General features: G+C 43.0%; 7 protein-coding genes across 8 annotated transcripts; 4 read left to right on the top strand and 3 right to left on the bottom strand.

The window, feature by feature from the left end:
* Positions 1-23,856: 23,856 nt before the first annotated feature.
* rergla (RERG/RAS-like a) lies at positions 23,857-29,889 on the top strand. The gene is made up of 5 exons (XM_072673961.1): positions 23,857-24,080; positions 24,169-24,225; positions 25,269-25,342; positions 27,231-27,379; positions 29,087-29,889. The coding sequence occupies exons 1-5, from the start codon at positions 24,029-24,031 to the stop codon at positions 29,370-29,372; spliced, it is 618 nt and encodes a 205-aa protein (XP_072530062.1). The 5' UTR covers positions 23,857-24,028; the 3' UTR covers positions 29,373-29,889.
* A 28,818-nt stretch (positions 29,890-58,707) lies between these two features.
* il17ra1a (interleukin 17 receptor A1a) lies at positions 58,708-68,085 on the top strand. Its single transcript, XM_072673085.1, has 11 exons — positions 58,708-58,901; positions 60,507-60,531; positions 60,619-60,765; positions 61,299-61,423; positions 61,508-61,634; positions 61,785-61,832; positions 63,306-63,457; positions 63,668-63,742; positions 64,233-64,302; positions 64,393-64,509; positions 65,008-68,085. Exons 1-11 carry the CDS (start codon positions 58,800-58,802, stop codon positions 66,417-66,419), a joined length of 2,400 nt encoding a protein of 799 aa, XP_072529186.1. The 5' UTR covers positions 58,708-58,799; the 3' UTR covers positions 66,420-68,085.
* A 6,984-nt stretch (positions 68,086-75,069) lies between these two features.
* tmem121b (transmembrane protein 121B) lies at positions 75,070-76,399 on the bottom strand. Its single transcript, XM_072673086.1, has one exon. It carries the CDS (start codon positions 76,359-76,361, stop codon positions 75,150-75,152), a length of 1,212 nt encoding a protein of 403 aa, XP_072529187.1. The 5' UTR covers positions 76,362-76,399; the 3' UTR covers positions 75,070-75,149.
* A 2,538-nt stretch (positions 76,400-78,937) lies between these two features.
* Positions 78,938-98,375, bottom strand: mkrn1 (makorin, ring finger protein, 1). The gene is made up of 8 exons (XM_072673090.1): positions 98,241-98,375; positions 97,176-97,304; positions 88,383-88,600; positions 83,826-84,046; positions 82,337-82,551; positions 82,073-82,183; positions 81,691-81,853; positions 78,938-80,367 (listed from the first exon to the last, which is right to left on the bottom strand). Exons 1-8 carry the CDS (start codon positions 98,312-98,314, stop codon positions 80,155-80,157), a joined length of 1,344 nt encoding a protein of 447 aa, XP_072529191.1. The 5' UTR covers positions 98,315-98,375; the 3' UTR covers positions 78,938-80,154.
* A 9,019-nt stretch (positions 98,376-107,394) lies between these two features.
* LOC140550132 (toll-like receptor 1) lies at positions 107,395-109,860 on the top strand. The gene has a single exon (XM_072673960.1). The coding sequence runs from the start codon at positions 107,395-107,397 to the stop codon at positions 109,858-109,860; it is 2,466 nt and encodes an 821-aa protein (XP_072530061.1).
* A 1,777-nt stretch (positions 109,861-111,637) lies between these two features.
* cnot4b (CCR4-NOT transcription complex, subunit 4b) lies at positions 111,638-149,654 on the top strand. Of its 2 annotated transcripts, none has more exons than XM_072673088.1 (13): positions 111,638-111,827; positions 126,012-126,186; positions 128,290-128,487; positions 130,523-130,609; positions 130,801-130,902; positions 130,993-131,118; positions 131,215-131,339; positions 131,479-131,679; positions 134,003-134,060; positions 134,210-134,465; positions 134,896-135,438; positions 145,152-145,379; positions 147,510-149,654. In XM_072673088.1, the coding sequence occupies exons 2-13, from the start codon at positions 126,013-126,015 to the stop codon at positions 147,824-147,826; spliced, it is 2,415 nt and encodes an 804-aa protein (XP_072529189.1). In that variant the 5' UTR covers positions 111,638-111,827; position 126,012; the 3' UTR covers positions 147,827-149,654. The 2 variants fall into 2 exon arrangements, with proteins under 2 accessions (XP_072529189.1, XP_072529188.1); XM_072673087.1 differs by having other exon boundaries at positions 125,950-126,186.
* Positions 149,655-155,110: 5,456 nt separating this feature from the next.
* tmem178bb (transmembrane protein 178Bb) lies at positions 155,111-281,802 on the bottom strand. The gene is made up of 5 exons (XM_072673091.1): positions 281,425-281,802; positions 280,072-280,884; positions 220,508-220,621; positions 167,722-167,859; positions 155,111-160,759 (listed from the first exon to the last, which is right to left on the bottom strand). Exons 2-5 carry the CDS (start codon positions 280,475-280,477, stop codon positions 160,509-160,511), a joined length of 909 nt encoding a protein of 302 aa, XP_072529192.1. The 5' UTR covers positions 280,478-280,884; positions 281,425-281,802; the 3' UTR covers positions 155,111-160,508.
* Between the last annotated feature and the right edge of the window lie 2,795 nt (positions 281,803-284,597).

Raw genomic sequence — 284,597 nt, 5'->3', positions numbered from 1 at the left:
CTGGGGGCTTTATTCCCCCCTATCTCATGGCTGGCATTAGGCATGATGCCAATATGCTCAGGTGAGTCTGACCGTATTGGCAGTACTTCTCTACAGGGACATTTGCACATCTGCGTCAGCAATAGGTGCAACTTCAAGTAGTTGAATGCATTCGTTAGAAGGGGTGTCCACAAACATTTGGACATATAGTGTATTTCAAACACAACAGAAATCCAACCATGCATAAAGTTGCGTTGCATTTATTGCGTGAAGTCTTTACCACACCAGCCTGAAGCGTGGGTTATTTAGATGACGGCATACGTGCACCTTTATCCTTTTATCCTTTATCATATTAACAGCTTACATTGCTCAAACATCAGGTCAGGACATTTCTTCTGACACATATTAATGAACAAATATTTATTCTAAACATGAATAAACGCAAAAATGCACTCCCCTGTGTCTTCTTCTGTCATTATCCTGCCTAACAGTCTCAAGATGATTGCTGTCCGCAAAGCAGGAGAAGACTATAAGAAGATAAGAAAGCCTTTAAGAAATGGCAGTAAACAGGACCACCTGGTATCACCATGGTAAGATCCAACAAACCCTCTAAGGCTGTAGATGCAATATGCAGCTCCATGTAGGGCCCATGATGACGGGGAGCCTTGGATTGATGGAAACTTTATCTTCACACATCTTGTGGTCTGCTCATGGGCTAAGCTCGCTAGGACAGCCTGACCTGGTCATGCTGGCAGTTGTTTTACTTGTAAGTGATCTAGCGGACAGTGGAGTAGCTGAGGTCTTTTTAAACCCCTTCCCAGACTCCTCTGCATCTGCAACCTCACGTCTGAAGGCCTCAGAGAGCTCTTTGGGTCTCGCCATGGTGATCCCACTCACTTCAACAATCAAGTGCAAACCATACTAATTGTCCATGGTCTGGGCCCTGTGCACACTGTCCACCCGGACATGTCCTGCCCTCCATTTTTGAAAATATCTCCGTCCAGAGATAAAAGCTCTTGCATGAGCATGCTAGACCTGTATTGGGCGACAAGACCTCATGACCTTATCATTAAGACTATGATTTGATGATAGAGATGTCAAAACCCCATGAAGAAGGAAGAGAACACAGAGGTTTAATCCCAGTTTACACACTATTACCTATGTATTATTATTACCTAATGCATTATTTTAATATCTGTAATAGAACAGTATTTACAGTTATGTATCTGCTGAAATCAGATGATGACGTGTCTACAGGGAGTATGGAGGTATTCGAGATTCAGACAGAAACATGCATGTTGTGATGTTAGCGTTTTCCCCCCGTCCACACCACAACACTGAAAACAGCACTTTCAAAAAGCTCTGTGAGCTGCATTTTTGGACAGGAGACCAAAACACTGACAGAAACCTCTGGTTTGAAAAATATCTAGATATATGGATTCATACTTAATAAAAAACATAAAACAGGCTCCTCCCAAACCCTCTCTAATCATGTGCTGATCTTCTGCAGCTGATGTGCTACACCCAGATTTTTAATCTGCTGCATATGACCTATGTTATTATTATTATTATTATTAATAATAATAATAATATTGAACAAACACTTTTTACTGTAATATTCCTACTAATTACTGTAACACCATTTCTATGTTATTTAATGTTTAATTAAATGTTTGAAGGTTATTGTTGCACCGTGGGTCTGAGAGTAATGTGATTTCCGTGCTGTGTATGGTCTTAAGGCCTGTACATCCTGCATCCTGACTTTGACTTTTGGCCAGTTTAAACTGAGTGGGTTTTTTTCAGTCTGTTGTGAAAGTGACTGAATACCACTGCAATTAAAACCATAGTTTAATAAATGCTAACAGCAGAGAAGGCCGGGATGGCGGATTAGTGGATTAACAGATCAGAGGTTTGGGTTGGCCTGAATGTTTCTCCTGTTCTTCAGTAAAGCGTTTAACCTGAACTCGCCTCAGGTGCTTTGGCCCCTGCAGACTGTTTGGAAAAGTGTCAATATGAAGCATGGATTAGAGCTCCTCCATGCCCTGTTTCTCATTATCCTTAAGGTTTGCTTATTTGTCAGCAAAATCCTACTGTTCATCTTCATCTCCTTCATCAAACAGGCTTTGTTTTTTCAGTCTCCTATATCCTTGAACTTGTTCCGCCTCTGTTTGCAGATGTTTGCAGTAAACAAGAAACCCTGCAGATGAAAATAACATTGCGACAACAATGCGAATGTCAATTAGGAAGCGCCTCAGGGCTCCTGTGTTTGAGTCTTCTGTGTTTAGTGATTTTTAACAGCCGCTTCTGTTTCCTGTAGAGGAACACACACCACCTATAGCCTCACACGAAATGAGACGCTGTGGTACTACAGACTGACCACATGGTGGCAGCACCCCTTCATTATACATTGCTTTCAAGTGGTTAATAACAGATATACACTGTCTGTCCAAATATTTGTGGACACCCTTTCTCATGAATGCATTCAGGTACTTTAAGTTGCACCCATTGTTGACACAGATGTGCAAATGCACACAGCTTGTAGAGATGTATTGCCAATAGAATAGGACTCTCTAAAGCAGATAAACATTAACCTATTGACACCATGCCATCTAATGCCAGGTGTGGGCTATAGGGGTATGAAGCTCCCAGTGTTGAGCTGTGGAGCAGTGGAACTGTTTGTGCTCTCTGGATTGATGGTCAATGCTCTATCCAGTACTTTTGAAATAAGTTGGGGAGATGGGGGATGAAATGGGGTGGTGATTATCCAAGATCCGGACCTTACTAGTGCTCTAGTCGCTGAATGCAATCAAATCTTCACAGCAATGCGCCAAAAAAAGCTAGTAGAAAGCCTTCCCTGGACAGTAGACACAGTTACTACGACAAAAGCAGAATAAACTATTTTAATACCCTTGATTTCAGATGAACCAATGAATGAGCAGGTGTCCCAGTACTTTTGTCCATATAGTGTCATTCACAATACACAGCATGTCTTGTGATCTTTAGTTTTCCTCAAGTTAAAAATGTTGGGACACAGTAGCAGAGCAGTGACACTGACCACTCTCTCCCTCTTTACCTTTACTTTTTAGCTCTTTGCCTCTTTCGCTCACTCCCTCACTCTTTACCTTTCTATCCCACTCTCTTTAACTGCCCCTCCCTCCCTCTCCCTTTTTTTTTCTTGTTGTTTGATCCCATCTCTTTACATCTCTGTCTTTTCTCTTTCTCCATCTTTACCCCCCCCCTCTCTCTCTCTCTCTCTCTCTCTCTCTCTCTCTTTCTCTCTCTCTCTCTGTCGCTCTCTCTGTCGCTGCCTCTCTCTTACCCCCGCCTCTCTCTCTTTTCTCTTTGTCCCTCTTTATTTGTCTTTTCTCACTCTCTCTCTCTCTCTCTCTCTTTCTCTCTCTCTCTCTCTCTCTCTCTCTCTCTGTGTGTGTGTGTCTCTTTCTTCAGCTCTCTCCCTATCTCTTACCCTCTCTCTATCTCTACCTCACTTTTATCACTCACACTCGCCTGCTCTTTCAGTTTCTCTCTCTCTCTCTCTCATAAACTTTGCAGACATTTATAGATCAATATAACAGTATGATAATCATTGTCATAGAGTGTTTAGACCATGTTGGTGCAAACGTGTGTGGCTCTGGATTGAGAAGCAGTGCCGTGCACTCATCTGCTGACTGGATTTAGTGATGCTTTAACCTCTTCACCTCTGAGCTTCTTCAGAAACTGCTAGGAATCTAATAAGGAAGTTCTGTTGTTGTGAGTGTGCCAGTGCAGATTAAGCAGAATTGTGGAGCTCTTCCACTTCCCTTCATCTTCCTCTGGTGATCAGATCAGACTGAGCTTCATAATGGACTGAGGTTCCTTTCGCACGCAAACATGAACAAACACTAAGCCCTCGTTTTTACACCAGGAAACAGAAGGAAAACAGGAGGGAGCAAGCTTTGCTGTTTTTTTCCATAGCTTCTCGTCTTCAGCCCCCGTACTCCTGAGCTGTAAATCACATCTTATCTGAAACCACGGTACTGTGCCTCTGAAGAGCTCTAGGAATAGATTTTCAACTGAAGGAAAAAAGGGAACTGGCCGGACCCACTCTTCACCGATCTTGAGAGCTGGCCTTAGAGCACGTCGATGCAGAGCTGAAACACACGACTCCAGTGATTCGAGGTAGAACCTCGCTGGCAGATTCCTCAGGCCGGTGTGCTGTTGAAGATGCTCGAGTGAAAAATATGTCAGTTGCGTAACAGTCATGGTTCAGTGAGGGTGGTTATGGAGATAAATAGCTTATTACAGTACAGGCAGCCGCTGTGTTCTTACACCATCTCCACAGCTCCACCACATGGAACGTATTTCACATATCCGCAGTCCATGAGTGATTGTGCTGCTCGAATAGTAGCCAGCGCCATAGCTCATAGGCCTCCAAAAACATCCATACGTCAAGACACATAACATATACTGCAGGTCAAAAGTTTTAGAACATCCAAATTTATCCAGTTTTTCGGTCACAAAGAGACCTCCAATGGTACGAAGGTAAGCGGTAAAGCAGGCTGATAAATACGCTGAATTCTGAACATGGTCCGAGCACCAAAAACGCTGTTTGAAAAGAAAATTAAAATGTTAGGAGTATTACGAGTGGTCTAGATGGGTATAAAGCCCCCCAGCATTGAGCTGTGGAGCAGTGGAAGAACTGTGATACTTTTGGGATTAGTTGAGGGGTTCGGGATGAGGTGAAGTGGTGATCATCCAACATCCTGACCTCAGTAAGTTTTGCTCTTGTCGCTGAATGCAATCAAACCCTCACAGCAGTCCTAAAGAATCTAGTAGAAAGCCTTCTTCCCTGGACAGAAGAGACAGCTACTTCAACAAAAGCAGAATAAACTCTTTTTAATACCCCTGATTTCAGAAGAAACAATAAATGAACAGGCGTCCCAATACTTTTTCCTCATACAGTACATACTGTAACTTACTGCATTAGCTTACTGCACCTGTCCCTACATCGTTATAAACATTAGCAGGCGCTGTCAGATAAGTCAGCGTTGTGTCTTTGAATATTGAAGACAGTGTAGCTAAATGTGGCCTTGCCCTCTGTCCCTGACCTCAGTTATGGCTTTGTTTGCCCAGGGCCCAATTCTGATCCAACGGAAATTAACATCCTATTCATTTCCCCTACTCCCCTTAAACTTGGAAAATCGATGGCACCAAGATAAACAACTTGCTATTTCATAATGCTAATGTCACCCCCCACTCACACACACACACCCCTCCTACACCCCACAGATTGACTACTGTAGAACTAGATGTGGGTTGCTAAGTGCATTTCATAGAACTGGCACAAACGGCTACGGTATGGATTTTTCCTCAGTGGAAGCAGTTAGGTGAGGCAGGGCTTCACTTTTCAAGCTGGAATCAAGCCAAGTTCAACAGGGCTCCTTTCAAATCCAGACTGCAGCAGAAACACAAGCTCTTGCCTCTGTGAAACTGCGAACAAAGACTTTTTTGGTTTAAACAGTCTTTTTATGATGTATTTTTACGATTAGGGTGAAATGCACGCAGTAGACCTCTTTTTCACAGGAGGCCTTGTTTTGGCTTCTTAGACAGTCCGGCTCCAGCCACGATCTGCACCTACCTTGAGTTCCATATAATCTGTTTACAATGGGGTGTTCAAGTCAGCACTACCTTCTTATCCGCTCAGTCCCCTTCAGGGTTGCAGTGGCAATAGGGCAAACAGGGTGTTTTCTGAAGGGTGTTCAGGTGTCATTATTTAAGTCTTTAAACCATCTGAGAGTTTCAGTGTTTCCAAGAAGTCAAGGAGGCAATGCATGCTACAAATACCTGAGAAACCAGCGTACAAGATTGCCATGTAGGGGATACATCCTATCCTTAATAGGGCTGCCACTAACGACTGTTTTGCTATTGATTAATACTATTGATTATTTTGTCGATTAGTTGATCAATCTTAACGATGAATTTTCCTAAAAAAAATCGATATTGAGCATTTGTATTTATTCTGATTTTGACAAAACCTTTTTATACATTGAGTGCAACTGTACATTTACATTCACATTTATGGCATTTAGCAGATGCTCTTATCCAGAGCGACTTATAAAAGTGCTTTGCTATTTACTTAAGAAAAACCTCAGCTAGTTTAAAAAGGCTAAAATTCAAAGATACCTCCAAGTTAAGACACTACTTAACACAAGTCAATAAGGTGCTCTGCTATTCGCCCAAGTATTCTCTGAAGAGGAGGGTCTTCAGTCTGTGTTTAAAGACAGCGAGCGACTCTGCCGTTTGGACACCCAGGGGAAGCTCGTTCCACCACTTTAGTGCAGGACAGAAAACTGTAAAACTGTACATTTAGACATAAACCTTTATATTCAGCACTGCAGTGGGGTATTACCCCTTATCGAAGCACATGAGCTCTGTTGTATTTATGCCATTCCCTACACAAAGAAATGTTCTTCAATTAATGGCCGAATAGAGTCATCCAATATGGGTCAAATGTCGCAGGAATTAAACATGAATAGACACCAGTTACATTCAGTGTGGTCCATTGTTTACAATAGCGCCTGTGTATTTTCTCTTTAGGTGTTTGTGCTGATGTGACATGCCAGTGTACAAACCAGCTTTTTGTTTCATGCTAATAAACTTCAGGTTCTCTCATACTTTTAGTACTTTGGGTCTTTGGAAACTTTGGAAACCAAGTCGGGCTCTGCTGTAGCCCCAGTTGTTGTTCAAAAAACTGTAGCTTTGAATGGAGCCGATAGGACTGGAGCCAAAAGTTCCTGAGTGGTGCAGCTGCGATCCTATCTCCATGGTCGAGAGTCCAAAAGACCACAATCTGCTCTGTTGTGTGTAAAAATGTTTTAGCTGCTTTCTGATGTCCATCTCTTTTCTACCAGGTCAGATGATTGGGCAGTAACTGCTCTCCTTCAAGCGTGTTGATGTTTTGTGAATGGCAGCTTGGAAAGTAGCTCTGATTGGCAGTGTGTCAGGAGTCTTTTTGAGGAATCGCATGCTTGCCTTCACTTGCCCAGGCTTAGTTGGTGTCACACAAAAGGAAAAAAAATGTAAGACAAAAGTATTGGGACACCTGTTTATTCATTGTTTTTTTTCCAAAATCAAAGATATTAAAAAATACTTTATTTTGCTTTTGTTGGAGTAACTGTCTCTGCCCAGGGAAGAAGGCTTTCTAATTTTAGTGCATTTGATTGCATTCTGCAACAAGAGCATTAGTAAGGTCAGAATGTTGAATCATCACCACCCCACCTCATCCCCAACTCCCCAACTCATCCCAAAGACATAGGATGGCGCACCAACCATCATTCCAGAGTCTGTTGGGAGCTTTATACCCCGCTACCCCACCGATGCCTGGCTTTAGGCATCTGCTCCAGAGTCATATTCAATTGGCAATACTTCTCTACAGAGACTAGACAAGCTGTGTGTGTGTGTGTGTGTGTGTGTGTGTGTGTGTGTGTGTGTGTGTGTGCATTTGCACATCAGTATCAGCAATGGGTGAAACTTTAAATAGCTGAATGCATTCATTAGAAGGGGTGTCCACAAACATTTGGACAAATAGTTCACTGTAACTAGGCTAGTTAGCTAGCTAAACAAATAAGCATTCATGTGCTCGTCTAAAGGCAATTGTGATAACTTCAGCATCTACTTCTGGGTCTCTTGGTGTCTACATTTGTCCTCCACTGGCTGAGCCATGCTCCACATCAGTCTTTGAGGTCATTGAAAAAAAATGTTTTGTTGCCAAATGTTTTGGCAGCTTGAAAAGATGAAGGTGACAATGACTGACAGAGTAGAGATACTGTAACTAGCCAGCCAGTTAAACAAACAAGCATGTGCGTTGTTGGTAACTATTCCCCAGACATCCCTCATACTTTCTGAGGAACCTGACTATACAGGGTCTAAATACGACTGTGACAAATGTGTCAAACACGTTTCTTGAGCAGGAACCTTCGCCGAAACATCTTGAAGTCTTTAGTCTGCATCTCAATCCATTTCCTTTAGAACACTTAGCCCAGTTGAGCCGGTGGTACCCCGCTCTATAGACCCAACCCCATCAGGTTAAGCTTCTAAATCCTCACCTCCAACCTTGCTCTTGTTCCCCTTTACCTCAAGAAACTTTGTATACAGTTTGAGAGTGCCCTAAGGCATAGCTCTAAGTAGAACTTGCTCCACATCCTGTGTGCCATGCCTTTGAAATGGATCCACATTCACTCAATCCAGTGGTTTCAGGATGTAAACACAGGACTCAGGAAGGACAACATGGAGTGTTGATACAGAGAATCCATCCGTATTTGGAGCAAATGAAACAAAAGGACTGGTGAATTAACTGGTAACATACTCGCCATTCCTTTTCCTTTGAAACGCAGCTGAAGAGATTGTTGACAATTTCACATCAGCCTTTCACAGGAGGCCTGAAGGGGTTTAGGGTTTGACAGTGTTCAGCGGTGTGAGTGTTCTGGCCAGGATTCAGTTAGGTCAATCAGTAGGTCTTTAGGAAAGTGGTTCCTAAACTAGTCCAAACTAAATGTGCAAGGCAAAGGGGCTCCAGGACCTGGGTTGAGAAACACTGCTGTAGACCATTTTTAGGGCCCCTGAGGACTACATTGATTGACTGACTGTTTTAGGAACTCTTGGATGCAGCTTTGTTCATGTAAATGCTTTCTCAGGAAATCCACTGTCTGTTATGTTTGCATATTCATGATCCCACGCCCTTGCCACACCGATCAGCCATAACATTAGCACCTAATATTGCCTAATATTCAGTAGGCCCCCCTCGGGCCCCCACGACAGATCTGACCATTTGAAGCATTGACTCAACAAGACCTCTGAAGGCATCCTGTGGTGTCTGGCACCAAGAGGTTAGCAGCAGATCCTCTAAGTCAATCAAGTTGTGAAGTAGGGCCTCCATGGATCGCATCGCTGAGCCTTAGGTTCCCATGACCCTGTTGCCTTTTTACCGGTTGTCCTTCCTTGGACCACCTTTGGACCATTGCATACCAGAAAAACCCCACAAGACCTGCTTGATATTCACCTTCATCACCTTCAAGAACTGTTCACTCACTGCCTAATATGTTGATCAACCCCTTTGCAGATGCCACAATTTTTCACTTCACCGATCTACTTCATCTGGTACTAATGTTATGGCTGATTGGTGTCTTCTTGTTTTTATTGTATTTGATAATAACAGATGAATTGAGACCATATCCACATTTACAACAACTCCACAAGGGGAGGGTGGAAGTGTGGTTATGTTGAGTAACTCTGGGTTAAACATCCAGCTCCTGGGCCATTAGAAGCAATGGTTCACATCCTTGGAACTGAGCCCAGTATTCAGATCCTGGAGTCATTGCCTACTGAACTACTGCCACTCCAACATGTTTTGCAGTTAATAATAGCCCTGACACTGTTTGTCCAGATGTGTGGCGGTTCCTGGTGTATTTTTCCCGCTGCTCTATGCCATGTGCTAAATCATGTTAGTTACATAATCTCCTTTTTTCTTCTTCTGTTCAGTTTTCTTTTATTTGCTCGAGTTGGGGGAACACTTTGTTCTGGAAATAGTGAGAAACCCCAAAACATGTGCATTATTAACTGTCAGTCAGGGATGATCTGCATCTGCATCCCTTGGCACCTACATTTGTCTTCCACAGGCTAGGCCATGTCCCACTTCCTTGCATAAGAAGGCACCTTGCACTTAAAAATGCTTTACAAGTGGTGCTACAAAAGCTTCTTTAGGCAATGCCAAAGAAGAACCACACTGGGTCTGATAAAGAACATTTTAAAGGTAGAACCAACAATGGTCCATCTGTATCACGTAAGCACCCTTTGTAGAACCTTTTTTTAGAGGGTAGCACAATGGTGTTCTTCTGAAATGAGAAACACTCTTCTTTGTCACGTTGTGGAGTTATGAGGTTCTTGCAGAACAACAGTGTTGTGCTGTGATATGGAATTTTATAAAAATATAAAAGCTCCTTTAGTGAAACGTCACTGAGTAAATCTTTTGTTGCTCTCAAGGGTTTGTGGCTTCACTGTGGTCCAGTGTAAGATGGTCTGCAGAACCGGGAATGGTTGGCCACTGAAACGGTATGCAGAGCTATCTCTGTAGTCCATTACTCTGCACCCATTTGATATGTGACATTTGTTTGGGAGCCTTTTAGTCTAGCAGTGCTTTTAATAAGTTGATATATCATATGGACAAAAGTATTGGGACACATGTTCATTCATAGTTTCTTCTGAAGTCAAGGGTATTAAAAAAGAGTTTATCCTGCTTTGATTTTTCGGAGCATTGCTGAGAGGTTTTGATTGCATTCAGCAAAAAGAGCATTAGTGAGGTGGCTTTGAGTGGTTTAGCGGTCTAACGCTCTGCCACTATGGCCTGGGGGTCACCAGTTCGAATCCTGAGCCATGCCGGTTTGTCATTAGTCTGAGAAAGCACAATAGGCCATCACTCTATAAGCAATGTTGCACAGGTACCAGTGTTTGTTAGCTGGTGCCCTGGAGCCGGGACCTGGCGCTTACCTCTGGTGGCTGGTTTGTATCTATCAGAAGAGACGTGTGTTAAGTCCTTACCATCCTAGCTCCTTGGGGGAGCTACGAACGGGCGAGGTAATTGGCAGGAAGTGCCAGGAAAGGGGGGGGCATTAGTGAGGTCAGGATGTTGGAGGATCACCGCTCCACCTCATCCTCAATTCCTCACCTCATACCAAAAGAATTGGATGGAGCATCATCCATCATTCCAGAGAACACAGTTCCACTGCTCCACTGCTCCACAGAGGGGCTTTATACCCCTCTAGCCCACACCTGGCATTAGTCAGCATGGTGCCAATAGGCTCATGTTTATCTGCTCCAGAGAGTCCTATTCTATTAGTATTCTCTACAGGTACTAGACACGCATGTGTGTCAGCAATAGGTGCAACTTAAAGTGACTGAGTGCATTCATTTTAAGGGGGTGCATTTGAAGGTACATAGTACTTGTTTAGAACTGACCTACAGACAGTCTACATGCAGAATGTGGGTCAGATAAAAGCTACATATAAATACTGTGATAGGTTCTGGACTCTGGATTAGTGTTCTCATTAGAAGCGAAGGATGCTACTTCTCACTTATCTTAAGGATTCGAGGAGACTTTATTGTCATTCGCATCACATATGGTACATGGGGTGGAACAAAATTGAGATCTCAAGGTCCCAGTTAGACCCAAAGAGCACTTATGAATAAATAATAATATAATAATAATACAAATCTAGAATATAAGAAGGGTAGACATAAATAGGAAAAGTGGAAAGGCAGAGAAATAAAAAATTAGCAGCAATCTAATCACAATGTGAGATGAGTGTAGCAGCATGAATGAAAAAAAGCAGTAGCATAATAAAGTGTTCAAGTGTGAGTAAAGTGTCCAAGTGTCCTCAAAAAGTGTCAGTGCAAAGGTATACCAGCCAAGCCACCCATTCATTTGTGCTGAAAAAGCCAACAAATCATCACAACTAGAACAGGGACACGCTGTAAAGCAGTACACTGTCTCTGTAGGTGACATTACTTGTGTAATCCACAGGCCATGCTAAATGGGAAAGGGTTTTTTGATTTAGGTCATAAATTTGACCTAAATAAGCATAAAGCCGTTATGACTCGGGTGCAGTCAGGCCCGCTTGGGCTGTCTCAGAGCAGATGACTGGAGCATTGCTCTGGCACACTGTTGTTGATGTGAACCTCAGTCCTGACTCCACTGTTTGATCTGTTGCCTCATGCCGAGGCAGCAGGGGGCCGAGGCGTTGATCCTCTGCTGACCCACGTCACCACAAGCTCCAGATAAAGGTCACTGAGTATGAGAGTGTGCAGGGGGCCAGCCACGGTTTTCAAGTTTTTTAAAAGGGTGGTTCAGCAATGGATGTTAACTCTGATCTTTACTGCTTATGCTGAAACCTGAGGCTGGAAGGTTTTTGGATAAAATGAAGCAAAAGAAAGTGATAGGTAAAGTAATGGGATACTCTATATGTCCAAATGTTTGTGGACACTCCTTCTAATGAATGCATTCAGCCATTTATCAGCTGTCACAGATGTGCAAATGAACACATACAGCTTGTCTAGTCCCTGTAGAGAAGTATTGCACATAGAATAGGAGATAGACATGAACCTACTGGCATTGAGGTGTGGAGCAGTGGAACTGTGTTCTCTGGATGATCATGCTCCATCCAATACATTAGGGATGACTTGGGAAGTCGAGGATGAGATGAATGCAATCAAATCCTCTCAGCAATGCTCCAAAATCTAGTAGAAAGCCTTCTTCCTTGGACAGTAGAGACAGTTACTCCAACAAAAGCAAAATAAAAACTTTTGAAATAATACACTTGATTTTAGAAGAACCTATAATTGAGCAGGTGTCCCAATACTTTTGTCCATATAGTGTATCAACTGATTAGAAGCACTGCTTGACTAAAGTAATAGACTAAAAGACTACAGAAATAGCTCTGCGGACCATTTTAAGAGGCTGACTGTTCCTGGTTCTGCAGAGCATCTTACACTGGACCACAGTGAAGCTACAAACCCTTGAGAGCAGCAAAAGATTTATTCAGTGACGTTTCACTAAAGGAGCTTTTATCTTCGCATATAATCACAAATCTGAGAGGCTGAAGGCAGACACGTGCCTCATCCTACATGTGTGCATCCAGCAAGGGCCTCTTTTTCCAAACTACCGCTGATGCACTGGTGCCCTCGAAGGAAAACACTGTGCACCCAGTTCTGATGCATTCACCAGTGCCAGCCAGAATTGCACTGGAGTGATGTGGAGAGAAAGCTCCATCTACCAACCTTGGATAGAGCAAGGCCAATTGTGCTCTCTCGTGGCCCCGGCTGCTGATGGCTAGCAGCATGCCCGGGATTCGAACCAATGATCCCCTGGTGACAGTGCCTTATTCTGCTGGACTACGTGGGCCCACTGGAGTCATATTTGTGAGCAGAATTCTGCAATAGGCCTCAGTCCATTACTGTCTTTCATTTTCAGTGATGGTTCTGTATCTCTCTTCTGTATGTGCCAAGATAGAGGGGGGTGGGGTCTCAGGGTGCTCGGGTGTGTGTGTGTTGGGGGGGGGGTTAAAGTGTGATTTGTCATTTTCTAGAAAACTCCATTTGTAACCATGTTTAAAATGAGTTCGCTTTAAGAGGGAGGACAGCGTTGGGCCATAGTTGAGGGGGCTTAGGGTTTTGTTTGGAGATATGTCTGATGAATGAGGCTTAAAAATGAGCCATTCTGGCAGCTTGCCCTGCTTTGTGAGATATCTTATGATACCGTAGATCCTAACTCAGTTTCAGTAAACAAGATCTAGTGTTTAACACAAGGATACAATAATAATCTCTGTATCTCGTCTTCAGGAGGGGTTCACATGAAAGGGAGTCTGTCCTGTAAGAGCTGATCTTCGTGCAAAGGAGCGATTAGCATCCACAACAGTGGAGCAATCCATCCTGTCCTTAGTAATATGGCCTCAAACATGCAGGTATATGTTTGGGCAGGGGTTGTTGTGAGTTGTGAGCTAACTCCTCGCTCCAGTCTCTGACTGTTAGGAGTTCGGTGTGTTCTTCCTGTGTCTGTGTGGGTCTCCTCTGGGTGCTCTGGTTTCCTCACACCTTCCAGAAACACATGGTAGGTGAATTGGCTATGCTAAATTGCCCCTTGGTGTGAGTGAATGGGTGTAGACTGGTGCCCTATCCATGGTGTATTCCTGCCTTGTGGCCAAAGAGTCCAGGTAGGCTCTGGACCCAAGTGACCTTGACCAGGAGGAAGTGGATGGGAAAAAATAGATGGATAGATGAATTAAGCAGTGATGTGTGTGTGTGTGTGTGTGTGTGTGTGTGTGTGTGTGTCTGTGTGTGTGTGTGTGTGTGTGTATACACTGCTCAGCCATAACATTAGCAACACTGACAGGTGAGGTGAAAAACTTCAGCTTGGCCTCCACCATTCCTATTAACCCCTTAACTCAGCAAGGCTTATTACACACTAAGACGTTTTACTCAGTAGCTACAGGGACGTCTGAAGAAATTGGTGGGGCTTTTCTTTATTAATAGAAGTTTGTAATAACACTTTAACACATTGCTTAACCCTTTCAGAAGGTTATGGCCTTCTGGTGGGCCAAAAGTGTGATTACAAACTTCTATTACCAAAGAATAGCCCCACCAGTTTCTACAGACATCCCTGTAGTTACAGAGTAATACGCCTTAGTGTGTAATAAGCCTTCCTGCGTTAAGGCGTTAAGGGGTTAAATGCCTTTGCCTAATTACATTACAAACTAAGAACAAAGCTACCAGAAAATGAATGCTGTCTTCTTAAAGCCTTCTCCTGCTTCGTGTTAGATTAATTATAGTAGTGTCAGACAGCTGCCTAAAGCCACTGATTTTTGGGACAAGGTTTGAGGAGTAAGAGTGAACAGGCCATGGCCTTATGAAGCTAATTAGGCCTTTATACAAGGGTCCTAGGTGCTAAAATGTAGACAAGAATGTTTCATCATTAAATCTGTACCTTTTGGGGATCAGTTCATCCTCTGCTAACTTAGCTATTCACAGTAACACAAACTTTGATGGAGTGAGTTTTTACACTTTGGCTTTTTATGGTGAATTTTCCTTGATATCAAGCCATTCCTCTGAAATGTGGTGTACATTTCACGGCTCTGTGCAAATGAAAATAATGGAACACCCAAATCTTCTATTGTTTTAAAAGAAACTGATGTCATATTTTGGCGGACTGGAAGCTTCGTGATTACACATGTAACACTTTAAAAGGGTGCTCCACTTCGTTAGTCTGGAATAGCTCTGCTTTAGACCAAACACCCACTGCTAGTGTAAACCTTTAGGCTATTAAATCTACTCCCCTACATAATTACACGTCAAAGCTTCAAGCATTTAAGCCTGTTTGAGTCTCACCTGAGTGGGGGGCTTACAGTATGTGTGTCATACTTGTTTTTCTCTCATTCCAGGTCATCATTCACAGTCACTGGAACAGTATTTAGGCCGGACAAAAGGAGTATGATCTTTGTTAAAAGCATACAGAGTGCCCTCCTCCTGTCATCCAGACAAGAATCTATTTTGATCATGGTGAATAATGTTTTGTGGCAGAGTCTGTCACACATACTGATCAGCCATAACATTAATACCCAATATTGAGTGGGTGTTCTGTGGAATCTGGCACCAAGACAGTAGCAGGAGATCCTTTAAGTCCTGTAAGCTGTTAAGTGCGGCCTCAATGGCCTTAGGTGCCCATGACCCTGTTGCTGATTCTCTGGTTGTCTTTTCTTGGAGCACTTTTGGTAGGTACTGACCACTGCATACCTTAAAAAAAACCCACAAGACACCTTGATAGAAGCCACTGCAGATGAGAGAAGATAATCAATGTTATTCCCTTCACCTGTCAGTGGTACTAATGTTATGGCTGATTATATATCATATCATGTCCTTCCATCCTAATGTAAAAGCAGTAGGTTGCAGATGTCATTGCCCACCCAGTGACCAATTCAAGCTGTTCCTGGGTGATTTTGGTGTTTTGGATGGACTGCTTTGCTCTCTGCTGCTGATAGAGTTGGCAGCAGAGCAGAAACTGCACTGTGGCAAAAGGTCAGACTGTTTCTGAACATGAAAAGGACAGAAATGCCAAAGCTGTATGAATGCATTTGTAGTGTTTAGAGCCACACGCTGAAACTGTATAAATGTTTAAGGCTCAGATGCTTATATTGATGAATAGCTCAGCTGCAGGAGATGTGCCTCAAACAATAGCCAAAAGCATGCCAACCACTGTGCCACGATTTACGTCATCCTTGTTAAGTATGATTGCAGACAGGCTTTTCGTTTCTTTCTCCATGCTTAAACACTCAGAGAGGAGGTTGAAAATAGAGCTGTGACATTTCAGCCAAATGGATTTTCATGTTTTTGAGTGGCACTCTGCTCAAAGCATGCAGGGCAGTGTGCGAGTGTGTGTGTGTGTGTGTGTGTGTGTGTGTGTGTGTGTGTGTGTGTGTGTGTGTGTGTGTGTGTGTGTGTGTGTGTGAGTGAGTGAGCGTATGTGTGAGTGAAAAGCAACTGTGAACATCAATGTCCTTTGATCTCTAGGCCCACATCTTACCATCTTACCATGTTACCATGGTATTGTGCTTTGGTCTGTTTATAAGCAAGACTCAGAATAGCTCCTGTCCTTCAAAAATGACCAGCATGCTTCTTTTGAGACATCAAAAATAGGTCTGTTTGGTTTGTGTTAATGGGAAGCAAGCACAATGATTTCCATTAGTGGGTGCAAGTTAATTAAATATGGGAATTATTTCATTTAATAACAGGGGTATTACAGTACAATTTCAGCATCAGATCTCATCATAAATCTAGCACTACTCATTTAGAAAGTGTGGTTTAACAAAGTTGACTGTTTTGGACTGCATTCCCCTGCGTCTTTACCCTCTACCCTATCTTAAAACCCTCGGGAACCTAAATTTGAGTTAATCTGGCTCCTCAGCCCCCCGCCCAAATTAAATGCACAAAGTATGTCTTATGAATATCTTCCCAAAGTCTAATTGCTAAATATCTGCTGTATTTCACTAGTATTGCTCACCTCTCCATGTAGAATGATCAGTCCTAAAAGGGGTCAGGCTTACATCAGCATTACCCTGGTCAATAACAAGGCTAACATGGCTTCACCCTCTCTTCGTGTATGAGCAACCTGAGGAGCTAAAGCTCAGTTACCCTGGAGCAACCTGAAGAGCTAAAGCTCAGTTAACCTGGGACAACCTGGAGAGCTAAAGCACAGTTAACCTGGAACAACCTGGAGAGCAAAAGCTCAGTTACCCTGGAGCAATCTGAAGAGCTAAAGTACAGTTAACCTGGAACAACCTGGAGAGCAAAAGCTCAGTTACCCTGGAGCAATCTGAAGAGCTAAAGCACAGTTAACCTGGAACAACCTGGAGAGCAAAAGCTCAGTTAACCTGGAACAACCTGGAGAGCTAAAGCTCAGTTAACCTGGAGCAACCTGGAGAGCTAAAGCTCAGTTAACCTGGAGCAATCTGAAGAGCTAAAGCTCAGTTAACCTGGAGCAACCTGAAGAGCTAAAGTTAAGTTAACCTGAAGCAACCTGAAGAACTAAAGCTCAGTTAACCTGGAGCAACCTGAAGAGCTAAAGCTCAGTTAACCTGGAACAACCTGGAAAGCTCTGGGATAGGAGTGTCTGGATACTTTTGGACACTGATCAAACTGTGATGGCTAGGCAACTGGGTCAGAACATCTCCAAACATCAGGCAGATCTTGTGGGTTTTTTCGGGTATATGGTGGTCAGTACCTACTAAACATGTTCATGGGCACCTCAGGCTTTTTGACGTAATCCATGGAGGCCCCACCTTACAACTTACTGGACTTAAAGGATCTGCTGCTAACGCCTTGGTGCCAGATACTACAGGACACCTTCATGCGTCCTTGTGGAGTCCATGCCTCGAATGCTTAGATCTCTGAAGGGGGACATACTCACTATTAGGTAGTTGATACTAATGTAATGGCTGGTTGGTGTTCATTGGAAAGATTTCCCTGACCAACAATGTGAGTGTGCAGCATTTGGCTACAGGGTGGGCTAATTTTATTTTTGCTGAAAGGAAGAGCCTAAAAGGCCTGTTTTAGAAACATGATCTCTTCTTAGGAAAGGAAAAATCAGGAGTATAATTAGAAATGATAGCAGTGGTCAGAGCTTTGCTTTGAAAATGTAAATAACAAAATCAGACTGAACCTTCAGTGAAGATAAACCTGTATGAAGTCTGCTTACTTTACAGCACTCTCTTTCTCTTGCTATCAGAATGCTTATGTGGGAGTTGTCTTAGACTGACAATAAAAATGGCAAGCCATTAAAAATAGATCTTCATACACAGAGATGCATTTTCCAGCACTGTGATAGATACAGATGGTACTCTGACATAAACATTTAATCTTATGAAGCTGACCAATCCTGATGAAAAGCACTTTTAAGAGTCTGTTAAGTGCCAGAGTCATGGCCAACTGGACAATGTAGAGATATGGCTGTATTGAAAGAGCAGCACCATTTATGGAGCATTAGTCTGCTACAATGGGCAACACTCAGCCCTGACCACTTCACTGGACGAATCTGGGGTGAGAAAGAGACCAGCTTGAGCTTGTTGCTTGTCTAGGCAAAAACAATGAAAGCTAACCATCTGACGTTAACAGACTTCTTCAGATCGTCCTTATCTGATTCCGTAAGTTTGGGAACACTTTGTTCAGAACCTCTTTCACCTCGTTCCTGGAATCGGTGAGCGTTTATGTTTGCTTGTTTGGAGTGTTTCAGAAAAGTAACCCACTTTCCCAACTTGTGACCTGAACACCTCAAACTCCGGAGTGGAGCTGGAGGACATCTTAATTTGCGCTGATTAATGAAAATAAACCTTGGCTGGGTCACAATGTTCCCGGGAGCATATTACGGATAGTAGCTTTTTTTTTTCGTTCAAATGGGATATGGATTTTAGAGCAAGAATAACTTTGGCACCGTGCTGGAGATGAAGTGATACATCAGCCTGATCTCTTCTCACAGGCACAGAGGGTAATCAGAAGCCAATGAAAAATATCAGAATACAGAACAGGGCTCCTTCCAGTCTTTCACATTCCCACAGCATTCCTAGCCCCACTGTCTGTGCGGATTAGTGGGAGAAATATTGGGAGGGTTAAAAGTCTCAGCCACTTTGAATTGCCATTTTTCTCACAGCTATTTCCAATTTGGAGGTGCGCTTTAAAGCAGCAGCCAAGGCAAATAAAGGCCTCAGAAAAGACCTGAGTACTGTTTCATCTAAAAATACTCCCTCTGTAGACTTGCTCATGTACAGGATACACATGTGGCTGCGTAGCACATTTATCATGACTTGCTTTGTTTTACCGTTTGAACCCAAGGGGACTTTGACATCGGCTGAGAAACACTGTCGGTGGTGGCGTAGAACCTAAGCCAAATTGAGGTGGACAGCAGGGCAGGGAGATTATGTAACTTTGGACGGCTTTCTGATTGAGTGTTTATGTCTAAAGGAACCCATAGAAATGCTTAAAAGTGGAAAAATGGTTCTCAAACAGGAGTTCTCAGCTTTTTTAACACCCTGGACTGAATTGAGTGGGAATCCAAGACAAGATAATTGTCTTCGTACTCTCTCTGGGTGGGTAGAAAGGTCTACCTTCTTTGTCACATCACTTCTCAGTAAGTTAACCATTGTTAGCGTGTAGTTGCATTGAAAATTGCAATGCAAGCAAGAGACACATTCTGAACACTGAAGCAAGGGGCGCTAAAGCGACAGGCAAGTTTTCTTGTACCAGCGACATCATTGTTTTACAGTGTGGACCAGCTTGATGAGTATCTCTCTCTATCGCCCCCCTCTGAGTACTGATGGTTTAACCGCCACAGTAACGTCCCAGCAGGACCATGCATTTGCATTTGTGCTTGTGTCTTTGCGTCGAGTATGTTTCTGGCCTTATGGTTGGCAGTTAGTGTTCTCCTCCAAGCACGTACAGCTGTCCAATGATGTTGCATTAGTGGTGTCTCAAAAAGATCTGGTGGTACTTGACATAAGGTAAAGGATGATAGGGGGATGACCTAGCTAGTAGGTGAAATTGGACCCCAGCTAACACTTCTATGTGGGGCTTGTCTGGGTAGCCCAACTTGGAACCAGAATGTTTTATCCTTGGTTTTCATGTTGGCCCCACATATGGATGCCCACCAGGGTCAGTGATGGGACCAGGAGAGGTTAAGCATGGGCCCCATCTAGGTTGTACACTACACATGGGGCCTAGATGTGATAGGACCTATATGAGATAAAGGTAGGCCGTAACAATGGGGCCAATTTTGGAAGCCCAACACATGTGCAAACCCACTCAGAGCCCATACCCACCTGAAACCGACCTAGCCCATGTCCCATCCATGTGAGTCCCACATGAGCATGTTGGCTGGAATATGACTGAATTGGAGAGTAAAAATCTATAAAAAAAAATGTCATGTCATGTCAGCTGGCTGGCTAATGACTAATTAGATCACATTCATTTTTAAATGTTTAAAACTAACATCAGACATACTGGACACTGGATACTTGTAGTACAGGGTGTCTGTTAATACGACCAGCAGCACAACACATCACGATCAGTAATAGTATGATTAACTAGCCAGTGGCCTGGCAGCTCGCATATACTCCATGTAAACAGAAAGGTCCTGCAGAGGATTGAAGGCTGTCAATCACTTCATTCCTAAGTGTAACCCCGCCTTCTTACAATATAGCAAAATATGGTTAAACACTGATTTCTGGGGGAAATAAAAATGGTCCCATTTTGGGACAACTAACTGTTGGAATTTGAGTTTAGAAGGAAAATGAGATATAAAATTGGCTGTTTTGTCATTGAAACATACAACCAGCCAGCAGAGGCGCTGTGGTACCTGTGGACCTGTGGTAGCTTCACTTTTAAGAGACTTTTCACTGTCTATGCTTTTCTACAGTCATTGTTCACAACTATGCCAAAGTTACTTTAGGAATCATAAACCCCTTATTATTTAACACTGTAGATACCTTGTGTTGCTTGAAATACTGTATCGGCTTCCAGTAATTCTACTGCTTCGTATCTCCTCTTGACTCACATAAACACAGCGCCTTCAAATGAGGAGAGTCACCTGCTAGGGACTTACGATAAAGGTGTTATACAACCACAGCTCACTGAGTTTCATCAGACACAGACTACTTGAGCCTCTCAGGTCTTCCAGTTTTATTCATTTGAACCTCTTTGGGTTGTAAGATTGTCTGTTTAATTCTCAAAGCTTACTGTAGGAATTCCTCTTAAAAAGAGTGAAATATGAGCACCAGTGCAAAGAACTGGGCCACACTGTATTCAGACCAGAACTTTTTGATGTTGTGCTTTATGGCATGGCCTTCTGTGGCGTGAATGAATGCCAGAAGACATCCTTCGAGGCAAAATTTCTAGATCTACGTCCATCATTAGTCAGTTTCACACATTTAGATCCAAAAGGAATCAAGTGTACAACAGGCTGGTAATGTGCAGTGATGAATGCCTGTAGGGTAGAACACTAGCAGTATGAACAGGCCTTAGCACCCCTTTATGTGGCCCCAAAGAAAAGGAACGATCGCCTGAGAGATGGGGGGATACAGAGTGAGAGATTTAAAGCCAGGTATGGGAGAAAAAAAAAGATAGAGCTGCTAATTACATTTATATTCATCTACCCCAGCTGCCAGCCAATTGAGCACTAGCTTTCTTGCAGCTGTGGAGAAGGATATCTGTGAAATATACACAGATTAGCCATAACATTAGTACCACCTAACTTGGTGCCACCATCACAGACCTGACAATTAGGAGCATGGACTACAAGATATCTGAGGGCAGCCTGTGGAATCTAGCACCAAGACATTAGTGGCAGATCTTTAAAGTCAAGGATCTGCAAGTTGTGAGGTGGGGCCTTCGTAGATCACATCGATATGACTCTTCCAGCTAACGTCCATGTGGGGCCTTTATGTGTGGCCCAACTGAGAACCAAAATAGGTTTTTTTCTAGGGTTTCACGTTGTCCCCACATATGGATGCCCACCAGGGTCAGTGATGGGACCAGGAGGGGTTAAACATAGGCCCCAACTCGGTTCTACACTGCATATGGGGCCTAGATGGGACCAGTGTGAGACTAAGGTGAGCTGTTACAATGGAGATCATTTGGAAAGCCCGATATACAATCCCACTCAGAACTTATGCCCACATTGAACCAACCTTGCCCACATTCCACCCATGTGAGCCCCACATGAGCATGATGGCTGGGTCTGTCACTTATTTACCAGCTGTCCTTTCTTGAACCAATTTTGGTAGGTACTGACCACAGCATACCAGACTTGCCTGATGTTTTGGTCACAATTTGGTTCTTGTCAAAGTGGCTCAGGTTCTTATGCTTGCCCAAAATGAACTGCCTGCTTTCTCTCCACTGGTTGCTGTTTAGAGCACCGGGCCCATTTTGTTGATGGAAATTTCCTCACAGTGTTTTGCAGCCCCTCTGTGTGAGAGAGCAGGCTTATAAACATGCTACAACACCGGCACGTGCAGCTTGTTTTAATGTACTTTTGGCAGCTATTATTATCACAAAGCATCAGAAAAGAAACGGTGTAGTGGCTCAAGATAAGAATCACTTGGTCCTCTTGGCTGAGCACAAGCCTTTTCAATTCAACAACAGCTGGGCCAGCGTTTCACCACTGCACTCATCACTATACACATACTGCAGGAAGCACGTTAGGATTCTCATCTCCAACCCAAACAAAGGCTTGCTTTAAACACCTCTGATTTGTGTACTGATGAGTAGTAAACAAAGAAGCCACAATGTCTCAATTACTGTATTACTGTTTTGTGCAGAGGTCACCTGAGTGGAGTGTTGATGTACAGTCCAGTGCACACTAATGAATAGATGCTGATGTTCTCAGCAAAGGACCAAAACATCACCCACCATATCCCACTATATACTGAAAAGAGGTCGCTTCCACAATTGCCTCTGTTGTTTAACCGTTTACCCGTAATTTCAGAAGTAGTGCAAGTGTTCTCAGAAGCAAAGTGGCCTTCAGGGGCATGGATGGTGTGCTTTTCTTCCCTGTGTAGATCCTAAAAAAGCTCTGCATGTCCTTTTTCCTGGCTGAGCCTCTGCATTTATACGCCCCCTTCCAAACCCTAGACATTCTCCAGGTTCCAAAGTTCAGATTGGTCTCTGTGGGTGGTCAGGTGGTTGATCGTTTAGCATAATAGTCTCTACATTTTGGATTACCCCCCCCCCCTCCCTCAATCTATTCAGACTGCCTCTTATCTACACTCTAAGCAGAAAGGCTTTTATATGGCTTTTTTTTGTATAGTGGAACCCTTATATGGGTTATTTGACCGTGGAACCATTTTTGACTGATCTACAGGGGGTCTTCCCTGTGATTGAAGAATGGTTTCACCAGACAAAGAATAATTAAACAAGTAAATGTAAAAGTTTGCTTTTACTTAAAGAACCCTTGATGCAACACCTGCACAAATGAGACCTTCATGGAAGTGTCATCTGAAGAAAACCACAACACATCCAGCTTTAGATGAAGCAGAGCAGGAGATGAAAAGAGGACAGCTTCTACATCAGGGTAATGATCTTAAACACACCTTTAAACCCACTATGGACTCACCTCAAAAGACACAAGCTGAAGGTTTAGCCATGGCCCTGAATAGAACTCAAAGGAACAGTGCCTGTAAGATGGCCCAAGAATCCCACAGAACTAGAAGCCATTTGCCAGAAAATATGGCTTGGCTACACTATATTGACAAAAGTATTGGGACACCGGGCCATTCATTCTTTCTTCTGAAATCAAGGGTATTAAAAAAGAGTTTATCCTGCTTTTATTGGAGCAAATATCTCCACTGTAGATTTTGAAGCATTGCTGTAAGGATTTGAGGAATTTGCATTCAGCAACAAGAGCATTCGTGAGATCATTAGTGAGACTGATGCCTCAGCTCATCCCTAGAAGTATTGGATGGAGCACCATCCATCATTCCAGAGAACACAGTTCCACTGCTCCACAGCTCAGCACTGGGGGGCTTTGTACCCCTCAAGGCCACACCTGACATTAGGCCTGGTGCCAATAGGTTCATCTTTTATCTGCTCCAGAGAGTCCTATTCTATTGGCAGTACCCCTCTACAGGGACTAGACAAGCTGTGCCAGCAATGGGCCAGCGTGAGGCGAATTTTGAGCCGTACGGCGCATCACCCCTCTAGCTATCCCAGCGCAGGAGGCGGATCTATGAGACCGGTCGCAGCTGAGTGGGCGGGGTTTGTCTCAGTACAGGTGGGGGGGAACAACAGCTCAGCCCGAGGCGTTGGTCAGTTTGCGTTGGTCCAGCACAGACACAACATGTCAGCTGAAGCCTGTTTTTTCCTCTCTCAGCTCGTTGATTCTCTGGATCAGGCACGTTCTCTGAGCGAGCAGTAGAGGAGGAGGAGGAGGAGCACCGACTAATCACTACACAGAAGTTTCAGCAGCTCTTCCAGACAGGCTGCGAGCATGAACGATATTAAAGTAGCTGTTCTCGGAGGCGAGGGCGTCGGGAAATCAGGTAGGCTGTGTTGCTTGTATCTGTGCTTTTAGACGACCTCACGTGTAGCCATTTTCTAATCATCTACCATCTTCTCCTTCCTCAATAGCCCTGATTGTTCGGTTCCTCACCAGACGGTTCATTGGAGAGTACGCGTCATCTTCAGGTAAATGTGTTTGTTTACACTGTGCGCTTTAGGCACCTCGCGTAATACCAGTTCACTGTGCGCTTTAGGCACCTCGCGTAATACCAGTTCACTGTGCGCTTTAGGCATCTCGCGTAATACCAGTTCACTGTGCGCTTTAGGCACCTCGCGTAATACCAGTTCACTGTGCGCTTTAGGCACCTCGCGTAATACCAGTTCACTGTGCGCTTTAGGCACCTCGCGTAATACCAGGCATCTCGCGTTATACCAGTTCTCTGTGCGCTTTAGGCACCTCGCGTTATACCAGGCATCTCGCGTTATAGCAGTTCACTGTGCGCTTTAGGCACCTCGCGTAATACCAGGCATCTCGCGTTATACCAGTTCTCTGTGCGCTTTAGGCACCTCGCGTTATACCAGGCATCTCGCGTTATAGCAGTTCACTGTGCGCTTTAGGCACCTCCCGTAATACCAGTTCTCTGTGCGCTTTAGGCACCTCGCGTAATACCAGTTCACTGTGCGCTTTAGGCACCTCGCGTTATACCAGTTCACTGTGCGCTTTAGGCACCTCCCGTAATACCAGTTCTCTGTGCGCTTTAGGCACCTCCCGTAATACCAGTTCTCTGTGCGCTTTAGGCACCTCCCGTAATACCAGTTCACTCTGTGTTTGTGGCTCTAATGGTTTCTGCTAAATGGCTGTGTGACGCACGATGTGCATAATTGGGAGTGATAGTGTTGATAAAACCCAGCCTAGACTGCGTAATGAGTCATTATCCCAAAAATGACCACAGAGACCATAACCGTTAGGACATGAGTAACCAGCGCTCAGACATAACAACAAGGAGACTTCCATTCTTCAGTTCAGAAAGAATCTGGTGCAAACTGATGACATGATACTGTTATGAGAACCTGATGTCTGGAGAAAGGCATAGGTCTCTTTTACATGGCAGGGAGCTCTGCCAAGCTCCCATACTGAGTTATTTAGCGTGGCAGTAAAGTGTAGAAATGTGCAAAGTGAGGCAAAAAACTACTTTGTCTGACTGTGTCCAACTTGTTCTTGCCTTCAGAGTGCATATACAGAAAACGCATGTCGGTTGATGGAAGGCAGCTGAACCTGGAACTTTACGACCCCTGCTCTCAGGTAAGTGTTTAGAGCAGTAGTGAAAGCAGCTCTAATGGTTATAATAAAAAAGGAATCTGAAAAGCTATGGAACATAACCCCCCTCGTAAAGATTAATAGATGCATAAGGGAAAACGAGGTTGTGATATGATCTCTGCTTAGTGCAGCTCATGCTCTTAAGTTTGACGAGGATGGAACTTGCATCGGAGAGCGCGGTATCTTTACAGTAAATCAGATCAGGACAGTCAGTTAGAGAATATCGTTCTACCTCCTGCATACGCCTCACTTTGCATGTGCAGTAGTTGCATAACTGCCCTGCTAGCCACGTACAGCCTTTTTTTCCTTTCAGTGTTGTTTCAGGCTTCCTTCCACTAAATTTGGCAGTGCTAAACATCAGATCGGCCTTGCTATGGAAGCCAGTCTCATCCATCATACTCATATTAATGAGCTTTGAAGGCCTGCATAATTTACGGGCCTTATGTAACGACTCTTCCAGCCCTGTGACCCAGACGGCAGTATTTAGTCTGTTTGCCTTGTACACCTCTATATACTGTTCTATCAGACCACTCTCACTGCAGCACAAAAACATCACATCTGCATCACCAGACATACATGGAAAGCATGGTGGTGGAGGCATCAGAGATTTATAGAATAAATAGCCTAGTGTTTAAGCTGCAAAGAACACACACACACACACACACACACACAACATGCAACAGTCTGTTTAATAATGCACTAGTTTCTGGTGTCATACGGGGAAAGAAAAATGAGGACACCCCATGAAACCTTTGCCTTTTTGAACATATTTAAACATCTGGACGTTCGATCTTTATCTGAACTATACTGAGAGATGGAGATGCTATAACTAAACACACACACACACACACACACACAACTGAAGAAATGTCTTTAAAACATCATCAGTAAAATATAATGCTGAGAAATGCAATTTTCTTGTGAGGAAAAAGTTAGAATCAGATTCAGCACATCAGCTGCAGATGATTAGAACAGGGTCAGAGGGGATTCTGGAGGAGCAGGTCTTATTGAAACCTCAGACATTAAGTTTGGTTTGCCCTTCACTGTTAACTGAAGTGAGTGGGATTCCCATGGCCAGATCCAAAGAGCTGTCTGAGGCCGTCAGAAAGAAGGCTGTAGATGCTGTGGTTGGTGTGGTGCAACAGATAACACCACTGCCTGACACTGAGCTACCACACCATGTGGGAGACTAGGGTTCGATTCCCGGTCTGGGTGACTATGTTGCGCTACACCAATAAGAGTCCTTGGGCCAGACTCCTAACGTTACGTTGGCCCTCCTCTGTAATGCGAGTAACCTTGTAAGTCGCTCTGGATAAGAGCATCTGCTGAATGGTGAGTCTGTGAAGGGGTTCAAAAGATCTCAGAACAGTTAGAAATCAGAAGTTCCACTGTAAACTAGATCATTTACAACTAACAACATGACCAGGTCAGGCCATCCTAGCAAGTTCAGTCCAATAGCAGACCACAAAATGCGTAAAGAAGACACCAACTGTCCTAAAATGTCATCCTACAGGTAGCTCTCGCCACAGTTGATGTCATAGTTCTGCATCTAGTATATTAGAAAGAGACTGCAGAAGTTGACTGGAAACCCTTGCAGTGAAATAACAACCCTTCAACATCAGGGCAATACTCATCAAGATTAATTTAGAAGTTAGAAGTCCTGGTCTTAGTCTAGATGTTCTCTGCCAGACTTCAGTGCTGCTATTTATTTTGTTCGTTTGATAAAATGAAGACCTTAATGGTAGGCCTTTTTTAGGTCGGCACTGACTGACATCATTAAAACTGCACTGTCTATTTGACAGTATTCTGATGGTTTGTCAAACCTTCCATAACATTTCAGAATGTTCTGTATGTTCTGCATGTGTCTCCACAGCCCTGCAAGGGGAAGTCCACTCTGAACGAGCAGATCCACTGGGCCGACGGCTTCGTGGTGGTGTACGACATCAGCGACCGCTCTTCTTTCCTCGCAGCCACGGCCATAGTGCATCTGATTCGTGAGCTAAACCTGGGAGTAGCCAAAAGGTGTGTAGGCAGCAGAGATAGCGGAGCTATTTCAGTCCACCATTCACAACTCCTCCAAGTGCTTCTGCTGTGTAGGTGGTCAGCAGCTGACCAGGAATTGCTCATATTTTCATTGCAGAGAATGGGAGAATGGCTGTAGCTGCTGGGGGCGGCTGAGTAGGTGCTCTGTTAGCTAGCTCGTGTCCACCAGGCAGTCTAGCTCGTGTCCATATTTGTCTCAATGGTGAAAACCACCCACACTGTGTTTTTGGCCTTGAAGACATCAGTTATAGCACACACTGACAATGATGCTGCAACTATATATTGAATGTCTGACTGTTTTTTTTGTGTGATTGATCATGTGCATGGGATTGGGAACGTGCTTCTCTGCTTCTCATTAAACCTGTTTAGTTTGGTCATGTCAGAGCTGTTCCAAGAAAAGTCCCAAAAGGGGAACTGAAGCAGAAGTGTAAACACTCAATAAAATTAAATCTGCCCTAATTTAAGCAATGGAAACATTCCTTTAAGCTCTTAGTTTGGGTCCCAATTTAGAGTATCTAATTTGTCAATGGATTCCAGTCAAGGATGTAAACACTGAATGTCTGTAAACACTGTCTCAGTGAGAATCCACCGTTCTTTAATCACTTAAGAATAAAGATGCCAAATGGGTTTTGTGGAGCGATGTCATAGAAGAACCATTTTTTAGTTCCCTTAAGAAGCTGACTACAGATGGTAGTTTTCAGACTAGTGTTTTGAAAATTGGAAGCATCCACATGATTTAAAGCTTCTGTACTAGATAAAGCTTTTTGTATTTTCTAGAACCGTGGATCCAAGCCAAGAACCATTAAGGAACAGTCTGTTTCATATTGCTGGCATTTAATAGGGTGTAACAATGCACAAAGTTCAAAATTTAATCAGATATGATACAGTGGGGTCTAGATACGAAACCTTTTTAATGCAACACAAGTAAAGGATGTTGGTATAAGTATGGCATATTTTCCTCTCTACCTTTGATTAAAGCTGGGAAAGGGGCTAATTACCCAACCTACCTGTTAGTACTCTACCTTCTGTCACATGTAATGCTCCCAACACTGGTTTGGGTGAGGACTAACACATGCCTCCTCCATCACATGTGCAACCAGCCACCACATTCATTGGAACTGCCACTAATGCAAAGTCACTGGGCAACCAACGCGATCTGAGGAAAGCATTGGGTACCCAGCTAGCAGATACCTGTGCTTTCCAGCATAATACTGAAGTGATGTGGGGAGAAAGAGAGAGAGAGAGAGAGAGAGAGAGACATCTACCCAACCAAAGAAAATAAGGCCAATTGTGCTCACTCAGGCTCTGGCTGCTGATGGCAGGCAGCGTGTCCCAGGATTTGAACCAGCAAACAATGCCATCTAACAAAATAAACCACAAATACCAAAAAGGGCTGTCCTTTTAGCATAAGCCCCACCCCCTTTCCACCCTATTACCCTCATAGGCTGTATCCAGGTGCTCTGTTTCAATTGATGGCTGTAGTTTCCGTGAAAGATAATAAAGAGAGCTGATGTTACTGCAATATAATAACAAACTTGCACAATGATTAGATTGTTTAATATTTATTGAACAGGTTGTATTTACATCCTCACCACCTACCATCTAAGTCTGTTTTTGATTTCCAGAGAAAGCGCAAGCATGTTCTTTCCTTCAGTGTTTAAGAATGGGCTCTTTATTCCTCTCCAGGGACTCGGACTCTGTGGTGTTCTTGGTGGGCAACAAGCAGGACTTGTGCCACATGCGCGAGGTTGACCGGGAAGAGGGACAGAGGGTGGCATCAGACAGCCAATGCCAGTTCTATGAGCTTTCTGCTGCTGAACACTACCAGGAGGTGGCGCTTATGTTCTCCAAGATGGTGCGCAACGCCAGCCTCGGTGGCAAGGCCAAGGAGCGCCGGCGTCGGCCCAGTGGCTCCAAGTCCATGGCCAAGCTCATCAACAACGTCTTCGGCAAGCGGCGGAAATCCGTGTGACTCCGGAATGACTGACGACAAAACATGGACCCTGATGGTGCCATGATCACAGGAAGCCCTGTGAGGAACTTCCTTATGGACTGCAAGGTGCACCCAATAGAGACCAAAGACCCACGTGGTTATGTTTCTGGCTACTGCATGCCGTTGTATTTAAAGCGTTATAGCCGCGTCGTAGCCGTACAGTGTTTCAGACGGCCTGTGTGTGCTCGAGCATCTCTGTGAAGTGCACTTCAGTTGAGGTTGAACTGCTCTTTGCCATAAATGTCCCAACAGTGCACTCTAAATGTTTATTTGACCATATACACAACGCTGGATGTTACAGTAAGAGGAAATATGCTGCTTTGGATATATGAGGAATGTCCAAGAAGCCGTTTAAGCCAAGTTGAAGCTTTAAACATGTGGAATAAATATTAGATAGAAGTGCTGTCCTTACAGTGTAAATGTGTCCTGCAGGTTTACTGTACGGACTGTTATTCTTCAGTGCGATTGGAGAAATAACTGATTAAAGCAGCGTTTGAACAGGTTTGCGTACTGTACTGGAATTTCTCTCAACTGACATGTTTACACCAGTCATTGTTACTGTCATTCGGGTAGCTTTTACAGTATAAAGCACTGGTCTGGAAACTCTTCTGCTGTCCCCTATACTTACGGTAAAATTCAGCCAGATTTTCTCAGCTCCACCCCCATGCTGTGGCCATTCTCCTTCTGCGTGTTTGGACCAGTCCGCAATGTTTTGAAAGCATTGAGTGGTCTCAGCAAGAGCCTAATTTTAGCGGTGAGTACTGTTGGGCAGAACAGGGAGTCTTGGCAGCTAATTCTATACAACAGACTAATTAAATCTTTCAGAATGCTACAGTAAGAATGCAGAGGGATTATACTGTAGACTAAGCCATTAGGGGTGAAAGGAGGGTGGTTTAAAACTGATTCCAGTTTGACTTGGGTTTCTTTTCCCTCTTCTCTCAGACTGCACGTTTTCCAGATACGTACAAAGCCTGGTCTCGGACTCGGCGAGGAGGAGAATTCACCAGTGGAAATCCTTTCTTAAATCCAGGAGTAGGCTCAGTGTTTTGGGCGGGACTGGGACAGAAAGTCAGCTTGCGTCTACTAAGCCAATAATAGCAGGCAAGAAGCGTGATGAATGGTGAAGATTGTACAGAGCAAAGATGACGGGCTAAGAAAACCACTGTGAAAAACACATGGCTATACACTGACATGGAAGAAATTGTGATCTAGCAACTTTTTGGAAGCACATTTTGCAAGATCTGGAGATCTACGCTAGCAAACAAGATTTAGGACCCTGTATAAGACTGTTATATACACAGATTATATATATATACAGTCATGCCCGAAAGTATTCATACCCCTGTCAAAGTTTGACTTAAATTTACTTTTATTTAACCAGAAATTATATTTTTGCCTGGAAATGACACAGGCATCTCCCAGGAGATAACACGATGATGTACAAGAGGCATCATTGTGGGAAAAAATATTTCTCAGCTTTTATACACATTTGAACAAAAAGTGGCATGTCCAAAATTATTCATACCCTTCTCAATAATTAATAGAAAAGCCTTTATTGGCTATTACAGCAATCAAACGCTTCCTGTAATTGTTGACCAGCTTTTTGGATGTCTCCACTGGTATTTTTGCCCATTCATCTTTAGTGATGAGCTCCAACTCTTTGAGGTTCGAGGGTCTCCTTGCCATCACCCTGATCTTTAGCTCCCTCCACAGATTCTCAATTGGATTCAAGTCAGGACTCTGGCTGGGCCACTGCAAAACATTAATGTTTTTGTCTGCTAACCAATTCTTCACCACTTTGGCTGTGTGTTTTGGGTCGTTGTCGTGCTGAAATGTCCACCGGTTCCCAAGGCCAAGTTTCTCTGCAGACTGCCTGATGTTGTTGTTGAGAATCTTGATGTATTGCTCTTTTTTCATGGTGCCATTTACTGCGATCAAGTTCCCTGGTCCATTGGCTGAAAAACACCCCCAAAACATTAGGTTCCCACCACCATGTTTGACAGTGGGGATGGTGTTCTTAGGGTTGAAGGCTTCTCCTTTTTTACGCCAAATGGTGCACACATCATTGTGGCCAAACAATTCAATTTTTGTTTCATCTGACCATAAAACAGAACACCAGAAGTCTTCTTCTTTGTCCAGATGAGCATTTGCAAAGGTCAAGCGGGCTTTTGTGTGCCTTTTCTGGAGAAGTGGTGTCCTCCTTGGCCTGCGTCCGTGGAACCCAGCAGTGTGCAGTGTCCGTTGAACTGTCTGCCTTGAGATGTCGCCACCAGCAGAGTCCAGATTCACCAGGATGGCCTTGGTGGTGATCCTTGGATTTTTCTTCACCTCTCTCACTATTCTCCTGGCCAGCACAGGTGTCACTTTTGGCTTTCGACCACATCTTCTGAGATTTTCCACAGTGCGGAACTTCTTGTATTTTTTTAATAATACTTTGCACTGTAGCCACTGGAACTTGAAAACATTTTGATATGGCTTTATAGCCCTTTCCTGACTTGTGAGCGGCCACAATGCACAGCCGCAGGTCCTTAGTGAGCTCCTTTGTCTTAGCCATGACTGTCCACAAACCAACTGCAGAGAGCTGCTGTTTTTCTCCTGTTGAGTTGATTAAAACAGCTGTTCCCAATGAATCAGGGTAATTAGGATGCTTTAAAACAGCTTGGACTATTTGGAATGGTATAGAACTTTGGATTTTCCCATATACTGTGACAGTTTTCAAAGGGTATGAATAATTTTGGACATGCCACTTTTTGTTCAAATGTGTATAAAAGCTGAGAAATACTTTTTCCCACAATGATGCCTCTTGTACATCATCGTGTTATCTCCTGGGAGATGCCTGTGTCGTTTCAAGGCAAAAATATAACTTCTGGTTAAATAAAAGTAAATTTAAGTCAAACTTTGCCAGGGGTATGAATACTTTCGGGCATGACTGTATATATATATATATATATATATATATATATATATATATATATATATATATATATATATATATATGTTTAATTTTTCTCCTAATTTGGTTCTGCTAATTAATCCCACCTGTTTGTAGCTCCCCCTAGCACTAGCAATGCCCCCGACACTAGGAGGGTAAGGTCTTATCATGTTTCCCCTAGTACATGTGAAGGCAGCCATACCTCTTTTTGAACTGCCGCCCATGTGACATTGCCGGGCAGTCGTGAGAAAAGCGCTGTGGCTCCACCACACCAACATAATGAGGGGAGAGAGCACCATCTACCCACCCGGAGAGAGTACGGCCAAGTGTGCTCTCTCAGACTCCGGCTGCTGAGCGACTACTAGTCCTTTGCTTGTATATTTTATTGGTACTCAACTCATAAACAACTGCAAAAGTTTATGCACCTCTGGTCAAATTGGTTGTTAATGAGAATAGGTGAGTCAGTAGAAGATCTCCAAAAAGGAACAAAATAGATATTTTAAGCATAATTACTGCACTAATTTAGTTATCTACAATTTAAGAGTTGGATAAGGAAAAGTGCAAACGTTTTGAGATTTGAGCTTTCAAATACCTTTTAAAGGCCATAGCTTGTTAGGGCTTTGGCTTGTTCACAGGCATCATTTCGAAAGGCCAAATGATGTCAAATGTAAAGCTTCAGAAATACTTTGACTCCCTAAACCTTGCCCCAACGATCAGCAGCCATGCGCTCCTCTAAGCTGCTGCTTAATACTCTGAAAATTAAAGTAATTGAGGCCCACGGCCCACAAGCAGGAAGAGGCTATTAAATGACAGCAAAGCTATTTCAGGTAGCAGTTTCCTCAGTTCTTAGTGTAGTTAAAAATAGCAGTTAACAGGAAAGGTGAAGATCCAGTTTTGGTCTGAAAGACCAAGAAAGGCATAACAGTGAAATCAATTAATGCAAAAGATCTTCAGGAAGATTGATCAGACTCTGGAGTGGTGGTGCACTGTTCTACTGAATGAAGGAGACATCAGAAGAAAACCTTTCCGCTGTCCTCACCACAATACATTTAGCTTACAACATTGAAGAGCTGGAGATGAAAAGAGGACAGCTTCTACATCAGGGTAATGATCTTAAACACACCTTTACATCTATAATGGACTCACCTGAAGAGGCACAAGCTGAAGGTTTAGCCATGGCCTTCACAGCCCTCCTACATAAACATCATTGAACATCAATGAATAGACCTCAGAAGAGCAGTGGCTGCAAGATGGCCCACTTATCTCACAGAAGCCTAAAAGCCTTTTAAAAACCATAATGTTATATAATATATATATGTGTGTATGTGTGTGTAATGTGATACATTAAATGGACAAAAGTATTGGGACACATTTTTAAATGATTGTTTCTTCTGAAATCAAGGATATTAAAAAATTCAAAGTGAAAAACTTGTGAGGTCAGGATGCTGGATGATCACCACCCCACCTAATCCTCAACTCCCCAACTCATCACAAATGTATTGGATGGAGCAACTTCATTGCAGAGAACACAGTTCCAATGCACCACAGCTCAAAGCTTTACACCCTATGTAGCCCACACCTGGCATCAACAGGTTTGGTATGGTGGTATGGTGCCAACAGGTTCATGTTTATCTGCTCTAGAGAGTCCTATTCTTTTGGCACTACTTTTCTGTGACAAGCTGTGTGTGTGCACATCTGTCTCAGCAATGGGTGCAACTCAAAGTAGCTGAATGCATTCATTAGAAGGGGTGTCCACAAACATTTGGACATGTTTACGCATATTTAAACCCCTGCCAAGGACCTACTGTGTTTGAAGGTCCCCATATCAATACCCCCCATATCCTGAAAAACCAGGAGCACTACTACTTTTTTAGACAACACATTATTCTATATGGGTGCTACATGGTGCACTGTGGGATTGTAAGAGTGCATGGACAATTTTCCAATTGCCCCAAAATAATGGAATAGCTGGCATATATATGTAGTGGGACATAGCTTTCATCTGAGATCTTCTGCAATCTGCTGATATACCATGATAACCCCTTGGTGAGTTCAACTGGATAAGAATCAGAGAAGTGCTGATATGTTAATCAGCACTCAGCATGACTCAAAGGCTCTAATTGTATATGTGATGTGCATGGATACAAATGTACCATTTACTTATTATGTAACATCAGCCACTGGTTCAAGGCTTTGCTGTGCTAATGGAATAGAATTATACCTCATATTTTCACTAACAGTCTAATCATAATGATGTGGAACAGGCAAATCATCAGTTTTTCTGCACAGAGGGCAGTTAATGCATGAACCCTTACTTTACGTAACTCTAATGGCATGTTGTCTAACTGCAGTGCGTGTATCTGCAGTCAGGCAGTGACCTGTACACTTACTCATTTATTGCAATTATCTAATCTGCCAATCGTATGGCAGCAGTGTAATGCATCATTGTAAATGACAGAGAAGCCGAAATACATCTGTACATCAGTTGAACCTTAAGGTGGATGCGCTACAACAGCAGACGACCAAGTTCCACTTTTATCAGCCGAGAGCAGAAAGCTGAGGCTGCAGTGGGCCAGGCTGCACAGACTCACCAGAACTGGGCAGTTGTAGACTGGTCTGATGAATCTGGGCTTCTGCTGAATTTGGCTTCAACAGCTTGAATCCATGGACCCAACCTGCCTTGTCCAGGATGGTGGTGTGATGGTGTAGGGAATGTTTAAAATAGCACATTTTGGGCCTTTTAATACCAATCAGTCATCGTTTGAATCTCACAGCCTCTCACATGCATCCCTTGCTGGCCACAATTTAGTCATCTTCTAGTGGCTACTTCCAGCATGATAATGCACCATGTCACAAAGTTGACTCAAACTGGTATAATAAACATGACAATATGTTCAGTGTTCTTCAGTTCTTCCCACTCACTAGATCCCTAAAATGGGAACCTTCAAGAAGTTTATGGGATATACTTAACCTTAATGTACAGTAATACAGCACTATATTATATTCAGAGGCATCTTGGGCCATTTCTATTGGTCTGTTCTTCATGGAATGTTCTCACAACATAAAGGACAATGGGAAAAAACAGAATAAATAAATAAATAAAATATCAATTTAAAAAAAGGTTCCTATGTCCCTTGGCTTGAATGTATGGTTCTTTAGGCTTTAAGGAATGTTTCAGTTCAGACTGCTTTTTGAATGAGAGATAACTGGGCAACCAATGACAACAGATGTAATTTGCTTATATAAGCCTTATAGGCTCAGAAACAACCTGTTAAATTCCAAAGAATAAAGGGACTGTGTCACGGTTGTGAAGCTTGGAGGCAAAGGCAGACATAAAAAAGTATTTTGTTATTATAAAACTGAAAACAAAGCAATAAAATAAACAAACAGGAAACAGACAGGTCAAGCTCACCAACCATAAACTGACATGGGACAGGCACAAGTCCAGACAAGGAACACTGAAACAAAGGGATTACTATTACACAGAGACAAATGAGTAACACCTGAGAAGCTAATGAGAGGGCAGGGCCACAAAGAAGACACAGGTGGAAACACTAATGACACAGCAGGGCTAAGGAGACAAGGGGTAAACACAAACAGAGCCATGTGCTAAGGAGCAGATAGGGAACCCAAAACAAAGAGGCAGAAGAAAGAGGGCTTTTTATGTGCACATTCTTTAAACTTTATATTCAAGCGTCTCATTCACAAAATTAAGAACCGTTGATTAAAAAATACTCTTGGGAACCCAAAAGTGGTTCCCTGCTTGTAAAATCCCGCATAAATATCATTATGATCAACATCATAAAATACCATCATGGCCACGACTTAGTAAGGCATGGGAACAAGACAATTTAGTTGTGGCCACTACTTAGTAAGACATGGGAACAAGATCTGCATTCCCATATCTTTCCAACTCCTAAATTATGGCCACAACTTAGTAAGACATGGGAACTAGATAATAAGTCATTGCCACAACATAATGGGGCGTAGAAATGAGATGCTAAGTCATGGCCACAACTTGATAAGGTGTAAGAGCAAGATAATTCTATTGTGGCCACAACTTTGTAAGGTGTTAAAATTAGATAATTAAGTTGTGGCCACTACTTAGTAAGACATGGGAACAAGATCTGCATTCCCATGCCTTACTAGGCCACAACTCCTAAATTATGGCCACAACTTAATAGGGCGTAGAAATGAGATGCTAAGTCATGGCCACAATAATATAAGATAATTAAGTTGTGGCCACTACTTAGTAAGACCAAGAACAAGATCTGCATTCCCATGCCTTACTAGATTGTGGCCATTTAGAAGATTAGAACCTCGTTTCCACAACTCATTCCTACTCATTTATCTTGTTTCCACACCTTATATATGTGGGATGTCACCAGCAGGGCTCCTTAGATTCCTCTATAACAAGCGTGGGGAACGGATAGTACTATTCCTGCTCAGGTGCCATTGATACAACTCACAGTGAAAATTACCGGCTTTAGTAGGTGTCAGGACAGGAAAATCAGCCAATCGTGCTGAACTCCAGCCTCGGTTTTCCAGCCCTGCTCAATGACATCTCTCCAAAGAGCTCTTATATATAATCCTTTTTTCTTTGCAGAAAATAAATAATAATAAATAAAGCACTGATCCCATTACATCCTCCAACACATCCAAAACATCACCCCTAAAAGAAAGTGACAGCACATATTGATTATGTAAATGCGGCAGATTGGTCTACAGCTGTTAATCTTCCAGGCTGGATCACACAGAAGCTTGCAGACAGCAGTGAGTTGAGGCAGAGACAGACCATCATATTCTCTTCAGCTTGTTGGTCCTCTGACTAACTCGGGGCCCACTGATAGCGTCACTGCTGTGGATATGAATTGCTGGGAGGAGCTGAAGCTTCTTCAGCTTTCATACCTGCAGAGGGACACCTGGGAAAAGGGGACAATGCTTCTGGGTTTGGAGGGGGGGGGGTGTTTGTGTTGTTGTGAGCTTTTAAACTTGGCTGTTGATCCTGAGGGAGATATGCAGGTAAAAAAAAGAATGAGAAATCGGCAGTGCATATAGGGGTCTTGTCAACATTTCTCTTATCCATGATCAACACACACTCTCAGACTCTCAGGCTGGTCAGGCCTCTGGATATTAACCTATGTTTTTTAAGATGTTTTGTTGAATCTTTATATCACTTTTTATCCATTTGAGGCTGAGATACTCTTTTTAAAGGTTGGGGGGGGCAGTAATCTATAGACATCATCACAACTCTAAGAACCATTTGAACTTGTTTTTTTCCACAAATTCTTAAAAAAAACAACAATAATTACCTATACACAACTATTTTAGCTACTAAATTTGCTAAAAATGTAAATATATTAAAGAATAATATTAAATAAAATTTGTATTTATGATTTTTTTTGATTGCCTGAATAAAAAAACAATTGGGCCTAGAGAGACTTTGTTCGAGACTTGGTATTTCCTGCTCCCGGGCTCCCCCTACAGTCGGGAATTGTAATTTGCACTTTCAACCACCACTTAAGGACATGCTTGTCACATGCATTTTACAAGCTAGGAGATACAGAGCTTTCACTGAAAGTAAAAGCAGCGAGCACGCCATGACAGGAGAGTAATATTATAGGATTTTACACAACTCATCCACACAGTGTTACGCAGTTCTCTCGAGTGTTCTCCTGCCCACTTCTTCGAAGTGACATAGTGCAGTTAGCAGAAGCCGTTTATTAGGGGGTAAAAATGCTACTTTAAACAATTTATAATATTGCTTATAGCAAGAAACTCAGATTATATTCTATGTATAGTAAATATATGAATTAGTTAGGAATTAATATAATAAACTGAATTTAAACTGTCACCAATCTCATCTCTACAAGAATGTGTATAAACCTGCTCAAAACACCTTCAGATCTACATTATTGAAGCAGACAAATTGATGTGGTTTATTAAACAGCATGACTTCAGCCAACTCATTTGGTAGACCCGTCCCCTTCTCCCAAACATAACGTGTCTCAGACTGCCTTCACTGAGCAGATTTTACCCTGGATCCTAAATTCATGTAAATTCCACTACAACTCAGCTACTCCATGTAATGAACAGAAAGGGTCAGATGCAGGTCCTTCAGTCTCTTCCAGCCAAGACTGTCAATCACGTCATTTCTAGCATCCTAAGGGTTCAAAAACTGATTTCTGGGGGAAAATGTGTCACTATTAGCTCAGGGGAAACTAACTAACTAACTGCTGGACTTAGACAGAACTGGATTGCAGATTTGCCACTGAAACATATGGGGATGGGCGGAGCCACACATTATACTGGACCCAGCCAGCACTAGTAGGCGTTAGACCTGTAGTCACTTCACTTTTGAGAGACGTTGCACTGTCTATGTTTTTTTCTACACTCATCGACTGGTCTTGACTGATTGACTGCATCCGAGGTAAATGAGAATTCATCGTATAGATTCAACGTTTTGACCAGTGTTTGTATTGCTTTGTGTGAAGTGAAGCCATGAAGAAAATCTGCACGAAGAATTTGTCTAGATTTCTTCGAAGCAGTACGGCCACAGTGAATTAACCTCACTGTTATTACAAGCTTTATACTTTCTGCTTTTGCTTTCTATGGTACCAGGATTAGTTTGATAAAAATAGCTGTATTGATTGAAGTGCCATCACCTCGCCCCCATGTTGCATTGCTAATCAGGTGGCCTGTGTCAGACAGTGTTAGTTATGGGGATTAGGAAGAGCTCTATAGTTAGCAGTCTTAACGCTGCATTTTCACTTGGGCAATAATGCTTCAGCTGTAAGTTGTGGGCGTGAGGCCTAAAAACAAGGTAGGCCCTCACAGTCATCCTTTTCCCTTAAGCCCTACTCCAAAGCTGGGCATGAGACAGAATGAACAATATTGTTTATCATACCACTATTTTTTCTCCTCCCTCTCTCTTCCTCTTTTACTCCCACTCACCCGGGGAAGAGCTGTTGAAAACTGTGGCCAGCGTGTGTGTGTGTGTGTGGGGGGGGGGGGGGGGGTGTAAAGGCTTTAAACAGTGGTCTTGGCTGGTGTGTTTATGGGCATGTGTGGGCGTGTGTGAGCATGTGGACGAGCGCTTGTGTTTTTTGTTGTTGTTTGTGAAGGGAAAGAGATTGCAGTGTTGTGAGGCTGTAAACAAGCTGGCGATAAGCTCACTGCTGTGTTAAGTACCTGACAGACACACCTGAGTAAAGATAGAGACACATTTATGCAAAACGACTCAAGTAAAAGTTACAGTCGCCCGCAAGAGAAACTCTCAAGTAAAAGTAACTCGTATTCTACAGTTCAGGATCACAAGCGCAGGTCAACGGCATGAATAATAACTGCAGACGAGCCTTTCTTTCTCATCCACCTCCACTCTCATAAAAATACAGGTGTTAAAAATATGCGATTCCATAGAAGAAACATCTTTGCCTCCTTAAGAAGCAAGTTTGTAAAACAGATATCCACTACATGTCCAAATATTTGTGGACACCCCTTCTAATGAAGGCATTCAGCTACTTTAAGTTGCACCCATTGCTGACACAGATGTGCAAATGCACACACACACACACACATACATACACACACAGCTTGTCTAGTCCCTGTAGAGAAGTACTGCCGATAGAATAGGACTCTCTGGAGCAGAGAAACATGAACCTATTGGCACCATGCCTAATGTCTGATGTTCCCTGGAATGATGGTGTGCTCCATTCAGTACTTTTGGGACGAGCTGGGGAGTTGAGGATGAGGTAGGGTGGTCCTGACTTTAGTAATGCTCTTGTTGCTGAATGCATTCAAATTCTCACAGCAAGCCTCCTCCAAAATCCAGTAGGAAATCCTTCTTCTCTGGACAGTAGAGACAGTTACTCCAACAAGAGCAGAATCAATCTTTTTAATAGCCTTAATTTCAGAAGAAAGAATAAATGAGCAGGCGTCCCAATAGCTGCACATAGTGTAAACCATCTAGGAAGAACCCTTACATTTCTAAAGAACCTTTATATCATACATAATGTAAAGGTTAGTTTAACCTATAAAGCTTCACGCTCCTACAAAAACAATTGGTGGCTCTTCTATGGCATCCCTACAAATCATGCTTTCTGGCACCTTCATCTTTAAGAGTGCTCTAGTTAACAGAGGGATGAGCTCCAGCTCCAGCTCCAGCTGTGAGCTGCAGGTATGCTTGACAAATGCTGGATCCTCACCAACCACAACACGTGCGTCGTCCTTCCAGTCTCATGCAGATCTACCTGACCGCAGCATGATGTGTTTACACTGAGAGATGAAAGTCTGCGTTGGGGATAAAACAGGTGTGTAGATGGAACACTGAGCAGCAAAGCAGAAGACAGATATAGAGTCCCTCCACACCTCCTTCTCCCTCTCCGACCGAGTGCACTCACAGCACTGCCTTAGCCCAGCCAGGAGATGTGGTTAAAAGGGTTCGTCTGGGCAGCAGGTATGTTTTACTTGCAAAAACACTCTACAAAGGGCTGCCCTGTTATAAGGGACACTTACCTAATGGGCGCTCTGTGGGTCTGCAGTTAATGACTGTAGTCTTTGTTGCATGATTTATCAGCTTCCCAGTGCTTTATCTATCAAGGGCAAGGACAATGATAGAGTACATGTATCAGGCTTAGTAGGGTTGCATCTACACAAGAGTGTAGGTATAATAATAATAATAATAATAATAATAATAATAATATTATAATTATAATTATTTACCATGGGTTTGTAAAGAACTTAGCATTTTTGTAAGAGATGTGTGAGTGTGAAAAAACTCTATCCCTAAAAAACTTTATCCTTTAAAAGAACCCTTGCATCCATGTCTTTGAACCCTGAAAAGGTTCTTCACGTGCATTGCTTTCTTTACAAAAATGGTTCTTAATAGAACCAAGCATGGTTCTTCTATGGTATCACTCGTTTTGAAGCACCTTTATTTTTAAGAGAGAATATAGCCCCTTTAGAAAGGGGAGGTGTAGTTTAGGCCTTATGAACATTAAACATAGGCAAGTGGTCAAATATCAATCCATATTAGTCATATATTATGTATTGGTATAATACTTAAAATAACATTATTAGTCATAGATTTTTTTATAAAGTTAGGATTTCTTTTACAGTGTAGCTCGAGTTTTGAGAGAGAGAGTTGGGCTGGGGGGAGAGTTTCAGAGTTCAGGAGATAATCTAGAAAATGCTTGGGGCTTTAATGCCTTTGACACTCAGCTACATTAACATTAACACATTAACACTTCTTTACCAAGACCAGAAAATGACCTTAACAGCTAATATAAATTAATTAATAAAATTTATTTATAAGGTCAGCTACCTTAAACACTCACTATTTCACTGGACTGTTCAGTCCTCCAGGTGTGAGCGACAGACTAGCTATAAAAGTCCTGTATGTAGAAACAATGAATAAATGAATAAGTAACCAGAACTGTATCGCTATGCCAATTATTTGTAAAACTGCCTGATAACTGCCTGAAGCAAGTGCTTTCTGTGTGAGATTTCCCTTGTTTTGTGAGTCAAACAAACAAAACAAAACAAACACACATACTTTACTCCATGATATTAGGCCAGAGACGGGTTTAATGAGGTACTGAATCATCTCTATGCGGAGACATGCAACTAATACGCTTCATTAACTGCGTCCACCAGAGATGCAAATGAAAACCCAATGGAGCGCTGCCCAGCCGTTAATGAGGACGGCTGAGACCAGTCCCAGCAGAATGTAGACCAACACCTGGGAAAACCTACTCCAGACTGCATCACTGGCATGAAGAGACACACCATACACTCTTAACCCTTGCACATGTGGTTCTAGGGGAAATCTTCCATTCTTGTAGAACCCTTCTGTAAGGTTCTGCAAACTTTCTGCAAAGGTTGTCCAGCATTTCAGCAACCTCATTTAAACTATGCTGATTTCCCTGTTCTAACAGAGCTACAGCACCTGACAAAGATGGAAGCTGACCTCACCTTTTACCCACCCATGTAGTGAACATACATGGCCAGAGCATTGGGTGCAGAGCGGGTTTAGCTGACCCGGGTCTCAAACCCCTAAACCAGTTCATCAATAACTGAGCCACCACTGACCCCTGAGTTTGATCTCATTCACATCTCCCGATTATACAGGAGTTAGTTATACAGTTATACAGTATGTAAATAATAGCCCAGAGTTCCTTCATAATGTTGATGGGGAACCTAGAGAAGGGGTGTCTCAGGAGGCAATGACTGACTGTCTGAGAAGAAACAGTGGCCAACACATCTGGTGCCAAAATCTTATAATAATCATGTCTTTTGGTGTCATTATGGTATGTCGGTATGGTTCCTGTGCCTCAGTTTAGCTGTTGTCAAGACCACAGTTGGAGTTGAGGGTGGTGTCAGTTAGCCAGATAGCATTCCTGACATGGTCGATCACATGAAATGCAGGCCTACACCTCATGCCACCTCATACCAGCCTCCTGGATGTCACGGGATCCTTCGGGGCTTCCTGTGTAACTGAGCAAATCCCAGTGAAACGGATAGGTGTTAATGCCAATGACTCTCTCCAGATCCTATAAAGCTTCCATGGGCCATATCAGCACAAGCTGCTAACATATGGATTTCATTAGTCTGGGACAAAGGGCTGTTGATTCACCAAAGAGCTCTGTACACTGTATGAAGGTATTGTCCAGTTAGAAGCTCAACAGATACTGATGAACCACACTGAGTTATTTCTAAATAGCCAGATAATAAAAATAGACTCTTGTAAAACAAAGAAAGTGAACTGTAGCCAATTAGAAAGGTTTTGAGCTAAGAGTTGCTCTGAAACCATCAAGTGCACATACCTTTTAAACTCGTATGTGACCCATATTTTCCCAGTGGCCCAAAAAAAACATAGATTTCAAGTAATGGATTAATGGCTGTGTAAGTCAGTGTGGGAGTAATATATTCTCATTCAGCCGAGACAGCCACTGGAGAACAGCCATTAGGATGGAGGATACGTGCTCTTCTGCATGAGCAGCAGGGAGGAGAGCAGGGAGGACAGTAAGAGAGCTCATTAAATGGTTTCATTCGGCAAAGCTGTGTAAGTACTAATAGTGCTTGGTATGGGTGAAAAGACTCCTGCGTTGGGGCCCACAAGAGCAGTAGCTTTGAAACGTGACCAAAACACGATTCCTGCAGGTTCCCAGTGACGCACAGCAGTAGTAAACAGTGGTAATTACACCAACAGGGCATGCGGTTAAGACCAAAGAGCTGATGTCATCGCAGCTTGACCCCGTACAACGATAACTCATTCTGGTGTATCCCCTTGCGTCGCAGCGTTGGGAGATGACGTGTCTGACTGTGGCTGAACGTCCGGTATCGTCACACTAATGGACTTCTTTATGACCGCAGGAAATAGCAACGCTTCGTGTGTTTGGACTGCTTTAGGGGTGTGAGTGAGGCTGAATTGTGAATATAAACTCAGTAACGTTAGACCCTATCTAAAGCTATTAGGGTCTCCTCCTTTCCTGTGTGGCATCCTGTGATACAACTTCAGGGCAAAACTTTAGCGCATGCCATTCCACTTGAGTAAGAAGGCCACTCTCTGGCTCTTTTCTGATTCAGTATCCAGTCGTTTACACTGAGGAGTCTTGTGTGTGCCAATGTTTTGAGGTGAAAGCCATTCACTTCCATATTTAACTACATTTTACTGTGAATTTGTGTTATTGGTGTTATTTAATACAGGAATGCTAGAATCAATTACATTCATTTACAAATTCATGTACACCACTCAGCCACAGCATTGAAACAAGACCAGTGAAGTGTAAAAAGCTGATATTTCACTACAGTAAATAAGGCAGTGAACGAACAGTCAGTCATTGAAGGTGGTGTGTCAAAAGCAAGATAAATGTAAGTAAAAGAATCTACAAGTATAAGAATCTAAGCCACTTTAACATGAGATTAACTGTAAAGTCTAGAGAACTGGACTCAGAACATCTCCAAAACATCAGGCAGGTCTAGTGTTTTTTCCCCTAGTAAGCAGTGGTCAGTATCTACCAAAAGTGCTCTAAAAAAGGACAACCAACGAACTGGACACAGGTCATGGGCAATTAAGGCTTGTTGATGTGATCCATAGAGGCCCCACCTTACAACTTTCAGGACTTGGACAAAGGATCTGCTGCTAACACATGGGTGCCAGATACCACAGGACGCCTATCAAAGGTCTTGTGGAGTCCATGCATGAATGGTCAGATCTGTTGTGGCGGCACAATGGGGGGCCTACTTAATATTAGGCAGGTTGTTTAATCAGTGGATATTGGATATATTCTAGTGGCATTTCATGAGTGGAAGAGCTCAGGCCGAACAACTGGAAAAACACCTCTTTGTTAATGCTAATTGTTGCTGGCATTCGTACTGGTTTGTTAATGCAACCTGATGCTATTTATTCTGGATGAAACACATTTAAAGCTTGTAAAAGACATTCCATGATGTTTAAGCGCACTAAATATATTTACATAAATATTACCTGGAATGTGGCTGTTTTGCAGTGACTATCAGTAAAGAGCTCTGGAACAGAGCTGTTGGTGCTGTTTTCCATTTCCTGTCTTGGTACTACTTATAAAATTGGTCCCACCCACTGAAGATCCTAATGTAATTATTTGAGTACACTGCCGCCTCTGAATTATGTTGATACTTAATCTAACATGTCTTCAGTAAAGCTCTTGAAGTCCTAACCACTGAGAGAGCTAGCTTAACTCTATCTATTTAGATACTATGGGGAGCAAACCCATGCAGGGATTTCAACTCATTAACATTCACTGTATGGAAGAATATATATATATTGTAAGTTGCTCTGGATAAGAGCGTCTGCTGAATGCCTTAAATGTAAATGTATATGTGTGTATATATTATAGATATTTACTTCCATACAGTGTTTTAATACATCCAGCATGATTATTCAACTGAATAAGGCTTACAAGGCCCTGAGTTCACAAATGTGTCTGAAAGAACTCTATAAATTATCATTTTGAAGTTTAATTGATTATAATAACTGGATAAAAACATGATGAAATGTGAGATTTTATGATTGGGGTAAGCATAGAGATGTAATTTGCCTGCATTTACGAAACAAACAACTGTTCCGTATTCATTTGTACTGTGCCAAGAGTGTCTGGGGGGACCAAGTGAAAGGACCTTGCTTTGTTCAAACCGAGCGAAAACAGAGCTGCCGAGTGATCACAAACACAAAGACCACCTACTGTAGCACTTCTAGGTAGGTGAGCAAGCCCAGCGCACCTTTAATGAAACAGCAGGGCCCAGCACCTGGCACTGGAACCAAGCACAGAGATGGTGCAGATAGCCCACTGCGTCTCAACTGGCGCGGAACATACCGGAGAGAGTGCAGGTATTCACACTGAGATAAGGCACAGTGGCTCCCGCTCCGCTCCGTTTGGCCCTGCCATTCCGGGACAGCCCACAGCTGCTATGCTCGGAATGTACAGCCGAGCTACAGAACGGGAGTGGAAAACAGCCAGTAGAGCGCAGACATCAGAATGGGGACCAAGGATGGAAATACTGTGCTGAAGGGGTAATCAGTGGAGATCTACTGCCCTGGAGAGTTAATGGGATGCTCTAGGTGGTCAGGCCAAGTTGGGAAATTGTCATGTCACAAAATCATAAATAAGCATCTGACAGCAACTAGGAAATGTGTCACACCTGCAACGCACACATCCACTGGAAGTGACCAGTTGACATTGCTTACTGGAAAGACTGGACTTGACTGGTTGCCTGCTGCTTGCTGCAGGTGTTGCAGTCAATAAAGCACATTATACTGTGTTCATATGGAAGACGACTGCTAGCTTTTGCTGCATCATCCTAGGGGTGCAGGTCATTTCAGTTTTGGAGACAGAAGAAGGTCATCGTTTTGCTGATGGTTGCTATTTGGAGTGTTATTTTTCCAGGGGGTGGTGATTTTTGAGCAGCACCATTGAGCTGATGTGTGCCATGTACGACGGCCAGGGAAAAGCAGAGCAGAGCAGATTAGTACTCAACAATTCAATCACGGTGAGAGACGGTTCCTCAGATTTATTGTGATAACCTACTTTCACAAACACCAGTTTATCCAATGGGCTTTGCTTCTTAACCTACTTCTTTGCTGTTATCCTAGATGGGATTCAGGTACAGTGCTAAGGAAGGTGGGGGCAATTGTCATACCAAGGTTATATAAGTGTGTATATGTGTGTAAGTCTGAGTGTGTGAGTGTGTGTGTATGGGTGGGCAGAGAGCATACAGGGCCGAAGTGTGAGCTGCCCTATCCGATTATACCTGTGCTGCCAACTCTAAGCCAGAAGACAAAGTTTACTTTCAGGAGACCTTGTGGAGGTCTATTCTTCTCTGGGTCTGGGGAGAGAGCGAGAGGGAGGGGGAAACACACGCACAGATTACAGCAATCCACGCATACCCATCAGGAACGTATTCAACCCCCATTCCAGGAGAAAATGAGCAAGCAAACAAAAATAGGGACCTGGCGGGTCAGGTCTTACTGCTGAAAAAGGCTACTGGAGGAACAGTGGTCTTAACCTCACTACTGCATATTATTCAGTATCTGCTGTGAAACTGATACTTTTGGTAGGTACTGACCACTGCATACCAGCAACACCCAACAAGACCTGCCTGATTATTTTGGAAAGGTTCTGACCCAGTCGTCTAGCTGTGGACTGCCATTCACCAACTATTCTTAAGAATAAAACCCACTTATGCAGTTTTCCCAAAGATTCAATGACAATGGGATTCCTAATTTTAGAGCATAGCTGTGAACAATTTAAAGCACTGACAGACAAATCTAAGCTACACTTTCATGAGGTATATATGAGAGTAAAGAACTGAAATCTGGGCTCACGGAAATAAAATTTGCACAATTTCTTTGAGTTTCTTCTGCATAGATCTACAAACATACAGATATGTCTGTCAATTGACTTGCACGTAATATGAACTCAGATCATTGGGCTTCATTCACCAATATCTTTCTAAGAACTGTCCCAAATGTGTTCTTGAGCAAAGTCCCAATGAAAGTCTACGTCAGATGTGTTTGTCAGTGCTTTAAATTGTTCACAGCTATTTAATGATTCCCATTGTCCTTGTACTGGTGATGCATTGGTGACGGTCAGAATCTTTGGGAAAACTGCATTAGTGGGTTTTGAAAAGAAGTTTCTTCTTAAGAATGGTTGGTGAATAAGGCCTGATGTTTTTAGCATACTTTGAGGGCAGTCCACAGTTAGACGACTGGGTCAGAGCCTTTCCAAAACATCAGGCAGGTCTTGTTGAGTGTTCCTGGTATGCAGTGGTTAGTACCTACCAAAAGTGCGTTAAACCAGCAACAGGGTCATGGGCACCTAATACACATTGATACGATCCGTGGAGCCCCCACCTCACAACTTACAGGACTTAAAGGATCTGCTCCTAATGTCTTGGTGCCAGATTTCAAAGGATACCTTCAGAGGTCTTGTGGAGTCCATGAATTGACAAGTCAGAGGTGTTTTGGTGGCCAGGAGGGACCTGCACAGTATTAGATGTGGCTGCATTTGTTAGGGATGATTTTTGTGCGTTTATAACTTTGAAATAAGACCAAAACTGTCAACACCTGTCTAGCGAAAGCTGTGCTAGTGGGTGTGAACTGGAAAAAGCCAAATTGGAGAGAAAGTTGCAGACAAATTCCATGCCATTTCATGTTTCCCTCCATTTCAGCTTTTTTGTCAATAAAGAATGTCTGGAAAATTTGGAAGAGGTGTCCTTGCTGAAAACCTGTTTGCCTGTCCCAAGCATCTAATGCAATGTGCTGATGGAAATCCAGAGAAGACTTTGGCTCCTCGCACCTTGAAATTGTTCCTGGTTATGTAACAGACCTGTATCTGGGAGTTGGGTGAATGGGGAGGACGGAACGTTACTATCAATTGATGGGCAGTCTATATTTTAAACGTTGTCAAGTAAGGAAAAAGAAGTGGAAGGAGAGAAGCAGCAGCAAAAACACCAAAAAAGGCAATGTTCAAGATTTTGTTTTTGCACAAAAAAGTAAAAAACTGAAAGTAATGTTTCGTATAACTACAGATCAGTCCTTCACGCTGCTGTGGAGAACCCATGTTCCAGCCCTTTTTGCAGAATTGCTTTAACTGGAGGGCTGGAGAGTATAAACCATCCATTTAAGGTTCTGTCACGTTATCTGAATATGGCTACAGGACTTTATCTTTTATCAGGACTTTATCTAAGCCCCTCAGAAATGTTGTTTTATCTAGGTTTATGTAACCTAAACATCAACCTAAACCTAATTCTAACCTTAACTAAAGGGTACATAAATTGCTGCAGCTTTTTTTCAGGTCCCAAAGAGCACAGTGGCCAACATCATTCATAAATGGAAGAAGTTTGAAAGCACAAAGAATCTAGCTAGACCTGGATGAGGTCTACCTGGGAGAACCTTAGAACCTCAGAAGAAACTGAATGATGGGGGGAAAGTGAGCCTTGGCCAGGGAGGGTGAGCAGGAACCCAAGTTTCAGCTTATCCTCGTGGAGATGGGAGAACCTTTCAGACGATCAACCATTCAGGCAGTACTCCACGATTCACACCTTCATGAAAGAGTGGCCAGACAGAAGCCACTCCTTAGTAAAAGGCACATGACAGCCCACTTGGAGTTTGCCAAAAGGCATCTAGAGGACTCTCAAACCATTAAACACAAGATTCTCTGGTCTGATGGTGGCATCATCATGATGTGGAGGATGTTTTTTTTAGCAGTGGGACCGGGGCAACTAGTCCTGATAGAAGGGACGGTGAATGCAGTACCCTGAGATCCTTGAAGAAAACCCGCTCTGGAGCGATTTGGCCTTTAGACTGGGGTGAAGGCTTACCTTTTAACACAACAACAACCTGAAGCACACAGCCAAGAGAACAAAGCAGTGGCTTCAGAGAACGCTATGAACGTTCTTGAGTGGTCCAGCCAGAGCCCAGACCTGAATCTTTTTGAACACCTGAGAAAGGACCTGAAAATGGGTGTGTACCAATGCTCCCCATCCAACCTGATGGCGCCTGCAATGATATGCCAAGAGGAATAGGCCAAAATGTCCAGAAACAAGTATGCTGAGCTCGTAGCTTCTATCCCATGATGGCTTGAGGCTGTAATTGCTGCCAAAGGGGTATCATCTAAGTATTAGGCCAAGGGTGTGTACAGATATGTAGCCCCTAAGTAACCTGTTTTGTCAGTAAAATAAGATTGCATATTTCTATTATTAGTGATTGTGTGTAGATGTTTGAGGCAAAAAAATGAACTCAGCCTACTGTAGAATACGTCTGTAACGTAATGAACCATGGAGAAGGTGTGCAGACTTTCCAGCTTGACTGTACACTGTCATCTGAAGGCCCACACCTCATTTTTCAGATATGTGACTGGTTTAATAGTTTAACATCAACATTTTTTAATGAATCTTGCTTATCACACATTATAACCATTACACTTATCTTTACCAAAACAAATGAGCCAACAGAATATACATTAAAAAGTTATTACACCAGCATTATTCATACTGCTGCTATATCTTTTAAATTAGTCAAGCTGATTTTTGGCAATGGGGACGGTGCGTTGTGTTACAAAGAAGAATGCCTAGGGCTTACTCCCTTTCCATCACTGGCTTAAGTGCACTTCTGGCAGTAGTGAGGAGTCACTGTTAGGGAGAGCCTCATTATTCCCCCTCACTCTCCCACCTGCTTAGGTTTAAGTGTCACACAACTCCATTATCAAATGTTCACTGTGTTCAGTGTAAGACAATATGGCCCTGGCATCTGCTCAGAAATGTCTGCAGTGCACAATCAGAGGCAGTTTCAGGTTGTTCTTAACATTTACGTGCATTTACGTATTCAAATGTTTGTGGACGCCTCTTCTCATGAATGCATTCAGCTTCTTTAAGTTGCACCCACTGCTGACAGAGATGTGCAAATGCACACATACAGCTCACTTAGTCCCTGTAGAGAAGTATTGCCAATAAAATAGGACTCTCTGGAACAGATGAACATTAACCTATTGGCACCGTGCCTAATGCCAGGCATGGGCTAGAGGGGTATAAAGCCCCCCAGCATTGAGCTGTGGAGCAGTGGAACTGTTCGTGTTCTCTGGAATGAGGGTTGGTGCTCCATCTCATTCTTTTGGGATGAGTTGGGGAGTTGGGGATGAGGTGGGGTGATGATCATCCAACATCCTGATCTTGCTAACGCTCTTGTTGCTGAATGCGATTAAATCCTCATAGCAATGCTCCTCCAAAATCTGGTAGAAAGCCTTTTTCCCTGGACAGTAGAGACAGTTACTCCAACAAGAGTAGAATAAACTCTTTAATATCCTTGATTTCAGAAGAAACAAATGAGCAGATGTCCGAATGCAACAGAAGAATCACTTTGTTCCCTAAAAAGTCTTCAAATGTATATATTTTTTGGAGAACAGTTTTGTTAAATGTAATCTTTGCATTTGTAGAAGCTTAAAGACTGTTCACAAAAGCTACAGGCAAGCTTTTGCAAGGTTCTTCAAGGTTCCCCAACCCTTTAGCACCCTTTTTTCAACTGTGTTTTTTCACTGCTTGGAAGACTTGCACTTCAGTGCATCATTACTTGAGGCTCATCTCAGACGACAACCAAGCAAAATGAAGAACCATACCTAGAACTCTCAGCTGAGCTCATGATTGCAGAATACTCTTGGTCAAACACTACACTTTAAGTGTTCAAGCTGAGGTTGGACATGATGACCTCATCTCCTTTGGTAGATGAGAGAAGAGATAGAGTAGTGGGTCTATCAAGGCTTAACTGAGCGGCAAGCGAGGAACGGCCCAATTTGAGCAGACTAGCCTCAGCCTTCACCAGAAGGGATTTACTTCCTGCAGTGCCACCACATATTCGACTGTATGCTCAACATGCCAATGCAACAAGGAATTCTTTTCAATGTTATCAGTGCAAAACAAGGCTGATGTGAGTTTCTGGTGAGTTGTATGGGCAGACTTCATGGAGACATCTACTCAGAGCAGAACACCACCATTTAAGCATGTATGATAGGACTGGGAAACTTGTTAAGTCTGAATTAGCAGCCCTACAAAATTGTAAACTATGAAGTGAGCAAAGCCTTAACCGAATTCCACTGTAGGACTGTGGTCCAGATCAACCGTGGCCAAATTCAAGGTGTGATATATGGAGGAGGGGTCAATATATGTCGCTCCTCTATTTAGCCATTGAACATACTCAAATTCATGGCATGTGACATTGTTCATGTTTTATTTTAGACTTTAGTTTTACACTGTTTTACAATGGCAGCACATATTGCGTCATCTCATCCTACAGCCTAGAAAACCCCTCAATCCAAGACACATGGGCAAGTTACCCAACTAAGCAAACAGCTAATTAAATAAATTCTTTGATTGTTGAGTTTTAATGGATTCTGGGAGGTGATAAGTACAAAACCCTGGGACACTTTAGAGCAAACCAAGAATGGTGTCACATGCTTGTTTGCTAGTTGACTTAGCCAACGCTGGAAGCCTTTAACTAGACCCAGGGAAGCAGCACATGCAAACAAGAAAAGGCATCCTTAATAGCATAATAGCCATACAACAGCCACCCTGACTGCAGTACAGCTGCTGCTCCTTTTCCAACCACATTACAACCCCCTTTCTGAATAAAATATCTAAGGCTCAAAAAATCGTGAGGGTATGATGAGGCTGTAACAAATCCCAAGACCACACACAGTTGCTGAGAACAACCCTGTATTGAAAACATGGCAGTAAACATGAACCTGTCACAGCAGCTTCAGGGTGAGCTTAACACCAAAACAGACAAATAATACTGAACCCAGTCCCAGATATCTTGCCTGCAACTGGGAAGGGAAAAGCATATACATAACAAAGCGACCTCCCTTCAGCAGATACAGGTGATTACAGGTTAAATAAATAAATTAAAAGACACTAAAAGAAATGCCTGAAAGAACGTTTAACAGGAGCCCCATGCAGTACCAACACCCAGTCAACTCACTTTCACTCACCCAGTTTGTACACAGGTGTCAGTCAAAGCGATAACAGAGAGAGTAACAAGCTTAAAAAGCCCACTAAGGCAGCTGATAACAATATCAGTTTAACAAGGGCCCACAAACTCAAGCTACCATGAGCCACATGGCCACAGAGAACCTAAGGGGTACCAAACCAGCCATGAGAGTTGCTTTTAAAGGAGTCATCACTCTGCAAAGACCAATCAGGACAGCGCGTCACGAAGTAAGCTGACTTCACGCCAAATGATCACCTGAGTGGAGAGAGAGGAGCTGCCGTCCCAAATCCAGATTGACTTTTGATAGTCTGCACAGCCGAAGACCAAATGATAATCCAGTTTTTGAAAATCGGATCCAAACCATATTCTTAGATGCGTCTCAGTCTGGATGCTCTGGTCGTTCAAATCGGATTTACTTTATTTCTTTTCTGTCACTCGCAACACAACCACATCTAATCCAGAGCGACTTCCATCCCTTCTGCTTTCCCCTATGAAGGCAGCTCATTAGCGCCTACGTCGTTATCACAGCAATCCATGCAGACAGGTTTGCGATGTCCGGAGACGCAAATCCGTGCAGATGGTCATCTCACCAGGCCTAATTTGAGAAATCTGATTTGCCTGCAGTTTGAACACAACCCAATATACAGAACAACACCAACACCGACAGCCAGGGGCACTGCAAGGGAATCTGGGCCCCATGAAATGGTAGCCACTACACTGGGCCCCACAACTCTAACAATTCTGCCAGAAATACTGAATTCATTAATATTTTAGAGCCCCTGTCAGTCACAGGCCCTTACAATCGTCCTAACCCCCACCCCCCTCCTACACCACAACCACCACCACCCCTTCCAAACGGCGCTCCTGCCAACAGCAAAGGGCAGCACATATCAAATTACACGTGGCTGTAACACCATGTCACCTGTACCACTGCGCTGTGGACATCAGCCGAGGTTTCTCACTTGATTGCTAACTTCATACTGTTCATTCTGCATGTTTTAGCAGCTCAAAATCGCAATAAACCTGGCAACAATAGTCAGACAGAGAGGTTTTTTGGCAGAGAGCCATTTGTGACCTTCAAGTTCTGCCAATATGAAAAAGCAGAATACACACTTTACTTATATGATACCTTATATTAATCATGAGAACCACAAAAATGGTCTACATTGCAAACATCGTGTGAACCTCAGGGTCAAGGCAACATTAAATACATGAAAAATGTAGAATACCCACCTCTTAATAAAACACAGCCACAGCTCCTTTAAGTAAGAATCTCTTAAGCTTATGGAAGCCTTGTGGAATTTCCAGCCTCCTCTGTAGGTCAATACTTATAGTAAAGTATAAGCCCAGCGTTTTACAATGTATATAAGCCTGTAGTTACTTTCCTGTACTACCCTGTTTCCCCAAAAAACTGTCACAGTTGCATCTGCCCACTACTTTCTATTGTAAATGTGTTCAAATTGCAATTCCCATTTACTTCTCATACACCATATGGACAAAAATACGGGGACACCTGCTCATTTATTGCTTCTTCCAAAATCAAGGGTATTAAAAAAGATTATCCTGATTTTGTTGGCGTCTCTACTGTCCCGGGAAGGCTTTCCACTAGAGTTTGGAGGAGCATTGCTGGGAGGATTTCTCTGTATTCAGCAACAAGAGCAAAAGTTAGTGAGGTCAGGATGTTGAATGATCACCAACTCAACTCATCCCCAACTCCTAAATCATCCCAAATGTGCTGGAAATGTGCTGGAAGGAGCTCCATCATTCCAGAGAACACAATTCTTCCACTGCTCCACAGCTCAATGCTGCAGGGCTTTATACCCCTCTAGCCCACACCTGGCATTAGGCATGGTGCTAATAGGTTAATGATGGATTGCCATCTCTTATGAGAACTCGAAAACTCATGGATGACCCGCTGTTGTTCTTTAGCAAATCATGTTGCTAATCTGACTCTGTCATGCAGATTTTTCAAGACTTGACTACTGGAACTTCCTTCTGGCTGGTCTTCCTATGTGCACCATCAGGCCCCTGCAACTGATCCAGAATGCAGGGTCACGGGTCGTCTTAAATTGTTCTAAGTTCAGCTGTGTCACTCCTCTGCTGCGTTCTCTTCACAGGCTTCCTGTAGTTGCTGCCTGCATCAGATTCAAAACCCTGACGCTGGCCTACAAAACCAAGAATGGACCAGCTCCTTTCCATGCTTGATGGCAGACCGAAGACCCACCTCTTCCAAGATTACTTGGGCAAAGTGTAGTGTTGAGCACTGTGGTCGCCATACTGACTTGTGTATGTAGTCATATCCAAGCTTAGAAGGATCCCAAAGATACCAGCCGATACAAACAAGTTAGAATAAGAGCGTCTGCTGAATGCCTTGAATGGAAATGTAAATGTTGATCTGCTCCAGACAGTCCTATTCTATTGGCAGCATTTCTCAACAGGGACTAGACAAGCTGTGTCAGCAATGGGTGCAACCTAAAGTATCTAACTGCATTCATTAGAAGGGGTGTCCACAAACATTTGGACATAGATGGGAACTGGGATGAGAGTCTTTTTTTTTTACAAGATTAGTGTGAGAACGCTGAAGCTCTTTCTGTAGGTCTTGGCAGGTCACTCTTTTGATTTATCATTAAAATCAGAGTCTTTGTCCGTCTCTCCACACCCTGTTCCACCGATGTCCAAACAACTCTCTTCAAACCAAGGATGCAACATTTTAACACCCCACTAATCCCTCTAATGTCTGGTCGCTCTATGAAAACATGACTGCGAACACCTGGGCTGGGTGTGGGTAGCCCATATAAGTGATCACACAGCTAATCTCAGGGTTTTGATATTGGACTTGTGTGCAGGCTTTGCCCTCATGGACTAGGCTGAACGCACTGTGGGTTTGCTATAATGGTGAGCCCTACAGATAACTGACCCTGAACTATTACTGTTCTCTCCTATGCTTGGGCTCCCTCCCTCCCTGTTTCGGTTCAGTATGTCTTTTTTTTTTTTTTTTTTTTGTGCTTTTCATTATCCAGCTCTGAGATCATGTGCAGATGTACAGAGAGGAAGGAATGCTGGCAACTGTTCTGCTTGAAGTGTCTGAGCATAGTGGTCTACATGAAATAAGCGATTAATCATACACTACATGTTCAAAGCTTTGTTGGCACCTGCTCATCCAACCTTTCTTCTGAAATCAAGGAAATTAAAGCAGCATTATGTAGCATTTTTACCTTACCTTCAGTTAAATCATGTAGATGAGCCATTAGCACGTTGTAGGGAAGAGTAGCACCACTAATGTTGCTACAGGCCCTGGAGATCTCCTACTGCATTATGTAACACTGGAGAAGCAGGCAGGATAACGCTCGTGAAGACTGCATAACACTGCAGAAACCAAGTCATATTAGTGTAAAGTCCTGTACTGTTACTCTACTGCCTCAGTCCACGTGCTTCCTGTACTTTCAAAGGCCGGTTCTGTATCTCTCAGCTTGTGAAATGCATGCAAAAGCATTTCCTGTAGTGCATGAATTACACTTCTTGACTGTAGGGGGAGCCCAAGAGCAAGAAATGCAATTCTCACATAATGCTGCTTTAATTGCTGCAGCAACAACCTCTTCTCTTCTTATAAAAAAACAAGGTGTTATAACATTGCTGTGGGGATTTGATTGCATTCGGCATTAGCGAAGAAGAGCATTAGCTCTGGATCCAACACTCCAACTCTTCCTGAAGTTTTTGGATGGAGCTCCATCATCCCAGAGAATATAATTGCACTGTTTTACAGTCCAGTGCTAGGGGGTTTATACCCCTCTAGACCAGTGGTTCCCGACCTTGCCTCACACATTTGTCTACCCTGCTTCCAACCCAGCTGAAGCAGATTATCAGCTAAAGAACAAATCCTTCTCGAGTTGAAGGTGGTGTGTATGGCAGGAAACCACTAAAATGTGCAGAGCAGGGGGTCCTTCAGGACCAGGGATGGAAACCATTGCTCTAGATCACACCTGGAATTGGGCTTGGTGACCAAATGGTGGTGATCTCCAGAGATGCTTTTCTATCAGGTTTATACAAGCTCTCTGTGTGTGTGTGTGTGTGTGTGTGTGTGTTTTGTGTGTGTGTGTGTGTGTGTGTCTGGATACTTTTGGACACAATGCATATGTGTTTGACTGATGGAATGGAGGTGTGATGTAGGTAAGACCTATATTATGTTTTTTTTTTTTTTTGCTGGATGCTTAAAATCTGAAGCCCATATTTAGTCTGTTTCACTGGTCTTCCACCAAAGACCCTTACTGATCTGTTATCAACCAATGACCAGCAAGGACACAGTAGTCAGCAACTTTCCAGGACATTTCATATACTCTTAAAAAGGTGTTCCTCACGGGTTCTTTAGTAAAAGCAGTGGTTCTGTATAAAACCATACCGCTTACTCAGAGAGCCATTTTAACAAGTTAACAGATTCTACTCTACTATGATTCTTTCTAAAATATTCTATAGAGTGCCAAAAAGGGTTGCTCTGAGTCAAATACCCCTTTCTGTACTATATGAAAATCTTTCTGATTTCTAAAAAGATGAAAAATTAATACCAAAAAAGAGTTTAGACAACACAGCAGAGAAAGAACCTTATAACATTGGAGAGTGTGCCAAGTCTAATGCAAAAGAGAGACAAGTACTGCCACCTAGTGGTGAAAGACGACGCATTACCGGCTAAGATGTAAATAAAGACAAAACACACACACACACACACACACACACACAAACAATAGGAAATTTTCAGTTCAAGTGAAACTTACCAATTTAGAATGATTTTACTTATAATAGGACCCAGATTTCTGTATTTAAGGTAACCAATGCCTCTGGAAACTACATCTCACTTAGTTATTAACAGAATATATATATATATATATATATATATATATATATATATATATATATATATATATATTCACAATACAAGTGTGATTGGGGTGAAGTCTTTGGTGGGTGCAAAGTGACTGAGCAGAGGTCACTGTTTCAGTATGTGTGTGTGTGTATGGGGGGTGGGTGGGTGGGATGATATATCTTGTGTGATAAGACCTGTGAGAGAGTTTTGTGACAGACTGGGCTGATACTGTACTGCTGGCTGTTCAGCAGTCTAATGGTGTGGGGGTAGAAGCTGTCTCAGAACCGTCTATCTAAAACATTTTATATTATTATTATTATTATTATTATTATTATTATTATTATATTAAACCACTATGAAAGACTGTTAACATCACCACAGTTCAGTTATGCAAATATTTTTTTATGGAAAAACTAATTACATAGACAGTGCACAGTAATAAGCATTATTATTTTATGAGCCAGTAATGCTAGATGTTTTAATATATATGTGTGTTTATGTTTAAAATGAATAAAAACTAGAAACCAAATCACATTAAGTTCACAGAAGTATCCAAATACATCAGTTCACCATCGCAGTTCACAAACATTTACCGGATTAACGAGCTGCACCCTGTCTGAAATTGAGGTTGATTGGTTCTCCCCCAGATTGTAGCCGCCCCCAACCGATATAGAGAATTTGATTGGCTAACTTGCTGACTGTAGCCGCCCCCAACCGATATAGAGAATTTGATTGGTTCTCCCCCAGACTGTAGCCGCCCCCAACCGATATAGAGAATTTGATTGGCTAACTTGCTGACTGTAGCCGCCCCCAAACGATATAGAGAATTTGATTGGTTCTCCCGCTGATTGTGCCTGCCCTCCAGTAGAAGTAGAACATTTTGATTGGTTCTCCTGTTGCCTGTGACCGGCAGCCGAAATAGAGAATTTGATTGGCTGTCTTGCTGACTGTGCCCGCCCCCCAGCTCAAATGGACATTTTGATTGGTTCTATCGCTGAGAAATTGGGAGGTTGGGAGTCAAAAGCGTACAGAATTAATGCAGCTTAATGTGCAATACGAGGAAATAACGGGGATGATTAATTAATAATTGTTAATTTGCTGAATTGAACATATTTTGGAGAATATTAAAACGTAAAAAGCGGTGTACAAAAGTTAAAGCCTATTTAATGTTTTTAATTAATTATTATTATTTAATTCAGCTACACTAATAGAAATGGTGATCTTAAAAAAGTGCTGGAAATTACTTATCATAAATCATATTTAAGTGTCTTTCTTGTTGATGATCTGTTCACTTATTTTAACTTATTTCAACAGAGGAGTGCAAACATTGCACAGTGTGATTAACAGCTCATCAGCTCAGCTGACACACTTTTACAAAGCAGGTTCGTCATCGCCGTCATCTCCCGCCTGCGCTTCTTAGAAAAGGTAGGCAGTCTTTCCAGTAAAGGAAGGTGTTAACGTGCGAGTCGTGATTTGCATAAAGTCCAGGAAGTTTAGCTGGGTTCATTCCTCCTCGCAGTCCCGCTGCCCTGCTTCTCCAAAACATCGTGGAAACCATGAGATTAGTTTGAGCTTCGTGAAGTGCTGCTCTGTCATGTCAGGACCATGAGTCCAGTGAAGCTGGGAGCGATTTTGCTGGTCGTCTTTCTGTGTCAGAGCTCGAGTATCCGCGTGTTAAACGACTCCTCTCTGGGCTGTGCACTTCAGGTAGGTACACTAAGCTGGCCTTTCCTGAAACTCAGCTGGAGAAAAGGCTTAGATTTGTAATAATTATTATTTTGAAGTTATTTTGAAGATTTCAGGGTTTTTTTTTTTTTTGTAATCAAAGGCCTGTGGTGTGAAACCTGCCTCTTAAAGCCTTATAGGCTGTCATCTCCAATTCCACCTTAAATGGCACAGCTGTTACAGTCAGATGACTTCACTGGAGGCTGTTATTGTTGTACTATTTAAGGTGGACTGGCAAATTTGAATAGGAAGTCATCCTAATTTTTTTTATAAGATGAAAAAAAGTATTAATTTAGCTTATTAGTAAAAAAAAGTGTAATCGTACACCAGTTTATGTCTTGCTGTTGGCTTTCCAGCTGGAGGTGATTACAGTGTGTTACTACATTTTAATAAAGGCCTGGTTTGCTTCAGTTATATAAACTACAGACGCCTACAGTAGATTTGCAGGGTGTTTTCCAGCTACTTTTGGCCACTGTCCCTCAAAAACGTGTATCTCCATGTGAATCTGCCAGTTTTTCTTTACATTGTGTCAAAATGTCTCGATGGACCCCAAGAAATGCTCCAGAATTACTCGTAATAAAATCTTTTGACATTGAGTTCAATGGAAAATTAGGAAGGTTTTGCCTCCTCCTGTAAAGTTGCTCTTTTTGACTCAATCGTACAATCGTACCTATTGACTGTATGGTCAAAATGTGAACAACACTGGGGTAGAACTACCAACTGTCCCAAAGCAGGGTTGGGAAAGGATTCAACTGAAATTTGAAGTAGTCACTAGAGCATGATTCATCTGAAGGGGTTGGAAATGGGGAATGGTTTTCGAGCATCGTTTGAGGATGAGTTTATTGAGTTCTGGAAGAGCAGAATAAAGAGGTGATGCTGGGCTGCTGGGCTAAATATTATGCTTATTTTTTATTTGACTTCATTTGTAAACCTATATAACCTCAAATGTCCGAATACAGAAGTCTGGTACAGAAGTCCCATACCTATGCATTGCTGCGGCGTACATTTACATATTTATTATTGTCATTGAATAGTCAGTACTATCACTTATCGCATATGTATACCCATCAGCCATAACATTAGCATCACTAACCACTGACAAGAAGTGAAAAACTGAAACCATTGGCACAGCTCAATGCTGGGGGCTTGATACCCCTCTGTTCCCTTCATATCTTCATCTACGGGAGCATTTGTCAAGGGTCAGATTGTGATGGCTAGGCGACTGGGTCAGAGCGTTCCCAAAACATCAGGCAGGTCTTGTGGAGATTTTCTGGAAAGTGGGCACTACGACTCACTGATGCGACCCATGGACTCCCCACCTCACAACTTACAGGACCTAAAGGTTCTGCTGCTAACGTCTCTGTGACAGACACCAGAGGATGCCTTCAGAGGTCTTTTGTGGAGTCCATGCCTCGAAAGGTCTGATCTGTTGTGGCGGCACAAGGTGCACCTACTCAATATTAGGCAGGTGGTGCTAATGTTCTGGCTGATCGGGGTATGTGTATATGTTTGTGTAGAAGGAAAAGGGGAAAAGGAAAAATGGCTGCAAGTAAAAGTGGGACTTCTTTTTGTTCTTTTTTCCCCCAGGAAGTGGCGTGCAGTGCTGAGATCAGTAAGTATCTCTGTGGTCTTGTTTGGGTCAAGGTAATGAGAAGCTTGACTGTAACAGAGTTACTGAACAGTTCACTGCTTTCTTCAGATAACTGCTTCTATAAAGAATGGATGAAACAGCAGGATTACACTCCAAGCGCTCCAGTGGATCTGAGGACGCACTGGGACATCAAGGTGGACGAGAATGGAGACTTGGTGGCAGTAATTGTGGCTCAGTGGAAGGCCATGGATGATGGTAGGCAATTTAAGTGTGTTGACTTGGCTTGACTTGACACAGGAGGCCATAGCAGTAGTAACTGTCTCCACTGTCCCAGGAAGAAGGCTTTCTACTAGATTTTGGAGCATTGCTGTAAGAATTTGATTGCAGTCAGCAACAAGAGCTTTAGTGAGGTCAGGATGTTGGATGATGACCACCCTACCTCATCCAAAAAGTACTGGATGGAGAACCAACCATCATTCCAGAGAACACGAACAGTTCCACTGCTCCACAGCTCAATGCTGGGGGCTTTATACCCCTCTAGCCTGCGCCTGGCATTAGGCAGCATGGTGCCAACAGGTTCATGTTTATCTGCTCCAGAGAGTCCTATTCTATTGGCAGTACTTCTCCACATGGACTAGACAAGCTGTATATGTGAATTTGCACATCTGTGTCAGCAATGGGTGCAACTGAAATATTACATGGATATATGGACATTAATATATTATGGATAGATCTCTACTTTTGTAAGTGAGTGTGAGTCAATGTGTGTGTGTGTGTGTTTCTTTCAGGGAGCATTAGGTTTTTAAAGGGAGCTCAGCTTCAGGTGATGAAGTTAGACACAGGTGAACACTTGTGCATTCATTACATTCTTTCCAAGAAGCTTCCTGGTATGAGGAATCCCGCTGGTGAACAGGTGAGTGCTGAATTCGTAGCTGCTCTTCTCTTGAGAGCTAAGAATCGTGTCTTAATGCAGGCTGTGGTGTGTTTGTTTTCGAAGTGGGCTTTTATTGTGGACCGAATGGTGGTTGAACCTGGGTTCAATTACTCCGTGTCTGTCTCCAACCTCCCCAAGCCAAATTCAGGCTTCTCCAACTACGACATCCGAACATATGTTGTTGTCCCAGGTAAGTTAATGAGAGTAAACATTAACTGAGAATGCCTGACCACTGATAAATGTTTCACTGCCTATTGTGCGTTAGTACTGTGAGTACACACTGCAAATACGACAGAACAGACTTTTGTAATAATGTTTATATGTGTATCTATAACCACAGACTGCAGCCATCCTGTCATGATGAAGACCAAATTCTGCATTATTAGAGGTGAGAGAAGACAAGTGGAGGAGTTTTGTTTATCCTGACAAGAAAAAAAAACAAACACACAGGGCTCTATTTTAGCATTCTTGGGTGAGCCGCCAACCGTACAGCTTGATTTAGGGTGTGTCTGTGTGTCTTTGCTATCATAACAATGAAAAAGTCTCTTTATTAATCAGGGGTGTGGTTTGGTCATAACGTGCAACAAATTTCGAGACCACCATACCCATCGGCAAAGATCTATTTCCAAGCATGGTTGCTATTTAAACGGCGCATGAAAAATAGACAGTTGGCGGAGTATAAGATAGTAATGAGCATCTCGACATGCCTTGCACAGGGTGTAAGATGGGGCCCATAGAGTATCAGTCAAATGTTGTTGTTTTTTAATACACTGAATTACATTGAATGTACGTTTTTTTCTTAATTGAATTAAGGCCGGTGTATCTAAATGTTTGTAAAATATATTTTTTAAGACTAACTTTGCCAACTTTTTTTCCCCGCATTATTAAAAGCCGCAGCTACCATTTACCTTGTGTGAAGATTGGGCTAATAGAAATGATTGGTCATTGGTTTATTTAAAACCGCTGATTCTACAATAGAGTTTATCTTGGCATCAAGGCAAAGAGTACTAGCTATTTTCCAGGGCCTAAAACTGAAGATTTCTAGCACATTCCATTATATTCACTATATGGACAAAAGTACTGGGACACATAACCTTATCATTAAATTCAGGTATTTTACTCCGTCCTTTTGCCACTGGTGTATGAAATCAAGCACCTAGCCACACAGTCTGCCTTAACACACATTAGTAAAAGAATAGGTGGTTCTAAAGAGCTCCCCGAGTTCCAGCGTGGTTCTGTAGGATGTTTACGTTGCAACAAGAAGTCAAAAAATATTTCGCCATCAGCTGTGAGTGGTGTTATTGCAAACTGAAAGTGTTTAGGAACCTTAGCAACAAAGTGGCAGACCACATAACGTTACTGAGCATACTGCAGAAAAGTCACCAATGCTCTGCTGCACAATGACTGCAGAGTTCCAAACCTGCTGTTAGGGCTGCAGTAGGGGACCAACTCCATATAAATGCCCATGGGTTTGGAATGGGATGTCATAAAAAGCTCCTATAGGTGTACCAATACCAATATATGCACATATTTATTCAGTATTGTGATCTGTCCTCCTGTACATTACTTATTCCTTATTTTTTATAACTGCACTTTCATCTCCGGTTGGTTTTAAATACATATATATATATATATTTTTTACCTTTATTTAAATTATTGTAATTATTGTATTGTATAACTGTGCTGGATTGTGCAATTGGTACTGGCTGCTAAATTTCCTTCAGCATCAATAAAGTATCTATCTGTAGGTGTCCCAATACTTTTGTCCATACAGTGTATGTAGGTGTGTTCAAATGGCCTAATGGTTTTTGGCACACGTCCCTAGTCTGCATGCAAGTTTAATTTTCTCCCTGTACCACAGGATCCTTTTGGCAGCCCAACATTACCATGGAGCGCACAGGACCAGATGGCCGGACGCTGCTGGTTTCCTTCAACACAGAAGAGCTTTCTGAAACCTACGATGTCTTTGTGAAGTGTGGTGATGATAAACAGACAAAACGGATTCTTAATAAGGTGAGTTTCATTTTACCCTCTTTCTGTACTTCACAGAACTGTCATAGAAACACTGACCTAGAAAACAGATGAGGTGCGTAAGATCATATAAGAAAAGATTGAGGTTTCATAATTTTTATTATGGCTGATGAACGTTATTACAGAAACTCTGTACTTCACTGAAACGTCATTGAGCTTGAAGTGTTAAACGGCATGTTTTCTTCTGCACAGGACAACAGGTCATTCCTAAACATTACGTTTGACCTTGAGGCTTGGCCCCACACATGCTGCAAATTCAACGTCCAGGTGTGTTTCCATAAGAGTTGAGATGGCAAAATGTAGGTCCAGCTCAGCTGCCCAGGCAGTTGGAACAAAATCCTGGGGTGGATTTTTACTGTGTTTTCAGAACATCTCCAAAACATCAGCTAGGTCTTATGGGGGTTTTCTAGCAGGGACATGAGCACCTAAGACTCATTAAATCGATACATACAAGCTGCTAATGTCTTGGTGCAAGATTTTCAAGGTCTGTGCCTCAAATGGTGGCAGCACAGGGGGGAACCTACTCAGTATTGATACTAATGTTATGGCTGATCAGTGTATAATGGTGATATGCCACAAACAACATCTAAAATATCTGAGAAAGTAAAAATCCACCCCAGGAATTTTACTTTCTGGACCCAGATTTGTCGTTTGTGCATGATTATTGGTTGACAGACTGTGTACAAGCAATTCTACACATGCTAACATGATGATTGATGGTGCTAAAACTCCATTTTGGAAATGTCTGCTTATTTAGATCCAGCCCTTCTTCAGTAAGTGTAGAAACGACTGCACCAGAAAGAACCGGGGTTTCGACATATGTCTAGGTATGTGCTCTGCATGTCCCGATTTAGTATATGTGTGAATGGACAGCTGTGTTCCCTATGCATAACGTTTGTGTTAATGTTCTCCAACAGGAGCAGATGAACCTCCAAAAGAGTCTAAGATCTGGCTGATTTTTGCTGGACTCTTTCTTCTGATCTGTGGTCTTATTGTTTGTGCTGCTTGCTTGCACCACAGGAAGCAGCGAAAGGGTAAGCAGTCCTACATTTTATGCTGCCTGAGACATTTCTGCTTTCGCTTGGTTTCTTTTAGTCTAGTTTCTTCTTCTACATGTCACTATATTGTAGCAGCAGTAAAAAAAAAAAAGTCGTTAGCACGACTGACAGGCGTCTGTCAAGGAGTTTTTGAAGGCGCTATTTTGACAAGGACCAAATTATGAGGGCTAGACAAGTTGGTCACAACATCTCCAAAACATCAGGCAGGTCTAAGTCATGAGCACCCGAGACTTGATCCACCATTGAATCGATCCATGGAGGCCCCACCTTACAACATACAAGCTGCTAATGTCTTGGTGCAAGATTTTCAAGGTCCATGCCTCAAATGGTGGCAGCACAGAGGGGGGACTTACTCAGGATTAGGCAGGTGGTACTAAAGTTATGGCTGATCAGTGTATGATGGTGATATGCCACAAACAACATCTAAAATATCTGAGATTTTTTAAATATCTGAGCCATTGCATTTCTTTCCAGAATGGTCCCGAAAACATTCACCCAGTACGCCCGCATGTGACGCCAACCTTCCGGTTAAAGCTCACGAGCATTCAGTGCTGATCGTCTACTCTAGAGACCACCCTAAATACACTGACGTAGTACTGAAGCTATGTGCCTTCTTGAGGGCCAAATGTGGCATAGAGGTCTACCTGGACCTACTGGACACGACCTCCATCGGCGTCATGGGCCGCCTGCAATGGACTGAACAGCAGAAGCGTCTCATAGAACAAACCTCCAACAAGGTGCTGGTCCTTTGCTCTCGAGGAGTGCAGGCAAAGTGGGGAGCCATGTGCGGAGGACCCCGAGTTCACTTACGGGAAGATGTCCATTCGCCAGTGGGAGACATGCTGACCCTCGCCCTGCAGCTCATCACGCCCGACATGCAGCACCCCGCGTCTTTCGGCAAGTACTTGGTGGCATATTTTGAGGATATAAGTGGGGAGCAAGACGTACCGTCCATGTTTGAAGTGGCAGTTAAGTACAAGCTGATGAAGCACTTTGAAGAGCTCTACTTCCGGATCCTGGATCTGGAGAAATATCAGCGAGGGAAGATCCATACAATCGAGGGCATTGGCATCGACGAGTATTTCAGCTGCCCCTCAGGCAAAGCCTTGAGGGATGCAGTAGAGGTATTCCAAGCCTACCAATTGGAGAATCCAGACTGGTTTGAGAAGGAGTGCCTAGACAGTGAAGACGAGGACCTGGCAGCAGAGAGCAGCCTTTTTCTTGACCAGAATGCCCCACCGATTCTTACATGTGAGCCTGTGCTCAACAGTGGTCCCCCTGTCTTTGAGCATGGGGTGGAGATACACCACGTGGACCAGACGGAAAATGTGTGGACTTCTGAAATACCCCATCTGAACCTGGATTTTATAGAACCTTCTGTGCTGGGTGTCCAACCAGTGCACAGCCAGGTATATTCCCTCTATCCATCTGTGGAACCGCCACCTGGCATACACGCATCTGGTGTGTACCCTGCTATTCTAGATAGTCAAGCCTGCCTCTTGGCTGAACCTGCACTACCGGAGCTTTTACCGCTAAACAGGAACGAAGTGTTTGTGAAAGGTGAGCCTCCAGCAAAGGACTTTTCTGCAGAAGAGGTGGATGCCCTCCAGCAACTGCAGCTCTCCCTGGCATCTCTCCAGATGCTAGCTCCTCCACCCTCAATGGATGATCACAACCAGCCAGAGGAGAGAGACGAGAACGAGATGGAAGAGGCCTCGGGAAAGAGACAATCCAGATGGTCTGATCAAGGATATAGTTCCAGGGACTCGAATGTACGGGAAGAGCCTCCACCATCCTCTCTTGCTGATCTGGCAAAGCTACAGGAAGTTCTCTACCTGAACAGTCCAATCTCTTCTGGCTTCTGCACAGAGACAACAGGAAGCTGATGTTCTTTTGATTTCTAAGCTGGAAACAACAGATGATTTTACAGTGTAGACAGCTTGTTTCTGGACCCTGATGGCCCAGACACTTTCTTTTGTCCATACCTTTTGGAAGTTGGGTTGAAGCAAACATCTGGGCCTTGTGGACCCTGCAGTTTTGAGAATCACCAGTCTATACCAGGTATAAACACTCAGGACCTTTTTTTTAAAAGAATAGCTTCCACAGCATTTAATGGGCTTGCTTTTGTGGAAAATATGCCAAGTTGATTGTAGTGAAGAAACGGTTTACAATGAAATTTGTAATATACTGTCCTATGTACACTGTATGGGCAAAAGTATTGGGACACCTGTTTATTCATTGTTTCTTCAGAAATCAAGGTTGTTGTTGTTGTTTTTTTAAGTTTTTTTGGAATAACTTTCTCCACTGTCCAGGGCAGAAGGCTTTCTACTATATTTTGAAACATTGCTGTGAGGCTTTGATTGCATTCAGCAACAAGAGCCTTAGTGAGGTCGGGATGTTGGATGAGCCCCAACACCTTCCAAAGCTATTGGATGGAGCATCGCCATTCAGAGAACACAGTTCCACTGCTCCACAGCTTAATGTTGGGGGGCTTTATACTCCTCCAGCCCATGCCTGGCATTAGGCACGTGGTACCAAGGTTCATGTTTATCTAGTCCTATTCCATTGGCAGTACTCCTCTACAGGGACTAGGCAAGCTGTTAGTGTGTAAAGGTAAAGGTAAAGGTGCACGTATTTGTCACTGTATAGTGTACACTGTACAGCGAAATGTGTCCTCCGCATTTAACCCATCTGGTAGTGAACATACACTCACACACACACACACACGTGTTAGGGGCAGTGAGTACACACACACACCCAGAGCGGTGGGCAGCCAACTCCAGCGCCTGGGGAGCAGAGAGGGTAAAGGGCCTTGCTCAAGGGCCCAACAGCATGTGCATGTGCATGTGCACATCTGTTACTGAGTGATTTTTCATAGTTTTCACAGAATGGTGTAGACTTTCCTGTCCCATAATGTTACTCTACTAAATGCAGGCTTTCTGACTAATGCTTTTAGCTACCATTAATGTTTATTATCAAAAATTGAAGTATTATTCATTATTCCAGAGTCATCAAAGCATCAAGACATGTTCTTGGAACGCAGGTTCTACTTATAAACTGTAGATTGTCCATTATAGCAGTCTCTTACATCAAACATACACATATAGCCATTTGTTTTGGCTATATAGGTACAGCACAACGTTTATTTTGGGTACCTCAGAGAACATACAGGTTTTAATTTACAGAACATTGTCATTTCTGCTGTATTGTACTATATCATAACCTTTTCTAATTAAAGTGGGTCTTACTTTGTCTAGTTCGCCTGGTTCGATTCATGTATGTTTAGAAGAATAAAGTATCCATTACATGGATCTGTATGTATTACTGTAATAGTACATTCCTAATCAGCCAACTCAAACACAAGCACTCTTTGGTTGTCGTCATGTGCTCTTTACTGGAATTCACTGTAGATATCTGCAAAGAAAAGGGTTACACTTCTCAAGTCACAAATTCCAGGTTCAATATTCCATTGGAAGAAGATGTCAGGATTTGTATAGTGCAAAAAATGTCCCGTAAAAACAAAATGTAAATAAAGTGTGTGTTGTTTCCAGCCCTTGTGGCAGAGTCTTCTGTAAAACATCTGAAGGTGTATGCATTGCACATAGAAATAGCAATCAAATCTGCATGGACATTTCATGTGACCGCATTTAAACTTCTGATATAGATGTTATTAAACAGCTTCATATTTTCATAGCATTTTAAACATGTTCATATTGCACGGTGAGGCACAAAAAATTTCATTTTTGATAATGCACTTTCGGCCTGCATATTTTACTCCCCACCCTCCCCTTCTCTAATCTGAAAGTGTGAATGATTACAGAGTTAAGATGCACAGTCGTTTCTGATCGTGGTCTGATAATCTGATCATCAAATTCTGTATCATCATCACTGAAGAACACAACTTCATCTTTCTAAAATGACCAGAAAAACACTGTTCTTTAATTCAAGCACAATTCAAGGCCATTTCTACCCAGATAACACGTCCAGCTGGGAACCAGAAAATGTTGTGCATGGGTTCCAAGTCGGCCCCACATGTGGATGCCCACCAGGGTCTCACCAGTGCCAGTGATTGGACCAGGACGGGTTACATTTGGGCCCCATATGGGTTGTACACTGCACATGGGGCCTAGATGGGACTCTCAAATGGGTCCCAGTAACAACACATGTACAAACCCACTCAGATCCCATGCCCACCTGGAACCCACCCATGTGATCCCCACACAAGCATGTTGGCTGGGTATCGGTTCGTTAGCCATAATATTTTTTATGCAAAATAAGGGGAGATGGTCTCGTTAAATTGGGTACAAAAATAAATAAATGAACTCTACAAAAATATGGAGTTACAAAGTTTCGATATGACAGCGATGATTAAGTTACCACACATTAGCTGGAACTGTACTAGCCAGGCAAGCGTTCAAAGCACCTTGTTTTTGCAGGACTGTCTGTTTGATCCGTGTGACTGCGTAAAACCAAGAAGAGTTACAAAACAAGGGGTTTTCCATTTGAGCGAGATTTGCTTACACTTCTTTCCTTAGCCCGACCTGCTTCCTGTGAGTGACCTAGCTTAAGCATTGACTCTGCTGACTATCCTGAATTCTGATCTAGATACAGGATGTTTTGCATGCACAGGCAAAGTTACATGGCAACCATTCACTCACATTCCATTGATCTCCTCTCTGAACCTGTTTACACCTTCACTCACTTCATGGGAATAGTATCAGGACTGTATCCTGATAAGACTCTAACAACATGCCGCATTTATAGTCGGCAGTCAAATTGTGTGCAATTGTTGCAGGTGGTTTGGTGGAACTGGGAGGGGTTTTGGTTGAGGAATGAGTCTCGGAGATATGGATGCGTTTACACTGCTGTAACATGTGACTTCATGTTATCAGATTTGTATCTGTTGTCAATTGCAGTTTTACGTAGCTCGGCCTTTTTCAGATCTAATCCTGATACTCAAGACACATTAAGTGACCAGGTGTAAACGGGCCTAAGCTACACAACCATGGTAGCTTTATTAGGCTTTGTCTGTTGAAATGATGGAAGAAAAAAAAAGCACAGGAAAGAGAAGACAAATACATTGGCTCCTGACTTGGGGGGAAAAAATGAGCAGTAGGATCATGTATAGAGAGGTAGCCTAGTTCTGGGTCGAGACGGATGAGATGCCACTGCTGTAACGCAGCCCGTCGAGGCCGCTGTTAGAAGAGCGTCAGTTCAAAAAGATGGATTGCATCTTTTCTCGTAGGTAGTGCTATTCACAAAGTATCCGTGCTAATCGCTAACAGTATCGGCAATCATCACAAGCCCGTATCATACACCTTAAAGCAGTTTTTCATTCTCAAGTACCACCCTTCACGTTCCATTCACATCTGAACACAGTAAACAATACATAACGGTCACTATCTGAAAGATACACGAGTCTAGCAGGGCACAAGGTCTATTTACACCTTTTAGAAGTGCATCCACAGACAATGTGTCTGACAGGGCAATGCCTGGGAGACGTCACCTCACATTTAGTAGATAATGTCTGTTGATATCCATAATATGTGTGACATTTTCAACATACTGTGACATGCAAATATTTGGGCACCCCCTGGCCGAAGTGTTTGTTACTGTGAATAGGTGGTCTAAGTGAATAGAAAATGAGCTGATCTCCAAAAGGCAGAAGAAAGGTAAAAGATGAAATATTCTTCTTATTATTAGAATATTATTAATTATCACTCATGCCAAAGTTTTTATATGTATGAGTAGTTCTTCTTCTGTCATTGCTTGCAAGTTTAATCTTGTTTATTAAAGTTTCTGATTGCACAGGGTCAGGGTGTCCCATCATAAAAAGGCACTAAAACATACCTTTAATCTATAAATCCTTAAATAATCATTTAAAAATAATATATTATATGCAAATATAATAATGTAATTATCTGTCTTAAATGATAGGTAATTTTGTAGGATATTAAGTTTATTTTTAGGCCATGTTGGTTTAGTTGACTTATTGTAATGCTGAAAATCTACAGTTTTTACTGTTTTTATTGTTTACTTTTGGATGTTTTTTCATGCATGTTGATGGATTTTCAAACACGTTTTGGCTGGAAACCACTGTAGCGACCTGGCAACCCTGTCACACAGCAATGAGCTCTCAAACCAATCACTATCTCATCTAATTCAGTTCCCTATAATAGTTCTCCATAATAGTTCATCTGGATTTGCACATGTTGGACATGATTGAAAAGGGCCTGGTTTTGAACACAGCTTCTGACTCCTCAAATCTTCCAACAATCAGCAGCCATGGCCTCCACTAAGCAGCTGTCTAACACTGAACATTGAAATAATTAAGGCCCAAAAAGCACACAAAGGCTATAAGGTGTCATTAGGTAGCTATTACCTATTACTAGGTTTGTAATGTAGGCTAATTAAGGATCAAACTCAAGGTGAGGTCTGGAAGACCAAGAAAACTTTCCAAAAGAGAGCTGTTTACAGCATTGCCTGAAGGCAAATCAATATCCCTGTTTGACTGCAAAAAATCTTCAAGGAGATTTAGCAGACTCTGGAGTGGTGGTGCACTGTTCTACTGTGCAGTGACCCCTCATGAATGAGCCACAGGGCAACACATTCAGCAGGAATTTCGTGAAAGGCCCACCTCTCCATCTGTTAAGCAGGGAGATGTACAGATCATGCTTGGGGTTTGTGTTGCAGCCAGTGACACGGGGAACATTTCACTGGTAGAAGGGAGAATGAATTCAATAGACGGCATTGCTGGAGGGCAAAAGCACTTTAGAAACATCCAATTCTGTTTGTTTCGTTAGTCATCTTCAACTATTTTAAGGAATGTGATCCCCTCAGAATATTACACATTTTTCATCCATATAGAAATATCAGCAAATTCTGGAAGCACACATCACACCATCTGTTAAACAAGCTGGCTTCTACAGCAAGATAATGATCCTAAACACACTTCATAATTCACAATGGACATGCAAGCTGAATGTTTTGACATGGCCCTCACAGTCCCCTGATCTAAGCATCATTTAAAAAATGAGGGGTCTCAGGGGTCTAATGCGCAACCACTTTGGCCCAGGGGTAGCAAGTTTGAATCCTGACCCATGCCTCTTTGCCATCAGCAGCCAGAGTCTGGGAGAGCACAATTGGCCTTGCTCTCTGGGTGGTAAAGCAGTCTTGACTCCTTAACCACATTGGCAGCGGTTTCGAAAAGAGGCAGTGGCTTTGAATGCATTGGAGGAGATGTGTCAAGTCCATATCCTCCTAGTGGTGGGAACATTGCTAGTGCTAGGGGGAGCTACGAACGGCTAACTGGCGGTTACAAAACTGGGAGAAAAGAAAGGAGCATTTGTGAATAGGCCTCAAAACGGAAGTGCATGCCCAACTGACCATGCATTTTATTTGTTTTGTTTTGAAAGACTTATCCTTCTTAAAATATAAAAGAAATGTGCCAGCTTTAACTGTCTTCCTTCCAGAAACCAAGTCATCTTTTACTGATCTAGCTATTCACAATAACAAATATTTGACCAGAGGGGCCCAAACCTTTGCATGCCACTGTAGGCCTAGAAAATAAAGCACTAGCTTGACCAAACAGCACTGTCTGTAACATCCCATTAATTATACTTTCACATTATAAATTAAAGTGCCTTACAATACATGTGCAATCAAACATAACAAAACTGCAAGTCACACGTAGCACTATGATGAGCAAAAGTTCATGACCACAGCCGTGAACGTGTACTGGCGAGACTGTAGGAAGATGGAGACTGGGGGCAGGATGGAGTAGTGGTTGGGGGACTATATAGGGGGTGGGGGTCAGTGGCAGCACTTTACAAAAGAAGCAAATGCCAGACTGAGGTCACATCCATTGTGCATGCTGTTTTCCTCCTCCACTGTCTGGATAGCTCTGTTTTCAGCTAATTTGCTAGGATCACTGGTTTTGCTAGTATGGACCACGCCCAGAGGGAGCTGGAGCGGGGAGGCGAGGCGAGGCCAGGCGAGGCAAACTCTAAAGGCTTTTGGGATGGAGTTCAGGGCAGCTTCGAGGTAGATGTGTGAAGCTGAGATCCCCCTACACACCCCACCCCCCAAATCCAAACTGAGGATGATGTGGAGAAGAAGGAAAGAGACTGAGTGGTGGTGGGTGAGAAGTTGTTCGTCATGAGGGAGGAGGAGTTTGGGGCGTGGTCCTTCCCCCAAATTTGAGTTATGACATGTCATAATTGCACTAATGGTAAAACCATACACTGGCTGTCAGACCATGCAGCTGAAGTGAAAGGCCTAGCCTTGTTCGATGGCATTTCACCGGCCTAGCATGCCCAGTGTTTAAATCCGAGGGGGGCTGGGGGTCGTTTTGCGTCCATATTTAAGATTTTAGCGTCCGCCTGCTTGTCTTCAGAAAACAGCTCTGCGGACACTAAAGCAGGGCATTCACACTGTCCCAGCAGTACCACAGCAATCGCGTGTCACAGATTTAGAAGTGACCTAATTGCTCAAACAAATCTTATCTTAGATAAACTTTAATTAGCGCCTGCCTCTTCTTTCAGACGTCGTTACTCTCTGCTATTTGCGTACGCTGCTCTAGGGTTGGGTGGGCAGAACAGTGGGTGAATGCAGAGGAGGGTGGGTTTGGATACAGAAGGCTTCAAAATGTAGGGCATATGTGTCTAACTCCAGGCCTGGTGAACCATAGCACAGCTGTCTTGTAGCTCATTAAACCCACCAGGTCAACTCGTCAGCTAATTGGTAAAGCCTTCTTGAGCTGAACTTGTTTCGTAGACCGGGATTAGCCTTAGTCTTGGACTAAATTGCAAGACCAATATATACAAATGGCAAATGTCTGCATCTTTAAATGACTCACTAAGCTCAGTCAGTCAGAGTGGTTTGGTGTGAATGCTCTATTCTAGAGAAACTTACATTTCACTGCATACAATTGGAGAGGGGGGGGGGGGTAATCCCTCTAAAAGCTCCCTGACAGAAAGCTATTGCATAAAATATTATGTTATGAATACGTTAGTGTCAGCCTCAGACACTCCACCAATAGCTTTTTGCACACAGCACTGGCAAGATTTAGTGTTCCACTGCTCCACAGCTCAACGCCGGAGGGCCTTTACACCCCTCTAGCCCATGCCTCGCATTAGACATGGTGGCAATAGGTCCCATACCATCTACTCCAGAGTCCTAATCCACTGACAATACTTCTTTACAGGGGCTAGACAAGTTGTATGTGATGTGTGCTCCTAGTCATGGTGGGTCTGGAGCCTACCTGGAACCAGTCCTCCCAGGCAGGGTACCAGGCACGCCTACTTGGCTGGGCACTAGTCTATCACAGGATACCACACACACCTAGGGGCAATTTAGCCCAGCCAATTCACCTACCATGTGGTTTGGGGAGATGGGAGGAAATCAGAGCATCTGGAGGGAGTCCACACTGACATACGGAGAACACACCTCCACAAGTCCTCACAGGCAATGACAGGAGCAGGTAAGGCCCCTGGAGCTGTGTGCCACTGTGCCACCTGTCTTGTAAATGACACTGGTAGCAGAGCGGTACATGAAGGAAGCTGCCCGGCAGATTCTTATTTCTATACCACCATCAACAACATCAACACCATCAACCCAGAAGACAAATGTAGCTTCACTGGTGGTTCGGGGCTTTAAATAAATTGGCAGTTTTTGCTATATTTGTATTGCAGACATAGAAAACCCTGGTTCCAGTCACCACCACTGTAAAGAAATCGGACTCAGTAAGTTTCTCTAAAAATGAACCGCCAAACCACTCCGAACGACACTGCTTTAGGGCAGAGCACACAAGCCACAAAGACACTAACGTTGCCTTAAAAGCAGCATTATGTAGCATTTTTATCTTAAAATAGCAGCTTCAGATGCTTCATCATGCTGATGCTCCATTGGCTGTATCAGGTTTCTTTGCTACTCCAGGCTCAGGACGCTGTCTATTGCACATATGTAACCTTGGTGGAGCTGCACGAGACTTCTGCGTAACTGCGTAACGCAGCATATCCCGAATCGTATTTGTGTACATTTCCATAATATTACTCTACCGCCTCTGTCCACATGCTGCGTTCACGTCAGATGGCGGTTCTGCATCTCCCAGCGTGTTGGAAAAAGCAAGTGTAAAGCGTGTCCTTCAGGGGGTGCTCAAAGCCTGATTTGCTGCCTTACTGTGAGTTATAGTGATATACACTTCCCGGCTGTAGGGGGAGCCCAAGAGCAAAAAAGGCCAATTCTCACTTAATTCTGCCAGAGCGAACGAGGAGTGTAGGTTCTCCTAACAAGCGCAGGTTCTCCACCACGGTTCTGATGGTCTCCTCAGCGCACTCTGGTCTCTAGAGGAAAAACAGAGCTCAAAACCGATCTCTGCAGAGCTGTGACCCTCCAAGCCCCGAGTCTGACCCCTCAGATGTAGGTGGTGGTAAGGTAGGTAAGGGGGGGGGTGAAATGTATGGAATGGGCGGGGTTATGAGAGATGGGGGCGGGGCTGTTCTTCATTGGCACCGCGTGTCGTTTGGTTTTAGCACCTGTCGGAGCCGCTGGAGCACGACGTCGTCCATAAGGCTGCTGATGTCCCGCGACCTCCGGAGAAGAGTTCTCGACCCCCTCTACGGCTGCGTGCTGACGGCCAGCGTGTTGACGTAGCCGTGCGGGCCCATGTCGTTCTCCGAGACGCAGTGCGAGACCTGCGCCGCGTGGCCCGCCATCCGGCGCGCGCTGCGCGCGTTCACGCACTGTTCGACGAGCTCGAGGCACGCGCAGCACAGGAAGAAGGCGTTCTTGAAGAGGAAGAGCGAGGCCGGCGCGCGGTACAGCAGCACGAGCACGCACCGGATGGCCAGCAGCGGCGCGTTGACCAGCGCGCCCGTCAGGAAGCGAGCCCACGCCCAGCGGCAGCGCGCGCGCGACGCCGTGAGCTCGTAGAGCCACACGACGGGCGCGGCCAGTGCCACCACATGCGCCGACACCACCGCGTACCTGAGGTAGCGCGCGTCGGTGGGCAGCGTGCCGCGCACGAGCGCCTCCACGAGCTCGAAGCTGTCCAGAACGTCCATGCACGTGGCCGTGAAGCAGCCGCGCGAGTGGTGGCGCGTGGCTCCGTTCGGGTCCTCCGCCACCGAGTTGATGAGGCAGAAGAGCAGCGGCGCCGCGAGCAGCACGGCCAGCTCGAAGCCCGTGACGCCGAGCGGCACGCGCTGCGCGACCAGCTCCAGGATGGACGTCTCGAGGATCAGCACGACCTTGGGCGCGCAGGCGATCACGTAGATAAGCCAGGCCAGGTAGGCGAAGGCGAACTCGCCCAGGCGGCAGCCGAAGAGGGAGCCCTTCTGGCGGAAGCCGCACGCGCGCTCGCGCTTGCTGCGGCTGTTCTTGGCGAAGAAGATGGCCCAGCCGGAGAGCACCACGAGGTCCGTGGCGATCCACGAGCACCAGTACAGGTCGGTGAAGGCGATGAGGTAGAAGTCGAGCACGGCGCCCTGCGCGGCCAGCACCACGAAGCACAGCGCCTTGTACAGCAGATTCCGGCGCGAGCTCGGCACGAACAGGGGGCCGGCGGACGGCGCGAACTCGCCCGAGGACGTCATGGTGCGCGAGGCGGCCGAGTTGGCGGTGGCGGAGGCGGCGACGGATGCTGAGGGGACCAGCGGCTGCGTGCTGCCGCCCTCCGGGTTGACGCTGCCCGTGCTCGTCTGCGTGGGCCTGCGGAGGAAGAGCTGCCCGTGCTCCGGCGCCGAGGACGCGGGCGAGTCCGGATACACGGCCGCTTCGGCTCGGGGACAGCTGGCCGCGGGATTGTCTTTGCCGATTTGCGCGATCATTGTAGCCGCGCCTCGCTCGCTTGTTTTGTCTGCGGCCGCGTGCTGACAGGCGCTAAGTGGAGGGAGGGGGCGCGCGGGAGGCTGAGAGGAGGAGGAGGAGGAGGAGGAGGAGGAGGGTGGGGGGCTAAATCCCGACATGGAGCACATTGGAATGGAGTGGGAGACGATAAATGACATGCCTGCGCGTGCAGACTCACAAATAAACAACAACAACAACAGCAGCAGCAGCAAAACAACGCGCGTGCTCTTCAGCATCTCCTGAAATGGAGCATTTACACTCATGCACCCTTTTACTCAGCTGACCCCCAAGGGGAACCCCACCAAAAACATCAACACTGTCAAATAAATTCAATTCCTTCATAGTCATTATACATACACATGTGGACCACCCTACAAAATCCTTCTTACGCCCCAGCTTAAGAAAGCCAGGGTCCGTGCACAGCGTCAGCCATGCTACAGCCCCCCCCCCCCCCCCCCGAGCAGAAAAGGTTAAGGGCCTAAACCCTTAATCTTGTTTATTATTCAGTTAATAATCATAACCTTATTCTTTATTAACTACCGCTACCTCAGTGGCTAATGATTACTGGCTCCAATGATGGTAATATGTAAGTTATGTGTTTATGAGAGCGGTGGGCTACCACATGCAGACCCTTTTAAGGCGATTTTAAGGGGTTATGGGTTTGCTAGTTGTTTGCAGAGGAGACACTGATACGGAAAGGAAGTGAAGATGTACTGAGACAAACCAAGAACCAGGTCCCTATAGACGCTATAGGGGCAAGGGATACCTGTGTGTTCTGCCTGCAGGTACCGTCCCATGGCTGGTCTTAGAATGGCAGCATTTTGCCATACATTGTTCTACCAATGAATTCCTGATGTATTTTCCTTTAGAGGGATTAAGAGAGCACTCGGAGACTCAGCTGACTGATAGTATTGATTAATAGCTTTTATTTTATTATTTTTTAACCCACTCACTGTTGATGTAGCCAAGTCAGATGACATTGTAGAGGTGGGTAAACCATTCACCCTGTAGGTGAAGGTCTTATAGGCCTACATGTGCACATGTGACAGTCAGATACTCAGCCAGTATCCATATACTGAAATTAGAGGTCTGCATAAGCAGAGGTTTCCTTACCTTATCAGTGAGCGGGATCAAATTTGCAGCCAGCGTTGCGGCCTTTTTAAAACAGGTGGCCATCTGAAGTTAGGAGCTTAGCCTTTTATAAGCTTTCATATTAATGGCTGCTCGCTAAAGTGGGCAGAGAGGCCGCAGGTGTGCTGCAGACAAAAAATAATATATAAATAATGAAGCAATGCAACCTCCACTAGAACCTGCTTATGCACTAAACTACACATTTGCCGATTACATTTTTGGCATGAGCTCAGCAGGAGGGAGGAACCCATGGACGAGAAAACATCAAAGGAGTAGGTGAGGAGAAGGATGATGCCCAATATCTACCTAATTGAGGTCAATGGGTGCTGATGAGCGCTGATGCTCACATTCTCATCATAGGCTCTTTCAACCGTGGACAGGGGTCAGCATGGGCACTCAACCGGTTTGTGCCCACGCAGCCCCAGCTCCCAGTGCCTGTGTATGTGTATACACTCACAGAGCATTATATTATGAAGACCTGTACGCCTGCTCTGAAATAATGCAATTATCAATCGTCAGCCAATCGTGTAGCAGCTTAGAGTTGCAGTTTGATGCAGATCCTGCAGATATGGGTCAGCAGCTTCAGTTTGAGCGTTTCTATAACTGCTGATCTAGGATTTTCAGCACAACAGTCTCTAGAGTTTCCTCAGAATGTGAGAGACAGTGCCGCAGAGAGTGAGAGACAAACACCTGAATCCAGTAGAACATCTTTGGGATGTGGTAGACCAGGGGATTCACAGCATGAAGGTGCTCCTGAGACAATCTTCAGGAATTGCATAATGCAATCATGTCAACATGGACCAGAATCTCAAAACCTACATACATAAATAACAATATGAATATTTCTAATATTCTAACCTAGTATTCCATGTCATGAAGATCTTGAGGCTGGGGGAGTGTATATGGATTAATAAATACAAAGCATGTTTGGGGTATCAAGAACCCTAGGAAATTATCAACACAAAAAAAGGTCAATCTCAACGCTTTATACAGTCATAAAGCCAAATCACTACATACACCTGGTGAATGGGATAAACATAGGCTTCCAACTCTACTGAACTCAAATGTATTTGTGGAATCACCACATTATCAAAAGTTCCAAGGTATGTTCATATCGTGCATAGCAGTTATTGTCTACCACGTAAGCAGAAGGACACAAATTTTGGAAATATGGCAGCCTGCAAGTTCCCATTACAGGTCACTTTTCCTGTGTAAATTCTGATGGTACATAATTTCCAGAAAGAGAAATGTCTTCTTATGCATAGCTTACGTGTCTTCACCACTGCAGCAGGTTCTCTACACAAACCATGTTGTAGTAACGGCTCCCTGCTTCAACATAAATACAGCAAACACCATAGTCTCACATTATCACTCATAAAACCAAAGTCAGCCATAAAAATATTTGCCATCGAATACACCATTACTGTATTATGAAAATGTTTTTATTTTGTGAGGACAAATGTATAAGATAAACTTTGATACTTTGATAATAAACTTTTAATTTTCAAGTTATGTTGGATGGTTCTGGACCATAGAAAACAAGCACATTTCAGTATAAACATATGCATTTCAACCAAGTTCGACAAGAACCGAATAAACAACTGGGTTTTTGTGGATTGGCTACTGACAGCCGAGCTTAATATGCAATACTGAAGCAAAAACAGAAAAATCTACAATCGAACAGACAGTTAAAGTGATGAACCACTGAGCTTCGTATTTGTATGCATTTAAGTCTGCTTTCGGGAGTCCAATTTCACAAAGGTATCGCTACACGCAGTTCTTAGGAGAGACTTGCCATTTGATACCACAGGTGCTGCTGAACCTGTACGGTTCAGGTAGGTTAAAAACTGACCTCCAGGCCAATTAGAGAGAGAGAGAGAGATAGAGAGAGAGAGATAGAGAGAAACATTAAATGTTCAGTGACATGAATTGTCTTTATGAACGTTAAGAGTGCATGTGTGCATTTGACATCAAGGAAGCTCACCTCTGCCACCCACCCTATCAAAGTCAGTGCATGAAGAAAGGAATAATCCAGAAAGCATCACAGCCACCACCAGTTACAGTGAAGTCTTACGAAGCTGCTGTATGCTCAGGGTCCCGTTTAGGCAGGACCATACCTGGGTAGATGATAAGTCAAACCTATAATTCAGAATAAAACCATTAAGATTTATTAGCGATAATCCAATTTTCTTAAATGTATAACTTAGTGTCTGTCATTTTTAAATTGTTTCTTTTGTAAATAGTATTTTTTTTTGTAGTTTTTCCTTTTTCATCAGTACATAAATTGGACACAGACAGACTCACAGAACAGAGGAGGTTTTCTAGAAAAGGTTTTAGCACAAGCGCACAGACCTGTCTCTTTTTTTCTGTTGCTTTTCTTTTTTTTCCTTTTTTTTTTTTCTCTTGTCTGGTCTTTTATATACATTTCATTTTACTGTGAATTGAACTCATCGTTTCAATGGCCTGCTGAAAGGCACTGCCACAACACATGGGGGGGAAGGGGAAAGACGCTACTGCCCATCACTCACACGAGACAGTCCAGTCTAGTTTCTAGTAAGGGGAAAGGGGGACGGGAGGGATAATTGATAGGTGCGGGGACGATTAGTGAGGGAGACAGGAAAGGACGCATTAAATGGAGGGCTGCTATAGGTAGAGCTCGTAGTAATCGTCCAACTCTTCGTGAAACAAGTCCCACTCGTCTTCGGAGTCGGTGACGTCGTCGTCGGTCCCCGCGGCAAGGAGCATGAGGAGCATCTCACTCAACTCGAACGTCACCATCTCCTCGTCGTCGTTATCCAAGGAGTCGCTGCTCTCCCGCTCGTCGAACAGGTCCCAGAGCGGCGTACGCCTCGAGTTCTGCAAAGACCAGATTTTATAGTTTATCATTAGATAAACGTTGTATTTTCCTCTCTGGCATCAAATGAAGAGAGGAGACCAGTCTGGCTGTAATGTTTGTTGCAGGCCTAGTTACATCAAATATGATTTTTTTTTTTTCTGGATTAAAAAATGATGCGATTTTAACATTGTGGAACCTTTATACCAAGTGAGACACATTTTCTGCCTGTTCTCTGTAAACGGGGCTAGAAACTCTGAAGCTCTCAATTTTTCGCTGTGTGTGTTCCTGTGCTCCCTGCCCACTTCTGCTCTCTTTATTATCATTAGAATTTCACACTACCACACAAGTGCTCATTAGCGAGGGAAACTATAGCTTATAGTTCTTTGTGGACATGAACCACCTAGGAACCACCTATGTAGTTTTGTTGTTTGGGTTGGGTTTGGGTTTGTTGTTTGAGTGGCTGTGAAGCTCATTCATTCTCCAGCTATTCAGCTCTGCTCGTACATATATTTTCCTTAACCTCCACATTTGTATACTCAGCGTTCTGCTGCTTGCCGTATAAGTTTGTGTTGTGTTTGGCTTCAAACATCATCTTGAAGATCATTTGTTTGGACCACAACCATGACAATGGAGCTTTGATTGGTCAACCTGATTTTAATGCACCCTTACAAAAACATGCCCGGCTGTAACTGAAAACCCTATTCAGCGCTGCAGTCTGTCGGATTCGGACAGCATTAAAAATGTGTTCATATTCAAAACTTTTGTTTGTAAAACAACAGCCCAGGTCCAATCTGATCCAACTTGCATTTTAGACACACACACACACACACACACACACACACACACACACACACACACACACACACACACACACACACAAAAAACAAATACCTATAGTAGCACTACAGGTTGGGCCAGTTGTTGTTTAGGTAGGATTAGACATTCTAATTGTGAGCACAAAGGACTGTTGTAAAGACCAAAAGAGCATAGGTCTAAACAAGCTGACCATCTGCAGCAGTATGAACGGACCTTGTGCGTCCGACAGAAAGCACACTTAAAACTAGCAAACAATTTACAACACAGAAAAGCGATCACACATAGTCGCAATTTTAAACGCTAGTGCTGTAACTTAGTCCGCGATTCAATTCGAATGATTCAATTCGAATGATTCAATTCGAATGATTCAATTCGAATGATTCAATTCGAATGATTCAATTCGAATGATTCAATTCGAATGATTCAATTCGAATGATTCAATTCGAATGATTCAATTCAACTCACAATACTGGGTTCGTGATTTTAAATGATTCTGAATTTGGTGAGAATATAAAGAGAGAGCATACCCTGCTCCTCCCATTGGAGCCATTTTGCCTTCGCTGAGACTGGGTCTGGGTCTGAGGCTGAGCCTCCTCCAGGCGCCCGTCAGGGAAAGCATGCTTGTAGAAGCAGTTGGCTCCAAACGGACAAGTTCCACGGCCCTCATCAAAATATCGGCATGGTTTACTCCTGAGGACAAACAGAGCAAAGTGTAGTTTGAACAAAACGAAAGCATCTGTTTTTGTCATTCATGTTATTCTTCATAATTAAACACAACTGCTGCCTTTTTAAACAAGCTAATCATGAATAAATGGGGAGAAGCTTGAAATCTAGGATCATCATAAAGACAGTCAAAGTAGAACTGAAGTTTTGGAGTGTATCGTTTGCAGGTGAGCTAGCAGCCCATACCCCATGCCATCCTTGTACTTCTGGATGAGATTCTGCTTTTCCTCTTTGTCTTCCACCCAATATTCGCTTGGGATGACAAAGTTGGACGTAATGCGACACTCTGGGCAGGACCTGGCAAAGGACAAAAAAAAACTTCCATCAAATCTTTTTAAAGATGCTTTACATAAACAATGATTTATTAAAGACTGGTTAGAGACTACAGACTAACATGTTTATTATGCAGTAATACCAAACAGCAGTATCAGATTTACTCCTTGGGCTTACTTTATTATCTTGCTCTCAAACTGCTTGGCACTCCTCCACTTGCGGATGCACTTGAGGCAGTAGCAGTGACTGCAGTTGGACAGAATGCCGAACCGGCGCTCGCTGGGGTTGGCCTTCTCAAACACCACCTCCATGCACACGCCACACATCATGTCCTTACTGCGCTGGATGGCAAACGAAATCTCCATGTCTTTCTCATGGGCCTCGATGCACGCCTGTCATTCACAAAAAAAGTACAGAGCGTTACACAAATGCCTTTTCACGGCCAGTATAGGACTCAACACCAAGCCTGATCACATGCTTGTAGCACAATCTTAAACACAAAAAGGTCCTAGAAACGGTTCCTTGAGCAATACCATAGTAGAACTGTTCATTTACATAAAGAAACATTTTTGTAAAAGGAAATGTGTGTAAAGGACCTTTTAAAATGTTTTAAAAAGTGGATGTAAGGGTTTATTACCAATTTAAAAGATTATTCACATTTATTTCTTTTTTAAATGATTCTTTATGGAACCAAAAATGGCACTGCTAAAAAAAAAAACCTGTTGTAGCACCATTACTTTTTATGAACAGGCCACTTCAGACTACTCTAAAGCTGTTCAAACAGCAAGTAAAGCATTTTTTACTTGGGTCCATATCAGACATTCGTCTGAACAGTTCACGCTCCTAAACTGATGCGCATGTGCAAAAGATCAATGTTTCACGTGACTCAATCATCCAGACAAACAATCTAAACACATCCGGCTCTCCAAGACACATTCAACAACCAAAACTTCTCCCACAACAACCGAAACACCGGTAATCATTGCTGAGCATTGAGCAAATTTGCACATTCCATCCCACACAGTGATAAAGTAGTATAGTAGTATAAACATTGCTATAAAAATGTGGCTACAATCTTATCAGAATACAATCCAGATACTAGTCACATGAAGTGACCAGGTGTAAACAGAAGTGAAGTGAATAAATAAATTACTAATTATAATTTTTTATTTTTTATTTTTTTTTTTTTTTGGGGGGGGGGGGGGGGGGTTAATTGATCAGATTTTGACCACTTTTATCTGCTGTCAACATAGGCCTGTAACCTGAAATAAAATAGAACATCATAGAAGACACTACAATAGTAATTAAATTTAAAAGCTGTTATTCTTTTTTGTCCGCTTCAAATGCTGAACTATATTGAAATATTCAATCTTGTTGCTTTGCTGAAAAAGTATATGCCAACAATTTCATGAAACGTCAGTATTTTAATAGGCTTACGTCTAAAATTTGTGCTCACACTTGCATTATATATACCGATGTTGACTAACCTCCAAGACCTTGTATATTGAAAATTTAAGGTAATACTACTTATTTTGTAAGATGCAGTAAATTTGTATAGATATTAATTTATACAATCCTAATGGATCCTGAATAAGATTGTCCCTCTATAGATCCATACTCAACACTGCATCCTGCATATGGCAAGTGGTCTGAAGTCCAGACTCACTCTGATGTGCTGAGAGCGTTGAGCAGTGTCGGACGGATGGAGCACCTGCAGGCCACACATATCACACGCGTCGCCGTGGAGATAGGCACAGTTGAGGCCATAGCGGCACTCGCCCACGGCAGCGTATGGGCACAGCTGCTTCTTCAGCTCCTTGTCGGCTTGTTCCTTCTCATACTCGTCCTCGATGAGAGGTCCAGGACCTTCCACAAACAGAGTGTCGGCTGAAAGGGAAACAAGTTGCAGCTGCAGTTGAGCATCTCAAACTGGATAATTCCGACAACAAAAAAGGAATACTGCGAGCCATATACAACATATGGACAAAAGTATTGGGACATCTGCTCATGCATTGTTTCTTCTGAAAATATATGTAGATATACATCCTGCTTTTGTTGGAGTAACTGTTTCCACTGTCCAGGTAAGATATTGTACTAGATTTTAGAGCATTACTGTGAGAAATTGATTGCATTTAGCGACAAGAGCATTAGTGAGGTCAGGATGGTGGATGATCACCACCTCACCTCATCACCACCAACCAACCAATCATTTCAGAGAACACGGTTCCACTGCTCCACAGATCAATGCTGCTGGGCTTTGTAACCCTCTAGTCCATGCCTGTCATTAGGCATATTCATGTTTATCTGTCCTAGAGAGTCTTATTCTATTAGCAACACTACACTCAACATGGACTACATAAGCGGTGCATGTGTGCACACAGCTAGATGCATTCATTAGAAGGGGTGTCCACAGACATTTGGACTTTCCGTCTGCATTCCATTCTGCATTACGGCATTCTTTAGTATGATCAACACCAAGAACTGCAGCAAACTTTGATATGCTGGTTCCCACAGGACAGTGCATAGTGGCCTTACTTGACATTGCACGCCCTGCAATGTGACTACTGCATCTGCCCACACTGCAATGACGACACTGAAACCATATATTGTGCAGCCCTAACATACATTTTCCTTTCCATCACAAACTACTAATAAGAACAGGCAGATCTTCTATAGCACATTTTATTGTTCCTCCAAAAAACAGCTCACTATCTAAATCATTTGAATGTGGTTCTGACTGTGCTCACACTTGCAATGCTTCCTTTAATGCAGGCAGCACCAAGCTTTTTGATATAGTGAGACAACACAGCAGCACATACACAAAGCTCCAACTTCACAAGTCGTTCTGCTACAGACTCTGAAGGAGGTAAACAGGACAAAGCCTGGACATACAGGGCCAAAATACTGACCCCGTATTTGATAGTTCCAAAACTGGATATTCAAATTCAGACTCAAGATGGTGGTCAGTGCATTGCTGTGTCTACATTTCTGTCAATCCCTCTTGTTCTCAGGCAGACAGACTGAAAGAGATGCACCTGCTTTTGACAGAGTATGAGCGTTTGGCTACCGCCCAACCCCAATGCAAAGAGAAGTGCCTTAAGCATTCAGCTCTCCATTGATGAGGTCCGTGTATGAGCAGGGAAATCTTGGCCCCGGCCAGCAAGAATGAGAGGGAGAGCAGTGGTGGAACCCAGCCAAGGGCATGCACTTTGAGACGCTAACACCATTTCTATAAGAGGCCAGTGAATCACGATGCAGCAACGATTTAACAATTAGGTCACACTGCCAAAAGATTCCAGCTGGGAGAAGTGCATCTGCAAACACACCACATAATAAGGACAGCACCAATGAATGACTTCATTTTAAGCCTTAATATAATGATCAAGCACGTAGCTCATGTGCAAGACTGTATTTAGTCCACTTATTCAAGGAAAGTAATGTTTATAGACAGATTGCATGTCATTAGGCCTAAATACTATGCGTCACAATTTAGGTATGCGGAGACCACAAAGTACTTGGATTATTTTTGTGCTTCACAGCTTTATCCATAAACCCCAGGATCAGAAATGCAGTCTGTGTGTTTTGCAGCACTATAATAGATTCATTTTGTGCATCAGAACTTCTCAAAAAATGGTTTAAGGGACAAGTTATATGACTGAATCTGGCTAAATTAGGCATGTTATCATGACAAATTAAATCACAATAAGCTTTCCAGAGTATACCATGGATAGCATAATTGTGTTGGATGCAGGACCATGCATGTGGTACTTGAATACGTTTTAAAAGTAATGGCTTAAAGTAGCAATTTAATAACTGACGACCCTATTAATGAATTAATTCAGTGTGCGAACTGCCCATTTTATTATAACACCACATTTTGACTTTAGTATAATTAACAGTTTGTGCTTAATTAGGGTTGTTTGTTAGAAGTGCTTTTCTTTACCAAACCAGTAACTAGAATACGGATAAAAGCAGTATTAGTAGAATGATGGTTTGGAAGTTGGGAAAAGAACACAAGAAAAACTTTGTCTAGCTTTTTTACCTTCCCGTCCCATGTGATCAGATTTCCCAGCTTCCCCCTATAATGACCAGATTTCCATAGCTCCCCCTCCCGTAACTCAAGTTCCTATCTTTGTTTTGTACCACCCCCTCACGACTCATTTCGTAGGTTTTTTCCTCTCTCCCCACACCCCAGTGATTAAACTGTATAAACACCCACTGCCACACCGCAACAAAATTGCCTAGCCTTTTTCTCATTTTCCTAGTGACCAGATTCCACAGCTTTTTCTCCCCAGCAATTAAATTTCCTATCTTTCTTTTTCACTCCCCCATGTGACATTTTCTTAGCTTTTTCCTCCACTCAATAGTGACCAAATTTCCAAATACAACCCCCCCCCCCCCCCATTTGACTAAATTTCCTATCTTTTTTCTTTTTTACCCCCATGACTAACAGGGTTGTGGGTTCGATTCCCGGGCTTGGCAAGCTGCCACTGTTGGGCGCTTAAGCAAGGCCCTTTACCCTAAGGTTTCCTTATTAGTATCCATGATTAGGCTGGACGTCTAATAACTTTCACTGCATTTACATTATAAACTCTAATCTCCATCCCAACCTAAACTAAAAACCATGTTTTATGAAATAAACAACCGTGTCTGTCCCACACAGCTAACAGCTATGTCTCAAAAGGTTCTAAGAGCTCCAGCCCACACATTGTTCTCTTCCCAACACGCAGCTGAATTATCATTCCAGTTTGTGCAAATAAGGTGGCGTGAACAGAAACTGGCAACTACTTTACATAGAAATAAAGAGGCCTTGCAAAGCAAGTGCTTCAGAAAGGGAAACGTGAAGATGCATTTCAGAGCTCTCTCTTCTCATCAACATACATGCTGCAGTGACAAATGTGCTGAGAGTAGGAAGACAGCTAGGCCAGTGAGCAGCAACACACAGTACAGTGTGATTTATTGGGGTTATGGGTTTGTACACACTGGGGAACAAGATTGTGGAGGGGCATCATATATAAAACCTAAAGTGGAAGCTTCTGTAAGTACGACATCTACACAGAGGCAGGAGTATTTCTAGCACGCCCCTTGCGTTTGCTGCTCAGTTCGATGTTATAAACATTTACTATCCTTTGCTCAGTTACACATTTAAAAGGTTAAGTGTTACAGAACTAGAGTCTAACCATCATTTGCTTATTCAGATGCTACTACGCTTCACACACCCAGCTGTTAAGTTACACATTACTGCAGTATTTGGCAACCATGTCTATTATCAGGACAGTTTTAATTGGATACAGAGCCTACTGGTACAGGGCCGGCCACAGCACTCTGCATGTGTGATAATTTACAAATATCTCCAGCCGAGCCCTTAAAAGAGCATGGCTCCACAAGCTCATTTGAGCAACCAGTTGATGATTAATAAGCAAAGCCACTAAGCAAGGGCGCTAATTTGATTAAATTACACTGAAGCATAAATGATGCTACTATGACTACTATGCATGTTTGGTAAAGCCACTGCATCCACAATATATACAAAAGTATTGGGACACCTGCTCATACAAGTTTAACTGTCTCCATTTCCTAGGAAAAGCTTTCTACTAGATTTTGGAGCATTGCTATGAGGATTTGACTGCATTCAGCAACAAAAGCTTTAGTGAGGTCAGGATGTTGGATGATCACGACACCACCTCATCATCCCCAGCTCCTCAACTCATTCTAAAAGTTCTGGATGGAGCACCATCCATCATTCCAGAGAACCCTGTTCGACTGCTCTGCAGCTCAATGCTGCACAATAATTGTTTAGAAACAAGAGTGTGGACAGAATCACTACTATGTATACATGTATTTGTGTGTGTGTGTGTGTGTGTGTGTGTGTGTGTATGTATCCAGGGCCAGTTGAGGTATGCGTGTAGAATGTATGTAATATGTATTCAGCATACATTTATAGCAAATACATATTTGTGGGGGTGGTGTCATTTAATTACAAAATAATTTTGCAACTAGCATTAGGTGCCTAGAAATCACCCTCCAATAACCACCAAACATGAGAAGAGCTAAGGATGAGTCTCATTTTGGCTCAACTTAATCAGTGTAAGTAAGATACTCTGCTTTGTGAAGCACTCCCTGGTGATATAATCACCTGCAAATCAAAGCACGCCAAAATTAGCATGCTTCTCTCAAAATAGGACCCTGCCAGTGATCACAAAATCTGCTGTGCCACACTTACCCCTCCCACAGTAGGGCTGGCCTGGCACGAACTCTGCGGCATTGACCCAGTCCACTGCCCCGGAGCCGTGGGGCCTTTCCTGGGCATCGGGCGTGCCACCTGGCCCACTGGGCACAGAGTCAGGGGCACCAGCAAGGGCAAGGAGGGCAGCGGGGAGCGGCGCAGAAGGCATGGAGCCAGGGAGTTCCTCTTGCTTGGCTGGTTTGGTGTGTTCATACCTAGAGCAAACATTGAGGAAAGACCAAAGCTGAACGGCACTGCTATGGTGGTACCAGACACAAAACACAAAAACAGAGCAGTGATCAGCGTGTTATTATACACAGACGGATGAGCCAGAACATTAATACCACTGAGTGGTGAAATGCAGCGTTGATTATCTGGTTCTGAAGGCACCAGTCAAGGTGTGGGATAAACATACGGAGGTCACTTTATGCTTCTGTATTGACTCTACACTGTAGCTTATGCGTAGCTGCGTACTCTATGCCGTAGTCCATCCCGCACCTCCTGAGAAATGTAACAATGCATCGTGGCAATGCAGACTGCCACAACTGGTACTGGTCTGTGCAGTAGCCTCACATTTTCCTAGCCAAACATTACACTGTGTACACTTCAAAGCAACGCAGCCATGTGAACGCATCAGTATAAACGTTCACAACTCTGCGTTGAAGCATTTATCGGACTTTAGGCAGCAAGGGAGCGGGTCAGAACCTTCCCAATACATCAGGCAGGTCCTGTGGGGTCCGTCCCTACCAAAGTACTCCAAGAAAGGACAACCAGTGAACCGACGACAGGGTCATGGGCACCTAAGGCTCACTGATGCCATCCATGAAGGCCCACCCGGCAACTTATAAGACTTAAACAGAACCTTAAAGCATCTGGAGGAGACAAGTCTGAGCTGTATTGGTTGGAGAAGAGGGGCCTACACAATATTTCAGGCCTTCACATATTAGGTGTTAATGTTATGGCTGATTGGTGTAGAGGTACTGGTCTCAATCTGAAAGAACTGATTTCAAGCGGGACAAGCAGTACTTCCTATTCCCATTATACTTTAATCAAAGATTTGAATAAAAATAAATAAAAACAACAACAACAAACCACAACAATAAAGCAGAGATGACCGGTAAGCACACTAGATGAAAAAACATTCATTCTTACACACAGAATTAAAGTATTGAATATGTAGATTTAATATTTTTGTAATTTCTAAACTGTTTAACTAAGGACTGGATGCACTGGGCATGTAGCTGGTTACCTGGATTCATATTGCTGATCAGGTCCCTTCTACATTGCTTACACCAACAGCACTTGTGATCGACACAGAAAGTCCTTGACCTCCAACACATTCTTACACTACAGTTAATAATAGGCAAATGCCAACAGTGTCCAGTGTCCAAAAAGATAAGGTTGTGATAAGATCTTTTGTTCTAAAAACCAGGCGAATAACTAGAGTCTTGAAATATGCCCCAACAACACTGAACACACACAATTCTGCTCACAGCTCCCATCCAGGTTTCCTTAAATATAACAGACATTATAAACGAGGAGTCCGGCCACTGGTTGAAAAATGAACAGGAGTTTTCAGAATGCTCAACATGGCCTTTGTTTATGGATAAAGTCCCATCTATCAACAAAAATAGCCAAGCCGCTTGCTGGTAATGCCACGACCAGAGGAACTGCCATCTTGCCGCAGCTAGAACTCACTTGATTTTTGCGTATTATCAAGTGGCCGGATTCACAAAAGGGTAATGAAAAAGAAAAATAATCTAAGAAGAATTTCTTTCTTAATGCGAGAAATGCATAAAAAAAAAGATTAATTGTGATTCTTCTTAAGAAAAAAATGTTTAATTAGTAGAAATAATGTCTGAATTAAGTGGATTGCAAAATATATATATATATATATATATATATATATATATACACACACACACACATCTTGTTTACTGAAAATGTTTGAACGCTTCCTTTGCTCTCCAATGCACAGATTTAACTGAATAATGGATGGTTAAATGTTAATTTGCATTGTTTATGTGAAATGCAGCATAAAAGTTACATATGGTTGAAATAAGGAAATTAAGGAAATTGGTTCCGTATGTAGTCTTTATAAAATTATCGATTTTGAATCTAGCAGTTCTGAACATGGGTCACAAAATTGATCATGAAGAGGCTAAAAGAAATACTCCAAAATGACCCGGAATAGAATCTTTACACTTTATTTTGTTCATCACTTCTGTTTGAAACCTTGAATCTTAAAAGAGGCAATTTAGTGTGAACTGAAACAAATGATACATTCCCCACTATTCAAGCACCTCATTTCTGATGATATACCATCAGTTAGTAAGAACAAACATTTCAGTTCACAACACTTAATAATAAAAACTAACCCAGTTCTCACAAGAAGGTTTCCTGTGGTACTTTTCTGGTCAAAATGTTTACAGCTTTGTTGACGACTCGTGTTCTTACCAACAGCAAGTGTGCATGTCTTCCTGTCCCCGTCCACATAGAACTTCAGTCTTTTTTTATTCACTTCCTTGAGCCAGGCTACTCATTACAACACTCTTCAGGATGTGTACGATTTAAACAGCGTAGACGCTACTGTTTATGCTTTAAAAAAATAAATTTAAAAAAGAGGAGAATCAGAGGAACAAGCAGAAACGTACTGAAGACTAAACAAAGCGGTTTTAGACTTCCTCACAACAAAACTCAAGAACCAGAGACTCACTCTATTGGTTACTGACTATTAAGAGTCATTTGCAATTACCTGTAAATAATATTGTTATTGCCTTTTTACATCTTATTTATATTGTGTATATAGTGTAAATTATATTATTATTATTTATGTTCCATTACTCTGTTTTTACATGACTAGCACTGGACCTCCTGACACTCTCTAGGTGCCATTAACGGACATAATTTCCAGCATGCAGCAGTGAGAAGCACTTTTACATTTACATTTAAGGCATTTAGCAGATGCTCTTCTCCAGAGCCTCAAGTGCTTCACTATTTACTCAAGAATAACCTCAGCTAGTCTGAATAGACTAAAAATTCAAAGATACCTCTAAGTTTAGACTCTACTAAACACAAGTACTCTCGGAAGAGGAGGGTCTTCAGTCTGCGTTTAAAGACCGTGAGTGTCTCTGCTGTTCGGACACCCAGGGGAAGTCCATTCCACCACTTCGGTGCAGGACAGAAAAAAGCCTGGACGCTTGTTTTTTTTTTTGTTGTTGTTTTTTTTTTTAAAGGTAACGAATCAGTTTAGCATAGGAAAGCTCTAATCTGATCCAGTAAATTGAGGATTGGAGGCCATCCAGGCATATTTTAATGTATCAGGCAGCAACTATTCTAATCCAAATCCAGTGTTGAGTCTTTGTTTTAACCACAGTGTTTAAAGCACCGTCTGATGTCCTCAATTACTGCTCAGCTGGCAGTAGTGTGGATGTTCTCAGAAGGTAAATAAAAGAGTTTGGTCTCATAAAACAACAGAATATCTGAAACCATCATGGAAACACTATTTTCCCTGCAGTAGAATCATACAGCTTTCACTGTTCTTTTACCAGCACTGAAGAGCACATTCAGAATGCGTGGAGGCTAACGCCAACGCTTATACACACACGCTATAGAAACTCTAACCACAGCACATTCAACCACCAAAAAAACAGTTATTACACATCGGTAGTCAACAAACAACACCACTGCAGTCCAATCACTGTGTACACAAGTGATTGAGCTGGGATCTGATTGGTCAAGGAGGAGAGTCAGACTGGATTACGAGATATTCTGGCAACTGATACTAAAAATAAAGGGATTTTACTGAACAGATTAATCAGCACCTCATCCGATCTAAACTGTGGGGTTGGATTATCCACACAAACACAGAGATCAGATCAGTATCGCCGATTCTCAGCATTAGGGGATGGTTGCGGCAGGGGTAAGGGTGATGGTTGCGGCAGAATAACCGGATGGGGACATCCCTAGTTTAGAGTCTGCAGTATGAAAACTGAAAGTAAGATCTGTGGTTCTACTGCTTTGACTGCGTTCAAGCCACTTCAGACGATTTGGCTCATATCACCTAAACCAAGCAGGAAATACACTCTGACCACATTCTCACTCTTGAATTACAACTGGTAAGAAACTAAGCGATGGAAACACACACATATTGTAACTTCACATCAACAGTAACAATCTCTCTGTTCTTATAATCACACTGTAAGCGCCGCCTCCAGCAGCACTGCAGTGTCTGATCCGCTTCCATCCAACCAGCCCAACATACTACTATCACGTCCCCACCACCACGTCGGTGTCACTGCAGTGCTGAGAGTGTGGTTGGTGTGGTGCAAAAGAGAACACCACTACCTGCCACTGACCTGGGGTTCAATTGCCGGTCTGGGTGACTGTGCTGCACTACACCAATAGGAGTCCTTGGGCAAGACTCCGAACACTACATTGGCCCATCTCTGTAATACGAGTGACCTTGTAAGTCGCTCTGGATAAGAGTGTCAGCTAAATAAATAAATGTAATGCCATAAATGTAAATGTAATGATCCACCACTCAAATAACACCTGCTCTGTGGTGGTCCTGCGGGGTCCTGACCATTAAAGAACAGGGCGAAAGGAGACCAACAGAAGTATGCAGAGAAACAGATGGACGGTCTGGAATTATAAAACTGCAAAGTGCTGCTATATGGTAGGTTGAGCTGATATAATGACAGTGAGAGTAGGGTAACGGATAAGCCCAGCCTATCCCGAGTAAAACCTCCTATAAAAAGGTGAACCCAGTGAATAACGAGTGCCACAAACTTTTGCTGAACCCAGTGAATGACACTAGGAGGTTCTAGTGTGTCAAACTGTAACTATGAAGAGGTTCACACTTCACACAGCTTCACACAGTCTGTTCTCCCTCCTGCCATCAGGAAGAAGGTACCGCAGCATCCGGTCCAACACGACCAGACTCTGCAATAGCTTCTTCCCCCAAGCCATCAGACTTCTCAACTCCAGAGACTGAACTGATGTTTTACCTCAGACAATATGGGAAGCATTTTGCACAAATAACCTTACTACCTCACTGGACTCAATATTTATTGCACACTGCATAATTTGCACATTACCCCTAAAATATTTATTATTCTCTGTCTGTACTGTGTTGTGTTGTCTGTCTGCACGTGTATTGTGTTGCACTTGTGTTCTGTATGCACTGTGTCTGTGTTGCACCATGGTCCTGGAGGAACGTTGTTTTGTTTCACTGTGTACACTGTATATAGTTGAAATGACAATAAAGAACCCACTTGACTTGACTCTCTGTACTCACAAAGCGCTCTTGCATTAATGCAGCACCTCCAGCATGAATCAACCGGACGCACTGCAAGTTTACCATGATGTAAAGTTGACTTGCCCTATAACATCTTTGAGCATAATGTTTGTCTCAGCATGTCCACATCAGTGCATGCATGAAAAAAAGAAGCATATCCTCCTTAGTACAGGGATTGCTGTGCACAAAATTAATATTTGCTTTTTTTGTTTTTTGACATTGTTCATTTTTATAATTCAACCATAAATCAGGACAGAACAGGACCACCAAAAAAACACCAGAAGCATTTAATGAGTAATGAAATTTGTGCTGGATGCACCATTGACAAATGAGGGTCAATGAGGGTCTTGTTGTTAAAGTTAACCTAAAACCAAAACATGGAATTTTTATTAGCATGTCAGCTGAAATCCCCTGCTGATATTAACCCCCTGGTGACTAGGGACAGTTCTTTGATTTTTGCATATTTTCTTAAATTCGCCTTTAAAGTCACTTGTGTATAAAATAATACTCATCACAATGTTCAGAACAATCTCAGCTCTCTCTATAAGGAGAATCAATGTAACCTAGAGCACTGAGTGACGAGGTAATCTGGCTTCAAACCTAAAAACTGATGTGTGCTGTCTTGTGAAAACATACCTGTACATGTGGATCAATGGTTTTGCTGTTTGAAATTGGTTTACTGGAGTCTTAGCTTCACGAAAGTGGTGGTATGCATGAATAAAGGTGCATAATGTGTAATAAATACCTCTAACTAATTTTGACACTTAATACAACAGCCAAGAACTTTGCCAAAATTGTCTGTCCATTAGTATAATGTTCACTTCACTGCTTAAAAGCTACAAGCCAAACACACAGAATAAAAAACATGCTATTTACACAGTGTTCTGTGACTTCCTCTGATAGTGTGTCCATTAGCCCATTTTTCACACAACATGGAACAGAAGGGAAAATACCAGATTAGAGGCAGATGACCGACACACACATCCCCCAGCTAAACATGGCAAGAGGCAGAAGACAGGTTTCCCAGAGTCCATTTATCAGTTTCACACAAAAACACATGTAACACACAAATCCACCAATTGAAGACGACATACACACATATTCACCAGCTAGACACGACACGAGGCAGAAGATGAGATTTTCAACCCTTCTTCATATCCCCGTAACTCTGGATGTGGGTCATGTGCGATCTCATGATGCGATGCAATCGAAAGGACGGGCTCAGCAGACTTTGAAGGTTAGAAAATTTTGGTTTTTCATCAAAATCATCATGCACCAGTGGATGGAGAGAAACAAGGTTCTCCAGAACATTTCACCTCCTCCTACCATGACCTCCCTTCATCATCAAGCGAAAAACTCTCCGTTATCATGTTTCCCTCAGGAATAGCTGGGTGTTAAAACCATTGTTACAATTTTTGATTCACACTGATGATGGACAGTAAATGCAGGACTGCAGAAGCTGGTGTGAGGAAACCGTGCAAGCTGAAACCTGTGATGGCGTGAGTTTAAGCAACGCAACAGACGTTCCTGTTCTTTTCTCTTCCTCTAAATAACATCAAAAAACATTTCCTTCAAACTTCTAACGAAACTCCATCTCTGTTTGTGTATGTGGTGGTAGTGGTAGTGGTGGGGTTGGGGTAAAAATAAATGACGGACTTGTGGAGGCAGCTACTGCAGAATGGCGGAGTGAACCGGGTGAACCCAGCAACAGCAACACAGAAGAGGGGACAGGAGAGGGAGGGGGAGAGAGAGAGAGGGAGCGAGAACATATTAGCACATAGGGTTATGTAATTTCAATGCAGGCAGCAGTATGCTCTGTCTGGCCCCCCCAGTGGGGGGTGGGGGAGTGTGTATAGACATCTAGAAGAGAACGAGTGAGAGAGAGAGAGACCCAGACAAAAGACAACATAAAGGCAGGATTCATCCATAATGAAGTCAAGCATAGCCTACATGGCCATGGTTTGTATAGCCCCCTTTATTGCAAGCTGGAAGAAGACTCCCACCCACCAGGACAATAATAAGGACAGACTCCATATGGGGGGGGGCTGAAGCTTGACTGCAGCCGAGCAGAGGAATGCCTACCTACCCTGACAACAAAGCCCCGGCAGACACTCGCAGACGTCATCAGACGACGCGCAGACACACAGGGCCAAGACACAACCTCTGCTGAGTGGGGGGAGGTGGAGAGAAGGAGAGCGAGAGACAGTGCACTCGAGTGGGCTGACATTATGCGACGCTGTCACAGAGCGGGCCACGGCACACAAAGGCATTCCCTCGCCACAAAGCTGCGAGCCGCAGTTACTATGGGGATGCACTTGACCGCAGACAGATACGAGGCAAAACACTGCTGCCGCTGTCTGGCTGGCAGGCTAATTCTCAGACTGCTTCAGAGCTCCGACAGCCATCCACTTCACGCCGACTGCTTTCCAGCCGGAGACACACTCCATGCAGGCCTCGTGTCTGAGCACCATGGTCAGACCTTGCCTTTCAACAATGCAGCGTTATCTTAACAGTTAGCGACGAAGGCCGGCTTGCCCGTGCATTCCAAGGCACAGACACCATTGTCTACGTACAGCCCTGTAAACCCAAGGCTGTCTGAAGGCGAAGCCGTAGCCGTCTTTTAGAGGCTTCTACAGTAAACGTGTAAACTTGTGTAAACTTGTGTAAACGTTCATCGGCAATGTAAAGCAGATTCCAGCAGCAGGCAGGACACAGAACCTCCAAACATCAACAGTATGCAAGAAGAGCCTCTCAGACGTCACAGACAAAGGAGCAGCAGTTCATTCCTGCACATTCACACGCAGCCCTGACTCCTATTCATAGTACACATAGGTATGTTCAACTCACACGCTGTGCTGTGCTGTACTGTACTGTACTTTCCGGCAGCAGACGACTTCTACCAAACTTCTCTGATGGGAGGAAGCAAGCGGCTGAACCTCAGCCACTGATTGTACATCAAGGCAGAGGCGCATTATGGATCCTCGGATGACTACAAAAGGGCTTAAAGGGCTGAATTTCAGCAAATCACTTGACTCAGACTTAAGTCTTCACATAAGTTCACAGAAACATCATCATCATCATCATCATCACACCACCAAATAATTCCTGCACATTCACACACAGGCCCGATACCCATTCATACTGTGTGTGTGTGTATATATATATATATATATAATACTGGCAGGACCACATGCAGCAACAGCACAGCCTGTTTGGCTTGTTTGTTGCCCTCAATAAGGATAAGGAAGTAAAATAATAAAGCATAAAGCCATATTTTAATATAAGGAGAACCACCTGATCAGTTTTAGCCCTACACACAAAGAGCTGAAACTGTCCCAGGCCTGAACCCGAGACTAGAGAAATTTACCATATGGCCCAGCTAAGAGCCAAACACTAGAAGCTCTAGTAGACCAGAGAACGGGACATACAGACCTACCCACATGTACATACCCACACCCACACCCACACCCACCCACACCCTCATGTCTTACCTGCAACGGTCACCAAACGCACAGCAACCTTTCTGAAAGAACTTGCAGATCATGGCTGGCTTGCTGCTGCTACGGTCATGGGAGTACCGACAGTTGTCCCCCTCTTTGCAAAGACCATGCATGAAATACCTTCAAAGAGAAGAAGAAGAAGAAGAAGACAGTGGGTTGGGGGTTTTATTTTTTTGGGTGGAAGCTGCATCAGAAACACCACCTGATGTGTAGATAATATCACAACATGAGGTCTGCTAGAAGAAAGCCAGCGACTGTTCTCCAGCCTCTGCTCTTACTCGAGGCAGCAGAGTGGCTTTGAGGCTTAACCCAAACCTTTGGTGCATCTTGTCCAGGATGGATCCTCAGGGCGCTGGTTCAGCCTTAGGGGGCTGGTTCAGCCTTAGGGGGCTGGTTCAGCTAGACGACCACCGCGTTTTCACAGAAGTCAATGCCAGTGTTCAGGGGCACTGACTATACATCAGACTACTATCCAGTCAGATCTTAGCCTGAACGACTTGGGGTACTTCACTGAACCTCGCTGAGGCCATTGTTCCCCATGTTAACTAGCGAGTAGGTGGTGCAACAGCTGGTGCTGGCTAGCTACTGACAATAGGGGGTTCCTAAACTAGCACTAGCTTTAGGACTAGGATTAGGACTAGGATTAGGATGAGGACTAGGATGAGGACTAGGATTAGGACTAGGATTAGGACTAGGACAAACAACTTGGCTTAAGCGTGTCTGACTTATAAACAAGCTGGACCACGACGTCCAAACTGCCTCCAGCCTCCTTATTCAGGGTCTCCTGGTGGTCGTACCGCTGAGCCCTGCATGTTCCCTTCCCTGTGTAGCCTTGTTTACTTCGGGCCGCTGTTACTCTGGTGAGCCTCGCTGCTATCGGGTTATCACAACAACAAACATCCACCTCTCTCCACCTCTCTCCACCTCTCTCTCCCTCCCTGACAAAAGACGGTGCTTTCAGCGCCTCCGTACAGCCGAGACACGACGTGTCTGCGTTAAACACACGGCCATTTTCATATTGCAACAACACCGGTACCTCCCAGAGGTTTGACCGACCTGCAAGTTACGTGCTTCGTCCAGCCTCCCGCCGTTGTTGGAGCCGCTGTAGGTGCCGCCGCTGCCTCCGCCATTGCTGTTTATGTTGAAGCCCAGCAGCCGGATGTTCCGGCGAGCCGCGCTCTGGAGCGGAGGCTCCTCGGCAACAAGCGCAGAAGCAGTGACCAGCGCTCGCCGCCAGGGGGCCAGAGAGGACCGTCTGCAGTGCACCGCGAAGGCGGCGTCCCAATCCACACACCAGCACATTGTGTGATTTGGAGCGCAGCCCGTCCGGGTTTTGATACATGCTGTACATTTCCAAATGAACGAGAATACTTATATTTGACAGAGTGCTCTTGAAAGTTCGTATTGTTTTTTATTTTATTTTATTTTATTTCTCATTTTTAGATGTGCTTTTTCATCTTTTTGAACATATAAAAAATGACCATGTAATATTTATATAATTTTCTCTTGGTTACATAGCTACATATATAATTAAATGTACGACCTAAAATCCAATCTTTCTTGTGTTTAAAATGGTTTCAATGTTTTTTGCCATATTTTACATTTCAAAAAGTATAAAATTAAAAAGAGAGATGAGATGTGACTCAACAGGCTGGTCAGACATGCTGGGTCAGTGGTTGGTGTGGAACTGGACTCGGATAAGGTGGAGAAGGCCAGACGAGGACTGAGTCTGTTATGTTTAATCATAGGTTTATTTATCTGCACTATGGACACTTTACTGTACATCCTGTACATCTGCACTTCTGAACACTATTGGTACTGTACATACATACCATCATATGCACATGTTTATTCAGTATTGTCATTTATCTGCGGATACCCCTGTGCTCCTCTTGCACATTATTCATTCATTCTCTGGTCAGGTTCAAATGCATATGTTTACATGTATTTATTGTATTACTGTGCTGTATTGTGTAATTGCTACGGGCTACTAAATTACCTGCTGGATCATAAGAGGCGTCTCTTAATTTCCAGTTTATGGTTGGTATGCATCACTGTTTCCGGTTGCAGTAGTTGGGAGGAGAACTGAGGGAAGCTGTGGATAGCATTAGTGATCGTGAGCGTTTTTGAGATAAAGGAGAAACAATTAACATAATCTCTGAGTTGTACCTTTTAGAATTACCACATAGCAATGTAGAGACGTCTCCTTCTCTTGACGTTAGCTTTCATAGGTTTCCAGTGGATCCTGAGGTGCGGCTCAGTGGCTTACAAAGATACGTAGGGAACGTAGGGACGGCTGTGGGAAAGAGAAAACTCAATAAACAAGTGGTGCCTTGTCTTCTCATTCAATGCACATTCAGTTGAATGTCAAATCAGCATCTACAGTGGACTATTCCAATAAAGTGATGCCTGGATTAATTCTAAGAGCTGTGAGAGACTTATATAGAGTTATACTTATACATATAAATTATATAATAAAAAAATGTCCTCTTTAGTAAACAGGACAGACACTGAAATCTGTAAAACCACCATACTGCATTCCATGTCTTTAATTACACTAAAAGAAGGAAATAGGGATGAATAATGTAAACTTAATATAACATTTATAACAACATGATAAAACAAATCAAACAGTTTTACAAGCATCGAAAATAAATAAAAGAACTAAGAGAAAATAAAATTAATAACTTATACATTTATTTCATTACCCATCTCTGACTTCCAGCCTTTAAACAAGCTGCCATGTGAAAATAAAAAAACGATTGCAGCAACTTCTGCATCTTTGTAAAACCTCTGCAAACACTGCAAAGTCACACCACACCATTCCTGAAGCCCTTCTCACGCTTAATCCTGTGTGCTGACGTCGAAGCCTGAATGATGTGAAGAACCGGAACCCGGAGAACGTCGTCAAACACATGTTGGTCATCAGAGATGCCCGAATATCTTGTTTCAGGGGTCAAATTGCAATGGTTTTGGTGGGCCAAGGGCCAAAAAGCCAAAGAATGGGCTTCCAAACACAGTTTTGTCACTGAAATGCTTTTATCAGACATCTTCATGGGTCACCTGTGGTCTGCAGGCCCTTCTTTGGGCAGCTCTATGTGCCTGCCATCAACTACAAATGTTTATATTAGCTGAATGACAGCACAATTAGGTGGCATCAAGATGTGCAATAAAGTATATCAGTGAATAGCCGTGGTGTTTCCATCAGACATCGGGCTTTCACCTTTATTTTGAGTCCCTGAAATAACAAGCAGATAAACGTGCTGCACTATGAGCTCATCTCAGCAGGCCCATGGGCTGAAAAGGTGCTGTAGGAAGTTAGGTGTCTAAGGAAAGCTCCCCACCACAGCTGCTCAGTTTCTGTGTTTTGTGGACACAAGTGACATCAACCTACTGTTCTCCAATATGTCATCCCACACCTGTTCAAATATTACCTGTGTGTCCCCGTGGCAACAGCAGCTCAATGTTTCTCAATGGCCTTTTATTACACGAGGTCCAAAGACCCAATTAGTCTAAAATAGTCTCTAAAAGCTCTGCATTCCCAACTTCTAAGTGTGCTCATCTCCTCACTGTTTGCTGATGAGGTGCAAAGTAAAGAGAGCACTTAGACCTCGTCTGCTCTTCTTTATGCAGCCCATGATATTTCTGTATCAATGGGGCTTAAAGGCTTTGTCCATCCATCTGTCTTGCTTATACATGCATTTATTAACTGTAATTGGTCCAATATCTCTAAAGGGTTCTTTAGTAAAGCCAGTGGTTGTATATCGAACCATTAGAATGTATGATTCATTTTATATATATATATATATATATATATATATATATATATATATATATATATATATATATATATATTATAAGAATTTACAATTCTATGGATTAATGTCAATTAATTAAACATATAATGCAAAATAAGTGATTGCATAAATATTGACCCCCTACCAACTTCAACAGAGGTCTCAAGTGCTTGTAGTATAAAGACACCTGTCTTGAAGGTCCAGTTGCTGGTTAATCAGTATTCCTGGCTGCAAATACATCATGAGTACAAATAAGCACTCTACACAGGGACAACATCTGAACGTCAGTTAAATCCACCACTAAAAACACTGTGTGAAAGCTGGTCTATTGTATATGTGCTTAAGTATAAACAATATACTGTAAATGTCCCCTCAAAGGTACACCATCACCCGTAAGTTCCAACAGTGCACTACATTCAGTCTTACAGGGTAAGGGCTCATTTATAACTATTCATAAGTAAGTAAGAGGTTCAACTTTACAATTATGGGCTATGATTATGTTCGCTAGGTACCAGCATTGAAGATGTAACATTGAATCCCACTGCAGTGACAGTCTGGTACTTTTTCCAAGAGTGTATGGTGCTTTTAGTGGCTCTGTTGTTCCTAAATAGTCCTAAACCTTCTTACTGCACTCTCATAATAGAACTAGGACTGGACTTAAGATATTTGTGATGCTTTCTTAGCCATATCAGAGAGACACATTGTACAGCTTTGTGCAGCAAGCCATACCATTTCTTCACTGTTGACTCTGTATGCTGTATGTTTGGCTTCCTCACATTACACTGCAGGCCTGTACTAATCCACTGTGAAGAGAAAGTGTAAGGTTGATAGGTCTGTGTATTTGTGACTGCATTACAGGCTTGTAATCCCAATGGTAATCTTCTTATGTATTCATTTGCCACCCTGTTAGCTTATGAAGATTTATGTTTGTAAAGTGTTGAATCCATAAATAATGCTGGTTAGCTGATAATGTTATTAGGTCAACTTTTCTGGTGTGTCCCGATTGGGTACTAATCACTAATACTAACTAGAATAGATAAAAGTGTCGAAGTTGACTATGCTCAAATATCCACAGTGAACACTTTTGAGTCAAGTCAAGTCAAGTCAATTTAAGTCAACTGGGTTTTATTTTCATTTCAACTACATACAGAGTACACAGTGAAACGAAACAACGTTCCTCCAGGACCATGGTGCAACATAGGCACAGTGCATACAGAACACAAGTGCAGACAGACAACACAACACAGTACAGACAGAGAATAATAAATCATTTAGGGGTAATGTGCAAATTATGCAATGTGTAATAAATATTGAGTCCAGTGAGGTAGTAAGGTTATTAGTGCAAACTGCTTTGTGCAAAAATGCTTCCCATATTATCTGGGGTAAGTGGTTGGAGAGAGAGAGAGAGAGAGAGAGAGAGAGAGCATGTAACAGAAAAGACATCAGTTCAGAAGTTGAGTTGAGTTGAGAAGTCTGATGGCTTGGGAGAAGAAGCTATTGCAGAGTCTGGTCGTGTTGGACTGGATGCTGCGGTACCTGTGTGGGTACGATGGACACTATTATCCCACAATGCATTGAAGAAAAAAAAGAGGCAGATATCAATGCAGGTGCGGCAGCAACGGTGGCGGGAAAACTTTGCAGAGACGAATGTTGGCATAGCAACACTTCCTAAATTCCTGTTATTAGAAAATACGCTTAGTATGTTAATATTATGTTTTCTAACAAATTATTGACTTCATAGTAGGTGTGTAGTATGCAATTGGGATGCAGCCACTGTGTATCGGTAGTTAGCCGCTAGATTGTTAGCTACTGCTTAACCAATCATTTGTCTGCCCCTTTGACGCTAATTATTCCAATGCCATTGCTAGGAAAATCACATCAGGTTTACAAATTAGAGAAGTAAGAGCTAACGAAACCGAAGCTAAAACCCTAACATGCATGATAGTCAGTATGCTAGCTGAGAATATGGTCTTTGATACAATGAACTGAAACAAATGGCTGCGTTGTATCCTTAAACAATTATTACACAACACTGTATAACGTTATTTTAAGTAATTCATCTTTATTTCTGTGTTGTGTAGCAACATGTGAAACTGTACCACACGTATAAATACTGTTTACCGGTTCCCAGAAGCCGCGGCCCAGACTGTGGGCACTCATAAATAATCAGAATCACAAGCTTGCAGTTTCATATCTCTGTGCCATTCCCATGTCGGCTGTAATCGCCCTTCTTCTTCCCCCAGCCTCTTTCACTACTTTAGTCGCTAACAAAAGATGGTATGTTTAAACTCTTACAGTTGTATTGGTACAAAGATATATATAAACACTATCTGGACAAAAGTATTGGGACACCTGCCCATTCATTGTTTCTTCTGCAATCAAGGGTATCAAAAAGAGTTTATCCTGCTCTTGTTGGAGTAACTCTCTCTACTGTCCAGAGAGGATTTGACTGCATTGACTAGAGCGTTAGTGAGCCCACCTCATTCCACAACTGCCCAACTCATCCCAACTGATGGGATGAGCACCATCCATCATTCAAGAGAACACAGTTCCACTGCACCACAGCTCAAAGCTGGGGGGATTTTTACCCTTTAGAAAGCTTTAGAAAGAGCTATTCTATGGGTTATACTTCCCTAAAGAGAAAAGCTGTGTGTGTATGTGTGTGTGTGCACTTGCACATCTGTGTTAGCAATGGGTGCAACTTAAAGCAGCTGAATGTCCTCATTAGAGTGCATTCATTGGGTGTCCACAAACATTTGGACATATGTATATCAGTTATATCCGTTGGTTCACACTGTGCTATGAATGAAGAGCTTCATCTTGTACAATAGCTACTCTACCTACCTTACTGTAATCTACTCTATTAACACTAATGTTGTCGTATCAGTGGGGGCCTCAAGGTGGTCCACAAGACCACAGGGTCACTGTGTTCTGGTAAAAAAAAAATAACACACAGTCAATGAGAGACATAGAACAACCTCTTGGGCCTAAACAGGCATTCGTTAGTGCCACTGAATTGAGCAATCCCTTATTCAGTGGCACAACCAGCCACTAGTCACAACAACGTAAACACTAAGGCTCTGTTTCCTTGGAAATGAGATGTCATGGGCAGGAAAGTCATATTGCGATATGGCGTATTTGATCCATAGATGGTTTGTCGTGGCTCAATAAACTAAACAGAGTGAACATTATCCCTTATCCCTGTTATGTCAATCACTCAGTTCCCTCCATCAGCATTGCCCCTTCTATCATTTAGAAAGAGGATTAAAGGCCAAAACCCCATGCCTGGATACCAAATATACACCACTGCTCATTCACCAAACACACAAAACAGTGGAGCACAAGAATGATGTTCTTTAGGCATATTTTTAAAAGAGACATGTCTTTGATTCCACTGCAAATAGAGGAACACATGGTAAACAGCACTAATCCAGCATTAGTGTGCCGCACATCTTGCAATGTTTTCCCACTCTATACTCCTCCTTGTCTTCGTGGTAACCAATAAACGCTCTGCAGCAATTGTCTATCTTGTTTCCACTGCATTGAGGACCTACTCATCTAGGCTTAAGCCAAGAACAGATAAAAGCTGTGGCACTGGTTAGCACGTGTACATAGCATTTGCAGAACGTCTCAGCTCTGCTGCATTTGCACCATTGCTGCTGCAAGTCCTGAGCAAGAGATTGAAGCACTACACACAACAGGCTCCAGAAAACCAAGAATGACTCCCCGCTGTGTTCTTTTTCTGCTCTTGACACAAGTAACTACCAGCCTTGAGTGGGTCATTAGAGTTAGGAAAGGTGGCCGTGTTAGGATGCCGTTGGTACGGGATGGTGGCTTAGCACTGCCAGTAGGAAGGCAGAGGCAACACTTCTCTGGTCAAACTGGGCATATCTTCAGTGGTTTTGAAAGCAGCAGACGGACCTTTGAGGGGACTAACTTTGAGCGTTTTGGAGGTATTAACTCAGGACATTATAATGATGTCCACAGTCAGCAATACGGGCAATTCAACTCTGATAAGGTAAGAATCCCACTGTTCATATGGGCAAGAAATGAGGATCTGAGACACTTTGACAAGGGCAAAATTGGGACGGCTTGACGACTGGGCCAGGACATCACAAGAAAGGTCACAAGGTCAGGGCACCTCACAACTCATAGGACATGAAGGATCTGCTGCTAATGTCTTATATATATATATATATATATATATATATATATATATATACACACCACAGGACACCTATAGACGTCTTGTGGAGTCCATGTCCAAATTCCACAAGACGTCTATAGGTGTCCTGTGGTGTGTATATATATATATATATATATATATAAGACATTAGCAGCAAATCCTTCATGTCCTATGAGTTGTGAGGTGCCCATGACCTTGTTCACCAGTTGACCAGTCATCAAGCCGTCACAATTTGGCCCTTGTTAAAGTGGCTCAGATCCTCATGCTTGTCCATTTCTGCTGCTTTAACACCTTCATCATCTTCAAGAACTGACTGTTCACTTCCAGCCTAATATGCAGATCCACCCCTTGAGCGTATGCCACTGTAGATGAAGATAATCTGCATTTTTCACTGTATCTTCCAGTGGTATTAATGATATGGCTTAAAGAGTCTTTGCTGAGGTTAAAATTCGAACCTCCAGGCATGCTTTGAAGTTACTCTCTCTTTCATGGCAGTCCGGCTGCAGCGGGATTGAATCACGGAGGTGCAGTGAACCATCAGACTGCTCTGGATGTCTGGGTCTCTATTCCTGTAACATCTCCATCCAAAAGTGCCAACTTAAGGGACTGTCACGCTCACCCAGTAAGTCATCAAACACCTCATGACATCAGCCGCAGTTAAATGAGCCCAACTTCATGATTTTTGCTTATTTTAATAAGCCCATCTTTCACATTGTTTTGAATATGCTGTATTTATGTATGATTATAGTATTATATGTGTTTATGCTCTCTGTTGTTACAGGCACGTTCCTGAAAAGCCTGGAAAACATCTGAAAACCATGCAGTGCTTTACCCAAAATGTTTTTTTTGACGTTTGAGCTTGATACATATAAACGCGTCAAATCTGCAACAGCTAAGATTTCTATTCCTTCCCTCTGCACTAATCACCAGCACCGCTCATACTGAAAGTCTGGGAATTCCTCTTTTTGTAATCTGGGGCATTATAAGAAAATTTTGTCAAATTTTTTTAAAAACTCACATTCACTCATTTTTATTAATATTATTTTTTTGACCTTTTAACGTGATTTTAACGTGTAATCTTGTTTTATTGGAAACATAAATGAACGAATAAATAAATAAATAAATAAATAAATAAATAACTTATTTACATGTTGTTAATATTCTGTGTGTTGTTATAAATAAATAAATCACATATAAGGTTATCTTTGCTTGAAATATAGACCATAACACCCTGTCCAAATGTTTGTGGACACCCCATTGTAATGAATTCATCATTCAGCAACTTTAAGTTGCACCCATTGCACACACATACAGCTTGTCTATTCCCTATATTGCCAATAGAATAGGACTCTAGGAGATTTGCATGAACCTTTTGGCACCATGTCTAATGCCAGGCGTGGGCTAGAGGGGTATAAACAGCATTGAGCTGTGGAGCAGTGGAACTGCGCTCTCGGGAATGATGGTGCTCTATCCAATACCTTTGGGATGAGTTGGGAGGGGGGGTGAGTTATCGTCCAACATCTCAACCTCACTAATGCTCTTGGTAATGCTGAATGCAACCAAATTCTCACAGTAGAAACTAGTAGAAAGCCTTCCCAGGACAGTGGAGACAGATACACCCTTATTAATACCCTTGATTACAGAAGAAACAATGAATGAGCAGGTGTCCCAATACTTTTGGCTATGCCGTGTGTGAGAGGAAAGATCTGTTATTACTATTATCACTGAGAAATCTTTTGTTTCAGGGGTGTAGCCTGAATGAGAATTGCTCCACACACACACACACACACACACACACAATTTTTAGGAAGATGGTGCAATAATGGAGCGTTTCCTGTGCGCTTTATAAGAGCTGCTGAGTGCATAAATGCTCAAATGCAGAAGCCCAAGGAAAGAATAAAGAACCTCTCTATCACTTATTGGCTAACATTGCTTAATTTCGGACCCTTCGAGAAAAGCAAAAAGGTAAACAAACATTTTAGTAAAAGATTATTTTGCAAAAATACAACTCATATCTATTTTTGGTCGGATTTCTTAGTAGTTGAGATAAATTATGATGTTCTGATAAATGTAAAGAGTACTAATTCTACCTTAAAGCTTACAATTGAATTCACCTTTACCATAAACTTACATTTTCATCAACAGTTGAAGATGTATTTTGTCAGAAATCCAGTAAAATAAAATTGCATCTGAAGTTTTAGTCATCTTTTTGTCTATTGTTTACAGTATGCCACCCACCTTATGGATTATGGCAGTTCCCTCTCTGTTATTCTTAGTGGTCGGACCCACTGTGTTGGGAGAGGAAGACAGGAACTTTCCTCTTTGTTCCAGTATGAAGGAGAACCGTCAGGACCTTTCAAGCAAGAACCTGAACAGGATTCCTTCAGACTTGCCAGTTATCACTGAATACCTAGACCTATCCAATAACAGCATCAACCGTATTGTCCGTGATGACCTGTATAGATTAACTCGCCTCTGTTTCCTGAAGATCACCCACTGCGGCCTTAAATTCATATCCCCTGATGCCTTTCACAACAACCCAGAACTCAAGGTCCTGAACATCTCCCACAACGAGCTGACTGTGATTCCGCATTTGCCTTTGCTGCAGCTTAGGGTCCTAGATATCTCCAGCAACTATTATGGCAGCTACGCCCTTCCCAGTTTTTTTAACAACTTGACATATCTTACCGACTTTGCGATAGGGAGTCCCAAAGCGACCTCGGTTTACATCAATGACCTGGCGCCTCTTCGAAATGCACCTTTGACGCAGTTCAGCTTCGGAGGCGGTTCTGAGTTGCAACACTATGAACCTGGTTCTCTTGCCCAGCTTGGGTCGCTGGGAGTGACTCTGAGGGTGACGTTTTGTCAAAGTTTTGACATTTTCAAACAAATGCTCAAGGATCTCGACCAAACTCACACAAAAAAGGTGAGGTTGGTCAAGCTCTTTCCAGATCAGTGCACGATATCAAGCGATCCTTTTGACAGCCTTCAGGAGCTCCGTTACCTCGGCAATGTATCCATCGTGGACACCTGGATGAACAGCTCTGTCATGATTAAACTGGTCCAAAATATCTGGATATCTCCCGTTGAAGAACTTGCGTTTCGGAATATAACTTACAATGAAGACACTCCTCAAGGGTTCCAGTTTCCCAACCAAAACCGTACAACCAATTTACGAGCGATGGTGTTTGATGGTGTGGTCCACTATCAATACCAGTATCCCAAAATCAACATGAGCATGGATTTAGTATCTCAGCTGACCTACCTGAAGTTTTCCGGTACTGGGATGAATATCCTTCCATGTGGACTAATTTCAGTTATACCCTCGCTTCAGATCTTAGACCTGTCCGACAATCTTCTGGATGACTCCGGGTTCTGGTGGTTTTCCTGCTCATACGAAGGTGTCTTTCCTGCCCTGAGGCACCTTTCGCTAAGCCACAACCGCTTTTATAACTTGGCGTTCATTTCCAAGAAGACTCATGAGATGAAGGTCTTAACATCCCTGGACTTAAGTTTCAACTCCATTCAGATCGGGGAACCATGCTCCTGGCCTTCTCACCTGACCGATCTGAACCTTAGCCATAACAACCTGGGCAACACTGTGTTTAACTACCTTTCTCCACATTTCCAAAGGATTGATCTCTCCAAAACAGGCGTAAGTGCCATCTCCCAAGACATCCTCTCACAGTTCCCAAGGCTTACACACCTCTTCCTGAGCTTTAACAGGATACAGACCATCCCCAGTGATCTCCACGCACCTGCACTTCTATCCCTGTATGTCGATCAGAATGCAATCACCTCCATCCGTCAAGATGAGCTGGGAGGCCTTCCCAGTCTGAAGGCCCTACAAGTAGGCAACAATCCATTCGTCTGTGACTGCGACATTCTTTGGTTCGTGACAGTGCTAAACAAGACTCTTCTCCCCGACTGGCCTTTCGATTACACTTGCAGCTCTCCCACATCACACGCCGGAACGAACCTGCAGAGCTACCAGCCGGACAAGCTTTCCTGCCGACCGGGACTCCAGGCAGCAGTGGTTTTGTCAGTGCTCACTGTCACTGTAGCGGCACTGGGCATCACTTTTTATGCCTGTGATGGAGTCTGGTACGCCAAAATGCTGTGGGTATGGATCAGGGTGAAAAGGCGGAGGAGCAAGCATGCTGATAGACTGCTCAATGCCACCTTCCACTACCACGCATTCATTTCCTACAGCCAGCATGACTCAGCTTGGGTGGATTCCCAGCTGGTTCCGGCTCTAGAGGGCTCAGGGATGTCCATCTGCGTCCATGAGCGAGACTTTGTACCTGGCCAGTGGATTGTGGACAACATCATTAGTTGTGTGGAAAGCAGCTACAAAACCATATTCGTCCTATCAAAGAACTTCGTTCAGAGCGAATGGTGCAACTATGAGCTCTTCTTTGCTCAGCACAGAGCTATAAGCGTGAAAGACGACTCGTTGGTCTTCGTTCTGCTGGAGCCCATCCCGGCCGACTCTCTGCCCAAGAAGTACCTAAAGCTCAGAGCATTGCTAAGAAGGCAAACCTACTTGGAGTGGCCAAAAGATGAGCAGAAGAAAAAGGTTTTTTGGTCCAGTCTCAGGTCAATCCTCAGGACTGCTGACAAAAGCGTAATTCTGAGAGACACTGCTTTGGATGTGGCTGAGACTTGTGCTTTGTTGGGTGCCCAGGGATGACGTTCCTCAGATGCTGGCACTGGATCCTCTGAAGCACTGGTCATTAGATTGGTTGAGCAGGCCTAAATAGAAAAGGCACTCATAACTGAAGCTATTTGGCTTGTATTTTCATTGTTCATCTAGTGCTGCTGTTCATCTAGTGCTTTTGTAGTTGGTGTTGTTCCTCAACCTCAATTGTTATTGTTATCCTAAACTTCTTCATTAGTCAGTTTATCTACTGTCCATGGTCAGAACACCTGCAACACCTGCATGTCAGAACCAACCACTGCATGTGGTTGGTGTGGCGCAACAGATAACACCACTACCTGCCACTGAGTTACAACACCATGTGGGAGACTAGGGTTCGATTCCCAGTCTGAGTGACTATGCTGCGCTACACCAATAAGAGTCCTTGGGCCAGACTCTTAACACTACATTGGCCCACCTCTGTGATATGAATAACCTTGTATGTCGCTCTGGATAAGAGCGTCTGCTAAATGCCATAAATGTAAATGTAAAAACACCTAAGGGTTTGACAATGTCTCCACCTGCTGTTAAAAATGCTGTCACACATTTTGTGTAGATATTACTTGACTGATGGGGACGTGTACAATCACATGGTTGGTCTTACTGGGTACTGTTGTTGTTGTTGTTCAAAATTTGTTTCAAAAATGCTGTAAAGGTATATTAATAAAAGTAATTTTTGTATCAGTAATAGTCACTGGGTTGTGTCCTAGTTCATCTTTCCACCACAAATACATGACTGATGAAATAAACAGGGACCCGAGAATTCACAGGAACGCACCATATTGTCGCGGTCAGTCGCAACCTTGTATCTCAGTTTTCATTTGTGAAATGAAGGGATGAATTTATAAAATGTAGTTGGGACTGCATGTGCTTGTGTTTACTTCACAGAGAAAAATAGCCATTATTTGTAGGAGATTACAAATGCAGAAAAATTAAATACACTTTAATTTAAGTTTTAAGAAAACCTGCTTAGATTTTCAAGATGTCAAATTCATTAAATGGGTATTCATTGTTATTCTGTGATTAATGGCTTAAATAACTTGAGATGCTGTTTTTTTTTTGTTTTAAAACATATTATATCTTTATCTCAATAAAACAAAATTTCTTAATTTTTTGGTACAAAATAAAATTAAACTATTATCTTAAGGAAAAAAATGTTGTGTTGTGGTAATTCAATAAATAACTTGAGATTTTGAAAAAACAAAGCTAATGGAACCCAAATTTTGTATTTTAGACTGGTCCAGTTTTATTATGATTATTATTATTAATAATAATAATAATAATAATAATAATAATAATAAGAAATTAATGCTATCATTACCTCAATAAAACAAAATATTTTTATTAAATCGTTAATCTCGAAAAAATTATGTTAATTGATAATTAAAACTCAAGATAACTAAAAAAAATCAACCCATGATCCCAGAAAAACATTAATAAAGAAGATCTACCTACATAAAACATGCGAACCCATGTCCCTTCAGGACTACCGTATTTTATACAATCTGTTAATCTAAAATAAATCAATAAACAAATAAAAAGAATAAAAATAAATAAACTTAACGAAAAAAAATGTGTTTTAAACAAATATGCAAATTGCCCAAAATTCCCGCCACAGCAGCGTCAGCGTTAATTTACAATCGCTTAAAAAAAAAAAGCGTCGATTAGTGGAACTACATTACCCATAAGCCGTGTGACCTCACGCATGCGCCGTGAGTTTTGACTTGTCCCCCTCACCCTCCTCACTCCCTCCTCCCCACTTCATGTAAGATGGTGGTTGGAAGGTGCCGCCGCTGTACATGGTCATAGAGGCTACCAAAAAGGCTTGGTAATTTCAGTCCAGAGCTGAGAAATAGCCCCTTATAAACCAATTCCAGCACACTTCGGAGTCTGGAGAATCTCTGTCATATCCCCGTCCTAACTGCCGTGCATTATTCCCGGGACGAACACAGTTAGACAGGGTGAGTATCCCAACAGCTAGCTAGCTAGCTATGGCTAACGTTAGCTAGCGGACTAACCAGCGATCGCCAGAGACCTCACAGCTCAGCTCGCCAATGGAGTGACTAAAAGTTTGCTGTGCACTTTGGTGTGGAGCTGGGCGTTTCAACCAAACGGAACAAGCACCTCATTCACGTTTCTGGGCTTGTCTGGGGGTTGTTTGGACGGCAAATCCACCCGGTGTGTTGTTTTGGCTAAGTCTCGGAGTGTCGGGCTGTGCCGGGATGGGGAACTGTAGGCCCGGAGACTCTCCGGTGCTTAGTTTAGCCTAGCTTAGCTTAGCCAGCTCGCTCGGCGCCTCCACCACACTTTACTGCTGTACTTCTTACCTTCTCGGTCTTGTGTTTGTCGTGTGGTTTGATTTGAGACCCGCAAAGGTGCATATAGGGGAGTTGTTGACAGAGATTAGCCAATCCAGGTCCGGAAGGTGAAAATCCACCCCAGGATTTCGCTCCAACGGCCTGGGCAGCTCGGCTGCAGCCGAGCTGCCCAGGCCGTTGGAGCGAAATCCTGGGGTGGATTTTCACCTTCCGGACCTGGATTGGCCAGCCCGCTAATTCGTCTCGTCTGTCAGTGAGCTAGCGGGCTATCAACAACACCCATGCCAGTTAACCACCTAGCTTAGCTAACTAAACACCCCAGAAATCCGCCCTGAAAGGTTTCTCCATTTGGTCTGGTTCCTTATAATAGCTTGCTAGCTAGCACTAGTGCTAACTGGCTAGGTTAAGCTAGCTAGTGCTAGTGCTAGTGCTAGCTAGCTGTCTATCTACACCCGCCCATCGCCTGTCTTGGGGACCGTGTGGCTAAACGGGAGCGGTGCTGCAAGGAAAGCCCTGGAAAAATGAAATTTAGAAGGTGGACGAATGTCTTGGGGTTGATTTCTGTGTCTGCTGTAGTTGGAGCTGGAGCTATCTTTCATATCCGAGGGGCTGGCCTAGTAGTTGTGTGATTTTAGGATTTGGCATGCTGTAATCTGGCCTCTTGGATACAGCTGTTGTCAGATCACCTATATAAACTAGTCCTGTAATATGATTAAGCATATTTTCTAATAGTATTGAAGCTGAATTTGGTATGAGGGGTTTGTGTAGACATGCAGCCTTGTGTGCCATGCCCGTACACCCATCAGCCATGACCTTAACATTAACATAACGTTGACAGGTGACGTGGAAAAATGGTGAGAACTTCTCTTCATCTGCAGGCATCTGTCAAGGGTTGGATCTACATTTTAGGCAGCAAGGGAACAGTCAGAATCTGAGCCACGGCTGGACGACCGGGTCAGGATGTCTCCTAAATATCGTGCAGGTCTTGTGGGGTCGGTACCTACCAGAGTCCTGTGGGGCCGAAAGGCTCATTGTTGTGATTCACATCTTACAGGAATGTTAAGGGTCTTCTGCTAATGTCTTGGTGCTTTTAGAGGTCTTGTGGAGTCTCGAATGCCTCGATGGTCGGGTCTGTTGTGGCGGAGATGGGCACAAGGTGGACCTACTCAGTAGTAGGCAGGTGGTGCTAATGTTATGGCTGATTGATGTGTGTTAAAAGTGTGTGTGGTTGCAGTGATGTTATGCCTAGTGTTGGTGTAGCATAGTGGCGGACTAGGGTTCAGTGACCTGGTGGGGCAAGCCGACCGTGCTACACTATACGATAAGAGCCATTAGGGCCACGCTAGTACACAATGTTTACCTTCTCTATGCTATGGATCATGCAAGAGCATCAGCTAAGCGTAGTAAATGTAATGGTTTATTTCCACTATCGTAATCTGAGCATAACCTTCAGACTCAATTTCACCGATCAGAATCACAGATTTTTCATTTCGTACATACAAATGTTTGTACTAGGGGTGTTACGAATGCATCGACACCTGATGGTAAGGGTGACTGTACACAGAAGTCACAGTCCAGTTGACACTGTGGTTTGGACCTTGTGGTTTGAACCTAGCTGCCTTTTCACATATTTTAAAAAGCAGATAGCTGTGGAAGTGCGTTCCACCAAGTGTCATGCTGTCCGAGGTAGTTGTTGACTAGTGAAATGGAAACGTTAGCATGTTCAGTGTGTTTCCGCACACTTACCCTACCGCTGTCCAACAACACTGACTTACTGCCTCATCCGATCCAACATGATTTAAAACAAAATGGAAAAAGGCCAGAATATTGGAAATACCTGCTGCTTATTGTCAGCCGTTTCACCTCAAACAGAACAGTGAGTGAGGAAGAATAAAGGATGAGGTGGGGAAAGATGCAGCAGAACTACTGCTAACATGGCAATACTTGTCAGTCCACTAGAATTCCCACAGTACCATGCAATTGTCCGTGTATTCTCTATATGGCTGCATACACCAAGCCGTGACTTCCATACTGCGATGGTTCGGTGTGGTACATTCTTTCCAGCTGTATTTCATTCTTGAAGACAGGCTTGCGCTTTCTCAGTGATTAGTCCTGAAATCTAGGCCTATAAAGACAACTCAAGGCAAAGATTAGGGAACTGCTCCTGAACATTTTAACTTCCCAGTTTAGTCATTTCCAGTTCCCAGGCTGTTGCCGACCTGAGTCATGCAGAACCAGTATTTGAAGTCAAAGAAGCATGTGGGCTGAGGTGGTGCAGTCATATTACAGAATTGTACACCAATATGACTTCTGCAGAGGTCTCATGATGCTCCACCCAGCTTCCATAGTGCAAAGACTGCGTTCTGGTCCGATAACGAAGACGCCATTCTCCCTGTTACAGTCAGTGTACCATCAACAGGATTCTGAAGCTGCCATTGTAATCTATGACCGCTTACATAATGTTGCTTTAAGCCCTTTGCTAGTGGATTCGTTTTACATAGGGGTTTGCAGTAATTTAATTATCAGTGTATTTCCATGACAATGTTCTGTCTGAATCTGCTGTCATTGTGATGGACTGCGCTGTCCAGTGTCAGTAAGTGTCCTGGCAGCTTTTACTTTCTATAAAACAACCAGGCTATTTTTGTGTAAGCTGTCATGTTGGTCAATATTCCACTACGTCCTGTGGGACAGGAGTTTTTCCACGGGTTTCTCGAGTATGGAGGTGCTTATGTAGACGCTAAAGTGCTCTGTATGTGGGAAACTGTGATATTCGGCATTAATCATGTGGGTTGTACAAGTCTGTGGGCAAATGCAGAAAATCTCAAGCGTGGTACGGTGCAGCGTTCAAAGCTTGGGGATTGTCCAAAAAACTTCTAAGAGGAGCCACGCTTTTGGCAGCTATCACTCACACTCATAAACAGAGGAACTGAATGGTCTCATAAAAGGTTTTTGGGGGGATTGTAATGTCCTCTGGTGAATTTACATTGCCTGACCTCCAGTGAAACCCCCCTGTTCAGATAGAGCTTTAGACTCCCGGCCTCTAATGGCTGAGGCATCACTGTTGGCTCTCTGATTTTGATTTTCCAGTGTCTGATAATTAGCTAATGAGCGGATATTTGATTACTATAAACAGCAAATCTAGAAGCCTGTCATGTGGTCAGCAGACAGCCATGTCTTTATCAGCATCTCGTCTCTATTTTAGCCCATATTGAGAATTTAGTTTCCTGACATCAGGCCATATTTGGTGTCTTTTAATGTCTTTTATATATTGCCTTAGGAAGAATATGTGCTCTCCTGAAAACAAGGGCAGTAAGATGGGAATCGTAATGAAAATAGAGGCCTGATCAGATTCCGTTGCAAAGAAGGATAGCATCAGCATCATGGCGAAGACTGTGCACGCAGACTTATCTATTTCTCCAAACTTTTTTATTTTGCTTTTATTTGACAAAGAAATCCTGTAATCATTCAATCATAGTTAAACACTTTGTTTCTTTACTGAGGTTACACAGTGTTGGGGGGTTTTCCAGGCTTATTGGAGCTGTGTGCTGTAGGAGTTGGCCGTTTATCTCTTGGCAGCAGCATAATGTGGGTGCAGCATTGAAAATAACTAGACAGAGGACAGGACAAAAATTGCACCCATGTTGAACATTTTCAACCATTTAATCAGTGTTCAGTGGGGCTGTAACAGTACACAGAAGTCACAGACTTTTAAAGACAAGTCCCACCTGGATCCGTTTGGGGTCTGTTTACATTTGTCAGCATTGGTTTGATTAAGATTAGGATGCAGTTATCTGAGTCTAGTGTGGTTCGTTAGAGTAAGCGTGAATGCAGACGTTCAAACTACTTTGACTACTGGTTTATAGTGGGTGAATGGGTTTCTGTAGTGCACGCGTGTGTGTATTAGCATTAGCGTTAGCCTCCACTCGGTTCTGAGTGGGCTCGTCAGTGCTGGTTTAAAAACATAGAAAGGTGTGCGGTTCTCCCGCTGGTAAAACCGAGTGTTTTAGTGAGAGTTTTATAAAGGTTCAGATATTATGGTCTGTTTTCATGTTCTACTGTTAAATAGCTCCACACTGCAGACTCTCAACTCTTTTATTTACCTTCTGAGAGCGTCCCACTGCTGCAGCCGGCTGGGCAATAATGTCCGTTAATGGCGTCCCGAGGACACCAAAAGGTGCTCTGAACACCGTGGTTAATGGATTGCATTCGAATAAAAATGAACGACACCGGATTCATTAAAATATGCCTGGATTGGCCCAATGCACTGGATCAGATCGGATCATCTCTATTTTTTGCTGACTTCCATATTGCCTATTGTGTGTGTGTGTGTGTGTGTTTATATGAGAATAAACATCACCGATAGTAGTCGCGTCACTGCTCTCGCCTGCTCTCTGTTGGAGGTTGGGATTGAGCCTGTGAGCAGCAGAGACATTTATTGTCTAAGAAAATGTGAACGCCCATGTGAACGACCAGTGGACTGCGACAGGTAAAGATGTGTTATTCGAAGCTAACAGATTATTTTATATATATATATATTTACTGGCAGTGCATTTTCCTGCAGCTTCTGGGGGGAAATGGTTATGGTGACGGGCGCTGCATTTGTAGAGCACATTTGCTTTTGCCTAAAGTGCTGCACAGGAGGAAAAAAAAGCAGACACATTATTATGTGTACCAACGATGTCCCCGAATTTCAGTCAGCAAATGGCAGAAATTCACCTTAATATGCTTTGTGGGTGCACAGACTTGACCGTTGACTGAAAGTGGATATGTGGCCTAAACATTTGGAAACTAGCGATGTTCTGAAATGTCTTTGTAGAAAGAGAGAGAGAGAGGTCATGAATAAGTGGGGCAAATGATTAAGAGGAGGAATCACAGAGCAAGAGATAATTAATAGACAGGAATCTCGCCATGCACTGGTAGACATTGTCTGTGGCAGACAATGTTGTAAGTCAGTTTTCTGGCAAGGGTGGCTGCTGATACCTAACTCTGTTCCCAGGGGGCACATGCTGCAGTGTCAAGTTGCATAGAAAAGACTGTGGCGGAAAGCCATAGGAGGCCTGTTACATAAGAACGAGTCTGCAGAGTGTAACGGAGTGGCTTGCATGTTTGCACTGATGTTTGACTAGGCCCACCTGTGGCCTGTTGGCACAGTCTGTGTTTAACTTTATGTACTCAGGGCTTCTGGTAAGGCCTTATAAACTTATCACTTTCTCCTTTTTATTCAGGTACCTCTCAGCTGTCATAGTGTCTTTGAATTGCTTTTCTTAACGCCTTATTTGTGTTTCTTAGGCATGAATGCTAGTTTCTTTAATGGAAGAATTGCTGGGATATCACTTGGTAGCAGAAGAAGAGTTGGAAATAGGTCTGGGCAATATAATGATATTTTATCATGATACACTATGCTTTTTGAACTCTATTGAGGATATCGTTAGGGCTTAAAGAACCCTGATCAACTGCACATTTTGTTTCAGACAGTGTAATTAGTGCAGATATTGAATAACAATCACTGTACTCTCCTGTAAATACAGGAGAGTATTTGCACACTGCTTTTTAAGAATCTGTGGCTACTGATGCATTTTGTCTGCAGTCACGTATATCATTAATATCATGTATCACCAATTTTTTGCCCTAGTTGGAAACCCATTTTTTTGGCCACATGTGTTTAAGAAGCTTCAGTACGTTTGGTTCAATCATCAAAACATCAGCTTTCTTTTGGCTTGGTTATCTTGTGAGCATTTTGGAAAGGCTATAGCACGTCATTCTCTCAGCGACGGCTGTTAATGGGTGTTGTTCAAAGCCCGGCTCAACAGTCTTACCAATAACTTTGTGAAGCGTTTGGTCTGATAAACCATTGTGGCTTAAGATTTAGGAGTTTTCCACTGTTGTGTCATTTCCTTGGCAGCAACTGCTACCAGATTGTCACGGCTCTGGGGGGAGTGGAGAGCGTCTGAGCCATCAGGCCAGACCACGGACATGAACCGTGCTGCTCTAACTGTCGAACTCTTGTGTTATTCATGTGACTTGGGGCACTTCCTGGTAGTATTCACAGACCGAAAAATGAGAAGTTGAAGAGATAACAGCAGATCTTGGTATGCTTGCATGCACAGATCTTTCCTCTTTTTGTGGTATTTAGGCTGACGTTGGGATATTTACTCGAAAATGAGCTTTATTATTCGTCTTAACCATGAAACCGCAAAGTTCATCTTACCGTGAAGCTCTGCAGGGATTTGAGTTTATGTTAGTATCTTGCAGTAGAGCAGGACATGCAAAGCTAATGCCAAATCTTTCTCTGGAGTTTAGTTACACAGCTCTATCTTTCTGCTCACAGAGATAAATTCTAGCTGACCATTTGTTCCAGATCAGCCCTCTGTAGAAATAAACTGTAACACTACACTGAAAGAGCAAGCTACCATGAGCAAGACTCAGATATCCTAGGAATGTCCTCATCCAGTCAAGAGGAATAGGGGCATTTTGACTAGTTCAAGCCAGATTCAGTTCAGATCCTTTGTTTTTACCGCTCTAGCAGAACAACCTTCTGGCATCCTGTAGGCGCTATTGACGAACATTATACACAGCCCCCAGCTGTCAGTTTTTAAGAGTGTTCTCAACATCTGTCATTTTAATGATTAGACTGTTTTTGAGAGACTTGTAGTCCTGGCATTTATCTTTTTTCTGTATTGTTGCCATGTCATTGTTAAAAATACAATTGACACTGTTTCAAAAATATTTAATATTTAATACACTGTTTAACCATTGTTCTATATGCTTTATCTAAAGAAATTATAGTCATTCTCTTTTTATACTGATATATATTATAAATGATTTACATTTTTTGCATAGTGGGTCAATGAATAATTCCCATATAGCTATAGAAGTACTAAAAAAGGAAATATAGAAATATGTAGCATAAAACATGTGTAAACCATCAGGATTGTAACTTAATGACTTTAAATTCCATTACAAAACAGCCACATCTCTTAAGGCACATGTTAAACCAATACTGTCCTGTGCATTGTGACTATCATGGGTAACTATAGTCATTTTTGCAAAACCACCAGGAGCTTTAACAGCTTTTTCAGCAGGGATGAAAGCCTTGCTAGAGCTACTTTTGATTATTAGAGCTTTTGAATTGCAGAAGGAAGTAGGCGCTGATTTCTGTAGTCGATAAAATGACAGAGGAAGCACCAGGCTTGAGTTTCAGATCTATGATCAGTGCTACACACTGCTGGATCACACCACTGTATTAATGATCAGATCCTCTGCCTCACACTGCTCTGGACGTGCAGTCTAAATTTAAAGCATCTTTGTGTTGAAAAACATTGAGAATTTTTTTTTTTACACCTCAGTCTGCCAGCTACATGCTAAGCTCTTTTCACAATTAAAGCTAAGCATGTTTCAGCTTATGTTTTCGGTGAGTGTGTGAGCGAGCGAGAGAGAGAGAGAGACATTCTCTAATATCTACACTATATGGACAAAAGTATTGGGACACCTGCTTATTCATCGTTTTTTCAATGAAGTGAAGTTTAAAAAAAAAAAAAAAAAAAAAAAAAAAAGCTTGTCCTGCTTTTGTTGGAGTAACTGTCTCTTGCCCAGGGAAGAAGGCTTTCTACTAGATTTTGGAGCATTACTGTGAGGATTTGGTTGCTTTCAGCGACGAGAGTGTTAGTGAAGTCAGGATGTTGGAGGATCACCACCCTACCTCATTCCAAAAGTAATCAACGGAGCACCATCCATCGTTCCTGAGAACATTGAGGAGAAGAATTTGCACAAAGCGTAGGCTTGTTAGAAAACTGAAAATCTGATTATGGCGTCAGTGTTGAAATAATGTTTTGGGGCCAGCTGTAGCCTAAAGGTTAGACCAGCGATCTTGGGACTGGGAGGTCGCCTGTTCAAACCGTGGACAGAAAGTGCTGGGGCTGGAGAAAGTTAAGGAGCCCTCTGCTGGACTGTTGAGGTGCCCTTGAGCAAGGCACTTAACCCTCGTTTGCTTCCCGGGTGCAGAAGTGGCTGGCCACTGATTGTGAATAATGTCACTGAGTGCGTGTTCTCACGGCCCTAACTCACTGGTGTGTGTTGACTGCCGCGGATGGGTTCAATGCAAAGGTTAAATTCTGTGTTTCTGCTTCTGGTTCTATTGTCTGATTTCTGCTGTAATAGTCATTTAATTGTGTGTCTATCTTGGACTGGGTACGAATGAATTAAAAAATGTTTCCCCTTTAAAAATGGTACAGTACTGTAATTCAGTATAATCAGTAGCTGAAGGCTGCTGTGAAATGATAGTAGGTCTTCAACACCTGCTGTGCTAAAACCTCTCTGGAAAGGCGCTGAGAGCGTTACTGTGTAGCCTGTGGTGTTGTGACTCATTTAGTTTCTGATTATCTCTTTTAATCACACCAGAGCTGATGGTGGAGTGAGTCAGTGTGATATTCTGAATACAGTGAACAACTCCTTAGAAGTACAGGTCTGTGTGAATCAGCCATTTTTGCTAAATACTTGCACTGTCCAGAATATCAGTTTTTGGGCTCCGGTGCTTCGGCAGTAATCAGCGCGACTATTTAAAGCCATGTTGCTCTGGCGTTGGGGGAGGCGTTTAATAACAGCAGCACAGAACACATTATAATAAATGAGCTGTTTATTTTCAGTTTTTTAGATAAACAAAAATCTCAACCAGGCTTCGTTTGAGTAAGGGGGGGAGAAAAGGGAACTTCTGGTCTTGTTCACAATGTTGCCGGCCTTTGAGAAATGCCCTCTTGACGGAGTTGAAGTGACCGGGAGTGGCCAGCCAGTTTATGGTGGTGGTCGCTATTTAGCTTCCAACATGAAAGTGGGCCAGACTGGACTTTAGACGTGTCTCAAATATTGCTCCATCCCATTTTCTGTGCTGTAATTAGACTTTTCGCAATGGCTGCCGGCTCACTTTCATTAGTTTTAGAAGTGCAGGCATGGTTTTAATGGCCGATAAAAGCAGCGTTGTAGCAACTGGCCGAGACACGAGTTAAGTCAAGTTTGCTAGCTAGTGGGGCTAAGTAATGTCATTTCCCCATCGTAATGGCTGAGTGCATGCATATTAGTCACATTGCAGGGCATGCGTTGTCTTCTAATACAAAAATTAAATCAAACACATCCTGCTACAACTTTGTAGCTGCAAAATCCACAGTTCTCATATCCCACTACATATCTACCAGATATGTTTAATATTGCTGGAAAAAAAATATATTGCTAGGCTGATTTTTATATAATATCGTTCAGCCCTACTAGTATGCTAGTATGGTGGTGTTTTCTACATGGTCAGACAGCCTACTTACAGCATTCAGGTGATCGTAGTTGCATATTTGGACTCAGTTTTAAGATTTGATTTACCCTTTGTGATTTCTGTGGGCTTTGTCATTCCCATGGTTGCCGTTCCTGTATGGTTTAAAGATGCGTGCACTAGTTTTGTTTCAGTGACAGTAGTTAGTATATCACAGTATTTAAAAATCATTGTTATAAAAAGATGGTCCAGACTAGAAGGTGAAATAAAGGTGTTTCAGTTCTGCTTGTTGGGCCATAGTCTGAGTGATTCTCGTTGTTAAACATACTTGATCAAATAATCTCAAATAATCTCTACTTATCACCAGCTGTAGTTGTTGGTAGGGGTGAAACGGATCGCATAACTGCTAGGATTGTGTCATGGATCAAATACTTTTTTTGGATCAGCTAAAAAGAGACAACTTTGTTCTCCAGTGATGTCACTTCAGATGTGTGGCCATGATCGACGTATTGACATTGTCTTAGGTGGACGGATCACCTTATGTGTTGTGCAAGTGTTTTTTGCTTGTTCTGCTGTTGTCTGATACTTATTGTACTGGGCTGAGTGTGTGAATCAGATAAGTATTATTCTGATTAATCTTGTTGGTTTTACACAATGTAGAAGGCGTTTTGGCTGTGTTTGATCAGATGTGGTGAAAAGAAAACCTTGCATAGTGACGACATGATGATAAAATGCAACACCAGAGTTTTTAGACTCTCTCAAACCTATCCTCTTGCTGTTTAACATAGGCCTGTCACAATACCTATTTTCATTTATTTTTTAGATGATAAATTGTTTCCAAAATAATTGATATAATACACAATAATATAATTTTAAGAGCATTTTATGGCAATAATAATAATAATAATAATACAATAACATCATATTACAATTGCACCCTTTTAAAGAGCAATGAACTTTTAACTTTTATAACAATGAATTTTTATTAAGGCTATTCAGAAATTGGAATTAGATTTTTTTTAATGTTTAAATATACTACAATATATAAAATAAATGCTTTGTCTATGCTCGTTCAGATTAACAGGCTCCCCTTTGCCCATTCAGCCTAAAGGTAAAATGATAAAAGCAACGCCTCTGCTAAAATACACGCATGGAAACACAGTGGGCAATATCGAAGTCAGCAAAAATGACATGGTCATGTCCATATATTGTACGATAAGTTGATAATGTAAATATCGTGACAGGCCTATTTTTACACCAGGCGTGATGCACATACACATACGAGGTGAAAGCTGTTTGTTGACTACAAATATACACATTTTGGTGGAAAAGTGAACTTATAATAATATAGGATTTAATAGTATACATATAATATATATACACACATACATTTACTGTTTCTGGTGTGAAATACGCTTAACATGCTCTATTTACATGATGCACAGCTGCTCTATGTTTCTCTATGTTTAAGTTATTACTGCAAAATGTAACAGAGGCAGTAACTGTTATGGTTAAACTTGGGCAACTAATCCACAGTTCACATGAGCACTAAACCGTTGGGCACAATCCATATGAACCATAAAAAGCAGCAGACTACATTGGACACTGAGCCTCAAGGAGTAGCATTTTGTCCTCCGTTGTACACACAGCAGTGGAAAGCTGCATTTATTTGGGACATTCATCTGTAACTCCGACACAATTGAAGAGACCCCCTCCACAGGCACAGTGAGAGTGCCATTACAGGGGGACCGGTCTTGCTGTGTTTAGTCAGCCTGGTTGCTAATTCCATCCTTGCACGCTTCGGAGATGGTGCGTTTCAGCAGGCTTGCAGGTCTCGCTTGGCCGCTTGGGACCTTGCTGGCCAGAGGAAATGCTGATGACCCTACATGTAGAGCAGCTGAGTGAGGGGAGGGGTTGTTAACCCCCTTTCCCAGCGTTTCCATCCCTGCTTCCCTTTTAAAGATAGAAACAGAGGGGCTGGCATCTTCTTCGACAGCCGGCCTGCCTTCAGCGGGATATTTTTAGACGCTTTCCCAGTGTACCGCCTCCCCACCCTGCCTTACACTATCGGTACTCCCCCTGCAGAAGCCCAGGACACACTGCCTCACCACACACTGATTTGGGCAGAGCATAGAGGGCACAGATAGGTTGTAGAGGGACAGTGACAAAGATGTGATCCAAAAGTCAGGAGCTGAGCAGAGTACACATGGAGGACTGAGCCTGAAAGTATCCGGCCAAAGTGACGTGTTGTTAGACATGTTAGACAGCCTGTTTGCCAGAGATTTGGCAAGGCTGTGTTATAGTGGCGGCATATCTTATGCAAGGTACAGTCTGGCTGAGCGAGCTGTGTGGAATGCGTGTGTTCACCGTGTTTCTGACTAATAGGTGGTTTTGCTTCTTCCTGGGAAGGCCATTGAAAGCACTGGGTGAAGGGATAACAGTCATCATGAGGAAGTGGTGCTGCTTGTATAAGTGCTTCTGTGTTACTTATGCCAAAGTAAGGGCAGAGGGAAGTCCTTTCCTTGTTAGCTCAAACATCGCTGGGTCAGCTCTGCTTGCTCGTTTTAGTAGTATGTTTTTAGTATGGGATTTAAGCACTGCCATGTAAACAAATAGGCTGAGCAAAAATGACTTTTTACCATAACCCTTCAAAACAAGAAGGCAAAATAAGATCAAACTGGTTTGTCATTGTCTTTATTCTTATTCCAGAGCTAAACGGCTCCTTGTGCCTCATAACTAGCTTGCTGCATGTTTTTATTATTGTATTTATGAGGGATTGACTTGCCGATGCAGAGCCTTTTGCCCTCCTTTCCTCACACTCATTTTTAGTATAGCCTTTGCTCTGTTTAACACCCTAGCAGCCACCCTCAGGGGTTTGGTTAAAGGGACTTAGTTGGATGGTTTGTTTACTGTGGTAATGCTACATGAATGTGACAGGAAGTTGACCAAATTGACTAAATTGGCCTTGAATAGGAACCAAAGCAAAAAAAGGAAACTTAAAGTTAGAGAAGTAGTTTAGCGAACAAACATGATTTATGACGGACCCCAAATACAGCCAGCCAGGGCATTGGTTTGGTGTCAGACCTTTCTTCTTTAATTTAGAATAGGAGATGCGATGCTAACATTGCTAACAGACACTGGTTAAGCCCGTCTCTCAGATTGCTCAAAACGTATCTTCCTTTCCTTCAAGTAGAATTACTTTTGTCCACTGGTCTTTGGACCCATCTAACCCAGTTAGATTTTTAAGCTTTTTCCTGCTAGTTATTGCATGGATCAGGCAGGACCTGCAAACACACCCCCTTTACACAGACCTCTACTTGCAGCCTTCTGTCATACGAGTGTCACACCTCCTTTCCTCCCCCGTTTGGTTTGATTGCAAATATGTCAGTATGAACGCAAAGCAAACCAGAACTGAAATGTAACGTGGATCATTTTCTTGCTAGGTCTGGACCAAGGGAAGATTGCTTGCATTTATTATGGCAAGAGCATACAGTCCTGATAATCTCTTAGTTGGCATTTGGTTCTTCAGAGAGTCGATGTTTTCACACATAATCACAGACATTCCATTAAACCAGACTAATTACACCTGTTTGTAATGACACATGCAGCTCATCACTATTTTTTCAGCACTGACGATATCCTTAATGTGCTTAAAAAAGCATATTGTGTATCAAAATAGCACAATTTATCATGATACGATAAAATATCATATAAAATAAAATATATTGTCCCCCTCTATCATTTTTTCATTATCTGCTGAATTAGTTAAGTCACCAAGTGATCAGAAACTACTTGCCTTGTTGTTATATTGGCTTATTGCTGCTCTCTTTGATCACTTAACTACACACACATGTTCATGTTCAGGGAATACTATGTGCAATATCCCACCCCCATGTGCAATTAAGAGTCTTTTGCTGTAAATAATATTGTTTATTGCTTTTTTAATTCTTATCTATATTGTGTGTATATAGTGTAAATTATTTATTTATCTAAATTTTTGTAACTGAGTGTCCTGCTATCCCTTTCTGCTGTTACACTGTGAATTTCCCCACTGCGGGACTAATGAAGGACTATCTTATCTTATCTTATCTTATGTATGTATTTACTGACTAGACTTTGAGTCATGTCATAACTCTCCTATGACTGGATCAATTCCCTTAACTTGAGTCTGTCACTATACTGATCAATTACATTTTTGCCTTTTGTTCTCCTCCCAGTGCACAGAATCACAGATGTGCACACATGCCGGTCCACTTCTTCGTTATCTGTTTGTGCAGTAGCATTTCTTACTTGCAGACAGAAGTGATGACACATAACCGTGTATTTTTGTTGCATTGTGCAGACTGCAGGCATGTTGATTACATTTGACCGGTTAGTTATTCTTCTATGTGATGAGTAGCAAGCTTCAGTGGGTCACCCCTTAATTAGTGGTTGTCGTTGTCCTGTTCCTGTAAATCAGATGTTTGTTAAAGTGAATGTAAATTCTTTCTCTCTGTCTCTGTTTTCTCTCTTCAGTCTTGTGCCTGGTCCTCCTTCTGCACTCTAACAACGCCACTTCTTGCCGCCTTGTGCCATAGGATGTCCCGTAGCCCTGAGGTGAAGGAGGACCCAATGGAGTGCCCCTTGTGCATGGAGCCCCTGGAGATTGACGACGTCAACTTCTTTCCCTGCACCTGCGGCTACCAGATCTGCCGTTTCTGCTGGCACCGCATCCGCACAGACGAGAATGGCCTTTGTCCCGCCTGCAGGAAGGTAGAGAACCGGTTGTTTCAGCATCAGTTTCAGGCATGAAAGGGCTTCTTTGGTTTAGGAGTTTCATAATGAGCAGTCACATGTTGGTATATAGCTTTATTTGTGTCTGCCTTTTTAAAATCTGACACCATTATTTTTAATGTTTTATTTGCCCTATTTTGACAAAGTTGGGGGTAGAATAACTTTTATCACTAGATGCAGCTGACCAATCATTTGGTTCGAATCCTAATAAACGGGCTTGTCTTTAAATAGGCATATATACTACAAGACTGTGCTTTCCCATGCTATTTTTAGAATAAAATAATCAGACATTGCCTGCCAAATATTAAACACCTGCTGTTTCCCAGGTTTTGTGAGTTGTCATAGGAGGATTGTGACCCTTTAACTTGGAAAGTAATGCGTAATTACATCTTCCATAGGTCACATGACATAGTTTATTGAACAGCACTGGGGTCTTTTTTTAAAGACACTTTTTTAAGGAATCACATAAAAAAAAAAAAACTTTGAAAAGTCGTCGTCTTAATATTTCTTTAGCCTGAGGAACTCCATATGGGTCTTTTGTAGAGCAGCACTTTATTTTTAGGGAACAGCTCCGTGGGGATTGCGGGGAAAAGTGTTTTGATGATGGCTGGTGTTCAACATCCCAGCATGCTTTGATAGAGAAATTTCAGCTTGCTCCATTGCCTCAGGGTTTGAGTGATCTTTATCATTGTGGTGCTCAGCAGCTGTCTGGGGGAAAGTGTCAGAATAACCTGAGTCCCAACAATTTGTCCTCTCTCGCTCTTGCTCTCTCTACCTTCATGAACACCTCTCTCCTGTCTACTGATCGATAAAGGGACATTCCCCAAGTGTTCACAGGCTTACGTCTTCAGTACCCTTTACCACATAAGCACATAAGGCTTCTCCAAAGAACGAATATCAGATGGGGCTTCTTGGGTTTGATTCTTGTCTCTCCAGTTCAGCAGGTTATTACTAAGTGCTAGGCCTCTCATCTTTAAGAATTTCTCAGGAAGAGAAAGGTTTTTGCTTGGCTCAGAAATATTGACATTAAATGGTGTAAACAAATAGCCCTTATATAGCTCTTACACTTAAATGTTTCTTTTACTGGTTAAAAGGTTCTTTGGATCGGTGGAAGACCTTTTGTAGATACCGCCAAATGGGTTTTTACGATCATCGCCAGACCCTGCCCACAAACATACAGATATTTACATACCAGGATTGCCCTCCCTCAGTTTTTGAACATATTTCCATCCACACGTAGATGAAAAAGCTTGCATGAACATGCCAGCCTTGTTTAGGGAGACAGTACCTCAGGTTTAATCCCAAATTACACTCTACTCCCTATGTAGTGTCCTATGCAAGTCACACAATTATGGATTCTAAAACAAAGTAGTGTTCGATTTCAACATACCAATACATCTAAATACTGTTGTATTACAAATCTAAGATCTACTGTTATGTGGGTGTGTATGCTGTAATTTTATGACTTCTGTGGTTCACACGCAAGCATTTACATAAAGCTCTGTTTTCCCTGCCTGTTTCCTGAGTTTTTTTTTTTTTTTTTTTTTTTTCTTTCAAAAACCTCCTTAATTTTTGCTGTACACCTTGTTTAAAACAAGCTTCTGGATTTTAATGTCCAGTTGACTAATTGTTAATCAGCTTAGGCTTCTTGTCCCGACATCTAGTCCTTGTCTTCAACCTTACAAACTAAACAACACCATTTAGATGTTCTTGAGGCAAAAGGAGGATCAGGATTTTCACTGTCAATGTTTGGGCCTGTGTGGATTTCACTGGTGCGACTGCCCTGTGCTCTTCTTCAGCACTGCCTTTCCAGGTGCATTGTGCTGGTTTTGATCTAGTGGAACACTGCTGGAGTTGACTGATCGTTCCACCCCATTGCAATCATTAATGGCATAATTGAACAGAGTGTTGGAAGTCTTGTCTGTGCGGCCTATGAGGGCAACAGCAGTGCTTCACTGTTCTGCCTCAGTCTCAAAAGGTGGCTGCCTTTGAATTCTCCTTTCAGTAAAACCCCTTGTTGGTTTAAAACCCATGTCCAGAATCAGTGAGGGGTGGTGTAATGCTTTCGTTGCTCCGCTCTAGCCATACCCAGAGGACCCAGCTGTGTACAAGCCGCTATCTCAGGAGGAGCTGCAGAGGATAAAGAATGAGAAGAAGCAGAAGCAGAATGAGCGCAAGCAGAAGATCACAGAGAACCGGAAGCACCTGGCCAGTGTGCGTGTTGTCCAGAGGAATCTGGTGTTCGTAGTTGGGCTATCGCAGAGGCTCGCCGACCCTGAGGTGATTCCACACACACACACACATATATATGAATGCGCATTCGCATGAAGAGTATCAACATAATTAAGCTGTGTTTGTGGTTGAGGTGTAGGATTGGATTGTTCAAACTAAGAACAGGTTTCCAGTAGGGACTTCCTCATTGGTATGTTCCTCTTTCGATTGACTTAATATTTGGATTCCTGTTAACCTCACATGAATTCTCTGCAGAGGGAGTGAATGATTTGTGGACCTCAGATTCTTAATGAATCATTCTTGATTTCAGACAACAAGAATTTCAAGTCATTCAAGCAGGAATGTCTAGACGTGCACCCACACACCAAGTTGTCCCAGTTGCTTCTGGGGCGGGGGTGACTTACTTTTTCTAGCCTGCACCGTGGATGTTAGTTGCTGAATAAAAGACATGACCAGTACCACTTTTTGTTTGTTAGTAGTCAAATGTTTGTAGTGTGTTTGTCCATAATTGTAATCCTGGTACTTCCGAAGGGGTCACTTCCTTTTTTTTTTTTTTGCAACAGATTTATTGTCCTTATTATCCAACATATTTACATAATGTTCAATGTTTAAGCAGCTTCGTCCAACTTGGTTGTCCCTTCGCTCCAGATTTGGCTGCGTAATGTTTGAATGTTCTGTATAGTTACTCCGTACTCCATAGGTTGCTTTGCTCCTTCAGAAATGAGAAAACCAGGCTTTCAGACTTCACTGGCAGTCAGCAGTGTACCCACGGACACCTCCCGCTCTTATTCCCTTCTTTTTCTTTTTTTTTTCCATCTTCTTCTTCCTCTGTAATATTCTTTCGTTCTCTCTCTCTCTCTCTCTCTGTGCCATCACTGCTGACGTCACACACCCTGAATAGCTCCCAGCACAGTGCAAATTATTCACTGCAAAACGCAGAGGCAGAGTGAAAACACCCCTGCCTGTTCCCAAAGTGTACCAATGAGATTAGGAGCACAAAGCTGAGGGAACATTTCAGTGTGCAGACACGTGAAGTGTGTGTATGTGTGAAGGCTAACATCATAGCTCAATCGTGTGTGTGTGTGTGTGTGTTCTGATGCCAGTGTTTGGAACAGGTGTTTCAGGTATATCTTTGCACCTGTGCTGAATTATATTTGATTACTGTTACCCTCCTTACACTGTGGAGGTCAGTTTGGCTTCTGTTTGGTTTCTTTCTGCATTGCCTGATGTTTGGTGGAGGAGATGAGGGGTGGGGGTGGATGTTGAGGCAAGCGGCCTTGGTCGAACAAAGGCCACAGAGAAATATCCGGGCCCTGGTCCTGGTTTGTGAGTGACTCGAATGTCAAGCGTGGTGTTGGTCTGTTGAACTGAATTCCTCTGCCAGTGAAATGCCACTCAAACACTAGAGGCCTGGTAGCCTTTCATTCTGTTTGCTCTCTCTGTTGTTTAGTTCATGTATCAGTGTTTATTTGCCTCACATTGTAAACATCCTGTTGTTGAGGTCATCGGTTCTGAATGCAGTTTATCCACTGAACAGACCCAGTATGTACAGTGTTTTTAATATCTGAACACTTGGTTAATGGCTTGGTGTTCTTGGTGGAATCTGTTTTGACTTCTTAACCCTTGAGTTTCTGTTCATTGTTTCAGCAGAGTCTAGTTTTTGATTGTTGATGACCCTCTTTTGACTTTATATGTAAGAAGAAGGGTCGATTAGTGTTCTTGGGGCCGATACCAATACCAGTCAAAGACTTGGTTAATTCGACAAACAAATTATTATAAAATAAAGCGCCAGACTAAAGTGCACAGATAGGAAACTTGCAGAATGTATATGGATTCAGCTGAATTATCGCAGAACTTGGTGAAAAGTCAGATACTGATTGATAGCTGATTGATCCTTCTGTCAGTAATCCAGAACATTTCACATTTTTCTGCTGGGATATTTTTTCTTAATGGGATAAGCTGACTCTAAGGGCAAATAGTAATTCTTGCTAATGTTATTAATGAATCTTGGAAGCATTTTTGAGCTCCTGCCAAATGGCTTCATTTAGTAACTTGACCTTATTTCCTCCACACTGCATTTCAGGTCTTGAAGAGGCCAGAATATTTCGGGAAGTTTGGGAAGATCCATAAAGTGGTCATCAACAACAGCACCTCATACGCGGGCTCACAGGTGAAGTGCACTGTGATTTCTTCACAGCTCCCATGATCTGAAGTTGTACAATGATGCCTTTTAATCTCTCTCTCTCTCTCTCTCTCTCTCTCTCTCTCTCTCTCTCTCTCTCTCTCTCTCTCTCTCTCTCTCAAAGCAAATCAACCTATGACCTGCTCATTTGTCCAATTCTTTCCCCTCTGTGTCCTTAGGGTCCTAGTGCCAGTGCCTATGTCACTTACATTCGGTCAGAAGATGCCCTAAGAGCTATACAATGTGTCAACAATGTAGTAGTAGATGGCAGAACACTTAAGGTAATTTAATCAAAAGTAATACAATAAAGGTTTCATTTAAAAGAGGTCCATCTTTGTGATGTGGAAAACTGATGTAAAATTTTACCGCAGGCATCTTTAGGTACAACAAAGTACTGCAGTTACTTTCTAAAAAGCATGCAGTGCCCCAAACCGGACTGTATGTATCTACATGAGCTGGGTGACGAGGCAGCTAGTTTCACAAAAGAAGAGATGCAGGTAAAACTGACCCCTAGCTTTCTCATGTTTTAGGGTGAATTCTGATTAAGTGAGGACTAACCTTTAAAGCGGATTGTGTGTGTGTTTTAATTACAGGCTGGAAAGCACCAGGAGTATGAACAGAAACTTTTACAAGAGCTCTACAAAATGAACCCCAACTTCCTACAGACCTCCACAGGGCCTGGAGAGAAGACAAAGGGCAAATCGGGCTCCGTACAAAGGTTTGAGAACTGTGTTTTTTTTTTTTTCTTTTCTTAAATCATGTTTTTTTTTTATGATTGTGCTGGGAATCGTGCAGTGATGCATCATCTGTTTTTATCTCCCTTTCTGTTTCTTTTTCTTCTTTTTTTTTCTTTACAGTTCCAACAGTAACAAAGACGCATGGCCATCGTTACAGCCCACAGGAAAGACAGCCAATGGACTTTCAGAACACCGCAAGAGCCCGCCTCTGGATGGAGGCTCAGACTGTGAGCACTTGACTCCAGATGGGCCAGACTCCGAGCTTGGCCTTGGTCCCCTCCCAGCCCTCTCCCCTTTCTCTTCAAACTGTGAACCTGCCAGGTAGACACACCAGCAGCCTCCCTTTTTCATTCCCACACTACAAATGTGTTATTTGATTAACTGGGTAATGAAAAGGGGATTTTTTTGGCTGGCATTATGATGCATTATTTTATAATATATAGATATATCTTTTATTTTTAGAGTCTCTCTTGTTGTAGTGTGCTCGATTTTGGCCTCAACAATAGAGACTTGCATTATTTTAATTTCCCCAACTAATGTGACTTAGGACTGCATGCTGGTTAAGTTTTAAATATTCTGAAATGGACTGACTTTGTTTGACCACATGACACTCCTGACCGCCAGATATGGTGACATAAATGGACCATAAATGCTGAATACCAACGGAGTCACAAGGAATGGGGTGTGTGTAAAGTGAATCTATGGAAGCCTCAGGTAGAAATGCTAAGTTCACAATGCTGCTGTACACCTGTGAGAACAGTCAGTAGTGGTGACCAGGCAGCTGCTGCACACACTCTTCAGTTCTTCCACAGAAACAGATATGCTCCAGGCCACGACACTGGCCCTTGTGTCAGCTGATGGATGGACTTTGTAGGTCATAGAGATTGCGTCTACCACTCTGTATGAGAGTCTGTTTTGACAACAGACAGAAGATAAGTCCATATGATTGCTCGAGCCCCATGCTGAGCAGAACATCATGTGACAGGCATGCCGAGGGAATCAGTAGTAAGACGGCTCCCTTCTGTGAGCTACATCAGAGGCCCAGAATATGGACTTTGCACAAAGTATAGGTAAATCTCACGGCAGAATTCTAACGGGAGGCTTAAGTGTAAAAGCAGTGGCATGTCCTTACAGAAGGTTTTGACCAAATGATGTTGCGATGAGCAAGTGCTCAAGTAGATATGAAGCAACTTTGTGGAGGACCTTGGGTCTTCAGTGCTGAATTTTCAACTCTGGAGTAATTACAAATTCCTGGACTGGAAACTGGATTTAACCTCTGGACTGTAGAAAGCATAGCACAAGTCACACACCACTCCAAAAATTGTCTGGCAACAGACATACATTACCTGCCTCAGCCAGGATTTCGCATGCTGAGTGGTCTTCCAGGCTGCTTACATTCCCTTATCTGCGTTTCCGCACAGTGGACACAGTCGTAACTAGAGACTAGAGACATTTTGCCATTTTCCATCTTTGCTTTTATTGAGTGACCTCACCAACGGCGGAGACCTTGGCAAAAGTGGAGGAAAGGTATATAGAAGCTGATCTGGTCAGTCAGGCACCAGCACATCCCAGTTCCATGTGAATCTGACCACGAAAGGCAGTGGGTGGAATCTCCTGGTTAATAACCCACTAAAGCAGTGTCTTGTCCTGACCCGCATTATCTAAATCTGCCTCAAAATACCTCTCCCCTACCTCAACAACAAGAAAGTCAGCAGGAAATGCTTGTAAGGCAGCAGCACGCTGTATCTTAAACGTGCATTAGGAATGAGCCGGAGCTCTGTGAAACTGTGGCCAGAGCCCACTGGTCTAAAGGCAGCTGCTGTTCTGAGAAGTGTTGTTGCCAAGCTGCTGTGTTCTTTTGGTGACAGTGAATGTGCACTAGGGGGGAAATTGCCGGATGCCCTGAGGGGTCTTGACTCAGTATCCTGTAGAATGGGTACCTGATGACTGACCGTGTTCGCTATGATGCGTAGCAATTGCCCAGGCACAACATGCTTATTTTCAAGCTTAAACTAGTGATGTCTGATTTTGAGGTGCAGGCCAACATGATCCTTCTGCCTCTGGAACATTGACTTCAAGCTACAGTTCAAGGGCAGGTGATTCATTGGTTGGCTGAAATAGTTTATACTAAAGCACAAAGGACAGTGCACAGTTTGCTATGATATAAGCTGAGAGCCGAATGCTCAGTAGAGGTTGCCTCTCTGTTTAGGTGAGGTTTAGGCCTGCCGGAAGTGGCAAATAGCAGTGGTTTGCTTCCTTAGCCAGCTCAGTGTGCCACTTTTGTTGGTATAAGACAGCTTGGGTGTTTAGGTAAATGGGTGGGAATGCCCTGTGCTTTGCACTGAAGAAACATCTCATACACTTTGCAGCAGACAGCTTATGGGTTATAAATGTTCTGGACATGAATCGTTCTACATCCTGATGAGAGTCAGATGTTTGGGTTCCTTTGTCCTGCTTGTATACACTCTTAAACTCTAGATAGCCATGGACCACAAGTGTTGTACAAAGGTCATAGCCAACTGCCTTACTAACAAATGATGGTCTTAGAAGATGCCTTGACTCAAATAGAGACCTGTATTGGGTGCAGTACAGCCAGCTTATGCCTGAGTTTGCTAACAACAATCGTATCTGTCTTCCTTCTCAGCCCCAGTGACAAACCTCCAGAAGCAATCAGTATAGGGAATGGGGAAACATTACCACAGGTATGTTGTAGGACCACAGAAACTTTTGTCTACTTATGTAGTTCACATATCTTGAATTTACAGTGTATGAAATGTGTGGTGTTGGGTTTTTTTTGGGGTTCATTTCCTTCTGTAACTCCTTGACATGTCCTAACTCTTGCTCTACTCAGATTCCCTGCAGTGACTCACCGTCGCCCCCTCCTGGCCTGTCCAAGCCTTGTCTGGTGGTGCCTATTAGTGTAGCAGGCTTGACTGCGCGATCACCCTTTGAGGGAGCCGCAGCAGAGTCACAGTCGCTGTTTTCTGACAATAGCAACTTCCGGCACCCTAACCCCATCCCTAGCAGCCTGCCCGGTTTCCCCAGCTCCTCACATAACAACACAGACTGGCCCACTGCTCCTGAACCACAGAGCCTCTTCACCTCAGGTTAGAAAAATTGACTTTCATTTCTCCTTTTTTGTTCTGTTTATTTTTTAATTTTGTAAACATGTGCATGTTCAAGTGAAGTCGTTCATTTTTGTGTTGGGGGGTACGTATGGTCATTAATGCTACATTTGAGTAGCCGGTGGTAACTGATCAGTTTATGATGCTAGAAATGTTGACATCATAGTCCCGAGTTGGTAGCCCAGCCCTCCATAGGTTAGCTTTTTCTAATCATTTTCCATGAGTAATTCAACTCACTCTCTTAATGTGTTTAATGGAATATATTAGAGCAGTTTTACCAGTTAATTCTGTAGCGCTTTAGATCTCCAGAACAGTCAGTAGTGGTGTCATTGGTTTTAGTATGTAGTCTGAAAGAAATGTAATCAGGATCTTCACCTGTTTTTGTATTAAGATGCCCCCTTTCCTTTGACAGATACCATACCAGTATCATCCTCCACAGACTGGCAAGCAGCCTTCGGCTTTGGCTCCTCCACCAAACAGCAAGAGGATGACCTCGGTTTCGACCCTTTCGACATCACACGCAAGGCACTGGCTGACCTCATCGAGAAAGAGTTGTCAGTTCAGGACAAAACCTCACAGTCCTTCAGCCACACAGTTCCTGCGCCAGGATTCCCCCACGGCCCTCTGCACAGCCCACTCCACGGCCTCCCCCCTGGAAAGGGCCCCCTGCTTCCCCCCGCCTCGCCTGCACACTTCCCTGTGAACTCTGGGATGCCCCCACACGGCTTCTCCCAGGTCCCGCAGCGGGCTGTCTACAACTCCTTTAGCTTTCCTGGTCAGACACAGGTCTCCCGCCACAGCTGGTTGGCCATGTCTGCACGCAGCAACCTCCCGCACTTGAACCACAATGCCACAGCTGCCCCAACTACTGCACAGCACAACAGCTTCTTGGACTTGAGTTTGCCACCTCAGCAGCAGCAGCACAGTACAGGGCTGGGAGGCATCCCCATCACAGGTGAGACCTTTTGGCAAATACATTGTTTAATTTATTAAATAAATTCCCCATAACTGAAAATTAATCTTGGAATGTGGCAGTCAATGCGGTTGCATTTGTTTGCTCTAAATACATATTAGAGGCTTTATTAATACAGTGGAGGAGAGAGCCTTGTTTTATTTAAGTAAACTTTACTAATTACTTTTTTTAGCCAGAGTGTTATTCTGTAGTTTTATAGAATAGTGTTGAGTGTTATTCCGTAACATTTAACACATGCTTAAAAATAAGTGTGTGTGTGTGTGTGTGTGTATATTTCTTTTTCTATTTCTCATGGGGAAACATTTGTCCACTAGGAGGCAGTGTGGTGCTGTGTTTGCAATAAGAGAAAGCTTGTAGATGTGGACCACATCAGTTGTCCCCATCCAGAACATTCTGGTAAATGTAAAGCTCTTTGCCTTGGAATTTTGCCTTCTGATTGACGCCATGTTACTTATTGCATAGCAAGTGATGTTTCACTGGAGTGAGGCAGGCTTGTAGGTAGATGTCTGATCACAGAGCAATCCTGTCCACCTCCAGTTTTGGTCAGAAATGTTACCTAAGCACAGTGTACCCATACAGTGAGTTAATGCCTTGTGTAAAAATGTCTATAAACAGGAGTGTAACAAGTCTTTGTGTGACTGCGACACTGCTGTTAAAGATCTTTTTACACTTGGCGTTCGCTCTGTACTGAGACTGTATCATTCAGTGCAAGCACTTCAGTTTAGTATGTCTGGACTAGGGATGCACCAAACCGGCTTTTTCAGTTCTGATTCTGATACATAAACTTTGCATGTTGGTCGATATCCAATACCATTGTTGAATTAATAAACCGTGTACATCACCTTGTGGGAGAGACTTAAGGCCTCCAAATTGACTTAAACTTTACTAATTTTGTAAAACAAAATACAACAAATCAACACATTATATATGTACATATATATGAACTAAATCACCATTTAATTGACACCAAATTCAAACGTAAAATATATTAAAATAAATCAAATCTGCCACAACTGAATCAGTAGCTTCACTTGGTCAAACACACAAACAGTAATCAATCTTATTTTTAAATATTTAGTGTAAACAGTTACACAAAATAAAATCCAGCAGTTGAGGCTGAGAATAAATAAGTAACTCAGTCAAACATACAAGCAGTAATCAAACATGCAAACATTTAGTACAGTCGCACACCAACAAATTAAAGTGAAATGATCAGTTCTGTGGATCAGCCTAATAATCCGATACCCGATTCATCTAATTTTGTCAATATCGAGACAGATATCCGATCCTAATAATATTGGATTGGTGCATCCCTAGTCTGGGCATCAAACAATGCATTCAACCATCTGAAAGACAAATACTTGGCAGTCTTGGCAATTTATAATTCAGATTTTCGATCTGTACTGCCAGTTTGGCCCATTAAATACACCCCAAGATTACAAAATAATTCAACCTCTAGTTCAGCTCTGCAAAAAATTGGATAGTTTGAAAAAAGAAGGGAACTATGTCCCAAATAGAGGGAGTAGTTATTGCTCTCTCTGTCACATTAACTTCCCTGTGACCCAAACACTGCCTGTTAACACCAGTACAATAGCCCTGATTTATACAAAATGCATTATCTCTCTCTCTCGCTCTCTCTCTCTCACTCACACACACACATACACAGAAAGAGAGAGAACCATACCAGAATGAACAGAGACAGAAAAATGGGTTCAACACCATGATGGGTAAACAAAGATCCAAAATCTGGAGTGTAAGCAGAGTATTATTAAACCTGAGTGCTACCAAACATTGAAATCCTCATAGACTGGCTAGCAGAGATTAGCATTACTTCAGTGGTGGAAGTATCTATGAACGGGCAAAACTAACTTAAAAGTGTTTTACACTGCCTTGTTTTTCAGGTCTTTGCTGTGGCAGATTTGACCTTTCTTAACATCTAGTAGGAGAGTGACAACAGTGACGACAGTCTCATGACCGTGTCCTTGCTGTCTGCTTCTCGTATTTGAAGCTCATTACATCTGTGCAACGCGAGGCGGCTATTATCAGTGGAAAGAAGTGTTTGTTGGCTGATTTGCATGTTGTGAAGTGGCTTAGTGAATCAATACTGAACCACGTCATCAGTGCCTATAGCAGAGTTCAAGCTGAGGGGGTGCTGCAGAGGCTAAGCTCACCACAATAGACTGTTTCAGGAAAAACATTAACAGAAATATGGCCATGCCAGTGAGCATTTTAGAAATGCACAAGACCATGACTGGAAAAAGCCCAAAATTCGAAAAGAAATATGGCTAATAATGAATAACCGTGACGACATCAAGCCGCAAGTCATGATTCTCTTATCAGCTGGCATGGGTGACCAGTGACTGGAGAAACAGCTGGCCCTGTGGATGGTCCGATCAGGATTACACAACTTTTTAAATTTGCTTTCCACATTCTGAAGTGCTGAATCCAAAGCTGGTCTAAAAAAATAGCTGTTTCACTGCTTTCTTAGCGTTTATGCTCCCAGATGTGTGGTGGACATCGTCGGGCTGACATGGAGATTTCAGCCCTCATTAGGCGGGCCACAGCTCGTCCTGCCCGACATCTCTGTACTGCAGTCAACACCGGCATTAAGAGCTAGATCGACTAGTGAAATCTCACAATTTTACTTTACTTTAGTTTGGATGCTGCTTCTAATCACAGTAACCCATGTCATCTATGTCAAGTTTTTTTTCCCGCATAACTATAGTTTATGGACTGCATATATATATATATATATATATATATATATATATATATATATATATATATATATATATATATTTTTTTTTTTTTTTCTACAAATAAAGAAGTGACGTTCTTTTGTCCTGTTGTTTCACAGTGCTGATTCTCCTTTACCAGCTTCAGTGTTTAATAGGACAAAATGACGAAATATTGCGTAGATGTTGGGCAAAATGGTTTCCTCTTTAAGCTTTTAAAGTTTTTAAGGTGTTATGATACTTATTTATGTTTAATGAAGTCAAAAAGGCCTCACAGTAGTGGCATGTGGACTAAACAACTCGTATGGGATTGATATGAAGTTATTTTTATGGCTCGTTTTACAGAGGAGAAAAGGTAGAAAATATACCAGAGAAAATCTGTAATAATTACATTACCCCTCCTGATCAGACGGTGATCAGAAAAACACAGAACTTGGAATTTTGTGAACTTGAGAAATTGTCTTTGTTCAAAAACAGTATGAATTGTTAAAAAAAAGGGGTGGAGGTAGTGTAATGGTAAATGATCATTTTCTGTATGACTTGCAGGCACACAGTCCTGTAAGTTGTATTAGAGCATTCTCTAGCAGAATGTCAGTGTTTGTCAGTGACGATTGCTCATAAAAAAACAGCCATTTGTTCAAACTGACACAGTGTTATAGAATATTACATATGCTGTTTATTTATTCTAACTTCTTGTGTAAAGGTCAGATCACAGAACACCCCCACACTACTGTACATCCCAGCCATGATTTCTTAAGGCACTGCCTACGTGTAGCTGAGCTCACAGCGAGAATTCTCTTATCCCTAGATCTTCTCTGTGCCCGAAGCTCTTAGACGGCAGTTTCATATTAATGTTTCATTGACTTTGTTCTTTTAAATACTGGCTGTGTTTCCTTTCAGTCTAGCTTTAAGGCATCTTGCATGAAACAGTAGTCATTTACCTAATTTGCTGAGGCTGCTTTCGGGGTGTAGTAGTTTGTTAAATTGCTGTTTGTTCCCCAGCTTGCCTGTGATTCAAACTTGGAGATTAGATTAAACTTTCATTTGAGAGTATGTGGAGGAACAGACATGAAGAGCAAGGGGGTAATTAATTAATGTAAAACCCTGGCTATTTGAGGTCTGGCGTTGTTATGGTCATATATTGTGCTCCTGTTCTGTATAGCCTTCCCCGTCCTCTCCTTATACATATCCATAGCCTGGATGCCAAAAGAGGAGTAAAAGCTTTTTATTTAAATCAGGTTGGGCATTATGTCTTACAGAATTTGTAATTTGATTAATAATGAACACATTTGTTAATATTTCTGTTTTCAGTTTGTAGGAGTACTGCATCAGAAATGTATCCTCTTATACACGGTCACTGTTTTTAGGAATATATGGTTTTAGCTATCATGGTATTTCACAAGTTAGTGTTTTAACTTAAGAATATTATAAATAGGGGAAAACTGTGTATAGTGTATTACAACATAATAAACTTACAAATATATAAAATCTGAAAAATGCCTGTTATTTTTCAAGGTTTTTTTAGTAATCTACCTCAGTGGATCTGAAGTGAAGCAGTGAAGATGTGGTTGAAGTGTAGACTTTCAGCTTTATTTCAAGGCAGTACAAAAACATTGCATTGACTGTAAAAGAATTAGTATTCCCTCTATTTCAACAGACTTAAATGTAATTGGACTGGATTGGACTGGATGTAAGTGAATGATGAGTTTCAAGGCTGTTTTTGTTACACAACAGGTCTCAAAATGATTCCTACCATTGAATTTGCTTTTTGTAGCTGTTCATAGAAACACAGTCCAAACAGAAATCAACTATTTAGTATGTTCTTAAAAAGAAGCATCACTAAAAGATCTAAAAGACTTCACAAAGGCAAAGTAGATGATCGCATAATTCTTTCTTTGGTGAAAAAAATAAAAATAATAATATATATATATATATATACAGTCATGCCCGAAAGTATTCATACCCCTGTCAAAGTTTGACTTAAATTTACTTTTATTTAACCAGAAATTATATTTTTGCCTTGAAATGACACAGGCATCTCCCAGGAGATAACACGATGATGTACAAGAGGCATCATTGTGGGAAAAAATATTTCTCAGCTTTTATACACATTTGAACAAAAAGTGGCATGTCCAAAATTATTCATACCCTTCTCAATAATTAATAGAAAAGCCTTTATTGGCTATTACAGCAATCAAACGCTTCCTGTAATTGCTGACCAGCTTTTTGCATGTCTCCACTGGTATTTTTGCCCATTCATCTTTAGTGATGAGCTCCAACTCTTTGAGGTTCGAGGGTCTCCTTGCCATCACCCTGATCTTTAGCTCCCTCCACAGATTCTCAATTGGATTCAAGTCAGGACTCTGGCTGGGCCACTGCAAAACATTAATGTTTTTGTCTGCTAACCATTTCTTCACCACTTTGGCTGTGTGTTTTGGGTCGTTGTCGTGCTGAAATGTCCACCGGTTCCCAAGGCCAAGTTTCTCTGCAGACTGCCTTGTTGTTGTTGAGAATCTTGATGTATTGCTCTTTTTTTTCATGGTGCCATTTACTGCGATCAAGTTCCCTGGTCCATTGGCTGAAAACCCCCCCCAAAACATTAGGTTCCCACCACCATGTTTGACAGTGGGGATGGTGTTCTTAGGGTTGAAGGCTTCTCCTTTTTCACGCCAAATGGTGCACACATCATTGTGGCCAAACAATTCAATTTTTGTTTCATCTGACCATAAAACAGAACACCAGAAGTCTTCTTCTTTGTCCAGATGAGCATTTGCAAAGGTCAAGCGGGCTTTTGTGTGCCTTTTCTGGAGAAGTGGTGTCCTCCTTGGCCTGCGTCCGTGGAACCCAGCAGTGTGCAGTGTCCGTTGAACTGTCTGCCTTGAGATGTCGCCACCAGCAGAGTCCAGATTCACCAGGATGGCCTTGGTGGTGATCCTTGGATTTTTCTTCACCTCTCTCACTATTCTCCTGGCCAGCACAGGTGTCACTTTTGGCTTCCGACCACATCTTCTGAGATTTTCCACAGTGCGGAACTTCTTGTATTTTTTAAGAATACTTTGCACTGTAGCCACTGGAACTTGAAAACATTTTGATATGGCTTTATAGCCCTTTCCTGACTTGTGAGCGGCCACAATGCACAGCCGCAGGTCCTTAGTGAGCTCCTTTGTCTTAGCCATGACTGTCCACAAACCAACTGCAGAGAGCTGCTGTTTTTCTCCTGTTGAGTTGATTAAAACAGCTGTTCCCAATGAATCAGGGTAATTAGGATGCTTTAAAACAGCTTGGACTATTTGGAATGGTATAGAACTTTGGATTTTCCCATATACTGTGACAGTTTTCAAAGGGTATGAATAATTTTGGACATGCCACTTTTTGTTCAAATGTGTATAAAAGCTGAGAAATACTTTTTCCCACAATGATGCCTCTTGTACATCATCGTGTTATCTCCTGGGAGATGCCTGTGTCGTTTCAAGGCAAAAATATAACTTCTGGTTAAATAAAAGTAAATTTAAGTCAAACTTTGCCAGGGGTATGGATACTTTCGGGCATGACTGTATATATATATATATATATATATATATATATATATAAAACAATTAAAGAACAGATTTAGCAATCTAGAGATGCCTTAAAGAATGGTAACAGAGGGTTTACCTCAAGATGCAGACCACTGGAAACCCTTAAAAACAGAAATGCCAGCTAAGACTTTGTTACATCTGAAAAGCCTGCCCAGACCTGGGACAAGATGTTTTGGAAACATGGTTGAGGCACTGTTATGGCATGTGCATGTATGGCTGCCAGTAGAACTGGGTCAGAGACCTCACAGGACCACACACATGGTATTATGTGTTTTTTAAGGAAACTGACATGAACACTCAGTGGAAAAGGTATTAACAGAACAAAAAAATCAAAATAATCAAGGTGGGAACGTTTACGTCGACAAAATATTCTGAATATCGGTCTTGATTAATTGCCCAGCCCTAGTCAGCAGGGTTTATTCATCATACTGCTGATAAAAGTAGCTGCATATTTTATTTCTTTTTCTTTTCTGAGGTGGTTTCTGGGCTATACTTTCTGCTCTGATTCAAAATAGTGGTGGGGTTCTTCATAGTGCAGGTAGATAATGACCCAAAACATACTGGACTAAAGGCAGAGAAAACCACGGACAAGCAGCAGTCGAAGGTGACTACAGTCCTGGCAAAAGGCCTGGCAAAGCATCTCAGGGGAGGAATTCAGCATTTGGTGATGTCCATTGGTTATAGGATTTAGGATTTGGATTGAAGTTTTGGAAAAAATTATACTTGTATTTGTTATTGGTAGTTTGTCCAAATACTTTTTCCTAAACAGTAAACAGCAATGCAGTTATTTCTGAGTTAAAGTCAAGTCCGCACTTTATTTAGATCCTGATTGGGTCCTTTTAAATCCATTGTCACGTTTAGAATTTTAATTTTGCAATGAACATTTTAGTTTATTGACGTTGGTGTGCTGTGAATGATCAAACTCAGGGTTGTACGAGGCACTTACAGTAAATTGGAAGCATATTTTGGCAAGCTGACTCCCCGCAGATGAGGTTTTATTGGGAAAACTGAGATTTAGTGCTGGATTTCTGTAGATACTTCTCTAGAACATCTTTGCTTTTCAACTAGAAGTAGATTGTAAGACCAGCTCTTGTTTCAGCTACATGAATTAAACATCACACTGATTGTTTTGTCTGTGAAGCATATGGCAGCGCGGGTGATCGGGCTGTTGGTTGCCATGCTTCACTTACATACACATTCAGATAAAAAAGCTGGGTGTATTTGGGGGTAGATTCATACTGATTCCTTAAAAAAAAAAATATATATATATATATATATATATATATATATATATATATATATATATATATATATATATATATAATTTACTTCTGGTTCTCTTGTGCCTCTTTAACCACTGGACACAGAAATGAGGCTGCACTCTCCCCTCCACACTATATAGTTTGCATCACAGCCATTTTGTTCATAAGAAACGACCACCTTTTTAAAAGAGTTTTTTATGCAGTAAATGTATTAAATCATTGGCGATATTCCCTCCCACATTTTTGCACCCATGCCAAATATTCACTTGCCTGTTTTATTGACTAGGTCCATGAGGGAGAATCTAAGCTCTGTACTTGCAGTCACTCTGTTTATATTCTGCTGCTGTCTCTGGGTATAACTAAACCCCCACAGGGTATAACTAAACCCCCCGATGTGTATAGTGTTCTGTTTCTCTTACTGACAGGCAGTGCTGGTTGCATGGGACCTACGGTGTCGAGATGTAGGCTTAAAGCTTCAGAGTCCTTGTCTTCTGCTTTACTTCGCCACTACCTCGTGTTCCTTCACATTTGTTTCCTCGCTGACTTACTGACCCCTACTCGTACACCAACGCACATAAACATATCCTCCTTGTGGACAAAAGCTTCAGGCGTTTACTGCCTTGATGAGAAAGGGCTTAGTTTGTTTTGGCCCTGGTCTAGGAGCAGAGGTGCTGTATAATTGAAGTAGACCGTCTCTTGCTTTGTATAGTCGTGCATTTGTGTGCTTGCTTATTAATGAACATCCACTTTCATTAATAACTTTTATGACTCTTATGCATGGTATATTCTAGAAAACCTGGAGTTTTCCTGTCCTCCAAATGCTTGGGAAAATGATACATTTGCTCTAATGTCCTGTTAAAGTATAAAATTGGGCTATTAAGACACTGAGATTGCATATTTTATCTACTGTTTTATCTTGTAATGTTATTGAAGCTTGTAATGGTAAAGGATCTCATGTACACTGTTTTGGAGCCAGCACTCCTAAGTGAGAAATGTGTAAATGTTAGTTACTATCTGGATCTAGTGAACTAGCAGTCTGTATAATTTATTTATTTAACATTTAAGTTAAAATAAAACTATTTTAAACACTCTGCTCAATCTGGGCTTTCAGATTGATATAGAATATCTTTTGCAAAGCAGACATGGCCAACAGGATGGCATACGCACTACTCAGATTGGATTAGTTAATCAGGGGGGGACGTCGGTCATAAAACATTTTTATATGTCTGCTCAGTGATGACACTCTTGCATCTGGATGGCAATAAAATTGCTACAGGATGAGGGAGCTTAGTACCCGAATGTTTGCATCACATAATTATGTTTCTGAACGTGGCCTCCCGACTGTTGAGGAGGCCCTGGAATAGAGAAGAAATGCTGGCTGTTGTTTGGCTGAGGTGGCATCTGCTTGGAAAATGGTGGCGATGTGTGTCAGGACAGCACTGAAATGGTCAGATTTTCATTGTTCCTACACTCTCCAAATGTGTGGACACTCCTTTTAATGAATTCGTTTAGCGACTTTAAGTTGCACCTGTTGCTGACGCAGATGTGCCAATGCGTGCACACACACATCTTGTCCAGTCTGTAGAGAGACGTTTTGGCAATAGGAATAGCAATAGGCCCCCTGGAGCAGATAAACATAAACCTATTGGCACCATGCCTAATGACAGGAGTGGGTTAGAGGGGTATAAAGCTCCCCAGCATTGAGATGTGGAACTGTTCACTGGAATGATGGATGGTGCTCCATCCAATACTGTTGTAATGAGTCGGGAGTTAGTTTTTGAACTGATAATCTCATTTAATGTAGTAAAAACTAACCTTGTGTGAAATGAAACCGCAGACGCAGTGAGGGAGTTCTTGAAATATCGGAGTCTGGAACAGAGGCTTTGGAAGCCACAAACATGCAGAAATGGAGGGCATGTACTTTGGTTCCCAGCACTCCTGTAAAAGTCCTTGAAAATGATTTGCTAACGAGAGTGGGAATGCTGGTTGAGTGTCAATGCTGGTTGAGTGTCAATCATTTGTAAACCTGACTTGAAATGAATTTAGAAAATGTCCTGGCTCATGTGTTTACCTTATCGATTCCTTCCTACTTTTGCTTCTCTCTCTCTCTCTCTCTGCAGAAAACAGCGGTTCAGTAGAGAGTATAAATGTCAAAGAGTGGCAGGATGGCCTCCGAGCACTTTTACCCAATATCAACATCAATTTTGGTGGGCTGCCAAATTCCTCGTCTTCCTCCTCTTCCTCCTCCTCGTCGTCCTCCTCGTCCAGCGTGAATCATACAGGGGGCATCACACACAGCCTGAGTTGGGATGGTACAGCAAGCTGGATGGACCCTGCTATCATCACAGGTATGCAGTTAAGATGTTAGGGTCTGGGTTTTTTTTGTTGTTGTTGTTGATTTTTATGTGATTTTCACCCTGAATTTAGCTCTGGTTCTCAGTCTGTGTGTGAGTGTTAGGAATTAATTCCTCTGAAAAAATGAAAAATCCTTTAATATTGCAATATTTTCTTTAATTGTCTTTTCTTAAACACATAGTATGCACTAGGGCACTATTCTGTTCTGTTTCTAATTAATTTACAGTGTTTTTTTTAAATATATTTTTGAATAATGCAAAAAAATTTTGTTTGTTTTAAAACTAGTACATTCTTCTTGAATATTCTCAAAGTAAACCGAGTGCAGTTTCAGCTGAAGTTACCTTTTTCCTGACAAAATTACTCCAAGTAGTGTAAAAGAATAAAATCTTTTAGCTCACACACACACACACACACACACACACACACACACACACACACACACACACAGTACATGGCTCTTCATGTTTCCTGTGTGTGTATATAGAGTGCATGCAGGCTATTTATTTATTTATTGTAGCTGCAGGTTGTGCTCTGGGTAAATCTATGCTCTTAGTAGGCGTGACCATCTTCGTGACACATTGACACATGTTATGCAAATCGTTGTATGCAAATTTTGTAAAGTAGTGCGTTGACGTGTTGCCCCAGCCCTACTCCCCGGTATCCAGTACAATTCCTGGTATAATCTAGTCATGGAAAGCCAAATGAATCTGAGAGCAAAAATGTAGAAAAGCAGATAAATAATTAAAGACAAATGACCATCACACATTCAGATGATTAACAAATGTTTATTACTGTTATTAATCATTTTATCATAAATAATTTATTTTAAGGGTGACCTAATTAACCAACTCTAAATTCTACTCTTTCAGAGAAAGAGGTGGGTTGTTCTGGCTGCAATACCAATTGTGTAGTTTATGATCCCAGGTTTTGTGAACCTACATCATTTCAAATGCCAGAGAGCTGCACAAGCTAGTGAGATGTGTGAGAGACCCAGTGTGTTTATAATTTGGACTTTTTTGGATTTTTACTGCTGTCCTTTATGACTGTCTTGGGTATTGAGGTCATGCAAAGTCTTGGAGTTTTTTGAAAGGTTGATTCGGGCAGGACGATTAGGGCAAGTTATGCAGTTTATCAAGACCATCAGTCACCCCTTTTTAGAATTGATGCCTCAGTCCTTATGATTCTCATAAAAACAGTTATCTTCCCATGTAATGGGGAAGGACCTGGCTGACATTTTGTAAGTGTGTTGTGTTAGTTGGCCTTTTCCCACCAACAAATGGGACATAAAACTTGCCTTGTAAGGATACAAATAAATAATGCATTTTAAAAAATTTTTTTTTTTTTTTTTTGGTAACCTTTTCACGAAAATGTCAGCGACGTAAAGCCGTTTTGTGGGTCACAGAAGAGGGCACCTGTTCCAGATCAATTTACCTCTCGCAGGTTTAAGCATACCACACTGCTGTGCTTCTACAGTGCTGGGGGACACAGTACAGGGGACTGTAAAACTATACCAGCGTTACTTGTCCTTCAGGGTGATCCTTTGACTCTGTCAGGAAATGTTAGAAAGTCATTAGACTCCCTCCCACCTTCTGGAGCTCAGTTTTTTCATCTGAGATGTGATGGAGAGGTCACTGTGCTAACACTCAGATCAGAGAACGAGGCTCTCTTCAAGTGTGAAATAGGAGTTGTAAACGGGCACTAATTCAGGCAAGTTGATGCAGCTCACTATTACAAAGATAAAAGTTGGGCTAAAGCGCTCACGCCGAGCTGAGGTTAGAGCTGCAATCTGCATGGAAGTCACGTCTGTTGTCTGGGTGTTGGTGGCGGCTGCCAGGCGACATCCATCATCTGCAGGAGGTTTGAAATTAATGACTCGCAGCAAAACCTCCGGGCACGGAACATTTCAACTTCCTTAAACTGAGCGAAAAAAAGGTATCCAGTAACGTCCTGTTTCCATGGTAATTAATCCCTTAATGGCTACTCAATATATTTGAGTGCCCTCCATGGTGGCCTGCATTCTGAATAGACTCGAGGAGGAAAATGGACACTGAGATGTCTGAATGTTGAAGTTTGATTTACTTGAGCTACTTTTGCTAACTTGCTTTATCACTTCTGTTCTGCAGGTATCCCAGCATCCTCGGGCAACAGTCTGGACTCGCTCCAGGACGACAATCCTCCCCACTGGCTTAAGTCCCTGCAGACCCTCACAGAGATGGACGTCCCCTCCGGCTCCACAGTGCCCCCCCAGCCCCCTCACAACACGCCCTTCGGGGCCCAGGTGCCTCTCCACAGAGCCGGCTGGGCCCCCTACCCACCCCCGGCCTCGGCCAACCCCGCCAGCCAGTTCCACTCACCTCCCCCAGGTTTCCAGCCAGCCTTCAGACCGTCAGCCCAGGCCCCCACAGACCTGCTCCAGAGCGCTGCCATGGACCGCCACTAGGGACTGTGAAACTAACACCCTTTCCTTTACTCTGAGAAAACCCAACAAACACAGCAAGCCGAATCAATACAAGAATACAAAACTGTTAACAAAGTAATTCTAAGATTATGTATTCTTTATTTTTTTTCTTCCTCCTTCTGGTCTTTTGAGCTCATTTTATCTTTCTTGGTTTCACATTTCATTTTCTCGATTTAGTCTTTGTTAGCGTTGCCTTCGTGCTCTGTCCCAGCGTTCCAGGCCTGTGTGATCACAGAAAAAGGAAGGAAATTCTGTAACATAGCATAGTTAACCAGAGTAGTGCCACACTGGGGAGTATACAGGGGGAAATTTGGTGAAAGAAAATTCAAGTAAAATAATAATAATAATAATGGTTGTGTGGAAATTATGGAAGTGATATGAATGCATTCAATTTTGGAGAAGATTCCATTGAAACAATGGAGCATCCTTAGCATCAGAAAAGAGCATTTCTGCCTTTAAAGCTATACCAAAAAAGATCAGTGCCCATTTTTACATCTACCTGCGCAAAGAAGAAACTGCTTTCCATGAGTATTTGCAGTCATGGCATCTAAAGCAATCAAGTTAAGATTCAGAAAACCAGGCTTCTTTTCTCCCTCTTCGCTCCTTTCTTTTTTTCCCTCCATTTAAATGAAAGCATACTTAACTTTTTGAAGGATGTTTAGTCTTGAACTCTCTTCTGCTTTCCTGGTTGCGGCATAGAGGCTTTCCTGGGGGGGGGGGGTTCCCAGCACAGTTTTCTCTCCAAATGTGGCTATGGCCTTGATGAGCCACGCCTTTGAAAAACCAAGCTGGGTCTGCTTTGGACCATGCCTCGTTTTACTGGGTGCAGCTCTTCACTCATGACCCTCCTGCCAAATGATTGGTACCGGGTCTGTCAGGAGGCTTTTCAGTTGCAGCTCTGCATTTAACCTCTGTATCAGAGGGTGGTGCATTGCAAAATCAACAGAGGCCTCTGTTTTGAAGAGCAGGTAAACTGGAAGAGCCTTTCAAGCAAAGGGCAGGGGCAGCAGACGGAGCACCACTGTGTGGTGTCTTTCACAGCTGCTCCTACCTGAAGACATCCAGAAATAGTGTGCGTGTTCTTGAGTTAGATTCCCCAAGGAAACAAGACGGATGCAACATGTAGGGTTCTGGGGCGCCTTGCTGGGTTTACTGTATGCAGAGACAGATGAGGAACAAATAGCATCAACGCAAAGTCTAAATGCATCTGGTCTCTGCCTGTAGCGGCCGTGAGGAAAGCACTTGAGTGCTCTGCTCTTCACAATATCAGGGGAACACGTTTTGATCGGATCATGCCGTGCGAGAGGAAGCAACTTGTTAGTGCGTTATCTTTAATCCATCGATAATTGATTGACTTCAAGGGTGATATTCAGGAGTTTGTTTTAAAGGGCATGTTACCACGGTTAGAAAAGGTAGCTGTGAAAGGTAAGTGAGGATGGTGAGCGCTGGGATAGCAGTACTGGTAGGCAACCCGAAAACAACCCCAAAAAAAGAACAAAGTTCTGTCCACACCAGGATCTCAGCAAAGACCGGACAAAAAACACTCTTCCCTCCATCTGCCTCCCTTAATTTTCCTTTAACGGTCTTAATCCTGTTTGAGCTGTGTAGGTTCTTGCCAAACTGTTCAGTATTCAAGAGTATTCAAGAGGAATGATTAACTTAAAGTCTCGAAGAAACCAATACAGTTTAACTCTGGGTTTTCCTCAGTGCTGAAATGATGAGAGTTTAAAATGAAGAGCTAAAGGAACTGTACCTCTCTGCAGGTCTGGAAGAAGAAACAAAACAATCTTAAATAAAAGAAAATAATGAAGCTGGTGTGAAGCAGTTTTCCCTCTCTTTCTGTCCCTGCTGTTTGTTTTACAGCCACAACATGAAGCACACATCTTCCCTTAGCACCTGATTTCCTGTGAAAGAGCGTCTGACGAGAACTTTTCCAGACCAGTAGTGCCAGCCGTGACGCAGGCTGAGCTCTGTTCTTTTACCATCACATAGACGACCAGATTTTTTGATGTGTTGAACAGATTATTTCAGGGAATCAGGAGTGGTGTTATTTATACTATTTATACTAGACCTGTTGTCATGGTGATAATTTTAGCTGATAATTAATAGCTATTTTAAATAATTTTCTTTGTTCATTTAATGCAACTATTGAAGTACAAGCCTAAAGTGGGCAAATTGGCTCATTAGCTATGTTGCTGCCTGGCTGTAGTTGCGTTGTATTCAATACTAGGTTGTACTGACCTCAGAGAATGCACTGCACTATCGCAAATGCCCAGAGCAAAGTTCTTCAGTCTCAGGTCCTGGAGTGCTGGTGTCCTGCATAGTTTGGCGATTTTTTAAAATAATTATTTATTTTATATATATATATATATATATATATATATATATATATATATATATATATATATATATATATATATATATATATATATATATATATATATTTATGTATTTCCCTCCCCCTCTCCTCTGTCAATTGCAATTGGTCAATTGTCTGTGTGTTTAAGCAGGGAACTGTGCTGTACACCAACCCTCCAGGATTGGGATGGGAGAAGCTTGGCCTAGAGTTGCATAGTATCTTGTGTGGAGTCCTAATGAAGCTTTTGTAATTAATTTAGAAGTACATTGAGCAGGTGCTGCCCTCTAAGAATTAGATGTTAGGCCTTTTGGTCTTCTGTAAGTTCCAGATGCATCTAATTGAATTCACTACTTTGTTTTTAGTCAATTTATTTGCTTTAACTCACCCATTTCTGCTTGTTTTGACACACGATTGTGATATCTAATGCTTATGGAACATTATTGCGATTAGCTCAAATACTGTCACTTGATTATCTTGGAAATATAATGGGCCTAGTTTAGTTTGCAATACAAGTAGCCTAAATAAGGTGTAGGGAAATTGGTGGTCTTTCACAAAGCAGGGTTTCTGTGCAAAGCTGGATGACGAGCCTAAAACCAAGCTGTCCAACAGGAGCAATGTCAAGGACATACAATTGGCCAGTCTTGGCATGTCTTTTGTGGAATACACCCATGTTTTGCTCGCTGTTTACAATTGCAATTTATCTGTGCTATGATGATTCACTTGATTCATTTAGGTAATTCAAGAAAAATGATTCTGAAGCGAATCTTCTGCCATTCAGTCAGTACTGTCCATGTTGGTTCAGTCTGAAACTTTGCCCTTGCAGCCCTCATCAGGGTCGACGAACAGCGCAGGAGGAAGACGGAACAGAGGTTCTCATTGCTTGCTCTAGTGGGCGTCAGCACCATCCTCTGAACTAGAGGCCTTCAAATGCTTTTGATGTGGGCCAATTAGCTCAATGTGAGCGAGGAGGCAGCGGCTGCCAGATAATGTCAAGAGTGCATTAGGTGTTCGCTCAGAGCTTTCCGCTCTGCTCTTGGCGCACAGCAGATCACAGACGTTGCTCTCATCTTGTGGAAATTACCAAAAGTACTTTGCTGGAGCACCAGACCTAAGTCATTAAGCTGCATTTTTGGAACAGTATCTGTATGTATCCTAATTCCTGGTTGGTGGGAATGCATCGTTTGAGTACAGATTTTTGAGTCGTACAGAACCTTTATGAAGGTTAAGGTACTCCTGAGGCAGTGTGACTGATTTCTGATGTGTCACTGACAAGCTACTGTGATCCAAATGAATATTTAAAGGTTAGAGACGGGAGCGAGACACAGCTAAAATTAGCTATAGGCTGTTAGTGGAAGCGGCTGTTAGTGGAAGAGGATTGAAAGGTGCAGGAGAAACGTTACAAGAACGTTTTCACCAACTTTATAAAAACGCTCTATATCTGTGAGCCATCAGTGTTGGTCTCTACCACTCATCCAACTCTTCTCCCACCAAACCTGCTGTGGGTTTGTGAGCAGACGGTTGACTGTTGGCCTGCTATCTAAAATGCAGGCTCCTGAAACTACAAAAGGCAAACGGTTGTTTGGGGAAATGCCATAAATCGAGTGTCCAGTCTTGTATGCAGAGAGCTGGTGTGGCTGCAGGTTTCATTCCAGTCAGGTAGAAGCACACATGAGCTGGTCTTGGTCTTCAAACTGTGGATGAGGTTCTTCTGCTGAAGAACGTCAGGTTTCCTAAAGCTGTGGTCTTCAAACTGGACCAAATCCAGACCATTCCCATTATCTCTTTTGCCAGTTTGGCTGGAGCAGAAATGTCGACCATATGGGGGTTCCTGAGGACTGGTTCGGCGACCACCACTCTAAAGAATAGCTGGATAGTTGCATATTTGTAAATTAGACGTAATGTGTAAAGGTTGTGGTTCCAATTTTCTTGCTCTAAAGATCCAAGCCAAGAACATTGGAAGGAACGTTCATATACGTTTTTAAGATTTGACACCTTTGCCATAGAACCCCTATTTTTGGTTCTGTAAAGAACTCAAGTGGTTGTTTTTCTGAGAACCATTTTTGTCAATGAGACATGAGTGTGAAGAAGTTTAAAGAATCTCTACATCCATCCATCCTTCTATTCTTCATCATCTTCTTCGTGGCCAGGGTCGCGTTGTGCCGGAGCCTACCTAGAGTCATTGGGCTGGAACACCCTCTTGGGCAGGGTGTCGGTCTATCACAGGGTATGGCACAAGCAATCGAGCACACACCTAGAACCAAGCTAGTGTAGCCAGTTCTCTTACCAAGTGTATTTTTGGGAGGCGGGAGGAAAAACCAAACCCCTCGCAGAGCAGGGATCTAACCCAGGCTTCTGGCGCTGCGAGACTCATATGCTACCCACGGTGCCAAAACCTCTACATAATGTCTACAACAAGGTGATTTTCCATAAAACCATGTGACCGGCCTAAAAAGGATGTACGTTAAGACCTGGCCCTATCTATATATTCACCACCACTTCAGGCTTCATCAGGCTTCAACACCTTTGTCTTCTTCCAGTCTTTTGTTGTTTAACAGTGCATTCAGTGTGTTAGCAGATGCTCTGGGACCCCCAAAGCTCCTACGCATTCCTGTGTTTTTCATCTTCTTCACCTTGATGAATGATGTGAGGAGTTGTGTGTCAGACCCGGGAGTGATCATGTGCCGTCACAGCGGGAAACATTACAAACACATATTGACTTTGAGAAATTCATTGGGCCATTAACCCCATGACCGCAAGCGCTTTTGAGACGGCAGTGACGTGAATACTCTTTAAAAAGTTAGCGCACTGAAATAAGTCCTGCTAGTTGACGCTGCACTAATGAGAGACTGAAGTATTAGAGGACACTTCACTCATTCTTGCACTGGTGGGCCGTGAGTAGTGTTGGCTTAATGGCGTATTTCAGAGCCGAAGTGGTGTCTGCGAGTGAAATAAATAGGTAATCAAATGCAAGGCGAGCGCTCAGGGTCGGAAGATGGCCTCCAGCTTCGTGGCCTTCTGGAGCACAAATCAAGATCTGTCCCATCTTAATCAGCACTGGGTATTCATAGCAGTGCACCCGATCTAAACGCTTTCATGAAGAATTCATTAAGCCTCAAACATGAGCTTTTCATCTCTTTAAATGAGTCTATTAGTCCTTTTGTTCTGCTGCAGTGTACCAGCAGCCAACGAGACCCAGTTCACCACTACATCTTCCTCCCGTTCCTCTTCAAGAAGGGCTGATTTCCAGCTTGATGTGAACGTTTAGCATAATTATTAATCATTATTATTTTTGATTGCAGGGTGGGGCCTGATCATGTCTTCAGCGGAGTCTTTGTAATGTATGTACCACAACTTCTGGTTTAATGTAAACGTCCCACAGTGCAGCAAAGTTCAGTACTGTGCAAACGTCCTAATGCTGCCCTTCGTTAATTACAAGTTATTCATTTTTAGTGAGCGGTTTCTGAGGGGATTAGAGGTGAGAGAACCTACTGGTATAAAGATGGGGGAAAATCCAATGAAAATAAACTTTATAAAAAGGATTGAAAACTATGGGATGGGAATGGGACTCCCAACAAACCTAGCAGAACCTGGTGCGCCTCTTCAGATGAACAGCAGTTAAAGCCTTTATTTTTCAGAGAAAGAAGAATCTGAAACCTTCAACAGATGAATCTGTTCCACTGAATCCTTCCACTGTGAGAAGACCACCCAACCCTGTGGGTCTAAAAAAATGTGCAGTTGATCAAGAAGCTCAAGCAGACAAAGCCGAACAACAGATGTAAAACTAGCTGCTGAAGCTGCTGGTGTTCTCAGAACAGTCGTCTGACTACCCCAGAGTCCAGACCCCAACATTACCGAATGTGTTTGTTTGAATGGTGCGAAAGAGAAAATACTCCAATTTCTGACCCCGAAAAAATCTCTTGCAGATTTCTAAAGAAGAGTGAGAGCATCTCCTAAAAGAATAGAAGCTGTGATAAAGGTCACAAAGCAAGAAGGGCACAAAACACTGCAGCAACACCTGATATGAAATTGAGTGTAAAATTAATAACTTGTTCTTAATAGCTGTCTTTAAAGGTGCCCAAGAATGGAAAACTGTGTTTACCTTGTCGGAGTGGAATGATGAGAGTTCGGTGCACGGAAGTGCCACATAGGACTCATAGAACCTCAACCAGAAACTGCTCTATCGTAAGATACACTTAGGAATTAAGTGATTGATAGCCTTGGCTGGAAGATACTCCCCATCTGCCGGACCTGCATGTCACCCTTCCTGCTTTATTGCACGGAGTAGCCGAGTTGTAGAGGAACTTACATGAGCTGCATTTTTACTGTTGAAACTGTTCCACTTACCAGACAGACTGGAAATCCACAGGAAAATCCGCTGTGCTGCTGCACTGTAAGCTCAGTGAAGGCGGTCTGAGACACTAAGGCTTGGTCTGGGAGAAGGAGATGGGTCTGGTTCCACCTCTGGTCTCTACGGCGCAGACCCTGGTTGCAAATTTGACAACATGGTGGCTTAATTTCTGTAGAAAGGAAAGTAAAGGAACCCCTGCGTCCATGTTCTCTACAGTCACTGGTTTCATTTACTCTGTTGTGGGTCTTCAGAACTGGTGAACCCCTTCAGAGGTCAGGCCAGGTGTGCTATTAGTTGAGGACACAAAGTCCCAGGTCACCAGTTAAGTTCACCAGTTGAACTAAACTGTAAATGATTGGATATTAAATGTCTTGTTAAACGACTTACCTGCTACCGTCAGTCACCTACAGTATACAGTACCCCTGGTGGGCTGTCAGTGACGTTAGCATCTTAGCAATGATTTAAAATATTCAAAGCAGCTTCTCTTGACTAGAGCTCTGGTCCTAGTCAGTACATGTGAAGGGACATCAGTAAAATGCCACACAGATGAACACACCAATGAGATTTTATTATGGTTTTACATTCCACAGTTTGAACATTTCCAGGATTTTTTTTTTTTTTCAATATTTTGTACATTTTCATTTTTTACGCAACAGACACGTTACTGATGGAAAAAGAGTCGATAAATCCTTCGCTTTGAATTGTCCCATAAAAATGAAAGTTGCAGTTTCTGTGACTCTGCTACTATTTTACAACATATGAAGAAGAAAATTCTCACTCATTCAGACCTTTACACTCAAACCTCCCAATCAACAAACAAACAAACAAACAAACAAACAAGACACAATGCTAATGCCTGGCTGCTTCGATGTAAACACTTAGACTTAGATCTGACGGAGAGTTGTTGCTTACTTTGCCAATCCTGATGAAGCCCGCTGTGATCTATCTGAAATACTACAGTTTTCCCTTTCTGGTCTCATAAACTGGTCGCTTCAGTATAGCAGTAGCGTGAACGTGTGAATCAGTGTGTTCTATTGATCAAAGCCCGCCTCGGGATGCTGACCCAATAGGTAAAAAGATTGCCAGAACCGCTTTGTCCACAATCTTGCCCTGATCTATGTTAAGCCTCGGAATTGCAATTTTAATCCCTGTCTGGCAAATCCGCCTGGAACTGGTGTCGTTCAAGTCCAGCCAGCATCCAATCACTATCAGAAGTGCCCTTCGGCATCGGATGCCAGTGCCTGCGCCCAAGTCTACCTGTCTTTCCAAGCCTCTTACAAACCTTTTTCCAAAGCCGTGAATGAAGATAAATGGCTGAACTGTGCTGGGTGAATGAACATGTGTTGGTCAAGCATCGGTCCAACACCTCTGCACTGATTTGGATGGGCAGATGCACTAGTGCTGGCCTGCAGCCTCTGGCCTGCTTTATTTTACCTGTAAGCAACAGAGCAGCGCACTGCATGCAGGCAGACGCTGACCCCGTTTGCATCTATGCCTGGTTGCATAATCGGTGCGGACGGAAATAAATATTTTTCTTCTTAAGTGTGTCAAGGAACACTATCTTATATAAGGCCAGATGGACTTAATGCAAGATGCCTCTGAGAGCGGATTGTTTCCTTATTTACTTCCCATGACCCAGATGTTTTGTGTTGTGAGAATATAGTAATCGGGGACACTCTGCGTGGGCCAGGCTGGGGAGTTTTTCTGGCAGATAAGGCAGATTTTAGTGAGTGCCTGGTTCTGGGAAGTGCATGAGGGGGGGAGGGAGGTGAAAAAAAACCTGCAGCTCAAGTTAATGTAATTTCATGGCCAATTGCCTTATCAGCTAGCGTCCTAAGAAGCGACCCTGCCTTCCCTAAATATCTAGGCCACAGAGTGCAAACGGTTAGAGGCTGGAGCTTATTGAGTCTACCCCAAAATCGACTCCCACATTAGTACTGAACCCAGTAGTGCTGGGCGACACTGTTACCAGTATTTCAGTATTTCAACAGCATTGATTTTTAGCTTTAGCTGAAATGCTAAAAGGTTGACTTGCTAGAAGTGTTACAGCTGCTTTCAGTGAAATGTATGCTACTGTACAAGATTTCTCTTACATATGATCTCATATGAATTTTTTTCTCAATCATCATTACCAGTATCCGTGTAATAGCTATGACTGGAAGGGTCTCCTCCAAGACATGTGAAGCAGCCTTACATTTTTGCAAATAGCTGCCAATGAACACGCTTGGAGGAGAACTATAACTAAGACTACATTTACACAGCAGGTATTTTATTTTAGGCTGTTCACGCCATCTTCTTAAAGTGGGCAGTGGTGGCTCATCGGTTAAAATGCCGGGCTATAGGGTTGTGGGTTCGATTCCCGGGCTCGACAAGCTGCCACTGTTGGACCCTTTAGCAAGGCCTTCTACCCTCTCTGCTCCCCGGGTGCTGGAGTTGGCTGCCCACCGCTCTGTGTGTGTGTGTGTGTGTGTGTGTGTGTGTGTGTGTACTTATTGCCCCTAGCTCACTAGTGTGTGAGTGTGTGTTCACTACCACAGATGGGTTAAATGCAGAGGACACATTTCGCTGTGCAGTGTTCACTGTACAGTGACAAATACGTGCACCTTTACCTATATCTGACATCAGTTCACGTTCCTAAACCGACGCGAGTGTGTGAAAGAGCAATGCTTCACGTGAGGTTTTGGTTTAATCTTCTCCAGCATCACAGAAGCCATTAACAACTTCCAGTGGCTGACACCTGAGCCTATCACTGAGAATGCGTCCGAGCTCGCTGGTAAAAAGGGCACGTTATTCCGCCTCGTCCAATTGGTTTGCGTCATTAATTTCTTACTGTATTACCTCACTATCGTAAAACCTCCCTCACTCCCTCAAGTCCGTTTCCCCCTCTCCTTAGTGAATGTCGAGTTGGATTGATGTAAGAGTCTGAATGAATTCCTAACTGGCTGTTCAGACGGAGTCTCACTGATGCATATCGCATGTGTCTGATTTTAACGCCTCACAGATAACACATCTGTGTAGATTGGATTTGGGTCCCTTTTACTTGCTGTGTGAAAGAAGCCTAACAGAAGCCCACAATGGAAAGTGTGAGGCCAATTACACTCTCTTGGGACTGCCAGCCTGGGATGGCTAGAGCATTACTGTGGCTTGTAGTGGAGATCTCCTAATGATGGCGACGCTTAGACTGTTGTGCCACTCAGGAGCCCACATTTGCAGTCCAGTTAAAACTAGAGTGTATTTTGTTTTGCCGTTGGTTACCAGTAATCAATGTTGTGCCTTGTTGTAGGGTTGGACATAAATCTGGACCGTCTACTGGGTCCCTGAAGATGGGGTACAGAATTGCCTTATTGGTTTATTAAAGGAATGGTCCAGTGCCCCCCCCCCCCAACTAATTTCTTTAAAGCAACTGCCCATTGGTGTTTCCTGTGCATTTCTATGTATCTATGTATATTGAAATGTGTCAGAAATTGTCTTTGGCATTTGGCCATGAGTTGGCTGATTACCCCAAACAATAATGTTGTTACTGTCTTGGGGATGACCATCAATCTAAGTAGTCGCACAAATAGTGGCATGCGACCAGAGCATCTCAGCCTGTTATCAGGCCTTATCGGGCCGGGACTAAGGATGCCATTTAAGGTGTAGGAGAGATCTTTTATGTACTGCATATCTCCTGCTTATTCCTCAAACGCTCTCTCAACAAAATGCAGTGAAGCAGCGTGGATGTTAATGAGAGGCATCCGATTATGAAATGAATGCTGTGGTGATCAGGGGAGAAATAACGTAATCAGATCAGTGTAGAGCAGCACGGCTTGATCTGGGATCAAAAAGGCCCAATAGCGCTAAGGGCTTAGCGATTGCGTTAAGCTTGTGCTTTATTTAATGGGTGCTCTTATCTTCCGTTTTCGACAAAGGTGCCACCATGTCTCTGTCGCCGCTGTCGCGTGTGCAAATACTGAAGATGAAGCGATTAATAGTTCTGGTTTGCTAATGATATGCCATAATGCATATTGAGTAATTGTACATAGCTGTGATATTTAGCGCACAACTGCCATTTCCGAACCATAATGTTAGGAGTCTTGTCAAAGGACTCTGATTAGTATAGCAATCTTCCATGTGCTGACTGAGACCGGTGGGGTTATCCACGATGCTATCCGTCTGGATGAGTTAAAAAGAATGGTAGAAGTGACCAACACATACACAATTAGGATGCTAAATTACTGACTCTAATTATAGGCTCCAATTCCAGTGTTGGATCAATAATGGTAATTTCATTTCATTATTATCAATAATTGATACCTCAGCCGCCGATCTATATCGTGCACCACTAGCCAATACCAGCATCTTGTCTTTGAGTCCTGTTAGAACGAGGCCTCACAATTACTGCACAGGAAGCAAGCTACAAATGCCGGCTTCTATTGCGAACGCTCTCAGCAGAGAGCCAGCGTGTGTTCCCATCAAATGGAATAAGTGCCACCTCACAGACGAGCTTAAGGCAGCGCCGCTGTGACGCTGAGGCTTCTTTCCATCTCTGCAAGCGCTGTCTAGAGGAGTGACTTCCAGAGCCTCAGAGCTTAGTTCTTTTAAACAGGATATGGCATCTTTCCTTTTTAGTCCTTTTCTGTTCTTCAAAGAACCTACCTATTGTTCCCCCCAAGGCAGGTTTGGAGTTTGTGTTATTTCTTGTGACAGCATTGTTTTTCTTCTCCCCTCCTCTTCCTCCTCCTCCTCTTCTTCTTCTTCGTCTTCTTCTTCTAATACAGGCCAGAAAATCCCACCCTCCCACACATTTATCTACAGTATGAGAGCAATATGAAGGACAGACTCACACACACACACACATGCACACACACATACACACACATTCATGATACTTGTCAATTTTTAGAAAACAAAAGGAGTCAAAAAAAAAAAAAGAAAAAAAAGTTGGACCACCATGTTAAAAATGTCTGATCCTGTTTGAAGATGGAAGAATGGAAGTCCCCCCAGGGAAAAGAAAATGCTGCAAAATCTGTCCTGATGGAAATGATTTGTTTTGTTCTGTTGTTTTTGTTGTTGTTTGTTTGTTTTCTCTGGAGTATTATTTACAATTTGCTATACAGCAGTCGAGAGATACTGGCACCAGTAGACACGCGTTCCCTTCCTCAAAATGTTCCTCTCTCAGAAACTTGTGTACACAGTACTGATCTCTTAGCTGCAACCGAAAGGCCTTGTGGTAGTCTCTTCAGCGTCCAATGTTGACCTTTGACACTTCACTGCTTTTTGACTCAACAGACGCATCTGCTCACATCTACGTCATTGTTCCTGCATCGCAGAATCCACTGCTTCCCAAGGTGTCTTCTGTCGCCTGCATTCTGTCCACGAACTGCTGACATAATTGGCACGGTCTCCATTCAGTGGTCATTCCCGGTGTTCTCAAACATACAAGAAAAAAAACCCACACAAGTGCTGGGAGGGAGCGTTTTGCCGTCCCAGAGCACCAATTTAGCAACATGGAGACGAGGACAAAACATCTAGGAACTTCTGTTGCGCACCCGTCGAGCTCCATGCTGCTGTATTTTCACATACTGATGTACAAAGTCTAGTCTCTGCTGTTGTCCCTCACAAAGTCCTCATGGGCAAGGGCTGTGATATTCTAAGTGGAATACCTTAGTGAATTTCTCCACTCCGGCATCTCCCCTAAAAGTCCACCAACGCACTGGCTTACAGTGGTACGTTTTATATTAAAATTGTTTAATTTTCATCTTTTTTTCTTTGAACGATCAAGACACTCGTTTGCAAATTCACACAAAAGAATGGCGTCTGTGGCCTGTGGTCGGTGAGGTTAGAAATGACTCGGAATGAACGCATGGTTTGGGGTCATCAGTTGTCTTATTATGTGTATGTTCCTTGTGCGACATATACTGCGTATACGTCCGCACGGTGGATTTTGCGGTAGACGTGGGGCCCCGGGAGGCCCCTGCTTAGCACACTGTGCCGTTTTCTTGCCGGGACTTGGGGCAGGTGGATCGAGGCAGCGGCTGGACGGAGGGCGCCAGCGTGCAGAAGAAGCCGGCGATTAGTGACAGGCCCAGTCCACCCCAGGCGCAGAACATGGACCAGCCGTAACCGTGGCTGATGTCGTCTGGGAGCCCGTACAGGTAGCGCGGGTAACGAGACAGCTCGAAATTAATCCCAGCCACGCAGGTGCACAGCGAGATGATGCAGAACGTACCTGAAAAGACAACAGAAAGAGAGACACGCCAGCGTGTCTTAGGTTAATACTCAAATGGATCCTTAATGCCTATAATATGATGCTCTCCACATGCTGCTGTTCAAAAGTTTGCAATTATTTGGAGTATTGAAAGTTGTTATAGCTTATAATCGCTAATATATATATATATATGTGTATATATATATATATATACACACAGTCATGCCCGAAAGTATTCATACCCCTGGCAAAGTTTGACTTAAATTTACTTTTATTTAACCAGAAGTAATATTTTTGCCTTGAAACGACACAGGCATCTCCCAGGAGATAACACGATGATGTACAAGAGGCATCATTGTGGGAAAAAGTATTTCTCAGCTTTTATACACATTTGAACAAAAAGTGGCATGTCCAAAATTATTCATACCCTTTGAAAACTGTCACAGTATATGGGAAAATCCAAAGTTCTATACCATTCCAAATAGTCCAAGCTGTTTTAAAGCATCCTAATTACCCTGATTCATTGGGAACAGCTGTTTTAATCAACTCAACAGGAGAAAAACAGCAGCTCTCTGCAGTTGGTTTGTGGACAGTCATGGCTAAGACAAAGGAGCTCACTAAGGACCTGCGGCTGTGCATTGTGGCTGCTCACAAGTCAGGAAAGGGCTATAAAGCCATATCAAAATGTTTTCAAGTTCCAGTGGCTACAGTGCAAAGTATTCTTAAAAATACAAGAAGTTCCGCACTGTGGAAAATCTCAGAAGATGTGGTCGGAAGCCAAAAGTGACACCTGTGCTGGCCAGGAGAATAGTGAGAGAGGTGAAGAAAAATCCAAGGATCACCACCAAGGCCATCCTGGTGAATCTGGACTCATCTCAAGGCAGACAGTTCAACGGACACTGCACACTGCTGGGTTCCACGGACGCAGGCCAAGGAGGACACTACTTCTCCAGAAAAGGCACACAAAAGCCCGCTTGACCTTTGCAAATGCTCATCTGGACAAAGAAGAAGACTTCTGGTGTTCTGTTTTATGGTCAGATGAAACAAAAATTGAATTGTTTGGCCACAATGATGTGTGCACCATTTGGCGTAAAAAAGGAGAAGCCTTCAACCCTAAGAACACCATCCCCACTGTCAAACATGGTGGTGGGAACCTAATGTTTTGGGGGTGTTTTTCAGCCAATGGACCAGGGAACTTGATCGCAGTAAATGGCACCATGAAAAAAGAGCAATACATCAAGATTCTCAACAACAACATCAGGCAGTCTGCAGAGAAACTTGGCCTTGGGAACCGGTGGACATTTCAGCACGACAACGACCCAAAACACACAGCCAAAGTGGTGAAGAAATGGTTAGCAGACAAAAACATTAATGTTTTGCAGTGGCCCAGCCAGAGTCCTGACTTGAATCCAATTGAGAATCTGTGGAGGGAGCTAAAGATCAGGGTGATGGCAAGGAGACCCTCGAACCTCAAAGAGTTGGAGCTCATCACTAAAGATGAATGGGCAAAAATACCAGTGGAGACATGCAAAAAGCTGGTCAGCAATTACAGGAAGCGTTTGATTGCTGTAATAGCCAATAAAGGCTTTTCTATTAATTATTGAGAAGGGTATGAATAATTTTGGACATGCCACTTTTTGTTCAAATGTGTATAAAAGCTGAGAAATATTTTTCCCCACAATGATGCCTCTTGTACATCATTGTGTTATCTCCTGGGAGATGCCTGTGTCATTTCCAGGCAAAAATATAATTTCTGGTTAAATAAAAGTAAATTTAAGTCAAACTTTGACAGGGGTATGAATACTTTCGGGCATGACTGTATATATATATATATATATATATAAGGAAAAAAACCCACACAAGTGCTGGGAGGGGATATATTACAGGATAAGGGAAAAAATAGAAGTCAATGTTAAAAGATTTTATTCCAAGACAGTTTGGAGCATTTCTATTGGTCCATTCTTCATGCCATTTTGCATTTTGCATCTAGATACACAGCTGTCAGGTGTCAGATAGCAAGGTTTTTGCAGGACAGGTCAATGATTTAATGGAGATTGATGAAGCATAGTAATTATATGGAATAAGTAGTAAACAGCAGCTGAAACTACAGAAAAGGACAAAAGGTTTTGTCCCGACACTGAAGATGAACTTTATTATGATCCGGTATTTTCTTTAGGAAACCCTAAAAAAGGGTCCTGATCAGGTCACTTTGGCCCAGAGTGTGATCCGAGTCTCTTATTGCTGCATCTCTTAAAGTATCTGCCAAAACCGATCTGATCTTTGTTCTATTCTAACTTCATTATACATGTTCTTCAGCTTTCATGGTTAATATGGAACCATAAACCATCCATTAGATCTCCATTCATGATTCTACAGATTTTAGTTTTTTATGTTATATGAAATCTTATCTATAGGAACAAATGATGAGCACTGAGGTGACAGTGTCGCTACTACTGGATTCTTCAGAAGGTGCATTCAGACCTCATGTCTGAGACGAAGTATCTGCCCCATCCGCTGCTCACGTACTGGCGTCACAGATAACGCCGTTGTCACACATTAGTGGATAAAGGACTCTTGCTCTAATTGTGGACTCATTTTCTGTGTGGTGTGACTGAGCAGGCACTCAGCTGGGATTCAGCACCCCCTCCTCCCCCAACCCCTGTAATCTGACCCTTGGCGCTCCTTCTGCTTTTATGACTTAGCATCTTAATTGGCTTTTTAATTGCCTTCTCATTATTCAGGAGCAGGGCACTGCATTAATCCTACGCATCTTAATTGCGTCTTCGCTTTTTGCTCTTCGCAGTGCCGGAGCTGCATGGAGCATGCGGGACGTGAAGCGAGAGGGGCGTGCTCCCTCTGTTCTTCACATTAACTCAGAATCGCCGTCTAATGTAATATTGAAATCAGAGATGCACGGCCCCCTCCCTTCAACTGACTCATGTGCTTTCGCTCTGTGAATGATGATGATTATACGCTGGTTTATTAGCTACACCTACATTGTGGCTTCTGGAACACCTACCATATACACACAGCCATGTGGAAAATGAGGGCACTCCATTAAAAAACATCGTCTGGTGGTCCGCCGTTGGGCTGAGATTGCTAGGAGGGCCTGACCTGGTCATGTTGGCAGTTGTTGCACTTGTAAATGATTTAGCGGACAGTGGAACGGCTGATTTCGAACTGTTCTGAGATCTTTTAAAACCCCTTCCCAGACTCGACAGCATCTACAGCCTTCTTTCTGAAGGCGTCAGAGAACTTTTTGGATCTGGCCATGGTGATCTTCACCACTCACTTCAATTAACAATCAAGGGCAAACCAAACTTAATGTCTGAGGTTTCAACAAGACCAGCTTCTCCAGAATCCCCTCTGACCCTGTTCTAATCAAAGTAAAGATTAAATATCCATATGTTTATATACACTATATTGACAAAAGTATTGAGACACCTTAATTCATTGTTTCTTCTGAAATCAAGGTTTCCCTGTCCAGGGAAGAAGGCTTTCTACTAGATTTGATAGCATTCAGCGCCAAGCGCATTACAGAGGTCAGGATGTTGGATGATCACCATCTCACTTCATCTGAAAAGCACTGGAACACCACCACCAACACCATCATCCAGGGAACACAGTTCCACTGCTCCACAGCTCAACGCTGGCATTAGGCATGGTGCCAATAGGTTCATGTTCATCTGCTCCAGAAAGTCCTATTTTATTGGCAGTACTACTCTACTGGACAAGCTGTGTGTGTGTGGGTGTGTGCACACACTGCACATCTGTGTTAGAAATGAGTGCAGCTTTAGGTAGCTAACTGCACTCATCAGAATGGGGTGTCCACAAACATTTGGACATACAGCATACATTAAAAAAAGACAAAGGTTTTAATGGGGTCCGAATTTGTTCACATGACTGTAGGTGCGCAGTTTGTGTCTGAGACACTGCTACCAGTATTACACACACTGGTAACATGCCACAACTTTGTGAGACTGCTGTGCTGAGAATGGTCCACTCATTATCTGGTCAGCGGTGGTCAATGGTATCCTATGGTAGGCCATTGATGATTGATGTGTAGAGGGGGACTAATTAACTCTCTCAGTGGTTAGAGCGCTGGGGTATTGATCACATGGTTGAGGAGTTCAATACCCACATCCCCTAAGCTGTCACTGTTGGCCTTGAGCAAGGCTCTTAACTCTCCCTGCTTTGGGGGGGTGGGGGGTGGGGGGCTGTAGCATGGCGGACCATGCACTTTGACCCCAGCTTTTCCCCAGTCTTGCTCTCCAAGCTGGGATGTGCAAAAGGAGCAATTTCAGCCACAATGAGAATGATTAAATTAGCGGACGAGCTCCAAAATGCACCTCTATTGTGATACTGTGTTTCCGATAAAATGGCCAATGAGTAAAAAGTACACTATATGTCCAAATGTTTGTGGACACCCCTTCGAATGACGAATCCGTTCAGCTTCTTTAAGTTGCACCCACTGCTGACACAGATGGGCAAATGCGCACAAAACACACATAGCTTGTCTAGACCCTGTTGAGAAGCACTGCCAATAGAATAGGACACTCTGGAGCAGATAATCATGAACCTATAGGCACCATGCCTAATACCAGGTGTGGGCTAGAGGGGTATAAAGCCCCCCAGCATTGATCTGTGGAGCAGTGGAACTGAGTTCTCTGGAATGATGGATGGTGCTCCATGCAGTACTTTTGGAATGAGCAAACTCAACTCCCTGGACAGTTACTCCAACAAAAGCAGGAGACATTCTTTTTTAATTCCCTTGATTTCATAAGAAACAATAAATGCAGTTGTCCCAATACTTCTGTCATTTTAGTGTAGGTACAAGGTAGGTGTAGCTAATAAACTGGCAACTCTATGTTGTGAGGTGATTGGTTTGTCAGCTGGCTTAACGACAGAAGGCACCAAGGGCTTGAGTGCCACTGTAAACAATATCCCTTACCATAATCAGAGGTGATGGATGAAGATGTAATTGTTATAATTATTTTAGAAGATTAGCTGTCAGAGTTAATCTACTTTTGAATTGCTTTTGTAGAAATTATGACAGAGCTGTAGCTGTGAGAGTGCTACATCACGTTTAAACCCCACATTAAAAGCTTTTATTCAGGGTTTATTGGGTACAGGATTATAAAATACTCTCTATGTAAAGCATATTAAACATGGTCATTTTCCTTTCAGGGAATAAACTTATTTGTAATGTTTTAGAAATTAATATTGTTAAATATTTCTAATTTTACTAGAAACAAATCTCTCATTTTCAACCTCTTTTAGAGTTCAGTGTCTCCCTATCCATAAACGGAGCTGGAGTCTGATTTAGGGTGCTGTCTCACCTACCTTGTTTGAGGTGGACCTTCAGACTTTTCAGTTTGGTCTGAACCAAAGCAGCAAGTGTGAAAGGTGCCGTTGAGGACTAAAATTTGGTCCTACCAAAAAAAGCGGCCTCGGTCTGGACCAACAGATCCACGGTTGGGTTTGTTTGCAGAGTGAAAGCACTTTTTTGGTTTGGATGGTTAATACTTCCCAACCAATTACAGGAAGTTGGGGGCAATCTACCATCATGCGGAAACCTGTCTTCTCTCCACGCAGAATGAGCACCGCAGATCATTAACCTCTAGGTGAGCACTGTCTTATTTCGAGAGACAAAGTAAGCAGTAATCTGTACTAATGCAAGTTATTTTTTTCTGAATTTTAACGATTTTAATTAGTTACACCACCAGCTGACAGTAGTTGTCGGCATCCTGGCAACGTCATGGTGTAATCCTGCCTTCAAAGTGCGTCTCAAACACGATTCGCTTGTAGGTATCTTCATCACAATTCTGCCACCTAAGGTACTGAATTATGAGACAGCATAGGCAGCAAGGTGTCGAGGCAGCGGCCTTCCGTTTTGGACACAGCTGAAGTCAAGTATAGGGAGACGCAGCCCACAACGGTGATGCTGATGGGATTGTAATGTTTTATAGTTCTTTACTTAAAAAACTGCTTTAATTAATTAGCTTCATCACCACAATAACAACAACGCACTCCTGTAACTCCTAAACCCCTAAAACCTCAGTATGACCAAACACCTAACCTCATGCGCCCTTGTATAAACTCTTCGTCTGTTTCATTTTATTCGAGCATAAAAGAAGCACTGGAAGTGTTTCCCACAGTGTTTCAAGCTCAAGGACACCTGTACCACCATTTAATAATTCCATCTCTAGTTTGGTCCCCGGGCCTGGCACTGCATGCCATAACAGCTATGATAAGTAGCTCACCTCAGTGCAGTGCTCTTAATACAGTGGCAAAGAAGAGAAAGGTACACTAGTGTGGCCCTTTATGAGCTGCATAAAAGAGTGAGATGTGCTCAAATCCGTGAAATTAGCCGAGGCACACGCCTACATCAGTCACCTCTCTCTGATGCGTAATTAAAATGCTTCAACGAGCGACAGGCGAAACATGACTCAAAAACAGTTTCGATGTGAACGGCAGAGGATATCTGAATGCTTTTAACAACCCTGCCGAGGTGAGACTTTACACCATTCTGTGCCCAAATGTTCTCTTTCTAAATATATTCGGATTGTTGTCACTACATAAACGCTGTTGCAATTTTTAATGCGCTGAGACAATCTTGTTTTCTTATCCTGACTTCAACCCCTTAAAAAAGCCTATAGCCCCACCAGTTTGTACCGACGCCCCTGTAGTTACTGAGTTACACCTTGTGTATAATAAGGTCTGTTTATATTCACTGTATGTCCAAATGTCTGTGGACACCCCCTCTAATGAATGCATTCAGCTACTTTAAGCAGCACCCATGCCGAATGCAAGGCGAGGACTAGAGGGGTATAACGCCGCCCCCCCCCCCCCCCCCCCCCCCCCAAACCAAATATGAGCTGTGGAGCAGTGGAACTATGTTCTCTGGAATGATGGCCGGTGCTCCATCCAAAACTTCTGGATGGAGTCTTTCTCTCTGTGTATGTGTTTGTCAGCTGACTCACCGCCCATGAGGAAGAGCAGGCCTGCCACGTATTGCATGAGGCCGCGGTCCCAGCAGCAGCCGAGCATGCCGATGATCCAACCAAACAGGATGATGGCCACAGCCATGCCCATGAAGCCTGCAGTCATCCTCCGCAGGTCTGTGGGAGCACACGGACACACAAACAGCCGGTCAGATTTAGTGATAGTCAAGAGCTCAGGGTCAGAGTCAAACCGATTCACAAAAAGCCAAAAACAAAGCAACTGAGCCCCAGGTTCTCCTTCCACAGTGCTGCGCTGCTGTCAGGTCTTACAGCTGTATTTGCTTGTGGGACAGTTCTCAATAAACGTTTATTCAATTAGACTGGCACCTAACCGTGTTTTTGTCCTGGTTGGAACACTTTTATTTAGTTTGTGTCTGTCAACAAAATCTCTTTATAGCCTCTCTTTTATTTCTCACAAATATCTTGAATATCTGGTAAAGTGGGCTAGAGGGCATTGAGCTGTGAAGCAGTGGAGCTGTGTGATGGTGGGGATGAGGTGGGTATCGATAATTCAACATCCTGACCTCACCAATGCTCTGAATGCAATCAAATCCGCACAGCAAATGCTCCAAAACTTAGTTGAATGCATTTTTCCTAGACAGTAGAGACAGTCACTCCAACAGTTACTGTTTTAATATCCTTGATTACAGAAGAAACAATGAATAGGCAGGTGTCCCAATACAGCAGTGTAGTTCTAGCTTGAAGTCTTCATAACTGTAAAGCAAGAGTTTTTCTGTGTTGTGTGGCTTGTGTGTGTGTGTGTGTTTGTGTGTTTCTGACTACAGGCACAGGCCGCATATGTAGGATGGTCAGCTACGTTAGCTGTAGGGCAGGTCACACAGCTTCAGTGTCCACTTGCTCTTTTTAATCTCACAGTTGAGTTCTCTCAGTATGGAAGAGGTAGCTGTTCCAAAACGCCTGGGATGGCAGCCTAGGCCAGCCAACTGTGAAAAGGTTACAGCAGAGTCCCTGGGGCAAAGATCTGCAGATAGTAGATGGAACCAAGCTGGTAATAGAAAGCCATATTCACCCTGCCCTAGCAGGGCGCCAGTCTTTGAAATTAATTTGATTTGACTTCTGTATGAAGAGCAACTTGCACCAGATGAAAAGTATGATTAAAGAGGCAGCGCAATGTGACAGACTCTTCTGAAGCTGCGAGGTAGGCAGAGGATGATTCTGGTACAACCCAAGGCCCACAAGCCTGGAGAACCAGGGAAAAGAGGGGGTTGAGTGGAAATTTTAAATTCTGTGATCTCAGAAAAGCACATGTACATTTACATTTAAGGCATTTAGCAGACGCTCTTATCCAGAGCAATTTACCCAATTTTCTTGCTATTTACCCAAGAAAAGGTAGTTTGAATAGACTAATAATTCAAAGATCTCTCTAAGTTTAGACTCTACCAAACACAAGTCAGTAAGGTGACCACTCTACCATTCGCCCAAGTATTCTCAGAAGAGGAGGGTCTTCAGTCTGGGTTTGAAGACAGTGAGCATTGAAAAAAGTCTGGACGCTTGTCTTCTATGGATTTTAAGGGATGGAATCTCGAAGGAGCCCTTTTTCTGTCCTGGCACCAAAGTGGTGGAACGAGCTTCCCCTGGGTGTCTAACGCTCGCTGTCTTCAGACTGAAGACCCTCCTCTTCCGAGAATACTTGGGCGAATAGTAGAGTGGTCACCTGGTGCGGATCGGCTTTTGACCATTGCCATCAAGTACGAAGGAGCTGGTCGGTTCTTTTCTTTGTAGGCCAGCATCAGGGTTTTGAATCTGATGCGGGCAGCAGCTACAGGAAGCCATGTAGTACGTTTAGGCTTGTCGTCCACAATCACTGTCCTTTAGGATAGTATGCTGTTTACCTCGTAAGCGTTCACATTGAGACCCAAGCGTTTAGAACTCACTGATGGCTGTAGCATTTCTCAGAGACCTGTTTATAAAAAAGTGGCCAGACTTTGGTGATCTGGTGTGTTTCGAGCTGAAGCAGAGGATTACGGCTGCCGTTTTGGTGAGGGGACAGCTGGCTCACCTGTTGCGTGAGATTTTATGGTCTTTTCTGTCGTCCGGGCACAGCTGTCCACTGCGCTCTCTGGGGAATTACATATCAGTCGAGAGTGCGTGAGGGGAGAGGAGCTTGTGCTGCAGAGGTTAAAGGGAGGTTACAGACAGCCTGTTATGGAAGCTGCGTTCTGGAACCGAACCAAAGCGGCATCAGCATCTTTCTGCCGAATGGCTGCGTAGGTTACAGACCGGAGGAGGAAAAGAAAAAAGCAGGGGGTGGAAAAAGCTGGCCTGGTCAGTCATGATTTTGAAAACAAGCCTTTCTTTAGCACCTATGTGCTGCTAAAGCCAGTAGGCATCTGTACGTCAGTCTGCCAGTCTGCAGTCTGTCATTTTATTGGGTTGCCGGTCATGTCAAACGAATGAAAGAGAGACGACAATAGCTGTTCCCTTGTGCATAAATGTTAGCGCTCAGACCCTCTAAGGCAGAGGTGTGTAATTATGTGTGCGGAAGGATCCGGCAATTAGATCTCGCATGAATATATAGTGAGCGAGAGTGCGAGCGAAATGAGGGAGAGAAAATAACGTCCTTCCTGCCGTTACTCCAGGCAGGAGCTTGTTTTTTATTACAGTAATCACTGTCAAATATGTCCTGTCGACTGGATGCTGCTATAGAGTCTCCTACATTGGTTACATTGGGCCTGGAGCACATTTGCAAATTGACAGGTGCCTCAAGTCTGACCAAAAACCCCACTGTCCAGAAACTCGAGCTTTTAATTGTGCTTTCAATCTAAGCTGACATACTTCCCCACTTTGATCACTTGAAGCTCTGGCAGGCCTGCATCGACTGAGCCATGCTCGAGTTACAGCTGAATCTTTGCCAGTGGTGCATTTGCTTGAGTGGGAGTTTCATCGCCTGGTGCAGCGCAAATCCTCAAGAGCACTTTTGATAGTCATGAGAGGAATAATTGTCTCTTGGCTCCTTATCCGCTCCCTACTCGCAGAACAGTGACTAGTTTATTCTGACATTATGCGTGAAGTCTTCGTAATCTCCTCACTCCTCATTTATAATCCCCTGTACTTCACTAAAAGTAAAATCTCTATTGTCTGAAGTGCAGAATCACTGCCCCACCTCTGTACGCAACACTCGCTTAGGTTAGGAAGAGGCAGGCTTACACACTCAAATCTTGGGACATTATTGCTACTTTTACCAGAAACATTCAGGCTTTATGTCTTTCAAACTTGCAGCATTTAAAAGTATCTTACTGAGACACATGCTTTCACATTTACCATGAAAACCTGTTATACAAGAAGTGTCCTCGCAATGATCAGTATTCCTAAATTACTTCAATGTCCACACATTTCTACTGTTTGTCTTGGCGGATTTTAGGCGTTCCTCCAGTTGCCATCTCACTGTAGTAAGCTTTTAACCCCCCCCCAGTAGATATTTATACACTATAGAATAATTTAATAATTTCATAATTCAAAACATCAGCCTCTTTCCTAGTAACGTATTGGCTTCTGTTCACATGAGCCCTCCTGATAATTTCCCAGGAATTGTACTTGGCCTCTGCCTCTGGATTGCTGCGACTCTGGCTTTGCCTTCAATAACTTCTGCATAAGTGCTCATGGGAAAGGGATTTAGCTGTCTATTTATAAAGAGCAAATCTATGTATCAGAAATAGGTTTGGGCTTTTAAAAAATGTTGCTGGTGTCTCAAAATAATATATAATGTGTCTAAGGTGTCAAAATTCTATTCCGCGTCCGTCTAGCACACAGCCAAAGAAGCTCATTCATTCCCCTGTCTGCATTTATAAGGGCCTCAGGGTGGGGGCGCTGTGGGAGCTCACTAATACTCCTATCCAACATGCACAGTAACCCAGAACCTTTCTGGAGCTGTATGTGCGAATGATAATGTCTGCATCATTTCGGGACTTTATCCTGCCAGCCCCCTAGTACAAAGTCAGGGTAAGGTCCTGAGTGAGCCCATGTGGGAATTGAGCAGGCCATTTTCTCAGAATTCTCAGCGGATCATGCCGGACCTCATGCATGTGCTATACAGGCGCTGCCCCTTGCCTAAACCATGTGGAACATGTCTCGTAGTAAGAACGCACCTCAGAGATCTCCGGCTGTACGCTACATGTGTGAAAGGGACACTACGAAAAATCAGGTCCGGACCTGATCAGCACCTGATTAGAACATTAGCACTACTGACGGGTGAAGTGAAGAACACTGATTATCTTCATCTACAGTGGCCTCTGTCAAGGAGTGGACATATTGGACAGCAAGTGAACAGTCAGTAAGTACTTGGGCAAAGAGTAGAGTATTATGGTCTCCTTATTGACTTGTGTTTAGTAGTGTTTAAGCTTAGAGGTATCTTTGAATGTTTAGTCTATTCAAACTAGCTGAGGTTATTCTTGAGTAAACAGAGAAGCACTTTTATAAGTTTCTCTGGATAAGAGCGTCTTCTAAATGCAGCAAATGTAAATGTAAATGTCTCAAATGTCAGTTCTTGGAGGTGATGAAGGTGTTAAAAATGGACATACGGATCTTGCCACTCTGACACAGTCCAAACGGTGATGGCTAGATGACTGGGTCAGAACGTCTCCAAAACATCAGACAGGTCTTGTGGCTTTTTTTTGGTCTGCAGTGGTCAATACCTAACAAAAGTGCTCCAAGGAAGGGCACCTAAGACTCCATGGAGGCTCCACCGCACAACTTACAGAACGTAAAGGATCTGCTGCTAACGTCTTGATGAGAGATACCACATGACACCTTCAGAGGTCTTGTGGAGTCCATGCCTCGAACTCTCAGATCTGCTGTGGTGGCACAAGGGGGACCTACTCCTAATACCTAATATTAGGCTGGTGGTACTAATGTTATGGCTCACTGGTGTAGTTATTTCTCGCTGTGTTGTTTTGATGCTTCACAATGAGGCTCCTAATAAAACAACATACTAGTAAAGGTACCTTAACCAGAAGTCTTAAGGCTGACTCTTCCAATTACTGTCCAAATCATACGAAGATGTTGCTATGGAAACAGAAGGGATTGGTTTTGTTTTGTTAAGTCTGGTCATTCGTAGTTTGTCCCCTCTATCCCCTTGGCTGTCTATCTAGGCGTACCCCTGTGAAAAGGTTCCACGTGGTGGCAATTAGCAGCCCCTCTCTGTGATGCCAAATGAAGGACTACTGTATGCAGAGGAAGCAGAAGGGTTATGATTGTGTACAAGACCAACTCCTGATGGGGAGCTAATGGCTGCACCTGCTCGATGACACACATTTGCATGCCGCCCCCACACTTACAGGAGGGAAACTTAAATTCTGTGTAAAAAGCCACAGTTTTCCACACCCGACTATCCTTAACAGAGTCGTGACAAGAAGCCACGGCCTGACGCTCAAAAGACGCTCCTCTGTTGCCATCCCCTGGGTCGCTCTTTGCGGACGTGTTCCATGGCAGGATAAACGCTAACAGGTTCTGTGGAGCCACAAGGGCCACCCCACTTGCCGACGGCACATTCAGACACCATTGTGGGAGCCTCCGGCCTTGTGACAACATTGCTGGACACAATAGAGGCAGAGAGGAGAAATTCACTCATCTGACATTTTCAGCATGATACAGCATAGAGTCTGGTCATTGTCATAGAGAGGCTGTGTTTATGGCAATGAGATGCTTTACTGGAAAATTTGCAGGGAGTGCAGAGTGGGCCGCTTGAGCGTGAGAATGATGATATTTTAGAGTGCCATTTCAAACCGCTTCTGTAATACCGTTTCAGACTGTTTTTTTTTTTTTCGTCCAGCGCGACAGCTTCCGTCTGTTTCTCCTGCATTAGACCAGTAAGCCCTGGCTCACAGTGGATAACGGCTGTGTTCATTTGTTTACAGTATCAGCTGCAGACAGGCTGAGAACTGTTTGCTGGTCCTATCTGGCTTGTTAGCCTGCATTGTTTGAGCCTGTGCCACTGTCTTCTTTTAATTATATCGCTGCTCTTGAAGTTGACTCTGCAAATGAAAAGCTGTTGGGAACAAAAGGAAAAATTTGGTTTCTACTGTTGCTGATTAACGGTTTGGTTAGATAAGCAGACTCGTATTTTTCGCTATGCTACTGCACACAATGGAGGTTCATAATGATGTGTCCCTGGGAGCTTTCAAATTCCAATATTTAATGTGACTTAAATCATCATTCTGTAGAAATTGTACCTTAACATAACAGCTTTAAAACCATATCAATGCTCCACTGACTGTTAAAGAGAGAATACCTTCAATATCATGGTTACTCTGGGCCAGAATGCTGCTACTGCACATGTAACTTTGGTGGAGTGTAAACGCGACCTCTCGACCTGAGTCACATTTGTGTAAAATCATGTAATATTACTCTACTGCGTCTGTCTGCATACTTCTTTCACTTTCAGTGATGGTTCTGTATGTCTCTGCCTGTCCAGCGATGTTTGTGAGCATGTCCTTCTTGAGGGACAGCTCAAAGCTTGGATTCCACCTCCTGACTGTAGGGGGAGCCCAGGAGCAAGAAGTATAAATACTTACATAATGCTGCTTTAAAGCAATTTTATGTAGCAATTTAACCTTAAAATACCTTTTAAAATGACTTTGATGCTCCTGACTGTAATTCAGTGATACAGTGCAGCTGTCACTGACACTCCAGGCCGGGATGTTGCTACTACACTATGTTATTTTGGTGAAGTGCAAGCAAGACCTTTCCCGAGAACTGCATAACGCTGAGTTACCTGAGTCTTATTTGTGGCTCAGCACTTTCAGTGACAGTTCTGTATCTTTCAGCTTGTCCAGAAATGCTCGTAATTTCCCCTGACTGTAGGGAGAACCCAGGAGCAAGAAATACCTATTCTTACATAATGTTGCTTTAAAGCAACAATATGTAGCAAATTTTCAGTGCCGCACTGGGGTCTTGGAGTCCCTATCTGAGAGGAGTTTCCATGCTCTCTCTGTGTCTGCATAGGTTTCCTCCCACAGTCCAAACACATGAAGATCAGGTGAATTGGTTGTGTGAATCTGTGAATGAGTGTATGTCGGTATGCCCAGGAAAGGACTGGCACTCTGTCCTGGGTGATCCCCCTCCACTTGTGCTCAATGCAGTCCTCCAGGTGGACGGTCATTTCTGGTTGAGAGTAAACTGTATGCAATTCACTGCTGCTTCTTATTGGAGTGTGTTGGCTGAGGATTGTGAAGTGTGTTGATTGTGTTCATTCATTTATGTTACCAAAGAACAACAGCTTTAGAAGAATGCTAGTTCTTCACAGACTGTAATAGGGAGAATAGCATCTCTGTCATTGACACTCCGGGCCGGAATGCTGCTACTGCACTATGGAACCTCAGACCTCGTCAGTACTGCGTAACGCTGCATTAGCCAAGTCATATTTGTGTAGAATTATGTCATATTACTCCACTGCATAAGAGGGAGCTCAAAGCACTATTTGTATTTATGGCAGATGTGTTGGGGGCTTTAGGGGGAGCACAGGAGCAAAAATTCTTACATAATGCTGCTTTAAATAGAAAGTTTGCCATAATGTCTGCTTCCATGCTTGTGTTTTTGGGTTCACTTGTTCTTGCAGATTGGATACAAGGGGTCCTAGTTCTCCCTACTGATTGGAAGACAGATAAGCAGTTAAAATACTGATTGTGTACTTTGATGAGACCTCATCGATCTTGTCTCTTGGACGTGAGAGCTGATTTGTAATGACTCAACACATTCAAACCTTACGCTCAGCCCAGATTTGCTCTTCTCGTGCTGAGAGCTGCTGACTTTAATGGTGTGTTTGTTTCTCTCAGGCTTGGTTGTCACCGAGGACAGCTCCGCCTCGACTAGCTGGGAGTATAATAGAGATTAATTTCATTACGCCATGTCAAAGTGCCGCCAGGGAGAGAACAGTCACAGCCCTGGAAACAAATTACACCCAACAAGGGAGAAGGTAGCTGGGGGAGCGGAGCGCTATCCTAACACTCTGCATTCTCTGAGGGTGTGCTTGTGTGACAGTTTACAAGGTGAGGGGCTGTGGCATCACCCAAAACTGGATGCGCTTACACGTCAAGCTTTCTGCCTCCTAGGAAGATGTGTTGGACTGTGTTGGACTGACCAAAATAGAGCTGCAACTACTGATTTTTTCCAAGAATTAATTTAACCAACTAATTGTAACATCACACGTACGACAGTTACATCTCATTCAAAGTTTCCTCTGTCTTAATGGTTGGTTCAATGCAACAACAGGTACTGTCTCGCCTTTGACATCTGTCAGAACGGTAAGTAGACATAAATGTTCACGATTAGTCTCAAGACTGCTTCCAGACCATGTTTACCTTTGCTGACGCTCTGGGGTAGTACCACCATTTTGCATGTTTCCATTTCACTTTTGGCGGTCCAAATTGGAAAGAAAATTGGTGAAAAAAAATAAATAAATAAATATATATATATATATATATATATATATATATACACACACATATATCTATATATCTATACATCTATATATATATATATATATATATATATATATATATAAATATAAATATAAATATATATGAAATGAAAAAAAATATATAAATAATGCTACTATAGTGCATGGTACTGTAAACCAGCCAATAAAAGCATTTTGACAAACCCTACATAAAAAAGAAAAAGAGCATGATAATATATTTTATGTATGTAATATATATATATGTATATATATATATATATATATATATATATATATATATATATATATATATATATATATATAATAAATAAAATATAGGAAATAATGGTGCTACTATAGTGCATCATGGTACTGTTTAATTGCTGTAAACCAGCCAATAAAAGCATTTTGACAAACCCTACATAAAAAAGAAAAAGAGCATGCTTCAGCACCTTTAATCAGTTTGCTTTATTGCTCTCTCTGGTATTACTCTTAAGCCTCAAGCCTGTGTCTCTGACTCCAGTCTCTATTTCAGGGACAAGGTACAATTAACTCCAAGTCTTTTTGGACCTTTTATAGTGATCCGCTCATCCTCATTTTTTTCACACTATGTACAGGACAGCAAGTGTTTTAAACAGTGTATAAAAAAACACAAGCTAGAAAACAGTGTGTTACAAGGTTTTCATAAGATAAGCTTAAATGATGCGATGAGTAATCGACTTTGTCAACCAAATACTGCAGCCCTTGCTTTACAGGGAGCGTTAAAAAGCCTAAGAGAGCAGTTCTGCCAAGATGATGCAGCAGTGGAGAGCTATGAGTGACAGCCTTGATGTGCTCAGTGGCTTGGAGGACTCTCGGTCCTCAGGGACATGCCAGTCAGAGAGTACACTGTGATAGTATCCATGCAGGGGTGGGATGAAGCTAACATTAGGTCTATAGGTTGAAGAAGGGCAGGGTGGGGCATGAAGCTGTCAGTCAAAAGCTCAGTCGGTAACCCACTGAGGGAAACGCTGAATGGCGGTGCAGCTGGCGTTCCCAACAGTTGCTATGGCGATGGGCTGTCCATCACCGGCAACGGGACGGTGAGAGGAAGTGACAGGCTTGTTCTTGCGGATGGTGACTGGAGCGCGTACGCTTCATCAGATACCGGGGTTAGCGACTACACAGCTGAGCATGCTAAACAGAATGTCTTGTCTTGTTCTTGTCTTGCAGCCAGATTGTAGAGAAGACAATTAAGCAGCAACCCAAACATTTCCACCACCCATTTAATTAGTCTAAATAGTGATGATTGCAGCCATGGAGCGCAGTGATTGCATTCGGTTTAAGTGCCCAGGCTGTGAGATACTGTTTACTCTGGCGATCAAGAAATAGTGCCTTCTAAAATGCTGCAGGTCTTGATCTCTAAGTGAGGAAACAGACACAGTAGGGACCTTCGTACCAGGGCCAGGCCAATTTAAACACTGTCTGGCCCAACAGACTTAAAAAGTAACTAGTATTTTGTGTCTGGGTAGTATGTGGATAAACTTTGACCGGCTTCTGTTTACACTTGCATGCTCAGTAGGCTTGGGCGGCATTCCCCTTTTTCATACCGCCAATCTCCATGGTATTACCGAGGGCAGGGAGTAGCATAAGTTGCACCGCCAGCCCAGATGGTCCTGCCTTTACATGAGTTCCAAAAAACAAATGTTAAACCGTCAGTCTGACCATTACAAATGTTAAACTGCTCTGAATCAGGCGAGAGAAGATGGTTCGCATTGGCTTAGTGTTGTTCCTGTAGCCAATTCACTAGTTCAGCCAGTCTTTGCTTAGCTAGCTCAGCTACATGTCCTAATATGAGACAGCTCGGTGCAGCTGCTGACCAACAGAGAGACCGGCTCTGCTGAGTTTTGACTTGTGCTATCTAGGCTTAGATACGCTTTCTATCAGGCTATACACCACAGCACAGACCGCGTTCCAGCTAACCGACGCTCAAATCACACGATTAGAGGATAAAGCCTCATATCTGAAAGTCAAATGAATGGTCTTAGGAGTGTTTTGACTGTTTTCAGGCACATGTAGTGGTTTCATTCGAACTCAGCACGTCGCTAAACTTGTAACTACGGTGGGCTTGGGTTTTCACACCACCTGTTTTCAGAGCATGGCATCACCAATCAGTGAGCTCTTAAATGCACATGAATGAATGAGCTAATCTTCAGTGTACTAGACAAACAGATAACAAACATTTGACACATCAGACACGCCATAATTTTGACATGCTGTCCTCATTTGGAGATACTGTCATAACTTTTAAATACCACAGTATAGTGTATTATCATTATATCATACAAGCTCAGTTTCTGTGTGGCAGATAAAGAGAGGGTTTTAACAGAGCATCCAAGAATAGCCAAATTATAAACTGGGGGAATATTTATTGCAAATACTTTTGGGAAACAGTTGAAGATATTAACCCAGTAAACATCCACCATGGGGCAAAACCAAATTAAGTGGGACAAAGGGCCCCTTACAAACCTTACACAATTTACCTAGTTTACTCCTGGTAAAATAAAACCAGTGTAAGATTTTAAACTAAATAAGATTAGATTATGCTATTAAGATGTTTATGGAGCATTGATGAAGACTGAATACTCTAGACTTGGGTAGAAATGTTGAATGAAGAAGTGACCACAAACATTTGGACATGTTGCGTATGAGCTCAGTTGTCAAGTTTTCAATAATAAGATGAGTTGGATGTTCACCTCCTGGAGTCTCCACAGACAAACACTAGCAATGCCAAATTTCAAATTAGACAAATTTGTTTGTCTAATTTCTAAGCTTCCTCCGTTATCCTGATAAACTGTAAGCGCTGTCAGGCCACACAATCGCACAAACCGAGCAGGTATTGAACTGATTGAGGTAATCATCAGTCCTTTGTTGCAGCACTTGCTACTGAGCTCCAAACTGCCTCTGGAAGCAGCGTCAGCACAAGAACTTTTTATCGAGAGCTTTATTGATTGGGTTTCCATAGCTGAGCAGCTGTACACGAGCCTAAGATCACCGTTCAGAGTGCCAAGTATCAGTGTCAGCTGGACTGGTGTAAAATACCATCACTGGTCTTTGAGGCAGCAGACCATCTGCAAATCTGTCTTTGGTGCTTCACCATCTGCAAATCTGACCGTCTGTCTGGAGAACACTACCTGTCTGAATGCACAGTACCAACTGTAGAGTTTAGTGGAGTGGGTTGGGCCTTCTAGCTCCAATTAAAAGTACATCTTAAGATGAGATGCAATGACTTTCTGGACATTTGTCGAGTTTGGTTTGGTGTGTAAGAACCTCAACCCCATTCACCAACTTTGGGATAAACTAGGCTGCCAGGCAGGCTCTACATCTCTACATTCAGTGGTAGGCTCCGAGTGGCTCACAGCCATCTACTGCCCTTGAGTCCCAGAGAGAATAACTGGCCTTGCTCTCTTTGGGTAGGTAGTATTGCACTGCTTTTCCTTTATCACTCAGTGCAATGCAAGCCAGTGTGAGCTTCTCTTAGCTCACATAACAGAACTGGAAGTAGTGTTCCTCTCCAAACGTTCTAAGCGTGACATTGCATCATTGGTAGTTTAAAAAAAGGTGTAGTGGCTATATGTGACTCGCGAGGAGCACACACTAGCTTTAACCCTTAACACTGGTAGCATCATGTAATAGGCTAGCTAGTGTGTGGGGATTGCAAATGACTATCCAACAACTTTCAAATGAACTGGGCTAGCTGTGAGCCAGGTCTTATCGACTCTACATCAGCACCCATCCTCACTATAAACGTTCTAAAAACGTTCGACCTCTGGTGTTAGTACAGCACTCCTTTTCCCTTACTGGTCATTGTAATGCAAGCCAGTGTGAGCGTCTCTTAGCTGAAGTAACAGAACTGGTATTAGTGTTTTTCGGTTTCATGTGACTTGGAGGAAGCAGATGCTAGCTTTAGCACTCCAAGACCTGATAGCATCATGTGATAGGCAGAGTTCTAGGTAGTGAGTGGGAATTGGGGAGAAAATTGGTTAAAAAGCTAGTGGCTAGTGAAAGACTTTCCCAGAATAATGGAGGCTGCTAGGAGGCTGATAGGGCCATGTATTGAGATAAACAGTCTTAAAAAAAAAAAAAAACCCAACAACATCACTGGTACAGAGACCTGTTCACAGAGCCCATGTAATAAATGCAGGGTCAGCTCTAACAAACCCAAAGGTCATACAACCCAACCACAGAAGGCCTGTTAAACAGACCGCTGCAATGTGTATCTCTTTTCATTTACAGATCCTTATTGCGTTCATCAGCATCATCTAGTGCCGCTCAAATAGACATGAAAATCCCATTCAGAGCCAGGCACTTACACAGCACTCTGCCTAAATGACTCAACAAAAAAGCTCCACTTATTTACCGCTCCATAAAGCAGCCAGAAAAGCCCAGCACATATCTGCTGAGGACGTTTCTAGAAACACTGAGCATGACGGGCTTCTCTGCATCCTCCCATCACCCTAACTCTCCACAGGCTGGAGGAGAACGTCGGGGGGCAGGGGGAAGGGAAAAAATTAATAACATTTTTTTAATCAAGCGTCGAGCTTGAGTGGTTTTATGGAGTCGTGCGTGGCTGCAGGAGTGCTGATGTAGGAGGGTTGGTGGAGGGTGGGTGTGTGTGTGTTGGGGATGGTGGTGCCGGTGCTGCTGACAGTCTATCAGTCAGCCTGAGCCGCAGCCTCTGCACATTACGGCACATCATTAGTGCGTTGGTGTGCATGACAGAGCTACCAGGCTGGCCTGTATCGAGACGGTGATAGTATGACTCGGCACTTTTTCCCCCCTTTTTTTTGCAGGCAGTGCCTCACTCGGACCTTGCATGTTTGTGGAAGGCCTGTGTAATTTGTATACTGGTCTCCCCACCCCAGCAGGCGATGGTGGGATTAATACAGCATGATGGAAACTCTACAAACAACATCTAAAGCTATTTTATGCCTTTCTGGACATAAAACCCAGCAAAACATGTCGCAGTGAATGTAGAGGCTCTGCTCTGCCATTTAGAAAAAAAAAGTGTAAATACACGAAAATCTGGCAGGAAAGTTGCCAGTAAGAAGAGAGTGCGTGGGAAAAACTAGCACTACACTTCTGCAAACGTAGTCAAGCTGAAAATCCTTGACTTTACAGTTAACTGCATTCTTTCAAATGCTATAATAATGCAAAAAGTGCTGGTACGACTTCAGTTCAGCTTCTCAGTTCAAATAATGCTCATATGTATCAGCAATGGCCAAACTTTTCTGTGGGATTTTCTGTACTTTCACTTGTGGAAGATGGTAAAGCATGGATATATACCCCACTTTAAGCCATATTTCAATGCATCACATATTTATTAAATTTGGGCTGGCTAAAGCTCGCCTAAAGGTTAGAGAAGTGGGCATGGGACAGCCGGAAGGTTGCCAGTTCAATCCCCTAGACCAGCAGGAAGTAGGGGTGGAGGGAAGTGAAGTAACATTCATGGCTAAGGTACCCTTGAGCAAGACACCTTATCCCCTATTTCTACCGGTGGGCCCACCACTCTGGATGTGTGTTCACCCTGTTTTTATGACTGTGAGTGTGTGTGTGTGTTCACTGTCATGCAGACGGTGAATTCTGCTCTGCTCTGTACTGAAGAGCACTGGCGATTAAGTGCACTTTCCTTCACTGGTTTAATTCACTTCTACCTTAACGCTGTTGGTCAAGGCCTGGGAGCCGACAGTCTGTTTGGACCGCTGCTGGCCAGAAAGTGTCAGCTCCTGCCACGTGTCAATCACTTCATATGCCCTTTGTCTGCCACGTTTGTGAGGCATCACAAGTCGTGATTTGCTGTGACAGACAGCAGGGGTGGAGATGCTGGGCTTAAAGGCAAAATGCCATCCCTGCCAGTCACCTCCACCACTCCTCTCATTCTCTTTAAAGTACATTGACGCATTCATGCCTCTCCTTACCCAAAATGTCAATCAGCTTCAACTAGGGTGACCATATTTTGTTTTTTAAAAAGTGGAGGGACACAGGCGTGATTAGGATGTTGTGGACGTTCAGGAGTTTGGTGGGGTTGTTCAAATGGGGCTAAGTTGTAGGTCCATAACAATGTGTATGTGTGAGGGGAGAGTTAAATACCTTTAAAACATGCAGCTACGTTAGTACATCAACATATATTCATTTAGTGAGACCAATAAATGACCTTAATAGTAATATTATGACCAAATCACCTCCTTTCAGTTTTTATTTTCATCACAATGTAAAAAAAAAAACAGCCAGCTCCATTAAAACCCACTATTTCACTGGACACTGTTCAGTCCTCCTAGTATAGGTGGCAGGCTATAGCTATGCATGACAATGATCTGTTTATTGATTGATTGATTGATTGATTTAAAAAAAACTGGTCTACTACGTTTTTATGATTGATTTGTGTATTTCATCAATGTCATAAAAGCCTGAATTTTGCAGGCTGTTTTTTATACTGTTCTTTATACTGTGGTAGAAGTTCATGATGAATCCGACAATGGATCGTCCCTGGACAATAGAGACAGTTACTCCAACAACAGCAGGATAAGCTCTTTTTTAATACCCTTGATTTTGGCAGAAACAATAAATAAGCAAGTGTCCCAATACTTTTGTCATATTTTCCCAGGATAATTTGTTTCCTGTTTTCTTCCACCGTCACTTCTAGACTCTTAGTCTGATTGTAATTTTTCTCACCTTTGCTTTCCACTGCACATATTACCCTAAAGGATGGAAAAATGTACATGTAAACGGTGCATTGCTACAATCGTGTCATAAGAGTGTCATAAGAAAATCATAAGAAAATGATATGTCTTTTTTCCGTAGGAAAGCTTTTGTGAATCATGCATCTAGTTGCCCACCCCTTTGGTCTCGTATCACCTGGTAAAGACAAAAGATGAAAACTTCAGACCCCAAACATGTCAGGAGCCTAGCTTGTTCTGAGAGCACTCAGGCAATGGTGGATTTGCATGCTGAGAGATGGGCTAAGCTGAAAGAGAGAGAGAGAGAAAAAGAGAAAGAGTTGGAGAGGTTGAGAGAGAGGCAGAGCACGCTTATAATTGCCCTCGATCATGGAAATGAAATGTGGCTATGCGTGAGGAGGTGGAGGCTTAAGAGAGTGGAATGAGTGCAGGTCTAATTCAGAGAGAGAGACGAGTGATGGGACTCAAAACCTGCATCTATTTCCTTTCCCCCCTACAGTCCTAAGTGGTGCAGCTTAAAGTCAGCTTTCAGCTTTACCATCAGCCTGCCCATACTCACTGTATGTAGAGACACACACACACACACAGAGCTCACCTTGCACCTTACAGCACATTCATGCTTCATTTGGAATCAGAATCAGAAATACTTTATTGATCCCAGGAGAGAAATTACAGTTGTTACAGCTGCAACCGTTTGTGTAAGAATAAACACACTATAAAATAAATGGAAAAAAATATTTTTTGAGAAACTTGAAATGTAATTATATATAAATTATATGAATTTTGTAAAATGGTAATAAAAAAAGTAAAAATTATTAGAGTTATTGCACACATTACAATGAATTAAATTAAATTGTCTTTTGGTTTAAAACTCTTATAGCAGAAGTCCTGATTGAGCATTATTACTGTACATATATACATAGGTTTACTACTAAAATACAATAAAAGATATTACTCTGATAGCAGTTGAGTAGGTGTATGTTTAGCTGAGTGTACCTTGGCAATTATCATGTTTGCAAAGTAAGCAAGTTTGCCCATTAGTAGCTCCCCCTAGCATTAGCATAGCCTCCCATCACTAGGAGGGCAAGGACTTTACACATGTCTCCTCCACCACATGTGAAACCAGTCATCGCCTATTGGCATACTGCCTCCGATGCGGCATTAGAAGGGCTGCCGACACATTTGGACCAGCTAACAGATGCCTGTGCCAGCCAACATCACTTTAAGAGTGATGAGGGGAGAGAGCGCCATCTACCCACGTGGAGAGAGCTCTCTTGAACTCCAGCATTGCCTGGATTTCTGCTTTGACTGCTACTACAATGTGGTCTGATCGTTATCTAAGGCACAATTCTAGACAAAAACAATCGAACTAAACTAATATCACAGTTTTACTGTTCACGTCTTTTATCGAGCACTTGGAATAAACATCTACAGTGCAGGCTAGAAAAAGTAAGTGAACTCCTGAATTAAATAAACTGTAGAACTCCCATTAGCAGTGATCACCTCCAAGCATTTCCTGTAGCTTCAAATAAGACTTGAACAACATTAGAGGGGGGATTTTGGACTACCAGGTGAAAGGGTTTCAGTTCATTTAGATGGGATACCTTGCATGAACAGCCCTCTTCAGGCCATGCCACAACATCTCAATAGAGATCAGGTCAGGACTCTGACTTGACCCTTCTAAAACACGAATCATCTTCTTTTTCATCCAGTCTTTAGGTGGTTTACTTGTGTGCTATGTGTCTCTGTCTTGTTGCATCACCTGACATCTCCTCAGGTTGAGGTCATGAACTGCTGAGCTTTACATTCTCCTGTAAAATATTTTAATACACCTTTAAATTCATTGTTCCTTCAATGATTGCAAGGTGTCCAGGCCTTGAGGCAGAAAAGCATGATGTACCCTCCACCATGCTTCACAGTTGGGAGGAGGTGTTGGTCTGCAGTGTTCTTTCTTCTCCAAACATAGCGTTGTGTCTCATCTGTCCATAGAACATTTTCTTTCATGGTATCCTTCCATGAACTCCCTTCTTGTTCAGTATTTTTCTAACAGTGGATACATGAACAAAGGTTTTTGTAGTTTGCACAGTCTTCTGTAGGTCTTTTGCTGTGACTTTTGGGTTCTTTCACTCCTTTACCTCTGAACAGTACAACTGTTTGTGTATTATTAGTTTAGTTAGATGGTGTTTGTCTGTAATTGTGATCTTTAATAATGATCAGACCACATTTTTTAGTAATCAATGTGGAATCCAGGTAAGTTCAAAGGGTTCTCTTACTTTTTCTTTTACATTCAGCAACTAAATGTACTGTATAACACAGATTCCAAATTCAGGAAAGTCCTGGGGTAGTTGATAAGTAAAAGAAATGAACCTGAAGGTAAATGAGGCCTCAAATGACAGCCCAGTCCAGAAAACACCTCAGAATGTGTAGGTGCTGCAAAGCATCTGCACTAATCAGCAGTGAGCCTTATGGCAGCAAGTGAATAAACCAATGCTGGGAGGCTGAACGGAAGGCGCAGTGGAGGTGCTATCCCGCGGTGTGTTTGGACGGCTCACTTGTGCCCCTGCCCGTGTGTTAAATTGTCACCTCCTCTGCCACTTTGGCAGGGGTGCGGTATGTTGGAGACTGGCTACAGACAGAGAGTGGTGCTACTTCAGAACAACACAGCCAGCCAGAGCCCACAGGAGGGAGCGAGAAAGAGAGAGAGACAGTAAAAACCTGGTTTTGTCCAAGTCTATTAAACTGCAAATGGAAACATCTCCCCCTATTGCATCATACTTCCAGCACTGGGAGGGTGAGGGCTAGCATGTGCTTCCTCTGAGTTACATGAAGCTGGCCACACCAACCTAATGTCGCCAGAAAGCTCAAAACGCTTGGAGGAGAACGCTCACTGCCAATTCTGTTATATCAGCTAACAGACACCTCCACTGGCTAGCAATGGTGATGGTGGGAGACGCAAGGCCATCCTATCCACTCAGAAAGAGGAAGGCCAATTTTCCACTCTTGGAGTCCTGGCAACCGATGGCTGTGGCATCACCAGCGATCAGATTTCCCAATGATGGGGCCAATCCTCAGACAGTGAGGCCACTTGGCAGGCTGTTATCCAGTCTGATTTAAATAATATTCAATTCAATGACAGTAATAATTCAATGCTTATAAGGGTTCAAATGAAGCAAAGCGTAACAGTTCACATTAAGAAAAAGCAGACCTCTGTCCCTTGTCCATTTTCTGCAGTGCCTTTTTACAGCCCAGGCTTCATCTTTCACATTTCAGTGTGGGCCACAGTTCAGACTGGCCATCTCCCAGCTCATAGATTTAAGCTGAAAGCTTTGAGTGTTCGTGTGCTGCTGCCCAGCTGTCAGGTGGCTCGTCTCTCCTTTATCCACCCCCCAAGCTCCTTTCAAAACAGCTCAGTGAACAGGAACCCTAGTGTGGTACTTTACAGAGAAGTGAGGCCGCCTCACCTCGAAACAAGAAGCATGAAATGGACCCGCTCTTAGCTTTAATTCATCAAAACCACCACTGTAACACAGCATGATGGAGAAGGACATAGTGTCTTAAAGGAATACCTCACTGATTTTACTTACGCTAGATCACAATGGTCATAGATTTCATTAGTTTGTTTGTTTGTTTGTTGGCTGTATTTAGAAGACATCAGCTATATAAGCCATCAGGCAATTGCTGTATTCTGTCAGTCAGAGTATGTATCTTATCCTCAGTATATCATTTCAGAAATGGAACTTCTTGTACAGAAGGGAGACTTTGAGGTAATCCATTCCCAGCGCAGGTAATGTGGGCTGAAGAGAGAACTACACAGTCTCCTGTGTGATCACGCATAAACACCAAAAGAAAACCTTAGAAAAGAACTGTTTTCTAATGTGTAGCTTCAGTGTTGATAAAAATTAAAGTTCCTACCACTATGGCCCAGGGGACACAAGTTCGAATTCCAAGCAATGACACTTTGCCATCGGCGGCCAGAGTCTAAGAGAGCACAATTGGCTGTGCTCTCTCCGGATGGGTAGATGGTGCTCCCGCCTCTCATCACTCTTAAAACGATGTGAGCTGGTGTGGTAGAGCTGGGGATCCGGCTGCCTGCCAATGCTGCTTCGGTAACAGTTTGGAAAGAGGCCTTAATTGAAAGTCCTTATTTTCCAAGTGTTGGGAGCATTGTTAGCGGTAAGGGGAGTTACGGAGAAGTGGGTTAATTGGTAGTACCAAACTGGACGAAAAAGGGTAAAAAATTGACAAACTAATTCAAAAATATAAATACATTAATGTAATACTGCAACTCTCTTCTGGCTGGTCTCCCTCTGCGCACCATCAGGCCCCTGCAACTCATCCAGAATGCAGCGGCACGGGTCATCTTCAATGTCCCTAAATTCAGCCATGTCACTCCACTGCTGCGTTCTCTTCACTGGCTTCCTGTAGCTGCTTCCCATCAGATTCAAAACCCTGACGCTGGCCTACAAAGCCAAGAATGGACCAGCCACTCCGTACTTGATGGCAATGGTCAAAAGCCAGTCTGCACCAAGAGCCCTTCGAGCTTCAAGTACGGCTCGGCTCGACCCGCCATCCCTCAAAATCCATGGAAGACAAGCGTCCAGGCTTTTTTCTGTCCTGGCACCAAAGTGGTGGAACGAGTCGCTCGCTGTCTTCAAACGCAGACTGAAGACCCACCTCTTCCGAGAGTACTTGAGCGAATAGCAGAGTACTATGGTCGCCTTATTGTCTTGTGTTTAGTAATGTCTAAAGCTTAGAGGTATCTTTGAATTATTAGTCTATTCTAACTAGCTAAGGTTTCTTTCTTGGGTAAATAGCAAAGCACTTTGTAAGTCGCTCTGGATAAGAGCGTCTGCTAAATGCCGTAAATGTAAATGTAATAATATATTTAATAATGTACTGGCAGCCCTTAAGAAAATAATCCAAAACAGTCACATCATCGTTTAGGAGCTGATTGTTAGGAATTAGAATAGTCTGATGCACTTGTGTATAAGCACAATCGGGGCCATTAGAAAAATGTTTGAAAAGCACAGAACAGTTGGGAATTCTTCAGTAAAAGGAGGCATACTGGCCCCACATACAGTGAGGACGCAAAATGTTGCAAAAAAGAACAGAATGGTTCCATTTCAGAACTGCACGGTTTAGCTGAAACAGGTTTCCACCGTAAGATTGACCACTTTTCTGACCTGGAGCTTTTTGAAAGAGTTCCACAAAAGAAGCCTTTTCTAAGATCAAGTCATAGAAAACCGCTTTTGCAAAACGTCATTGGAACTACAAATGGAATCGTGTGATGTTCACTTAGAGAACAGAGGAAATTTGGTTATGCACATCATATACATCATATTTGGCAATAAAAAGGACTAGATACAAAGACAAGAACCTGACACACAGCGTGAAATATGCTGGTGGATCCCTGGTGCTTTGGGGCTGTTTTGCTGCTTGTGGTCAATCGGGATAATGAAATCTACTACAAACCAGGAGAGTTCAGCCCAAAATAGGCCTTCTATTTACTATTTACTGGAAGACTGAATCTTGACCTTGGAATTCCATACAGTAATAGTTGCACGAGCAAAAGAAAACACACTTCATGGATTTGGGGTGGCCAGTAGCCAAGTGTTTAGAGGTTGTTGGTTCAATTTGGTTTTGCCCCTGAGCACCTAAACACCTCATAGCCCTAGGCAGTGCTGCGCTACTGACAATGGCAGTCTCTCACAGTCCCAGACTGGACATAGTTACATAGCAAAATTAAGAATTTCCCCTGATTGTGAACCAATAAAAGTGTGATTAAAATAAAATAAAAATGCCCTATCTTACACATTTAAGGCATTATAGCAGATGCTCTTATCCAGAGCGACATGCTGACATGCGGGCAGAAACCTGTGTGTCAGATGGTGGGAAAGAAAGGATGAGTTAAGTGTCATCGGCGTAACAGTGGTAAGAGAATCCATGAGAGGATATCACTTTACCAAGAGAGCGTAGTGTAGAGTGTAGAGTGAGAAAAGAAGAGGACCAAGAACCGAGCCTTGTGGAACGCCAGTGGAGAGACTACAAGGAGCGGATGTGTCCCTCTGCCATGTCTTGCCACCCTTTCACACCTTCCACTTGCGTCGTTTAAATAGCAGCGGTGCTTGCCAATATATCTACGCTGCTGGGTGCGGTGGTCTCGAAACCAGATGTTTAGGTAAATTTCTGGTGTATTGCTGTCTTGGCAACGGAAAACACAGGAGCTCCACTGACTGAAAACAACCTAGGCAGATGTCAACAGTCAGACGTTCGTTGCGATCTTGGCAGTGAATTGTCAACACAGGCGTGTGCAGCCTGTTTAAAGGAAGGGTATTCCTTTAAACAAGGCCAGAAGTTATCACTGCACAATAAATAAACATATTACTGCAATTGTTTCCAACCCAAAGGGCCTTCCTGATACCGCCAATGTCCTGTCACAGTCAATGCTTAGACATTTGACTAAGAGGGGACGACCTCAGGAGCCCCCCTCCTTCCCTCTGTAATTTACTGAACTCTTCCTCTTCCTTTAATCCAACCCAACCCACCTCTGTAGAATACCGCCACTTTCCTTCTGCCATGGTTTTCTCTTATATATGCACAAGCTGCCCGGCGTAAGTTAATGGGAGCAGACTAAGAGGGCAGAGAGAGAGAGAGAGAAAGAGAGAGACAGAGAGAGAGAGAGAGAGAGAGAGAGGAGAAGCAAGACAGGGAAGTAATTATGTCTTAAGTTTTGCGAAGCAAATTAAAGGGACAGAAGGCCTCCTGGCTCTCCTTCTCTGAGTGACTGCGCTCCAGACGGGCACCGACAGATACGCCCCGGTGGCCAGGACATTTCAACACTGAGCTAATGGACAAGTGCCACTGATAAATGCACACAGAGGAGTACGGAGCAGAAGTGCAGAGAGTAGCTTAAATCCATACTCATGTAAAAGTACAGCCATGTCAATGAAGAGAAACTACCTGCCCAAAACTTCACAAAAGTTCTAAGCTCCCTATTGAACTATACAGTGGATCTTCGACCTATAGAACCTCATTTATACCGGTCATCTGCTTGTTGCATCCAGTATCTCTCAGTATAGGCTCTGTTTTTCTCTTTCTAGGATTCTGTTGCTCTAAAAAAACAATGGCTGTAGAAAAATATGGTTCCATTCCCTTCTGTTCTACGGTAGTGAAGCCAAAACTGTCCGCCATGTTGTCAAATTTGCATCCAGAGTCTGATCAGTAGAGACCAGAGCTGGAGCCAGACTTGCCTTCTTCTCCCAGACCAAGCGTGTCTCAGACCACCTTCACTGAGCTTACAGCACAGAAGCAGCTCTGAATTCCAAGATTGGCTGGTAAGTGGAACAGGTTCAACAGTAAAAGGGCAGCTCATCTAAGTTCCACTACAACTCAGCTGCACCATGTAATGAACAGAAAGGGTGCCATGCAGATCATGGCTGTCAATCATGTCATTCCAAGTGTAGCCGCACCTAGGATTTAAACTGATTTCTGGGGAAAAAAATGGACCAATAATAGCTGAAGAAAAAGTAACTTCTGGAAGTAGAGAGAAGTGGAGATAGAAAGACAGTTTATAGGAGGAAAATGATCTGGAAAATGGGCTGTTTTGCCATTAAAACATAAGAAGATGGGCAGACCTACACATCATACTGCCACCAGCCAGCAGAGGCGCTAGAGTTGTGGTTGCTTCGCTCTTGAGAGACATTGTGCTGTCCATGTTTTTACAGCCATTGCTGTGTTGCTAGCCAATGCAGGTGTCTCTTAGCTAACCTTCCCCAAGTATGCTGAGATGTCCATTAGCCTTTACTCCTCTAGAGCTGGTGAGTTCCTGTGGTAAGATTCCCAGCTAGCAGGTAGGAACTGGTAGGAAATGACTAAATGTGGGAGAAAAAAAAATTTAAAAGTCACAAAAATAATATCTAAAATTCTTAGATTTTACAAAAACATTAAGACACTGACGTGAAGAGTAGTCTGAACTCAATGTCCGAAATGATTGCATTGGAAATAAGTTAAATTATATATATATATATTTTTAGGAAAAATACATTTTAATTAAGTTTTACACAAACTAATCAGCCATAACATTAGTACCATTGTTAAAAGATCTGACCATTCAAGCATTCAAGACTCCACAAGACCTCTGATGACCTAAGACGTTAGCAGCAAGTCCTGTAAGAGATGTGGCCTTCATGGAAACAAAAGACCCATTAAAATATTATTCCATTACGTGGAACTGTATGACCGAAACCACTTAGTGCCCTGGCGTGGCGTGATGGAGCCGCTGGCTAACTGATCTGGAGAAGCTCCTCTCTCGCTGGCCTAAATATGAACTGAGAGAAATATACAGTGCACGTCTGATGTGCAGCGAAAATGTCAGCTGTCCATGAAATGCACTGTGGGCACACAGTTTTCACACTGTGTGTCAATGTCCCATCTAAGCATGTTAAGACGTGAATCCTAAACTATACGACATTCTTCTGCGTGTGTGGAACCAGCTCAGAAGTGGCTCACAATGGAGAAAAGAAGTCCCTCAAAGATTTGTGCCAAAAGTTTGGCTCTGAGATTCCTCGCGTGCAATTTTTGCACCCCTGAGGAAAAGTAGGGCAGAAATTGGAAGAGCGGAGAACGACTTACTGACTCTGCTCCCCATTCATTCACTCTCTCGCTCCCTCTCTCTCTCTCTCTCTCTCTCTCTCAGTCTCTCTAATCCACCTGAATCCAACCCCTTACTCTAGAAGATAAAGAAAGTGCTCCTAGCACCAAGACAACAGCAAAGAAACAGCAAAAGCACTCCCACTTTGTGACTTGGTGCACTTTGTGCAATTTCTGCACAGCCTTCACTGCAGCAAGACGTCTCTGGGTTTTCAAAGGACGGAACATTTCTACAGAAGCTGAGGACACTAAATGGGGTAATACGTTTTTGGGTAGTAACCAGATTCATTTTCTCAGTATCAGAGACTGAAGCCATGTCTTGATACTTTTGCTTCTGCTCAAGTGTCTGCAGGAATAGCTCAATTTAAATCATTTCCTTTAGTTCCTAATTTCCTTTTTTTTAAGCTTAATTTCTCTCTGTTCTGTTTGTTCAGCAGCTGGGCTGCTTCGCATCGGCTCACGCGTCGCACGCGTCTCACGCGTCTCACTTTCAAACATTAGCATTTTACTTCAGACCAGAATTGCTGGAAAAATAGGGCCTAGCAAACACTAGTTCTAAGAGACTGGGGGGTATTAAGAAACTATTCTATATGTCCAAATGTTTGCGGACACCCCTTCTAATTATTGCATTCTGCTACTTTACGTTGCACTCATTGCTGACACAGATGTGCAAATGGTAAACACACACATGCACAGCTTGTCTAGCTCCTGTAGAGACATACTGCCAATTGAATAGGACTTTCTGGTAACACCATGACTAATGCCAGACGTGGGCTAGAGGGGTATAAATCCCCCCAGAATCTAACCAATCTGCGCAATTCTTTGATGCAAGAGAGACTGAACATTGATGTCGCCTAAATCCAGAAACTTGTCCTGTCCATGGCAAATTGAATCGCAGCTGTTATTCGTGCTCGTTGGGGTATTACACGCTATTAGGTCACGAAAATGTTTTGTCTGGTGACCTTATGTGGACAGGTGAAAATGGACATTATCCAGACACAAGATGTGAGGCTACTTCATTTACCCACCTCTACTCATTTTTTGCGTTTAAGAAATAATCATGTCTCTTTTTAAAAGATCTCTACCACCCACTTAGTTGGCAGTAAACAAGTCACGAGCGCTAAAAACCTCAGTGAATGTGGCTGTGGTAGCAGCATGTATAAAAGCTCTGCAGAGACACCCTGGTGCACATGGTGGACAGGCGGGACTTTAAAGGCCCTGTTCGGTCACTGTGTCTGCAGTGGTTTATTTAATGACCCGAGGTTTTTAATGAGTGGCTGTTTTGACCCAGCTGCCGCTGGAGTGCTGCCCATGCCCCGGCCGCAGCTGTGAAGCAGAGGGCACATGCTCCTTTTTTTCTATCCTCCTGCATTTGCCTCGGTGTGCCTCGTGCCTCGACTTCTTTCACCTCGTGCCTCAGGCCACGCACCCAAGCCACTAGGCCTGCTGCTCTGACTGGCGACACAGCGCTTGAGGTGCGAGGAGCACGGCTTAGCTTGTCACATGTCACAACAGCGGCGTGAGGCTCGGACATAAGTGCGGGCCATTTAGCACCAGCCGAGCTGGTGTGAAAGCCAAAGAAACAGCCTTCCAGCCTATAAATGCAGCTCTGTGGCTTCTGAACCTGACCTGCTCTGCTGCTTCTTGCATGTAACTTGCTAGGGGGCATTCAGGATGTGTTTCTGGTTCAACTATGTGATTGACAAGTGCGAGAGATGAGAGACAAGCATGTTACTGTGAATAGTGTGAAAGTGTGTCGGAAATGAAAACTGATCTTTTTTTCATCATTTTTACCCCATTTTCCGACCAAATTCTGAGTAGCCAATTACCCAATGCACTCTTTAGTACTCTGGGAGTAACACTGGGAGGGTAAGGACTGACACATGCATCCTCCAAAATACGCACAACCAACCAACGCCTGTTTTCAAACTACCGCTGATGCAACACCACCGGGCAACCAATGTGCTAGAGGAACGCACCGGGTACCCAGCTCTGATGCATCAGGTAGCAGACATCCATAACAGAAATTATGTGGGGGGGCCAATTGCGCTCTCTCAGGCTCCAATTGCTGATGCTGAAGGCATTAAGTTAAAGATTCTTTTCATTCCTTTCAAAGGAAAGTATGCAAAAGTTTAAGCACCCATGAGATTTGACCTTAGATTGGACCTTAACTAACTTGTCGGGGTATGGCCTGCTCACAGTCATAATTAGGAATGATCAAGTTATGCAAATATCAAGGCTTTATAAATACTCTGACCCCTAAAACCTTGTCTCTACAGTCAGCAACCAGGGGCTCCTCTAAGCAGCTGCCTCTGAAAATTATAATGAAAATACAGAACGCCTCATAGGATTGCGAGAAAGGCTATTCAAACCTCTGTCTGACTGTAAAAGATCAGAACGGTTTAGCAGACTCTGGAGTAGTGGTGCACTGTTCTACTGTGCAGCACCACCTGCACCAATCAGACCGTCATAGAGTAGTCATCAGAAGAAAATCTTTCCATTATCCTCCCTACAAAATTCAGTGTCAAATGTTTTCAAAGGAGTTTCATCTAAACTAGCCTGGGCGTAGACATTCGTAAATGATATGTATCTTGGTCTAGCTGAATAATGAGAGTTCAGAACCTGGAATTGATGTATTTTAAACCTCAAAACTCACTGTATTGTCTCTTCTTTCAGACGCAAAACACATAAGTAAGACTGTCCTCAACTAAAAAACTGAAAAACTGGCCACTGTTACACTGCATTTAGCCTTCCGAGACTAAATGCAGCAGCTACTTAGGTCTGTCTTTCAGTAGTTCAGGGTAGTATTTAGGGAGGAGAGGCTGATGCTACTCTGATGCCAATCCTTTACATATGATATTCAATAGAATCAGATTCAACTCAAGATAGACTGGATATAACCAGAGTAGATTCTAGTAAAAAAGTTGGGCACATGTTTGGAAGTTTGCTCTCCTTTCGAGGTTGCAACTCATTTGTTAAGAGGGCACCAGCGTCCAAAAACAAACTGTGTGTGTTTTTCAGCGTCTCTGCCTCCTCTGAAGCGAGACAGAGATGGAGATGACCTTGGGCATTACAGACTGTCCTTCGGCCGCGTGTGCCAGGGAGATAAGGTTTGCAGCCGCCAATGCTCACCCCTTCTCCAAATACCGGTCACAAGCTCTGACAGAGTGACGCTCGGACGCAAAGGCCATTTACATCACAGACAGGGAGAGAGGGAGAAGAGGATGATGAAGCCATAAGGCTTCTCACAGAGCCATTGCTGGTGGAGGCCGAACTGACAGCTCTCGCTGAATGACTTTGTTCAGTCTCTCGCCGGGAAATCAGCCCTTATCTTACACACAGTAGTTCTGTGCCTTTGACAACTTCTATCAGGACATGCAATGAGGTTTGTGGTTTTTGTTGTTGTTGTGTTTGGTTATCGTTCTCAGGGGGAAGGAGGGTCTTTTTGGACTCTGCAAATGTGCATTTCATCTAAAATTCATCCAGGAGAACAAGCTAAGTAGGTCAAAAGCCCAAAGAGCACGGCTTGTGCGGTTAGCCCATATAGCTCAGTCATAATTTGTTTTACTCCTTATCTGCAGACTGACCAGAGGCAGTGGTTTCCTTACATCGTCACTGCCATAACAAAGCCTCCTATCTCCAAAATGGTAACTTCACAGAAAACGGAAAGAACATCTTAACTTTAAAGTAAGTTAATTTAGCAAGTTTTATTCACAGACCATATCATGTTAAACTGGATTTCTGCTGGCCCGCCTAGAAGGCCGGCCTAGAAGAGGCAATTTCACTGACTGACTGGTTAACTGCCTGACTGACGAACCTGAAAAGATATCTGTGGTGCGAAGACATACTGTGGCATCAATGTCCGTAGCAATAGCTTATTGACTCAACATTGCTATCGCGGTGTCAGCGACTGCCAGACTCACCCAGCATCAATACCGCAACATTAGCATAACTACCGCAACGTTAGCTTCACTACCGTGCCAGAAAACGTCCTCATCCAGCATCCCTACTGCAGTGTTTTCATCGCTCTCGAGGCTTTAGCATCGCTTCCGTACTGGCTGCTGGCCTCGCCCAGCATCGCTACCCATGTTGTTAGTTGCCAGGCGTGGCCTAGAGGGGTATAAAGCCCCCTTTGAACTGTGAAATGATGGTTGGTGCTCCATCCAATACTTTTGGGACGAGTTGAGGAGTTGGGGATGAGATAGGGTGGTGATCATGCAACATTCTGACCTCACTAAATGCAATCATATCCTCACAGCAATGCCCAAAAACCTAGTAGCAAGCTTTTCAGTTACTCCAACAAAAGCAGGATTGACTGTTTTTTTAATACCCTTGAGCATTGTCCCAATACTTTTGTCCATACAGAACACATAGATCTCAGGGTAAAAAAACATGGGAGCATTGAAGTGACATGATAACACTGTAGATTAAGTGTAGAGTCGGAGCTGCTTGGTCTCATTTTTTCGACGCACTTGACTCTCAGTACTTCCAGAAACCTCTGAATCAGCGAGCCACGGTTGTCTATAATACGGCTAAATGGGTTACTGGAGATTTGACTCATTTCTGAAATGATTTCTGACTCAAGTCTTTTCCATTATCCCATTCGAATTGTGTTTGGCTGGTTCCATTTCATCTGTGCAGTGTGTCTGACTGATTCTCGCACATCAAATCTGATCCAGGTCTTCCCAGAGGAACCAGGTCTATAATACATTATATAGTAAAGCTGTATTTCCATTCTGAGGATGTGAGCACACACACACACACACACAGACTGTCTTTTGTTTCAGCTCCTCTCTCATTGTCCCGAAAAGATCCATCATGTGCCCAAAATAATCAGATGATAATCCTACAAGCCTTTATCTGCTACACCATTCAGCAGCACACGCCTCATTCAATATAATCACAAGTCTCTGTGGCCTACATCAAGCAGTTGTAATCTCTAATCCAGCGTCAGCTTCCTGCCAACTACAGTGGGCAAACAATGATGCGAGTATGTAAAGCAGAGCAAAGGGGCGGGGTGGGGGATGTTCTCTACGAACGTGGCTGTTGTGATACAAGCGGTCAGTGCCGGAGTGTTGATCCTGCTGATACGCTCAAAGGGCACATACGCTGTGTGGACAGAAACATGCTCACACAGATACCTGACCTTTCGACATGCACTGGCATACACCGTAGATCATATACTGCCTGTAGCAGAATTCAGGCCCCAAACAAAAATGGCTGTCCTTCTCAGTAGAGTAAGCTGTTTTTAGTTACCGGGAGAGAGCAGGCAGCAGTGAACTGACTGGAGGCGCTGGGTCATGGTCTGTTCAGATGGTCCTCAATGCAAGTGGTAAACCTAGGTGAGTTCTGTGATACCTGGGTTTACGAGTATTGTGATGTATTACCAGTGAGAGAAAATATGGCCCTTTCTAACATTACTTTCAGGTGGTTTCAACTTGTTATCAAATGGTAATCTTAATCCTTTGTCTCACCTTTTGTTACCCTTCGTCTGCCGGCCTAAAGTGGTCGCTCTCTCTCTTTTTTTGTATACCATCAACCCCCCTCAACTTCACCCACCTCCTACCCCTCTTTAAAGTGATAACTATCACCCCCTATTGTTGACACTCCAAGTGCCCTCAACTTCACCCACCTCCTACCCCTCTTTAAAGTGATGGTTGATATTGTTGATGATTGTTGATACTCCAAGTGACCTATCCTTCATCCCCCTTCTACCCCTCCTTAAACTCCTCTTCATCAACCTTTCTCCTCCCACAATTTCCAATGTATATAAGGCCCTCTCAAAATACCCCAAACCAGACTGGGTTGACCGTGATCGATCGAGTTGTACATCTCTGTGTGTATCAATAAACTCATCAACACTGAAGATCCAGTCTCCTGACTCCTGAATCTGCCTCCTGGACACCGGATTTCTAACACCAGCTAGTGCATCCTCTGATACCAAGTGAACACCGTAGACCTGGTTGGTCTATCATGGGAAATACATCATGGGTACTGCTGTGTTTGGACTCACAGATGGCCAGCTACGCTTAGATAAGTTAGCTAGCAGACTAAACGCCACAGCACAGTCTGGGTTTCAGCTAATCTCATATCTGAGAGCACAAAGTTGAGTGTTTTCATTGTGTTTTCATTTAGTAGACTGGTCCCACCAGATTTGCTTGCTCTGCCGCCAAGAACATCGCAACTACAGCGCCCCCACCCTGTAGCTCTCTTATATGCACATGAATGAGCTATTCTGGCCATGTACTAGATAGTGGCCATGTACAGAAATTTGGCACATCCTAATTTTGTTACAATACTGTTACACCACCCAGCCCTACTTTAGAAGCGAACCTTAACATTTTAATAACCCTTTTTAAAGTTTAACATAATGTAAAGGTTCTACTACTCACAGAGTTTTTCATATAACTGTACACCTAAGCCTTTAAAAAATATGTATTGCCCACATGACGAGTTTGCTGCTGATGACCTGAATGGACTTGCCCAAAAAGTGAATTTCATGTTTGTGGTGCCTTCCTTTAAATACATACTACAAATTTAATGGAAAAAAAATATACATTAATGAAAGGCGTTCTGGTCCTGTGCTGAACATGAATCTCTTTTAAGGTTGAGAAAGTAAACAGCCCTCCCCTCCACTCCTTTACAAAAACACATTTAAAATGCATCTCAGCTCAAATAACACGTTTGCATATTGATCTCCTGATACCGTATCACAGCAAAGTAAAAGCCTACCTCCACTATCTGAAGAAGGATCTGAGGAGGCCTTGGTGACCTATTTCCCTTCGGTGGAGACTAGGAGCAGATGGTGAGGCATGCGGAAAAGTACACGTAGGGGTAAAGCTCATCCCTCTGATACTGTTCCCCTATCCTGATCTGGATCGCACACATTAGTCTGAGAAAAGCTTGTCCCTGGGCTGAACTTGGAACGACAAGGGGCCAAAGCCTTGCTGTAAATCAATAGGCCTTTTACTTTACGCCTCCTTATCAGTGGCTGTTACCTGTCCTCCACCTCCACCTCCTATTAGGTGCAAAAAGAACAGTTTTACAAAAGCACAGCACTCTGCCTGACCTTCAGCTGTCAGCAGCAAAGGAAACTGACATGCTAGTCTCCCAGGAGACTAACTACCAGTATGCTAAGCAAAACAGCCTTGGCATACTCTACATCCAAAATGCTCCTTCATCAACTCTAAAGGTACTGTTGTAACATTGTTGTTAGAACTGCTGTAGCGTCACTGTTGTAACGCTAATATAAAGTGTTGTAAAAGTCATTACTGTAAAATTACTGCTGTTATGCCACTGTTGTAACCCCACTGTTGTAACTTTGCTCTTATAAAGTCACTGTTACAATATCACTGTTGTAATGTCACTGTTGTTATATCATCTTGTAGTTGCTGGTGTAACATCACCGATGTAATGTCACTGTTGTATCTCTGTTGAAATTACACTGCTAAAATGTCCTGATGTAACGTAACTGATGTGTCATTGCTAATGAAATAGCACTGTTGAAACGTCACTGATGTAACGTCACTGATGTAACGTCACTGATGTAACACTGCTGTTAAAAAAGCATTTATGGAACATCACTGATGTAACGCCACTGATGTAACACTACTGATGTAATGTCACTGATGTAACATTGGTGATAAAATAGTATTTATGTAAAATAGCATTTATGTAAAATCATTTATGTAATGTCACTGATGTAACATTGCCATTAAAATAGCAGTTGAAACTTCATTTATGTAACGTCACTGATGTAATGTCACTGATGTAATGTCACTGATGTAACATCACTGATGTAACATTGCTGTTAAAATAGCAGTTGAAACCTCATTTATGTAATGTCACAGATGTAACGTCACTGATGTAACGTCACTGATGTAGCGTCACTGATATAACATTGCTGTTAAAATAGCAGTTGAAACATCATTTATGTAACAACACTGATGTAACGGCACTGATGTAACGGCACTGATGTAACGTCACTGATGTAACGTCACTGATGTAACGTCACTGATGTAACATTGCTGTTAAAATAGCAGTTGAAACATCATTTATGTAACGTCACTGATGTAACGCCACTGATGTAACGCCAGTGATGTAACGTCACTGATGTAATGCCACTGATATAATGTCACTGCTAAAGCACTTCTACTTTAACAATAAAGTCTCCTTTTCCGTACACTGGAACCTTCTTCTCCACAGCTCTGCACATGGACGTCATGCTACAGTATACTTTTCATGTGGAAATCAGCGATTTGAACAATGTTTAAGCTGCTCTATTAATATTCATAACACACATGCATGCATTGATTGCGTGCAGTGCCTCTTGTGGATGTGCACAGCTCCATAGCTCCAGCTCTAAAGGCTGTTGAATTTTAATCAGCATTAATGTCAGATTAAGTGTAGTGGTTGAGGTGGGTGCTCAGCACAAGCGCTAAACCTTTCAGCAGTGGGGTTGGTCGGCGAGGAGTGGTTTTGATCTAATGACAGTAAACAGAAGAGCATTACCAAACGCTGCAGTGTGAAATTCTATGTGGCAGCCAGTCAAAGCGGCATAAGCCACCTCCTCCACTTTAAAGTCTAAATTAGTTTGGGATTTGCCAGCCAGTGGACACCCAGGCTCTGCGATGTGACTAACCAGATTACTGCCGCGCTCTTGGAAGAAGGAAGTGGCCCTGGAAATGGCAGCAGAGCCCCAGAAGGAAGCATTTGGAGGCACTGAATATTAGCTCATAATAGGACAAGAAGGTTGTCCACTCTTAGCACTCCACTCAAGCAAATGATGAGTTCTTCGTACTGAATGTCTGAGGTCAGAGATTGTTCTCATCTGTGTGGCTGGTTTATCAGTCAATTAGGGCTGTCACTATGATCGATAGTGGTAATTGAGCAATCTTGCGATTTTTGTGATGATTAATCAGTTTATTTAGAGAACAAATCATAAAAAAATTGACTCAACTCTATCAAACCTTCCAGTTTGTCAAACTATTAGAGCCTGTTTCTTAAGCTCCATATACACACCAATTAGCCGTGACATTATCACCACCTGCCTAATACTAAGTAGCTCTTGTGCCATCATAACAGATCTAACCATTAATGCATGGACTCCACAAGGCGTCTTGTGGTATCTGGCACCAAGGCGTTAGCAGCAAATGCTTTAAGTCCTGTAAGTTGTGAGGTGGGGCCTCCATAGATTGCAACAATGAGCCTTAGGTGCCCATGACCTTTTTCTTAAACCACTTCTTGTAGTTACTGACCACTGCATACCAGGAACACCCCACAAGACCTGCCTGCCTGCTTGTTTTGGAGTCGCAATGAGTTTTTTTGTAAAGGTGGCTCAGATCCATATGCTTGCCTTTTGCATTTGTCCTGCTTTTAATTACCCCCCTTTGGTGGATTGGTATATTAGGGTCACATGATCACGAGAAGCATGCTCAGAATTTGAGTTTACAGTGATAGACTGTTCACATCTCTTTGGAAAAGAGGTCTAGACTAATGGAGTGAAGTATATTATGCAATTATTTAGCTATTGTTTTTGTTTTAATTAATTTTTTAAAGAAATATACTTGAACCAAGCAAAATTATTATTAGTATTATTTTCAAGTTTAAGTTTAAATATGGATAATCATTGTGCAAACTGACATCTAATCATTGGTTCATCAGGAAGGTGCTCCTGTTCATACCCACTCCTGTTTTAGAGCATGTGCATATTCCTGAGGGGGCATGAACTGTTTGTCCTCCATTAGCAATAATGCTTGCGCTCTGAGAGCTCTAAATGTGCCGAGCAAAAGTTTTTGGGTATCATTTGGTTTTTTACATTTATAATAGCAGTGTTCTGTTCTGGGCTGCCATTAGCCTTTAGTTTGCTATGGGGGGCTGCATAATGATAGGGTTGTCTTTTTGTTGGGTGTATCTGTGTATCCTCTTTGGCATGGCACAGCCCTAAGCCAATGAACTACGTTTTCTTTTTGTTGTCACAAGTTTATATTATTATTATTATACTGAATATAACTGAATATACATTTCACATTTTAGTGCTTGTTGCATGCTGATGGGTCTGTTATATGTTATCTATAAGAACAGTTAATGCACTGGTTATGCTCAAGCTACTGTTATGTAAAAATAATTAGACACCCCATGAAAAATGAGAGGTCCTGGTGTTTGTCTAGATGCTCTCAGGTTCTCTTTGTCTTTTTTTTTAACAGTAAGGGTTTCCACCTTGCACACCACTCCTGAAACTGAGATGTTTGTGGTCTCTTTTTGATGGTTGATGCTGTACTTTGACATGAACTGTTGTGAGAGCTGCCTGTAGATCCCCTGTTGCCATTTCTTACTCATTTTGTGTTCTGCTGTTGGGCTGAGCTTGCTGGGATGGCCTGACCTGGTCATGCTGGCAGTTGTACATTATTCAGTGGACAGTAAAATGGCTGATAATTCTAATTTTCATGGGGTGTTCTCATTTTTTCACACAACTGTATAGCCTTTTCTGCTGTCATAAGTTTAGCAATTAAATGCCAGGCTGTAATGGATTCTTTTCATGGTTGATTTATGAGTTGTGTAAAAGTCCCAGCAGATTTCAGCAGCCTGAGAGCATCTCATGGTCGTGTGTGCTGGACTTGGCAGGAGCAGTACTGTTTGTATATCTTCTGTCTCCTGTGCCTTAAGAGGAGCACCAGTGTTAGGATGCTGAGCCAACACATGGCACACCTCCAACCTCCATCTCTTACTCATGCAGTTTCAAACAGCACCATACACTCACACACACACACACACACACACACCCACCATGGAAATCTCAAGCCCTGATCATCCCAGGGACCTAACATCTGTTATTCCCAGTGGATCATGACTGGATGTAACCACTGCCATGCTGGAGATCCCTACTCTTAATGCTACAGCTAAATCCAGAGGACGTCAGAGCATTCTCTGAGCAGTATTTTTTCCAGTTGGTTGGAAAAAGGAAGGATTTGGCTTTTGAGTCATAGAGAGAAAGAGTAAGAGAGAGAGAGATGTTATATATGCCATTTAAATGGGAACAGACCCTAATATATGTCACCCATGCTTTTAGCCCACGTTAACTCCCGACTGACCTACAACTTAGTCAGCAGTGTACTCTGATCAGGTCAGTAGAGGATGGTAGGAAAGCCCAGTCGAGGCACTCTAAAGGCTAGATTTACCAAACATATGCGGTGGCACTAATGCATTTTGCACATGAGGTCACCACCGAGATGCAGGCTTTGCATGCTCCTTAGTCAGTCTGGCCCTAAATCACTGACGTGGTTGACCCCAGCTTTTTAGACGTTCATATCCTTTCATTCCAGTAATTGTAATAATTTTAATAATTGTAAACGTTTAATAATCAGAACAGACATCGCTAATTATGTTTTCTGATCTACTCATCACAAGGAGAACGGGGTCCCTTCCTGAGAACCTAGCGTTCCCCCCAATTTTTTGTCTAGCCATTGTTGCTATGGGCTTGCTCGGGAGTGGGCTGAGGATACCAGAATTCCAGCTGTGGGTCTGTGAACCCCATAATTTGTGCATTTCTGGCCCTGTGAACCCTAGAGTTCTAGCTTTTCTGCTGAGTTGTCAAGGTTGTTTTTGTGCTGTTACTGTTACTGACCTTGTTGTTGCTCATCTTTGAGCTGTTAATGCCGCCAGAATGGAGCCCCTTACAGTCACCAGAGGAAACAACAACATGTTAGACGCTGCTGACGTAGTTTATTGACCGATTCTATCCTGTGGTTTTATGTTTTAGCATTTCCTTTTAGTTTTTTTCTGAATGATCAATCATAGGGGTAATAATGTCATTCATGTTAATACTACCAATTAGGTTGATTTACATGTAATTTGCATTAGAGTATAACCGGTAATGCACAGACAGGGAGTTTAGCATTTGCCTCAGCTTTTGATATGGGATTGTTTTACTTCTGACCATCAAGATCAAATTTTCTTTGGTTTGCCTGCATTTCTGATTTGTCTCAGTAAATCTGATTCGAAATTGGAGAGACTGCATCCTGCTTGTTCTTGTAGTTCAAGCTGAGTTCACCAAAGGTCATCTTCATCAGTGCCATATGATTTTGATCGCAGGCTAAATGCAGAAAATCACTGCACCTAAAATGATAAAGTAACATTACAGAGGATGTTAGTCACAGTTTAGTCAAAAGTCCTTTCTCACATTTAATGTCTTCATCTCAGTTTGGTCAAAGATACAAGTTTTGATGTGAGCTTAAAAACCATTAGTAAATGAGCTGCAGCTGAAATTGAATAATTAAACATTGCTTGAGACGTCTGATTGAAACTTACCATCAGTTAGACAGTTGCGCCTCCCTGGAGCTGTGAAGCCCTGTACATTTCTGTGTCCAAGAACAAACTGATAGGTACATTTACTCAGAACTGTGTTTTAATGTAGTGTAATTTCACAGCCCTGGACCGGCCCTACGGTCTAACTGTACGTTTTAGGCAGAATTTCTACACAAAATATGAACTGAACAACTCCCAGCACACGTTATTGACGCAAATCACCTCTTCGTTCATAAATTTACATATAATTATTATTTAAAAGTCTATTTTTCATTGTGTCAACTGCATAGAATTTCAAGTTTCTGTAGAATATATATTTTCAGTAATTTAATATATTTTATGTCTGTCTCAGTGTTCAGGTCAACTTTGTTACATCTGTTAAAAACACATAAAACTGCAAACAGTTTTATCAATAAAACCAATAAAAATTCAGTGAAAAACATGCCGACATTCCTCCGGCATGGAAGGCAGTGAGATATGTCAAGCTTCCAATTTTATTATTTTGTTTAACAGTACAACAACAGTGTATTGATTATCACAGTATGTTAACAGTATATTAATTATTGGTCAGATTTGTCATTGTGATATTAAATGAATCCCTTGTTCAATTTTTAATAAACGATAATGTGTTAAAAACCCATAAAGCTCTGTTTTCAGACGTGCTGTGTGGAATCTAGTTCGAGATTAGCAAATGTAGTGGACCGATGAGTCAAATCTTTCCATTCTTGAAATGTACCCACAATTCTAGACTGTTCAACCTGAAACTTTAACTACATACAAAGTCCATGTTACATCCTGCCCTGTGTTACCGGCTGTTCTCCTCTAGTCTAGTCTAAGCCTACTAGACTAATAAAGAGGCTGTAGGGTGTACATTTAGTTGATTAGAATCCCTGACGAGCAGGATGATGAATTATTCATTTACTTGTCTCCTTCCTCATTCTGAAGCATGTAGCCTATGTGAAGTATGCTTCAGGCTAAAGGGGCTTTGCTACAGAGCGCGGTTAAATACAGAGCTGTAAGCCGTTGGTTTGGGGGAGGGGGGTTATGTAGAGGAAGACGAACCAGGCTTTCTATAGTCTGCACGCTGAGGAAAGTACGTGACTCATCATTGTGGATGCAGTCCGTGGTGAAGCGAGCAAGATTCTGGCTTTCTGGCTCAGGCGTTGAGGACAGTCCAAGGGACGGGAAGCTGTTCTTGCGAGGGTAGCAGCTCACAGAAAAAGAGATTATCCATACGCATAAATATAGAGCAGCGGCGAGCGGATTAAAGAAAGCGATTACGGTTGGAGAAACTTGATTTACGGAGGCGCTCGAGCTTTCCGGCTTGCACGTGTTTCAGACGACGCTGCGAGGGTTGCCATCGCGCATGTGCACTTCCCATTACGCTCTGCTGGCAGGCTCTTGCGTTTCTAACACTGAGTAATTATTTAGCCTGGTTGTTTGGAACAAAGAGCTTGTTCGTGTCAGTGAACATCTTTTTTCGAACGTGCAGGAATAATGCAGAAACCGAGAACTTCATCAAAAAGATCAAGGTTAGGGTTTTTTGTTTCTCCTTTGAAATCTGATTGCTGAAGCTCGTTTAGCATAAAATCCATAATGGATGTGCTCAAGGGCGAAGTAGGACACGGTGAGTGATTGCGCGTAGCCCTGATATGGTTTCAACAATTCAATGAAGGCTGCAAAGCCGTCCCAGGCCCGGGTCGTGCATCGATTATGTCTACAACACCGTCCCTGAAAAGGGCTGAAGCGGCTCACTGGTCATTCGCTGATGTAATTCGCGTGGAATAGGTAATGGCTGCACCTGGCCAAATACATCAGCTCAAGCTCAGTTAAAAGCATCCGATTGATTCGTGCTCTCCTGAGAGATCACCTGCTAGGTTACGGAGAGAAAGCAGCCACATCCCCAGACAGTGAGCGAGCATAATATCTTGGCATGTTTTGAGACTTCCGTTATTATCCAGCGGGACCAATGTGACTCAAAAACCCAATTAAAAATGATTCCACACAAAAGGACTTTCTGAAAACTCATCAGATAAATAATTATCTCCAGTATCTAAACCCAATCCGCTGATTTTTGTAATTGCCTGCTAATTTGGCAGCACTTGAGTTTTAGGGGAGGACTCGCGGCTCAACCTCTGCCGAAACCAATTCTTTCTCTGCACTGAAAAACAGAGCGGCTGCATCATTAGTATGACGTCATTAAGCTGCCCCCCACTCAAGCGCTTAATAAACTCCACAGCCATAGCCGAGCAATTCGGCTAATCCAAGAGAGTCTCTGTGGAAGTGGTAGTCAGTGGCAACGAGGCCTTGGCTTACTGCCCTTTGAGGATGGAGGTAACAAACTCTTTTGACCTTTCTCCTCATTACTTTGCTGTTATGCAGACCTCCACACCAGTGCTAACGCACTGCACCAGACAAAGCGTTAATTACAGTGCACAGAAATCATTAAAGTGAACGTTCCAGTGGTGGGCATGGGCTCTGAGGAGGTTTGTATATGTGTTGTTACTGGAACCCAGTTGGGCTGCCCACCATAATCTCACATGGGTCCCATCTAGGCCCCGCGTGCAGTTTACAACCCAGATGGGGCCTTTGTTAAACCCCTCCTGTTCAACCCATCACTGACCCTGGTGGGCATCTATTTGTGGGTCCAACATGAAACTCATGGACATTTTGGTTTCCAGCTGGGCTGACCGTACAGGCCACGCCTGGGCATGTTATCTGGCTAAAGTGCAAGTACCTGTCACATGTTCAACTTAGACTAATGCCATGTTTTAATACTACACTAATATGTAGTATTGGGATCCCTGCTCATTCATTATTTCCTCCCAAATCAAGAGTATTATAAAGAGTTTACCTTGCTTTTGTTGGAGTAACTGTCTCTAATGTCTAGAGAAGGATTTTGAAGCATTGCTGTGAAGATTTGATTGCATTCGGCGACAAGAGCATTTGCACCTGCATCTGTGACAGCAATGGGCAAAACTCAAAGTAGCTGAATGCACTGATTAGAAGGGGTGTCCACAAACATTTGGACGCAAAGTTTATGTGTAAATGGACCAGATCCAGGATGGACTGTCGATTCTTCCCTGGTCTGTGGTAAACAGCTCGGTTTGAGCTCGGAATCAGGACGCACATTAAATATCTTCTGTATTAATGAGATGTTTTTGTCGGTTCACAAAAACACGAGGGTGCGTGTTGCCGGAGATTTCACCCTGTTTGGCATCTTGGCAGGTAACCATGGCGACGTGTGGCCTTTCGTGGCAGAGTGATTTATGATATTACAAGGCAGAAAATTAGACATGAAATCTGAAAGCCAGCATACAACGTGGTTCAGAAATCTGGTCCAGTATGCAGACTGCAGTTGTCACCAAAAGTACACCATTAAATCTGACTTTTTGTTCTTTATGACTTTTGTTCACATCTGGTTTAATGGCTAATTTGTCATGGTAAGCGCTAAATGATCTAAAACACAGCTATTCAGACCACACCAAACTGCCTGCAGAGAGCCCGTTTACACCTGACATTAACATGAGTTTGTATCCAGTTTTGTTTCTTCTGACCTGATTCTGTTTACACTTTGGGCCCTATTTTAGCGATCTTTTGGCAAGCCGTCAACCGGGCAGCTTGATATAGGGTGTGTCAGTGTGTCATTGCTGTCATAACGATGGGAAAAGTATGCCTTGCATGGCTTGGAACGTGCAAAAAGGCATGTACTAGGTCTCTTAATTATTCATGGGAGTGTTTTGGGCGTAACGTGCAATAAACCAATCAGCGGGGGTGTACGCACATTGGGCTCACACCTGTGTTGACAATTCACTGCTAATATAGCAACGAACGTCTGACTGTTGACGTCTGCCTAGGTTGTTTTCCGTCAGTGTTGCACCTGTGTTTTCCGTTGCCAAGATAGCAAAACACTAGAAATTTACCTGAACACACTTCATTTAGAGACCACCACGCCCACCAGCATAGATACATTCGCAAGCACAGTTGCTATTTAAACCATGCGTGCAGAAGGCGTGAAAATAGACTGTTGGCGGGGTGTAAGATAGGGCCCTTGGCATTTAATGCGTCTCCAGTGTGACCAGAAGAGATCCGAGTTTACTTTCCCACATAAAATGCACACCAACACATCATTTTACTTCCTGTTTTACCTCCTGTAAACAACGATTTCCCGTCAAAACTGTCCTGCTCTGAGAAACAGTGAAAAGTTTTGAGGAAAGGTGGGGGTTCTACAACGCGGTGAAACAGTAGATGATCCCTGTATTACTGTAGCGGCGCTATCGGAAAATGTGACAGACTACTTAAACCACAAAGGAACGAACTGTGATGCTGCTCTCGTCTACCTGTAAGTATAAGCGTGAGGTGCATACACATACACACACACACACTCACAGATAGCGAGGGAGCTAGGGCAAGAGGGAGAGAGTAATTTTTACTCATATTAAAAAAAGTTATTTTTTAATAATCTGACACACAGTGCATCTTGTGTGGTTTTTCATCAAGTGAAATCCGAACGTAATCTGATCACCAGAAACACTGTTAATGCCAAGTGTAAACCGGCCCTAACAGTCTCAACACACCTCTTCTCAAATTAAATGTAAAAATGTGAATACTGAACTGTAAATCAACTGTGAAATTCAGTTCTAATTCAGGATTTTATTCCAGATGTTGATCCAGATGTATAATAATATTCAAATGTTAGAGTTTTGCATTTAAATTCATATTAAAAAAAAAAAAGTCATATATTTCCTTCATATTTTTCTTCCAATTTGGTACTGCCAATTAGCCCACCCGTCCATAAATCCTCCTCTCTTTTTACCTTCTCCGAGTAAATGGTCACCCAGTCCGACCTGCTGGAAGACTGCCTGCTGAGGTCCCCTCTACCTGCGTCAGACCGGCTGCCACCTACCAGTCCGACCATCAGGCCCCCCACCCACCACCACCCATACCAGACCAGCTGCACACCCTCCTACCACTGCTACCTGTTTAATGACCATGTAAAACCTAAATGGACTCTTAACTATCTGCCACTATTAATATCACCACTATTAACCTTTGTTGTATCTGGTTTGGTCATTTTTATCATAAATGTTTAAATAGTTCTGATCAGAGGAGGATGGGTCGGGTCCCCCTTGTGAGTCTTGGTTCCTTCCAAGGTTTCTTCCTCCAGCTTTGAGGGAGTTTTTCCTTGCCACTGTCACTGTTGGCTGCTCTCTGGGGTCTTTGATCCTTCATGTCTTACGTTATTTCTTCTGTGTCTCTGTCTTTTACTAATTACTAATTATGTAAAGCTGCTTTGTGACGACAACAGTTGTAAAAAGCTATACAAATAAATCTGACTTGACTTGACTTGACATAGCACTAGCAATGTTCCCGACACTGGTTGAGTTAGGACTTTACACACGTCTCCTCTGATACATGCATAGCCAGCCTCTTCCCTTTTCAAACTGCCATGGATGCGGCATCACCAGGCAGCTGACACGCTCGGACAGCACCGGGTCCCCAGCTCCACTGCACCAGCTAACAGACGCTTGTACCAGCCAACAACACTTCAAATGTTACAAGAGGAGAAGGCATCATCTACCCGCCTGGAGAGAGCACGGCCAACTGTGCTCTCTTGCACTCCGGCTGCTGATGTCAAAGTGGCAAGGCTCATGATCCGAACTTTTTGTTTTGTGTTGATTTCAGATCCACATCAGAGCCCCTTTGTGGGATGTATGCTGGCAGCATTACATGCAGAACACTGACGGAGCTGTACACACATCTCAATAAGTGTCTAATATTTGAACGTCTGTGTGCGGGAGGTTTATTCACCAGTTCCAGAATCAACTCTCCCAACAAACCCAGGACTTGTCCTTGAGGACGTTTTCTGTTCATATTCAAATTACAATCAACTGAAGTAGTGTTCTGTTTACTCCTGTACGTTCTGCAGCAAATACGCCAGAACTGCTGAACCTGGCAGTCTGTACTAACAGTACAAAAAGCCAGGCTTACGAATGTGACCTTGCTTTCTGCTGTCACGTTTTCTGCCACAGGGCCTTGCTGGTGAGTTCTTGGCTTAATTTAATCTGAAGACACACTCGAGCACAACAGGGTTCAGAGATGGTTGAGTCAGCACACACTCCAGGGAGGAGTGAATAAGAATAGGCCATGGTTTGACCCCCTCAAGTTATGGTTAAAACTCTGAAAAAGCAGCAGAGCAACTGATGCATTGACACTTCCTTCTAATGAATGCATTCCACAACTGGAAGTTGCACCCATTGCTGACACAGATGTGCAAATGCACGTCCACTCAGCTTGTCTAGTCCTTGTAGAGAAGTACTGCCAATAGAATAGGACACCATGTCTAATGCCAGACGAGAGGGCAGTGAGCTGTGGAGTTGTGGTACAGTGTTCTCTGGAATGATGGTGCTCTTGGTGGTGATCACCCAACATTTCTACCTCACTAACTTTTGCTCTTGTCGCTGAGTGCAATCAAATTCTTATGCAAAGGCCTTCGTCCCTGGACAGTAGAGGCAGTTATTTCAACGACAGCAGGATACACTCTTTTTAACACCCTTGCCAGCCATCACTTTTTGAACGTGATGACATTTTAGAGCCATTTACCCACCTTGAGAGAGCACGGACAATTGTGCTCTCTCAGACTCTGACTGCTGATGACTATGAAGTGGCATGGCTTGGGATCTGAACTTGAGACCCCCAGGTCATAATGGTAGTCACTGGTAGTAACGGAGCCACTCTGAGCCTTAGGCAGCAAAGTTGTTCATAATGTAATTAAGAAACGGCAAATATCAGGAATGGTGGAGGTCAAGTTAAGGGCTGGACGGCCAAAAAAACTTTTGCTTGTAGGGTTGTTATCAAGGCAAATCAAAACCCTGGATTGCAAAAGACTTTCCTGAAGATTGAGCAATCTCCTGAGTGATTGTGCACTGTTCTACTGCCTGCGTTCTGGCCCTTTCACAGCACTTTATGCCTTTTTGAGATCAGTTTTGAGGTCTTCTACTCACTTAACCATTCACAGTAACATACCTTGCATGCCCAAACTCTTGCATGCCACTATGATATGATATGATATTCAGTTGGAACATACAGCTACTGTTCCTCTCACGTGATGTCGTATTCAGGTGCATGTTATTGTAAATAGAAAATCATGTTACTGTAATACACTCTAATCAAAATGCCTCTACCAAAATCCACCACATTTTTAAGGCTTTTTAAAATACAAGCACTGTGTTGACATGCAAATTTAGAACAATACCATTCTACAAGCTGGTGGACTCCACCTAACCCCGCTTAGCTCCACACACAGTCATCATCTCACCATCACAAATTTCACCTCATTTCAGGCTGGCATCACAGACATGGAGGTTACCCAGAAGGTTAGCATGAGCAAACAAGCCAAAGACAACAGCCCTGGCAGTTTTAGTGGACACACCGCTCGGCACCATAAGCCTGTTCTCTATGCCTTTTTTCCATGTGGGTGTAGGGATCAAAGTGTGCCGCTGATCCTTAGTCACGAGTCGCTTCCGGCTGGCGCTCCATCAGACTGATCACCCAGCATCCGTCTGACGGATTACAGCCCCTGCGGGGGCGCCAGGCACACAGTCAAACCAAGAGGGATTCTGGTTAATCTGAAATGCCCCACATGCATGTGTGTAATGAGGTGCATCGATCCAAGACTGCAAGCTTTGTGTGGCTGTTAAGTTGCACCCCCCCCCCATCCTCTCCTCTTAATTATGCTTGATTGTATTTCCCATCAATCATTGGCAAACAAGGAATTGGTGGGAGGAGTCTATGATCTGCCATTGTTTCATCAGTTCAGTGTGTTGTGTGTTTAGCGGTGTCACAGCAGCTGAAATTAGACGTAGCAGTCAGCATGTGACTTCACAGAGTTAAGAGCTAAGTGATTAGTGACTGTGTATTCAGCACATATAACTGAAGGTGTTATGGGTCTGACAATGTGCAGTTCCCTCAGGACAGTTTCATAAAGCTTAATGATAAATTTAGAAAAGTTATGATTACTTAATAAGTCTAAATCCCCCTTCCCTACAAAGTTAATCAACAACGACCCAGCCAGCATGCTCACGTGGGGCTCCCATGGGTGGAACGTGGGCTAGGGGGTACAGATGGGCATGGGATGTAAATAGGTTTGTACATGTGTTGTTACTTTGACCCAATCGGGCTCCTCCAATGGGTCTCATCGTTACAGCCCACTGTAATCTCACATGGGTCCCATCTAGGCCCCACGTGCAGTGTACAACCAAGTTGGGGCCAATGTTTAAGCCTCCCTGGTCCCATCACTGATCCTGGTGGGCATCCATATGTGGGGCCAACATGGAACCCATGTCAAAATGTTCGGCCAGGGGTGCCCAAACATTTGCAGGCAACAGTACATGTATATATATACAGTGGAGGAAATAAGTATTTGATCCCCAACTGATTTTGTAAGTTTGTACTAATATAATAATTAAACAGTCTATGATTTTTATGGTAGCTTCATTTTAACAGTGAGAGATTGAATATTAAAAGAAAATCTAGAAAATGAAATAATATTTAAATAAAACATTATTTGCATTTCATTGAGGGAAGTATTTGATCCCCTAAAAACCATGCTTGATGTTGACTCCCACAGACCACTGGCACACCCTAATCTCAGTGAAGTCGTTGCCTGCATGAGAGACACCTGTCCCAAATTATCACCTGTGTAAAAGGCCACCTGCCAAGAGACTCAGTAACACTCCAACATCTCCAGCATGGGCAAGACTAAAGAGCTGTCTAAAGATGTCAGGGACAAAATTGTTGACCTACACAAGGCTGGAATGGGCTACAAAGCCATAAGTAAGAAGCTGGATGAGAAGGTGATAATTGTTGGTGCAATTATTTGGAAGTTGAAAGAAGTACAATATTACTGTCAATCGACCTAGGCCTGGAGCTCCATGCAAGATATCACCTCGTGGAGTTTCATTGATCATGAGAAAGGTTAAAAATCAGCCAAGGACTACACAGGAGGAGCTGGTTAATGATCTCAAGGCAGCTGGGACCACAGTCTCCAAAAAAACACATTGGTAATACACTGAGACGTAATGGTTTAAAATCCTGCAGTGCACGCAAGGTTCCTCTGTTCAAGAAGGCTCATTCCTTAGAAGGGGTGTCCACAAACATAATAGTAATTTATTGGTTATTGAAACATTACAGATTCTCTGGTGCTTTAAAGGCTTCCTAAATATTTTCTAATCTTCTAAAGGCTATGCATGTTATGTTCAGTCCACTCATTTTAACATTTGTTTCACAGATATTGATTACTTGATTCAATAATGACAGACCAAGAGTAACAGGACATTTTTAAAAGGGCTTTTACATACATTCCATTGATTTTCCTTTCGGTAAGAGGTAATCATGCCAATTATGAATATCAATGAGCGAAAAACGAATTATCAAACAGTAGTCACCTCCTACCCCATGTGAAGCAATCTTGCTTCTCAATGCCACCAAGGTGACTTTCACTATAAAAACAATACTTTCTTAATTACAAAAACTTCAAGTGTTTAGTTACCAAAGGAAATTCCAAATACTGACAACCAATACAGAGCATGTAATGGCATGTAATGTAATGTAAAGTATTCAGTCTCAGTATTTTCTCTCTAAACTCAATTATCCACTCAGTGGAGGGCGAGGGAATACGCAGAGAGCCAGTTAAAATATCTCCAATAACAATGTGCTAATATATGTAATAACCTTCGTATCTTTTCTTGCCCTCGGAAGTGATAACAGCCGGAAAGCAAGCTCTTGCTAGCTCATTTAGGACTGCCACTGAGATGTCCCTGATGACTGTCATGAATCGGCCTTTGGAAAGGTTGAGGATATCACACGGAAGACATAACATGGCAAAACGGAAAAGGTCTCCTAGTTGTTTCAGGGGCAACATATGATCAGAAATGTCAAAATGCCAACACTTTGCTGTAAGACTTCTCCATCACCTCCTTCTTGCCTCATTCCCACTATCTGACTCATGCATGCTATCCCGGCGATTGCACTGATGTCAGCCCCCAGATGGCCCCAGATGCTGAGACCATTTTTTTACTTTCATTACATATTAATGCAAAAGCCTCATTCGAGGGAAGGAAATCAACTGAAAGCATTCATTGATATCCAGAATGTGGCAGAGAGCAAATTAACTGAGTCTGTAAACCACACAGGAGAAGGAATTTGCCCTTCTGCTCTCCTAAACGTAAAGAAGCTGAAGTTCTCCTTAGTCAGTGTAGATGCATAAATCGCTTTACTCTACTATTCCAGTAGCTGATTATAGCAGTGAGAGTTAATTAAGTTCAACGTTCTAGTCCCTCTGTGTATCACAATCTGGGTTAAAGAGACTGAATTACAGCCTGGAATGTTGTCATTACAGATGGGTGTTCTCAATCACAATGCTGAGTAATCAGCTGGTACTAGGACCCAAAGACAATAACAATACAACCGTGGCTTTTCTTAGTGAAGATGCAAGCGTAGCCTTGTAGCCTTATGGATGGGGCCAAACCTGCCTGATGAAGGGCACCTCATTCAAGGTGAAGTGAGTAACATTGATCATCTTCATCACAGCCGCATCTGTCAAGGGGTGGCTACATTAGGCAGCAGGTGATCAGTCAGTTCTTGAAGGTGATGAAGGTGTTAAAAGCAGGACAAATAGGCAAGCATAAGGATGTGGGCCACTTTTACAAGAACCAAGAAACTGTGATGACTAGACGAATGGGTCAGAACATCTCCAAAACATCAGGCAGGTCTAGTGTTTTTTTCTGTTATGCAGTGGTCAGTACCTACCAAAAGTGCTCCAAGAAGCGGTAAAAATGCAACAGGATAACAGGCACCTCAGGCTCCTTGATGCGATCCGTGGAGGCTCCACCTCACAACTTACAGGACCTGAAGGATCTACTGCTAACATCTTGGTGCAAGACACCACAGGAGGCCTTTAGAGGTCTCATGGAGTCCAAGCATGAATGGTCAGATCTGTTGTGGTGGCACAAGGGGGACCTACTCAATATTAGGCAGGTGGTGCTGAACCTGAACCTGAAGGTAAGGTTTCAAACCAGGGATGTCCAATCCTTGTCCTGAAGATCTACCACCCTGGAGAGCCTGGATCCAACACAGCTGGCTCTAATACTGAGATGTCCCTGAAGGCCTTGCAGCTTTGCCTTGTCCGTGAGGTGAGCTAAAGTACTGCTTTTCATTCTTATTAATAGACAGTTAGAATATTAAAACAACGAGTTTAAAGGATGGTCAATACTCTTGTTTCTATGACAGCTGGCCATAGACCGTCAGTGTGTAAAACAAAAACAGGCACTACATTGACTGGCCAGTTTCCTTGACAGCTCACTGAGCTGAAAATATATTGCTCAACTGTTCATGCCTTGTAAAGCTGGTTTAGCAGCTTCGCTTATGATTAATAATGAATGGATTTTGATGAGGTTTGTTCTAGCAAAGTTTATAGATGAATGCTTATTAGTGACCCATAAAAGGGTTCTCTGGCTCGCTTCTCTCTAGAGATCCACCTCCAGACAGCCCACATTTGCTCTTCCATTTGCAGTACTAATGTCTACCGTTTGATTACTCAACAAGGTATCCTACTGGTCCCCTGTCGCTGTAGTTGCTTTAGCTAAGTGGCTTTACATACTGCCCAGCCAACATGCTCATGTGGGGCTCACAAGGGTGGGTTTCAGGTGGGCATGGGCAGCTCTGTGTGGGTTTGTACATGTATGCTACTGGGCCTTGGTTGGGCTTCCTCAATGGTCTCCATCATTACAGCCCAACCTAACCTCACATGGGTCCAATCTAGGCCCTGAGTGAAATATAACCCAGTTGGAGCTCACGTTCAACCTCTCCTCGACCAATCACTGACCCTGGTGGGCATTTATATGTGGGACCAACATGGAACCCATGCAAAATCTTCTGGTTCCCAGTTGGGCTAACCACACATGCCCCACACAGGCATGGTATCCGGGTGTTATCGTCCATAAGTCTTTGTCACATTTGTAGGTTAACTTACATTCAACTCGGGGTGTATTCCCCTGCCTGGGAAGCCATAAATGCACCATTTTCTCCAGCTAAATGGATAGCAAATGCAAGAGGCAAGACAAAAGCTGAATCTTAAGTAGTGTTTATAAGCAACACTTGGGCCACACACTAGTGGTATCCTCTTGCCGACAGTTTGCAAACTTCCTAATGTAGTAAATACATTTTTAATTTGAAGTCTGATGAGGTTGATTGCTTTCGACAGGGTGGCTGGGCACCCATGCACATCTTCCCGCTCTCATCTTTCAGGGTATGGTGTAAGCTTGCCCAGCTGTAAGTAGCAAAATCAAAGCCCTACAGTAATGACTTTCATCAATTATCTCAGGCTGGCACACAGTGAGTAGAAAGAGATTTTAGGAATTCGAGTGGTAAAACCATTTAGCGCTCAAATCTATAGTCCTCGTCAACTGGTGTCCGATGCCAATGATTCACTCTTTGTCTGCAGTTTGCTGCTCCTTCGCAGTCGTAAAACGGTCCTGGCTGTGATCGGCATGCTGAGATGCAGGGGACCTGGCTTCCAGGGGAATAATTAGTCTAGTCCGACACCTTTAAGCATTGCCTCTGATTATTCCCTGTCATGTTCATTGACAGCTCATTTTGTGCGCCTTCTTTTGATGTTACAAAATCCCTAAGCTGCAGTATTTACAGAGCAAGGCCTCCTCCCTCTGAAACAAAGAGGAAGGGAAAAACAGCGAGGAATCCCCAAAGCATCAAGTGGGTTCAAATGAATATACACCAGTGCTGTCCACAGTGGCAAACAAAAGATGTATCCATGTGTGTGCGAGCGCAGATAGTGTGTATTCTCAGCTGTTGCTTTGATGTTGGGCTGTAATAGAAAAGGCGCCTTCATTTGCAACTTTATCGCTGTCATGGTTGCTTCCACGAGTTTGACTGACAGGTACAAATGAGTCCTGTGTACATTTTGCAGGCTTTGTAGCTCGGCTGATGTCACCCGGGAGTTCGCTATAGATTATGTATTACAGAATTGGGGGAAAACAGGAAGGACGTCCATGGGAGGACCTGCCATTGTGCGATTTCACGCTCCTCACCAAAGTCAAGCCCGAGCCTGTCGTCCAAAAACACAGTCTGAAAGTGACCAGGCTCAGTGTGACATGATGCTGCCTGTTCCATAATATCCGTAGACTCTTTTTCACGGAATGTTTTTTAGGTGTTCTCTTACCGTGCTGCCAGTCATGAGCGGACAGGAGCTGCAGTATCCAGCCGAGCTCTTGGCCTGCCAGTATCTCCCTCACTTTCTGATCTCTCATTTCTAACGTGAAGTGAATTTTCAGCTTGATATCTTTTTTTCCTCCCCCAAGCTTTCTGAACCTCTTGCCCTGTTTAGCCCCAGCCATTGATTTTGCACTCAGCGATGTGGGATACTCAGTGGAGCTTGCTTTTGTTTATCTGGCCTTTCTCTTTATTTTTTTTTTTCCACTTCGCTTCTGCTGTCACATGACAGCTCATCCATCACGCCAGTTTGGTCTGCCTGGATGAGGAACGGCATGCCGGCACAGCCCGTAATAAGGACATTAAACATCTCAGCCTGACTAAGAGAGTGACCTTCTGCTCTGAGGAAGGCAGCGTCCATCTCCACCGACCAGCCCAGCATTCTCCGATCAAACACCTTGCCTACTGAGCACTCTCCGGACAGATTCCTGTGCGTGGCTTGCAAAGAGTGGCCTTAGACTCAACAGAAAAAAAGATTAGGGGTGGTACGGTTATTGGAATTAATGATGTGCTCTAAGGTAGGAAGCACTTTTTGGGTGAAAAGCTAGAGTATGTCAAAGTGAGAGAGGTAGAGTAAGTCAGAGAGAGAGCGCTGCAGTTAGCCAGAGTGAGAGAGCTGGGATTAGAATCAGAGTGAGAGAGCTGGAGTGAGTCAGAGTGAGAGAGCTGGAGTAAGTCAGCGAGAGAGCTACATTAGGTCAGAGTGAGAGAGCTGGAGTTAGAATGAGAGTAAGGCAGAGTAAGAGAGCTAGAGTAAGTCAGAGTACGAGAGCTAGAGTAAGTCAGAGTGAGAGAGCTAGAGTAAGGCAGAGTAAGAGAGCTAGAGTAAGCCAGAGTAAGAGAGCTAGAGTAAGTCAGAGTAAGAGAACTAGAGTAAGCCAGAGTAAGAGAGCTGGAGTAAGTCAGAGTGAGAGAGCTAGAGTAAGTCAGAGTGAGAGAGCTGGAGTAAGTCAGAGTGAGAGAGCTGGAGTAAGTCAGAGTGAGAGAGCTAGAGTAAGGCAGAGTGAGAGAGCTGGAGTAAGTCAGAGTGAAAGAGCTGGAGTGAGTCAGAGTAAGAGAGCTGGGATTAGAATGAGAGTGAGAGAGCTGGAGTAAGTCAAAGTGAGAGAGCTAGAGTAAGGCAGAGTGAGAGAGCTGGAGTAAGTCAGAGTGAAAGAGCTGGAGTGAGTCAGAGTAAGAGAGCTGGGATTAGAATGAGAGTGAGAGAGCTGGGATTAGAATGAGAGTGAGAGAGCTGGAGTAAGTCAGAGTGAAAGAGCTGGAGTTAGTCTGAGTAAGAGAGCTGGGATTAGAATGAGAGTGAGAGAGCTGCAGTAAAACAGAGTGAAAAAGCTGACGTAAGTAGCAGTGAGTGATCTAGAGTAAGAGTGATAGTGAGAGAGCTGTTGGAGGTCGGGGAGTTGGCGGTTGGGGGTTACAGGAGCAGTGTCTCTCTGCTGTCACCTGACAGAGGCCGGTCTCCGCTGCCCGCTGGAGTGTAACTGTCCGACAGTTTGAGGGCAATGCTGCGTCCCACTCTCTCTGCTGCCTGTGTTAGCCCACCCTGTCGTGCAGCTTCCAACCTCCAGCTCATCCTGACAAACGTGTCCCCTCTGAGCTGTCTCTACTGGCCAGGGAAGACTTTCTACTAGAGTTTGGAGAATTGCTGTGAGGATTTGATTGCATTTAGCAACAAAAGCAAACATTAGTGAGTGTCCACTGCTCCACAGCTCACTTCTAGGGGCTTTATTCCCCCCTAGCCCACGTCTGGCATTAGGCATGGTACCAATAGGTTCATGTTTATCTGCTCCAGAGAGTCCTATTTTATTGGCAATTCTTCGGTACAGGGACTATGCTCGTCTGTGCATGTGCATTTGCATACAAGTGTCATCAGAGAGGGTGTCCAAAAACATTTGGACACATAGTGTATGAGGTCAAGAAATGATAGTCAGTGTAAACCAACCACCAGCCAGCGTTCATAGTTCCTGTACAGAAGTATGGCCAATAGAATAGGACTTTCTGGAGCAGACAAACATGAACCTGTTGGTGCCATGCCCAATGTTAGCCGTGGGCTAGAGGATTATAAAGACCCCCAGCACTGAGCTGTGGAGCAGTGAACCTGTGTTCTCTGGAATGGTGGATGGTGCTCCATGCAGTACTGTTTGGATGACCACTGAAAAGAAGTCGAAGAGAAGAGGGAGAGAAGTTCCGTTTTTGTGTGGCCATGGCTGCCGACCAGGAGGAAAGCTTCTCGAGACCGGCTTGTCGTACGCTTACTCATATTTATTCGTTTCCTGCTGCTTTCAGAGATAGCTCAGCTCTGTTTCGCATCCACAGCTGCCAGGAAAAGCTTTTGAGGGCTGGCGTGCATATGCAGCTCCGGATGTGTTATATGAAACATGAAACAGGGGCTTCTCTGCATCATGGAGTTTTAATCCTCCAAAACTTTTAATAGCAGCATGAGCGCTCATGTTGAATGGTTTTGCAGAGTGGAAATTGGGTTAGTAAGGCATTTTTGGCACCGGGGCTTGGGACTGGTGTCCTATTTAGAAGCAGCAACAAATTGCAATGGCTTTATCTTGGATCCGCTGGATCCATCGGGAGCTCACTTTCAAATGATGCAAACCCATACATATTTTTGGGGTTCATTTTGAATCAAAGCATTTGAAAAAGTGAGTCATGAACCAGTAGACCAGTGTTTATTTTGGTGTTTTTCTGAAATGCATGCTTCTAAGGATACACTGCATAAATAACCTCCCATGGACATTCACAAGCCGTGGAATATAGGAAAAATACAAATGCTGTATATCTCTCTACTGTAAAAACTCAAGACCTGCTGGTAGATTTGACATAGTCTAAGCTGGTCTTTGATGGTCAATGTGGTTGAAAAGTTGGCCAGCCAGGCACACATACAGAAAACATACCCTATGCTGGTAAGCAAGCTGGTTAAGCTGTTGAACCAGCTTAGTCAAATTTTTTGGTACTGCCAATTAACCCACCTGTTCATAACCCCCCCAGCACTAGCAATGCTCCTAGGATGGTAAGGACACGTCTCCCCTGAAGCCATCTGAAGACAGCCATCTCCTCTTTTCAAGCTGCCACCGTAAGGGTGGGTGGGTGGTTGGCAGGCACCGATGGCTGACGCTTGAGTGATGGGGGGGCGGGGGGGGAAGAGCCATCTATCCACCCGGAGAGAGCACAATCAACTGTGCTCTTTCAGACTCCAGCTGCTGATGGCAAAGAGGCATGGCTCGGGGTTCTCTGGGAATTTGCAACCATAGTGGCAGAATACAGTGTACAAATTTTAGCCCAGTTTCTGCCAACACTCTTTACGGTCCTTGTTGTGTCCTTGTTCTCAAACCTGATTACAATCCCACAGAAATACACTTTAATAATAAAGGGAAGCCCAGATACTCACGCAAGGAGTGCCACTCATCTTGCCGTATGGTCTTGGTGATGTTGTAGGACAGATTCTTGGGTATCGTGGCTGAAGAATAGTGGTACTTGATATAGGAGCATCTTGCAATGGCACCTAGAATAAAACAGATCAAATATGAGTATGAGGCCACCTGGTAATCGCAATTGTGCAGGTTATTTACTGTAAGAAATTCAAGCAATGCATAAGCTACTGCGCCATAAGTATTAGCCTTCTACCACACGTTTAATTCTCTGGTAGAGCTGCAGAGAAGCAGATACTTCCAGCTTTATCTGAATAAACGCAGCAGTGGTAACTTCGCAGACCGTCTCTCTCTGTAGGTGGCTCTTCACTCCAGTGCATTTGATGTGAAGGCATTTATTTAGCATCTGTTTTGATGCACACTCTGCCAGTGCCGTTTAGATTTCACTACACCATGTTTACCAAGATAAGTAACACATCACACCCCATCTTTCTTTCTTCTTTTCACCCATTTATCCATTTATCCATCCATCTACATTATGTGTCCAAATGTTTGTGGACACCCCTTCTAATGAATGCATTCAGCTACTTTAAGTTGCACTCATTGCTGACACAGATGTGCAAATGCACACACACAGCTTGTCTAGACCCTGCAGAGAAGTATGAGTGATAGAATCAGACTCCCTGGAGCAGATAAACGTGAACCCATGACTAATGCCAGGTGTGGACTAGAGGGGTATCAATCTCCCCAGAGTAGTGGAACTGTTCATCTATCCATTCAGCCACCTTTCATCCATTCATCCATCCTTACTTTCTTATCTATCCACCTATAATCCATCCATCTATTATTCTCTTTGTTCTTCCATCCATCTCTTCAACTCCATCATCCATTCATCCCTTCTTCCTTTCTTCCTTTCATCACCAATAATCCATCCACCCCTTCTTAGTTCCTCCCCTCCTTCCATTCATGCATCCATCCATTTAACCATCCATTCATCCCTTCATCCATCATTCTTTCAATCCATCTATCCATGCAGCCACCCTGCCATCCACCCACCCACCCTTACTTTCATCCTACTCTCCATCCATCCATTCTTTCTTACCCATCGACCACCTATAATCCATTCACCCAGAATTCTTCTTCTTCCATCCAATAATCCATCCATCTTTTATTTTTTTCCCCACCTCATCCTTCCATCCTTCCTTTTATACATCACCAATAACCCATCCACCCCTTTCTTTTCTCTTTCCCTTCTTTCATTCATGCATCCATCCATCCATTAATGCATCATTCTTTCCATCCATCTATCTATACAGCCACCCTGTCCTCCACCCACCCATCCTTACTTCCATCCTACTCTCCATGCATCCATCCTTTCCTATCCATCGATCACCTATAATCCATCCACCCATTATTCTTCTTCTTCCATCCATCTCTCCACCTATACTCTCCTCCTCTCTATCAATAATCCAATCGCCTGTCCTTTCTTTCTTTCCCTCATCCATCTATCCTTCCTTCCTTTTTATTTCTATTCTTCCTTTATCCATCACAAATAACCCATCCACCCTTCTTCATTCCCTCCCTCCTTCCATTTATGCCTCCATCCATTTAACCATCGATCCAGCCTTACTTTCCTCCTTCTCTCATTCATCCTGTCACCAATCTGTCCCCTATCCGTCATCTTTTCTTCTGTCCTTCTACATTTTCATCCTGACATCCATCTTTCCATTTATCCATTCACTCTTTTAGAAATCTGTGTTTACTTTGTCCATTTCCCCATCCTTCCTTTCTTCCTCCTTTCATCTGTCTATCATTTTTCTCTCTCTCTCTCTCTCTTTCTTTCAGCCTTCAGCAGCTCAGTACTGTTGCTCTCTTGAAATGACGTCCCAGGAGAGGGAACTGAAAGGCTGTACGCTTCCTTCGTTTCTTTCCCTCCTTAGGACAAAGTAAAGCAATTACGTTCATGATCATCACCAGATAGCAGCGCTGTACAGCTTGTGCATGACTTCACCATCCTGCCTTTTTTTCACGCTGCAGATTTCTAAGCATAGGCTAAGCGCCCATTTTGTGAGCATGTACATGCCCGTGCTTTGAAGAGAGGGAGAGATGCTACACATACAGCTTCAAGGCTAAAGTGATTTCACTCGAGAGTAACACCTTAGAGATTCTGCAGCTTGAATAGAAAAACTGCACACCACCCTTCTTTCTAGGCAAACGAGTGATGTACTCGCATGTCCTGAAGACACCATCACTCACTCACTCACTCTCACATCTCACACACACATACAAACACACAAGAGAATACGGCTGCTGACAAAGGTAATTATATCTACTGAGCCCTCGCTACTGTACATGCCAGCAGTCATTCCAGCATGCCTCACCATCTAAGATATCATTTCCTGTTAATTATAATGTTATGCAGATTGGACACAAGCGCTTCCTTTCATCCTGAACAGGGAATTGCAGTCCCAGCGCTTGGCCTGCTGTTCCAGCATATCTTCCAGGAACCTGTACACCAGCTCTAACCTACATACGCTTCACAGGGCTCTTCCAACGTCACACGATTAATTAGTGATTAGAATTAGGGTTTAAAAATGTGTTTTGATACACACTTCTATCAGCGCCTTTATTTCACCATATTCCTGCATAATCTAAACAAGTTACAGCATCCCTTCATCCATTTCTTATCAATACATCATCCATCTATCCATCGACAAGTCATTCTTTCTTTCTCTCACGCCGTCATTTGTCTGTCTTTCCATCCATCCGTCCTTTTATCTATTCTTCCCCATTTACACCCATTCTATACATCATCCAACCTTCCATCCTTTTGTCCATTATCTAATAAACAGTCCATCCATCCTTCCTTCTATCATTCATCTATCCATTCATCTATTAATCCATCCATCCAGCTATCCACCCTACATTCCTATCATCCAATCATCCTTCACTCCATCATCATAAATCCATTAATTCCACCCATCCTTCTTCCTCCCATTACCCCTCAATCCATTGCTCATCCATTCATGTATCCTTTTGTCCATCATCCATGCTGCCATGCTTCTGTCCATCACGAAACCATCCTTCCTTCTATTATCCAACAATTCATCCATCATCTATTAATATGTCCATCCATCTATCCACCTAAAGTTCCTTCTATCATCCAATCATCTTTTCATCAATTCATTCAATCTCAGTCTGCTCAGGCATCCTCCATTCCTTCCATCCATCATCTGCCCATCCATCCATCCATCCATCCTCCATTCCTCCATCCATCATCTGCCCATCCATCCATCCTCCATTCCTCCCATCCATCATCTGCCCATCCGTCCACCCATCCATCCTCCATTCCTTTCATCCATCATCTGCCCATCCTTCCATCCATCCATCCTCCTTTTCTTCCATCCAACATCTGCCCATCCCTTTATCCATCCATCCTTCTTTCCTTCCATTATCCATCAATCTGCTTAGCCATCCTCCATTCCTTCCATTCATCATCTGCCCATCCTTCCATCCATCCATCCTCCATTCCTTCCATTCATCATCTGCCCATCCTTCCATCCATCCATCCTCCATTCCTTCCATTCATCATCTGCCCATCCTTCCATCCATCCATCCTCCATTCCTTCCATCCATCATCTGCCCATCTGTCCATCCATCCATCCTCCATTCCTTCCATCCATCATCTGGCCATCCTTCCATCCATCCATTCCTTCCATCATCTGCCATTCCTTCCATCCAACGTCTGCCCATCCTCCTTTTCTTACGTCCATTTCTTACTGCCCATCCTTCTACGTCATCCATCTATGCACCTTTTTGTCCATCATCCATCCAGCCATGCTTTTGTCCATCATTGAACAATCCATCCATCCATTCTTTCTTCTATTATCCATCAATCCATCCATTAATCCACCCATCTGTCCATCCTTTACACTGTGTACACACCACATTTTCCCTTTCCAAAAAGATGACCATTTAGGGAATATGAGGTTCTGTTATAACAATAACAATAAAATTGGACTTTTATATGGACTTATATGGAATATGGACTTTTTTTATTGATCTTGTAAACTGACAGTATGATCATTTCCCAAATTATATTTGGAAGGTACACCAGTAAATCCCTCTAATGCCTCATCATCACTGCTGCTTCAGTGTTTGCTCTTTAGATATGCCTTATGCTGGCAAATCCTCTACAAACATCTCCAGTTACACGTGTCATGTAGAACAGCTCCCTGCACTTAAAACACTGCACGCACTGCCCTTGTGGACCTGAAGCTGATTAGGGCAGAGTGTAAACCAAAACCATCCCTCTTTCCCGTCCCACTGGACAGCCCTGTCCTACTGTATAGATTTCCTGATGGCTATGGGAGCTGGGAAAGAGCCAGGGAGATCTCCGATAAGACAACAGAGGGTGAAAATCTCAATGGCTGTTCATCAGGGAAAGCTTCAATAGATCTGGACTGCTGACCGGGCTTAATTTAGGCTCAGTTCATACAAGTGATTATGCGCCCAAGCTCTCTGATGGAACTCTCCTAGGCCCCCATTGCATTTATGCCTTAAATCACATCATCTTACATTTTGTTTAATTAGTTCTCGCTTGAAGCTCACTGAAGTGTGGATTTTAATCTGTCAATCAATAGCATATTTGTTTGTGTTTGGAAGTAGAAGAGGAGTTTTGATTAAAGCATATTGTTGTGCATATAGTACTGTTTTCCTGTAAGAAAAAAACTTATTTTCCTCATTTTCCGTGTTATTTTTTGAGTAGAGTGTCATTGGGTTTATGCAGTTCATTAAATGTATAATACATAACCATATACATAATAATTATGCAAGTAATTGTTTAGTGTGTATTTACATGTACATATTTGTACACAAATGTACAAATACACAACAATACTGTACTCCAGACAAGGTGACAATTGGCTCAGTAATCTAATGCTGAGGTTTGTATGTTCAAATCCTAAGCCATACCGCTTTGACATTAGTGGCCAGAGTCAGAGAGAGCACAATTAGCCATGCTCTCTGTGGGCGAGTATATGGCACTTCCCCCCTCATCAGTGCTTTGGCTGGCTTTGACGTTGGCTGGATCCGCTGCTTTCCTCAGAGCGTGTAGGCTGCCCAGCAATGCTGCATCAGACACCGTTAGAAAATAGGTGGTGGCTGGCATTGCAAGTGCTGGGGGAGGCATGTGTTAAGTCCTTACCCTTCTAGCATCTGGAGCATTGCTAGTGCTGGGTGCGGGTTATGACTGGCAGTACCAATTTGGAAAGATTTCAATGACGTGATGTGACGTGAAAATGACGTGGTCCAATGACAAGGTCTCAAAACAACCACTACGGTAGGTCTCAGGAAAAGACACTGGTCTCAGACACAGGTCTCAGATCTCAGCTGCCACAGATGGGTTAAATGTGGAGGGTGCTTTGCTTTCATTTTCCTTCCAGTTTCTCCATGTATACAAGCACTGTATTCACTGCTGATATATTGTGCATATTTACCTTCTGTGGACTTGAAAGGAGTAACAAGAGCAGGAGATTATGAAGGACGTCTGTTGCTTGTCTTTTCAGGACTTAAATATGAGCCCTTCCTTCAGCACCTGAGACATATACACACACCCTAACACCCTGCTGGAGCACAATCTACACAGAAAGGAGAGATTCTCTTTGATACAAACACAGAACTAAAGACTAAAGGCATGGTCCCAGTGCAGTAGGCCCACACGCTCTTCAGGCGAAGCCAAGAAAAGTGACCGCTTACTGACAAACTCACAGCAGCAGAGCAGACTACTGATGAGTGGAGAGTGCTGGAGGTGGCCCTAACGTGGTATTAACGAAAAGAAATGCGGAGTGAGTCATGCCTGTTACTCAAAGTAATTAAAAAATAATAATTACTTAGAAGAGCTGTAAATACTGCCCCTAATGATTCCTCTTTCACTTTCTTTGGTACTCCTAGAACCTTCGTAAATCCTTTAGCCAATAAAAAAAAAATAGTTTTGGTGTCAAACAACATGTCTGTGCACCTCATGGCTTCTACTTGAACCCTCCCCTTGACAGTGATTGGTCCTAATCACCATTTCCTTTGTTCTGAGACCACCTCAATTGTCCTAATTGTCACATTTTTTGATCCCTTGAATGTGACTGGTCAGAAACACTACCGTCTTTCTTCTGAGACCTCCCAATCTCACTGTGATTGGTTGTAAACACCACCTTCCTCCCGATAGTGATTGGTCCTAATCACCACCTTGTGTGTTCCGAGGCCTTGTCCTGACTGTGACTAGTCCTAATCACCACGTCACTGTCATCCACTTCCTGCCGGTCCAGGGGATTGAACTGCTAACCTTCCGGTTCCAAGACCAGTTCTTCAAACGTTAGGCCATGGCTGCCCCTAGTTTTGATTTGATGTTGTAATTATAGCCAATTATTACCGTCTGTACTACTACAGCTATTTTTATAAGCACCTACCATTGAGTATTTAAATTTATTTCAAATGTCAGGTATTTACATAAAATAATGTACAAATATATAACAGCTGTCATGTCTGGAGTAGCTATGACATTACTATGTACAATTAAGCAATGATCCAACTTTCTAACCTCTTTTAAATTCACTGTTCATTCAAATCTACCCCTAGAATAGTTCTGATGCATGCATGTCCATGTAAGGCACAGTAAAATGTACGAGCATGTGGAATTGTCTCTTTCATTAGGGTCCTGTGGTTTCTATCACTACTGTATAAAATAATGACAAGGCTGCCTTTATTGTTGGCTGCACAAGTACAAGTACAAGTATAAAAGGCAAGTGAATTGTGAAGCATATCACTTTCCATACATGTGCTGACACACATAGGCCACACTAAAACGAGTACTGGAGCTTTCTGTAAACAACCATATTTCCCTTTACTATGTAGAAGGAGAACAAGGATGATTTGCCTGCACTACGAGCAAGTGCACACATTCAGAAAACAGTTGACATTGTTTAGAGCTCATAATCTCTTCTTAATTTGCCAATGATTATTTAACTCATCAGTTGAATTTATTTTTAATTAATCAGATACAGATCACTGAAGTGTGAGGTATTATCCTATTTATGGGTTCCTGATCAGCAAGTTCATTATAAAAATACAACTGTGATCTTTTAGTTTCGTTAGATCATCTGTGGCAATGGAGAGCCCAACTGGACTCACTTTCTCTGCCTAGGCAGGATGGTCCTTCCATTTCTCCTAATATTTAGTGTGACTGTAGCCAGTGTGGCCATCTGTAAGCTGTAACACAGCTGGAAGTAATTGCTCTCCTGCAAGCATGTTTAACAGTCCATTGGCCTTGCATAAGGGGCAGTGGCACATGTAAGCCTTCACCCTCCTAGTAGCTGGTAGTATCGTGTAATAAGGGAGTGGGGGGTCCTAGTTAGTGGGTGGGAATTGGAAATGACTAAACTGACATTTTTGTGGAAACATAATAAATAAATGCAATGGCTGCACTGAGAAATTATAAGAAGAACAGACTCAGTGGAAGTGATTGGCCACTTTTTCACACGTATATACAAGAAGGAGTTAAAGGAGGAGTTAAAACGTCTAATAGACAGAAATAGCCACTTCTTTTGTACGGGATTATAGGGTTAATCACTGTTCATCGTTATCTGCCCAGAAACTCTATATGGGTGAATGCCTGACAAAAAAAAGGATTCTAGAAAGTTGGCTGTGGCTCTTGCTTCGTCATTAATCTACCACTCCTCTTCTTCTGCTTCCAGCATTACAGAGTGGGTTCCTTTTAACCTTTCCTCTGAAGGGTGGGTTTGATGTGTGCTTCCTCCTTATCGCAAGGGCATTTTCACCTGCTTTCCAAAGGATTCATCATCGGCATTTTCCACAGCTGATGCAAGCACTCCGACTGAATACGGAAATAAACCATCCATTTGCCACGCTTTCCTCATATTGGATTCTAAAATGTACCTCAGAGACACAATTTCAGAATTAATTATCCTTGAATTTTGGGGGATTTATATTTCCCTGGGATTCTCTGCATGGTGGCATCTTTATTAACTTCTGTCCTTTTTAAGTGTTCCTCACTTACCCTCATCTGACTCCTTTCTCACTCTGGCCAACTGAACCATGCAAAAAAAAAACAACCTCCAGCCTGAAATATTGGCAGGGGTGTAAGATGGCAACACGCCATTTAGTGTCATGTTGCAAAGTACGCTAGGCTAGTGGATATCAATAGGTGAAAGGTTACAATAGCAGTTGGCTGATTAGAGTTTGGCTGTGATCGATCAATGCTGTGCAGTGTTCTCATTACACGTAAGCCTGATCAATGCGTGGCGGCCTGTCTCTCGTGTAACGTAATGACCAAAGGAAAACTGGGGTTATGTCAGAACTGGCGTCACTGGCTAATCTGCATTGAGCTCCAAATGTTATGTTAGAAGCTGCTTCTAAATCAAATTGCTTTTTTCCGAGATCACAACATCGCTCTGCGTATCTGCTTCTACAAAATTTATTCATTCTTATAATAAACGACCTGTGACCAGTTCCCACCAGTTAGCTAGGTCCTCTGTCACACAGGATTCTACAAAACTGGGAAAGTGAAGACTATACCATGCTTTCTTTGAGTCATTTGAAGTGCCACTGCAACATCATTGACCTTAACACGCTTAGAGAAGAACAATGACAGACACAGACGGCTTTGGGTACCGTCAATCTGACTGATGCCATCCTACCTACCCACCCACCCAGTTATGCTCTCTTGGATAAAACAAGAGCATCTGCCAATCAATCAATCAATTAATATCTCAAAATATATCTTAAATACATCTTAAATGTTAACTAATATAATTTTGAGATATTAATCGCTTGTTGGGGCCTTGTTGGCAGGCCTGTGCCTTAATGGTTCTTGGGTTCAGAGCCAATTACTTCTTAGGTGAGAGTAACAAGTTTGGGTCTTCTTCCAGACCTTGGCAAAGAGCCCCACACCTCCCAGTGACTTGTACTTCCAAACAATTGTTTGAATGATGACCTTAGAAACAGCAGTTGTTTGGTAATGGCTCCTCACAAATTTGGGTAAATCTACAAACAGCCTTCTTAGATTTTTGGTCAGTCCAGTGAGTGCTGTCAAACAAACCCTTTTCATGTGGACACAGAGAAGCTACCAGCTGTGGTCAGTCATGATCACTAACAGCATGTTAAGAGGCCTTGGTCATTGGCAAGTTAAAGGAACTTTCAGCACCACTGAATCAATATCTAAAAAAGGTAAAGGTGCACGAATTTGTCACTGTACAGCGAAATGGGTCCTCTGCATTTAACCCATCTGTGATAGTGAACACACACACACTAGTGAGCTAGGGGCAGTGTGTACACGGCAGCCAACTCCAGCGCCCAGGGAGCAGAGAGGGTAAAGGGCCTTGCTCAAGGGCCCAACAGTGGCAGCATGCCAAGCCCGGGAATCGAACCCACAACCCTGTTATCGATAACCCGGCGCTCTAATAGCTGAGCCACCTCTGCCCCTAATAATCTATACTGGGTTTTGTATATTTTTGATTAGGGCTGATCCTGGCATATTTAATATCCAGCTATTTTATTCCTAATCCAGTTGCAAGTCTGTGTTTTAACCACGGTGCTCAGAGCGCCATTAATGGACATTATTGTCCAGCCGACAGCAGTGCGGATGATCTCAGAAGGTAAATAAAAGAGATGAGAGTCTGCGGTGCGGAGCTCTTTTACAGTGGAACACGAAAACAGACCATAGTATCTGAACCTTTATAGAACTCACTAAAACGCTCTGTTTTACCAGCGGGAGAACCGCTCGCCTTTCTTTCATTCAGAACCAAGTGGGAGCTAATGCTAATGCTAATGCACACACCCTAAAGAAACCTAATTTACTTCACATCAGTAGTCAACAAACACAACAGATATCAGTCCAGAGTGTGTACCACCACACACACACAGGAAGTGACCTGACTGCAGTGTTGTTAAGAAGCTGGGAGCTGATTGGTCGGGGAGGAGAGTCAGACTGGATTAGAAGTGGATTTATAAAAAGTCTCTACTAAACTAAACCAATCAGTCCAGAATGTCTGATTATAGAAACTACTATTAAAAATAAAGTGATTTTTTATGTCGGCTGATACTCAGCATTAAAATACTCGGATTGGATCGGGGGCTAAACAACCTGATTGAGACATCCCTAATGTTTGACCCTGTGTTGATTTCAGAAAACCCCCAAACATGCCCTATTAAAGATGTATGTTGTACACTCACTCTATGCCAGTAAATAAGCAAAAAATTAAATAAAACATAGAAAAAATTTAATTCTCAATATTACCATGACATTCATGTCTATGATAGGTGTGTGTAAACATTGGACCGCATCTGCATCTTCTTAACGTGTGCATCATGACACTAGTTCATCAACACATTGTTATAAACTGCAGCCTTTCGTCGTCTGAAATGAGTTCAGGCCTCGGGTAGCACAATTCCCCTCATTTAAATATTTATAAATGTGTCTTGGCTCACCTCTGCATTTCGAGACAATCCGGCTGAAAACACAGTTATCAGGAGCGCAGTGTTCTCTCTTCTTCAAATATTTATACAAGCACAGCCAATTACGCATTCATCCCCAGAGCCTTTTTGTCAAAGTCACCGGAGGTTAGACTGACAAAAAATGTGTTTCCTCAGACGGCGCGCATGTTGTTTAGGGGAGGGGATTAATGGGAACTGTGATATCCTACCATTTGTTTCAGAAGATGTGATCCTTTGGAGAAAGCGGGGATTGTATTGCTCGCAGCTATAGGCCAGACTTCCACAAGCCTGGTTAGTGCTGGGCAACAAAGACAAAACTCCCTATCACAATATTTCCCAAATGTATCACAGCTGAGGATGAGGTGATGTTGAAATTGGCAATAAGAACGTTGATGAGCTCAGGCTTCCTGAATGTTGTTGCTCTAAGCAAATACGGTAAAATATGTAGCTTATAGAGAACACAGGTTTGGTTGATGAACTCCAGCCATTGTATTTGCTCAGTTCCACCAGCACCTCACCTGATCTGCTATAGAAGCAGGGATATAATTAGGAAAGTAGATATTGGAGAGTAGCGTTCCTCCTGAAGAGCTTTAGAGATGGTTGAAGGTCCCACATGCTACTTTTGTTGTACTTTATTTTTTTACATTTGTGTGGGTTTTTGTACCAAAACGTTTAACATGGCCATATTCCAACTTCTCTATATCCCTTATACAGGTACACAGGCTGTTGTGGTTACAGGTATATGCAAATAAGCACTGTTATGACTGGCTGCCCTATATTGTGCCTATAAAGCCTATAAATGGCCTGGGCTAAAATGCTTCGTAACGAATGGGTGTGGCTAACTGTTGTTGGCTAAATGGGCGTGGATTTGTGACGTTGTAGAAACAATGTTTTCACAGCTATTTGTGGACTATGGACTATGCTGGTCTTTGCTGTGCTTAGTGTAGGGTTTAAAGGATAAAGGTGCAGGTATTTGTCACTGTACAGTGTGGACTGTACAGCGAAATGTGTCCTCCGCATTTAACCCATCTGGTAGTGAACACACACACACACATGTGTTAGGGGCAGTGAGTACACACACGCACCCAGAGCGGTGGGCAGCCAACTCCAGCGCCCGGGGAGCAGAGAGGGTAAAGGGCCTTGCTCAAGGGCCCAACAGTGGCAGCTTGCCGAGCCCGGGAATCGAACCCACAACCCTGTTATCGATATCCCGGAGCTCTAACCGCTGAGCCACCACTGCCCACACAGTATTGTATGAATATCTGTACACGTTATTTTCTGAGACTTTTACATAGTACTGAAATTCATATATGCGCTATTTGAACAGAAGTATTGGGACACCTGCTCGTTCATTGTTTCTTTTGAAATCAAGGGTGTTAAAAGTTGTTAGAGTAACTATGTCTACTGTCCAGGGAGGAAGACTTTCTACAAGATTTTGGAGGAGCATTGCTGTGAGGATTTGATGGCATTCAGCAACAAGAGCATTAGTGAGGTCAGGATGTTGGATGATCACCACGATCACAAGAACTAGATGGAGAACCAACGATCATTCCAGAGAACACAAACAGTTCCATTGCTCCACAGTTCGATGCTGAGGCTCTATACCCCTTTAGCCCACGCCTGGCATTGGGCATGGTGCCAATAGGTTCATGTTTATCCGCTCCAAAGAGGCCTACTCATCTGTGTCAGCAATGGGTGCAACTTAAAGTAGCTGAATGCATGCATTAGAAGGGGTGTCCACAAACATTTGGACGTATCTTGTATACATTCTTTGAATTTTAAGATCTAAGGCAGTTGGCTAATTCTAGCTGGTTCGTGTTCTTTAGGCTGACACCAGGCAAAATGAAGTGATACCAAGGGTTCTTTACGTGATGCCATAGGAGAACAATTTTCGTAAAAGAGCTGTGAGTGTGAAGAACTCACACCCACATCACACTTGCTCAACATCTCTGACAAAAATGGGTCCTTATGGACCCACAAATGTTTCTTTTATGACATTGCTTGAAGAACCCTTTGTAGCTTAATTAAAAACCTGGATGCAGATTCCACCTCTGTGTCTACAGAGTTCCTCTATTGATTGACGCATTAACCCCCATGCTAGCAGCTGACATTCTGACATGAAAGCCAAGGAAGGCAGCTCAGATCATCTCAGATGAAATGCCTTCCTGCTCAGAAAGGAGGGAGTTCTTAATGTCCAAAAAAAGTGTAAATCCCAGAGGCACGATGTATTCTGACCTTTCAGTGAGTAAACGGTTCGTATTATTGCTGCGGCTTCTCCCGGTACCGTGCATATGCAACACTGAAGTGTGCATTCATTTGGGTGATGTAAGGTGTTTTCCGTACAGAGATACAGTGGTGGAAGCAGGAGTTATCAGAGGCTGCAGTTGCTGTGATGCTTTTCATATATCTCCCAATCAATCAAAACAGTCCCACTGTCCGCTACAGTGCACAGGAGGATGGGCTTGCCGAGTTCAGCAGTATTTACAGCTGCTCCTGCTGTAGATCTCCCATCCAGGATGAGGATGGAGGGATGTGAATGGATGGGATCTGGGTAGCCAGGTTTGGAGATGAATGGAGAGTTTTCATATTTATATGTATATTTTATATTTCTTATATTTAGCATTGTATATTAATAGCTTTGACTCTGGTTAGCATTAGCTCAGTTAGCAGGATGTTGAATCTGTTTTCCACTCACTAAGCTAAACTTTGCTTAGCTAGCTCGACTACAGATAGACCAAGTATCAGACAGCCCAGTGCAGCTACTATTGACCGACTGCTGAGCTGCCATCACTGAGGCGCCATGTTGGGGGTCTTGCAGCAGTGAGGGGTTCAAAAGGGTGAAATCTGTTCTTTGACCGGTTCATAAGCTAGGCTTAGATAAGTTAACTAGTTAGCAGGCTAAACACCACAGAACAGGCCGACTAACAGAGCATCAAATCACACGGTTTGAGGATAAAGCTTTCAGGCACATTTAGTAGACTGGTTCATCCAGGTTAACAAGGTCCAGCCTTTAATCAAGCAGAGCATGACGCTGAACTAAGGTGGGCTTGTTTTTTTCCCCACCTGTTTTCAGACATCACCACCACTGAGCTACCCACCCTGTGGCTCTCCTAAATGCACATGGGGGAATTTACAGATTTGTCGTCTGCTCACATCTATCCAGCATAGTCCCTCAAGCCCCCCATTGCTGTTTAAATCAGCTGATGTGTTTCTTGCATTGGCCTGTTGGCATATCTAGTCATTTATTGTGGCTAGATTCCTTCAAATACATCCAAAAAAAGCTGCACATCCCTAAATCCAGATATATGCTACAGTTTCCAATATTTAGTTGCCAACCTTCTCTAAAGCTTGCCAGTTTAGGTATAGGAGAATTATCCCAGAACTAGATTTTGTTCTGACCCATAGGCTGTCAGTTTTTCTAGGCTTTCCATTGAATGAGTAACCTATCTTCTACTTTATTATACCCAAAGACTGTCATGATGTAACTGCTTAACCAATGTTATATGTCAAGCCTTAGGTGATTCTGAGCTCCGGTCCTCCAATCTGACAGACTGACACTGCTTGACCCATGCTCCGTGGCCTAATTACGAACGTGCCTTTTGGTGGTAGGTGTCCTCATGAGGAAGATGATAAAGATGGAGGAAGACTTTTCGAGTGCATGAGTCAAGATTGTGCTTAGAGCCACTTTATTCTGTCACCAACGCCCATATGGGCATCATACATCACTGTCACTGCCTAGCATACTGCACAAGCTGTTACTGCCAAAGCCTTGAGGCTGAATTGGTTGATGAATCAGTGGCTTTGTTTCATGTTCTGAGCATTGCTGGAGCACAGGGTCTTCTAACGCATGTAAACATTAATGTTCCTTGTCATTTGAGAGAGTGTCCGTGTGTGTACAAGCCACTGGGCTATTTCATTTATAACATGATATAAAAATGCAGATTACAAAGTGCATGGCCTTAAAACGTGACTAGGATAGCATCCTCTATTGATTCCTTATATTATAAGATACCGATCAGCCACAGAAGGCAACCACTCCCGCTTTGCCTGCCACCCTTTCGCAATAAAAGTCCTCCACGTTAACCGGACAGGTGCTTAGCATCCGTACTGTGAGTCGGCAGCAGAAATAGTGAGCTATCTGTCAGCACTGTGTCAAAATGCAGGTATGTGTGTAGTTCAGGGTGAACTGAAAAGCTCTCCCTTCTGCCCTGTTTTATTTTCGAGCCCTCCGCATCTCCGGGCAGAGATGGGCACATGTAGCTGGCAGATGGACGCTACGACGCAACTCATGCCCTGGCCTCATTATTTGGTGACCTAGTTCGTCCCCGCCCCCCACCTCCCCACAAGCCCCAGCCCAGGCCAGGCAGGATTAATGGATTGAGATGTGGGGAGGGATGCTACAACAGCCATGGACGCTTTGGCCCAGCTGCTGTGTCTATCTGTCTACTTTATTATAACCCAGAGATATCACCACCACAGAAGCCTCAGTCGTTCAGTGAAGAGGATGCAAGGGCTGGAGTGTAAAATAAAAGAAAATAGCAGCTTATGACGTGCACGATATGAAGCCTACTAAATATTGCAAGCCCTGGTTTAGAATAGCATATTCAGACTGTTGCTCTGGGAGCAATTTTACATTGGAGAAACTGGCTCTCTAACAAGGTATGCTTTTAAAAATGAAGATGCTTAAATATGGTTCCTTGGAGCAATGCCATAGATGGACCACCTTTGGTTTGTTCAACAGCCTTTGAGGGGATCGCCGTCACGGTTTTCCCGGTCAAGTTCCGCCTCCCTATGTCTCTGCCCAAGTCATGCCTGGTAAATGAGATGTAAGCGAGTGAAGACCCTTTTGATGTACATTATTTAGCACTGCAAGTAGTATTATTACAGATATCACTTTTCAAAGGTGGATAGACTTTTTTATGTGACAGTTATTGCCCATAGGGCCGACACTGAGATACCGCTTGCCTTGCTCACACCCTTCAGGAACTTCCCTTCATATGTTGTACATTTACAAATGAACAAGAAGACAAATGGGTCTGAGATGCTGTAAATGATGCCAGATCAGCCCAATCCACAGGATCTGTCAATGACTGATGGTTTTGACCTTGACTGTGGGTTTTATTTCATTTGTGTCTTCATCAACATCCATTGGAACAATTTCAAAGACGTTCTCTAAAGAACCGCCAGGAACTCTGTCTTGATACCTAACACTAAAAAGGAAGTGAGGGGCTTTACGTATTATATCCTTCCCAAAGGTCTTTAAAACACTTTATGTCCAAATGTTTGTGGACACCCCTTCTAACGAATGCATTCAGCTCTTTTAAACTGCACCATTGCTGACACAGATGTGCAAATGCAAATAAACATGTATTTATTTGTACCATGCCTAATGCCAGATGGGCTAGAGGAGTAGAAAGCCCACCCAACATTAAGCTGTGGAGTAGTGGAATTGTGTTCTCTGGAATGATGGAGCTCCATCAAACTTTGGGTTTGAGTTGGGTAGTTGGGGATGAGGTGGGGTGGTGGTCATCCAACATCTTGTCCTCATTAAAGCTCTTGTCGCTGAATGCGATCAAATGCTCATAGCAATGCTGTAACAAAATAGTAGAGAAAAGTACCCTGGACAGTAGATACTAAGTTACCAGTAGCATGTCTTAACCCTGTGTCACTTAATCACTCTTAGTACAAAGAAAAGACTACATGTAATTATTTAGCAGAGGACAATTGCCTTTTTTTATATTAATGGTGGTGCCTATAACCCGCAAGCCCACCAAGAACCTATTAAGAACCCTCTCTGAAGATTGTTGTTTGCCCACATGCAACAACAGAAAGAATGAGTGTAACAGCTGGCATGCAGCCTTTATCTTCTCTTCGCTATGCTGTGGTTTCACGCAGCGAGAGTTTTGGAGGAGCACGCCCAGATCCAATTAAAAAAAAGGTATCAATTAAAAAGCTATTCCACTCACTCATCAAATCCACGGGTGGGCATCAGGCCTCATCCGTCATCCGCGGCACTCCGGAACATCACTCACTGCGATCTAATGCTAGTGTTTCGGTTTCATAAACATTCTTCAATCCCTCTTTCATTTACAAGCAACATTTCAGGCATTCATTCAAGCTGGGGGTTATGCACTAGTCGCGCATTCTCTTTCTATCAGTCAGCAGTTCCACACTGACAGAGGCTGGGATGATTATAGTCACATCATCATTATCTGTAGCGAGCTGCCCATAGAACTAAAGCAAGCCATTACTGGCCGATGCTATCTGACCACTGAGGGAGAGATGGCTAATTAAAGGTCGGGTAGCGACTGCCAGCAGACTGTCCTTCAGTCAGAAAGGCAAAAAAACAGCCCACTGCTGTTTCACTGACACTCAGCAAATGCAAAATGTTAGTTTGACCTTTGATACCTTTGGAAGGTCCTGTAGCGATGGTTGAAAGGGTTTACTGTATGGACAAAGCCTGAAGTTGATTAAGGCATATCATTACACGCTGAATGAAAGTAAATGAGTTTTTAAGGTCTACATTAACTCACTTTCTCTCTCATTTATGGGATTATAGACACCGCCTCTTTAGATCCGTTCTCACTGCATGAAACGGACCAGAAAGCCAGAACAGAATTAACTAGAGAAGTGCATTTCCTGAAGCAACCGCAGAATACATACATAGCATAAGACAGTTCCTAATGGCTAATGGTCACTAGGGTGATACTGTTTTTGCTAAGTGGTTGCTATGGTGTTGCGACATGTCAACCAGAGGAGGACGGTTTCTCTCGAGGTTTTTTCCTCTCGATCTGAGGAAGTTTTTTCTTGCCACTGTCGCCACTCGAACCCGGATCCCTGTAAAGCTGCTTTGTGACAACGCTCGCTGTGAAAAAAGTTATATAAATACATTTGAACTGAATGGTTGCTATGATATTACATGTGGTTTCTCTGGTGCTGCTGGGTGGTTGCTATCAAGTTGTTTAGTGGTTGCTGGGTGTTGCTATGGTGTTGTAAGGTAATTACGTTGGTATTACAGGTGGTTGGAGTTGGTACTGTGTTGCTATGGTGTTGTAAGGTAATTACGTTGGTATTACAGGTGGTTGGAGTTGGTACTGTGTTGCTATGGTGTTGTAAGGTGGTTACGTTGGTATTACAGGTGGTTGGAGTTGGTACTGTGTTGCTATGGTGTTGTAAGGTGGTTACGTTGGTATTACAGGTGGTTGGAGTTGGTACTGTGTTGCTATGGTGTTGTAAGGTGATTACGTTGGTATTACAGGTGGTTGGAGTTGGTACTGTGTTGCTATGGTGTTGAGGGGTTATTACGTTGGTATTACAGGTGGTTGGAGTTGGTACTGTGTTGCTATGGTGTTGTAAGGTGGTTACGTTGGTATTACAGGTGGTTGGAGTTGGTACTGTGTTACTATGGTATTGTAAGGTCATTCCTATGGTATCACAGGTGGCTGCAATGCAGCTGTTATTGTGGTGCTAGGTGGTTGCTGTTGAATCCCAGGAGATGGTCTTGCTAGGTGGTTGCTGTTGAATCCCAGGTGGTTGATGTGGTGTTGCAAGGTGGGTCCTATGGAGCCTCAGGACTTTGCTAGAGTGTTGCAAAGTGGTTGCTGTGCTTCACCAATGTTTGGGTGTTAGGCTAGGGTATTTGGATTATTGTTACATAAGGAGAAACCTTACGTTCCCTTTTAATTTGCATGCTATCAATGATATACACTACATGGACAAAATTATCGGGACACCTGCTCATTCATGGGTATTAAGGGTATTAAAAAGAGTTGATCCTGCTTTTGTCTGAGTAACTGTCTCTGCGGTCCAGGGAAAAGGCTTTCTACTACATTTTGGAGCACTGATGTGAGGATTTGATAGCATTCAGCGACAAGAGCATTAGTGAGGTCAGGATGTTGGATGATCACCAGCCCACCTCATCCCCAACTCCTCAACTCATCTCAAAAGTACTGGATAGAGCACCAACCATCATTCCAGAGAACACAGATACACAGCTCCACAGCTTAATGCTGGGGGCTTTATACCCCATCTAGCCCACACCTGGCATTGGGCATGATGCCTACAGGTTAATGTTTATCAAGTCAATTTGGACATAAAGTGTATGTTCTGTACATACTGTAAATGTAGGCTGCTCCATAGAGTACTTATCTAAAGTTTAAATAAAAAAACAGAAGCCCAGATTGTCAGAGACAGTCTTAAAGAAAGGAGAAGGAACAAAAAGAAGTCACCGCTAGTCACTGTTAGGTCTTAATCTCTCCACAGAACGGTCTAAAATTACTGAGCTAGCCATTATTATAACATAGTAGATATCCCTGGCTGAAGATTAGGTGATGGTGACCCAGTTTCCCTCTGCTCAACAATTATATCATCATCATCATCATATTATACGTATCGTTGGGACATTGGGAGATATTCGTAAATATTCCCTCAAATGAGTGAGCAGAAATTGCATTTCAGAAACGGCATGGCCTTACTGTTGCTGACAAAGGAGAAAATGAAGGAAGAATCTGGTAAATCACAGCCATTAGCTTAGGGCACCCTCATGGCGCCCTGTTTTTTTGTTCAGTTTTGCTGTCCTTGTGGAAACTTTGGTCCTTTGGTAGCTGTTTCCCTGTCTGTATTTCGCTTAAGCTTTTAATGCAGAAAGCAACTAATCTATTTCAATGCCGCGATTTGAACTCAGAGGTTTCTTTTCTGCCAGACTGCCAGATGCGGCCCGGCAGTCTTATCAAAAGTTGGGATGATACAGAGTCCCTGTAAACTCTTTATAGCTTTGTTATTTGAGAGATGGGTTTAGACAGTGGTACAAATTGATGTCGCGTGTGTCAGCTTGGTATGATATAGTGGCCTGGCATTTCAATCCGAACCTCTTTTGAAAATCCCTGGAAAGAACGCAATTGATTGTCCAGATATTGTTTGACTGGGAGCAGTCTCGTATTTGCAGCCGGGTAGATAAAGAAGGATCGTAAGAAGTCGAATTCTATAAGCTTTCATCCCAGCAGGCCGTAATATACGTGAAAACTGCGGGACCAGCCACCCATCCAAATGAATTGAGCATGCCCAAGGGGACTGATTTCCTGCATTCTGGAGAGAAATGTCAAAGCTTGCCTTTAGGTAGAGGGAACCTTTTATGTCTCCAACTTCCAACTCTGAAAAGAAGCTGAACTGTACAGATTGGCCAGAGCCAAACTTCCTCTGTGTGGTCTCTATGGAAGTAGATCAAAAGATTCAAATAGAACCAATTTGTTGCCTTGCACTCCTGCCCACTCCCACTTCCTCGACACCCAGGGATTCCCCCAAAGTTAGTGATGATGCTTCGAATAAACGCTTGTATACAGTGCTTTGAACTTCACTGCTGCCTCAGTGCTGCTGTTACCTCAGAATGCAACGATCCAGTGTTTCATAAGTGCTTTACACACACACACACACACACGCATCAATATGCTAATAGAGCCACATGCCAGAGCCGGCATAGACAGTCATCCGGCTATCGAGGAGAGGGAAAGAGTTTACGTATGCTGAGAGAGTCTTCTAGGCCCCATTCCAAGAGAATGATAAAGTGATGGCGTCAGTGAACAAACACATTCCATTAGATGTCATGGATTGTACAAAGAAGTATAAGATGCGCTTGGACCACCACAGGGAGGCAGCGGCGGATGTGAGATGGAATCCTGAAGGGTGAAACCCTATCAGAATGTAGGGAAACCACAGTCCCTGAGGATCTGGGCGGCCCAACTTGGCCTAGATGCTGCAAATACAAACGAGGTGTCCAGAAACTCAAGCACAAGTGAGTAGTGATACCTGGGCGACTGTCAAATAATGGGGAGTGCTCGAGTGAGGAAAATGTAATACAGTGCTGACACGTAACAGTCAACTCAAAGTGAGCCAGAAAGAGAGATAAAAACCTTGTGCCAGGAAGACTTGGATTCTCATAAGCCCAAAGTTTTCCTTCGCCGTGATATCTGCTCACTCTGGGCTTGGAAGAAGCAGGAAGAAAGAGTTCGGCATCTCGAAACCCCTCCTCCATTTCGGTAGTCATTTTGTAGAAGTCGTTGCTGTGCTGAATCTCCCAGCACCCCCCCCTGCGCTCCAGGCCATGGCTGCCTTCCTCTCGTTTGGGGATGTGGAGCTGGCAAGAATTATGGGATTGGGCTGATCGCTCGCCATTAGAGAGATTTAGGATAGGGGGAGCCATGGGCAAAATGTGGGCAACGCTGCTGTCACGAAGCGCACTCCTGATTTGACGCCTCCGACTGATCTGCTGCCTTAAAACGATGATGCTTCACACAGAAAGAGGCAGAGTGTTGTTTATCTGAAGCCGAAATTCAGACGCTGAGAACTTGGGTCCAAAACATGATTCATTGAGCGCTCCTGTGTCTACAGGTATTCTTCCCACCTGTTTCACTAATTAGAATTCCTCCTTTTTTTAAGGAGGAGAGCTCATTAGTGAGGCAGGTGGTATTGTGCAGGGTTGGAACAGATATCTGCAGTCGCCGTGGCCCTTGATAGATCAAGTTGAGTACTCTTCTGCTGGAAAACAGTGAAGTGATTTTGCAGACTAATTAATCTGAGCTCTCCACTGAATGTCTTTGTCTCGCAGTCAGGATAGAATAGCATTCATTCCAGGTACCAAATATCCCACAGGATACTCTCCTTGTCTTCTCCTGCCCACAATCCATTGATTTTTGACCAGGCTTCATGCATACCTGAAAAGCCGGTTTCACCAGTGAGGCACAATCACTTTTAGCACACCTCTCCCCATAGACTCAACCTACAGATGTTAGAAGGATCTAGCTCTTCTTTATTAGTGGGTAACCAGCACAAAAGTGGCTTGATGTGCCAACAGGACGAGGCTGTGGGTTCTGCAACGTCTGCAAAACAGAAGAGGAAAATCTCTTTCTTTAAATGCTTAATGGCCTGTGGGCCAAAGCAAGCAGGGGTGGTATGCATTGATAAAACGGTTTTAGGTCAGGTCAACCCCGACCATCCGAGTCAAGCACACTTCTAACATTCCCCCAAACCGGCACACAGCTCAGTGCCTGGCTGGACCTTGCACTTACTAATGGTGGTGGAACCCCACAGCGTCTTTTCTTTTCTCCTCCGTACTGCAGGGATCTTCAAGTGGTTTGATGCCAGACTTAAACACCTTCAAGAACTTGTGGAACTATGTTGGGAAATGTGTGGAGAAGAAAAAGGCCACTATAGGAGGCTTTTCAAGAAAATTGAGGGCATTAAAGAGTTTATTCTGCTTTTGTTGGAGTAACTGTCTCTACTGTCATTTTTTTTTTATTGCATGCACTGATGTCAGGATGTTGGATGATCACTACCCCACCTCGTCCTCCCCAACTCCCCAACTCATCCCAAAAGCACTGAATGGAGTGCAAGAGAACACAGTTGCACTGCTCCACAGCTCAATGCTGGGGGTGCTTTAAACCCCATCTATCCCGAAAACGTTGTGGAAATATGACAAAGCAGAGTGAGTGATCAAGGCCAGAGGCTGACCTACAAAATACTGACCGACACTCTTAGTTATCTGGTTTCAAAACCATGAGTAAGAGTTGTGAAAGTACTCTAATTCTAAATGTCCATTTAGGCTCTATGGCATCAAACATGTGGCATTTCAATCTCTGGGTGTATGTCACTGATTTGAGTATTAACTCTTTATACCTTGTATGTATTCATACACTTCAGTTCTTCACCCTTATATCTGCATTATTCTCATAATTAACACACATTTCATAGACCCTAAAATAGAACCTTGTGGGATGCCACAAAATACACTAAATAGTAACTTATTAGTAAATCATTTACTGTAGTTTCTGCATTAATAACAGGATTAATAACAGAATAATACAAAATTCTAATAAATAATTACAAAACACGAAAAGATTGAAGGATGTTTTAACATTTTTAAAGCTTAAAGAACCTCCATATAATGTAATAGCTTTACACTGATTAAAAATACTCATTTGCCCCCAGAACTTCTGTCCAAGCCAAGAACCTTTGAGCAGAGTCTAATGTGGGTGTAAGTGAAACTGTGGTATCTAAATCATCTTTTTAGATGTTACAAGATGACCTAAGAGTCTGTGTTGTGATTTTGATGCTTTTCACATGAATTTCAGAAGTGGCAGGCCAAAAAAAGCCCTGTCATAGTGGCAGGTGGAGAAAGGAGTCGATTTTAGACCCTGGACATGACACTCGTGGAGTCTGAAGTATTGCACTGCCCAAAATGATCACTCTTCCCAAAGCTGCACTTTCCACTGCATCATTCTACACTGCTTAGCGGTATTCTCTGATGGCCTATTAAGATGTAGGTCAATTTGTTTGTGTGACCCACGCATGAGTGGATTGGGAGGTTAGGAGAGAGAGTGGCACTGAGTCAAGCTCTGTCAGACTGTGTTGTCATGGCACGGTACCCTTGCCCTGTGGCTCTGAGGTCGGAGGCATGTGCACTAATGTATGCCAAACAATGTGGGCCATCTCTACCCCAGCATGCCACACACACACACACACACACACACACATGCTCCAGCATCTCTGCGCCCTCATGCAGAAATGCCATCACGCTCGGACATCACTCCAGGGCTGTAATAAAGTGAGAGAGGGAAGGAAGCAACGCAGGGGGAGGGCTGTAGCAGGCGTAGAGCTTTTGCTTACTGACGGTTTGTATTACAAGGAGGCCTTGTACTGTCAGAACCCTGTCTTCTGAAAGCAAGGTACAACTGGAGCAGATGGAAAGAAAAAAGATTATCATGCACCACACTGATGCAGAGATTCTGTCTCCAACAACCAAAGCTAAACAAAATCCACTAATATAATTTTATATGGTCAGAAATTCCATTAGTTGGAGGGACACTGTGCTGCATGATATGGCTGTCAGTTATCAGCGGTGAATTATGATATGATTGTCAGTTCTGACTTGTCAAGATTATTGAATTCATAAAGAACCAGTCATAGTATTAAATGATATAAATACTGCATCGCTGAGGGGTTGAGCTCCTCAGCATTGTAGAGTTTCTCATTTTAACCAGGACAGTGTGTTTCATGGTGACTGACCATTCACTCTAAGTAATATAGGAATATCTGGCCACTGGAATTCCCAAAGGTCGGACTGATCCTTACATTAGGGCTGCATGTTTATTACAACCAAGCCATTGCAAAGCAATATTAATATGGATGCAGCAATTTAGGAATTCAGGCCAGTGCCACTGTCAATACATTAATACATAGAGCCTAGTTGGAATCATTGGGTGCAAGGCAGGAATACCTCTGGACAGGGTGCCAGTCCATCTCAGGGTACCACAGAATCACAGCCAATTCATCTACTATGTGTGTTTTTTAGGCAGCTGGTAGGAAACCAGAGGAATCCCACACAGACACAGGGAGAACACACCAAACCTCACAGACAAAGACCAGAGCATGGACTGAGCCCACAACCCCAGGCCTGGGAGCTAGTATCTGTGGCGCTTCCGAGCTGCCCTGGAGGACTACAACACTCATCAAGCCTGTCATATCTCTGCCAAATCTGAACATCAGCAACAAGTGGGTTTTCCAAAACGCTCACAACTCAAAGTATCGCTCATAACTCAAAGTATCGCTCATAACTCAAAGTATCGCTCGCAACTCAAAGTATCGCTCATAACTCAAAGTATCGCTCGCAACTCAAAGTATCGCTCGCAACTCAAAGTATCGCTCGCAACTCAAAGTATCGCTCATAACTCAAAGTATCGCTCGCAACTCAAAGTATCGCTCATAACTCAAAGTATCACTCGCAACTCAAAGTATCGCTCGCAACTCAAAGTATCGCTCATAACTCAAAGTATCGCTCATAACTCAAAGTATCGCTCGCAACTCAAAGTATCGCTCATAACTCAAAGTATCACTCGCAACTCAAAGTATCGCTCACAACTCAAAGTATCGCTCATAACTCAAAATATCGCTCGCAACTCAAACCTCGTACTTAAGAACGAGGCTTAAGACTTCCTTATTTCTGAAACAAGCCCGTAAACTGCGTTCATACATACAGAGTATTCAGATCCATTCGTAACTCTCTAAATTCGTAACTCTACCTCATAAACCTCATAAATTACAGGCCCCTAAAACTAAAATCATCGCTGTCTAGTTTAAAATCTCCAAAATTTACTTTAAAATTGAAGTCAATTTTACAACTTCAAATGGAAGTCATGGAATGTAATATAAGAGCTTATTCCCAATAATTTAGAGCATTTCTATTGGTCTATTAATCCAGAATTAATTACGCATTACGTGTAGAGAGCAGCGACAGGATTCAAACAATGAAGGAAATAATGGCAATACATGTTTTTTTTTCATTGGACAACAGTGATATATTCGATATAATGTATATGCATACATTCATAAAAATATCTATTTTTAAAATGTAATTGCAGCATATACACTAAATCCAATACTAAAATAAAAATGTAGTATGTATGTTCCTAGTATTATGTATACTCTGTATAGGCTGTATGCAGCGTTAAAGCCTCCCACTACGAATGTCTTTTCAAGAATAAATATATATAGGGTTTCATTTTATTCCAGGATTTCAATCGTTTGATCAATCGCTCCAAGCTTCTGGCCTGACGTCTGACAGGTTAACTGTGTGCCTGTTTATAGACTCGATATGCGATAGTTAGAAATTGCAAGTGTAATGTTTTTTTTATGTTTTTTATACCAGTAATTTAACTAATACCTATTGGTTAATAGTTTCTATAAGAATAATTATTTGGCTGGTGTAACTTTTGTGGTGTAATATGAGAACCAATCAGTGGTTCAGTTTTCGACTGGTGGTGTCTTTCCAGCGCAGATGCAGAAGCATAGTCAGCAAAAACTACTAAAAACACATTTGTAAGAAAGCTTTTGGGAAAGCCTTGTGTGCAAATGTCACGACATTCTTAAAGTTGCTTGTAAGATTAATAGCTATCAGGAAACGCATCCCTGTTCCACAATATTATTTTATGCAGTTCATTTATGGTTGATAATCGGTCGATAAATCTGAGGGAACCTTAATATTGATCAGTTTCATCAGTCAATACAAGAGACAAGTAGAGAGAGAGAGAGACACAAGCATCTACTCCAAATCTCTTAACTCAAGAGCACTTAATGCAGTCCAGTGCTTAGTTGTGGTGGGTCAGGTACACACACACACACACACACACACACACACACACACACACACACACACACAGTCGACCTCACAGGGGCTTTAATTGAGACCTGTCGACCCACAGAGGGAGTCTTAATTGATTGATCGGGTTGCAAATTTCCGAGGCAGGAGACTCGAGCAAGCCGCTCAATCAATCCCTGTACGGAACGCTGGATGCAGCAGGATGCTCGTCTCTCAGGAGGATCTGTCCATCATGCTTCCAATTTACAGACATGAGGCTGCTCTAGCTCCCTCTGATATTCCACCAAACTCATGTTCTGTGGGGAAAAATAAAAAACTCATATCAAGCTTCCCCTCACTTACTTCATAAAATCAACGCTACATGCAAAGCTAGGGCTGTCCGTTTTCCACATGGAAACACTCTAAGCTTCCCATCCACCTGCTACAGCTCTGAGCCGATCTCTGCTATTCGGCCCGCCCGGCCCGGGCGTTGCTTTCTCCCTCTGTCTCCTCCTGGCACACCTCGTGCTGGATTTTAATGATACACTATCTCTGTGCTTTCCTGAAGCACACATCGTCATTAAATAAGTGCAGCCAAGTATCTGAATTACCATCTGCAATGATGCCTCTTCAGGAATTACAGAGCTTTCCTTTTTCCCCTTAAAGAGGTGGAAGGACTCAACAGCCTCCACTCGTTCCTGCCAGTGATGGAAGAAGATGCTGGGCACTACAACTCTATAACTCAGGTAGCTGCCTTAAAAATAGCAGTTTTATAAATGTCCACAAATTGCTTGTCATTTCAGGCTCAGCACTGCTCAGCACGCCCTGAGCACTGGCACGGTCCCTGACATGAGTTTATTTACTGTAAACTGATAGCTGCTACCCCAGGTGCCATCAGAAGAACCAGAGTGAACCAGTTGTGGTTATTAGGCCTGGAAGTCCTTTATGAATGCGTATGCCAATTACCCATCAACGATACCACAGGGTCTCTCTGTGGGCTCTGCGACTTCTGCAAACCAGAAAAGGAAAATCGCTTGCTTTAAATGCTTCATGGCCTGCGGGGCAAAGCGAGCAGCAGTGCCATGCATTAATAAAACCGTCTCAGATCAGGTCAACCCGGTCCATCCGAGTCAAATACACTCCCGACATTCTCCAGACACACACAGCAGAGTGCTTTGCAGGACCTTCCACTCACTAATGATGGGAGAAGCCAACAATGTGCATTATGTGGACAAAAGTATAAGGACACAGCTCTTAATCGTTGAATTCAGATTGGCTCTCATTGCCACAGACTTATAAAATCTAGCACCTCGTTCTAAAGAGCTTCAGCGTGGTACTGCAACCGCTGCAACAAGAAGTCAGCTGGCGAAATTTCTTTCATCCTAGAAAATGCCACGATCAGCTGTGAGTGGTGCTATTGAAAAGTGGAAGCAACCATGTAAAGTTACAGAGAGGGGTCGCCAAGTGCTGAGCTCAGTGCTGAGCTCATAAAAGTCTCCAACACTGCTGTCTCAATAACTGCAGAGCTCCAAACCTGCTGTTAGAGCTGCAAAGGGGGGCCAACTCTTTACAAGTGCCTATAGATTTGGAATGGGGCGATATAAAAGCTCCTGTAGGTGTAATGTATAGGTGTCCCAATACTTTTGTCTGTATAGTGCATTTTCCTTACTCCTCCCACTGCAGGGACCTTCCGCAAACCCACCATTATGCATTTATTTTGGTGATTTTAATTTATTGAAATCTAAGTTATGTGATATTTTCTATATTTTAGGTGCTAGTGAGAAGATTCAGATGACCTTTGTCTGATTCATGAATCAAAACGAATTTTTATGAACGATTTAAAAGATCTAAAGGCTAAAAAATATTTTTTTTGTAAAAGTTTTCTTAACTGTTCTATATGACAAAAAGCTTGTTCCTTTTTACGGCTAAAGCACGGTGACATTTGTAGATGCTTCCTAATTCACATCAAATTTCACATCCCCTCACGAGTTCTTTTTCCACTATTTCATCCCTCTTCTTGCTTCATAACGCAAGCGTATGCTCACTTTAAGAAAATGGAGTGACACCTGAATCAGAGCAGAGTGGCTGAGATAAGAGTAATGGGATCGGGGGGTAAGAGTAGCGAATCTCAGTTAGTGGAATTTTTTTTATGTGCTGGAAAATGAACAGCTCAGCTGGCAGAAAAGAAAATCAGAAGGCATGATCCAGGATGGCAGATTTTTTTATTAAACGAATTTTCTCTTTAACTTAGCAGCCAGGGGGGGTTACGGGAGGTCTAAGGCTAGCTCCTTTTTCCTCCTCCTTTGTGCTGATTTGTTCCCTTGCTCAGCACCTGGCTCAGGTGTTGGTATTCTGACGTTGACCGAAAGCCCCCTGGTAATTACACGTGCTGTGATATGTTTGCCTTTTGCCACTTTGGCCCCGGCATTTCCTTGCTTTTGTGTCTCGGCCCTTCTGGCGAGAAGGCGTGGGACGGAATAGCAAACAGGCCAGGAAGCAGCCGTAAATACAGATACTGGGTGGGCGGGCGCCGTGGCGGGTGCCATCTTTGACTGCAGTCTGGTGAGACAGCCTCTTTTACTTTGCATCACCTCACAGATGGGTGAGGTTACTACAGAACTGTCAGTCCATTTGTAAAGCAGAACTACATTCAGAATTAGCATCTCGTTAGAGCAAACTGCCAGCTCTGTCTGCCTCGAATGAATCTTCTCCATAAGGGAAGACACACTACATGGACAAAAGTATTGGGACACCTGCTCATTCATTGTTTCGTCTGATCAAGGGTATTAAAGAAGGAGTTGATCCTGCTTATGCTGGAGTAACTGCCTCTATTGTCCAGGGAAGGCTTTCTACAAGATTGTGGAGCATTGCCGTGACTGTCCAGGGCCAAGACTTTAGTTCACAATGGGAGATCCTAGGCTAATGCTGCTAACAAACACTGCACCAATCTCATCTTTGAAACTGAAAACCCTTGCTCTGGCACCAAGACATTAGCAGCAGATTCTGTATGTTGGGAGATGAGGCCTCTATGAGCATCAGTGAGACTTAGGTGTCCATGATCCAGTAGCCGGTTTATCAGTTGTCAGTATCACTAGTTGGTAGGTACTGACCGCTGCAAACCGGGAACACCTTACAAGAACTAACTAATGTTTTGGAGATGTTCTGACCCAGTCTAGCCATTACAGTTTGGTTCTTGTGAAAGATGTGTCTCAGATTTGTAAGCTTGCCCATTTTGTCTGCTTCCAACACATGACTTTCAAGAACTGACTGTTAACCTGCTGCCTAATATATCCAACCCTTGACAGGAGCCGTTGGATCCAGATAATTATGATGTTATGCACTTCACCTAGCAGCTGTTTTAACGTTATAGCTTATCGGTGTATCGTGTTCATTCGATTCGATACGATTTTCCTTTAAAGCAATAGTTTAAAACAATAATTTTCCCATACACCCAAATGTGCGTCAAGACATCAAAGCTGGCTAAGAAGCTAAGCTTCCCACTGTGCTGAGTTATTAGGTAGTCTCACTTGCTTATGTGGTTTCTGACACTGTATGACACACTGTTCTCTATAAAACAGAATAAAAGTATATCTCAAAGCTAAAAACAGAGCAGAAGCCACCTTACAGGTGAAATCTTGTCTGTACTTTAGTCCCTTGCTAGTGCTGGACCAGCAAGGCAATCATTTAGGCCATGATCAACACACGCCGAACCCACATCAGCCCTGTCCACTTGTAGAAAATGGAATTTCTACTACAAGTCTCCCACTATCGTATCTATTCAGAGCCCATCACGAAAGCTACTGAGCGTAGAGCTGTCAGTCACGCATTTGCCTTTCATGAAATTTCTCCACAACCCAACCACATTCCTCTCTGTTTTACTTTATCGTGTGATGACACATTATTCTGGTATTGTGCTGCTGTGTCGTCTATAAAGCAGCAGCTGTTGTCTTTTGGTGCACCCTGCACTTGTGAGCTGGCTAGTAAATGTTGTTATCTCAGCTCCTATGTTCTCCTTCTGTGGCGTGTTGATTTGTGGGTCACTTATTATGTTTCATTATGTCATTAAGTCTAAATGCTGTTACTCTTTCCACACTCGAAACCCGGGACATTACTGGCACAATTTTATCCATTAATGCTCAGGCTGTGCGTCATTCACACATGGAGCCCTTGAAGGTGCCAAAGCTTGCAGTTTGAAGTAGAAATCGTAAGGATGTGACTAACTTGGTTGGAGTGAAAAATGGTCATGTGAGGTTTAACAAGCCTATTAACCACCCTGTTATTATTCCTCAGAAGTAAACATACTGATTTTGCTTTTTACCAAGGGCTTGTGTAAAAAAATCTGCTCTGCTTTCATTGGTTGGTTTACTGCACCACAATGGCTCACAGGAGCCACAGATTTTAACACTGTAATAAAAACATGGTAATTATTTTTTCTGCAATTGTGTTTCTGCCCTTGCGGCACAGTGTGAGAGATTGTAGCCAGGTCAGCTTTTAGCCTAGCACCCATTCACTACCCAGGGTAGATCACATAAAATACAATTTTGACTAATTTACTTTAGCAACTTTAACAGGCAACCAATGCTTCTGGAGGGTAGCACCGCATACCCAGCTCCAACGCACCAGAGACGGCCAGCACTGCAGCAAAACAATGTGGGGAGATGTACCCACCCTGGAGAGATCAAGGCCAATTGTGCTCTAATTGTCAGCCTCGGCTGCCGACGGCTAGCAGCATGACCGGGATTTGAACCAATGATCCTCTGATCATGGTGACAGCGCCTTAGTCTGCTGGACCACTCTGGGCCAGGTGGCAGTTTGAAAATAGGCGGTGGCTGGTTGCGAATAATTTGGAGGAGACATGTGTCAGTCCTCAATGTTCCAGTGTCGAGAGCACTGCTTGTGATAGGGGAAGAGTACTAACAAGTGGGTTGGGTAATTGGCTATTTAAAATCAGTAATAAGCATTGTGCAAACACACATAGAACCAGGTTAATACACAGGTTCTATGCACAAGTGTTTTATATGAGAAAAAGGCTGTTTGTGTATTAACCTACAAATTACCTACAATTCCCTCCCTCTTTAGCTTTGGCTTTTGGTATTCTGTAGTGCACCTAACACAGTCTGGTCTCTCAGCTGGCCCTGTGCACAGCATTAATACAAGCCTGCACCTGCTGCTGGGTGCAGGAATTCAATTACAGCGCTGGTGTGGTGATACGTTAGACCAGTGAGACTCTCTCCATCTCATCACGCTGGACTCAACTTAATGAAGCCTGGGCCCAGAGACACTGCCAGTGTTAAAGATAGAGAGAGCCTTAAAATACTTGCTCATGAAAGCTCACGGGCAGTAGGCCAAGCTATACTCTTCAAGGGCTCTATAGTAAAGACAACTTTTTTCATAAAGAACCATGACAACCTAATTGTTCCTGGGTAAAGGGTTCTTTGCATAGATGTAAAACCTTTTGAAATATATGGACAATAGAATTGGGACACCTGTCCATTCATTGTTTATCCTGCCTTTGTTGGAGTGACTATCTCTACTGTCCAGAGAACCTTTTTTACTAGACTTTGGAGCATTGATGTGAGGATTTGATTGCAAGGACAAGAGCATTAGTGAGGTCCGGATGTTGTGAGGTCCACCCCACCATTATCATCCCCAACTCCCCAACACATCCCAAAAATATTCCAGAGAACTCAGTTCTACTGCTCCACAGCTCAATGCTGGGGGGCTTTATACCCCTCAAGCCTGATATTAAGTATGGTGCCAATAGGGTTATGTTTATCCACTCCAACAAGAGTCCTATTCTATTGGCAAATCTTCTCAAAAAACTATCTGAAAGCATTCATTAGAAGGGTTGTCCATATACATGTGGACATATGGTATAGTATCTAAAAAGGACAAAGCCAAAGAATCTTTTTCAGTACTATATAAAACCCAGAATGCTGTCTGTGCTCCAGTGAGGTCAGAGATTTATCCTCCCATATAACAAAAACTGATAACTGATCAGAGATCAGCATTCTAACACACAATCAAATTTTAAGACTGAGGCTGAACAGAGACATTCAGCTATAGCTTTGAAAAGAGCCTCTACCGCTGAGCTTTTGATGAAATGAATGAGCCAAGAATTACACATTATTACTGTAATAAAAGTTTTATCACTGTTCGTAGACTGTGAAACTGTGCTGAACAAATATTGCTTTTTAAAGGGACCTATGCATATTTCAGGAGCACTTGTTTCTCGAACTGGAATAATTAAGTGAATGTGAATATATTACAATGCAGGTTTTATTATAATTGGGAATTGTTCTACATTTTGCACTTTTTTCCATTATGTATGATTTTGACTTCGCTTAATCTCTGATTTTTTTATAACAGGGGTGGCAAACATACCCAATATAGGGAGAGAGTCAGGTCAGAATCGTTGGTCTAGGGGTATGATTCTCGCTTAGGGTGCGAGAGGTCCCGGGTTTAAATCCCAGACGAGCCCTGTCCTGAAGTTTATGAGGTGTTTTAGTGGTTGGTGTGGCAGTGCCAGTGAGCTACCACACCATGTGGGAGACTGGGGTTCGATTCCCGGTCTGAGTCACTACGCTGCACTACACCTTGGGGAAGACTCCTAACACTCCATTGGCCCACTTCTGTAATACAAGTAACCTTGTAAGTCGCTCTGGATAAGAGCGTCAGCTAAATGCAATAAATGTAAATAAATGTAAATGTAGAATCTCCATTTCAGCTGAGAGTGGGACAACAGAGAGTCAAATTAAGAGGCAGAGCCAATTAGAATCTCCATTTCATATGGGGGCGGGACAACAGAGAGTCAAATTAAGAGGCAGAACCAATCAGAATCTCTATTTCAGCTGGGGGCAGGACAACAGAGAGTCAAACTCAAAGGCTGGACCAATTATAATCTATCCTTAAGCTGTAGAGGACATGTCAGAGAGCAAAACTTGGACCAAAACCAATCAGAATCTTTATTTCAGCTGGGGACGGGACAAGAAACAATCAGAATGTCCACTTCAGCTGAGGGTGAGACAACACAGAGATAAACGCAAAGGCCAAACCAATCAGAATCTCTGTTTCAGCTGGGGGTGACACAACAGAGAGTCAAACTTAAACCAGAACAGTCAGAATCTCCATCTCAGCTGGGGGCGGGACAACAGAGAGTTAAACTCAAAGGCTGAACCAATTGGAAACTCTACTTTAATTGGGGGGTGAGACAACAGAGTGTCAAACTCTGTAGCAGGAACCAATAAGAATCTTCACTTCAGCTGAGAATGAAACAACATGGACACAAACTCAGAGGCCAAACCAATCAGAATCTCCATTTCAGCTGGGGGTGGGACAACATAGCATCAGTCTTAGAGACTGTACCAATAGAGAATCTCTGTTTCAGCTGGGTTGGGGGAGTGGATGAGGGGTATATATATATATATATATATATATATATACATTTTCTATATATATATGTTATTATATAAATTATATTTCTAGCTCTGACAGGGGCTGTATGCAGAGCTGAGAGTTACTGTTAGTCAGGCAGTGGTCTGGTTGTCTTTTATCAATGCTAATGATATTTAATTCTCCATTAGCAAACTAAGATCTTCATGCCTCTTTTCAAAAAAAGTGAACACAGTGGTTGCCAGCTGTGGTCCTGGAGGACCCCCTGCCCTGCACGTTTCTGTGGTTTCCTGCTCTAACGCACCACCTTCGGCTCAGGAAGGGCTTGTTAATTAGCTGATTAGCTGGATGAGGTGTGCTGAGGTATGAGGGAGCCGGGCAAACACTAAAATGTGAAGGGCAGGGGGTCCTCCAGGACCAGGATTGAGAACCACCGGTCTCATGCAATGCATGCAAGGCCCAGATCACAAAGCCTGCATCCTTCTGTAAAGCCTAATGGATGGCAGTTGCAGCCATAAATCATGATCTCATATCCTCTCTTAATTTCCACATTAACATTTTACAGGGTTTATGCAGTCATTTAGAGGACAAGTCGCTAACCTGCAGACTGAGACGCACGCAAACGCGGCCTAGGCATGCCAATTACACACATCCCCTGCCTGGGAGACAGGAACTGAGAGGAAAATCAATGGAGCCGCCTGGATCAGGGAGCCGCTTTGAAAAATTTCACCCCCTCTCAGGTCCTTCCTCCCCCGAGCTGCAGATAATTGTGTCCCCTCTGGGCTCCCTTCGTCAGAGACCTCCAATCTGTGGCCTGTAATCGTGTTTGTAATGTGTCATTAGCAGAGCGCGGACCTTGTCGAGCTGAAAAGTCGCAAAGTTGATTGATCAAACGTCACAGCGTCAAGCTGCTGTCTGCATGCAGCAAAAAAAAACTAAACGCTGCAGGACTCTTAATGGGGGGGGGGGGGGCTGTATATAACGACTAGATTAGATGGACGAACGTAATCTCTGATTGTTGATAATTACATGCCTGGCATTAGCATTCGTTCAGTTCTCATTTCGCTCGGGGGGGAAGCAAAGAAACCGCTGCTTGTTGCCTTGGAGTTTTCTTTCTTTTCTTTTTTTTGTAGAGCTTTTGGAAAGTCCACTTGATGGAAGCAAAAACAAGCAATCAGACTTAATTAGCTGAGTACTGTCCAGTTGTCATATTCACGTTGCTATACCTTGTTCAATGCTGGCCTGGAACCCCTGAGTCATCGCGGACTGGACGTAAATTCATCCGGTTGAAAGCAGTTGGAAGGTAATTAGGCCGCTTGGCCTTCGTCTGGCATTTTCAGCTCCACTTTGATTTCCAGTGAGTGGGTATAGAGTTAAATAAAGAGAGATCCTTACCAAGAGATCACAGTGCTTCAAGATCTGTCCCCAGTCCCACAGTCTTTTGGTGTGGGGATATGTAGGATCTTTTTTTCTCACGGTGTGCCTCTACGTGGTTATTTTAAAGTATCTGGAATGACCTGTAATACATTTACTTCCAATATATTTTACTGATAAAACAAATTCAAGTGATGTATCAAGTGAGCTGGAAGGTGGGCAGTGGGCATAGCATTTCCCATGTAGGAATTTACCCAATTCAGCAGCATCAGCCATATTGGAGCGTTATCGGTAACTAAAACTTCTTAGTGGGCTTTCTTTAGTGATCTGCCGTTCGTCTGTTACACTCTTTAACAGCTAATACACCGCTCTTATTTGTCTGGTGCGCGAGATGCTAGCCGTCACTCATCAATAATAAAATGCTCAGTTACAGTGACATAACATTCTGTGGTAGTGGATCTCCAGAAATCATGTTATGGCTACATACTTGATTTTTTCAATGATTCCAAAATTCTCAGGTTGTGGGCTGGATGTAGAGTGTGGAGATTACTGGGTCAGTAAAATCTCTTCGAGGAGGGACGCTGCTGTATCTCGGCTCCAATGTACACAACACGAGCAGTACCATGTGAGGAAATGACTAAATGTAATGAAAAATTAAGTGGCGATAATCTCGCTTTTTAATTTGATTGATTTGAAAAAGGTCATTAGATCAGGCCAGCTCAGTCAACATACAATATGGACCAATGGAAATGAAACATTCCAGATATGGACATTCATATGGACATTCTTATTGTTTACTTATGTGAGTGTGAAAATCCAAAAAGCCTCCTTTTGACTTTTTTCCAACGTCCATCGCAACAAGGCTTCTCCCAGAACCATAGATGTCAGTGTATGTGGTCAGGGAAGCCTGCATTCAAGGGCAAAGCAATATGGTGCTATTAAAGACTCGGTGGAGCATATGAGGTGTTATCACGTGGTTGTGTGCAGGTGTGTGTGTGTACGTGTGCGGGGAACAGAGAGTGGGGCGAGATGGCGTAGCAGAGGTGTTGATAGCCCAGGGGAAAGGCAATTATCCAGAGGGCTCCCCGCTGCTGCTGGACTGAACATACATCCAGACAGACAGTTATCTGCCTTTCCTTCATTATCATACCAGCAGAGAGCGAGCGAGTCAGAATGGAAACGCTTACAAAACATCTCTCTCTCTCTTTCTCTTTCCATCTCTTTTCCTCCACTGAGCTCTTACTGCCCTGCTATACATTGGACACTCTCACTTACTGCCAAATAGGGCCACACAGTATACAGTAAAGGTCCTGTAAAGGCCCATATTATGAAAAGACTAGCTCTTTTTCGAATAGGCCGTCCTCAAGAGTCCATGCATGAAAACTAAGCTACAAAAACTGCAAAACATGTTTTTGTCATATCATAAAAAAACAATGCATGCATGTGTTTCCACCGATTTAGCCTATGTGGGTTTAGCTGCAGTCATTAATGTAGTAGCTGATGCTGAAGCAGTGTTTCTGCTAGACCTGCTTTATGAATGAGGCACAAAACAAAGCAGCCAATCAGATCTGAGGTCTGATATCTCTTAATTCTGAGAAATAAACATGAGAAAAAGAAACTCAGAATAAAGATTTCATGAAAAATGCTGAATATGGGTATATAATCTCTATCGTATATGATATGACAGAAGTGGGCAATATAAAATGACCCTCAAATAGTTGAATGTTCTATTGGGATCTGTCAGCATTCTGACCAATCACAGATGCTCTTTGGCTGTTTTGAAACTTGGTCAAAAAATAATGCAAGTCTTTCACAATAGGGGTGTACTACTGTGCGATGAACTGGAAGGTACTGTATATCAAAATTGCAATATGCAGAAAAATAGCTGCAATATGGTATTATGTCATGTTGCGCAGCCCTAACCAAAATACTGAACTACTGCCTTTAGGGGGATGGCAGGGGAATAAATCTAATAACACTGACCTGAGATGCATTCAATCAGCCAAGACATGTTTAAAAACTGACGTGTGCTTCTATATTTCACAACAACAGGTGCTAGGCTAACCTTGCTAGAAATCACTTCACTTGGGCTGTCACCAATCACACATCTCCCATCACGTCAATGCATGGTAAAATCTTCACTTCTTGGCCTTCAAAAGGGGAGTGTTCATGGTCACCCCTTATAATAAAGACATTCAGCTACTTTAAGTTGCACCTATTGCTGACACAGATGTGCAAATGTGCAGATGTGCACACACACACATACACACACACACACACACACATAGCTTGTCTAGTCCTTGTAGAGAAGTACTGCCAATAGAATAGGACTCTCTGGAGCAGATAAACATGACCTTATTGGCACCATGTCTAATGCCAGGCGTGGGCTAGAGGGGTATTAAGTCCCCTCTAGTGAAATGATGGATGATCCTTTGGGGATGCACAAAGCACATGAAGATATGGATGCCCTTTAAGCAGGCTGAGAGATGTTATGGGGCATGTATTACTTACGATGAGTTTGGTGACACTGGTGAAAGTCCAGTGTCTGTCAGCGAGGTTAGCCTATCATCCCATTCTAACAAATATTTAGCCTTGGCTAAATGGCTGCATGTGCCAGGAAGTGATGAATCTATGATTTTATCTGATTAATAAACTATATTACTTCATTAATTTCCCATCGCTAGAGTGATACTTAGCTTCACTTGGAAATAGTTCACCTGGGTAAATTTTTAATCCCACATTTTTTGTTTTTTAATAAAAATTTAGGCTGTTTTTCACTGCGAAAACATGGAAATCTCGCAATGTGACTTTTTTTCCATGCTGTCATTCAGCCTTAGCACTAGACGTCCTCAGTTCCGTGTTCACTTCCTGGTCTGATGGGGCTGTTTTTTTTTTCTGATCGCACGGTTTGATTTACAGCTGCCACAGAGGAGGTCGGTGTGGAATGGCACGCGAATGGAACGGCACAGCAAATTTGTTTTTATAGCTGCCACTCCTGAACGAGTCAGCGAGGATGGATGGATGGATGGACGGAGATGGATTGATGGCTGCTGGTTTATGGGAATGACTAAGGTGGGATGGTGGCAGGGTGTCTTAAAGACATTCAAGCGGGTAGAGCATTAGCTTGTTGATATTTCTGTGAGACTGATGCTAAGCTGGTGAGTTGTCTGAGCATGCTCATTTTCACGCAGCATTTTCTGCTAGAGTTAGCACCTGTTGGAAAGGACAACACTAGACGTTAGGCTACGATTTGCTCAACTAGGCAAACAAGGGTGCATGTCTGTTTGCTTGACTTGACATATTCATACTTATCTATGTGTTTGAGGTCAAAACTGACCTTTTACTCCACGTGTTGGTAAAAGGCTAAAGGCCAGCGGCTGCAGTTGAAGCCATGTTCACAGCTCTAGACGCCAGCAAAAACTCTCGGGAGCTCTTCGCAGATTAACTGGCAGCTTGCAAATAAGCAGTGATGAGGAAGAGATGTCTGTGCCATCTCCTGAGAGCGGAGTGTGGAGGCGGCCATGCCACTGTTTGCCCTTCAAGCCATAACTTTATCATGTGTGCAATTATGCAACTGTTGCATAATTTACAGATCAAATGACACAGAGGGAGAAGAGCATTCGCTCTGAATATTCAGACGTATAGAATGAGCTCTGAGTGTGTGTGAGAGTGTGTGTGTGTGTGTGTGTGTGTGTGTGTGTGTGTGTGAATATTATTCCATAAAGCATATCAAGCTGGTTCAACAGACATTTGTCCTGGAGTTATATGTACACTCTTAAAACAAATGGTTCCTAAATGGATCCTGAATGGAAACTACAGGTCTAGGGAAAAACCTTTAACTGGTTTAGGAGCTTTTCCTTATGTGGAGGCTCTTTCACTCTTTAAAGGAGCCAAATAATGCATTTATTGAGTATTTAAAGTAGTTACGAGTGGTTTATGGAGGCAAAAAAGCTCAGATGTGATGCCACACGCCTATTTACAACCCTGTCATTTTGCCACAGAATGAAACACACTAATATTCCTTTTATGCTGGACTCTGTATGCTGGACTCTGTATGCTGGACTCGGGAACTGCTGTTATTGGCTGGTTTACAACACCACCACACTACGACACATAGCACAACCTAACCTAGCTCAGCTTAGCTTGCAGCTTTTATGACACCACACAAACATGATCTCCCAAAATGGGTTTGGGACCAAAAAGGCTGCTCTTTATTTTGGTAAAGGCCTTGAGTCTTAAGATGTACACCACATATTTACTCGAGGGCCCAAGACCTCATGAACATGGGAACCGTGCGAGGCCGGCAGCTGGCGTGATTGTGATGCTAATGCAGCAATAGTGATGCCAACACCGCAACAAGGATGGTAAGGATGCTGTGAAAGCTGTGGTAGGGATGTTGGGCGAGGCCGGTGGCTGGCATGCTGTATTGTTTCAGACTTTGACACACACACACACACACACATTCACATTTCCCTTTACAATAGTACATCAAAAAAGGAGACCCAACTTCAGCTTACCTAAGATTACTCCTCTCAGCAGCACATTCAGTTCACTCAGCAGTTCTTGCCCAAGTGAAATTGCCTCTTTTAGGCAGTCCGGCAAAAAAAATTAAATAGGATAAAAGAATATTGGCTTTTTACCGAACCATTGAGGGCTTGCCATTTTTTCCAGCTTCCAACACTTCGAGAACTGACTGTTCACTTTCTGCCCAGTACGTATTAGACAGCTCTTGATAAGTGGCATTATGAGGTGACGATCAATTTACACTTTACATCAGTGAATGAATTAGCTATGAATTTATCTTCATTACAAATATTAACATATTAACATTAAATGGATTGCTTTGTGACCTGAAGAACCCTGTGTTTTGGCACAGTTTAGTTTTAAGGGTGTGATAAAGATACAGTACTATGTTCTTTAACATGGAATTACACTTAAACCATGTTTATCCAAATGTCAAAGGCAGATTCAATATTTCTGAGCTGTTTTGTGCAAATAAAGATGAATCAGAATTTTTTGAAAACTATTCAAACAGCGGCTCTGACTCATAAGAAGACGGTTGTGGGTTTAAGTCAGAGTGGGAAGGCTGTGTGGTTAAGAATGTTAAGTAGGTGTTTTTTTTATTCTATTTTAAATGCAGAATGAGACACTGGTTGTAACACGGAGTGAAACAGTCTCGATGGAGCAAGGTGAACGTCCACCGAGCACATCTTGCTGGTCTCAGTCCAGTTGGAGAATTTTAACAGATACTGTAATGGACAGATGGCCCAGGAGTTCTGCACTGTGGGGCAGTGTAGTGTAGAAGGAAAGAGAGGGAGACTATGCCAGGCCGAATCGATGTGGTCTCTCGCCCATCCCTGCTTTGCCATGTCAGTGGCAGTTCCTCTCTGCACGAGAGCAATCGAGCCGCACTCCGTCACTGGGGTGTAAATGGAGGCCCCAGCGTTTTTAAAAAATGTATTTCTTACCCCTCGTGTTATCATTGCACGAGCTCCTGAGAGCTAACCAATCCCTTTATTGTTATTTTCAGTGTGCTGTCATGAACATGCTTTATTTTTATATTTTTGTATTCTTTTTTTATTCTGTTTTTTTGGCCATCAGTTTGTTCCAGTCCTGACAGTCTCCTGACTCCTCCATCTGCCAACCACTGCTCTCCTGAGTGGTCTGTGCATAGCCTGAGGCTCGCTCTCTCCCTCTCTTTCTCTCTCTTTCGTGAAGGGCTGAGGCAATCGTCAAGAAACTAGCACTGATTCACCAGCCACAGCCTTAATAAATTAAGAGTTTCATCATTTAGTGCATGTGGCCAATGACTAATCATTTACTCTAGAACTGGCAAAGTAGGTAAACTGACATATTTGCCTTAGATAGCAGTTACAGATGTGTTAATATGTGTGTTATGACATGGCTTTATTTTGTGTAACCGATAGAAGCCTATTATTCAGCCTCTGCCTTTATCCCATCCACAGTGCAGTGAACACACACACACCCAGTGATAGTGGGTGCATGTACCCAGAGTGGTGGTACAGTGAGCAGAGAGGGTTAAAAGCTTTGCTCAGGGGCCTATCAGTGGAAGCTGCCCGAGCCTGGGTATCGAACCCACAACCCTGCTGTCAATAGCCAGCTGCTTAAAGTAATTATTAATTATTAGTAATTCTATACTACACCCATCAGCTACAACATTAAAACCACCTGCAGGAATGAATGTTTTCAGCAACACCCCTCCACCCACCCCCACCCCCAAGCAAGCCTTGAGCACCCAATAACCTGAATAGTCCTTCAATAGACAACAGGCAGGTCTTGTGGGGTGTTCCCAGGATGCAGTGGTCAGTACCTACCAAAACTGGTTCAAGAAAGGATATCCAGTGAACCAGCGACAGGGTCATGGGCGGCCAAGGCCTCTAAATACGATCCATGAAGGTCCCACTGCACAACTTAAAGGATCTGCTGTTAACGTATTGGTGCCAGATGTAACAGGGCGCCTTCAGAGGTCTTGCGGAGTTCATGCCCTGAATGGTCAGATCTGTTGTGGTCACACAAGGAAGGCCTACTCAATATTAGACAGGCGGTATTAATGCTATGGTTGATCATCTATATTGCAACAATAGATTGCTAAACTCTTCTCTGGTCCTCTTAAAATCTTCTTTGCTTGTTTCCCGATTTCTCCATCAGGTTCACCTGAGTAGATTAGCCTACGCAGACAGATTTTCACAGCGCAAGAGTTCTTAACTGCACGTAAGTGAACAGACGTGATTGACCCGTAGGTGAATTTGCCCTCTGGTACCACTTTCATGCCTCATCCCGCTGAAGCTGCACAGATTAGGAACCTTTAAGCCACAAAGCCAGAACCCAGAGGAAGAGGAAGAGGGTTTAGATGGGATCTAAAATGTATGTGTCTCAGAGCACATCTGAAGACCAGTGTTTAAAGAATTTCCCAGGTTTCATAGAAGAGATGTCACACAGTGTCACTGTCAAACGGCAATGGCTGTCAGCTCATGTCAGACTCCATTTGGAGAAGAGGGCTGTGGCCTATTACGCACTGCTGTACTGGCTGGAAGGCTTAGTTAGCGCCACAATTGGAAGCATTTAAAAAAAAAAAAGTACAGAGAGTGTGTGTGAGATGGAAAAGATGGGTGTCTGAATCAGGTTGATCAGATACTGGATGGAAAAAGGAATAAATCCAATCCAACAAATCTAGCCTGAACTCGTACACACTGAAATCGCACACACTGACTCACATTGGGGGATGTGATGTTGTTAGCTGTGAATTGCTTTAATTGAAAACAGTCCATTTCAATCCGTTACTAGGATCGAATATCGGTCCCGATACTAACAAAATTAGCTGGATCGAGTATCGGATAATTAGGCCGATCCACTCACTGAACCCGATTCCTGCACCACCGCTGTTCTACCCTTCATAACACAGGAACATACAGGCATGATACACAGGTCATAGTAAACAGCAAGTCTTACCCAATTCTAGCCTAAACTATCAACTATCAGCAAGTAATTCAGCTCAGAAAACCAGCTAAAACCCACACATGGCCTTCAGCAGCCTGCTCTGTTTACTCAAGAGCAGAGCAGGGAGGCTTGGCAAGCGGGGGATCTCTCACACACACAGAAACACATGCATGCAGGCAGACACAGCCATAAAACCACATCTATGGTTTGTCTGTCAGTACAGAGCAAGAGTGAAATGTGGCAGGGAATGAGACAAAATGACACATAATGAGGAATTTAACAACGACTCCAGGAAACAGTTAGCACAGACTTCCCTGCCTCTGTTTCCTGAAGAACAGGATCAGAATTAATTAGAATGTGATGTTTTTGTTGCTTTTTTGGGCTCGTTTGGGTGTTTTTTTGACTAATGCTGGGACAGCGCTGGCGTGGTGTCCAACTCCAGATGGGCTATACAGCAGCGCAGAAGCCAATACCTATTTCATTATCATCAGCGGCAGGGACTGATCCAATTATGTGTTGGGGAATAGATGTCATTCAAATGTCAAAGCCTTTCCAGTGACCTGCTCGATCTTTACACAAGCTGGGCTTCTTAATTAAACATATTTTTTCTTGGGTGTGTGTGTGTGTGTGTGGAGAACTGCATGATATGTAGGTGCAAATTCGACTTCCGTCTCAGTATGACGAATCTCTTTGGATCTGTCATGTGCGTGCATGCCCACTCAGTGCAAGTCCAGCTAAGAAACAAAGCTGCACCACTTAACTCTGTAAGGGTCTTTTTCTCTTTCGCCACTTAACGCTTTGTCCTTTCAGATTCCCATCAGAACAGAGCTCTGGTTTCTCTCTCTCTCTCCCTCCCTCGCAGCCTCGTTTTCCTTCTCTCACTCTCTCTCTTCTTTATCTACATTTAGTACACAATTGCCGTGGCAGTTTAGTGTCAACTGACCTTTGCCTTCACCGTGTACCTCGACACGATATTTATCACGATACATGTAACCACAGACTTAATACATCAGTAGTGACAGATTCTTAGAAACTACTATTCAGAGACTCTCCCGTACTCAATACAGTGATTTTTATTCAACATCTGCAGCTCTTCATCTAATTAACCCAGTCTAATTACACTGTTAGTAATGAAACCTGCAGCTGATCAGTCTTCTTTAAGCACTATCAATAAAGTGATCACTATAAATGTAATATAAATATAAAAAAGTAATATATAAAAGTAATACAAAAGTGCTTAATTAAATGTATGTTTAATGGTTATAACTATTATGACTGGCTTTTACTGGTTATTTAAACGTTTGGTTTGTATACTGATACTGTGTGTAAATGCCAGTATTGGCACCGATACGCAGACGGTTAAAAGAAAATGTAAGAAAGCGTAAACCATCCAACAGCTGAAACAAGTCATCTAAATTCCCACTCAAAAATCATCATCATGTGATGCTAAGGGTTAAGCAATGCTTGCGTCTAAGCTAAGCTAGTACCCCTGCCCTTGTCCGCACACACTCTCCCCACTTCCTGTCTCTCTCTGGTTGTGCACTGCAAATACCAAAGCAATTAAAAATCTCGAGGGGAAAAAAAAGCCTGCTTCAGAGAGCAGAAATAACATCTGTCAAACAGTGTCCTCGTGTTGCCATGACAATGGAAGCGGGGGAGACGGGGGACGGGGGACGGTGATGATTCCACTTTTTCTTACTGTTCCTGATGAATGACGTGGTTCAGCTTTCTGCTCAGGCACCAGCTTGCTTGCTCCAGTGAGGAGGGAGAAACAAACATCAATACCCACAGGCCCCTTTGAAACACGAGTAACGCGGTACCCGACGGGCAGTCTGCAGGCTAGGCTTAGTCTCGACAAGTCCCAGAAGCAACAGTGTCTGAAGTCAGTGTGATTTCACTGTAGAATTGCACAGAGCCAAACACTGTTCAGCTGTGCACAGCATGCATAACTCCTGCCCTGTCAGGACGCTGCAGATCTCAGAATGACTGACTTACAAAGCCGAGACAATGTGTAATGCTGTAAAATCGATACACTGAGACACAATTAAGGATGAATATCACTATTTTATTGAGAGAAATTAATATTACACCGCAATATATTAGTAGATTTGGGATTCGATAGATTTTTAGCTTTTTAATTATTCAGGTTCAGAGACAAAAAAATTCATTTTTCTTGTATTAGAGAATATTAATCTGTAGTTATCACAGAAAGACACGTGCATTATACATCTGAGCATACAAACTCTGTATAATATGACATGTTACTGTCTATTGTTTTTACCAGTTAAATATCAAACACCAATCAGCCATAACCTTAAAACCACCTGTCTAATATTCTGTAGGTCCTCCAGCAATTTGCGCTACAGTAGCTTTTCCGTGGGATTGGACCAGACGAGCTGGCCTTTACTCCCCGCTCGCGTCAATGAACCTGGGTGCCCACGGCCCTGCAGCCAGTTCAGCAGCTGTCCTTCCTTTAACTAATTTTGGTAGGTACTGACCACTGTATACCGTGACCCCCTCCCCCCCAAAAAAAAGACCTGCCTGATGCTTAGGAGATATTCTGCCCTGTCGTCTGGCCATTGCAATTTGGCCCTGGTCAAAGTCACTCAGATTCTTACTCCAGCCCGTTATTCTTGCTACCTGGGTGAGGACAGGAGGAAGGTGAAAATGCTGTTCCTTCACTCCCCAATTTCACTCTCCAATTCCTGCCAGTCCAGGGGATCAAACCAGAAAGCCCACTTCTCTAATCCGTAGAGCTACTTCCCCCTACCTTAACGTACTGGCTGATTCTGCAGCCAAGGCCTTGCTTCTCCACCCTGCTGAGCTAAGCTAGCTAACTTAACCCTTGATCGTGGTGTATTCCATGGGCTAAAGAGCTTGAGCAGCTGTACAACTCATCTGTCTGGTATAATTCTTGCTTTGTAGGTTGCCTGAAAGCTCCCCATTCAGCTGGGCAGCTGCAGCGAACGTGGCTCTCATTAAAATGGCCCCGGCTTTCCCCTCCGCACGGCCCCTAACAAGCACCTCATCTTTTCCCTGCTCTGAATAGGAAGCTGATTGGTGTCATCTCCCTGCGTGCTTGGTCCTGGCAAAGTCCAGCCCTTCTGATGAACCATTGATCAAAGAAGAGTGAAGGAAGAGGGGATAGAGAGAGAGAGAGAGCGCGAGAGAGAGAGAAGACGAGGGCAAAGCCCACCTGGAGCGGTCATACATCAGAGATCAGAGCTGGTCAAGATCCCAGTCTGCAGCTCAATCAGGCCTATTGAGGCCTGTTCAAGGCTGCAGGAAGTGCAGGCAGGGTGAGGGGTAAAGACGAAACATGCTGTGTGTGTGTGTGTGTGTGTGTGTGTGTGTGTATTAAACAACCCATTCTAATTAGAATTTGACTGAAATGCATGATATATTTGTTAGGTGACCAGACTCACACTAGCCAAGCTCTATGCCATACAAGGCTCCTTGCTGGATCTTCTGGTTTCCTCTTTTTTTAAAGTCAGAAGAACCTCCACAGAAAACATAACAGTTTTGTATGTGCCAATCTGATCTAGTGCATTTGGACTGGGGCCAAACCATGCATATGTGAATGAATCTATACACCTGGATGCTGATATGATTTCAGCGACATGCATTTACACTTCAAACATGTCTCTGCGTAGTCAGACTGAAATCTGATCACTGTGCGGGACAGAATATGCAAATTTACTCATTGCACAGCAATAATTATTGCCGTTTCACTTGTACTGGGAGGGGTTTTGGTTGTTGAATGTGTTTACACTGCTATAACGTGGCTAAAATGCGTTTCAGACCACCTCCTGAAGTTGTCTGAGCGATCAGATTTGTATCTGGTTTAAATTTACACTGGCCTTTTTATGTGGCTTGCCCTTTTCCAGACATAATCCTAAATAGGGGTGTCCTGATCAAGGCTTTTTACCCCCCTGATCCGATTTGAGTCTCTTAATGCGGGCCTTCGGCCCATACAGATGTTATCTGATCTGATCAATGTGTTTCTATATATAATACAGCCCCACAACTTAGGGAAGATGTGCTAACACACAATAGTCAAGAGCAGTAACATCACTGGTTTTAGTTACAGTTTCTATAATCAGACTAAATTCTAAACTAATTTACTTTAAACCTTAAAAGCCAATACATGATCCAATACAAATGGCTAGATTGGCTTCTGCATTGGTTCTTTGATCCTAATACTCAAGTCGGGGTCAGAGTTAAGTATTAGCACGAAGAACCTTGATGTTAAGGTTACACCCTAGAGAATACTAATCAGTAACTACATGCAAAGCAGTGCAAACTAGCAAAGGAGTTTCTAGGTTATCACAGAGGCAGAAAAACTCATGAGTGGTTCCCAGGGGTTTAAGAGTAGCAGCTTAGCAAATATTATGTACTTGTTTAACCAAACTTTTGCACTTGTATCATATATTATATAAATATAAGGGTCAGATCAGACTGGATCAGATCAGTATCCGCTGATACTTACGATTATGGGACATGGATCATATCTTATCATCCTTAACAATTAAGGCCAACTTCCTTGCCTAATCATGCACTATATTTTAATTTCAATGGGAAATCTCCATTCAAAATTCTGTGTAGTCCAGAACTAGGCTTGGTCCCTGTGCAGGAAATCAGCCTTAAAATCTTTACTCAGAACTGTACTTCCAAGCCAAGAACCATGGAGGAATGAAGAATGAAAGAAAGATGAACAGTATGCTATCCAGCCCATCGCAGCATGAGTGACTCCCATCACATAAAGTATGTAGTTTTATTAATAAGTACTTTGCAGTCTTCAGGTTTAACCATGTTAGAGTCACTCTGCTCCAACTCCTCAGATACTCTGACCGTGTGGTCGATCTCATTTTATCCAAAATCTGGACAGCATGCTTCCCTGCCAGTCCATGTCTGATCTCCACTTTCACGCGATGTCTCCTCATTAATGACGCAGCGATCAGATGCTCTGATTATCTGCTGAAGCAGACTGGTGGGTTGGAGTGGAGCAAATTGACCCTTTCAATATTAAAGGAAACTCGTCTGATTTTTATCATTCCTTTAAACTCAAGGCAGCCGATTATCAGCAGAGTCGATCAGGTTGTGGCTGACTGTTTATAACAGCTTAGCCGAACGATGGCTTGAATGCAAAGCTCTCAAGTGGCCTATGCCGCTTTACCTTTCTTATAGCCAATTCAAAGCCCTTGGCAACTTGTCGCCATGGAAATGTCATACTTGAAGGTGAAAGCATTGAGAGAATGGCGGGCTTTAGAGTGGGGAGTGATGGTTTATAGTCCAATGATGGCTTTTTTTTTTTTTTACTGTTATTTCTGCCCAGATAACTGAATGGGAAGGAGAAATAGGTAGGGTTTAGAAAAGCAGAGGAGAAGAGTTGCAGAAGCTCAATAGAGGGAAGACGCAGACCTTTCAATTTCATTTCACATCGACTGAGCAGCGCCTCACTCTAATATCAGTTGGCCAATAATATTGGCTGATGTTAAGCTTCTGCAGATCTGTCTTTTTTGGCAAGTATCCTGTTAATAATCCTGTCTTGTCTGGTATTGTAGCACACACCACTGGTATGAAAGCTTTACAGGGACTGCTGAATTGACAATCAACACCACCTAATATTTCTAGTGACGTATATTCTTAAAAATAAAGGTGCTTCAACCACTTTTAGTTGCATTACGAAACATGATAGTAAGAGGAATGTTTGATTTTTCAATAGGTAAAGAACCTTCACCCTTCACTTTCTTTAAAGGGTCTTTAGATCTTTAAAATGTTAGAGAAATACTAGGGATGCACCGATCCGATATTGGGATCAGATACCGGTCTCGATATTAACAAAATATGTGCAATTAAATAAATGACAAATGCCAATTTAGTGCATTTACATCTATGAGTTAATTTGTTATATTATATACAGTAATGATTAAGTCAATCCTAATGCCTTAAGTCTGTCCCACATGATGAGGTATATGGCTTATTAATACAGCAACGGTATCAGACTGGTAATCGGCCAATTAGCAAAGTTTATATATCGGTATCGGAACTGAGGAAGTTCTCTAAGAAACATGGTTCTTAATGAAACCAAAAGTGGCTCTTGTATGGTATCCATCAAAGAACCATTTGAAGCAGAGTATATTAAAACACCATCACAGTTAAAATAATAAAACCCAGAAGAAACCAAACAAAATCTTTAGCATATAAATACCATAATTTATGTTTTTCTGTTATAAAACAAACACTTTTATGTTTTTGTCTAATAACGCAAAAAAAAGATTAATTGCAACATTAATGAAGTCTTAGCTCATATTTGGTGCAATCAGATCATGTCATATATAAATTAAAGACTTCCTTCCAATCTAGAATATTTAAAGAAGTTTATTTCCTTTCAGTTTACAACAAACTTCCCAAATATTGTGCATGATTTCTGAGAATTCTGTATTTCTTTTCATCAAATCAGTTTTTCACTGCATCCAAAACATAAGACAGTTTCTACTATCAGTTTCTACAATATCTGTATATTCAGTGTTGCTTATTTCTTTCTATTAAGTCCCTAGGTTCAAGGGTTTTTATGGATTTCTTAATGTATTACCAACCGCTCTTGAGCTACACATTGACTTGAGAAACATTTAATATAGTCTGATCAATAAACCTTCTGCCTAATATAGTGTAGCCCTCCTCATGCCACCACTCCAGCTCTAGACTGTTCTAGACTGAAGGCATAGACTCCACAAAACATGGCCAGCATCAACCTTTTCAACAGTTTGTTCTAAAGTAGCTTTTTTGTGGGATCAAACCAGATGACCTTGCTTTCGGTCCCCACACTTATCAATTAGCTGTTATTGAGGAAGGATGGAGAAAAAAAGCATTCGAAAAAATGTTGACGCTAGGACAAGGCGTAGAATATTGGCAAGGTTTTTTTAAATAAAGCTGTAAGTCACATGGTTCGCATGATGCTCAGCTGCCACAGCTGGCTGGTGACTGGAGAAATGAGTGGCCCTATGGTGATTCGGTCGCCGCTTCACCAGCTGTCCTTTCCGGGACTTTTGGTAGGTACTGAGTGCTGCATACTGGCCAAGACCTGACTGATGTTTTAAAGGTGCTCTAACACCGTCGTTACAGTCAATAAGTCCTGCTTCTAGCACACAGCTTTTCATAGATTTCTTTCAACATTCTGAACTCTGCACTTCTCTCCCAGAATTGTCTGGTGCTTTTGCACTCCCAGATGTATGGTGGCATAGAGAGTTCAGCCCTCATCAGGTGGACCACTGCTCGTCCTGCCCAGCATTTCTGAATAGCTGTAAGGATGATTCTGCTCAAAGCAAAGGCTGGATTTGCTCCCAATCATGGTGGCCTACATCATCTGAAGCTTCTTCACATAACTGTAGGCGATGGAAACGTGACAATTTCACAATTACGTGAAACATTTGCACAACGTTTAAATGGAAACATCTTACGATTCTGTTACCAGTTCACCAGTTATCCTGCCATGGACCCCTTTCTGTAGGTATTTAGCACTGCACATATACATTTCACTGGTTGTAATGTTATGGCTGGTCTGTCTGATATACTGTTAAAACAGTGAACAGGGTTTTCTTGATTAAACAATAAAATAATGAGATTCCAACAATCTCCTCCAGTCAGTCTTTACTGAGTTTGCTGTGAGGGCGACTCCCGCACCTCAACTCTGCAGCATTTACCATGCAAGACTGGTTCAGAGCGACGGCGCGCTCCGCCAGGGAGAGCACGGAAAAAAGCACAGAACAACTTCACGTCATGAAACATTGATGCCCGCTCTCTGGCTCCTGGCCATGTGAAATAACAACATTCATCACCACTCCCTCTTCCCACATTCCTCATTTCAAACACACACACACATACACACCGATGCCACTGCTCAACTGAGCAATAAGTGCTGGACATGCTCTCCGTGGCACACAGACAGATACTGGGTTCTGTCCATAAAGGACTGTGGCACTAGAGAGCCTTAACACTCTACTTGTGGATAAACAAGGATAAGAACACACTGGTACATGAATCTGACTCCACATATCCCAAGTTTTTAAACAGCTAAAATAATATCCCACCATCTTCCTTCTCCCATCATTTTCGATTTTTTCCATGTTTCATTTTTAATGTTTGATTTAGTTCTATTTCCCTCTTTGCTTTCGGATTTGGCTGTATTCAGTCTTTTATAGAGGTGTGTAGAATAGCCTATTCACACTGTTAACAATAAATAAAGGTGCAAATGGTTCTCTAAGCAATGCCAAATAGCAGGAGTGGGTAATTCAGGTCCTGGAGAGCTGGATTTCTTCAACGTTTTGTGCTTTTCCTGCTCAGGCACCTCTGATTGAACTCACTTGTTAAATGCCTGGTTTAGGAGGTTATTACGAGCAGGGAAATCAGTAAAACAGCGCTGGACTCTGGCCCCCGTTGCCCACCCCTACCACTTTTGGTTACAGTTTTGAAACCATAGCTAATATTTTCCTAAGAGATTTCTTGAATTTGTTCTTTAGAAAGTCCTAACCTGAGCAAATCCCAAATATGAAACTTTGGTGAATGTCAGAATCTTCATGAAGACTGCGTAAGTGGGTTTTCAAAAAAAAAAATAATTAAATGATCAGGAATGGTTGGTGAAATGTTTGAGTGTGAAAAACCCTCTGAAGGTCTTTGCCAACTTAAAGGTTCTTCATACTACCAGATTTCGATTACAAACAAGGTTCTTTATGAAAACCTTTTTCTTCTATAGAGCTACTTGTAGAACCTTTATTCTTAAGAGTGGATTGTCAGGTAAAAGTACTTAGAAAGTACAAAAGTAGAGAGTTTAATAAAGTTCTTAAGTAAAATAAGAATTTAGTAACTTATAGAACTCCAATAGTAATTCTGTGCTATAAGCTCAATGAAGGTGGTCTGAGAAACGCTTGGTCTAGGAAAAAGGCACAGGTCTACCAACCAAGTAGGCGAGTCTGGCTCCGCCTCTGGCCTCTACTCTGGTTGCAAATTTGACAACATGGCAGACAGCTTTAGCTTAATTACTCTATAACGTAAGGGAATGGAATCACGGCATCCATGCTTTCTACAGATTCAGATTCTAAATGAAAAATGCTCAGCCAAAACCCTGCAGAATTCACCCATCAACATCACTCTAGTGTTCAACTCTTAAATACTATTTTCAATAGTAATAGTACGTGAGCAAATATTGAACAGAAGAATTAAGAATATCCCACTTGTCTTGACCAACCTGAAGCCATGACCTACACTGGAGAATTCTGCTACCAGAGAGCACTTGGGTGGTGAAGTCGATAAGTGCTGACAAAGAGCTCAATCACCTACGCCTCATTTCCAACAAATAAGGAAAGAGGATATCTGAAAGGCTTTTATTGATCAGTGTGGATTTCTCATATACAGTGTCTTAAGAAGCAGACTGACCTGTACTGATTACACTGTCCTGATTGAAATAAAATTGCAATCAATGAAGATTCCTAAAAAGCCTCTTAAAATAAGTTGTGGTATTTCAATTGCAAAATTGCATTTAATTTATTTATTATTTTTTGTTGTCTGAGGAATCATGGCAGTACAGTAATGAGAACAGTACTGAAGAATTTCGGATGCTGTGGGATAAGACAGCAGCACAGTGGAGTGAGTTGGTTAAAAAAAAAACAAAAAAAAAACATAACTACAAGCTTGCAGGTTAAAATCCCTTCACGGTACAGGAACAGAAACAGATTAAATATCAGAGGAGACGATGACTTTTTCCTCTTTTGGCTTATGACTGGAGAAACCTTTAGGGCCAGAGAGAAGCATTCCTTTTTTAATTTTTTTTTTTTTTTTAATCTAAAAAAAAGTTTTTATGTAACCCAAAAATGTCACATCCTTAGGCGTTTCTATCGAGACCATGTCCTGTCTTAAATTCACGACACACTTTTCATTCAGACATGCTGTCCTGCTCAGACACTTAGGCCTGAACAGCAATTTACAGGCTTCACATACATCAGTGGACCCCAGTGCTCAAATTTGAATAATAAAAATAAACTTTTAATTAAATTCATTAATATGAATATTTAGAAGTCCTAACTTACTGCATTTCCAAAAGCATAGACAGTAGGTGGCAACAATGTACTTACAGTGTTAACTGGCGATAGCGCAAATGAACTGAAATCAGTCACGATATTCAAGGCCCTTCACCCTCTCTGCTCCCCAGGCGCTGGAAGCGGCTGCCCATTGCTTTGTGTGTGTGTGTGCTCATTGCCCTTAGCTTACTTGTGTTATGTGTGTGTGTGTTCACCACCACGGATGGGTGAAATGCGGAGGACACATTTCGCTGTGCATAGTACAGTGACAAATACTCGCACCTTTACCTTTTACTTTGCTTTGCTCTAAAACAGGCGTAGTACGTAGTACTGAAATAGCACTGAAAAGGGATTCCTAGACCTGTTACAAACATGGAACCCTTTTTGGTGCTACATGCAGTGGAACCACTTTTAGAAATGTCCTTAATAAACCATCCAAGAGGTTGTCTATCAAAAAAAGCTATCAATAAAAATGTTTTATGATATTTATTCATTTAAATGGTTCTTTGATGTTCTCTGTGTTATATACACTCTTAAAAATCAAGGTGCTTCAAAGGGTTCATTGAGCGATGCCACAAAAGAGCCACTTTTAGTTCCATAAAGAACTATGTCTGTAATGCAGTATTACAGTAAGTATTACAAGTTCGAAAAACCTTTTAAAGGTCTAGAGAATCTTCTACAAAGTTCCTGTCCCAATGTCAAGGTTCTTCACACCTAAACATCTCTTTTACAAACATGGTTCTCTGTGGAACCAAAAGTGGTTCTTTTGTATAATCGCTAAAAAAAACCTTTAAAGCACCCCCCCTTCCTTCCACATTTATTTTTAAGAGTGAAGTACCATTGCTTTTACTTAAGAACCACGGACACACCAATTTTAAGAGTGCAGCCAACCAAGAATTACTATACATACATATTTTCTATATCATACATCCTGTGAAATGTGGCGCCTCCACGGTATATCAACCTCTAATCACAAATTTGGCACTGAGCATTTTTCTTATTGTGGAGTTAAAATTACACCAAATTCTTAGTCCTTCTTTCTCTTTTAGCTTCAGTAGCTGCTTGGAAAGAGGTGCAGTTTAATGTGTTCTGAGGTGAAGTGATCCAAACACCTGGTGGGAATTTATAATGCATTCAACTACAACTGCTATTTATTGACTTATTTGTAACTAATTTCCATATATTAACAATAATGATTCATATTTATTGTAGTTTTGTGGCTTTAAAAAAATCTGAACAGGAACACAGGTGATTACTCGAGTGTTCAAGTTATTTGGGGCGTCCCCACAAAGTATAGTCATATGACTTTCACTGCAAAACCTTCAAGCCGTATTCCCCAAGAGAAATTCAAGATCAACGACCTGTATGTCACAGGAGATTCCTCGTTCCTCGGAGACGCAGCCAGCATCTCGGCTTGGTTGCCTTCTAGTTGATTAGTGTCATCACCCATGTCCCATAAGGGCTTCAGTCACGAAGCAAGAGGGCGTAGCGTCGTCCTCCCACAGTGTCAAATTTAGACACCCAAACCAAAGGAAGATCCCTGTGGAGCTAGAGGGTAATTCTAACTACTCACCTCCATCATTCTCTCTCTCTCTCTTTCTCCCTCTCTCTCGTGCTCTCTCTTTCATTAGGTTAGGAGGACAGGCTGTGTGGTTTTGGTAGGGGGTTGACTATCCCTCACTCTGGCTCCTGCTCTCAGTGATTGAGCTCTATGGCCTAAATGTCTTCATCATGTCCTGATGGGTTTCCCGCGGGGAGCTTGGGACAGATGGTGGACGATGCGAGGGGTTGGCTTCCCCTGTGTGAACCCTCGCTCTTGCTCTTCTTCTCTTTTATACTCTCTTCATTGCTCGTAAACTCCAGATGCCACTGTCTTGTGCTTCATTTCCCCCTAACTTTACCTTTCTGTTTCCCGTTCCCCTGCAGTTCCTCACACTTTCCATTATTTCTTCTTCTTAAATTGTCTATCGTGAGTTTCTACCGATTCTGATATATCACATTTACAGTACTGCTGCTGTTTCTCCAATATCCTCGACAACATCTGTATCTCCTGTGATTCATTTTGAGTCCCTATTGACTAGCTCCTGCACTCTTAAAAAATACAAAGACTGCAAAAAAGGGTTCTCTGAGGTTTTCCTTTTCCTGGAGTACCTCCTGCCATACCCATTTGTAAGATTTCCTACTCTAACGCAACCCAATAAGGGGCTGTTAGCTGATTACATGAGCAGGTGTACTTCAGGGCCAGGGATGAAAACAACTGCCATAGAAGAATCAGTTTTGCGAAATTAAAAAAAAAAAAGTGTATTTGAAGAACCTTTAAAGGGCTCCAAGTAGCGCCTCATAATATAGGTGTTTCACACTAATTTTAAGGGTTATGCAGAAGGTATCCTGATCTTTTAAGATCTTTTAAGTTTTTCATGTTCTCAAAATTCTTAATTATGTTCAACCCTTTGCTTTGTGTCATTAATTCATGTTGTGCTACTATTCAAAAATGACTTTTCAGAATTTAATCAATTTCAGAATGAAATATCTCATCTTCCACTACTGAAAATAAATGTGGTATTGATCAGAAGTCTAGAAACCGCACTCCCAACTGAATTCCAACGTGAAGTACAGTGAGAAATTATTCATATCTAAATCATTGCAATTTCTAAGAAACTAATGTTCATACCTACAAAAACAAAAAATTGAAAAAATGAAAAATATGAAAAATTCATAATTCAAATGATTTCTAAAGATTCTTCACATAGCTTCACAAAACCTCAGAGCACTTCTTTTTCCTGTAAAGTCTGTGTTATTATACAATAATCTACACCTGTTATATAAACATCTATAAACAGTCCCTCTCACAATAGGAAATGTACAGATTACAAGGATAATCTCAATCTGATCAATTTGACAATGTGACAATATGTACCACTATCATGATAAATTACATTACATACACAATGTGTCACGATATGCTTTTTCTCCAACTACTGGCTTAATTTTAAAATATAGCCTCATTAGTCCTGCTTAACTGGATTCAGGACAGTGTGTGAAATGCGTGAGTGAGTTAGGATCATCTGAACTCTCCATACTCTTACATAAGATTTTTTAGGGCTGGGGCGACTCGTCGATGTAATCAACAGCATCAATTACATGAAGTGCAACTTATGTGTTTTTAAGAGAAGATGGTTAAAGGAAATAGATGTTCATTTTTTTATGATAAATGTGTTGTTAGACTAATTGACTAATTGATGGATAATTAGATTCACAAAAAAATCATTAGGTGCAGCCCTAGTAATTTCAGATGTGGTATTACTGGCTGGTTTTGTGTCCAATCGAATTAGATGTCAGACATAAGATCTATTGTAGCAATACAAAACCATTGCATTATGAAAATGTCTTTTAAGTATTGTGATATTATATTTGTACCATTTTGCCCAACCCCAAATCAAATCAGTTCAGGATTAATGTAAACACAGTTTAATGCACTTTAATTCGCTGATAACTGATTTATGTATCGTCTAGATTCTGTGCAAAATTTGTATTGGTATTGTTTAAAAAGTCAGAATCTATATGTATCGATATCGCTACAATGCTTGTACAAATATGGAATGCATTTAAGGCATTCAAAAGGGTATTTAAGTGTTTTTGTATATTGTGCCACATTTGTTGCCTAAAGAACCTCCAGCAAAGCATTTTTTAGAAGTGCAGTATGTACATTATTTACACAGTAATTCATTAAGAGGTAATGTGTAACACTTTGTTATATGTTTAATTCACTCTGATAGATAAGACATATACAGTCCTTCCACTGTCGAAAATGAGTACTGGTATTGATTAAAAAAATGATTGTAATATGATATGTATCGATATATTGATTTATTTGACAACACTTATGCACATATAGACCCCATTTTCAACCCTTGTCCTCTGCCGTTAATCAGTCCACTCTCCTCTCCTATATTTCTGCCTCATCCATCAAACCCTCCCCCATTTCTCCTCTCTTTCTCTCTCTCTCTCTCTCGTGGGGATTCGGTGTTTGTAGGAACAGAATGAGCATCCTCTGGGAGATGGGGGGGGGGGGGGCAAGCAGAGTAAAGTCAGCAGATTTCATGCAAAGATATGTTGCTTGTCGGGATAATAATATGGATTAAAGTTCTGCAAGGCATACCCTCACACATGTGCACTGGCACAAACGCATACACACAAGCAGTCTATTTCCATTCATTTTCAAACAGACTGACCAAGCCGACAGCAGGTTATCTCTCCAATGTCCAAACAGCTACAGACCCTAGATTGCAACGTAATGCACTTTGTAATGCCAGCTCTGTACAACTATGATCACCTGTAGCTGATTACAATACACACACAATTTGCGGTTTGGAATGATGGTGCTGTAGCCGAGTCACACTGCCAAACACTGAGCGAGCTACTGTGTGGTGCTGGCAGTGGCCCCAGTGAGAGAAGATGAGCTTTTGCTGATCAGACAAAACACAAGCAGCTTGTGTCGCAGACAGGCCTGTGACATGCAGGACTACAAGGCTGCCTGCTAACCGCAGATACACAATTACATAAAGTGCAAAATACACACGCTTGCACAGGTTTGGGGCATGTGCGTATTTCACCCCGGTTGGTCCCTGCTGCCACCTGCAGATTAAAACATGTTCACCTTGGCAGACATAGCCGGAGGGTAGCCTTGGCTGTCTTGTCTGTTGTTGGAGAGAACTGGCCATGTCATCTTAGCATATTGACTTATACAGAGAAGCATGCCAGACTTTGGGCCTGGTACTGTCACTGTGATGACCATACGGTGCTGTGCAAAAGAAAAGCACACTGATTAAAGTGGCCATAGATTGGCAAACTGTTAAAAAATTACAGTTTGGTACATGGATGTGACAAACAGTGAACCTCAACACTGCCATCAAGCCTGTTATGATAACTATTTTTCTGGACGATATATTATCCTAGAAATTATTGCGATAAACTTAAGACCATTTTAATCCACTGATATAATGATAATATAAGACCATAACAATACAGGTATACCCTTTTTAGAAGCAATGAAATTATAATTATTAAGAATATTTAGATCTTGCAATTTTTTCAAATTTCCTCAATAAATAAAAAATAAATCAAATAAAGCCACTGTTTCGACACACCGGCTCATTCACGATAATGCGCTCTCCTGGCTAAGTAAACACAAAGGGCAACATTAAGAACAGCAAAAATAATGGGGCCAGATTAAAAAACACAAAACTCTTACATAGCAGTCTTGCCTCATTATATTTACACCCCAAAATGTACATTAATCAAGCCCACCTGCGAAAGTCCTAGCCAAAGCAGACAAAGCGCTACATCGATTTCAGGAGAATATGGTGTTGTTGATGCTGGAGAGCAGTTCTTCACCTCCAGACTCTGCTAGTTATGGGAATACGGGCTGCTATCTGAATTAGGCCTCATGACCACGGCTTTTTCCTTAGTTTTGACACTGAATTAAAACTAACCCCACAGTGTGGGGGCTGTATCTTAGCCTGGCTAGCTTGTAATGTGGGTTATGTAGCCTGTATGCTTTTTCTATTACAGGTTGCTATGTGAACTAGGCCTCATGACCACGGCCTTGCCTGTGCCACTGTGGGGGCAAGGCTAAAAGCCAGCCTGGCTACAATCTCTTCAGCGTGCTAACAGCACACTGCACTGAGAGGACACATTAACAGGACAGCAACACTACAATGCTACAATATGCAGCTTCTGAAAGCCCATTTTAGTGTCTTAAACCAGCCTATAAACGCCGGGCCTATCTTTTTTTCCCCCCAAGCCCTCTTTAAAGGAAAATCAGCATGTTTCAACTGGAGGCAAAATAACAGGGTTGTCCCATCGCACACCACAATAAATAGTCACATATTTATTATTTACACATCACGGAACAACTGAAATACTCAATTAATACATTCTTTGACACTATTAAAACTATTTCCCTCAGCATTATAGGTACAAGTAATACTGTAAGACTTCCTTAACCTTAGCTTTTGAAACTGATTAAGGAACACTGGCACAACTTAAATGACTCTTTTTGCACCAATATGCTTTGCATTTATTTGTAAATTGGTGATAAACCCTCACTAAACCCTCACTGCCCAGGAGTCTAAAGATAAACATCTAGCCACTGACTACACAAACACAACCTAGCAAACAACACCAACATCACCTATTAACGTCCAAGCAAAACAGAGTACCTCAGTGAGGTGGAAATGACTGATCAGTCAAATATACACAACTTTCTTCTTACCCCAAATGGTCAGTGGATCAGATCATTTTTTGTCACCTCACATGGACTAGCTTGTGTGCTTTCTAACACTGTAATGCCAGTGAGTTCCCACTTAGGGGTCCTAATTTATTTCCTTATCCGTGTTGCATACGTTGAGTAGCTACACCTTTAGCATCCCAGTAGGCCAAACTCCTAAACTCTGCTATTCACCACACCTATACTAGAATTCCCCAACGGGTGACAGGATCATCAAGGAGACCAAGGAGACCTAATCATGCTAAAATGAATCTATAGTTGATAAACTTGGCTAAACCTAGCACAAAAATGCTGGCTAAAAATTCAACATTTATATACCAACAAAGGATCTTGATGTGTGAAACTTAGTAACTCTGAATCTCCTGTGTTCTGTGCAACATCCCCATCTGAGGGAAATCTAACCCCTGAGAGATCATCCTGAGGATGCCTTGCTTCATGCAACTGGGCTCAGGTAACAGCTCAGAAGGCCTTCCCAGTTGTGAGCACTGGCAGCTAAAACCAACGCTGCTTATGCACTCTGTATGAGGATGTACACTGGAGCACCAACAAACCAGGATAACAGCCTAAGACCAAAACATGAATTTGCACAACTTCTCTCATCTCGTTCTATGGAGAGGCTTTAGTTATGACACTGAATTAAAACCAACCCCACAGTGCGGGGGCTGTATCTTTGCCTGGCTAGCTCCTAATGTTGGTTATGTAGCCTGTATGGCTGTGATATTACAGCCACAGTGACTTTTACACACACCAGTTCAGTAATGAATAATTCATCTCTAAGACAAAGACAGTCTCTGAGGAAAATATCTGTCTGATCACTGTCAAAATACACAGTCTGCGACTGCATAACTACACTCTTAGTAATAAAGGTGCTACAAAGGGCTTTTTGAGTGATGCCACGGAACAAGCATGTTTGTAATGGAGATGGTATGCAGCATTATAGGAGGATAGCTGTGAACGAGTCTGTGGTTTAAAGAAAACACAAAACATATTGGTGAATGAGGCCCGTGGAACCAAAAGGGGCTCTTCTCTGGTATCGCCCTTTGTAGCACCTACAGCAGTGCCCTGATCCTCCCTAGATTATTTCACATCATACCCCCCTGCTTAGGCCCGTTACCCAAAAGCCACTAAGAGTATCTTAACTGGTTGAGTGACACTTTGCTCCATCATTTAAGAATCATCTTTGTGCCAAGATTCCCAAACCGAGCCACGAACGAGTTTCTTTACATCTCACTGACTGTGCCATGCAGAGATTTAGGAAATTCTGTTGAGGTGCTTCAGCAGTCTCCACTAACAGGGTCTTCCCGACCCCCAACACCACAACCACAGCAACTGTGAAATTTTGGTCCCATTCAAACACCCCGCTAGCCTCACCTTTCCGAATCAGGTCCTCGATGTCCTGGTCGAAGCCGAGGCGGTGGCACTTGCTCCACAGGCCCATGTTGGTGGAGTTGTACTGCCGGCTGCACTCGTCCGCCGCGCTCATGGCGAACAGCTGGCGCCGGTTGCGCGCAAGCAGCAGCTTCTCCTCCCAGCGGTCGAGGCGCGCGCGTCCGCCGGCAGTGGCGGCGGAGGAGGAGGCGCGCAGCGGCAGACTGTTGTTGGGGATGTAGATGAAGCCCGGGTCCTTGCGGCGGCTCGCGAAGCTGCGACAGCGCTCGCGGTACCGGCGCGCGTCCGTCTCGTACCAGTGGTCGGAGCACACGGCCACGGCCAGCATGCCCAGCGCGCACAGGGACAGCGAGAGGCCGGCGTAGAGCAGCAGCTTCCCGGCAGCCATCCTCCTCCTTCCTCCTTCCTCCTCCTCCTTCTCCTCCTCGTGCTCTTCCTCCTCCTCACACACACACACACACACGCGCGCGCGCACGCACTCAAGCACGCGCGCAGCTCGGACGGAGGCTCCTGGGTGCGGGCACGCGCGTCCGCGCGTTCAGCTTACATCACCTCGCGAGAGCATCGCCCTCGGGTGGGGTGGGGGACGGGCGCGGAGGGTGGAGGGTGGAGGAGGGGGGGGGTTGGTGCTGGTGGTGTTGGGGAGGCGGTAATTGAACGCCGACGGTGGGGTGGTTGGGGGATAAGGGGGAGGAGGGGGGATAAACGACTGCCTACAGTATCCCGGCTCTAAAGTGCTCCCGTATCCGTGTCCGCGGTGATGAAACGAGACACGGAGGCGTCCTCGGTTCAAACCTTTGGGAGGAAGGAAGGAAAAAAAGAAACCATTAAAAACGAGGCTACAACTCACAGCAGTGCCGCTTACCAGCCGACAAACCCTGCCCCAAATAAAGAGGAGCGTAATGGCGCTGCTGGCCGTGACGTCCAGCAACGGTCCAGAGCCAACACCAAACAAAACGAGCTCAGACAGCATTCATGGAATGAGGCTAGGGGTCGGATTGAGCACCCACCCCACCCCACCCCACCCCACCCCACTCCCACTCCCACCCCTTCATCCCTCAGCCTCCCCTTATTTACATGGCACACACTAGCCTAGCTCCAGCGCTACTGTAGTATCGCCTATAGGCAGGTGCATGTATGGACTGAGTGGCTTATTGGAGACAGTATGGATTACAGCGGAGCAATTACACTATATGCTGGACCGTCCTCACAAACGAGAGCTGGGAAGCATCCATGTCTAATAAAAAGCCTAATTCCTGTAGTAAAAGGTCTCATTTTCAGAAGTATATAAGCGTAAATACACCCCACCCCGGGCCAAACGCAGGTCGTACTCACCGTGCCGTACACTACAGTGCTGTTCCCCGGCTCAGGCCGTGTTCCTGCTGCCTTCCCTGGGCGCTGCGAGTGCTGATGCTGATGCTGACACTGATGCTGCTGCTGATGCTGATGCTGCTGCTGCTGTGGTGGTGGTGGTGGCCATAGCGTAGTGCTGGAGCTCAGCGCGTAAAGCCCGAATTAGCCACAGTCTCCTCACGCCTAAAAAACACACACACACAGAGGGATGCTCGCCCCAGCAGCGTGCTCAAACCAGCGAGAAAATCCACAAAACAGCCTCGGTTCAGGAGGTGGGTGCTGCAGAGCCCGCGGCCAGGCTCAAATATGGCCTCACCATTTCTCTCTGTGTGTTTCAGGCTCCAGAAAATACAGCGGTGATGTCATGCTGTCAATGGGAGACGTTCATTGTTTATTAAAGCACCTTCTTAAAGGGCTAACGCTGTTTTTCTGGAAGTAATGGTGGACAGGGGGACTCATACTGTAGGTCAGTTCTGATATTATTTGATATTTTTTATTTGGGGTTTAATCTAATATTTGATTGAATATTTTATAAAAAGTCATTTGACTAAAAAACGTACATTTTTGTGCCCCCTAGCACCCTTTACAGAAATATATATATAATAAAACACTATATATACTACAAAAATGATATATTATTTAAACAATTATCCTTTCTTAAACTGCTGCTGCACTGCAAGCTCAGTGAAGGTGGTCTGAGACACGCTTGGTCTGGGAGAAGGGGGCGGGTCAACAATCAAACTGTCATTTTTGCAACTCCATCAATTATACTGAATTCTAATCACCAAGTGCTCGTCCCCACAGTCATGGACAGAGGGCTAGTGCTGTGTTCTGGGGTCAAAAACATGTTTTTCTACCAGATAAACTGCAATAATGTGTAAATAACTGTCAGATATATGATAGAAATGACATATTAATATATATATATATATATATATATATATATATATATATATATATATATATATATATATATATAAATTAAATATTTTAAAAAATATATATATTTAAAATAAATATTGTAACATGTATAATGAAAGCAGGGGTCCCCTATAGCAGTGTCACTGTCATTACTGTCTATGAATAAAGTGAAATATAAATCTTTTTAAGTCTTTTGTTCAGTTATCAGCAATTTCTGCATTTGTCTCATGATTTCAGACAGAGCTTTTAATTGAAGCCACTAGTATTACCCACTTTATATGTAGGGAATTGTGAAAAATATGTATATAAAAATACAAATGTATTAAATGACACAGTTTATTGATATGTATGCCAGGATTAATGCCAGTTTTATAAAAAGCATTTTTCATAAAAATGATCACTGGTGTTACTGCCATTGGTGTACCTTCCTTATCCTTATTGCTGCACAAAAACACATGTGTATGTGTGTATATGTGTGCATGTGTATTCATACAGCCAACAAGTTACAGTGGCAGTCAAAATGATTCAACCTCCATTGCAAATCAGGTTAATTCAGCTAACATAACAAGTGCTTTCTTCAAATTCATTACAAAATGCCACTTTTAATGATTACTGCAGTCTCAGAATTTTTACAGAATCTCTCTAAAGAGCACATCATTGCAAACCAGGTGGCTAATCAAGGGCTTCATTAGCTGCATCAGGTGTGCTTGAGATAAATCACATCAAGTACCTGCACTGGCTAAGGGGGTTTGATAACTGTGAAGATTGATTGCATGTTAGCATGAGTTGTCCAAAAGGTTTAGACAAAAGATCATTGTCTCACGCAAACAATAAAAAGGATGCAAAAAAGACAGAGCATAGGCACTGAATGTTCCTACAGATACAGCTGGAAGCACAGTTCACAAGTTCAAAGTTAAAGGAAACTACCAGGATGTGGCAGAAAGAGGAAGCTATCACTGGCTGCCACCAAATTCTTGAGGAGGCAGGTGGTCAAAAACCCTCGAGTGACTGCAAAAGACCTGCAGCAAGATTTGGAGGCAGCAGGCACTGAGGTATCAGTTTGCACAGTAAGGAGCATACTAAGCACTGAAGGTCTTTAAGCCTAAAAAACATCTACTGAACCAAAGCTATGTCACAAAGCAAAAACACCTCAAACTGGTTTCATGAACATGGCCATGAGTTCGGTGTTCTTCAGTGGCCTTCCCATCCCCCAGAATCTAATAGAGCCTTTATTATGTGATGAAATGAGTGAATCACGGCACGTACGTTTCACTGTCATTCAAAACAACCAATCACAGCCCACTGTTTTTGGCATTTATTAAAAATGGTGCTCAGAAGTGCAAGGTCAGTGACTGTAGAAAGAATGGGGTCATGGCTCCATTCCCTTCCATTCTATAGACATGAAGCCAAAACTGCCCGCCATGTTGTCAAATTTGTTGACCCGCCCCCTTCTCCCAGACCAAGCGTGTCTCAGACCACCTTCACTGAGCTTGCAGTGCAGCAGCACAGCAGATTTTTCCTCTGGATTCCCAGTTTGTCCAGTAAGTGGAACAGTTTCAATAGTAAAAGTGCAGCTCATCTAAGTTCTTCTACAACTCAGCTACTCCATGCAGGTCCTGCAGACAACCAGTCTCTTCCAGCCAGGACTGTCAATCACTTAATTCCTAAGTGCAACTCCACCTTCTTACGATAAAGCAGAGTAAGGGTTTAAAAACTGATGGAAAATTTCTGGTGGAAAATGTGACAATATTAGCACAGTGAAAGAACAGTGTAGAGGTGTCAAATAAGCTGTTATGTCATTACTGTAATAGTGCAACCAGCTAGCAGAGGCACCACACCTGTATTTGCTTCATTCTTGAGAGAAATGACACCAGGATAGGCAATCAGAATGCAGATAACAATCTCTCAATAGCTGTGGTCAGCTAAACACACCATAAATAACAGACAGTGACGAGTGGTGGAGTCTTTCCTTTATTTATTTATTTATTTATTTATTTTATTATTCTGAGTGCTTTATCTCTGGTCACACCTCTCATCGCACATAGAAATTACAATTGTAATACTTCATGTTTGGATAGCTTTTCACAAACAGCTGGTGTCCATATTTGAACATATGGTTAGCGTGTAGCAATATGATAGGACAAAACCAACCCCTCTCCCTACAACTGGTCCATTATATGGAGATGGAGCTGTGATGCTGTCCACAGCCTGCAGTGAGGAGTGCATTGCTGAAT

This window comes from Salminus brasiliensis, chromosome 2 (genome assembly GCF_030463535.1).
Source record: "Salminus brasiliensis chromosome 2, fSalBra1.hap2, whole genome shotgun sequence".
Lineage (NCBI taxonomy): Eukaryota > Metazoa > Chordata > Actinopteri > Characiformes > Bryconidae > Salminus > Salminus brasiliensis.
This window is presented reverse-complemented; position numbering and strand designations above follow the sequence as displayed.

Bases quoted from the DNA above. Each gene is read 5' to 3' on its own strand.
- tmem121b (XM_072673086.1), bottom strand. From the start codon at position 76,361: ATGATCGCGCAAATCGGCAAAGACAATCCCGCGGCCAGCTGTCCCCGA.
- cnot4b (XM_072673088.1), top strand. From the start codon at position 126,013: ATGTCCCGTAGCCCTGAGGTGAAGGAGGACCCAATGGAGTGCCCCTTG. The intron at 130,903-130,992 runs GTAATTTAATCA...ATTTTACCGCAG, and splicing joins TAGATGGCAGAACACTTAAG to GCATCTTTAGGTACAACAAA. The intron at 131,340-131,478 runs GTTTGAGAACTG...TTTTCTTTACAG, and splicing joins AAATCGGGCTCCGTACAAAG to TTCCAACAGTAACAAAGACG.
- il17ra1a (XM_072673085.1), top strand. From the start codon at position 58,800: ATGAGTCCAGTGAAGCTGGGAGCGATTTTGCTGGTCGTCTTTCTGTGT. The intron at 61,635-61,784 runs GTAAGTTAATGA...CTATAACCACAG, and splicing joins AACATATGTTGTTGTCCCAG to ACTGCAGCCATCCTGTCATG. The intron at 61,833-63,305 runs GTGAGAGAAGAC...CCTGTACCACAG, and splicing joins CAAATTCTGCATTATTAGAG to GATCCTTTTGGCAGCCCAAC.
- LOC140550132 (XM_072673960.1), top strand. From the start codon at position 107,395: ATGCCACCCACCTTATGGATTATGGCAGTTCCCTCTCTGTTATTCTTA.
- mkrn1 (XM_072673090.1), bottom strand. From the start codon at position 98,314: ATGGCGGAGGCAGCGGCGGCACCTACAGCGGCTCCAACAACGGCGGGA. The intron at 97,305-98,240 runs GTCGGTCAAACC...TTCTCTTTGAAG, and splicing joins ACGAAGCACGTAACTTGCAG to GTATTTCATGCATGGTCTTT. The intron at 81,854-82,072 runs GTATGGGCTGCT...GTTTGTCCTCAG, and splicing joins AAGTACAAGGATGGCATGGG to GAGTAAACCATGCCGATATT.
- tmem178bb (XM_072673091.1), bottom strand. From the start codon at position 280,477: ATGGCTGCCGGGAAGCTGCTGCTCTACGCCGGCCTCTCGCTGTCCCTG. The intron at 167,860-220,507 runs GTGAGTATCTGG...GTGCTCCCACAG, and splicing joins AGATGAGTGGCACTCCTTGC to ACCTGCGGAGGATGACTGCA. The intron at 160,760-167,721 runs GTGAGTCAGCTG...TTGTCTTTTCAG, and splicing joins CCTGCTCTTCCTCATGGGCG to GTACGTTCTGCATCATCTCG.
- rergla (XM_072673961.1), top strand. From the start codon at position 24,029: ATGAACGATATTAAAGTAGCTGTTCTCGGAGGCGAGGGCGTCGGGAAA. The intron at 24,081-24,168 runs GTAGGCTGTGTT...CTTCCTCAATAG, and splicing joins CGAGGGCGTCGGGAAATCAG to CCCTGATTGTTCGGTTCCTC. The intron at 25,343-27,230 runs GTAAGTGTTTAG...GTGTCTCCACAG, and splicing joins TTTACGACCCCTGCTCTCAG to CCCTGCAAGGGGAAGTCCAC.